We start from the raw sequence: 229,007 nt of genomic DNA, 5'->3' as shown, positions 1-229,007 counted from the left end.
CCCTCTCGGAGCCGGGCAGAGATGCCGTGGCTAAGGAGGAGCCTGGCCTCATCCTGCCTGCTGTCCCACAGGAGACTCCTCACTGGTCCCACTCCCAGCACTGGAAATAGGAGGATCGCCTGTGCTCCCCAGACGAGTGGTATGGGGACAGAGAACAGCACTAACGCAGAGCCGATCCTTCCATTGATCAGGGGTTTTTTGTCAATCCCTCCATCATACGGTGTTTTTCCCCCTCTTGCAGGGTGAAACAGCTCCAGCTAGTCTTTTTATTAGAGGATTTGAACTGGTGCTGGCAAGGGGCGAATGCTCTTTTACACCAAGCAATAAAGCTGAGAGATGGCAGGATCCTGCAGGAATGGTAAAGGCAGACATCGCCCAGGCACCTGAGCCCAGCATCGTTGGATGGGAGACTTTACGGAGCCTGACAGTGGTCAGCTAACGAGCACTGAAATCCTGCGAGCCTTAGTCGTGGGATAAGCATTGGACACAGAGAACTTTGCAAAGTATGTGGAAAAAGAGAAAAAGTGGAGGGTGTCTAGAAACCCTGTACTCAGCACTTAGGGACGTTTAGCCTGTCTCTCCCATCGCAAGCGGTTCTTCCCCGGGCAGCTTCGCCTCCCCGAAGTCTGATTTGCAGAATTTTAAGAACTCGAACAAATCTTTAGAACTAGATACTTCCCTTACCCAACCCACTCTTCCTTCAGCCCTTATCTGCCCTTACCTGTCTCCACTAGGTTGCTTTAAAAGTCCCAGACACTTCCTTCCTTTGTTTGTCTTGGCCAGAAAGGGAAATGTCTTGTGTGTCAAAGGTTTAGTGCAAATTCCTGTCCAAGCTCTTTACTACCTCTGGCCTCAGTAAATCAAACTTCTTCTCCTGACTAGAGATTTGCACAGTCAATCAGACGGTCTCTCCTCGTTCTCCCTCTCCTGCCCACACACAGGATCAAGGTGGAAGTGACGAACCAACAAGGGGTTAAATCCCTACTGGCTGGTGCAAACGGGAACTGGGAAAGAAGATCTGAGTCTCATATGGGTTTGCATAGAGTTTCTCGAGGTTTCGGCCACTGTCCCGGCTCTCCAAGGGCCTGGCTGAGATGGATGAAGAGCAGGTTCATGAGCCCTGAAGAAGTGGTGGTTTATTGGGAAATGGTCAGATTTCAGTGATCAAAATCAGGGAGCACAGGGTCCACCAGGACCTCTTGGAGATCCCTCCCGAGAGCCTTTTCTTTCTCCTGCCATCTCACTCCTCCTGTTGTGTCCACATTCCTGTTACCACTCGGGTTTTGTCCTATATTTTCTGCATCCCACGAGATGCCTGTTCCCGTGTGGCAGCTCTCGGGACTCAGAGGAAGCTGGAAAATGTCCGTTACTGAAGCAGGCAGAACAGGGAGAGGAGTTTTAATGCCCCCTGTGCGGTGAGTACATGGTATGGGACCTGAGGTTTCGAAAGAGAAACGTCCCATCACCAAGACATCCAGCGACCCTGCGGGCATGAAGCTTCCCCTGTGGGTGATGAAGACGCTCAGAAGAGTCCCCGTTCTCCTCATTTCACAAGAGGAAATTAGTCATTTTTGGAGCAGGAATTTATGATGGAACTGGCACAATGGTTTGATGACAGGAGAGGTTGTTGGTAGAAGAAAGCTTGGGAAGCATCGTTCTCTGGCACGTTGGACTGAGCGGCTCTGATGGGATACAGCACTTGTCTTAAAACTGGCACAATAAAGCCGGGGCAAAATTGAGTATGAAAGGGGTAACTTTCAGGAATTCCCGGCAGCTCTCATGCCTGAATTAGCTTCCCTGGGTTGTTTTCCAACGAACTGCTCCATGCTGTGTCTGAGCAGCACGTTAAGGGGATGGAGCGAACGGAACAATGAGCGTGAAACATCCCTGCCTGGGCTGGGTGACGTTCCTGAGCGTTCTGCTCATCCCTTCCTCTTTAGGACAATCATCTGGACTTAGAGACTCAAAGCGAGACACTGGGGTCCTGGCTAGAGACGTGGGCAGGAGGCACAGCCCTTATGAGCTCTACCTGGACCGCAGCACCCTTTTCCTGGGGCCTAAGGGAAGGAGGGGAATTGAGAAGACGGACGGTTCCTATCGACCTGGAAGAGTGACAAATGTAAACCTGAGACACGTTCTGAAGAGACCTACAGGTCTCCCATTTTTCATCCCAGGGTTTCGCTGAAGAGATGAAAAAGAGACCTCTCCATCGGGTGAGCAGTTCAGCAGCAGCAGGTGCAGAACAAGAGCATCAGGTTGAGTTTGAAGCTCTCTGAGCCTCGACAGGGAGGGGTGAGCTAGCTAGCCACAAGCCTACCACGCAGGCAGCACTTCGGTTGGAAGCTCCTTCCTTTGCAGATGATCACCTTGATCTCAGCTCCCCCCTCTTCTTCCTTCTCACCGAATCAGCCCTGTGCGGTCGCTCGAGAGCAGCGCACCTGACTGCGGGGTGCCTGGTGCCAGCAGCTGCTGAAACCACAGCTTGAATGAAGCCAGCCTTCCTCTGCCTCGCTGAAGAGAAGGCTGCGCCGCACGAAAACAAAACCCAACCAGGCTGTTCTCACCCTAAACTCTCCTGGCAAACAGGAAGCTACGAGCAAGGGTGGAAGAGCAAGTTTACGGGCTCTCGGGTAACACCAGGAACATACCCCAGACACCACCTGCAGCGAAGTGAAAGAAATGCTTTCCAGGTAAACACACGCATCTGGGTTTACCTGGTCAGCCGATGCACCGACATCTGTATCCAAAAGAGGGGACGAGTCGAGCACTTGCATTCCCCTCCCTGAGCTCTGTCTTCAGGCGAAACGTTAAACTGATGCACCATCTGCCAGAGCAGCAGTTCAGGTGCAAGCGGCTGTTGCCCGAGCTGCCGTTAGAGCCAGGGAGAACAACCGACGAAGAGCCAAGAGATTAGTGGTCAGCAATGAGTTTCCTCCATGCCAGTGCCGCACGAGCGCCAGGTCTTCAGATTAAGTTATCCTCCCTTGGAGAGGGATGGTCTTTCCTCCCCCACAATGCTCCTTCCATCTCTGAACTCCTGGAGTAAATTCGTCTAGGAGGGATGGCCCCAGCTAAGGCACGCGAGGCTCCCTCATTACTTTTTTTTTTTTTTGTTGTGGGAGATGGGGATTTTCTAACCTGTATGTTGATGGAAAGAGGAAAAGAGCAAGTGTGTGCCCCAGGGAAATGTGACCGAGTCAGATAAAAGCTGCTTTGCAGTGAGACACACTTGGCTGCAGAGCTATCTGCCCAGGGAGAGTCTAGAGGGGAAAACAATCCATTTAAATAAATTGATATTAAATAGTACAAATGCCTAAGGAAACACGCGCCCAGCAAAAGCCGTGTAGGTTATACTTCTGTAAAAACACCAGCACTGATTTAAGAGCAGGACCTGTCCTGGTTTCTGCTGCACGTGCACACCGAGAAGCAATTTTCCTCTGCCTGGCACTGACAGTTCAGAGCCCTGGACGGTATTATAAGCATTTCTTTTTAATCATTAGGTGTTTTTCAGGCTGATGCAAAGGGCAAAGGGAAGCTTTTGTGTCCAGGCTGCTGATGCAGGCGTGTATCTCTTTGGCAGCTCCAAAATAAATCACGAGGAGGAAGAGCAGCATCTTCTGCTTATCTCTGCCGAGAGGCCGCTGGCTCGCGAGAGTGCAGGAGGAGGACGGTGGTCCCAGCAAAGCACCTCCACGTTTCTCCACCTCTCCTTTTTCATCCTGGTCCTCTCCTTTGCTCACTTGGGTTGCATATTAGGTATGTGCAAGTTCAGAGTTTTTCACCGCTACTGTTCTCAGCTTTTCATTACCAGGTATGCACAGCGTCAATATTGGAGCTCCCTTGATCCAGCACCTGCCTGTTCTCGACATTTCATCTATCCATAGCGATTAGGATCTGTCACGAAGGCACAGCAAGAGATTTTTGAGGGCAATACGAGAGCAAACAGCCATTTTTGTAGGTCTTCCTGCTGAGTCCACCCTGGAGATGCTCCTGCCTCTGGCACTCACAGTCTGCCACCGCAGCCGAGGGCCACCATGGGACACAGGTGGGATGATGGATTAGAAAAGTGGCTGTGAAATTTCTCATACATTTCCTGCAAGTTTTGAAGTCAGGCCTCCCTGTATGACATCTCATCCCTCCTCTTCACAGCTGCTTTTCATTTCCAGCCATAGTCTTCCTGTTTTGCTGGAATTATTTCTTCCCCCCCCACCTTTTTTTTAAAAATTATTATTTTTTTTTTTTTTTTTTTTTGAAAGGTGGGGGAGCTGCACTTAACAGCTGCACACAATTCTCCCCTGGCCATGCCTGCTCCCATCACTATATATAGCCTCAGACAGGCCAAACAAATGGAGCAGGGCTGGGGTTAATAATCACAAAATGGAGTTCAGCTGTCTCTGAACTGTGATTTACTGGGACCGAGGCCAGGCGAGTTCCTCCTCACGCCCTTGCTGCAGAGTTGTTTGCAAGGGACCAGCCTTTTCAAAAAGGGGAAAACTTATTTGAAATGCCTTTTTGCTAGCTGAAACTTGAGAAGATGTGAGATGATTCAAGCAGGTCTGTGTGTTGGATGAGGTCTCCGGGGAAATGCTGGTGTGATGCAGAGGGGCACCGTGCGTGCCGATGTGCCGCCCTCTCCATCCTTAGGAGAATGGGTGAGTTTCACCCGGCCCTTGTTCTTCGCTGGGGCTTGTGGTGGCTGAGCGGTCGCTAATGGAAGTACCCCAGGAGGAATACGGTTGTTGGAGTTGCGGTGGCTGATGGAACAGTGGGAAGGTCTGCTCTGGGGTCAGAGGTGTGAGGGTCCGTCACTCTGTGTCCCCTACCTGTTTCATGCCAGGTGGCCAAGATGTTCTTGGTGTTGGCTATCTTGCCTGGGTGTCATGCAGATGGACTGGGGATGGTTGTCCCCTTTCCCAAGAGGTTCTAGCCTTGTTGGTGTCCCTTCTGATGGGTGCTGCTTGGAGCTGTGCAGGGGCACCGAGTTCCCCTGGGGTGACCTGCCTGGGGGGGCTCCTGTCTCTGTTCCCTGCACAATCACAATATTGATGTGGAGAACCTGCAGAGCGTGGCTGGGGCTCAATTACTCTGTGCACTAATTATTAACAAACAGGCTGAGCCAGGCTGCTGCGCTCACCTTGGAGCCTAAAACAAAGGCCAAAGTATGTGGGCAGGGTTCAGGCAGTGTCCAGTTTTGTGGGTCCTGGGCACCCCAACGTTGCCCCTTGGGTATGCTGAACATCACCTCAGGCTGTCCCCTCCGGAGGAGGCTGTAAGGTGGCCATGGAGCCGTAGATGTGGCATTGCCACCTTCCCCCCGGACACGGGGCACCCATCACCCGGTGGCGTGCTCTTCCAAGCGACCTTTCTCATATACCCCGGTCCTCGACAGCTCGGAGTATTTTTAGCTGGCGTGCCTTGCAGACATAACTCTTCTCCTCCTGAAGAAACAAACCTGCTCTTTTCCTGCCTTCTATGGAGAGATGCGGCTCCAGGCAGCTCTCCTCCCCCTGCCTCGCGCATCCACTGCCTGCACCCATGCTGCTGCTGCTCCTCCAGCCTTTGAGCCAGCTGATGGCCTGCTTAGTGTCTAAGGGCAATTCTGGCAGTCCGCTTCTCCGCTCACCTTTCAGGCAGGGAGGTGGACCTCCGGTGACGTGAGAGCAAAGACCAAGCTCTTGTAAGAGAGCGCCAGGGCAGGTGGGATGCATCTGACTTAGCTCAAGACCCTGGGACCCAGCAGCGTGACTGAGATCTTTGTGCTTTGATTGAAAGAGATGAGGTCCTGGAGGCACGTTCAACCCAAAGATACAGGCAGCTAGAAGGACTTTCAGCGAAGCTCGTGTTGTTTGTTACCTCAGAGGGCAATGCGGCATGGCCGAGCCACCGTGCCTTTCTGCTGTGCCCCCAAATCTCCCACTGATGGGGGGTTCTTAACCAGGCTGTTGTACCAGCATTGGGGTGGTTGTGGGGTGGCAGCGAGGGGAAATCCTGCATTGCAGGAGAACTGCACAGGTTAGTCCGTGCTGAGCCACCGCGTCTGGTGCGCTGGGCCGTGCTGGGCTCAGGATGGGCACTGTCAGTGGCAGGTATGCTCTGGGAGGAGACATCCCAGGTTTAACTGGGTCTGTCATCTGCAGAGAAGAGGGATAGCACAGAAAAAGGCTGAAGTTGTCCCTCCAGAGCTATTTCGTTCCCGGTCCTCTATCAATCTGCTGTGCAGATTGCAAGTTTGCAGAAGGCTTGGAGGCTGCCTGCGCGTACGCACAGCATCTTCTGGGAGCGTCCTGGAACATCGTTGCCACGTTGTCTGAGTGTTCTCCATATATGTCTTTATGTTCCTCTGCATTAACCTACGGTTGCCCTGAAATTTTGAAATTCCTTCTCTCCATGTACATCCTTAAATGCAGCAGGGTGTGCCCACGAGGCAACCGTATGAGTGGCAAATAAATGCTTGTGGACTACGTGAAGATTTCCCTTTGAGAGAGCTGTGTACGTAGCTAGGGATTTTAGGAGTCCACTGGAATGTGTAGAGGTTTGGGGTTTTTTTTCATGATAAAGCCTTGAAGAAGTGCTCTTGGAAAATGCCAGCACAGATTAGAGCACTGAGGCTTAGCATTTGCACAACTGTGGGAGTTCAAAGGAACCAGGCGTATGCTTTCCTTCAGAAGATGGGTCATGGCGTGGTTTCTGAAAGCCTTGCTCAATGCCAGCTGCGTCCCTGGGTCTCTGCGTTCCCACCTTGAAGACCGCTGGGTGCCACTTTCCAACTCCTACAGCATGAACCCACCACCCGCGTTTGCAGTGGCGGGGCGTCTACGTGTGCTCACAGCCTCCGTGCACGCACACGTACCATGGCTAGTCTACCCCAAAAGCTCTATATGGCCTGTTTCCTCCTGCTCTCCTTCACTGCACGTGATGTTGACCCTTCCAAGAGACTCCAACCGCTCTGTGCCAAAGCAGCCATGTGCACAGAATCCTCCTCTCTCTCATCCAGCTGACTGTCCTGCAGAGTAGCGTTCAGAGTTTGCCTTTGGCTTCAGGTGCCTCTGATAGAGACAGAACTTCTTTGGGACACGACTTATTTTGGGTGGCCATCACGAGCACCTTCAGGAACCTCCTCAGACCCAACATCATAAGCGCTTCCCGTGCTCAAGCTGCCACACAACATCTTTTGGGTTCTCCACTTGGTGGAACGTGAGCTTTCCTGGCTGGTCTCCTCTGCCTTTGAAACACAAAGATTTTAATCTTTCACCCTTTTTCTTCCTCCTAGGAGACTTTGGTCAATCTTCTTAATTAGACAGGATTGCCTCACTTCCTTAGATATGGAAATGTCTCTTTGTTAAACAAGGCACTATCTCTTATCTCTGCCTGGCCTTTAAACAACTCTGCTCTTGGCAATTCCTTCTGTGTCCTTACGCCTAACCTGCAAAAGATGCAAATATCCAACTAGGTAAAAGTTTGTAATTCAGTATAAACACTCGGCTCAGACCCGGAGCAGGAGTGACCCCGTTTGAGGACATTCAATTCTGCGTGACTGATTGCCAAAGTCTCTCCCAAGCACATCTTTACCACGGCAATTTCCTTCCCCCTGGGGATCTTTATTTTTATTTTTCCTTTTTTTTCTCTTTCAGGTTATCAGGTTCTTTTATCTGAGAACAGAGTCAGAAAAAGATCCCAAGAACAGGGTTTTTTTTTTTTTAACCTGTGGGACTTCTCTAGGGCAGGACTGGGACACCCCAGGATGTGACTTGTCATTTGGGGGAGAAAGCAGCCCTCAGTCGCGGCTTTCTGAAGTCTGATGGATCCCTCCCTGCCAGAACTTGCCCTGCTGTTACCATAAATGTGAATTTTGCTGCTGCCAATTGTGAGGACAAATAAGCAATTTTGTCCCTCATCCTTGTGACAGCAAAACTAAACTTTTGCTTTTGAGAAGACTTTGGGTTTTTCTCATCTCAGGAGTTCACATCTACGTGCCAGAGCAGGACTGGCATCGCTTGGTTTTCAGAGGTGTGAGAAGGACCACCGTGCTCCCTCTTTTCTCCTGACACTGTTCCAGTTGGCATTAAAGGATAATTTGTGCTTGGGTATGGAAATAGCCAGGACAGATTGGCTATGATTCTCCAATCCAGGAGCGGGGCAGGGAGCCCAAAATCTGCTCTCGGGAGAGTTTGTGTGCTCTCTGCACAAAGCAGGGCAACTTCAGCGGAAGAGGTGGAGTCCATCCCAAGGCTCCTGGGAGGATTCTCCTGGCTGCTGGAGATTTTCCTTCCCTCCGACGGAGGCAAAACCTGTAGCCAGGCCTCCTATGTTAGGACAACTGCTGTTATCGAAAGGGACACTTGGGGTGGCAATGGGTGAGGCAGGAAGAGCGTTGCTATCGTCCTCCTGGAGCTGAACCCTGGAGGCAAGGTCCTTCAGAAGGGTGAAGGTACAAGCCTTGGAAATGGTTTGGGGCTAGGAATCCCCGGTGGAAGGAGCCACCTCCTGGAAAGACTAAGGCTTGCAAGTTCTGAAGGACAGTCCCTCAGCTTCTCTCCTGCTTTCCTTCTCACACTCGTCATCCTCATGTGCCCTTCTTGGAGTAGGCGATGGCGAGAAGCTCGGAAGCTCAGAGCTGCAAAACTACTGTGCTACAGCCCAAATCCCCCTATGGATCTATTGGAAGATGCTACGTCTGTGTCTCTTGGCATGGAGACACGGCCTTTTACATGAAGACCAGTGGCTCCTCCTCAAAGAGGAGGAATGAGGAGTGAAGGGCAGGTAATGATGTGGCCAAGACCCTTGAGGATTGGGGGGACGGCTGCGGGAATGGAGCTATGAACGGAATCTCGCCCTGGAGAGCTTCTCTTGAGTGACCGGAGAAGCCCTCTCTTCAGCCCCCGTGACTTTTCCGTGCCGAAAACTTCAGTGAAAATTAGATACGGGCATCTAAATGAGTTCTGTGCTTTTGAAAGTGCCACCCAGCATTGTAAGAGTCTTTAGCACCTTGGAGTGCAGCTGGCTTAACTTTTCTGAACAAATTCAAAATAAAATCCTCACACTGGAGACTTTTTTTTTTTTCCCCTGATTGCAGCTGAATTCATGTTTGAAATCTGCATGTTTTTCCCTAGATGAATCCTTGAAAGGAAGGATGGCTTCAGGCAGGGCACGGGAGCGGGAACAGGAGAGAGCGTGACTTGCAGTAAGCTATTGAAGGAACTTAAATCTGTTCCGTACATCGAAACCCAACAGCCTCTCAACCCATTATTCCACTGTGTGTTAAGCGACACCGGAAAATACTGGATTTGACTAGATTTGAAAGTGATAAAATGCATAATAATAATCAATTTCCAGGAGTTAAAGCCAGGCGCAGTCAAACCAGAAAAAAAGACGCTGGTTTTGGTGGTGACTAGAATCGTTAAAAAAAGCGTTCCTTGTTAGGCTGTTAAATTATTGAGGAAAAAATTGAGAAGCTCGATGTGCGCAAAACCAGGGCAGATGCTTCGGGAAAACGCTGTAGACCTCAGGCCCAGTAACTGGTTGTTTTGGATGAAAGTTCTTGTCTTGGGGACCGTCGAATGAGGAAATAATGCTTTTTCTGACCCCCAAAATCTCAAAGCCCGTGCCTGAGAAGTCGTGCTTCAGCGGTTGAGGTCTGTCCCTAGTCGTGCCCGAGGATGTCCGCGCAATTTAATTTCTCTCTGGCGCTCCGTTCCCCACCTGCTCTATCCGATTGACCATTTCCCTTGGTCTCCCGCTGAATCGTGCAATTCCCCTTTCCATTTTGGAGCGGGAGCGCTGGGTTAATGCCACCCTCGTAGGGTGTCGGCGTTGCACAACTAGTTAACCCTCTCCGGATAAGATGTAGACTCTGTGTGTGTGTGTGTGTGTGTAAAAACAAAAAGAAGAACTGAATTCTCTGCCGGTGACACTTTCTCCCGGCCAACAAACAAAAGTTTTTATTAGCTAAATCCTCTCAGATGCTGCATTCCAGCTTGGTAACATTTCGGTAACACATTGCAAACGTTTGACTCATAGAAACTTGGACGGCTGGAGCCGGGGGAGGGGGAAGAGCGTCACATTCCCTTTCCCGGGCAGGGTTTGGTTGTTAGATTTTTTTTTTTTAAAGAAGGAAAAAAAAAAAAAAAAAAGAACTGAAACTTCTCTCTGTTTAATGAAAAAAAAAAAAGTGTTTGAGCCTGACGGCTTTCACCGGCTTGCATTGTGTTTGGGGTAGAGGGGCTGGGGCTGCCAAGGGAGGAACCCAGGGCAGCTGAACTCGCTTTTCTTCTGCAAGTTGGGTTTTTTTTTTTGGTGTGTTTTTTTTTTTTTTTTTTTTCTTCTCCCTCTCTGTTCCCAGGACAGGGTTGGCTTTCTAGGTTTGATAAAGCATTTCCTTCCATTGTCATTCTATACGGCCTCTGGGCCCTTCTCTCAGTCCCTCCCCTTTCGCCGTCCCCTCTCTTTTCTCTCTCTCTCTTCCTGAACTTTAGTGAATCTTGAGATATAAAGAAAGCAGCTGCCTCCCTTAAGCACATCTTGAACAATGAGACCTCATCTCCACGGGCTTTAATTCCTCTGGATGCAAGGACAAAGCCAGGGTGAGTAGCCTGCTACGGTCACCGCGGCCGTTCCTGCGTGGGATGGCAGGGCTCCGGTGGGTGCTGGCGCCCATCCCTGCAGCGTCGGGGTCCTCTCGCCGCTCTCAGGCTGCGGACGTATCGTATAAGCGCAAGGGCAGAGGCTGTAAGCGTTAAAACCCTGGAAACCCAACCAGCACCGCCCGAGAAAGCGCTCACGCTGTCCCCCGTCGGATGCGGTCCCCCGTCGGATGCGGTCCCCGACGGACACGTGCGCTGGAGGAGACTTTGCCACCCAGCTGCGCGCCCGGATTTGGGTCGCCCGCTGGTTCTCCTCCTCGTGAGACCGGGTAAAACCCGGCTCTCGGCAAGGTGGGAGGAATCCTGATCTCAAAGGCAAAGAAAAACAAATATGATGCAATCAAGCGCGGCTCTGAGCTGGGCTGCGGGAGGGAGATGGTCCCCGCAGCTTTGGGGCTGTGCAATCCAGGGGCGATGCTAAAAGAGGAGCTTGGAAAGGCACCGGGTGGGAGACACCTCCACGCTCCGAGGGGGTGCTCGGTGTCGGAGACGAGGGCCGCGTCGTGCCGATGCTTCAGACCTTCCCGCCGACGTCCGTGGCATTTCTGCTCTCTTGCCTTGAACGGCCTCGTAGGAATTTTCCAGTCCCTTTTAAACGGTGAAGCGAGAGATGGGCTGGAGCTCGGGGGGGAAACTTCTGCTTGTGACTCGCTACCGCTGCGTCCCAGGCAGAGAGCGGGTCTGTGCTGGGGACCACGGAAAGCAGCCGGAGGGGCAGCGCGTTGGTGGTGGTGTAAAGAGCGTTATCTGGGAATCTAGTTTTGCCCGAGTGATCCGTTTAGATTGTTTCGTGCACAAAAAGCGGGAGGCAGAATACAGGACATCTCAGCAGCGGCGTGATGTACGTTAATTAAGGGAATTTGGGACAAGTGATGAAGCTGCTGCTTAAGTTGCAACTTCCAATACGGGGTCCCAGTCCTGCCCTCCCGGGAAACTGTAACCGATTCACGTGGGAGAATGGGACGGACGCAAAGGCCCATCCCAGATAAATCCCTTAAGATCTTCTCAAGGGAGCGTGCGCTGCAAAAAAAAGCACATTGTAAACCTGCCAGCTCCTCCTCCAGAGCAGCTTCCCAGGACGCTCGCTCCGCTCGATGTGCACCAAACCAGCTCTGTGCTCCTGGCGCTTCCCCGCTGCTCTTTCTGGCAAGAGCAAACAGCTAAAATACGCTCGTCTCGTGAAATCTTCCTCCCAAGGTGTTTGCATTCTCTGAGCTCGGGCGTGCGCTGGTGTGCTCCCCGGCGTAGCAATCCCTTTCTTTACCTCCACCGTTAACGCAAACGTATTTTGCTGCGGTGCCCAGGTGACAACGGGAAGAAAGGAGCAGGGACCGTGACTGAAGGATGCCTGAGGTCAAAAAGACGCCGCTCTCACTCGTATCGGCTCCTCTATTTGCTCAATAACTTGCAATGTGTTCCCTACCTTCGTGTTACTTGGGGTAACTGGGGGGAAAACTGATGTGCGGGATAAGTATAGGTGATGCACCGTGGGCTGCGTAGCAGTGCGGGAACGCAATGTGGGCTGAGGACAGCGGTACCAGATGTCCTTCGGTAAATGGGAAATAAAGAGAAATGTTGTCGCGTTGTGGCGTGTCCCTTAAAAAAAAAAAAAAAAAAGGAAGAAAAGGCAGAGGGGGGAAAAACTGGTGAGATGCAGCAGTATCTGCTGTCGGGAGGGAAGGTGCTCCAGCAGTTCTACCACCTCAGCTGCCCTGTCCCTTCTGCCATTGAACTTGTGTGGTTGAACTGGGCCCTAAAGGTGTCTTTTTAACCTCCGGTGCTCGACGTTAACCGGGTGATCTGGTTAATAATACGCCGCCAGCGATAGCAGGGCTGCCGCTGAGAGGGGCCGTGAACTGGGACGTGCTGGTGGGGTCAAATGGCCTTGGTGGGAAGTCCTGAAGAGGCTTCACTGCCAAAGACACCGTGAAGTGGAATGAGCCGCAGGTTGAGGAGTCGATTGTGTGCAACTAAATACAGCCCAGATGCTGTTATCTAATGCCCGCCCCCCCCGTCTCAATGCCCCCCCTTTGGGTTTCTCCTCTTCGTCTCCATCTGTCTCCAGTGTCTGCTGTCTGCGCTGAAATGTGATTCATAGGAAATAGTATCTTAGCCTAGGAAATACCCCAGGGTGTCTGAGGTCCTTGGGACGGGGCACGGAAAGGATTGGTCCCTGAAAGTCCATAGCAAGCCTCCGCGCCATAATGACTGATCCTCAGGTAAGAAATTCTCCTAAAAGCTTTATTAGAGGTGCGTTTCCCAAATTTTGGTCTTCTGCTCTGGAAAAGGAAAGAAACTGTGGGATAACTACAATTAGGAAAGTTTCCCATGGCTTTCTTGGTCTCCTCCACCCCACGTGTAGGCTTGTAAGGTGGCATTGATCCGAGTTAAGGTGGACAAGCGCAGCTGAGCTGCTCAGCCTTGGCTCCCTTTGCAGGCAGAGGAGAGGAGGAGGGTCTTCTGGAGGCTCTTCATCTCAGCTAAAATTAGATATTTGATGCGCACGTCTAATCTGGATAAGCTGAGTCCTCCTGGTAGGGGCTTTAGGAGAAGCAGCTGATGGAAAAGACAGGGAAAACAGGGGAAAGACAGCTGATGGAGGGGAATCTATATTAACAGGGTAAACCCGGGCACGTGCAAACGACGTGATTTTTGGTTAGAAAACACTGGGAGGCTACAGTGGAGAACAAAGTAGGTCAGATGATGACTGCTGGATCTGTCCTGGGAAGCCAACTCATTTGGCCACCGCTCTGGGTAATCAGGAGGATATGTCCTACTTCTCCCCTAACACCCAATGTGATACCTAGGCAGATAAAATTCACAGCTCCGTCCTTACGATGTTTTAATCTCACTGGAGCGAATATTTTTGGAAAATAGGAATGTTGACGCTGCTCAATGTAGGCGTGGGGCATATTCGCAATGGGGAGCTGTATTGTAGGAAGCAATGCCTTGAAGAGGCTTTGAAAGAAGAATCCTCCTGGTATAATATGGCAATTGAAAAAAACAAGCGCTATCTTGGGCCTTATAAACAGGGAATGATCAAAAAAGATATAAAAGAACACTTTTATTACTCGTTAAAGCATTACCAAGACCGTCTGGGGTTCTGCGTTGGTTCAGGTGGTCATTGGAGCGTGGTGTATTCTCATGCTATAAACAACCTAACAGTTGTCCTGTATTCTGCAGCATATAAACTGTTCGAAACAGGACTGGAAGGTCTCCAGGAGACCTGCAGAACTTGTGGCTTATGTAAAAGCCATGGAAGAGCCTGTGTAGTCTGTCATGTGGAAAGTCAGAGTAGGCTAGATACGTTTTTGCGTTTTTCTCTCCATAAAAATCACAATTCTAGCCTAGATGGAGTGTTTTCCCTCCATCCCAGTGCAGCTGTGTTTGTGCTATTTGTTCTTAGCCGGAGACCTCTACTAAATCCAGCAACTTTGAGATACCAATCTCTGAAAACGGACTAGGAGTCATGGGTAGAGATGGCTCGGGAATGGACGCTAGGCTAGATGGACATGACCAGGATCCCTCTATTCCAGGGAGGACACGAGGGAAGCAGTCACGTTCACCTTAAACCCCATTGACTAAGTTGAAGGAGCTAGATAAAATTGGGCTGTAAAGTAGCAGAATGAGGGAGGTGAAACGAGCATCTCCAGACTTGATGTTGAACGGACCTCAGGTCCGCGGCAGGAGGAAACCTCCGAAGCTGTTGTGCTACTGCCTGGGACAGGCGTTTTTCCAGCAGGAGCTGAGATGCGTTCATATAGATGTAGATGAAACCTTCAGATTTAACGGAGCTTTTCAGAGGCGTAATCGTGTTCTCTTGATTTTTTTCAGGAGGAGATGAGAACTTTATTGCCGCTTCTGCCACTGAAAGTCTTCCCCACCTCTGTGCCCATAGTCCCCTCCATAGCAGCTTGCAGGAGCTCATCTGTGTTCTTGGCACTTACAGGATGAGGAAATTGGCCGGCATTTCCATATTAGCAATCAACTTTCCAGGGATGTTGCATGTATTTTTCCAGCAAGGGATGGAACAGCATCAGCAACCCTTTTATCTGCCAGGCCAGGGCTGCAGTTCTCTACAGTAGGAAGGACCAGACGTTGTTTAAAAAGACTCAGACGAGAGCGTTCGGCGTGCAAACGCCCGGAGAGGCCGTTCCTGCAGCACAGGAGCTCTGTATTCAGACCGTGTCCTGGCGCTTGGCCCTCACGTATTATCCCTGCTGGGATGTTTTTGGCGAGGCACGGTGATTGCTGCCGTCACCAGCGTTGCACCCAGGCGTTCCTTCTGACGGCCCCAGTGTCCCACCAGCAGGCAAATGGGTAGACTGGGGGAAGGAGGGAGGGGACCGGTGGGATGGCAGCGACTCTTGTCCCACCTGATGCAGCTTCTTGGCATCTTGACAGGCTATCGGAGATTTTGGCGTCCGTCATCCTGGCTTTATGGCCTCGTTCGCTTGGTGATGCTGAGTTTGGGGTCGCTCGGTGAGGGGCTGGGACTAGAAATGGGGAAGGGGAACCGGGACTAGAAACGACCACCTGGAACAGCCGGTAAATGGGGATGGGGGCGACGCGATGTGTTCGACCCCCCTCGTGGTGCACAGGGATGGGAGGTGGCAGGTACCCAGCTGTGACCTTATTTCCAGTGACACTTTCCCCTTGGTATCTCTCCTGGACAGACACAGCCATGCATTGTTTGTATCGTCAGGAAGATGCACTTTAAATACGTATTAATTGGGCTTGGTTAATTCGTCGGGAAGTTTACTTTAAAAGCAAATAAAACCAGCAAGCAGCTATAATGCCAGGAAACAGGTAAACTGTTTCCCTCCCCCTGAACAAACCAGGCGGGTGAGGCAAAAAAAAAATAAAAAAAAAATCTTGCCTGAGCTGCAAGCGTTCAGCTGCACCTGATGGTTATAATATCACCAGGCAAACTGCTAAATAATGTGGGTGGTTTTTTTGTTTTTTTTTTTGTGTGCGGTGGCCACACACATTCCCCCATCCTTGAAATTTGCTGTCCAAGACCATTGCGGGGCTATCGGTGATTCTGGAATAGTTATTCCAGCTTGTAGTCAGATCTAGTTTGCTGCTGCCTTGGCATCCTTCAAATGCAAAATGCACCGAAGACCAAAAAAAAAAAAAAAAAAAAGTCCTTGTGCTTTGTGTCGTGTCTGGCAGACACACACGGGTCTGTAAAACCCATCCCGAGCTCTGCAGCGCTGGTGCAAACCTGCGTTGGAGCGGAGGGTGGAATAGGAGGAGATGGACCCTCTCTCCAGGTCACCAGGTCCCTCTCGTGCTGCTGCAACCCCAGGCTACCAGTCTGCGGCTTCTGCTGGTCCCCAGCAGGCTGGGAGACAGGTAACGCCGCGGTTCAGCCCGCTTTAGCCTTTTCTTCACGCCAGCCTGCTCCTCCCTGGTAACTGCTCGCCACCCTTTGTTCTTGAACCATATTTCTCACCACGTCGTCAAGCGTGCTCAGTGAGACGGAGAAAAGCTCTCCCTTTCAAACACAAAGTCCCGGGACAACCCAGCCTTTTTGTTTCTTTTTTTTCTTTTTCTTTTTTTTTTTTTTTTTTTTCTGTGCTCGCTTTCATGCTGGGAGAGCAGTTTTTCCAGCCAGCCTGGCTTTGGAAAAGCCCGGAGCACCGGACATGTGCAGAATGAGCAATCCCGGAGATTTGGGGCTCAGCCTGGAAGACCATGGGCTGGGTGACCGGGTGGATGGACGGACGGGTGAGTGGATGGATGGATGGACACCAGGCTGGAGGACCCGTAAGCAGGCAGATAGTCTCACAGTGGGGAGGAAAGGGCTTGTTTGGGGTCAGAGGATGACTTTGAAGGGAATATAGACTTTCCAGAGACGGATTTTGAGTTGGAGACATCCTGAGGCTTCGGGTTTAAAGCAAAACTTTCCTCCATCTCGTCGTGCCTGTGCTTTAAATCTGGTAAACGGCACGTGTTCAGTGTCGGTCATTCCTTCGGTGAGACCCGGACCCCGTAACTCACTCGATATATACTGTGGCTGATCTGAGCACTGACAGTATGCACCGGGACGGGAAGGACCGGGCTGTTGAATCCCGCTGTCTTTTCAGATCAATCTCTTTGCTGTGATTTGTCCAGATGAAAAGGTTTTCAGCAGGTTGGAAAAACACGGTGAGATTCCCGGGCATTTCACAGCATCCTCTGGCCCCTTTATGGAGGTGAAATACTGAAACTATGAGAGGCTCAAGATCATATTGCTGTGCAACTCCTAGGAATGATTTATAGTCCGGGGACTATAAATCCTGCTCTGCTCAGATGTAATAAGAAAGGATCCCTCTTCCCATTTACTGAATTCATGATATTTAACATCAGTGAATCTGCATTAGAACAACAACAACAAAAAAACCCCAAACCCACCCAAATCTCTGTAGCAGATCAGAAAGGCAACATCCCTATGCATGAAACTAAATCTCTAAAACTGAGATGAGCAGAGTAGAGACCAGACACGTGGCCCCGGCTTAAAGCCACGTGAAGTCACGGGCATCCGATGAAGCGGGATGAAGGTGTTGCTGCCGGCTTCGTGATTTCAACAGCCCCCCCACGGCTGAGGGGGATGCGAAGTCGGTTCCCGTCTCCCGCAGAGGGTCAGACGGCACCCGAGCCGCTGCTGCCGTCCTCGCGCGAACGCTCCTCAAACTTTCCTTCAGAGCCGTAAGGCTGGAGCAGAAGTTTTACTAACGAAATAGGGATTCCTGCCTCACCCGCGGCGTCGGGCGCCGGGGATGCGCGGGGCTGAGCTCGGGCGTAGGTCTGGCCGTTGGCAGCGGTCCTTCGGCAAACCCAAAGGTCGGGGACGTCGCTGGAGGCCGCTTCTTCCACTTCCCTGGGGCAGCACCCACCCGGGGACGTGGCCGGGAGGTTGCCTAATCCCTTCTGCTTTCTGCACACGCAGCGTCACTGCAAGGGGAAGAGGATGAGGGCCTTTTTTTCAAGGTTACAAACCTCTTATTTTTGGATGCGTTTCCCTACCGCTGGAGCTGACCCAGGCTGCAAGCTGTTGAAGTTTTAGGTCCTTTGTTTGTTTAATTGAAGTGCTGTTTGTTTTTGATCACAGGCATTAGATAGGCGCTTCCTCTGCAGGCAGGAAGCAGTGATTTCCTGTTCGTTCGCTGGCCAACTCTCACTGCGCAGGAAACCTCGCTCTGCTGAGTGTTCACTTTTCGTGCAACATTTTTGGAAGGTCTTTTGTGTTGTTATTTTCTTTTCTCCTGGGGTTTTGTTGTTTTTTTTTTTCCCCCCTCCCCGGTACTGGTGGTGCTGGGTCTCCGTAGGATGGCTGTGCCCCAAGTCAACCCACGCCGGGCAGAGCACGCTGGATGATGCTTTTTGCTAAAAATGGTTTAATTGAGGCTGAAATCTTTTGGCGAGGTCTAAAACGCAGGGAAGACAGTCACCGTGCTGACCTGAGCCTCCTGCTCCTGAAAACGTTTGGTTTTGACAGTGATTTGACAATAGCTGTGCGTTACCGCGGGCAGCACAAGTTCATCTTCCTCGTGATTTTGCGGACCCCACTCAGTGCAGATCCGCGTCCACGAGCACCCGAGTCCTTTACAAGTCTCGCCGGTCTCTCTAACTGCTTTTTTTGTTAGATGTGTGCCTTGTAGTAAAATGTCTGAGGGGTTTTTTTTAGGGGATGCTACTTCATTTACTGTCGAGGAAGGTGTATTAGGGACAGGTCGTCGAAACGACTTGCCCAGCGTCACGTAAAGACCCAGCACGTGAGCAAGGAGTTAAAACCGAGACCTGGATCAAATCCGCCGGGTTTGCCTGCTTGTTTGCTTGCTGTGCTAGAAGGATCTTTAGGCAGATGAATCCCACTGAGGATGAAAATTTTATTCCCAATGAAATCTGTGATAGATCACCGTTCTCAGTCCCTGCCCGGGGTTCCCTAGGTCCTTTGTAAGCGCAGGCAGCTCATTTCTCATCTCTGCAACACCCCGCTGGCTGCCTTCCCTCCTTGGCTACAGCTTGGTCCCGCGAAGCGTCAGAGAGGAGCCGGGGATGGGGTTAGAGCCGATGCTCCACACCTGCATAGGTGCTTCTGGGGTGGAAAAAGAGACGCTTCGGCTTTTCCGCCACATCACAAACAGGCGGAACAGCGGTTCCTCGGCAGCTCCGCGCACACGGGGATGTTTTTACTCGGCCTGTTTATCCTGGGAGCGTCTAGGGGCTAACCCAGATAGGGCTCCGCTGCAGAGCAATGCCCGGAGGTGAAGCGCCGCAGTATCAGATGGCTCCAGCCACAGGAAGCCCGGACGGACAGACGGACGCCGCTGCACGAGAGCTTTCAAACTGCCCCACGGCGACAGATGCCGACCGTCAGTGCCACGCATACTTGTCTGCCCCAGTTTTTAATTATTTTGCTGTTGTAAAGGGGGTCCCCTGCAGGGAGGGAATTTGTGACGGGAAGAAGAGCGGCTGTAGGAACAAAGTGGGGGGGAGAGAAGGGGAAGGGGAAGCGGAGCAGCTCACGATCCCCGAGGCGAAGGGCGAGAGGGATTAATCCTGCAAACGCCCGTGCATGGGACAGGAGACGGTCGGAGGTTTTAGCCAGCGTCACACACGAGCAGCTGGCTGGGGCTGTTTGGACACAGGGGGATGAACCGCCGGAGGGGACGCACGGAGGGATGGGAGCTGGAGGAGGAGGATGGAGAGGGCAGGACGGGCTCCAGGGTCCGTGCGCTTTGGCTTGTGCTCGGGGCCATCCAAGGAAAACATTGTCCTGGCTGCTCTCATGCGGCCCCGGCCCCTTGCAAGCGTGTCCCCCACCATCTCAGCCTCCTCTCCCTCCTCGTTCCTGGAGCGCTCTCCATTCCCCAGGCCCCTTCCGATCATTGCACGTCGGTGACATCATTGCCGGTTGCCATGGAAAAGCCAGGTTGTCCAAAACACGACCCCTTGGCCTCATCCCATGTGTGTCAGGAAATGAAGGTTTTATAGGACATCTCCGCAATGGAGCAGAAAAAGCCGGAGCAGGAACCGCAACCCGGGGACAGGCGCACAACTCGCCTTCGTCGCGGTCTGCTCGGTGTGCGACTCCCCGGTGGCCTCTCCGCTGGGGAAACGGGGACCTGTTTCTTGGGGTCGCGGGGCTGATTTACGTCTCCCGAGTTATTTCTGGGTTGCCGAGCTTTCTGCTTTGGTCTGAAACACCCCGGAGGAGAGGCGACACAAAAGCATTTCAGCTGGTGCCCCGGGGAGGATGGCAGGAAGTCTGCACCGGGCTGAGCAAAGGCAGAAAATGGTCCACGGGGGCTCGTGGCCGGGTGGAGCTGTCGGAGGTGAACAAACGCGTCTCCCACCCCAGCTGCAGGCTGGTGCTGCCTTCGGAAGGGCTGCGATGCGCAAGGAGAAGTGCAAAGGCGTTTGGGAGTCTTGGCCACAGAAATTTTCTTAAAGCCGGGAAAAAATTGTCCCAGCGTCGATGATTACCAAAGACCTCGCAGACGGCGTGGGGGCTTTGGAAAGGAAAGGTCGGGTGTCATCCCATGGCGGGGATGGGACGCGGCTGTTAAAGGCAGCCTTTGTTTCAGGCAGGAATTACAACCAGACTCTCTCTTCTCTCCCGCAATGTTTGGGAGTGGAGGTGTTTCCCCAAGGGAGAGCTGGAAGCTTTATCCCTGGATTCTCCGAAACCAGGCCAGGGAAAGCACGACGTGTCCTGCCCTGACCGCAAAGCCGGGCTGGATCCGTTCCCTCCGTGCAGAAGGAGCAGAAAAAAACCTCCCGTGAACACCTGAAGCAGCCGGTGGCTTTGCCAACCCCGGCATCAGCTTCCCTTCCAAATTTGCGGCAGGGCCAGCCGTCAGATCGTCACCCGGGCTCGGACGTGCGTCACCTCGGATGCAACAGCTCTGCAGCGCAGCAGCTTGGGTTTTGACGTGCTTTGTCTTGCCCCTGCCCTTCCTGCTCTCAGTTTGGCTGGGAAACGAAAATGCCGCTTCTCTTGCTGTTTCCAGACAGAGCGGCCGGGCGTCTCTGGATGGACGAGCTGTAATGTCAGAGTCTGAAACCCACAGAGCCTCCAGGTCTCACCGTTTTGCGTTGCTGCATCCCGCAGCTCCGCCGGGCAGTGCAGTGCGTGTGTCTGCACGGCCGTGCACCGCGGTGCACGCTTGCGTTAATCCATGGCTGGTGTGTTTGGTGTGTGCCCGCGTACGCCGCAGCCCTGAGCACGAGGGAAGTAAATAATAATAAGAAAATGACCCTCAAAGAGCGGCGTGGCCTGAATCTGGCTTCCACTCAGTAGCGCAACCGCATCTCGAACCTGGAGGCTTCTTCCAGCTCGCTCGCCCCTCTGCTTGAACCAGTCTCTTAGAAAACAGCGGCGCTGAGCAGGTTAAACACCACGCTTATTCAGGGGATGTGCTGGAAAATAAAAAGTTGGAGCCTTTCGATTTTGCATACCCCATCCGGGGGTACGGTGCTGGCACCGAGCACGGAAAGTGCCTGCGTGACTTGTTTTGGTCTCACTTTGCTTGATGACTTGCCAATGCCACAGTCAAATTACCCCGGTAAACAACGGCACGAGCCGGCTCAGCCTCAGAAACGGGGCTGGCAGTGACACGGTCCCGACCCGCCGGTGCCGGCCGACCCGTCGCACCGCGCTGCGGGGTCCCCCCGCCTCCCGCCCACCCCCCCCCCCCCCGCACCCCTCCCCGGCTTGCAGTGGGTGTTTCGGGGTTAAAAATAGACTCCAGATTTCGGTTAGTAAATGCGGAGGCAGGGAGCAGAGAGCTGTTTATCAATGCCAGGGTTTCCCCTGAGACACTGAAATGAGTCAGATAAGAGACAGGCACAACCGTGCACATGCCCTACTTCACCGGTGCCGGCAACGCTGCTCCGTGCACGGGCCATTCTGGGGAACTTTATGTGCCCCGGTGCCTCGGGAGCCGCAGTCCCTACGGATGCTGAGCACGACTCATGTTCTCACCAGATTTCGACGCTCTACAGCGTCCTACCCTCTTGAAAACATCGCTCTCTGCCATCAATCCATCGTGCTTTGGCCGTGCGAGCGTTATTTTCTAACCTGGCTCGAGTCCTACTTGTATTTTGAGCTCACCAAAGAGGTAGAAGGGAGGGGTGAGCGTGGGGATGGCGGCAGAGCAGGGATGTCCCGAGCGGACCCGCGTGGCTGCAAGGTACCAGCCTCCCGGGATGCCGTTGCGCCTCACGGGGCCGGGCAAGGAGCACCCCAAATTTTCTACCACGTGCAAAAAAAAAAAAAAAAAGAAATTGCTTCTGATGTGGAGGTCGCATAATCCAAGCTCTGTAATCCTTGGATTTTAGAGAAGTATGAGCGAGGATTTTGCTGTCGTCGTTTCCCAGGCAGCCGGGCTCCCACGTGCGGGGGGGGTTGCAGGTAGCAAAGTCCGTGGTCTGGAAATGCCGGGGGGGTCCCCAGGTTCTTTCAGCTGAACGAGCACTGGTAAGGTGTGGTTGTATGAACAAAACCACCATTGCAAGGGTTTCTTGGGCTCCCAAACCGAAGAGGGTGGAAAAATGGGGATAAACCGCTAATGGGATAAACAGACCGCTTGCGACTCCTGTTGTGTTGCTAACAAACATTTGAGACCTTTATAGCAGCTGCGAAGGGAGGAGAGCTGCTCCACGCAGTGTCGTTACTGCTGTTTGCTGAAAGGGAAATCCAGTGGGACCCGGGCGTCCAACCCGGGTGCTCGGAGCCCACCGGCACCGCGGGGACGGCTGACCGGCGCTGTCGGGACCGAAGCGGCAGCTTTTCGGACCTCTGCTGATGTGCATCATCCGGTGATGCCTGAACATAAAGCCACGGGGCACTCTCTTTACGTCCCTTGCCTTTCCACCGCCTCTTGACAGTCATCGAGGCAGTGGCCCGTGTTTTCATGGGGTTACGGGCTTGGCCCGTGTTGCCCTCCACCCGGTACCAGTTTTCCTGGGGGGTGATGGAGACTTCGCTGCAGCCTCTGCCCCGGCGGTGGGACGCGTGGGCCACGCGTTCGACTCACCCCAGGCTGGTGGTTGTGCACCAGGGCACCAGCAGCGCGCTGATGCTTTCAGCAAAAGACCAGATCACTCCGTTGCGGGGTGTCTGAGGTCAGGCTGATGGAGTGGCCTGCGGGGAGGGGGACAGGATTGAAACCACCCCCCCGGCTCCAGCCTTTCTCCTCCTGTGCCCCCGCACCCATCCCAGGCACCCAGAGCATCCCGGTGCCATCCCAGACCCCGATGCCTTTGTGTCCCTCAAGTGACACATCCGCGCACGAGGAGGTTTCCGATGCTCCGGAGCCCTTTTCCCACGGTGACAACATTTTCAAAACCAGCAGCTGGGAGCTCAGAATTCCCCAAACCTCATTTTTCAGAGCGGATGGCACGGGCTACACCGAACCTCCAAATAAACCTCGACGGGGAGGAGGTGCAGAGCCAAACCCCAGCGCGGGCAGCATCCCATCGGCAGCATCCCCAACATCCCAACCTCGCACCGGCCGGGTAAATCGGCTCGGCTGGGGGTGGGCTGCGGACCCAGGTCCTGTGAGTTAATCGAGGGCACTTTTTCATGGCTAATACCTCGCTCGCCTGCGTGGCAGCGGCTTCCTGTTTGACTCACACCTGACAGCCCCGCTGCATAAGTCGGGGCCTCTTGTGCTTGCAAGCAACTGAATGGGGCTGTTTACAATTAGAGAACATGGGATTCCCAGAAAGAAGCTCAGACCGGACATCCTGAAGCGAAATACCCCAGGCGTCACCGGCTAAAAATAACCGTAGCAGAACAGTCACCAAACAAACAGTGCATTAACACCAGTCCCAGTGCCGAGCTCTCATGTATCCCATGGCACGGTGCGGGGGGGAGCAGCAGGCAGAGGGGCACAAAAAAAAAAAAAAATCTGCTTTCCCTACACCCCGTGGGTTTTTTCCGGCATATCATGGTGCTACAAGGGCTGGTGGCTGCCGCTTGCAGTGATTTCTCTTTGTTTCTCTTCTATTTAGTGGAGGGGCGGGGGGTGGTGTAAGGCAAGGGTTAAAATATAAATAAAAAAAAATTCAGCCAGAAACGGCTGGTGGAAATCAGTTTAGCTCGCTGATGGGCTGGGGGGAGCTGTGGAGGGTGGGAAGCAGGGACGGGCTCTGCCAACGTGGGGACTTTGCTGGGCAGCTCTGGACCTGGAGCTGGTTTCCAGCGGCTGGGCGGGCACGTTTTGTCGCGGCCGGCTCTGGGGGATGCCGAACAGCCTCGAGGAGCTGCTGCTTCTCATCCGATGTCTGTACTGGGAACACGTCTCCCACCGAGACCCCCCTGCTCGGGGTCACGGCGGGGGGGTTTATAGCAAACGCTCACAACAGCCGGGGGGAACCAGCCCCGCGGCACCACTCGGCTCTCCGTGGATGGTGGAGCGGTGGCGGCTGCAGGGTGGTCTCGGTGATGCCGCTCTGCGTTTCTGAGCAGGGTCCTGCTGCGGTTTCCCAGTTGCATCCCTGGGATAAGCAAGTGCCCAACCTGGGAGCCTTTTCCAGCCTTTCTCCGGGGCAGCACCAGCAAAGCGGCCGGCAGGAACAGACTGCAGGTGAAAAAGAGTCGACAAGCGCTCGCTAATCCCTTATGAAATTTTCCAGGACCTGAGTCAGAGCTCGGGAAGGGGAAGGTGCTAAAGTCCCTGGTCCTTAGAGCGGGGCTCAGAAAACGGGGATGCGATGGTGGTGGGACCAACCTCAGCTTGAGCTGAGCTGCGCCTTGCGGTAGCCCCAGCACGAAGCTGGGAGCTGTTGGCTTTGCACCTCCTCCCCGACTCTCGTCGGCTTGAGGGAGAGACGGTAAGATGGATCAGAGCAAAAGGGCACAGAAAGGATCATCAAGACTCAGCCCAACAGCCCTACGGTCCAGTCAACTTCTTTCTAACAGAGATTTCAGAAGATAGGAGCTCCCACTAAAAGGCACTTACGCAATAGGTTGCTACAGAGGAAGTTTCTCTTTAACCCCAGGCAGTTAGTGGTTGATTTATGTCCTACAGCTTTAGATTTTATAAGTTGCAGGGGTGTTGCATAAGAAGATAATTTGACCCTATATTTCATATAAACTCTTTCTGTTGGGGAACATCTACTCTTTTATTCGCTTCTCACATGCCCGATAGCTTGGCGATGTAAAGGGAAGGGAAATTACATGGCTCAGGTTATTTTACTCCTGAGAGTGAATCCCTGAGTTTTCTCAGAGGCAGCGTTGGATTTGGGTCTTCCTGAGCTTTACCCGCTTTTCCTTACTAGTTGTATCCCCCCCCCCCAAAATAACAGAGGCTCCGTTGCTGCGTGTGCCCTCAATTCCTCCTGCTCTCTTCACCTACCGAGTTATAGTTGGCGGCTTTTGCTCTTAAGCAATAAATACCGCAGTGGGGAATGCTCCAGGAGTGAGGATGTGGGGAGCGGACTGCTGTGGACAATTTTGCACCACGTTTCTTAGGTCATGTAGATGTCGGCCCCGGACTTAATGGCCCTGGGGACGACTTCCAGTCCTTAGGTAAGAGCTGTCGCTTAGTGGGAGTCAATTCATTTCGTGGCAGGGGAGAGAGACAAGTCTTCTGCCTCATGGAAACTTCACTTGGGCTCTCTCCTGATTTGCCATTTGCCTTCAACCTATAATAAAAGTTATTTAGACTAAAAGCACACATTAAGGATTTGTGAACAGAAGGACAATTACAGGGAGAAAATGAATTTCCACCAGCATGGTGAGGGAAAGACACTGAGCTGCGGTGTCCTTCCCAGCAGAAGAACCGGTCCAGGTTCTCTGCCTCCAGCTACTTCGAATGACGATAGTTTGTGAACTCGCCCTCTTGTTCTTGGCCGCCTTCTTGGAGTCCCGCCACGGGCTGTTTCTCTGCTACGGCTGCAGCAATACCTCCAGACCTTTCCGTCGACAGCCACCCGCGTCAGAAGCTTCGTTTGCTCAGCGGAGGACCGGGCTCCTCCGTCTGCTCTCGACCGGTGGAAAGGCAGGGTTGACTGTGGAAGCAGCCAGCTCACCGTAAAGATTGGGCTGGAGAGACGGGCTGCCAAGCACCGTCACGAGGATGTCGGTGCTCTGAGATGCCGAACCCAGAGTTGGGGCAGCTCCTCCTTTTGTTATAGATTCCCCCGGTGCCCTTGAGCAAGCCCGTTACGCTTGGGCATCGCCTCGCCCTTCTTGCAGAACAAGGGGGGACAGCGCGTCTCCTTTCTCTTTTCATCTGCCTTGTTAATTGGGACTGGCCCTTCGTTGGCGTGGGTGTCTGCTGCCATTTGGAAATCTGAGCTTTGGGTTGTAAATTCTCGAAGGGAGGGATTTTTCCCTTCCTGGGTGAGTGTGGGTGGCTCCGAAGCTGCTCCAATTTTAGTCTCCCCGCACCACCCAGATATAAAACCGGGCATCTTGCTGCATCTGCTCCCGGGATATTCATTGTCCAGGAATCCCCGGGTGACCAATTATGCCAGCGGGAGCATTCATGGAAACAGGCCATTTTCTGCGACAGCTCAAAGTGTTTGCAAAAGGTTGGTAGAGTCCCAAGAGCTTCTGGCAGCTTGATTTTATTTTGAAACCAGTTGGCCCCCAGCTGGGTGTGAGAGTAAAATGAAAGGATGCGAGATAAACCCACTTGTGCGAGAGAGTGAGCCGCTGCCCGAGGCAGCGCAGCATCAGAGGTCGTCATTCTGAAACCGAGCATGGAAACTGCACCGAGAAGAAAGCTAGAGAGCAGGGCTTGGGCTCCTTGCCACACACAGTGCAGACCACACTAAAGAGCTGCTCTGCTTGGGGACTGTCACATGCACTGGGGCAAAAGAGAGACGGAAACCTAAAGGACAGCAGGCAGCTCTGACCGGGCAGATGAGCACTGACAACAAAGGTACTCTCGTCCTCTCGGGGCTACTTTCATCCGACCCATTTTTTTGTGTTTAAACGTGTCTTTGGGCTTGCTTTATCCTCTGCTCTTTGCTGTGTCTGTGATTTGCCACCACGGGTGGTTTTAGGCATCCCTGAAGCTGCTCGGGAGGATGAGGAGATGTGGTGGTGGAGGGGAGTGAACGGTGAGAAGAGGAGGCTCCGATCGGTTGCTAAAGCTTGCGTTTGCATTCTGTCTACAGCCGAGCAAGCTGCCAGCCCGCTCGAGAGCCTGGGTAGCGTTTATCAGGAAATACAGTCGGTGTGTGCTGTGTTTGTAGCTCTGGCGCCTTGTGACCCAGACCATACCCTGCCCGAGAGCACGCAGGGAGTTGGGGATTTTTTAGTCCACTTCACCCATTTTTGTGTGGGGCGTACTGCGTTACTCCTGACCGCTCTTGCCTGGGTAACCCTAGGTCAGCATTTCCATCCCCTCAGCTGGTACAGCCTCTTGTATTTTAAGAAGCTGAGAGATGCCCTGATGGATGGGCTGTAGTAAAGGGCTTAAACCAGAGGATCTCCTGGTGGACATCAGCCAGGAAGGGAATGGCTGACAGGGCAGGTAGTTCTTGCTCGTGTTCACCATCCGTTGCTCACCGTACAGCACGTGACCATCTCCTAGCAGGTGGGGATAGCTCCCCTCTTTCAGATGAGGAGGGCATTGTGTTAGGTGAAGCATGGTAGGAAGCAGCGCCGGCTCTTGCGGGACACCAGAGCTCTCCAACTTCCACGCTTAGCCGCTCAGTTACAGGTTTTCACCTTCCAAGCATGAAGATCTCGTCGCTGCTCCTCAAGACCCTCCTGTGTGCGCTGCGCTGTGGACATTGTGTCGCCATATGACCCACAGCATGGATGGCTTTATTGGAGATGAGCTATCCTGATACTCTGTGTCTAAACCACGTCTAGTTAAACCACAACAATATACAATAGCTGCTGCATTCGCTTAGATTGCATGAACGACTTTTTCTCCATACACCAGTATTCACCTTGCAGAGCCCTGGCCTGGACCAAGTGAGCGGAGCCAGGACATGGGGAGGGAGCATCTCTCCACTTTCTTCATCCCAAGGTATTACAGCTCTCCTCTCTTCTCTTGCCACCCCTCGGCACTTCCTTGCTCTCTTTCTGCGAATAGGTTGGGAAATTGCATCAAGATAGAAACGGGCAGGTCATGACACCACGGTTAGGAGAAGGGAAGCTGTGATGGAAGAACTTGTTGAGTTTTGTCCTACCTCAAAAGTGCTGAAACTGGTGTAATGCTCCCACACCCCAGCCTGGGAATTTCCAACTACAACCAACTGGTTTTGGTTCTCCGGGCTGTAGAGAAAGCCGAGCACATGCTCAGGGTGCCCTAGGTGTTTCAGAAACCAGGACGCAAACTGGAAGAGCTGGCACTTCTAACATATCAAGACCCTTAAAGCTAAATCCCATGATCTGCAGGCATCCAACGTGACTTTTGGATGGTTGACCTTGGCAGCACAATTGTGTTTCAAGCACCTCGTCTCCTGGCTTTGGGGGGGGGATAGTGAGACAGAAAGGAGAGAGAGAGGACACAGCGCTAAGGAAAATTGAGTCCTACACATGATGGGATGCTGTTGAGAAGTGGGGAAGAAAGCGGAAGAACTTCCTAGACCTCACGTAGCAGGAAGGCTTTCAATCCCAGGGTTCCTACAACCACTTCCAGGCCAAGAAAGCACCTTCAGGGCTGTTCTCTACAGGTGGAAACAACACCGCCTGGTCATGGTCAACAGTTGGTGCAAATTAGAATCAATGACAGTCGGTTAGCAAGGAGCAGGAGAGAGATGCAGCAGACCCTCTCCTCTTTCACCCACTCTTTCCTCTGTTGCTTTCCTCTTGTATTAAGCATCAGTTATGAGCTCGGGTTTGGGGTTGTCTTTGTTCCCCGCCTACAGCAGTGAGGCCAAGTGCTTCTTTGGAAGAGAGAGAGAAGGAACTGAGTGAGAAAAGCAGCTACAGATGGTTGCAAGGCAAATGCCAAAGTGCACCAAGCCACTGAGGATGCTCCAGGGTAACTGAAGGCTTCAAGGAAAGCCGCAGGGGAAAAAAATGAGCGAAAGATAGCTGCTTAAAAATCCTTCTATATCAGAGGTCATAAGATTTTTTTTTGACAGGCTGCACTTGAGCTATCAGATGCTGGTGCAAACCCTTGGATAACAGTGCAGTCCTAGAAGGACTGCAACTTTTGAAGGACGCTGATTTCAGGTAAGAACTCAGAAACAGAGGCTCGTTTGTGGCATTTATAACAGTTTTGATAGTGCTGAGTCTGATGGGCGATTCTGGAGGGTTTGTGGACTCTGCATCTCATGGCCAGACTGTAATGAGGACCAGAGATGAGACCTTGTGGAGAAAACACCTTGGGGGGGTGTGTGTGACTTGATTCAAGCAGTAAAACTCTGAGTGGGGACAAGAGAGAATCAGCCGGGTCTCCGGTTTTGGTGGGGAATCAAAGCAATGCCACCGGGTGAGTAGCCCGTAAGTGACAGCCTGAGATGAGGAAAAAGTGAAAATTCCAGGGATGGGACTGTGAAAATGCAAACAGGGAGTGGATAAGGAGCAGCCGGGAAGGCTTCACGTGTCGGGAGCGAGCGCAGGCACCCACGGCAGAGCCGCTGCCTTCGGAGGGAGGAAAACTGCAAATGCCTTCAACTAACGACTGAAAATACCTAAAATAAGCAGAATTTACATATTCTGTGTGCTGAAAGGGGCTGATGAAGGCACAGCAAAGTGCAGTGGCTAGGCTCTTGTAGTTAACGTCATTAAAACCACTTTACTAATAGTAAAGTAACCGGTCCCTGCAGGGGCTCCAGGAAAGCTGGAGAGGGGCTGGTGACAAGGGCAGGGAGGGACAGGCCAAGGGGAATGGCCTGAAGCTGCAGCAGGGGAGATGGAGATGGGATGTGAGGCAGAAATCCTTCCCTGTGAGGGTGCTGAGGCCCTGGCACAGGGTGCCCAGAGAAGCTGTGGCTGCCCCTGGCTCCCTGGCAGTGTTCAAGGCCAGGTTGGATGGGGCTTTGGGCAACCTGGGCTAGTGGAGGGTGTCCCTGCCCATGGCAGGGGTGGCACTGGGTGGGCTGGGAGGTCCCTTCAACCCAAACCAGGCTGGGGTTCTATAGAAGTAAAGCGAGGAAGCGCGGTGGTTAAAGCTAACACCACGCGGACGGAGTAATTCTTACCACGGGTGTTTGCGAGCTCTGTATTGAAAACCTGAAAGGTGCCTCCTGGTAGGATAAAAAGCGTAAAAAGTCTCTTTTACTGTTTCTTGACAGGCTGATATGCCATGTGCCAGAGAAAGCCCTTCTAGGGCTGAGCATGGGCTTAGAGCCTTAAGCTGACGTTGGGCAAAGAAAACTTGAAAAGATGCAGACTTGACAAATAAAAGCTCCTTTGGTGGCAATTTCAGAACTTTATGCCCCGTCCACGTTCACCTGGTCTTTCCCTGTGTCCCCTGGGGAATAGGGATATGATGGGTTTGGATAAATTGTTCTTGGTGTTTAGAAAAAGCCTCACTGGTGAACCCAGACAGAGCCAAACCCTGTAGCGATGGCAGAGAATGAGCCACATCTCATTATTAGGAGTTTTGGGGGCCCCTTTTTTTTTTTTTTTTTAAACCAAAACAGGATGATTTCCAACCGATTACTTTGAATCTGAAGGATGAGTAATCACGCGGTCACGGGGATGGTGAGGTTACAATTGTTAAAAGGAAGCCTTAAAAATTGTCAAGTGTCACGTTCAAACCTCACGCGAGGGCAGCACCCATGTAACGGGGACCACGATGTGCTGAAACGTTGGTCGATGAAACCTCACGACTAGACGGCTTCATTGTTTAAGCATTTTTTTTTTTTTAAAAATAGCTCTATTGGAAACGTTCACATCCGTTGCGGGCAATTGCAGCAGAGAAGGTCAGGAGAGAAAATCCGGTGGGGTGTGTTGGAAATGGGAACGTCCATGGGTAGGATTTTCTGCTTCTTGTTTTTGGGATAGCTCTGTAGGAGAGGAAAAGAAACCTTCAGCTCTTGGCAAGAGGAGGTGGAGAGGAAACGGACCCTGAGTCAAAGCTGAAGAGGCTACGAAGGGCTCGAGGTGCGGGCAGCAGCGGTGGGAAGGGGGGGGTAGGCGGCGTGGGGCTGCGGCCCGGGACGGGTTCCCAAGACAAGTAACTCCGAGCTGGGCTGGGACCTCAGAGGCTCGTCCTGTAAGGGAAGGTGGCCCTTGAAGAGGCTAGTGAGAACAATGAGGAGCTCTTTGGTGGGATCCAGCTGATGTCTGTCGCAAGAATAATTAATGGGCATCTGACGCCTCTCCTTCCTCCAACTTTTATTTACCTCCCTCGTAAGATAAAAACCCATCAGAGTTATTAGCTGCATTTCAAAGATGCCATCAACGGCAACAAAGCCCGTGGCTTGGCCAGCAAAGTGTTAACGTCTGTCCCAGAAACCCTCCGGGAGGAAGGGAGCTGGCCAGAGGCAGCTTGGGTCCCGGCCAGCCGCTACAGAGCAGCCTCGGCATCTCCTGGCCACCATCCCTGCCAGCCCCCCCGGTCGTGGGTCATCCCCAAACTTGCTCGGGATTTCTGTGATCTGTCGCCTGAGCAATGCTGTGTTGCTCATCCAGACATCCCGGCTTGCTTCTCCTTGGCTCTGTTGGCATCTTCCTCCATCCTACCCCATCTCAGGGGGGTTTCACCGGCACCTTCAGAGCACTTAGTGCAGCTGCACCCAGAAATCCTCCCTGTTCCTACCACAGCTGGCCCACGTCCCAGCTCCGGGAGGAAACCCAGGCCATAAGGGATGTCCCCACACTCAGAGGTTTTGCCTTTGCACCCACTGCTGGGAGCTGCTTTGACCAATGTCACAGCGGAGAAGGTCTCCTTTGGGATGGCAGCGACACGGGCACGTCCTGGGAGAAGGGAGGGCTGAGGTTTTGGACATCTCCATCCTCACAACTCGTTACATTTGCCTCTTTGGTTGTCATCTTTAGTTCTGAACGTGCTGGTTTTGCAGTTGTCAGAAGTCGATTTGGGCTCGTCTGTGGCTTTCGGAGGTGCTGAGGCATTGACAAAAGTTTTGCTGTCAGACCTTGTGGGACTGGGAGGAGGAGAAGAAGAGGAGAGCTGGTACCCAAAGTGACTTCAGAAGGTGGACTGGGTGGGTGAAAGCAACCTCTGGGGTACCCAGGCTGTGAGGAGCTGGTGGGTTTATTTGCCTCGCTGGATTAATCTTGGATCGGGCACTTCTCTTCACGTTCTCTGCCACAGACCGTGAGCTCTGGATGTTTCCGAGCAAGCTCTGAGGGCATCTGTACATGTGTCTGTGTCCACTTGGTGGCACTGTGTCTGCCTTGGGTCCTGCAGGTGAGGTGCCTGACCCACTTTTGGAAGATGCTTTCAGATCCTCGGATTAGGTTATGTTGCAGGGAGTGACCTGGTGTCAGTCGTGGTGGTGATGCTCTGGGTACCTGCGCTGTGTAGCTGCAGCCAGGCTCTTCCCCGTGGTGCGTGGCAGGAGGACCCGTGAGCATGACTTGAAATAAGAGAGGTTCTGGTTGGATATGAAGGGGAACTTTGTCCCTGTGAGGATGGTCAAGCATTGCAATGGGTTGTGCAGGCTCCATCCTTGAGCTTTTCAAGACCAAAGCCCCAAGTGACTTACTCGGATCTCATAGCTGTCCACGTTTCAAGCAGGAGGTTAACCACAGACCTCCAGAAGTCCCTTCCAACTTGGATTATCTTATGATCCTACGACAACTCGTCTGCCCACAGTAGGAACTTTGCTGCTTACGCCCTCACGTCTCAACCCATAGAACCATAGAGTGGTTTGGGCTGGAAGGGACCTCAAAGCCCATCTAGTTCCAACCCCCCTGCCATGGGCAGGGACACCCTCCACTAGCCCAGGTTGCCTAAAGCCTCATCCAACCTGGCCTTGAACACTGCCAGGGATGGATCTGCTGACAGCAGTCGGCATGTCCTACTCCCATTCACCTCCTTGACCATCAGGATGTTCAGCTCCTGGCTTTCCCAGTGAGCTCTGAGCATGATACAATCCATTCATTCATCCCATATCCTTCCTCTGGATGCACACAGCGCTCTTCAGCCTCATGACATGGCAGGACGTATGGACACTGAATCTTTACTGACCTGCTGTGATGTCGGGGGTTGGAACTAGATGATCTTTGAGGTCCCTCCCAACCCAAACCATTCTATGTTTTACCACCCTTCTTCAAGGGCAGGTGTCAGAGCCGGGGTCCGTCCTTGTGCCTTCAGAGGTGCGTTAGGCACATAGATTTGACGGTGGGACTTTCCTGAAGGCCTGAATTCATCTCACCTACCTTTAGACATCTTCACCTGAGCATCACTTTAAAGTCGATGGAGAGGAACAGCTTTTCTAGGGCATGAGTCATCTGGGCTGTTTTGGAGATGAACCGTACCTGCTCTGCCCAGGGATTTCACGTGTGGTTTTTCACTTGTGTGACTGATACAGTGCCCATGGAAAGTTGCCCTCCTAGGTCAGTTCGGTTGTGTTTTCTATCAGCCATCTCTGGTAAGCTGCTAGCTTCAGATCGATATTTCCTTTTTCTAACTGGCTCGATGAGAAAATCACAACTGCCTGGGTCAGGGTAAGAAACTGCCGTTTCTCTTTTAGCTGTCGCCGCCAAGTTTAAGTAAACTCGGGTGGTTCCTGCGCCCTGGCTGGTTCTGAAGAGCTTTAAGGTGAGGTGCAACTGTCTCTTTTTTCCCTTTTTTTTTTTTTTTTTTTTTTTTTGGTGCCCTGATAGTGAAGGATCTGCTGTATATGCCTGAAAGGTCTGGAGAGGACAAGCCACCCGCAGAGCCCCGTGAGCCACCCCAAACTCCTCTCTGCTGGGGAACCCTCTGGTCCCAGCCTTGCAGGGGGCTCATGGGTGGCAGGGGCCAGGGCAGAACCCGCAGCGGTGGGACCCTGAGCCCTTCCCAGCTGGTTTTAACCCTCCGAGCAAGCCCACGCTTTAGCCTTTAGCGCGGAGGATGCTCGGGAGGTCCCCAAAGCCACCCGGCGGGTAGAAGAAGAGCCAGTTTTTTGCTGTAGGTGCAGGACAGGCTGGCAGTGGGCACCCAGGTTGGACGCTGGACCGGTGGCCAAGGAGGTCGTGCCGTAACGGAGGGGTGACAGCCTCCGATGCCAACGTGCCCAGCAGCTCGGAGCAGTGCCCAGTGCTTTTTGTTCATTCTCCTGGTGTTTAGGAAAACGCAGTTTTGCCGGCTATTATTTCTTTATCTAGATCCAACCCCTTTGGGTATTTTAAAGGGAAATAAACAATTTCCAGTCACTCAGGTGGTGACATTTGCAAGCCGCCGTACGTTTATACGGCCCCTTTCAGTGAAACCGTTTGGCCTAAGCTTCTCTACTGAAAAAGGCAAGGAAGAGCAGGTAGCGGTCAACATATATATGTGATGGGCTTTCAGGTGATTGCCAGGTCGGAGTTGCTTTTAAGGATATATTAAAAATGCAGAGGTCTATAGAAACTCCCGGATAAGTTGGGCTGTGCCTTGCTTCGCAGGGAACGCGCAGCGAGGAACCCACCGGCTTGTCTCTGTGCCCGCAAATCCCGACGGAGAGGCTTGAAATTGGAGGTGCGGATTTGGCACCCGGCTCTAAGGGAAACGACGGAGCCGCCGAGTTATTGCATTTGCTCCCGGAGTCGGGAGAGGGCGTGCGGCACGGGGCCGCGGACAGGGTTTGCTACAGAAATATTTAGTCAACTCGAAGGCTGTTTCGAAAGCTAAATTCAGAGCTGCTCCGGCTCCTTCCTTAGCCCATTGTTGTGGTTTTACAATCACATTTTCCTGTTTTTAAAACAAATGTTTTTCTCTCCCCTGGGGCTGTACGAAAGCCCCGCAAGAGCAGCAGGGGGGAAGGCGGCCGCAGGATTGCGCTGCGCCCCGGGGCGGGGGGGCCGTGGACCTGGAGCAAACCCACCCATCGGCATCGCCCCTTCCCTCTAATTGCCGTTCGCTTTGCGCAACGCAGCGTTAACAACAGCGGGAGGGTGAAACAAGCAGGCAGAAGTGTGATTATTTTTTATTTTTTAAATTTTTTTGGGTTTTGTGTTTTTTTTTTTTTTAAGTCGATGGTTCCTCTTTACTGTGCTGTGGTTTCGTGCTCAGCAGCAGGACGGTGAAGGTATTTTTGTAGGTCTTATTCAAGGAGTGTCTATTTAAAACAAACTTCTGGGCTGCCAAGCAAATGTCACTGTTCAGTTAAAAGCACAGGCGGAGGACGGGGCTCGTGGGGAAATGGGGGGGCTGGTGGCAGCCCCTTGAGGGCTTCTGCCACTTTGCCGGTCTGATGGGTGCTGTGAGGTCTCTGACCGTCCTCGGAGCCCGAGTCCCAGCTGAATCCGTACGCAGGGTGGACCCACCACGGCGTACGCAGGGACGGTGCAAGACAAGGGCCTGCGGAGGAGAAAAACTATTTATTATACAAGTTCCTGTATGCAGAGCGTCTGCACGCTCCCGGGGTTTTGCATTTAAATATGAATAGTTTTACATTTACTGAATGGAAGTCAAGAAGTTTTAAATGCCGAGCGGTAGTTCTGCAGAGCTGCTTCAGCTCTACCAGGCGTTTCCAGGCAGGATGCAACTGGGGCCAAAAACCATACTGGGAGTGGGCTAATGCTTGCCCAGTACGGCCACAGACCCCGCGATACGAAACACAAACCCTTCGGTGCTCAGCACGCATCCCGGAGAGCCGATCGCTCGCTCGCCGCCTCCTGCCCAGCCCAGCCATGCGTTGCCCAATGCAGGGTGTGAGTCGCTGCTCTCGTATCGTACATCAGCAAATAAAAAAAGGCATCGAGCGACTCTTGTGCCCAAATCAGCAACTCGCTCGCCCGCTTGCTGGGTCAGCCGGTCCCGCTGCTGCTGGCAAGCTCGACAGGTTGGCTTCAAACCCTCCGAGCATCCCAAATTCAATCCCCAGGAGAGAAGAAATTAGGTGGGCGGGGGGGAAAGGAAAAAGAGGTAGGGGTTGGGAGGAATGCTTTAATCCCTGCCTGTGCACCAAGCAGGCTCCGCGTTCGCAGCTGCGGGTGGCTTTGGTGGAGCCGTTTGCAGAGGGGTGGCAGGTAGTGGCTGCGCAGGGCTCGCCGGCGTCACCGGCACGAGGTGGGAGTTGAGGCCAGCACCGAGGAGGGTTTAGATGGGATCTGAAGGCACGGAGGGGGTTTCCATTTCAATCGCATCTCTAAACCTACCAGTGCCGAGACGCGCTGCCGTGGGTGCCGCGTTAGCTGTGGCCCTGCTCTGGCGTGATGGGGATTGCGCGGATGCGGGGAGCGGAGGCAGCTTTATCCCCCCGCTCCCGCCACGCAGCCGGTGGGGTAGGTAACGTCCCTGCCTCGGGTTGTAGGTGGAAGCTAAGGGCACGCTCGGGGCAGATGCTGCGTGCTGGAGCATGAGCCGATCAGCAGCTGCTGAGCGGGAGCAAACGAGGATTTTTTATTTTTTTTTCAGCGTTTTATAATGAAGCTAAAGCATCCTACTGCCTGAGTTCCTGCTGCACCCAGGGAGGCCAAAATATATCTGAAACAAGTACAACCCATTTCCCCCTGAAAAGCAGGAGAAAACTTCATTTTTTTTCATATTTTGTGAGTCCCACAGGTGAGCTGGGAGGTCCAGACCATGCACAGCCCTGGACCAGCTCTAAAGAGAGCCGAGCTTTGTGGCTGCGGGACAGGCGGGTGGAAGCAGCTATGTTTTCGGGGTGGGAAGGCGGTGGATGGAGGGAAGAGGACACAGATCAGCACAAAGCCAAGGGAGAGGATGCTGGGCTGTCCCCGAGGCCGCGCGTCCCACCTGCGGCTCTGCGCGTTCCCCTCTCACGCTCGCTCAGCCCTTGTTTTGGAGGATGCAGTCAGTCCCGGGGCGGGGGGAATGCCGGCTGCCGTGTCCCTGATTTTACCAGGTTCTTCCCTGTGATCAGCAGGATCCCCACGCTTGCACGCAGACCTCCCGATGCCGGCAACAGCCAGGCGTTCGCTCGGCCGCCGCTGCAAACCACGGTGGAGATACCGGGCGGCTTTCTGTTCCCAGGGCTCGGATTAGGACAGTCCCGTGCCAGGAGAAAGCTGGCTGCAGCCCAGGTTCCCAGCGCGGCTCCGTAAACCAGGGCGGGCTGAGGAGCGAAGCGCACGTCAGAGGACGCTCTCCTCCGGGAAGCATTGCGCTCATCTGATCGAAACCGCAGTCACTCCTCACCTGCCGCAGCCACCACCTACGTGGCCTCTTGCTGTTCCAGACGTTCCCGCTCGCGGCGGGCAGAGATGCTGCAGGCGTGGGATGGGGAGCAAGGCAGCCCCGAGCTCGGACAGGCGGGAGGTGACGGCCGCTGGTCTCCGAGATGTCCCCGGACGGGGGAAACGGAGGCTGGGGGAGCTGCTGAGAGTAGGGCTGCCCGTGCCCCCCCCCATCCCGCCACGCACGGGTCTTCCCAGGGAGTATGCCCGGCCTCGTGGCTCCTGCCATTTGGGGGGGCCAGGAGCGCACCCCCAGCCCTGGGGACGTTCCCAGGCTTATCCTGGCGTTTTCCAGCTCTCTGGCTTGCTGCGTGACTCGGGAGCGTGCTGCGATGGGTGGGAACGAGAAAAAGCATGCCAGGCTGCTCAGCAAAGGCTTTGGTCGGGAACCGCCGCTGGTGCCCACCCTCCTTCCCCCTCCCAGGCAGACCAAGACCTTCTTCTGGCTCTCCTCCGCCCCGAGCATCGGGGTGGGGGGGTGCCGAGCTCACAAGGGGGATGCTGCGGGAATCCTCCCCGCTTGCCGGGAGCTGCGGAACTCGGACGAGCCCGGGCAGCCTTGAGCGTCTTTGTCTCCTTCGCCGGCAGTCTGAGGGTTGCACAACGTGTGGGGGTGAAGGGCATTCATCTCTGCCGATCAAAATAGCACGTTTCTTTCACAACCGGCAGCGGGTTCTGCACATGCCCCCCGCCCTGCCCGGCCGCAGCAGAGCTCCAGCCTTGCTGGCAATGGTCTGTAAGGCAGAAGAGACTCAAGAAAGGGAAGCGGTGCCTTGCTTTCCAGGCTAAAAATACTGGCTGCGCTTCCAAAATAATCTTGGTTGAATAATCTCGACTGACCCCACGCTCCAAGGCTGCCGGCTGCTTCAATTCCCCAATAACTTCAGTCTGAGCTTCGGCCACCTGGATGGAGGAAGGTCTCGGTGGGATCTTTTCGCTGTCGGAGGTGGGTTTTGCTCTTCGCGTGCAGGTCATTTTGGAATGGGGTTGTAACGGGAGAAGCCGGGTTGCTGCTGCCGCCTCTTTTTCAAAATGTGAACGGGAACAAATTCACAAATTTCAAAGCTGAACACAAAGACCAGAAAAACTCTGGTCTTCCAGCTCGCCCCAAATCTGACCTTTTATTTGAGATGTTATTTTGTAAGAGAAAAACACCAGCTTCCTCCAGGATGCCCCGGGGTACATTCCCGTGGGTTATACCGCAACGGGGAGCAATCTGCGGGAACGAAGGCGCTGGCTGAGCTCCGGAGCACCAAGCCCCATCTTGCCCTTCCCGATGTGTTTGTGCCTTTTTGAAGGATGAATTTAAGAGAATTTAGGGCACTGAACAGAAGAAAGAGCTAGATGGGGAGGATGCTGCACAACGTAAACCATAGAGAACGGTCCCCACCGTTGGCTCCACTGAGTAATATGCAAATTTATGCAGAGTGGGGCCTGCCGGGACTTATGTGCTGAAGCTCTTGACTGTTCTCAGAATGAGCTGTTAGTCATAAAAACATTGCCACGGCAATTTTGGTGTTGTCAGGGCTCTGGGAGCACGTCAACGTCCCACCCCATGAGGCTGCCGGAGGTGAGGACAGGGTGGGCTCCAAACGCAGACCCCCCCCCCCGCCCCAGCTGGGCGGGCGATGCTCAGGCGAGCCCTTGGGACGTCTGCGGGTCTGCTTGGCGCTCGCCAGCGGGGTCAAGGCAGCTCACCCCCCTCCCCATATTCCTGGTTTCCCATTGCTCGTGCAGCCGGATGAGGCTTTATGCGCCTCATTGTGTCCCTCTCGTCACCGCTTTGCTTTGCGGCGTGGTCCTCCCGTGGTCCCAAAGCTCAGCCCAGGCTGGCGCGCACGTGGACCCCCTTCCCGGCGGGGCTCGGAGCCTCCGGCAGCCCCCCAGCCACGCGCTGGCTTCTTCACCAGCCTGGGAAACGGCCAAGGCTTCTGCAGCTCATGAAATCAAGCACATCAACGCTTCTTCCCCCGCCGTTGGCTTCCTCTGCTGACACCGTTGCTGAGGTTTCCCCATTATCTCCCCCGGCTTCAGTTTGGGATTCATTTGCAACCATCTTAAATGACTAGCGCTTCTGTTCCGGTGTTATTTTCTGTATCAGAGAGGCATGAAGTGTAACCTCCATAATTATGAGTTAGTAAAAAAGCCTTTGTCCCCTCCCTCTGTCCTTGCAACGGACTGAACTGCTATCGGGTGCTGTTTGAGGGTCGTGCATCTTCTCAGAGGAGATTTGCCAAGCGTTTCCAAGACGAAACTGTGGAACAAGGAGGTTTTGAGAGTTTAGAAATGAAAGGGAAGGAAAGGCCATTCCGGAAGAAAACTGGCATAAATGAAAGGGAAAGAGAAAGCCCCAAAGGTGAGATGCACCGCAAGCAGCTGCAGTTTGAGCCTCCCAGCTTCAGAGAGTGCCGAAAATAACCGCTTGGTAACCGAGGCTTACAACGGGGTGCCAGCCCGTGTGCATGCATGCATGCTTGATATGTAACTTCCCATATTCTGTTCTGGTATTGTAAGAGTGAGCAAAATAGCTCAGCAAAAACACAGCCGCTGCCCACCCGTGTTTCGGTGTTTATCTCGGTGCATCTGCACCGATTGACCTCCGGAGATGCAAGGCACTGCAGCTGAGCGGCGGCTCCTCCAGGTCTCCTGGCTCTGGGACGAGGCAGAGCTTTGCTCTGCATCTGATTTTTTTTTTTTTATTATTTTTTTTTATTTTTTCTTTGGAAAAGAGAAGTGTAATTCAGTGGTCAGAGAATCCCCCACGCTTTGGATTTCCTGGAAATGCAGCTGTCCTCTTGCAGAGGAGCTGCAGCCAAATAACCGCCGTTGCAGGCTGCTCGCCCTGCGGTCAGCAAAGGAATTTCGGGTGATATCGCCCTGCCTTTGAACGGGATTTGAAGCCCCTGAGCGCCATCTCCTTCGCTCTGAATTTGGCTCATTTTCTTTCTTTGAGGTGCGTTGCGTGGGGATGTTCCCGCTGTCCCGTCCTCAGCTCGTCCCCTCTTCATCCCGTTGGATCCGGCTGCAACGGGAACTGCTCCGTCCCGTACCCGATACCCCCGGGAGGGTCCGTGGGCGAGTTCCCGCAGTGGGATGACAGGAGAGCCCCAACAGCAGAGCGAGTCACTGGGAAACACGCAGGAGAAAGGTGTGTCCTCAGCCCGCGATTTTATGCAATTTAGGGCTTTTACCGGGGGCTACGCGGAAGCGTCTATCTCCAGTTAGGTTTGCAAAGCTCTCCTCAGGTCAGGGCATCCTGCCAGCGTGTTTGCTGCCCCTTTTCTCAGCAGTTTGGTGGCTTGGACGTTCACCCAGGATGGAAGGGACTCGGGGTCAAGTTTGGATTCTAGCGACAAGGATTCGAAGCGTATTCCCGCTTGCCCTGGGTCTTTCTAACCGCTCGGCTGAGGGATTCCTGGAACAAGCTGCTCGCGGTCCCTCCCGTTGAAGCAGGTCTGCTCTCTGTAAAATAATACCGTGTTGATTATCGAGTATGAGACAACGTGATTCCCTCCTCCTGGAGATGAGGGTGCTCCTGGGCGCTCCCGTGGGTGAGCAACCTGAGTTTCGGGTCTTGCTTTAATGGGTACTGCATTTGCAGTACAGCTGCTGAGATGGTCAGGGTCGAGAGCTTGGGGGCTACAAGGAGAGGCGAGAGGAGCTGCTCTGGTTTAGGGTGGGGAAGAGGAGATGAAGGAGAGGTCTAACCACAGCCTACCACAAGCTGAGGGCAAGTACAAGACAGCAGAGTCAGGTTGTTCCAACAACTGAGTTTTGTTGTTACAACAAAAAGCATCAGGGACAGTTTGCGGTTGGTTGGACAAGCGGAGATGTGGAAGCAGATGTGGAGATGTGGACAAGCAGAGAGGTGGAAGGTCTCCATCCTTGGATCCTGAGCAAGGCAAAGCCGCGACCGCCCTGGTTTGGTGGTGGTGAGAGCCGCGTTCCGAGGAGAAGCCTGGACCCCCAAGGTCCCTTCCCACCAGCACCCCAACCCCTAAGACATCTACGTGTCCCAGGGTGGCTGTAGGACCGGTGTTTTAAAAAGAAAACATCACCCAGTCCCACTGGGATGTAGAGACGGGAGGTACTGACGCCTGACCGGAGTATCAAAAACCCGGGCTGCTGCATGCTGCGTGTTTGAAAGACAACCTAAATATTCATGTGGGGTTTAGAGCACCTGAAAATACGGCTCTGAAGAGGAATGTTTGGCTCAACTTCAATTAAAGCACTGCTGTGCTCCTTAAATTTAAGGCAGGCTGTGATCTACATAATATTCTGGATTAATAGTATTTAATTTTCAAAGAGAATACACCTAAGATTAATATAAATAGAAGTAGAAACGGCTGGCAAGCTTCACGGCTCCTTCCTGCCTGCACATCCCGTATCTTTCTGGAGCCACCCTTATTTTTACCAGCCGGATGCATCAAATCCAAATTGATGTGGCCACTTGAAAGGACTTGTCGTTGGTGACCACGTCCCAAGGAAACGGGCAGGAAACGGCACCAATCTGCCAAAGACAGCCCTGTGTTTTCAGCTTTGCGTCCTCTGCGCTGCCATACGGTTCTCACTGCAGAGTTTGCTGGATTGCAGATTCCGTAAGTAAATCTGTGGTGGAAGAGTCTTTTCCAAAACTTAATTAAGTGAATAAGTCTGGGCTCACGGTTCAGCTGCAAGGGATTTTAAATGTGCAATTCCCAGTTTTTCCTCTTCAAATGTGTCTGTGCATCGTGCCGGACTCTCTCTAGCAAAGAGCAGCGTCCTGCCCGTGACGGCAGGTTTGGGAAACGAGATAAAAAGCTTCAGTAACGGCAGAGTTCCTTACCGAAGAGCTCTTGCTGCAAGAGGCGAGTTTCTTAAGTTCCTGCATGTAACCAACCTGACCTTACATTTTCTCTATCTGGGATTTATAAGCCGTAGCGAAGCATCTCTGTGGCTCAGCGGGATGGTTTGGTAGGACCGGACACGGTACGTTTGGCAAGGAGGAGCCGTTGAACCCGCGGAGGTTAAATTCAGCAAGGACCTTACTGTGTGACTTTTCGATGACGTTAAAAAAAAATAAGATGTTAAGCTAGAAGTGAAATAGTCTCCATTTGAAGCAAGCACGTAAACCAAGGACGGCATCGCGCGTCCAAGCAAAACACAGCTCAGAGCGACCCTCCAAAGGCAGCAGCCCCGGCAGTTAAAGCCGTCGCCTCTGAATGCTTTTCGGCATTTCGGCGGTGGGTTACGCGTCCTGCTGGGCTGTCACCGGGGTCTTCCACAGCCATTCCTCCTGGCACAGATGATGCTTTTCTGTTTGCCCTGCATCAGCTTGCCGCACCGAGCGACGCTGCCCGTCCCGGGGAACGCGCGTGCAGCGGGCCCGGGCCGCGGGCGTGCAAATGGCTGCGGGAACACGCGGGCACGGGGAGGGGTGCAACCCCACGGCGACGCGATGAGCGGGAGCGCCAGATCTGGTGCAAAGGCCCGAGGGGATCCCACCGGGGATCTGGGGGGCACGGGTGGGACTTTTCCAGCCCAGCCGTGCAACGGGAGCGATGAGGGGCTCTGAGGGGCTCCGCACACCCACGCAGGCTGCAGACACAGCTCGGGGAGCCTTGTCCTGGCTCAGGCAGGGGAATCCCGGCTCTGCTCAGAGGTGCAGGAGCCCCAGGCCGGTCCCGGGTGCACACCCACGCACACCCACACACACGCACACCCCCGTTGCCCCACGCGTGCACCCCGGTTCCCAGCTGCGTGGATCGGCCCGGCGGGCGCATCTGGGCGGTCCCGGGGAAAGCGATACCGGCGGCGGGCGCGGTTCGGCCCGGCCCAGCCCGGGGGTCGGCGGTGCCGCCATTGGCCGCGGCCGCGGGGCGGCGCCGCCCGCAGACAACGCGCCGTGGGCCGGGCCGGGCCGGGCCGCTCCTCCCCGCCCGGTTCCGGTGCGGCGGCGCAGGTGGAGCTGGTGGAGCCGAGCCAGGCCGAGCCGAGCCGAGCCGCCGGTGGAGCTCCGCGCCCGCTGCCCGCTGCCCAGCCCATGGCGCCCCGTGCCCCGCCGCCCAACGCGGCCCGGCCGGGGGCCGCCCCCCGCTCCGCCGCTGTCGCCTGAGCCCGCGGACGCGCCGGCCTCGCCTTTGTCCCCGCCTGGCCCCGCCGCCGGCCTCAGCCCGGCCCCCGCCCGAGGTAGGCACCGGGGCGGCGGGGACGTTTCCGTCGCGGCCTGGGGCGGGCGCGGGTCTGTCACCCCCGGGGGGTGGGTAAGAGGCCTCCCCGGGCCGGGCCCCCCCCATCCCCGGGGTGGGGGTAAGAGGCTTCCCCGGGCCGGGCCTGGCCCCATTTCCCCCCACACTCCCGGGGGGCCGATGGCTCCCCCCGGCGCAGCCCCGGCCGAGCCCCCCAAGGGCTCTGCTCGCCCCCCCCTTCCCAGCCCTTGCACCCCCTGCTCCCCACAGCCCCCTGGGGCTGGCAGGCTCCCGTGAAGGGGTGCCCTGGAGCCGGGCCCTGCATTGCACCGGGATCTCCGAGCCCCCACCGCAGCAGGGAGCCGGCTGGTCTGGATTGAGGGGGGGTGTCTGGCTCCCTGGGGGCATTGCCTGGGGGTCCGCAGCCTCCGGCCAGGGCTGGGCTGGGGGGGGTGGTGGTGGTGGTGCACCCCGTATCGCTGGAGAGATGCTGGCAGCGCCGTCACCCCCGGTATTGGTGTATGTAGCACAAGCGCGTGGCGTGCGGGGCTCCGGGCGATGGAGCATCCGACGGCCGCAGCGGAGAGCTCGGGCTGGTGCTGCTGCTGCCCTGGGGAAGCATCAGGTGATGGTGGCTCCGGGAGCAGCCGATCCACCCCGGGAGGAGACGATGTCCCGTACGAATGCCGCCAGAGCTGAGGGAGAGACTTCAGGCTCCTTCGTCCCCAACTCCTCAGGTCCAACGAGGTCCGCAGACCCGTGGCCGCCTTTGAGAGCGCGTGTTTAGATGTGGTAAACCCGAGCCTGTTATTTGCTGGAACGTTTTTGTTCTATTCCTGTCTCCTTTCCCTTCTGAAGGCCAGCTGGCGCTTGCAGGAAGTGAGGCATTAAGGGCAAAGGAGCGACGGCACTAACAGCTCTGCTGCCTTGCGTCTTCCTTGGGTGTATTTACTGAAACGGCGTCTCTCTTTCTCTCTAAATACATTGTTGAGAAAGGATGCGAGCAGCTGCGCTGGGAAAAGAGCTGTCGATACCCCGAGTAGCCCGGATCTGTCTGGAGTCTGAGCGTACGAGCCAATGCAGCCCACAGATCTGCGACTCGTCCAAGATTTGCCCTTTGCTGGCAATCCCCGGGTTCCCAAAAAGCAGATCATCTTCCCACACCTTTTCCCATGGTAAAGGTATTAGCCAGGGTTTGGGCATGTTCCGAGGCTCTGCTGAGTAATGGGACGTTGGGAGGCTCCCGCAGAGGCGGCGTTGAGATGCGCGCCCAGGCTGGGCTTGGTGGGTGCTCAGGAGAGACGAGGTGTCGCTTGTGGGAGCGGAAGGGAAGCGAATGGCCCGAGGATTTGGACCGTGCAGTAGTTTTCGCCCAACTGGATGGTCTGTAAGCGGTTTCTGCCCTGTGGTTGTTCTAGCAGACGGTCAAAGCAGCACGCTGTGGGAGGACGGGGAGGGTGGGCCCTGCTCTCTGAGGGTCCGGATGCGATACCTCTGACCAGATGTTTGCAGAGTCTTTGCAGCCTGGAAATCACAGCCTTTCTCAGGAGATCTCCAGCGCTTCCTGGTTTGCAGCGAGGATCGGAGGATTTTAGAACTTCCTACTCAGCTGCCTGATGCGAACAGGAAGTGGGAGCATGAAAATGGCAGCAAAAGTGCTTGCAGCGAGGCTGGAGGCTCGGCAGGCGTAAGTGTGGGATGGTTATGAGGTTAGACCTGTCCTGAACAGGGTCCTAAACCTTTTGGACGTATCATTTGGGGACAGACAAGCCACAATCTTAGGGCTGGTCCGTGCAAGCGTGTATCTCGTCCAGGCACAGCGTAGCAGGAGGACGGAGGTGAGCGTGGACGGGTGCGTGTGAGTGTGTCTTTTCCTGCGGTTTATTAAACGTCTCTGTTGCATCCTACTGGGGCTCGGACGGGAACCTCCCCAGGGCGGGGAGAGGCTCAAGCGTTGGGTAGGTGCTGGGTGCTGTCCAGTGCGGTTCTCATCTGGTAGAGCCGTTTCAATGCGCCGCAGCGTTAGATCTGGACTAGCAAAGTGATAAACTTTGTGTCCTCCTGAGATGGCGGGTCTGGATTTGTGTTGTGTTGTGGAATTGGGGCCTGCAACGGCTGGAGCACGCGTGTCACGACTCCGGCTTGGAGTGAAGACCTGGGTTGTCTCTGGTGTTAAGCTGGTTGCTTAAGGTCTCTTGAGGTCGGTGGCTCCAGGGATGCGAGCGGCAGCACCAATGGCTTTGGGATATGTGGCTTCAGCCAAGCGGTTCTCCCACCATGGGGCACTGGGATAGAAACAGCTCTTGGGAGGCTGAAAGCCGGTGCTGTGAAACCCTAACCGTTTAGGAACCGTTGAAAGAAAAATGAGGTTTGGAAGTGTCAGTAGTAAGGAGATGAGGTGTGTTTGGAGTCTTCGTGGCTCAGATTTTCAGGCTTTTTCCTGTACAAATAGTGGGATGCAATAGCATACGTGCTTTTTTTTAAGAGAGCCTGTGAGATCCTGCAATCATGTATTTAACAGCTGGGACCTTGGGGAGGGGAAAAAACAAACAAGTGAGTTGGCAATGCTCCGAAACACGCAGCTCCTTCTGCCCCGTTGCCTGACTCTCGCAGCGGAGGTGTGCGAATCTCCTTTTCGATCTCTGGTTCAAACATCAAGACCTTAGTTTTTCTGATCTGATTTATTACCTTTTGATCTCCATCCAGCCCCGTAGCTGCTCTCTGCTGCAGAGGGACGGGACGGCACAGGATGGGTAGGTGAGTCAGTCCTGCGAGCTGCTGAGTCCTTCCCGATGTCTGTGTCTCATTACCTTGCTATGCTGCCTGAAGGCAGGAATGCATCCTTCCCCGGTTCAAGCTTTGCCGGCTTCCTCTTAACAACTTCTTTGCTGACTTTTGTGTCGTTGGTAAAATGGGGGAGATGACAGACGGCCAGAGAAGCGTGTCCCGGCCTTGCTGAGTTTGAACTGTCTGGTTGCAGCCGGGTGGGTTTGTGTCAGAGTTGAGCAGCCCTCTGTGACCGAGGCTTTGAGAGCCCCGCGTGCTTCGGCTCCCGGCTGGTCTCTCGTCTGCCGCTTCGACTGCCCTAAAAATACCGCAGGAGAGCCCTGCCGCTCGCAGCCTCGCTGAAGGGCTGTAATGTTTCCCTGCCTTTGTCGGCGCCTTAACGTGCGGGGTTTGTTTCTGGCCACCCCGCTCCCACCTCTTTGGATGTATACGGGCTGCTCTGCTGAGTTGCCTTCCCCGAAGAGCGGGGCTGGACCTGGAATGTGTTAGGGACAATTTTGTTGCTCAAAGGAGGTCTGAGTTGGTACGTTTGCTGTATGATGTGATGGTGACGTGAAGCTTTCAGGGGGGTGTTTGGAGTTCGGGAGGTGTGCTGGGGCTGGTGGGGTGCAATGTGAGTTGCTAACGCTGTTAACGTTGACTTTTTAGCTGAAAAACTTGTGTCTGGTTAAGCCGAGCCGAGGAAGTTTAGGAGACCAGTGCTGTCCTGCAGAATGTAGGCAAAGGATTTGTTTTCTTTCTCTGCCTTGGAGAGCTCCGTCTTCCCTTGAAACTGTCTTCCAGATATAGCAGCAGTTGCTGACACTGAATGAATGCGTGCTGAGTTTAGGCAGCTCTGAGGCTGCTGTATGTTGTGCAGGATTCAGTCGTTTGAGTTTAGCCAGAGCAAGCGAAGCTGGTATGCTTGGGTGGCATTGTCCCAGTTGCCAAACTATAAATAGCAAACGGAGCCCAAGCGCTTCTTGAACTGACTTTGGAAATTTCCCAGACTCACCTTGGAGGAGGAAATTCGTGCCAAGGCACATCAGCCCTTGGCAGAGCGGGGCTGAAGGCGGCGAGTGCTCAGCGTGATGCAGAAGTACCCGTAAGCGAGTCGATGAGGTGGCAGAGTTGGTGCGAGTGCCGTACCTCCGTGTCACTGTGGTCCCTGTTGGGCAATATCTGAGGATGCTGAGGAAAGAGCCCTGAGTCAGCGCTACGCTGTCACCCAGAGAGGGTGGGAGAGAATGTCCTAAGTGAGGATCTCCCCAGAGGTCCTCACCCAAGGAGGGGCTGGAGCAAGAGAGCGGCTATCTGTCCTACTTCAACGCCTTAGCGCATCCATCACGTGTATCTGTTTGTCTTCCCTCACCCTAAAAGTTTAGCCCGTCCACGTTCAAGGCGAAGCGTGGTGGCGGGTGCTCTCTGTTGTCAACGCAAGAAGGTGTCTCGGTGGCCAACTGGTTTGCTTTTTGCACCTCAGCACAGTAACAAACCACGTCGCTTACTCGCAGGAGGATACGTTGGGCTTCGTCCCGTGAGGTGTTTGTATCCAGGAGTAGGAACGCGTGCCAGCAGGAGAATTAGCTCTTCCACGGGGTTGCGTTGCACAGTTGGATCAAAATACTGCTCACATCAGTGCAAAACAAACACCGCCGCTGGTCTGGCACGCGGTCACGCTCACCCCGCGGCCTCTCTGCGCCGTGGTAAATGACGGCATGTGCTTCTAGGGGATGGAGGCTCTGCGCCGGGACGGTGGGTGCTGCAGGTGGGGAACAGGAGGACGGAGATACAGTAGTTGGGGGAAGAGCTGGAAACGGGGAATATCTTGCGCTGGATTCCACAAGAGACTAATTTCTCTTGATGGAGAATTTTTGGACGTGTGCGGGGTGTTCCCGTCAGCGGTGCCTGCCTGGAGCATCCTCCTAGCATTGACCCGGTGAGCGGGACGGGAGTGGGAGTCGCCGCTGGCCGTACCTGGCTCCCAGTTCTGGCAAGCCGCTGGTTGCTCTTCTGGGCTATTTGTGCATCGCAGTGCATAACTTAGGATCGGAAACACCCTACTGGTTTACTGTAGCTGTCCTAAAGTAATACCTCAAAACCAAGACCCAAACCTTTGTTTATTTTAGAAATGACTCAACTGATGCTATAAGGCATGAAATAAGCAGGTAGGGCTTCCCAGTGCATTTGGGCTTCTTGACAAGATTGCTCTCGCCTGAACTCATTCACTGGGTCACGTTAGGTGATCCTGGCCTTTTCGTCCATCTGCTCTCCCACCTTCCTCTCCGACTTTGCCTCTTTTATTCCCTTTCTCCACCTCCCCTTTCACTCGAGTACACCCAGTTCTCCCGCAACTCCCCCTTTGCAAGGAATGTAGTAAGCATTTATAGAAATAAAAATAGGAAGGTGTCGTGATCCGGTTTGTGTTCCAGTTGTAGCTGGAAGGATATCAGCCTGTCACTTGGGTCATCTGCTTTTCCAAGGGAGAGCAGCGCGTGCAGGGAGGCTCCGGAGCATCCTGCGGTCCTGCACGTGCCTTGGAGTTCAGCTCCACGGAGGGTGGAAGCAGGGCACCGGGAACGGACTCCCTGATGCTGCAGGAAGGAATCGGGCCGTGGTGCTGGGACGTGGCGCTGGGAGCGGTTCACCAGGGGATGTTCTTGAGCCTTCGCGGAAGGAGAATCTCTTACGCAAGGCAGGGGAAAACAGTGTTGATGCTGAGGCTGCTTTTTCAAAAGTCGCCGTTGCGTAAGAGCACAAGCCTTGGGCAGCACGGAAAATGTGGAGAACGTCACTTCCTAGCGATCTCTCAAGGCAAAGCGAGGATTGCTGTCTGAATTTCTTCCTTTATGTGTATCCTAAACTTCAAGGCTTATGTAAATTCTCCAGGTTTGCTCAGGGCTTGATGCATTTCTGTTGCAGAGGATGTGTTTCCATACGTAGCCTGGGGGTGCGACTACCAAGTGAAAATAGTCTCTTCTGTTCCTGCCATGGACTTTTCTTCATCTGGCTGCCTTCGGCAACACTTCAGAGGCCAGTGAAAGCGCCTGCTTTCCAGTGTTATCTTCTAGTGGCCATAGGGTGGGAATATTCGCAGCAGAGAGGCTGTCGTGGAGGTGGGAATGTGTCCCTGCTCCCTCCCTCCCCTCGACAGCCCAGAGCGGAGGAGAAGCACCCTTCTCCCGCTTCCCTTGCCTTGCTCAGACGCGGGTTTTGCCGTGTCCTTTCTGCCACCCGTGTGGGCTCACCCTTGGTCCTCTGGCCCCTCTGTCCTTGTCCCAGGGCTGAGGCAGGGACTGGCACGTGGCTCCTTGCTGCCCCAGGGATGTCGAGGACGGAGGGTTGACTATTTCTGCAGATACTACAGAGCACCTGGACGCAGGAGCCTCTGCTGCTTTTGGGGCTCGTCTCCTGGCTTCTGCCGAGCTCAGGATCACGCCTGCTTCCTTCTTTCCCTTCCTCCAAGGCTGCACCGACACCTCGCCGCAGTGGTAGAGGGGTCCCCGAGTGAGGGTGTGGAGGTGCTGGTGGGCGGACTTGCGGCGCGGTCCGTTTGCCTTGAAAATCGCCTCCACGGAGACCAAGCCTGAGAGCAGATGCGGTTCTCCAGGGCTCAGGATGCCTCAAAACCCCATGAAACTACCGGGCGCTCCTCGCGTGCCCGTGCTCTTCCCCCTTCGTGGCCTTGCTGCTCCCTTCTGCGCTGGCGCTGGGACAGGCTGGATCCCCCTTGCCCTTGTTGGTAGCACTTCTATCCCCCCTCAGCACCGTTGCAGGACGGAGCCGCCGCCATCCGGAGGTGGCAGCATCCCAGGAGAAGGGTTCCCCACGCCGGGGGACGGTCCCTGCCGCACTGTCGGGGTGGCTGGGTTTTGTCTGGGTCCCCGCAGCCGCGCGGCTGTCACCTGCTGGCATGGGGCGGGCAGGGACGACGGCAGCGCTGGCTCATGCCACGGGCATAATTGAACTGCAGCGTTAAGCAAATCTGCGGCTTGTGATCTTTATTCAGAGCACTCAGCCTCTTTGAAACCGTGGTTTAACGCAGGCGGTTTGACAGAGGCCTTAATAAGCGGTTGCTGTCTGGATGACGACTGGAATTGGAGGTGCCGTGTTCCCTCGGATGCCCTGTGTAAGCTTTGGAGGATGTTTTTATAACAGACTAAGGTGGTGGGTTTGGGGAATTCAGTTGTGTAGCACTGTAGACTGTCAGTCCCTGCTTATGACTTACTCCTGTCCAAAAAATGGGAGAAGGTATATTTTTAGGTTTCCGAGTAAGCCGGCAGAGTATACTGGCATCACGAGTATTCAAAAGCACATGCTGATGGGGTGGATGCACTGTGAATTAGCAGAGAGCTGCAGCAGGGACCAGTTTCAGGTGGTGAGTTTGATTTCCAGAAACCGTAGCTTGTATATTTGTTTTCCCAGTATCCAAGGGTTGAAATCAAATACTCTCCGAGTATTGCCATTTAAATTTCCCTACATTAATCTTCACGTTGGTTGCTAACCGAGACCGGATCTTTCCTAAACACATCTGGCGACTGGGAACGATCGCAACCCTTTCTTCTAAGGCTGCGCTACGCTGAAGTGCTGCAAGGGTCTGCTTGAGGTTAGAAAGCAAAGACAAGGTTTGGGGTTTGTGGGTGCTCCGTCTGGTCGCTTTGGTCATGTCAGCTCCCTTTGAGGCTCGGCCGTGTGTGAGCACTTGGTCGCAGCAGGATCTCTGGCAGCCTTGTTCCACGAAGGTGCCTGGACGAGCTGAACCTGTGGCAACACGCTCTGCTCGACACGGGCTGTGCGACGGAGGCACGAAACGCTGGGGTTTTGTTGGATCCCAGGCACGGAGAAGCAATGGCCGTGCCGGGCTGCTGCCTGTTGGGGTCTGGCAGCGCGGTTCTCGGTGGGCTCAGCCGGTCCCGGTGATGCTCAGGGCACCGTGGGGCTGGTGCTGTGGCAGGGGACAACCCCCTTGGTATCACGCTGCTGCAAACACAGACGCCGTGGCTTGGGTTTTGAGGAATGAACTGGCGAAGCGATGTGGAGATGGCCTCGGGGATTCATCACGGCGTTTGCTTTGCCTCAAAAGCACGCGCGGTGGCTGTACCTTCTGTTACCCAAACCTCTCTTGGTGAGGTGAGAGTTGTTGTGCAGAGTTTCCTCTTTATATCCTCTTATGTCACGCTGCCCCGCCGGCTGAGTGCGCTCAAAATAGCTGCCAATCCCAGTAGGTTTCACTTCAAGGTCTCTATTCTTAGCTTGCTGGTTAGCTGAGCAAGCCGCGTTACTCAGTAGTCATGAGTTCAAGGATTGTAGGGTAAAGACTAGCAAACTTATGCCATGCAGGAGTTTTGTTTGCATTTTATGGCGGCTTTGAAGGGACGGCTTGGGCAGAGCCCTACCCAGCAGTCTCAGACTTGCGCGCTCAAAAAGACAGCCACATGCATGCGAGTATGAAATAAGAGTTGTCGGAGCCGGTACGCGCGCCGGAGGAGGCAGACGGTTCAGGAGACGGGATGACTCAGTGTGCGAGAGTCTGTTAAGTGGCACATTGCGTCTGACCCATCTACGAGAGAACGCGTCTTACTGCTGCGCTGATGACCAGATACGTGCGTGGCAGGAGTGAAGCAGAAGTGAACGTGGGATGCGGAGCGGTGGCTTCCCGGGAGAGGAACTAGCTGGATGTTCTCAGAGCGTTGCGTCGAGGTTGAAGATATCTGCCGCGCTGGTGATGTTCAGCCCGCCCTGTAAGTGCCTTTCCCATCTCTGGGGGATTTTTTTTTCCCTCCTTGCACGGCTGTAAATCCTGACTAGTCGGTCGGTCTGGCTGAAGGTGTGCACGGGAGCGTCCTTCTGTACGGCACGTGGAGAATGGTTCGTGCTTGGGCCTGAACCGAAGCTCTAATCTGGGTCTGGGGGACACAACCACCGGTGGGGCAGGCGAAGGGCTTTGAGGTTGTGATCGCCTGTACGCAGGGTCCCAGCTCCGTGTCTCTGCGGGAGCTTTCCGCAGCCTTGTAGCCACAGGAGGGGAGCAGACAGCATCAGTCCCAGTTGCACCAGCAAACACAGGACAGGCTCATCTGTTACCTGCTCTGCCTTTTCTGGCTGTTTCACTGGGAACTCACCGTTTACCCGCCAGCTCCTGCTCAGATCTGATGAAGGTGCTGCCTGGATGGATGCTGAGGAACCCCTCGCTAGTCCTTCAGCAGGACTTAGCTATTTTTGAGAGTGCATTTTGGGAGAGATCTTGTTATCCAGACATCATTTAAATTCCTTTAACTTTTTCAAACGGTTGCTGAAGCTGTCTGGTGCCAGCTCAGCTGGGCTTAGATGGATTTCTACCCAGAAGCGGATCGGGCACAGCGTGTCGGGGTTAGGGCACGGGCAGGAGCAGCATCCTGCACCTCAGGGATTTATGGCGCAGGAGAAACGAGCCCGTCCTGGGGGCAAAAGGTGCTGGACGCGGCGTTTGCTGTGTGCTGCGAGGTGGCTGAGGCTCTGTACGTGGGGTTGCTGGGGAGTGAGTGTTGTGTACCGAGTTCGCATCCTGCCTACGCTGCGGGTAACGGTCACGTGCAGACGAGGCCTTTGTCCTGTGCCTGACTGCTTTTTTTAAAATTTATTTTTAGGTGCTCTCTGGCTTCCTCTTCCTCCTGCGCTGCACTGCACTCCCTCTTTCTAACTCCCTCTTCTAGGATTGCTTTTTGAACAATCAGTTCCTCCTTAAACCCATTTTTGCAGGCCTTTGTCTGCGCTTGGGAGCTGGCCCAGTTTAGCATTAGCAGCTGCTGGCTCCTTCTGGGTAAGCAAGAACAAATAAAGGTTTACACTGAATGAATCATTTGAGCCTTATCTGTCTTTCAAAATCGGGACAGCTGTACAACTGCTGCGTGGAGTCTGCCTGGAGGGCACAGAGGCTCCTCGAGAAAAACTTCTCCTGCCAGTGGCCGGAGCTTAATGGGTTTGTGCTGCTGATCCCCGCGTTGCCTCCGTGAATTCTTCCCTGTCCCTCTCCGAGCTCTATCCCACGCTTGGTTACGAAGCACAACTCTGGAATAACTCCTTTTCCTTGAAGACTTGCTCCACACCGGCTCTGCTACAGGCTCCTGCGAACATTTGGCCTCGGGGATGCTTTGAGGGGTTGGATCGCCGCGTGAAAACGCGGACGCTGGCTGCAGAGCGTGGCGGTGGGACCCAGGTAGTGGATGAGCTTTGAAGGCAGACAGGCAGCGCGTGGTTTGTGGGGAGCGAGCTGTTGGCATCCCCCTGGGTTCTCCACTTAAGCAAAGGGACGGCGGCGTCAACGCCGCAGGAACCGTGGCGTGGCTTTGCTGGTTTAAGAGGCAGGATTTGTAGATAAGCAGCGTTAGTTGGTTTAATAACAGAAATGTGGGAGAAGGGAGTGGAGCAGCAGATAAGTCTTGGGCTCGTGCCTGAAAGGTTTTAATCTGACACTAAGGTGGGGAGTTGCACCAGAGCTAATATTTTGCTGAGATGAACGGGACAGTTTTTTCTCCTCTCCTCATCTTCTGGCGCTCTAGATTAGACTTGGTTTTATCCTCTTTGTACGCAGAGAGGCGCCCTGTCTAACCGTAACGAAGGTCTTGCCAACGGAGCTGGTGGTGTTTAGTGGTTCGGAGGAAGCGCCGTCGCACGGTGAGCCTTGCCCGTCCTCCTGCAGCCTAGTCCTTCTCCCAGCTCGCGTCCTCCGGTTGTCAGAGCTCGTCAGAAGAAGAAGCAGGCTTAGACACGTGACGCGATGGTGGCAAAGTCTTTGCACCTTCTTGCAATTTCCCTTTTTTATTTTATTTTTTTTTAAATTCTTCAGAGAATATGTGCCGCAGAGCCTGACCGTCTCTCTGCACCCTCCGCAGATGCTGCAGGGAGGTTTGGGCTCTGCGGCTGGATAAACCGTTTGCCTGTTGCGATGCCGGGAGCCACCGCGCTTTTGCAAACTAGAGGTGTCGGTGGAGTTTCCTTCATGCGTTCGTAACCTGCCTTCCCAGTTTCTCTCATCCCACGCCCAAGACTGAGAGAGGGATGTGGTGGCTTGGTGGCTTCAGTACTGTAAGGAATTGAGGGCAGGTTTGCCAGACAGAAGTCCGTCCTTTCCAGCAGACCAGGCCCTGGGAGGAGAAGATGGCCCTGCCCTTTGCAGGGTAGCAGGGGCAAGCCTTGCTGTTGACCCCGTAAGAAGAATTAGGAGATTAAAGCGGACCTTTGCTCCTGAGTGTAAGGGCTCTTGGCACTTTGACTCCTCTGTAGAAGATCTGCAGGCTGTCCTGGCTGCTCGGAGCTGGGCTTGCAGCTCCTGCAGAGTGTACAGAGGATCGTGGGTTGTCAGCAAGGTCTTCTCCTGCCTTGGTGATGAGTTCCCTAGGGCTCCCGGAGCGGGGCTTGCTCTGAAGCGGTGATGGCCAAGGCTCTTGGGATTCTCAGAAGGGGATTTTGGGACTAAGGTAAGGTCCTGGGTGAGGAATCAAACAGGTGCTCGTGATGGTGGTGGTGGAGTAAAGTTGCATCGTGGCAGAAGCTGTTTCCTTAGTTCCACGTGAGTTCTTTCCTGCAAACTGCATCCCTTTCTTCTCTGGAGCCCAGAGGCACCCAGCTGTGTTAGTGACCTGACCTGGCGTGGTGGGAGAGGGGTCTTGGAAAGGGGGTAGGGAGGCAAACCTCGCTACTGCGGACACAAAGAAGGGCTGCGGAGATACGGGGAGGTCTTGCTCGAGGCAAACCTCGCTACTGCGGACACAAAGAAGGGCTGCGGTGATACGGGGAGGTCTCGCTCTGACCCGAATTGCTGCGGCGGGGAGAAGCGGAGCGCAGAGGTGGCACCGGGCACGTGGTGCTGGAGAAGGTGGAAGCCAGGACGGGGGGGACACACAGCAGCACGGGCTCCTCAGCCAACACAGTTTCTTTCTAAACCTGAATTTTTCAGTCTTTCTGAAAGCTTCCAGTGCGTTAGGCCCAGGCTGGGGCACTTTGGGGCCAAACCCATGGATCCGCGGCACGGAGGATTTCTGAGGGATACCCCAGCTACCCGCCGCGAGCCCGTGCCGATTATCGCTTTACTTCTGGTCTCCCTGCCCGTGTCGGGCAGACTCCGAGTGCCCCAGCGCAGGGGTAAGCAAACAGGGCTTGTCCAACCCTTACAAAGCCGGGGCTGGAACCTGCTTTTCTAGTATGACAGACCAGGTCTCAGCCACTCTGCCTCTTTAAACCAAGTGTACTCAGAGAGGGTTTGGCTTTTCTGCCTATAACTAATTTTTTAGCCATTAGGTAGACGGGGCAAAAGTCCCCGCTGGATTTGTCCAAGCGGCTCACTGCGGAGCCGTTGGAGGTTGGTCGCGTTGCGACGCCTTGTCTCGTGTGGCGGGTCCGTCCCTGGTCGCGCGCCGGATGCGACGGGCGTGCAACGGATGCTGGACCCCCCCTTCCTCGTCGGCTGGATGCTCTGTAAAGGGAGCAGGACTAATTCACCTGGATTAAATCACAAGTCTCCTCTTTCCTTCCATCTCCAAGGCTCTGCCATCGTAAACAGCTGCTTACTGGAGTAGGTAAGTGGAGGCAGCACAGCCCTGCCAAGCCCTCGTGTCCACAAATGACTAAATCCTGCCTGAAAAGTCAAAGTATGAAAACATTATTTTTTGGTTTTGGCTGAGCCTCGTGGATTGCTGGGATCGAGCCATCTTGGCTGCCCGGCAGGATAGCAGAGCCGCCCCTCTGGATGCTGGCTGGGGGTTCTGCCCACCTTGCAGCTGGCAGAGGAGGATGGAGGAAGGCTGGTGCGGACGTGTCGGGGGGGCAGGCGGGGGCCTGGGGCGTACAGGGAGGTACCTGGGGGCTGCCGCTGCCCCGGCAGCTGGTTCGGGCCAGCCTTACGGCCCGGGATCTGCTAGCAGCACTCTTGCAAAAAATTGTTGTGCCCTTTGGCAAAGTGCGTTGGCAGGAGGGCTGGAGGGCGGTGCTGCGGCTGCAAGCCCTCGCAGTTCATAAATAACTGTGGGGGCTGGAGAGCCCGGCCGGTGTCTCGTAGAGGAGCTGTCGTGCCAGCCCTTGTGCAAATGCAGCACCTTGCTTGTGGTTTTTAGCTTTTAAGCTGGTTTTTCTCTCGTGTGCACTTCCATGGCGGGGGCCTGCGTGCAGCGGGGGTTTCGGCGTGCCGCCCTCGTTTGCTTGCTGCTCCGACATCCCGTGCTGGGACGGTGGCCGGTCGTTGCCTGCTTGCAGGCAGCTCTGCCTGCCTGGACCTGGGTTGGGAGCCTTGTTGAACCACGCGGTGGGTCCGTCGTCCTGCGGCAGCCTGGCTGATCGACCCTGCCGTCAGTTCGTAGGGAATAGGTGGATATGAGATTCGAGACACTAACGTTTGATAGAGCACTGCTCTGGGAGGGGAGAGCTCTGAGCAGCTCCGTGCTAAAGGCGCTTTGTGCATTTTGATGTCTGTTTAATATACGCTGGAGCAGGAGCCTAAGAGGGTGGAGAGCAGTCTAGTAGTAGCCCAGTCTGAGTAGGTGTCCTGGCGTGCTCCTTGGAGCGCGGATCTTGCTGCCCGAAACATCTGACGTGTCTCACCTCTGTGGTAGAGGCTGCTGCGAGAGCAGGCGCCTACAAACTCAGCGGTGCTGCGTGTTGCGTTGCTGAAAGACCCCTGGCTCTGGGCTCTGGCCCAGCAGCGACCACTTCCTTCTCCAAACGGCACAGCAGCTCGTAGCCCGCTTGGTCTGATGGCGTCTGTGCTGCGTTTTGAACGCAAGCAGCGGTGGACCAGGCAATGCATAAGCCGCTGCGCGCCCCTGCCCCCTGACTTGCTTCTGCTTCCTATGCTCGCCTCTCCAGCTCCCCAGGCTTTCCCAAACGTACCCCTCTCCTTCTCCACCCGGAATAGCCCTTGCAAAACTTGATTTCCCAGCTGGTCAGCAGAGATAACATAAAATGGATATCTGCTCTCCTCCTCCGTGAGCTCCAGACCTTAGAGATGGTGCGTGGGTACAGCTGCCTTGGCCAAGTGAGAGCTGGAACTCAGAGGAGCTCAGCACGAGCCCGGACTCCTGCTGCCTGGCTGGGGCTGGAGGGACAGAGCCGAGGAGCCTATGGTGGTGAGAAGTCGCGATGGGGAGAGGTGGCAGGGTGCTAGGGAGGTGGCAGTGGCCAGGGGATGTCCAACCCCGATCTCCTAGTGAAGAGGTAGGTGATGCGGTGTTTGCTCTAACACAACTGGCTTGCTCGTAGCATGATCTGATGTGACGCGTAACTGGGGGACACTGGTGCTTTTTCAAACCTCTTTAACTCGGCCAAATTTCTAATCAAACTTTGCTTCAGAAGAGGTTGGAAACCATGCTCTGGGTAGTCCATTTGCAGCTGGAGAGGACGAGCGCGCCCGTGCGTCGAAAGGACAAGCTCCAAGCTGGAGGCTGTGCCAGCTGGTCAGAGATGGTGGTGGGAAGGGACCGTCCCTTTGGGTCTCATCTTCCTTGCTTGCTCCACAGGCGTGGCTTGCAGGGGCTCAGGCAGCAGACCGGGCAGTCTGGGGTTGCTTCTGGTGGAGAGGGAGGTAGAACTTGGATTCAAGAGCTGTATCTGCTCAGTCTGGGTCCAGCAGAGCGGCAGCAGGCCTGCGATGCTACACTGGATGCTCATCTGCTCCCAATGGCTCTTGGTGGCCGTTCCCTGCCTCCAGAAAAGAAACCCCCCTCCAAAGAGCAACCTCTGCCACCGCCTGCGGGACCTGACGCTTCTGAAAGACTCTGCAGTGTCTGGATGGAGATAAGGGTAGGGTTTGAGGCCAAAAATTAGGAGAATTTCCTGCTTCTAGAGATGGAGCCTGGATAATGCTGATTTAGGGCTTTGACTCCCATCTGCAGCCTCCCCGGCTCCCGGGGAAAGCTGACCTGATTCCCAGCTTGTTGGGCTCTCCCAGCTCGCGCCCGTTGGCGGTGTCAGCGTCTCGCTGGACCTATAGGCAGTTTGGGCATATGGATCCCCAATTCTCGGTCTTCCGCATTCATGGCAGCACGATTCCCAGGTACGCGGAGCCGCCGACATGCCGCATCCTCCTGCGGTAGGACAGAGCCTGGCAGCCGAGACGCCCCTTCTGCGTGGCCAGGCTCAGTGGTGAGACGCTGGTATGCGAGATGTAAACTCAATACCAAAGTTTAGATTACAGCCCTGTGAAAAACATCAGCTCCCCTAAATGGAGCCCAGATGGTGGCGGAAGCTGTGCAACGCATCGAAGCCGAGGGCCAGGAATTGCAGGAACCGTGTGAGCAAAGGGACCGGGGCTGTGGGGGAGGGAGAGGAAGGGAGGGAGGGTTACAGCTCGTGTAGGCTGTACTGCCGTCTGCATCAAGGGTCGGTTCCTAAACCAGGCTGGTTAATCCACCTCGCCCCCTTAAAAACAACTTCGGAACAACGAATGGCTCCCAAGTTGCATCACTGTAAATGCAGCATTTCCAAAGCTGAGGTTTCCCACAGCCCGTGACAGCTGAACTTGCGGGCGTAAGAGGCCAAGGGCTCTTGGGCAAATTAGAGGAGACCGGGCAGATCTGAGGCAGTGAATACATGAGCTGTGTTCGCTCGGGACCTCTGCCAGAAGAGGAGTTTCCCGGTTTCCTCGTTTCGGCAGGTTCAGAGCCGCTGAGCCCAGGGAGAGGGTCGAGTGTGCGCAGTGGGAGCCTGGAGACGGAGCCGTGTTTTGGGTAAGACGAGCGCCAACGCGCGCCCCGGCAGCTGGGTGATTGCACGGGCGAGCGCAGGCTACGGGGTGGCTGACCGTGACTCAATATCCTGGTGTTGTGAAAAAAGCAAACGTCCCGGGGCACCGCCGAGAGCCCTGTCTGGGAGGCTCGGAGCCATCCTTCCCCCCCCACCCCGCCGTGCTGCAAGGAGCCTCTGCCGCAGCTTGTTGTGGGTGTTTTGGAAAGGCACGGAGCGATTGAGAAGGGGGGGGGGGGTTACCATGGGGCACATCTGGTAGGGTTGGGACATCGTGAAGCCAAGCAGTGCCAGTGCGCACACAGGAGACCGAGATGGAGGTCTCCAAACGATGCTGCAGTGATGTGAGAGCAAGTTTCCCTTCCCAGGGAGGTGATGGCCTTGGACTGCAGCAGAGCTCCTCTCCAGGCCAGGACGGGTCCCCTGGTGAGGATGTGCTGGGGGGTTTCTCTGGAGGGTTTGGCCACATTAGATGAACAGCAGGAACGGCTGAGTTAATTGTCCCCTCTGTGAACTAGAGAGCTGGGGTGAGATGGGAAGAGATGAGATGCTTACGTAGAAACTGGGGCTCTTCCTGAGGTCGTTCTGCCAAGAGAAGTTGTGGGGGGACCCAGACGCGTCCAGATGGGATCAGCGCTCCTCCGTTAGGACCCCACCATCCCTCCTTCCCCCCTTCCTGTCCTCCCCACGGCTCCCTCCCTTCCCCTCCTTGTAAGAGCTGCTGCATTTTCCAGTGCCACCTGCTTGGGTGGTGAGGAAAGGACTGGGGCTGAGCTAGGGACAGGGCAGGAGGGACGGAGAGGAGCGGGAGTGCTCCCGCGGGCCCCAGCACCGCTGCAGGCAGCCGTGGAGCCGAGGCCGGCACGGATACCGGTAAGCTCACCCACGCGACCTTCTCCTCGGAGCAGAGCCCACATCCCTCGAGATAAGTGTGTGCAGGAGCAGCACACCCCTCCTCTCGGAGATAAGTTTGCGTGCAGACAGCCCGGAGATAAACACCCAGGAAGGCAAACATCCAAATCGTACACCTGTACGGACACGGAGCACCTGCGAACACCCGCCGCACGGCTGTGCCCGTCCTCCCCGGGGTGGCACAGCTGAGCCTGGCAGGTCTTCGGTGCTCACCGGACCAGCGCCAGACCTGGTTTTGTGCTAGAAAATCACGTCTAGGGCTGTGCGGTGCCCCAAAATCTGGGATGCTCAGGGAGAGAGAACGGGCGGAGCGTGGTGTCACCTGTGGGTTGTGTTGGCGCTCAGAGCAACGTAGACCCCAAAGTGGCTGTTACCCCCCGCCCAGGTTTTGCACGCCTGGAGGATGCTGTCGTCTTTAGGCTGTGAATTCGGTTTTGCAGTAGCTCTCGTGTAGCCTCCGCGCGCGTTGCGGAGCCTTAAGCAGTTCCTTCAAATTGCGGGAAGGGGGTTTTTTTAAAACTCCTCGTGTCTCGGAGAAGTTGTGAAATTGGCACAAACGAATCCGTGGCTCACCGCAGTGGGAATGTTTCGGGGGGGGGATTTCAACAGGCGTTTCGGGGACCTTGCTTTCCGAGTCCTGCGAAGGGAGCTGAACCGATCGTCTGGGCTCCACTTAGGTTCGCGGGAGAGCAGATCCGTGCAGCCGACGGAGCTGCCGCTCGCTTCTTGGGAGCGGAATGCTTCGGGTTTAACTCCCTGAGTTTTAGGTGTCTGCAGTGATGGCATTTACATCTGAACCTGAGCCACGCGTTGCTGCGCTCTGGGCTGGCGGAAGAGCTGCTGGGGCAGACAAATCGCTCCGTTTTAGGATGTCCATGACGGGATTATTGCTGGTGCCTCTGCAGCCAGCTCAGACATCTGCACCGAAATGTCGACTCTGGCAGATGAATCACAGCTGTAGCTGGTGGATTTGGATCTTACCCTCAAGTCAGACTCCAGGGTTTTATTTTTCAGGACTGACTGGGAAATTGTTAGGGCACCATCACGTACATCGCAGATGAGATAAGGGGGGCTGCGGAGGTCTGGTGACCGTCAGCCCTGTGTGTGCTCTCTGCAGACACCTCCCAGCGTGTCCCGCGGAGGCCGTTTCTGCAATATTTCTGGGTCCGCGATGGAAGTTTAGTGGCAAAATGACTACTGGGACCATGAAAAACTATACTTTGGTGTGAGTCTTGCCGTTTTAGGAGCGGGGGAACCAACAGACCAACAGCTGTTACAGCGCGTGACTTGTGAAATGTGACGGCGCAAGTGTACAACTGCGGCTTACGGGACAACCTGAGGGATGAGCTCACGGGTGTCACTGCCCCTCTGCTCGTCTCCCATATGGTTAGGAGGGAAATTCATGAGCAGACTTAGAGATGCTCAACAGTTGCAGGTAAAGGCACTGCAGAAAGAGACCCCCGATGCCCCCAGGCCGCCATGCTAATTAATTGTAGGGGTTCTTGAGACAGGCTTTGGCGCTACGGTCGCACCATGCGGTTACTCTGATTAAAATAAATACCAAGAGTGGGTTGCAACCAAGCCAGGGGGTGGTGGTTCTGCGTCTCATCTGTCACCGAGAGGGTTTGCTGCAATGCACCCCCAGTTCTGGGGCAAGCAGCAACCTGAGGAACCCTGTACTGACAGGTAGGAGCCTTGCAGAGAGTTGGGGAGCTAGACATCAGCTCTGTGCTTGTTATCTTTGTTTGTAAATACCGCAGGTGAACGCTAACCTTCTTTCTTGGGATGATAAACTAGTCCTTGAAGACTAAGAACACCGTCTTGGTCTGTAGCTGCAAGGTGCTCCTGGTGTGGATGCAACCAAGCGGTAAAGGTGTGCCTTGTCTCTGCTGGGCATCCTTTGCCCTCTGTCTCCCTACGTGTGCAGGACTGTGTGTACTTCTCGCCGGTTTTGCTAGCAGAGGTTTATTTGTCATGGATCAACAGCATCCGTGAGCAGGAACCGAGCTGTCAGGAGAGAGGTGGTGCTGGTCCTGCTCAGGCAATGCCATGGTGGCTCTGCTCAAGTCCTCGAAAATAACTGAACAGGGTTGAAGGCTCCACTGAGTCTGTGTGTCTCGAGTGATGCCAAGAGGCATCATGCAGGAGTAAGGAGATGTCATCGCCTCTGTAGCTCGTGACTCTTTGAGTGATGTCAGTGCTGTGGCCGGCACATCTCCTTGGAAAGGGCAGTGACTCAATGAAAAAGAGTCGAAACTGCAAAAATGCAGGATCTGCCTTGCAGGGAGAGATGGTGAGGAAGCTCGGGCCGGTTATCTCGGCGAAGGAGACTCAAGGCATCAGCTCCTTTGGCTGATGGACCAAAACAATGATGTGTTGGAGGCAGAGGTTAGCTTGTGGTTTCTGTGTTGGCCCTGTCCATCTCAATGCGAACAATCTGAGCAATGCCACATCTGATCTCGTCTCGTGTCAAATCACAGCAGAAGGGAGTCCCCGGAGAAATGTCTGGAGTCTGCTCCTTCCCTGGCCAAAGATCTCATTTGTGGTTCCTGTCGGTTTTACTGGCTGCCTTTGTTGTTTGTGTTTTGAGGTGTGGATTTCTAACAGTGATGATGACAAACCCTTGAAAGATCTGTCAAGATCAAGGAACTGGGAGGATTTTATTTCATTTTTTTTTTTTTTTTTTCCCCCTTGGTGGGACCTTACTGTCAGGGTTGGATGTCTCGTTGGGTCTAGCTTACTCATGAGTAACTGTGCTGGTTGGGTGGAGGTTCGCTCTCTCTCCTGCAGGAGCCCAGACTGGATGATAGCCTGCGACGGTGATGGGAACAAACGATAGCGTTTGGCTCCTTCCCTGCTGGAGAAGATGGGATGCTGGCACGGAGAGGCCGTTTCGCACCACGTGGACGTGTCTGGGACAATGTGCCAAGCGAGCGAAGAAGGCGGAGGGTGTGTCTGAGGAGAAGCCTGGGAGGGGTGCAGGGTGTAGGATGGGGTGCTGGCACATCTGGAGGTGGGACAGAGAAACTTGCAGAAGGATTTGTGGGGTAGGCCTGGTTTGAGCTTGGGCGTGTGCTGGATCTGCACAAATCTGCATGTCCTCCCTCCCGCCGTCTTATCTGCTGGCCCGGTGGCGGAGGCCTGCCGGAGGAGAACCTTGCAAACCCCACGGCTCTCCCCTCTGTCCTCGTGGCTTCCCCGTTCATCTCCTCGCAGCAGCTCTTGCGCGTTCCTGACCCTGGGAATGAGAGATGGGACTTTGCCAGAGCTCACCCACCTACCCGGCGGTCTGACACCGACAGCCTGGAGGTTCTCGATTCCGCGCTGCCGGTTGTTTTTCTGATGTACTTCCCATTAGCATACGGATCTCCAGGTCGGAGAGACAGGGATGTACCCCAAATAAAGATCTCACAGCAGGCTCTGAGATGAGCAAAGCTCCCTAAGCGGCATCTCATTACAAAACCTGGTGGGTTTATTTTGTCGGAATATCTAAATTAACGGCAAAAAGGCTATGACGTACGTGACTTTGAGGCGAGGGTTTGGTCACGGGTGAAGAGTTTCCAGCAGATTTGTGCTTTAGGAAGCCACTTGACATCTTGTCTTCGAGGGTCTCAGTGCGCCGAAATTGCCGCGGCTGATGTGGGAAGGGGGAGACCTGGGTGAGAGCGGCGAGATGCACCGCGCCGCGTGTTCGGTCGAGGGCAGGGGATGGTGGTGCGTTGGTGAGAGGTGGTGTTTGCAGCTCCTCCGTGTCTAGAAATTCGTATTTCACTAAGTAAGAAAGGCGTCGGGAACTTTATGGCGGGAAATAGAAACCGTAACCCGAAGGTCTGGCTGGGAGTTGTGGCTTTTGTACAGGGGGGTGGAAAAAAGAGAGTTCTGCGAGGCAAAGACTAAGAAGGGAATTGGATTTGGGGCTGGGGTCGGTGGATTTAAGCCTGGAGTGGGGCAGGGGGGGTTGCGGGAAGGGTTTGTCCTGTCTGTGCCGCAGGATGCACCCGCTCCTGGGTCAGGCGTCAGCTCTGGCAGCGCTCTGCTGAAAGCGGGGGCCAAACAGCTGCGAGAGGAGGTGAAGCTGGCAGAAGCGAGGCCTGCAGGAGCCGATTTATCTGGGAAGATTAAAATACTTTTTATCTAGCTGAGATCGTGACCTCCACCTAGGCTGTGCGAGGCAGGGGCTGTGCTTGCTCGCCGTTCGCTCCGGATCCCTGCCGCTCGCTGTAGGAGAGTCTCCTGCTGCGGCTCTGCCAAATCAGGAATTTACCCCGGGCGTTGCTCCGTGTCCGTCTGCAGCGGAGACGGGGATCAGCAAAAGCAGCTGCAGCACCTCGGAGCCGGTCCCTCCTTCCCTTTTGGGTGCTCGCTGACCCACATGTGCAGGCTCGCCGGAGCCGAGCGAGCTGGCTGCTCCCTCAGCCTGTCCCTGGGCTCCCAAAATGTTTTGGGGTTTTTTTGGTTTTTTTTGGGTGGTTTTTTTTTTTGTTTTTTTTTTTTTTGTTGTTGTTGTTGCTTCTCCAGCAGCAGCCACATGCCCTTTCCACAGCCCACACGGTTTTTCTTGGGTTGCGGGAGCCCTGGCAGCAGGATATCAGAGCAGACATCCCTGCCAGGGCTCTGAGGGTGGACAGACCAGCTTTTCTCCTTCCCTTATCACCTTAGGCTTCGGGAGCGGGGAAGCCGCCGCACGGCTGCCGAGCCAGGGAAGAGCTTTTTGGTTTTGGCAGCAAAGGGAGAACATCAAGAGTTGGGATGGCTGCGGAGGGACCACCTAAGAGAGCACGGGAGGTTGGCAGCAAACGCGGCTGAGCAAAGAAATGGCAACTGATGTTAAAACTCCCGGAAAGGGGACGGTTGTTGCAGTAGGGGTTGAGGGGGGGGAAATAATATGGAAGCGTGGGAATGGCTTGCCACTAGATGGAGCGAATGGCCTTACGGGGATTTATCTTCGGCCTCTGGCAAGTCCAGGACCTTCGCTGTGGGAATAGGTCCCTTTGCTGGAGTTGACTTTGGGGAGCTCAGCTGGCCATCAGCATCTCCTCCAGCACTGCTGAGGTGTGTGGGGCGCGGGGGGTCTGGGCTGTCACCATCCGTTGGACTGGAGTCACCCCCAGATATTGTGGGCAAAGAAATCGAATCCGTGAGCTTTCGAAACCCATGTCCTTCAGCAGAAGCAAAGTTTGGGACTCTTCGGGGTGAGAGTTTCCACGTGTGAGTATGGAAGACGCAAGAGTTGGGCGGCGAGAGGACATCTTTTCCAGCCTTGATGGAGGGAGCGGTGGAGCTGGTTCTCCTGGGGCTTTGGGTAGGGGCAGCAGCCTTTTGGGAAACCGCCCGTGCAAGAGCTGGACACGTCGCCGTCGTGATGTGCGCGGAGCTGCAGCGGGACCTTGCGGAAGAGCTTAGCCGCTGATCTCTAGAGCTGCGATGCTGGCTCCACCGGCCCCACAGCTGTCCCTGAGGAGCAGGGGACCCCCGTGTCCCCTCCTGTTCTCCCGCCTCTCGCTTTTGGCAGAGGAGGCTGCAGACCCCGTCGGGAATGACGCAGTGCTGCAAAAGGAGATCGACGTAGGAAAAACCTTAGGCTGTCCCTCTCCGGTGCCGGCCGGGGAGCGTAAGGAATCCCTGCAGCAGCGGCGGCTCCCCGGTGATGCAAGCACCGGCGCAGCGGCCCCGTCGGGGTGAGATGCAGCGCTCTTCCCACCGCCCGCGCGCCAGGGGAGGGGTGAGCTACAGCAAGAAAAATGTGCCCTTCCACTTGGGTGACTGCTCCCAGTTAGAGATGAAAACATTTGTTCCTGAAATTGGAGTAATTCCTGGGATTGCAACACCCAGGCTGTGTTTCCAATTAATCTGCTGAAGTCGTCATGCATTTCCAAGCGCATTGGCTCAGCAGAGAGAAATCTGGCATCGCCTTCGCGCTGAAATGCCAGCTGAGATGCGCGCGGTATTAAATGAGGAGGGAACGGCCTCGGCAGGCTGGTCCGCCGGCATCTGGCACGGGATCGCCAAGGGGCACCGGGCAGCTCCGGTACGGTGTGGGGAATGTGGCAGAGAGCAGAGCAGCCCCCTCCTGGGAATGAAAACGCTTGAAATAGTTGTCGAATTACTGTCGGGTTTTTCCTGACTGGTTTCCTTCTGTTTCTGGGTGTGTGTTTTGTTTTGGGGAGAAGAGGAGGGGGGTGAAGTGAGTTATGCTCGGTCTATTCGCCGCATCTGCAGGAGCGTATTTACAGCCTCGCTGCCTTAGTGGTGATGGGTGGGAGATGTTTGCCGTGTGCTGGGGACGATGGCGTGACCTCTCGGCCTCCTCCCAGGCCTTCCCATGGGGTGCTTCTGCTCCCAGAGCCGGCTTTGTGTTGGATGGTGCGTCTCCACGGTCAGCACCTCTCCAGGGAGCCGCTGGAAGGACAGGCATCCCCTTGCCGATGGTTTTTGGGTTTCTTTCTTTTTTTTTTCTCTCCTAGGGCTGCTTTTGCAGAAGCCAGGGTTCCTGCCTGGAGCTGGAAGTGACCCAACACATTCCTCTCATCTCCCGTGTGATTTTCTGAGAAATGAAATTGGATCTAGAGCCCGGTCCCAGCTGGGTGGGAGCGGTCCAGTTGTGTTAACAGAAACGCTCATGGAAAGGCCGAGCTTACGTAGAAATCTTCCCTTTCCAAGAATGAGGTTCAGGCTGCGGCCCCCCTCCCTCCGGAGTCAGCAGGGATGATGGACGGGAGCGGGGAAGGGGGGATGGAGCAGCTCAGCAGGTCTCCTGCCGCCGGGGTCACCGGTGGCGTTTCCCGTTAGGGGGAAGCGTGCAAATTGCTTTTGCAAAAGGAGCGTGCAAGCTGCTTTTACTGGGTGGCAACTAGGGATGGCGTATCCGGCTGCCTGCAGCTCCCCGCTCTGCGGAGCCCCTCTCCCCGTGCCGTAGGGACGGCGTTACCCGCTGTCCTGCGGCAACGCTTCGGTTAGAGCTGGAAAGCGTTAAGGACGGTGACAAAGACCGCTCCCAAATTGGATCACGCTTGCTTTCCCATCTGCGAGTGCAGCACCAGGGCAGCGTGTTCTTCGGTGGGAGTGTCGTGCGAGCCGGTGCGCCCTTCTCGGAGGCCAGCGCAGGCAGGCGGCTTGCGGCAGATGCGTAAAAGCCTGAAAAAAACCCCAGGGAAGCGAGGAGAGGAGGGGGAAGGCAAGTTTACCACTGGTGTTTAATGCCGCAGTGCGTCGATATAACGAATACTCTTAAGGATGTTGCGCTAACTTTCCAAATTATTTGCTCCAGAAATAGCGCTTTCCTATGTGTCTGTGTTAGAATAAGTCTCTGTTGCATAGATTTTGTAGCAGCGAGGATGTAATCTTTCTATATTTGCTTGCAGAACAATAACACTGACGCTTTCTATTTTTAACGCATCAGCGGGGCAAAAATGCACTTGGGAATTTTCAGGGAGCAGAGCAGCTCTGCTCGTCGCGCTGCCTTCGTGTCCGGGCTTCGGGAGCGACGCCAGCAGCTCGGCAAGAAGCGCGGGCTGTAAATATGCCTGGCCCCCCTTTTCGGCAGGTAAAGGGAGACCAGGCTGCACAGAACTTGTCTCCCTGTTCCTGTGGCTCAGCGGAGTCCGGGCTCGCGGAGCTGGGTGGTGGTGGGGAGGAGCAGGGATGCGTGGCGTCGTCCATCCTTCCCTTCCTCCTGTTTCCCTCCCTGCCGTGGCCCTTCGAGGCTGCGGTGGGGAGCGCTGAAGGGTTTGGGGCTCCGACTGTGGGGCTGACTCTGTGATGCTCGTTTGGGTGGTGCCAGTCCTGAAATCACAGCTCAGGTCCTGAGAGCATCTCAAGCCTTTTTTTATATATATATATATATGTAAAAAAGGTGTGAAATAAAACCTGGCTTTCATATATATATATTTATTTTTTTTACTTTTTTAAAAAAGGCTTTCATATATATATATATTTATTTTTTTTACTTTTTTAAAAAAGGCTTTCATATATATATATTTACTTTTTTTTCTTTTTAAGATAAAACCAGTTTCTGTCACCACCTTGAGCGTGAAGAAGGGCTGCAAGCGATAACCTGCAAAGCCCTCCGAAACGGGAGGTGAATAACAAAACTGGCACCAGCTTGAATCGCAATCCCAGATTTGGGGACTGATTCATAACTTTGAATGGTTCTGCCCTGGGCAGATCCTTCGGCCACCCTCCTCTGCCCCAGCTGCCCTCGGCAGCCGTCCCCTGGCAGGACGGGCTTGCGTTGGTCCTCGCAGGGTTTTCTGGCTGCTGACGTGCGCGCTGGAGGAGCCTGAAGACGTGCACCTCCCATTTGGAGCAGAAAATAGGAATTTAGGGTGGAACTCACTCCCTGGGGGCTTTGTTTCGCCCGTCGGGCTGGGTCCAGAGAAAGTGTCTTCTGCTGTCTTTGTTTTTTGGGGTTTTTTGGGGTTTTTTTGGTTTGTGTTTTTTTTTTTCCCCCCTGCAGTGGAAAATCCCACCGGTCTCAGGAGTGGATTTTATCATGGTGTTCGCGCCTGTTGCAAAGACTCTGGTTTCCAGCCCCTCGGTGGGACCACGCACAGGGATCGCCACGTTTGCACGGCGGCTGGTGGCTGCCAGCGGATTTCGGATTAAATCCGAGACCTGGACGTTGTGCCGGGGGATCCCGGGTGAAGGTGGAGTCTGTGCCTGCGGCCGCCCCTCCTAGACGGGGCAGCAGGTTTGCATTTTGGGGCTGGTCCTTTGGGGCAAAGAGGCAATTTTGGTTTTGTCGTCCGGGGCGAGCAGCTACGCGGGGCTCGGCCCTCGGCTGGGACAATGGCAGGAAGCCGGGAGCCACGCGCAGCTCCTTGCCGCTGGCCAGGCACCGTATCCTCGCAGAGCCGAGGCTGCCTCCGCCGCTGCTCCTCCCTTGCTATTTCCATCGCATTGTCCGGAGGAGAGGAAGGATGTTTCCAGCCTTCTTCCTTTTTGCCTCAAAGGGATGTGGGGCGGGCGGGGAGGGGAGAGGATTTTTTTTGCTGGCACTTGTGCAATAAGCACAATTACAGCTCTTCGAAGCGCTTTCCCGTTCCGCCCAGGTCAAGGGGCCTGAGACGTCCCCGAGGTCTCCCCTGCTCCGCGGCGGAGATGCGTCTCGCCCCGTGTCCCCGTCGGCAGCCAGTGGGCTCAGGCACGGGCTCCTGTGCAAGGTGGGGGCTCGGAGCTCGGTCGGGGCAGATGCTTCCGCAACGTGGCCTTTAGCAGTCCAGGCATGGCCGGACTCGAGGTGCTCAGCAGTGCCGGGGACGATGCTGCCGTCTCCGCATCCCTTATTCCCGGGTGAGGCTGTCGTGAGGTTGCTGGTGCCCAAAGTAAGGTATTTTGAGAAGGCAAGGTGGGATCCTAATATTATAAACGCCCTAAGCGCCACGTCGGGGTGGGGATGTATGCGTGGAGGTGCGGTGGTGGGGCTGCGGGGGGTGGGAGGATAACCCACGCGCAGTCCCCAACCCCTTGGGGGTGGTTTCAGGTGCCTCCAAAAGCGTTAGAAGAGGTGTGCGGTGAGGAAAGGGAATGGGCAAGGTCACCTCTTGCTTTATGATGGAGAAATATGGCTGTGAAAGGGGGTTCTGGCTTGTTTTGGGGACGCTTTTAGTTCTTCGTCTTGTGGACAGGGTTCTGATGATGACAAAGAAACGCTGCAAAATCCTTCCTGTGTTTTTGCACAGCTCCGTGGCCAGGCAAAGTCAAGGCTCCTCGCTGCGCCGGAGGAGGCCGGGCTCCCACGTGCCAGGAAGTGAAAGCAGAATTAATTAAAATGGGAAATGATCTTAATTTGCTCTGGCTAAATCCCTTTAGCTATGAACCCCAAACGTTTGAAGCAAAGATCTTGGTCAGAGTGCGACCACACCTCGCCCATCGTTCAGAGGAGAAATCATCCATGACACATCTCTGAGGGGTTGACTGTATGGGAGGGTTTTACCAGTTTTACTGGGGTGATTGTCGCTTCCTGGTAGCAGCCAAACTGGGAAAAGCCCATCTCGTACTGAACTGGATCCCAGCTCAGCTGGGATCACCTCAGGACGGCCAGAAGAGTCCAAATTCAAACCTCACGTGTGCTGGTGTTGAGTCTGCCCTGGGACAGCCCCAGGACTTAGCGGCACTGCTGATTTTTTCCATAGGGGAGCAGAAAGCTTTAAGGATCCCTTTTGGCTTTTTTTTTTTTTTTTTTTCCCCTTGTCCCAAAGTGGATCGGGACGCAGCGTGGCTGTTCTGGCCTCCTCCAACAGCATCCGCCGTGCATGGTACCCGTCACGTGCCGTTCTCGGGGCCGCCCTCCTTACCCCGTTTTGGAGCCGTCGAACATTTCTGACAAAGCCCAGGGTCGAGGCCAGCCTGCAATAACCTGCCAGGAATACCGGGAGCTCCCGGATTTCGCTGCTGACAGGAGGTGTCCGGCAGTGCCAGGGTGATGCAGCAATTACTTGGCGGCCGTCGGAGCCAGCTCTTTGCGTTAACGAAAAATGCGAATGATCTGCAGGCTTGTGAAAGTATTGTTCATCCCCCCTGCCCGGGGGGGAGGTCGGGGTAACGACCTCGCCTGCGTGTCCTTGGCGGTTTTAAGCCTTCCTGATGCTTCGGCCACGAGCGTCCCGTTGGGTGCGTTGGCGTTGGCCGCGCTGCGGTGGGGTGCGGCGAGCGAGGAGGGGGTGCGTGGAAGCAGGAGGAGATGCGCAGTTCAGTTGTCTCCTTCCTCCTCCGCGGTTTTGTAGTTCTAGGGAGGCTCAGAGCGTGGAGAACGCAGCAGAATAACAATTCTAATTTCTAAGAGCTTAGAAACGATGCTGGAGGAGCTGATGCAATAAAATATCACTGTAGGCTGGGCCAGAAGATTTTCCCTATTTTTTTTTTTTTTTTTTTTAAACTATGAGCAAGCTGGGGTATAAGCTTCATTATGGTCTAGCTTATTACACGTTCCCGTTTGCAAAGCAGAGAGGGTCTTGCGTTCGTCTCCGGCAGCAGCCAGAGAGTTGGAGCGGACACGCGTGGGAGCAGGAGGAGGGCTGGCATCGCGGACCGGCCACTGCTCCCCCCGCGGCTTTTGCTTCCCCGACAAAAACCTCGCCGTTTCCACCTGCTGCTGCGTGGAGCCTGGGTGCCAGCCACCTGCCCGAGCCCACGCAAAGCCTCCCTGTTTATTTTGTCTAAAAGCAATATCCCCCAAAGCAGGGGGGTATGTGTGTGTGTGTGTGTGGGGCGGGGGGGGGGGAATACCCACTCTGGCTTAATTGCATGTAATGAGTCTGATGGGGCTGGCTGCCAGCAAGCCGAGGGCTTTGCCAAGGTTCGTACTTGCCCGTGAGAACTGCAAGGGTGTGGTGTGCGGCCGCGCCTGGCTTTGCAACCGCTGGGAGAAAAGATCTGAGAGCTCCCGCCGCCCTTCGCCGCAGTCGTCGTGCCGCTCGCCCGATGCCGTCAGCCCAACCCGCGTCGCGGGACTCGGCTCTACGGGCGCGTTGACCCCCGAGGTCTCGGAGGAACGCGATGACATCTCTAGGTGAGCGTGCCGAGCGGGTGGGAAATATTCCTTGTGGATGTTGCAGGGGGCCTTATAAAGGTGCGTTTGTATTAGATGCACCTTGAGCATCCTTTTGTCCGGAGCTGGGTCCGGTTCAGCTCCACAACGTGCACCCAACCAGGCGGCCGTGGCTTGTTTGATCGTAAAGTGAGTTTTGGGGTCCTGGGCGGGGACGTGGTTTTGCTGAGTTGACGCCAGGTCTGATCCTGAGAGGTGCTGAGGGCTCAGATCCCCACACGTGCACCGATTCCTCAGTGTCTGGGGTTAACGCCGCTGCGCCAGGCTCGCTGGGGGTTGGTTTATTTGTTTATTTTCCTTCCCCCCCCCCATGCCCGAGCAGCTCAGCGGCAGGATTAACCCTGCTTTCTGGGTTAAACACCCCGGGCAGTGTTGCTACATGAGTGCGGAGCTCACACACCCCACCGCACCCTCCGTCCCCGCCAGGCGCTCCGGGTGCCTCGGGGCACCCGCGTTCTGCAGCCGTCAGCTGGGAGCCGGCCTGCGTCCTCCTCCGAGGTTTCTCCCTGCCGTCTGCCGTTTGCTCTTGCTTTTCCCCTGGCAGGCTCCGGCTACGCGTAGGACACCGGGTCCCCCTTGCATTTCTTCACCCCCAGCTCTCCCGGAGACCCAGAAATCCCGTCTGATGACTTGGCTGTGCCGTTTCTCGTAGCTTTTCCAGCCCTGGTGGCGTTCCCTGGCTTCAGTGTTGTGGATCTCTTCCCAGCATCTCCCCCAGCTGCTTGCACGCCCCAGATTTACCCCCAGGGTGGCCGTCACCGTTGTCCCCGTGGTGTGGCAGAAGGGCTTGTTGGATCCGGGCACGTTTCAGCCCCTTCTGCATTAAGGATTTGACGCCTGCGCCTTGCCCAGCTACGCGGACGCCAACTTTGAGCCAAAGTCCGTGCTTTCCCAACTTCTTCGTGAGCACCCAGGTATGGGAGGCAGTGCCAGACAGCCCCACAGCGAAGGATACCAGAAGCGTATTTGTGCAGGAAACTGAAAACGCTGCGGCTTCCTTCCTCTGACATAAATAGCTCTTGCCCTAAAACCCGAGTCTCTGCTCTACGTGCTGGTGATCTCCAGCTCTGGCCGGAGGGGATGCTGAGATGGGGCGAGCGGTGGTCGGGGACCACCATGTGCGGAGCTCTCCCAAGTGTCTCCTTGCTAAAACACCTCACGGTCGGCACCGGAGCAAGGCTCGGGGCGAGCTCCGGTTGTGCCCTTGCTGAAGGAGGCCGGGCAGTCTGTAGAGCTGCGCAGGGAGTTTCTTTCGTTTGTGCCCCTTTCCCCGGGTTGCATCTTCTTCCCGGAGAGCTGGGGCTGCTGGTGTTTCTCCCAACTCCTTCTTCTCTGCCTTGTATTGGGCCCAAGTTTTTTGGTTTTTTGTTTTTTTTTTTTTTAATTTATTTTATTTTCATGACCGAATCTGCCTTCCAGCCCAGCCTTGGACCTCGGCCAGCCTCGGCCAAAGGGATTTCCTTCTCTGCAGTACACAGAGAGGCTCCAATTAATGGGCAAGTCCCCTTGAGTAGTCACTTGCTGAGAGTGGGTATTGTGGGAGTCCAGACTTTTTGTCTCAGCACTTCCAGATCAAGGAAGACACGGCTTTGGAGCCCTGAGCTCTTCCCTGGGGGCTTATGAGTCAAGCCGGGCTCTTGCCGTGTTGCACGCAGCAATTAAAAAAAAAAAAATAAATAAACGTAGGCTGAGCTGTAGCGCTGGTGAACAGCAGCCCCTGCACAGCGGTGACCCTTGGCAGGCGATGCGAGGCGAAGCAGGTTGGAGGTTTGAGCCGAGCGGACGGAGGTTTTGCTCCGTGCCGTGCCCACCGGGTGCTCAGCGCAGCGACAGGATGCTCCCGACAGCGGTTTCACGCGTGCAGGGGTTGACAGCAGCGAGGACCCCCCCCCCCCCCCCGGCCCCGCGAGGGCCCCCGGATGAGCTGCAGCAGCGCAGGGCAGAGGTGCTGATGAGCCCGTCAGCGTGCTGTCCAAACCGGTTGGGAACGCTCTCCTCCGCTTATGCAAACGGCTGGTAATTGAGGAGAGGTTCGTATAATCGTTTGATCTCTCCTCTGCTTCCCTTGGCACGGAGGCCGCATCCTCTCGTGCTGATGTAATCAAAACCGGCGCGGGAAGAGGAGGCATCCTGCACCGAGAGGGTGCTCGCTCGCTTCCCGGGAACGCTTGGCTGCGTCCGCAGGGCTGCCGCGCGGCTCGGCTCTGTTGGCATCTACCTGCTTGGAGAAGAGAGACCCGGAGGAGCTTATCTTGCCAGATAAAGAAGATCTGTGTTGGCTGTAGGGAGGGAGATGGTGCTGAGGCTCTAGGCTGGACTGTTCCCTCTTGTCAGAAGCCTGGTCGAGGGAGAAGATGGAGCCGTTGGACGACACCGGGCTGCTCCAGGGTACTTGTTCGCCTGGAGCTGCTGCCTGTCACCCACATTTGTCTTTGCCTGCGGGCCTCGGCAGTATTTAAGCTTTCAGGAGCAGGCTGCAAACCCTCGCTGCTTCTCTGGCTGCTCTTGCCGTGTCCGCAAGGAGAGGACATGGGCGGTGAGGATGCGTAGCAGCCCTCGGTGGGCTGTTTGCAGGGCTGGCAGGGCGGGAGGAGCGGTGGAGCTCGGCGTCGGCCCGCTGCGGGCAATGGCTTCGGCAGAGGACCGGGATTAACGGTGCTGCCTCTCCGTCGCGTGACTCGGGAGAGCACGGTGTGCGGGACCACGTCGGCCCGCCGCTGGCGGCTCTCGAGCAGACCCCGTCGGGGCCATGCGACCAGGTGAGGGGGGTCGGAGGGGAAGGGATCCAACGGGGTGGGCTGCACCGTGGGGGATGTTTTCTGTCTGGGAGGGGAGGACTTTTCCTGAATCTTGGGAGTTTCCGTAAGCAGAAGCTGCCTACGCTGTTCTGGGGAGCACGAGGTGCTGCCAGGCAACCTTGGCTTTCCTTCAAGAGAGCCCTTTGGTGATGAACCTCCCTCCGTTTCGGAGGAAGTGGCAGTTGTTGCGAGGTTTCCTGGGGATACCTTGCACTCCTCCGCGCAGCATCCTCCCCCGAGGGCCTCGTGCTGCTATTTGGGATGGGGTTTACAGCCGGTGGGGGTGGGAGGATGCAACTGCTGGCAGGAAATGACTGCCAGAGGTTTCCAGCTGTGCCAGAGCCACGGTGGGGATGGAGCCCAGTTGCTGTCCCTCCGGTCCCGTGTCCCGGCTGCGGTTGCAGGAGATGAGCTCTTCGGTCCCACCTTGTGCTGCCCATGCGCAAGCTGCGTGGCGTAGGGACCCGATCCTTCTGCAAAGCAACCGGTAAAAACACTATTTATTTACTTGCTCGCTTTAGACGCGTGCAAGCGCACCTGTACCCGCCTGCGTAGGCACGGCTGATGGTGCCGTATAGCGGGGTGGGACCGAGGAAGAGCCGGCAGAGGCAGGGATGCCTTACGTTGGGATCGTCAGCAGCTATTTGTGAAACCGCAGCCGCTGCGTCGCCTGCCTGTGGCCTGATTCGATCCTGCCCGTGCCCAGCTCAGGGTCCGCCTGTCCCTGCGACTGAATGATCTCAAATTTAGACTCGAAATCTGTCGCCGGGTTTTGCCGTGTGGGTTTTGCCTCTGCACGTTCGTGGTTGGATGCTTTGAAGGCTTGAAAAACCTCGTCCCTGGGAGAGGGGCGGCAGCCCCTGGCACGTTTGCAAGTTGCTCCAGCTCCTCTGGGTGCTGTGTGAGTGCGAGGGAAGTTGTTTGCTGGTTTAAGGACCATCTGCAGTGAAGTTTTGGGTCCGGTGTTAAGGTTCAGGACTTGGGGGTAATTTAGTGTGACGCTGGGTTACCTTGGGATCCTCTTGACCAGCTTTACCCTGCGGGAAAAACGCTTTCAAGGCCCATCACGAACACGTGGATTTGAGAGCGCGTGGAAAAGCTGCTTGGAAACAGGCACCTAAACTCACCGACGTGGATCTGTTCGCCCCACCGACCGCATCCGTGGGGCAGCCCAGGGCCCACACGTGGACCAGGACCAGCGAGGAGGGGACTCGCTGCTCGGGGAGAGCCCAGGCACCCGTATTGCCACTGCGGATGCAGCCGGACCGCTTCCATCAATGTTTTATTTAGTCCTGAAGAGTTCACTGTACCTCTTCCTTTGGCAGGGGATTCCTGCCTTCTGCTCTATACGGATGCTGCAGGAACGTATAGCGTAGTCCCGTATCGCTGGTGAACCCGAACGGGAGCACCGATATTGGGGTGCGGGTTGAAACACAGAGCATTAAAAATAGGGGCGGATGCAGGTAGAAAGCTTTTTTGTTTTTGTTTTGTTTTTCGTTTGTTCTGTGTTCCTGTAGTGCAGGCTGGCCCCCGGTGCACCGTGAGATTTTTGGGTCCCGGAGTCATGAGTTTCAAAATGTAACTGCGCACATTTGTGGGGAGAAAATTCCAGGGAGGGCCATTAAATGTCTGACTCAAAGGTCACGAGCCGCAAATAACCAGCGAGAGTAATCAGGGGAAGTATCTCGCCCTGATCCGCTTCCCGAGGCCTGATGTGGATCTCGTTTACAGGCTGGAACAGAGGTTTTTCCTGATTTATGTGCTTGAAATACCTAAATAACGTGCTTTGCTCACAGGTGCGCGCGCGTAGTCAGGGTGGTTTCAGGTGTGATGCTTTTAATCCTGGTTCACGACTTTGGTTGTGGAAAGGGGTTTGTGATGTACGTGCGACTTTGCCAAACTTTAATCGTAATCTGTCTTGCTTTTTTTTTTTTTTTTGCAAGAATCAGAGTAGAAAAATACGATTTTACCCTTTTGGAAAAAGTCTTGGGGGCTTTTCATAGAGAAGCATCAGCTTCTTCTTGTTTTGGAGCAGGAATTTGCTGTCTGGTAGGGAGGAGAGGGTTCCACCCACATCTGGCCAATTCATAAAGCCCTTGAAACTCCCAGTTAACATGCTCCATAAAGAGTTATCAGAATTTGGCAACCGACCGCTCCAAACATTACATCTTCCCTGAGCATCATCTGTTCTCTTATGGCTCATGCGGGACGCCGCCGCGTACAGCCTCTCCGCTCGGGGACGGCGGCGGCGACGCAGGGCTTTCCCCGGAGCTGCCTTCCCCGGAGCTGCGCGGCAGCTCCCCTGCGTTCCCCCGGCAGCCGCCCGGCGAGGCGAGGAAGAAGGAAAATGCCCCAAACGTTCAGATTTCGCGGGATCCTGCGAGGAAGGCCCTCGGGAACGTGCGAGCGGATGGAGGTAGGGGGAGCAGAGGGGCGCGTGGAGCTCTGGTTTGGGGTCCCCGCTATCCCCCCCCGAGAGCTGCAAGACCCGACGGCAGTGCCTGTGTCCTTGCCTCTGCCGTAGCTGGGCGGAGATCCCCGGGTGATGCTGGCTTTGTAGTTTTTTTTGCTCGCCTTCGAGGGGAGCACAGTGTTTGGTCCTGAAATTAAACCCAGCATCTTGGTGCGTACACCCCGGGGGCCAGGGTGAGGTTATGCGAGGTACCCCGACTCTGGGATTTCCTATTTCTCCAGTCTTGGCTCTGTGATCTTAATGTTATTTCAACATAGTCCTTTTCGTGTGGTTTCTTATTTAAGTGTTTTTAATTTGAACAAATTCCCTCCAGCTAATTTTTGTTACTTGTGCATAGCTCTGGAGAAGACCTTTTCCTTTTATTAGAGAGGAATGTTTTTAATCACACGCATTCTTCAACCCGGCTGAACTCTGAACCTTTCACAGCTAATCAGCATAAGATGGGAAACGGTTTTCAAAAAAAAAACCAAAAAAAAAAATCCCCACCCCAAACCTGCCTTTAACTGCCGCTCAGCCTCAGACAAAGCTCTTCGCCGTGTGCGATCGCCTCGTGGGCAGCGCTGGCACACGGCACGGCCGCACCGCGCCGCAAAACCCGGCAGCCTGCCTTCACGGCAGGCACGGCTGAAGGCAGGGATGCACGGAAAGGCGTAGCTCTGATGCGACTGGTTTGCTCCTTAACAATCTGCCTGCCCTGGTTTGTTTTGCTTCTTGCTTTATTTTCCCTCTTATATAAGTGCAGCTCTTTGCTGACGGCTGATTTTGCCTCTTAAAAAAAAAACAAACCCAAAAAAACAAACCAGGAAATGCCAAAGCAAAGATTTCTGCGCTGCTTTTTTGGGGAGGGTGTCTGTCTGTCTGGGAGCAGCAGCGTGACCAGTGATTTTTTTTTTTCCCCTTTGGTGGGGGGGAGGCAGCGACACAAGCACCGGATTACCGCCGCCAGCCTGGGAAACTCGCTGCCGCCAGATTTTACCCTGGCCAAAAGCTTTGCAGGAGCCCGAGCGGTGCCTGACTGTTTGTTTGCAAAACGGGGAGCCCGTCTCGGTCCGCACCGCTCGCTCCGTGTCTCTCCCCACCTCGCCGGCGAACGCTTCGGCCGTTTTCCCTGCGCTGTGCCGCGCTGGCGGCCTGGAAAATGCTGGTAACCCGTGGCGGGTTGGTGAGCACAGAGCTTGCATTCATGCCGGTACCGCCGAAGGCTTTCCCAGGGCACACCGGGGAGAAACTCCGCGCTGAAGCTCCTCTTGCTGTGTTGCAATCTCCCCTTCCCGCGGAGGAAGGGTGGAGCTGCAGCGGCTGCTACCTGCCCAGGTGCGGAACGGTTTGTGCAATGGGCCGGGCAGCCGCGGGCAGTCGCCTCTGCGTGCCGGGACCGCGGCGCGGTTTGCCTCGGCTTCCTCCCGGCGCGCTGGTGTAGCGGCGTGTTTTCCTCCCGGTGACCTGGCTGCGCGAGGTGACCCAGAAAAACAACGGCTTGGTGCCACCGCCACGTGATGACGTCCCTGGTGCTTCTGCTTTACTGCGGGGCCACGTGCTGCGAGCGGGGACAAGGCAGCGAGCGATTCCACCCCCCCCCCCAGCTCCGTCACCCCCCGGGAGAGGGGCTTGACGCTGCCTTGCTTTGCACCCCAAATATCTCCTGGGTTGTTCGAGCCGAGCGGATGAGCTTTGCAATTAATGGTTATTCAGCGGCAGCGGGGAGGAGAGGGAGGAGGCGTCGCGTCTTTGCAAGGAGGCCGAGTTTTGCCGTGGTTTAATGGCAGGGTCATTGGCAAAGCCGTTTGCCCTGCGAGCGCTGTCCCGGTCCCACCGCGCTGCTGCTGGGGATGTGGTGGGTGCTGAGCCCCTGCCAGCCCCGGCACTCGTGTGAAGACAAGCTTGCCACCAGCGCCGGCCTTCCCATGCGAATGTTCTTGCGAACTAAAAATAATTCGCAAAAATGTTGGCAGCTGGATGTCCAGCCTGGGAGAGGAGCCTGTTCCAGAAACCTTCTGCTTCTTCTGTGGGTGGGTGCTCCCACTTCGCTTCTCCCTGCTCCGGCACTCAGCCCCGCTCCTGGCCGTGCGGGCGAGGAGGGAAGGATGATGGATTTGGCCCCTGAGGAATGCTGCACCAGGTCAGCAGAGCATCCCCATCCCAGCTCGTGCATCCCGATCCCAGCCCCTCCGTGGCCGCATCCTGGTGCTGGTGGCTTACGAGGGTTCATTAGGAACCAGCAGGACCCGGGCTGGGATGGGGAAAGGGACAGACACCCCCCCACCCCCACCCCAGGAGCCATCGTGGGGCTGTGCTTTTGGCCTTCTTCGGGCGAGGGGAAGAGGAGGAGCTGCTCGCCTGGCTTCCTGCCCCCTGAATCATGTGTGAGCATCAGAGGCTGCCGGGGAGGGGAGTTGTTTACTGTAACTCTTGGCGGAGGTCCCGGCATGAAACCCCAAATGAATTCAAGCTGCAGCAGGAGGTCACGGCTGAAACAAATGGCTCCCAGGGCAGAGGAAGGGCTTTGCAAAAGGGTCCTGAGCTGCTGGAGCCCAGGCTGGAGCAGGAGGGATACGGAGCATCCCCGGGGAGCTGCCACGTGCAGGTGCCGTGGGGCCGGAGGGGTCCCAGCGTCGGGGCAGCAGCTGAGGCTCCTGCCCAGGGACTGGACTGCGCTCCCAGCACTGCTGCTCCCGGCCGGTCCTCGTCCCTCGCCGCCCTGGCAGTCGGTGCGTAAAGCGTCGTGTTTCTAAGCTCTGGAAAACCGCCCCGAGTTTTGCGGCTTCAACCCGCGCTGGCCGGGTGCAAAGCTGTAACGTCGGCTTTGCGCAGGCTGGGACGCCCGTGTCGCCCTGGGGCGCTTCGGGCCAGTCCGTGCTCCCACGGTGCCTTGTTTCCATCCCATCCTCCCTCCCTTCCACCTCCTGAATGGCCCCCGTTTTGCCAAAGCATCCCGGCGTAGCGGGGTGCTCCCTGCGCCCTCCGTGTGCGGAGCCGGGGTGGGGGTGGGGGCTGTGGCGGGAGGAGGGTCTGCGCAGCCTCTGCCGGCGGCCGTTCTCCCTGGCTCCGGTGCCTCTTGGCCGTGGGGATGCTCGACAGCCTTTTTCCTGGCTCTGGGCAAGCGATGAGGAGTTGTTTTTCTGGCTGCTGGCCGCTGGCCTGCCCGTCCTCCCTCTCCCCCAGCACACGCGTTCCCTCCCACTTCTCCTCTTCCGCTGCTTCGGAGTTTGTTTTTAAAAAGACTAAAACAAATGAGGTAGAGAGATTCCCAGAGACCCCGCCAGCGCCTTCCCTCTCGGCTCCGTGCCGCCGTCCGTGACTCCCCCTCCATCCCCGGAGGTCCCCTCCTGCGCCTGTGGTTGCCCCCGAGACCTTCTCGCCCCTTTTTGCCCCGGGGAGGTGCTGGAGAGGCAGCATCGGGCCTGAGGATGCTGCCGATGGGGAGGTGAGAACAAGACCGCTGCTGCTGAGCTTTGGCTGGTGAGAGCTTCCCCGTGAGCTTTTTTAGCATCACAAGGAGAGGAAGGCTGTGACCACTCTTCTCTGGATGTCATCGGCTCCGAGGATGGAGGCTGTGGCTTGGTGGGCTCGTCCCTTCCTCTTCAAACCCATACTTTCCCCTCTGAACGATGCTTCTGCGTGTAAGCAGCCCTTCTCGGTGTCTCAAAGCTGAGCCCGGCGGCTGTGGTTCCCCCGGCAGCTCCTGCCCCTTCGTGCTGTGCGGCAGGACGGTGACATTTGGCCGGAGGGGATGGCTGAGCTTCAGCGAGTCCCTGCGGATCGACAGCATCACGCGGCGGGGATTTGGCCGGGCTGGGAGCTGTCTGAAGTCCCCGTTTCCCATCCTGAGATTTGCTCGTTACAGTCTGTCCTTGTCTGGCTGCCAGCAGCCCGGCACACGGGGGGTAGCACTACGCACGCCGTGCCGCTGCCTCCCTCCAGCCTTCCTCTTGCCGAGCATCCCCGAGGGGCTTGGCCAGCTCCCATCCCTCTGGCATCCTCCTCCTCCTCCTCCTCCTCGCTGGGAGGTGGGAACGCACGTGAGATGAGAAGCAGGAGGCGACAGCCCGGCTTATCGCTTGCGTCCTTCAAAATCACTGATGTTTAGCAAGAGCCGAGGCCCTTTGGGGATTGCTGAAGCTGGGAGGTTTCTGGAGCAGCGGGCAGGTACGGCCTCCCAGGGGGCTGGTGCTGGCACCGTGCTGCAAGGAGACGGGACCAAGCGCTGTAGCCTCTTGGGTAGCGCTGGGATGAATTGTCAGCCCCATGGAGGACGTCAGCCTTTTTTTGGGAGCCCTGGCTCCCTGCAGGTGTTGAAGGACACGGAGAGAAAAGACTTGGGGTCTCCTTGCTTAGGGTAACTTCACTTGGACCCTTGTTCGCTCCTAAAAATGCAGCTGAAGCGTGCTCGTGTGCTTTAGCCGTGCCTGGCCCTCAAAGGGGGATGTGGGGCTCATCCTGCCCATCTTGTGGCATCGCACCGTGTCCGGCACCGAGGCCGCAGCGATAACGGGGCAGAGGAGCTCAGTGGCTGTCAGGCTGCGGCTGTTAATCTTCCTCAATCTCCGTATCACGCTGGTTACGGTGGGGCAGGCAGGGTGTAGCAATTAAAGCCAATTAGCCAGAGACAAATTAAATCCCAGGCAGTTATCAGCAAGATGGAGAGAGAACGGGGTAAACCTGCCACGGTGTTTCCTGGGAACATCGCATCCTTCTCCGACATGGGCTGAGGGCAGGGACGTTTCTGTCCTGGAGAGATGAGCTGGTGCAGAGAAGCGTTTGCCCTCGACCAGAAGGAATTTTCCTGCCTGGGCCACGCAGGAAAGTCAGAGCTGGCCCCGTTTCAGCAGGACCGTGCACCCCAGCGCCTGCACGGATGTGCACCTGCAGTTATTAACAGTCCCTGTGCCCTCCTTGGGTGAGCACATTCGTGCTCCTTCCCCTTGCGGGGAGGTGCGGGCCAGGGCAGGAGTTTGCTGGGTTTCCCCCTGGAAGAGCTGAGTAAATGCTGCACCACGGGGCAGGAGCCTGCAGAGATTTCTCCCGCAATATTGCAGTCATCAGCACAGCTCCCTGCTGCCGTTGAGGCTGAGGTTTGAACAGCGCAGGGTGTGGTTCTCTGCTTATAAAACAACATTTGCGTTTGGGTTTGGTTTGGTTTTTTTGTTTTTTTTTATTTGTAACTGCTTTTGGAAAACTATTAGCTCTCAGGCTGCAGCGGCCTCGGCCCTGCGTCCTGCAAGAGCATCCCCCTTGCAGTGTCTTTTTGTGCTGAATTTCCTGCCCGTGCCTGTTTTCGGCTTCCCCCGTGCTGCAACGCCCGTGGCAAAGCACGAAGCTGCAGCGTGCCGCGGCTGCTTGTGCCCGGCTGCGTTCGGTTTGTGGGACGCCACGGGCCCATCGAAGCTGTCCCGAGCGTCCTTCGGTCGCTGTCGCGCTCGCTCATCCCCTTTCTGCCTGCGCCTGCCGGCTCCCTGCCTGCTCGCTGCGTTGTTTGGAGCATCCCTCTGCGGAGCTGCGGGAGGAGCACCCGCAGCTGCGGGCATCCCATGCCCGGGTGACTTTTCTGCAGCTTTGTCTTCTGTTTCTTGCAGCTGGAGGCGACCAGTTCTGCTCTGCACTGGCCCGTGGCACGTGCAGGATAAATTAAGCAAAGCTTTAGGAGCTGGGCGGTGAAAATCCCCTGCTGCAGTGGGTGCTCCGCCGCTCTGTGTAATTGGGACTATTTTAGGTTTTCCCATGAGGACGGGGGATTCACTGCGTGGGGAGGCTGCGCGTCCAGGCAGGGCAGGAGCTGCTTAAGTTTGCAAAGCAATTCTCAGCCGTGGTGTTAGGGGGAGATGCCTGCAGCACGTGGAGACTCTCCAAAGGTGTATAATTTACAGGATTTTTTGCCCAGGGGGCTTTTGCAGGTGCACGACAAGCCCTTCTCTATGGCAGGGCACGTTCCTCGCAGTGCCCTCCTGTGCATCGGGATATACCCGGGCTCCATCCTGATGCTTTCCCTACCTACCTACCTACCAGGATGGTCTGAGCCAGACGGGACTAAGCTGTGCCCTGCTTTGTGTCTCGACAGCTGCTGTGAACCCGTGCACCTCCCCACGGGTGCCCCAGACCGTCCCCATGGACCTGCGGATCGGGCAGCGTGTCGTCAAGCCCGGCTCTGACACCACCTTGCTGGCCCTGAAGCACACGCAGCAGCTGCAGCACCAGCTCTTCCTCGCCAGCCTCCACCAGCAGCAAGTGGAGCAGCTCGCCCACCAGCACGTGAGGGTACGGGCACCCTGGGGTGCAGGGGCCAGGGGGGACGACCCGCACCCGTTTTCGGTAGCGGCTGGGTGAGGTCTGGGCACTTGGAAGAATTAGTTTTGCCCCCAAAGCACGTAGCTCATGGTGCCGTGAGTGTCTGCCAGCGGTGCCCTGCGTCGGGGCTGCCTTTGCCCGAGCTCCCGTCTCTGGCAGGGATTAAGAGGAAGAGGCTGGAAATCCCAATGCCAAAATAACCTTCCCGGGTGAATTCCTTCTTTCCCCTGAGCTGGAGAGTCTATAGTGCTTTTGAGCCAGCCCGGAGACCTCTCTGATGCAAGGAGGCCGGTTAGGGAGTCAGGTGGGGGGGTTTCGTGTCTTACTTTCGGGCCAAATCTCCATCCTGCCAAGGCCAGCGGGAGGGCTGGGGCCTCCTGGGATGTGCGAAGCGGGGAAATGTTTTCAGCCGCATACCATGTGTGCTGAGCGAGGAGCCAGAGCGACTGGACAGGATGCCTGGTGTCTGTGATCTGCCACTCCGCTTGGCCACCGCTGTTTGTGTGCCCTGGAGGCACGGCTTACTTACTTTACAAGCTAATTTGCTTTTCTGGGAAGCCTTCACTGAAATTCTCTAGTGTCACCCGGAATAGCACCCCTGCCCTGCGCGGCCTCTGCTGCCAGACTTGCGCTGTCACAGAACTACAGCGAGATTTAGCTCGGATGGTTCCTCTAGAGACCACCGCTGAGAGCAGGGCCAGCTTCAGAGGTAGGGCAGGTTGTGGAGGAGGAGGAGGACCACGTCCAGGCGAGTTGGGGCCGTCTCTGAGCGCAGACATCACCCCCCGCCCGTCCCAGTCGCAGGGGCAGCACCGTGCTCACGGCGGGAATCCACTCGCTACGTCCGATTGGGATTTCCCTCCTGGCACGTCCGTCCCGTTGCTGCTCATCCGTTTGCTGTGCTCCTCGGAGGAGCCTGGCTCCAGCTGCTCCCTTTGGGTGGTGGAAGATGCGGTTGTACCCCCTCGCCTCCGGACTAAACAAGCCCAGCCTCATCCGCTCCTCTCACGTCCCACGTGCTCTGCCCCACTCTCAGGGGCTGGCACGGGCTCACTGGTCCCAGTAACCTTGTCTGGAAGCTCTGGAGGAATCACACTGAGGTTTTTTTTTGAGCCCGAGTATCAGCTTGGTCCACACAAGGAGAGTTTGAGATGCTGCTGCTGCTGCCACGACTGTTGGGTCCGTAGAGGCATTTGTGCTTTCCGACCTCCCTGTGAGATGGGATCATCTCCGAAAACCTCAGTTCTGGAAAACACCAAGATCCAAACTTTTGAGACTTGTATAATAGGTTTTTAATTTTTTCCTTTTCTTAGTCAACTATGATTTTTATTTTTTGTTGTATTACAACATGCCTTAGCTACAGATATGTCAAAACACCACGGAAGGCAGCAAGTTGAAACAGACTGGTTTGAATTTTACAATGTCCCTGGGGAGAGCGTCTCTGGAGACAAAGATGCGTCCGGTTTGCTGTGATGAAACAACTTACCATGTTCTTGTCAGCCAGGGCTGCCCGTCACGTTTCCAAAAATGACAGAACAGACGGTTTCAGACATGCTCCATCACCGTGTCGTCGTGCCTTGGGCTTGGGGAGGGGGCAAGGGGGGCTTTGGTCTGCGTTAGGCGAGGTGCTGATGCGACTCTCCTCTCGTAGGTGACCATGGAGTCCCCGCACCGTGAAGCCGAGCCTGGGCAACAGGAACAGGAGCTGCGGCAGATCCTCAACAAGGACAAGAGCAAACGAAGTAAGAGCTTCTGTGCGTCTGCCAGCACGTGGCACCGGGCGCCGCATCGCTGCCCGAGGAGCCGCGTCCCCGAAACCAGGACACCCGCCTCACAGAGGGAGTGGGATGAGAGTGGCTTTTAGAAGGGGGCTCAGCAGGCGGGTCTGCCCTTCTCCAGACCGAGCTCTGCCTTCTCTCTGTCTAAAGGCGTGTGATGGCATCCACGCCACTGAGCATCTGTCCTGTGCCTCAAACTGAGCCCTGCTCCGTGCCTGCCCGGGGCCAAGGGAACAGCTTCGTGTCCGCGGGGAAGTCGGGTCCTTCTGAGCAGCGATGCCAGCATGCTGCGCTCAGCAGCTGGCAAGAGATTTATTTGGCCCTGGCCTGGCTGGCGTTTGTCCTTCGTGTCCTTCCTAGCGATGCCAACCAGGCGGTCGCAGTAGATCTCCCCGCTAACGTTGCGTCGTGCCCTACGGCCGCTGCAGCGGTGCTCCCCGAGCTGACCGTGCTTGTGACTGTCCAGGGCAGGGCACGAAAATTTGCCTTTTGAACTTGCACCCGTGGCAGTGGGGAGAGGTTAGTGGGTGCCCCCGCTCTGGGCAGAAAGGTTTGCAAACCCTGTCCGGCTGCGATCTCCCTGCGCCATCTAGTGCCAGTCGCTGCTGGGAGCTTGCTCTGAGATGTGCAGAGCTCTCTTCGTCACGACGCAAAGATGCAGCTGCAGCGTGCATGGGATGCGCTGCGCCCGGAACGGTGTCCGTGAGCCTACCATCCACCTGCCCCTCCAGTCTGAGCTCTCTCGGGGTGCCGATATATTTATTCCCTTGACTGCCACGCGGCTGTGGAGCACAGGCTGCTCTGCTGCGGTTCACAGGGTCGATGGGTCTGATTGCGATGCTGTAAACGCAGCGCGTGCCCTTTCCGTGCCGTTCCTGAGCAAACAGCTCCTACGAACGCAGTCGGCTCGGCGTGGCTGAGCGTGAGAGCTTATGCTCAGCCCCTTTGTGCAATCTGGGGAGGTAATCATACAAATTAATTAACGAACTTGTGCTCGGAGGTGCCGAACACTGGTGCGGAAGTGTGGAGCATCCCCATTGTAACCACAGAACGTCCCTGCTGGAACGGGCGGATGGGGATATGGCCTGGCAGGGGTGGGAGCATGGGAACGGGCCCTTGTCCAAGGTGGGGATCTGCTCACGGCAGCCGGGGGCTGGCGATTGCAGCACCCTGCCGCAGTCAGACCTCTGCCTGGGGGTGTTTCACCACCGCGGTGGAGCCAGGTGTTGAACGTGGGTCGGTGCTGTTTGTTCGCCAGCGGGTTGTGGTAAGTCTCGTGCTCTTCTGGAAGAGTGCAGCTCCACCAAGAGCTTCAGGAGCCTCAAAGTTATCCCCTGAACTGTTTGGAGGTGCTTTCTTTTTCTTGCTCGCTCTCATGCAAGCTGTCCCTGTTTGGGGGCAGAGTGTGGCTGCTGGGGGAGCTGAGGTGCGGGCCGAGCAGAGCTGTACGCCATCAGCTGGAAATTATCGTCAGCCTCTAACACCGACTCAAAGAGCCTCGGGGCACAGTGTCTCTGGAGAGGGATCCCATGCACCCATGGGAGTTTTGTCCCTGCTGTACGAGCCACGTTGTGCTTTCGTGCTTTATTCTGTGGGTGTCAGCTTATACCTGCTCTCTCTGGCTCGGATGAAGCAGGCAGATCTGCAGCTGAGACTCACCTCTGGCCGTGCTCTCCCTCTCGCCTAACGCTCAGCGAGGCGCATGCAGAAAAGATCAGGCTCCTGAGATGACGTGGGAGAGCTGAGGTGGGACAAGGATGCTTCCCTGACCGGCCGGGAAACTCCGGTTGCCCCAGCTGGCCTTTCTCTCCCTGAGCCAACCTTGACCTGAGAACTGCACCAAGCATCTCCGCGGGGTTTTCTCAGTGTCCGTGTGCTTGTAGGGGGTCTTCAGCCATCCTGGCGTTACTCGTGGAGCCGTGGGGCTGCACTTGTGTCTACAGGGATCATTTAAGGTGCTTTGTGTTGGCTCTCAACCCTGTGTGGTCACTGCTGGTCTTCCTGCAGGTGCTGTGGCCAGCACGGTGGTGAAGCAGAAGCTGGCCGAGGTCATCCTGAAGAAGCAACAAGCAGCTTTGGAGAGGACCAGTAACCCCAACCCTTCAGCCATGCCATACAGGTAAAACAAGGGCACCCTCTGGCCTGCCCCAAGCAGGACATCTGCTCAGGACCCAGAAAAGCTGGCTGTTTATCTTGGGCAAGATCTTGCTGTTATCTTCTGCTTCCTGGTCTTTAGAGATACTGTTTAGTGAACGTCTGTTGGGGTGAGGTGGCTTGGTTTGTGTTAAGTGCTTGCAGGAGGTGAATGAAGCTCCCAGGCTGGTTTCCCTGACCTTGTTGGGCTTTGGTGGCTTGTCCCACTCCTGACCCACAAAAGTACTGTCAGGCTTCTTGTCTTTTGTCCCAAAACAAGGCAAAACCAGGAGCTGGATCCCTTCTGTGGGTGCTTGTGGTAGTGGACAGGTTGTCCACTGGCCCCTGGCAGAAGAGCTAGGACGCGCCCAGGAAAGGCAATGCCCCGTGGGCCACCCTTGCGCTGGAGGGCGTTGCGTGGGTGGCACATGGGTGCCAGCTGGCAAAGGTCTCTAACAAGGTGGCTTCTCTTCGTAGGTCTCTGGAGCCTCTGGATCCTGAGGGCCCTTCCCCTCCTGTGCTCAGCACCTTCCTGCCCCCCGTCCCCAGCACTTCTCTTGACCCCCCAGAGCATTTTCCGCTGCGGAAGACAGGTAAGGCCTCGAAGATAATGCCACCTCCCTCCCGCCACGATACCCTCGCAGCCCACTTGCAGGGGACAGCTGGAGCCGAGAAGTGGGGTGTCCTGGCCCCACAAAGCCAGTCCAGCTTCGCCCCCATCAGCAGCGGGGCCGGGACTAACTGCCTTGTCTGCCCGCAGCATCTGAGCCCAACCTGAAGGTGCGTTGCAAGCCCAGGAAGTGCCTTGACCGACGCAAGAACCCCCTGACGCGGAAGGAGAGCGCTCCCCCCTCGCTGAAGAGGCGGCCGCCCGAGGCCATCGGTGAGGCTTTGCCTGGATGGCGATACCTCGGGCGTTTGGAGAGACCTTGGGGCCAGGCTGGAGCAGCCACAGTCTGCCCGGGATCCTGCGCGACGTCTACCTGGAGATCGTGTCTCCGGGGCTCGGCACGTTATCGGTGGCCTCCTCGGGGCGCAGCCCACGGAGGGAGCTCTCCGCCGTGACGGTGCAGGGGTGGATGAGCCAGGAAAGGATGTTGCTGCAGCTGTACCCTGGGCCCAGGGATGGACCTGCAAGGCTGGAAGGGCCCAAGGCCCTGAGCAAACGCGGCTGGCCGGGATTCCTCACCGTGGTGCGGTGCCTCCCACGCTGGCAGGGCAGCTCCGTCTCCACTCCAGGGAGATTTGGCCCTAGGAGGGCGGTGGGCAGCTGTTGGAGGGAGGGAGGGCTACGAAGGGCTGGGGCAGGGGCTGCGCAGCCCTTCTCTGGGTGCCTGTGCCCATCACCCCCCACTTCTCTTCCTTATGCAGACTCCTCCCCGAGCAGTAGCAGCACCCCCGTGTCCGGCTGCAGCTCTCCCAACGACAGCCTCCCCGCCGAGCATGGAGCCCTCCCCGCCGCCTCCGGCATGGCCCACGAGGTGAGATCCGACGGCCTGGCAGCCAGAGGCCTCGTGGGGTCGGGGCTGGGTGCCCCGATCTCCCGCTCCCATCCTAGGCTCAGGTGAAGGTAGCATCCCCCCGCCCTGCCCAGGGACCCCCACCCTGGACCCCGCTGCCCAGGAACTGCTCTTAGCCCTGCTCTCCCTGCACGGTGGGATCTTCTGCCCGGCCCAGCGCTGCTCCTGACGCACTGCTTTCCTTTGCAGCGTGCGCTTCTTGTCTCCTAGTCTATGTGCTGTGCCCACGGATCCCTGATGCCCCTCGCCCTGGCCCCAGGCGTTCCCCCGGGCAGCTGGGGCTCAGCCACCCTCTCTGCTGCCTGGCCCCCCACCCGACCTGCTTGTCCCACCACGCTGAGCTCCGCCGCTGCCAGAGCAGGAGACTAATGAATTGTGTTTGGTGCAGACGCCCCTGGCCCAGCGCCTGATGATGCAGGAGAGCTCACTGGCCCAGTTTGCCCTGCAGAGCGCAGCCTCCCTTCCGGCCATCACACTGGGATTGCCGGCTACCAGTAGCGCCAGGGTAGGTAGCCAGGTTGTAGGTAGCCCCAGAACTGGGCAGAGGGTCCCCGTGGGGCAGGGGAAGCCTTTTCCTTTGGGCCTGGTGTTCCTGGGGTAATGCCAGGCGTGCGCTGGCTCCACGTACTCCCGGGCATTGCCCGTGGGCACGGTGAGGATGTGCCGTCGCCTCCCCGTTGCTAACCCCGTCCTCCTCCTTCTCTGCAGGGAGAGGCAGATCGCCGCCCCCTCTCCGGCCTGGCACACCGGGTGCCCGTGCTGAACGGACCTGTCCTCGCGGGCACACACTCGCCCATGTTCATACCAGCTGGCTTGGAGCAGCACGAGGCTGGGAGCCCCTTATCCCCTCGGCTCCAGCCCGTCATCATCCTCGAGCCCTCGGTCACCCACACTCCGCTGGTGGCAGGTAAGTGTTGAGCTCGGCGACAGGCACTGAGGCCGTGTCGGTGCTGGTAGGGCTCAGCGTGGAGCTCCGCTCGGGCAGGCGAGCTTTTTGGGTGCTGGGAAAGCCCAGTGGCCTTGATTTTTCCCTTACTCTTCTGTGAGCTGGGGCCGAGGGAACGGAAGGTGTTGACCCTGGTTCTGGCTAGCCAGCAAGCACGTCCTTGCCATGGATGAAACCAGAATTCTTCACACACTACAGCCTTGACAATGCAGAGAGAGCCATAGCTTTGACTCTTACAGAATCATAGAATCTTAAGGTTGGAAAAGACCTCTAAGATCATCAAGTCCAACCGTCAACCCAACACCACCGTGTCTACTAAACCATGTCCCGAAAGTGCCACATCTGCCCGTTTTTTGAACACCTCCAAGGATGGTGACTCCACCACCTCTCTGGGCAGCCTGTTCCAATGCCTGACCACTCTTTCGGTGAAGACATTTTTCCTAATATCTCCAGGGGAGATTTAGATTAATCTTTTCCCTCCAGCTGCCCCTTGCCCTGGCCAAGCTGGGCTGGTGTGGAGCCGTTCACCTTTCCTGCAGCCCAAAAGGCCCCCTCCAAGGGGTCTCTCTTGCTTCTTCCTAGGCTCTCGTGCCAGCAGATTTCACTACAGACCCTGCGTTGAGCAGGGCAGCTCAGACCTCTTGGCTGTACCTCTAGCTGCCTTATTGCCCCTAGCCCCTCCAGGCAGTCCGCTCCGACTGCAGCAGCCGGACAACTGGCTCCTTTGTGCTGGTTCCTGGCTCCATCTCTCCCTGCCCTATCGTACCTGCAGTGAAGGAAGCTTCTTCCGTTGAAGCTGAGGGGGGCCCGAGGTGATTGAGGTCAGCCAGATCCTGTCCCCAGACCCCTGTGGGCTGTGCCATGCCAAGGTGATGGGGACAGGAGGAGGGGAGCTGTGAAGATACAACCCATCCGTCCTCACCTACCAGATACTGGGCTCCAGGGCTGGGTCACTGTCATTTTTAGGGCTGTCTGGTGACAGGCTGCATGGGTACAGACAGCACTGCTGCTTGCCATGCCCAGCTCTGCAGGGTGTCACGCCTGCCCAGCGGACAATGCCACCCCTCACCTCTCCTTTGTCTCCCTTGCAGTGCCAGGTCTGGGAACGGTCCCCTTCTCCTTCACCCCCTCGCTCATCTCTGCAGAGCGCCTGTCGCTCCCCGGCCACCATAAACCGCTGGGCAGGACCCGCTCGGAGCCCCTGCCCCAGAACCCCAAGGCCATCCAGCAGCAACTGGTGTACCAGCAGCATCACACCCAGTTCCTGGAGAGGCTCAAGCAGCAGACGCATCTGGGCAAGGTAAGTCGTGGAGGTCCAGCCTGGGCGTGCAGGAGGCAGTGGGAGACAGATGCTAGAAGGGTGCAAGATGGCATCCCTTCCTGCTGGGCAGCGAGCACCAGATGTCCAGGGCCAAACCCGAGGCAGGCATGCGAGATGCTGCCTTGCCCCGACTCGTAGCAGCAAGCTGAGGGTACCTGCTCAGCTTCCTTGGCTCCCACATCCATCGTGCTCCTGCCCTGAGATGCCCTGCCACCCACCGTGACCTCCTTGGCCCGGGCTGTCCCCTGCCTGAGCTCTCGGTGCTCATTTGTGACTCCTCTGGCCGCAGCGCATGGCTAAATCCAGCGAGAAGCCCCGTCTGCGCCAGATCCCCTCCTCGGAGGACATGGAGGCCGAGGGGACGCTCCCGGAGGCCGGGGCTGAGAGCAGCGACCCGGCAAGGGCACGCTTGGAGCCCACACGGCCGGGGAGCAGCGTGAAGGAGCCCGAGAGGACGCAGAAGATGCTGCAGTCTCAGGAGGAGCTTGTCCTACAGCAGGTACGCGAGGGCTGGCAGGGACGGGAGAGCTCCGGGGAGGGGTCTGGGCTGCCGACCTGAATCAGCACTTTCCCCGCTGGGCACGAGGAGCCCGTGGGGAAAAGGGACGATGGCTTCACTGGCTGTCTCAAGCTGCACGGAGCCCTTGGGGTGGTTTGAAGCCTTCATAACAAGCTCAGGAGTGGGCTGGAAGAGGTGGAGTTCCTAGCCTCGTCCCTCTCTCCAGTTGTGGCTTAATTGCTTTGAGCATTAGTCCTGTGCAGGCAGCGTGCAGAGATCCCTGCCCCGCGCTTTGGAGCAAACGCTTCCTCCCTTGGCGTCTCCCATTTGAGGCTTTGCACAAACCCAGCAAAGCTGGTGGCATCCTGAGCCCGGGAAGATTCAGATCAGACCTTGAAAGCCACCTCTGAAAAAGGGTGCTGTGTGGGTAAGGACACTCCTAGGACAGGGACGAGAGCTGTAGCCACCCCTGGTGTCAGCATCGTCCGCAGATGGATCGCTGGGCATCGTCCCCAGAGTGCGGGGCATCGTCCCCGGATCGCTGCACCTTGCCGCAGGGTTGCCCAGCACTGCGGGGCTGAGCCAGCAGAGAGCAGCAGATGCTGCGTGATGTGTCCCAGCTCCTGCAAACCGGCTCCGGGCCCCCCAGCGTGGAGGGGGCTGTTGCATCCAGACACTGGGAGGGTGCCCAGTGCAGAGCTTCCTTCCCTGGCCCGGGTGATGTTCCCCTTGCTGCCCTGGTGCCTTGCTCCGGCTGCCCTGCTCACCGCCGTCTCTCTCCATCAGGCCTATCTCTGGGATTCCTACCAGCGCGGGCAGCAGCAGCTCCTCAAGCGGCAGCCCTTGGCCGACTCCCCCATGGTCCCCACCATCCATGCAGGCCACAGGCCCCTCTCCAGGGCCCAGTCGTCTCCTGCCACCGCGACCGTCTCCCTCCCTGCCCAGGACACAGCCTCCAAGACTCTCTCCCTGCCTGTGCAGGAGCAGCCCGCCAAGCCGCACTTCACAACAGGTACGGGGCTGTCACAGCGGGAGCAGAGCTGGGGCTGGGGACGAGAGCTGGAAGGGAGGTGGGGATGCCCAGGAGCAGCTTAGCATCCGTCCCGGTCACTCCCAGACTCATAAATGCTTGGGGGTGCTCTGGCTGGATGCTAAAAGGGTGGAGTAAGCCATGAGTGGCCCCTTCTCCTTATCTAAGGTGGCTTTTCCAAGCAGGACTTGTTTATCTGGCCCCTTGACTGCCATCCTGGTCCAGCGATGCTGGCAAGGTTCAGCTCTCTTGCAGATCCAAGGCAGGATTTGCTTCAAGCACGTTGGGACAGAGGCTCCCATGGTTTGAGGGAAGCATTTCTGTCAAACCAAATAGTTACGGGCGTTGAGGGTCTCGGCCAGCCCCTGAAAAGGAGCTGAAGTGGCGTCAGCACCATCGAGGCCTGGGCATCCAGTCCAGTCTCGGGACAGCAGCTCTCCCTGTGCGTTGCAGGACTGGTTTACGACTCGGTGATGCTCAAACACCAATGTTCCTGCGGCGACAACAGCAACCACCCAGAGCACGCGGGCAGGATCCAGAGCATCTGGTCCCGTCTGCAGGAGAGAGGGCTGCGCAGCCAGTGCGAGGTGAGCGCGAGCGGCGGCGGGGAGCCCGACGCCTGTCCGGGAGAGGGATGCTGGTACAAGCCGATCTCATGCTAATGGTGTTGATAGGGCATCCTGCTCCCACCTCCATCCCTTTTGCTCCCGGATCTTCTCAGCCTGTTCCCACCGTTAGCCAGGCAACAAAGACCTCGGGAGAGGGCTTGGACTTGTCTGTGGCTGGCAGTGCCGGGTCAGAGCACGCTGGTCTGACCATCCCCGGCTTCGGAAGGTGGAAAATGGGCGCAGGGAGAGGTGTGCTCCCTACTGAAACAGGGTGTTTTGCCAACTCTGGGAACATCAGCAGCGTCAGCTCCTGTCTGTTAGAAGCCTTGCCTTGGTCTGGCTGGGCTGACCGGTCCACACAGGGCTCTGCAGTTGTCGGAAGGTGGTGCTGGCATTTCTTGCCTGATCCCTGCCTGATCCCTGCCTGCAGATGAGCGGGGTTGCTCTCTTTCAAATCCAAGGCGAGAAGCGCCGTGCTCAGCCTTGCAGCCGCCGTCCCGACTGCGGTGATGCGAGGTGCGGCCGTACTCGGACAGCCGGACGTGCCACCTCCACCCTCGGAGGCTGGGGTGGGTGGGTGGGAGAGCCTGCATCTCTCGTTCGGAGCGGCTTGGTCACAACCCCCGTCTGCCGCAGTGTCTGCGGGGACGCAAGGCCACCCTGGAAGAGCTGCAGTGTGTCCATACCGAGCGCCACGTCTTCCTCTACGGCACCAATCCCCTCAACCGCCTGAAACTGGACAACGGGAAGCTGGCAGGTGAGTCCACGTCCACACTGCTCCCTCGGGCAGCCGTGCCCTCACCTTCTGCCCATCCCTGTCCACTCCGGGTCTTGGAACACCCTTGGGGACCACACCAAGCAGCTCCTCTGGGGGCTGGTCCTAATTCTGGCCAAGCAGCCGGGCCAAACCTCCCTCCTTGGTATCCCCGTGCTGTGCACCCTGTCCCTCACCGTTCCCTGGTTTTTCAGCTCTGAAGTCCTCGCTGTCCCCTCTTTCTGCAGGGATCCTGTCGCAGCGGATGTTCGTCATGCTGCCCTGCGGAGGGGTGGGGGTAAGTGCTCAATCTGTGCTCTGGCCGGTTTTGGACGGGGTTGTTCCTTTCATCAGTCCCCACCGAGGGCCTCCTCACGGGCTTGAGCAGAGAGGGAGCTCCCGAAGTCTTTGGGCTGCCAAGATTGGGTAGCCTGAGGTGGGAGCACTCCATCTGTGGGCAAGATGTCGTATCGGAGCTTGCCCTTGTCCTTGGGATGGTCCTAAGCATCCCACCCTGGAAAGGGGACCCTTTCCACCCCCTTACTCCGGGGTCCCCAGCAGCCGAAAGCCCCTCACAGCCATTTCTAAGAGCCCGGGGCGTTAGAAGGGAGCGAGCTGGCGGGACGGCCGGAGGAAGCTGAAGCCGCGGTCTGCCTTGAGGGAGGGGAGCGGTGTCATGGGGACAGCAGCTCGCCACTTCTCTCCAGACACTTCTGTGGCCTCTCCTTTCACAGCTTGCCGCCCTGGTTTCTCTCCATTCATTGCGTTCTCCTCTCTTCCTCTCTCCCCCTGTCTCTGTCCTTCTCTCTCTCTTTCAGGAAGGGTCTCACTCCATGCCTTCCTGCTGCCTCTTCTGGTTCTTCTCCTCTCCTTGCCCCCGCTGCTGGGCACCAGCTCTTCTCAGCCCCGTTTGCATCCACTTTCCCTGCTCTCCCCCTCCCTGCCCTCCTCTCGCCCGTGCCCCGGAGGCGGGGGGGCTGGAGCTGCCCCTCTCCGTGGGCAGAGGGGACCCTTTGAGTTGCACACATGGAGTTGATCAGAAGAGACTTGAGTTTTCCGGCTCTGGCTCGCCCCTTGACGTGATCCTGATCAAACCAAGATGTTTGGTTAAACAATAAAATAAGATAAAGAAGGTAACGAGCGTTTTCTCAGTCACTCCTTCCAGCCCCCCGGGTGCAGGGTGAGATGCTCTGTGCGGAGCTCGGCTGGGGGCTGGGGCTGACAGCAGGCAGAGGAGCTGCCATCGTGGCCAGCAGCACCAGGGAACCGCCCCGGAGCTGGGGAGCTTGCCCCGTTGCGTGCGAGGTGGTCCAGCTCCTCCACGGTGCCCTTCCGGCCTGCGTGGGACCGAGCAGGGCGGCTGGCAGAGAGCGTGGGTCCCGCGACCGAGATCGCCACCGCCGGTGCCCTGTCCCCGTCTGACCGATCCCCTTGCTTCCAGGTGGACAGCGATACCATCTGGAACGAGCTGCATTCCTCCAACGCTGCCCGCTGGGCCGCGGGCAGCGTCACCGAGCTGGCCTTCAAGGTGGCCACCAGGGAGCTGAAGGTAGGTGGCCTCACCTGGAGGTCCCAGAGCAAGAGCGGGGCTGGGGCGGGGGTCTCACCAGCCGGCACCGGGTGCTCCCAGCCCTGTGCTGCTGCAATCTCCGTCCCTGTGTGTCCCAACGTGGTGGGAACTGCCAGGCAGGGGGTGGAGGGAGGGGTGCGTGACGCTGGGGACAGCAGCTCTGATCACTCGCTTTTTGTTTTGTCCCCAGAACGGCTTTGCTGTGGTGCGGCCACCTGGACATCACGCGGATCCTTCCACTGCCATGTAAGGGCCCCTTCCCAAGCGGCAGGGCTTTGGGCTGGCACACGGGAAGCCCCAAACCCAGCTCCTTGGCTCAAAATCACTCCAGACTAACCTCCCCCGGCACCCATCCGTATCCCGGCCGGGGGAGAAGGGAGGGCGAGCCCACCCTTCAGGGAGCACGTGGGCCAGGAGGGAACGGTGCTCAGGAAGGGCTCCAGAGCGTTAACTGGCTCCGACTCCCTCTTTGCAGGGGATTCTGCTTCTTTAACTCGGTGGCCATTGCTGCCAGGCAGCTGCAGCAGAAAGGGAAACTCAGCAAGATCCTCATTGTGGACTGGGTAAGTCCCCTCTGTCCCCCGGCGTGTCCCTGCTCCTCCCCAGGACGTCCCCAGGAGCGGGTGTCTGCACCTCCTCCCAGCTCCGGTTTGGAGCTAGACCGGAGAGAAGCGAAACCTCCTCCTTTCGGGGACCGGCTGCCAGGAGCGTGGCTGGGAACCCCCCGGCACGTTGGGACGGGGGAGCAGATCCCGGGGATGGGGCACCAAGCCCTGGAGCAGGGTAGAGATCCGGTTGCTTTTAGCTGCGTTAGGCTGTTTGACCACCCTCAAGGCTGAAAAAAAGAGCAGTCTCCCAATCTCTCCCTCCCTCTAGGACGTTCACCACGGCAATGGGACTCAGCAGATCTTCTACAGGGACCCTGAAGTTCTCTACATCTCTTTGCATCGTCACGATGATGGCAACTTCTTCCCCGGCAGCGGAGCCGCCGACGAGGTAAAAAAGCACCGACGGGCTTGCGAGGTCTGTGCAGCTCTGCCCAGGGACGGCGGTGCTGGTGGCGGAGGTGACGGCCAGGAGAACGGGACGCGGCTCTGCCGGGTTTGAGCAGAGGGTTGTTTTGTGTCCCTGCCTTGCCCGTTGATGCCTCAGCCTTCCCGCTTCACCCAGCTGGTTGCAGAGCCCGGGCTCCATCCCAGCGGCACGGGAACGGTGACTGGTGGCCGCAAGGCTCTGGGCAACCTCAGGAGAGCTTTGCAAACCCAGCCGGCTCCTGTGGCACAGGGCAGGGGGTCCGGGACACCCCGCTCTGCCTCCCCGCAGCTCGGCAGTGATGGGAGCCCGCTCGGGGCGCTGCCCCAGCGTCCCTGCAGGCCACAGCCAGGCCGTCACTGCTGTCCTTGCTCTCTCACAGGTTGGTGCTGGCCCCGGTGAGGGATTTAATGTCAACGTAGCCTGGACTGGAGGGCTCGACCCCCCCATGGGTGACCCTGAGTATCTGGCTGCTTTCAGGTACTGTTCCTTGTGTTTCTGCTCATCTCCTCTTTCCCTCGGTGTCAGGCCGAGCCAGCGCTTAACGCCTCTCATTTGTTTTTTACCCACGCAGGACGGTGGTGATGCCAATTGCACACGAATTCTCCCCCGACGTGGTGCTCGTTTCGGCCGGCTTCGACGCGGCTGACGGCCACCCGCCACCCCTGGGCGGCTACAAAGTCTCTGCTAAATGTAAGGAGGTGGAAGCAGCTCCGCTGGCTCGGGGGGGGGTTGTTCCTGCTGCCCACCCAGGCTGGGACCGTGGCGCAGGGGCGGCAGCTCTCCAGGGGGCCGGGAAGATCTTTGGGGTCGTACCGGCCCGGCGTCAAGGGCGACGGCCCCGGCGTTTTGGGCAGGGAGGCTGACAAGCACCCTTGGGCTTTACCCCTCCAGGCTTTGGCTACATGACGAAGCAGCTGATGAGCCTGGCTGGCGGAGCCATCGTCCTCGCACTAGAAGGTGGCCACGACCTTACGGCCATCTGCGATGCGTCCGAGGCCTGCGTGTCAGCCTTGCTGGGCAACGAGGTGAGAGCTGGGGGTCCGGGGCTTGCGTGGGTCTTGGCGTGGGGCTGTACTGATGCTGCGAGCCCAGCCCTGGGCACAGCTCCCTCCCGTTGACCCCCTGTGTCTTCCTTCGGCAGCTGGACCCTCTCCCAGAGGAAAGCATGAGGCAGAAACCAAACCCCAACGCTGTGCGCTCCTTGGAAACAGTGATCCAGGTCCAGAGTGAGTGTCCCAGGGCCAGGGCTCGGTTAGTTAACATGGACGGGCCACATGTCAGCGTTTCCTCCCCTCTCCAGTAAATTCCATGACCTCTGAGGGAAAACTTGGCGTAAAAGACCCCGGTGAAGCCCTTCATCATCACCCTTCCCATGGGAGGGTGATGCCCCGTGGGTGCGCCCGCTGCAAGGGAAGCCTGGAGACCTGGGGTACCCCTACGCTGGCACCTCCTGATTTTTGCTTCTCCTGCAGGTAAATACTGGGTGGCCGTGCAGCGTTTTGCCTCCAAGCTGGGCTGCTCCTTCCTGGAGGCACAGCACCACGAGGCAGAAGAGGTGGAGACGGTCACAGCCTTGGCCTCTCTCTCGGTGGCCGTGATGGTGGAGAAAAGGTGATGCTCTCGACTGATCCTGGGAGATGTGGGTGCCCCTCACTCCCTTGTGTGCCTGGCTCCACGCCTTGGTGTCACGGGGGTGGCAGCAGAGAAAGGCCATGTCCCACGGCCAGATGAGCTTCTGGGAGGTCAGGACAGTGCTGGTTTTAAGCAGGTCTTGAGATGTGAGAGAGAGAAATTAAAACCTTCCTCCCCACTGGGAGATCTGATCCTGCGACCCTCACATCCCGGCAGATTTGGCCCCAGCGTTCAGCACCGGTGGGTGGTGGGGTGAGGTCCTTGCATCCACGTGGTGAGGACCTGGTTTGGCTTCTGGGGGATTCAGTGCTGGACTTTTCCCAAACAAGATGAAAACGAGACCAAATCCTCTTCCCTTCCTTGGAGGCTGGACGTGCTGGGGGGTTCATCGCCTCCTTTCAGCAGGGTCCCCACCTGCCCACCACCTTTTCTCGTCCTCACCAGGACTCAGCCAGAGTCTGCGTAGGTCTTGGTGGAGCGAGAAGCACTGGGCAGCTTGTTGTGTAGTTACAGAGGCTGGACTTGTCGGCAGGCCCCTTGGTGCCGAGAGGGACGTGTTGTGTCACGCAGGTCTCCTCCTCATCTCATGTGTCGTACTTCTCCATTTCAGGCCGCAAGATGAGCCGATGGAGGAAGAGGAGCCCATGAACCAGTGATGAGTGGTGACCTTCTCTGCTCCCCTGCTTCCAGGATGTGGCTGGACTCTCCTGAGCCCAGCGCTCACTCTTCACTCCTGGCTTCCCATTCGCCACGTCATCCTCGCTCCTCGAGTCACGGTCCTAAAACGGCCTGGACCTTTGGCTGCCACCTCTGCAGGTCGCCCAGAAAGGATGCTCCTGCAGCCACCTGGAAGGCGTCCTCCTGCTCGGGACCGATGGAAAACCACAAACTCCCTCTGCACGGCGTGGCCTTGCCAACCTAGACCGTGCCTGCGATCAGTCCCCAGCCTTCGGGACCTGAAACCCCCTCTGGGGACGTGCGTGAGAGGCCTCCACCCCTCTGGCTGCGGTGGCGGCCGGACGCAGACCTGCCCTTCTCCTGGGATCTTCCTCACCCTTGGGGAAGGGGGTGGGTGTTGGGATGGATGTTGTGGCCGTGCTGCGGGTGGTTAGAGCCGCCTTCGGGACTGCACCCAGAGCTCCTCTCCGACCAGGCAGCGATGCCTTTGAGAAGCAGCCCTGTGTTTTGCTCGGGAGGGACGGGCTCTCCGCGTCTTCTCGCGAAGGCTTCCTGGCTCCCCTTCCCTCTGGTGGGGCGCGAGGCGGGAGCGAGCGCGACGGTGCCCGTGGCGTATGACCTCGTTCTGCGCAAGAAGGGTTTGGACGGCTGTGGATGATGCGCCGATGCCCCGCAGTCGGGGAAGAGCGAGGGCTGGAGCGTCTGCAGCGCCCAGGATTGCACCCGTGGGACATCCTAACCACTAACCAGAGCGCGAACCCTCTGGTGCCGGGGCTCTGATTTGCACTATATACAATTGACGTGTGCTAATGTGAACCTTACGTACTCTTCTTTCCATGGGAATTTCGGGAACAAACACCTCTTCGTGCGGACGTTACCGAGGTGCCTTGAGCCCTTTCCAGCAGCTCGCTGACCTGGGGATCTGTGTCGCTGTAGCCCCCTGTAATCCCTAAAGCGGGGGCAGCCCAGCCGTCTTCCACCCTCCCCCCTCCAAGCCCACCGCCCCACCCCCCGCCGCCGCTGCACCCCCAGCACCCCCGTGGGCTCCTCTTCTCCAGCTGAGATCAAATCAAATCCTGTCACCCTCTGCTTGGTGCTGAGCTCCCCCAGGGATAGCCCCAGCAACGCAGTGCCTGTCCCTGTCCCCCATCTCGGGGGGGACACGCAGAGGCAGGGTCAGGCCCCCCCCCCAAAATGAGGTGTCCGTCTAGATTTGCCTTCTTCCCGTCTTATTCTGCAACGGGGCGTCGTGTGGCTCCTCGCCCCGAGAGCCTTCCCCCTTTCTTCCGTGTGTCCTATGGGTCACCCTGCGAGGACAGGTCCCCGCTCGGGGTGCTGGGCTGCAGCGGGATTTGGGGACGGGGGATGGACGGAGCGGAGGCGGCCAGGCTCCGTCTGCAGGCACAGGGAGGAGATTTTGTAAAAAAAAAAAAAAAAAAAAAAAAAAAACCCAAAACAAAACTAACAAGGAAGAGGAAAAAAAAAAAAAAAAAGGACCTTGGAAGAATAAAACATTTCTGTGTCTCAGACTGCCCAGAGCTGGGGTCCAGCAGCGCCGGCCGGTGGCACGGAGACTGGGGAGGCTGCGCCATCCTTTACAGCCGAGCGACGGGCAGAAAGTCGTCAGGGCCGTGCCGCAGCCGTGCCCCTCTCCTTGCTGCCGGGCCTCGGGTACCCGCGCTCAGCCTGCGCCGCAGGGACGGGAGGGAGGGCGTCGCGTTGCCGCGGAGGGGTTAAGGAACACCCCAGAACCTCTCTCTTGTCTTCTCCAGAGCTTGGTGTTTGTGGGTGCTGGCCCGTTCTGTGGGACCGTCCCTCCATCCTGTGGGTCTCCCCAGCTCCAGGGGGGCTGTGGGGTGGTGCCGTGGGGTGCTTGGGTGTCCCCGAGCCGAGGCTGGGGCTGCCACCCCTTCCCCACCCGCTGCGGCCCCTTCCCCCTGCTCCAGCCCCTCGGCTGAGCTGGGCACCCCACAGCCCCCCAGCGCCGGGGTGCCACCGTCTCACCCTCCGCCAGCCTCAGTTTCCCTTCCCCGCTCGGTCCCACCCTCCCTCCCATTTCTCCCAGTGGGTCCCAGCAGGAGCGGCCCCGCTACGACATGGCCCACGGCCGCTCCTCGCCTCCGAGGAAGCCCAAAACTCGACGTCGAAGGAGAATTTGCTCCCCAGGTTCCTCCAGGACAAAGCTGTGGGTGCGACGGGGTGAGCTCAGCTGTGGAGGCTGTTACAGAGGGACGTGCCCCAAGCGAACGACCTCTTTCCTCGCTTCTTAACTTCAATATTTAACATTTTCCGGTTTCCTCTGGGTCTATCAGGGCAAGATACCAAAGGAAAAAAAAAAAAACCCCAACCTGTGATCAATTAAGCTCATGAATTGAAGGGCTGGCTCTTCCCAGCCTGGGTAGGTCGGGCTCAGAGCACCCAGCAAGACTTTCGTGAGCGTCACCCAGCCAAGGAGTCATTCATCCCTTGCACCCCACGTGGCAGGTCACCCCAAAATGGAGGCCCCCCCCCCCCACCTTCCCCGCATTCGCTCCGCTGTTGCGTCACCCCGGCCGATGTGCCGAACGGCTCACGGGAAGCGCCGGCCCCGTTTGCCAACCGGTCTCTTGCGGTTTCAACCCCAAAGACGGGGCCGAACAACGCGGCGGCGAAGCGTGGGCGTTGGTGCGAGCGTGTTTTTTACTAGCAGAGTTGTGTGCTTGCTTGGAAAGGGTGTCCCGTCCCGTCCCCCTCCCCGTGGGGTGTCACCCCCTCGTCCCCAGGTCCCCCCTAAACACCCATCTCAGTGGCGCCTGCCAAGCGCGGAGGCTGGAGGAGGTGGTGGGCTCCCATGGGTGGAGGTCCTGCCGTGGTGATGCTGAAGCCCAGGTCTGGGTGGGTGCGTCACTGCCTGGGTGCTCCCACCCAGGCTGGGTTGGGATGGAGGGAGGAACCTCCCCGAGCTCCCTCCTGCCTGATTTTAACAACAACGTCAGGCAGAGTCGTCCCACCACGAAGCCGATGGTGAACATCTCCAGCTCCTCTGCAGCCGTGCAACCCGGATGAGCACGCTCCACCCCAGAGTAAACGGAGACCGGGACCTCCAAAACGGGCAGCGCGTCCCCCCCCTCAAAAGTCACCGGTGCTTCCCAGCCGCCGGGAAGGTTTGTCGGTGCGCCAAGAAAAGCCACGCGGCGGCGCGGTCACCCGCGCCAGGGATGCCGTGGGACGCGGGGTGGCCATCCCACGGGGACGGGGTGTATTGGGGGGGGGGTCCCCCGAGACGTGTGAAGCTGAAAAGGGTCAGAACATCTCCAGGTCCATCCCTCCGCGCCCCAAAAACCTTTCCCCCCCCAACTTTCAGTGCCTTTGCTGGCAGTAACCATAATCACGACTGTGAGCATTGAAAAAAAAACCCCAAACCTCGGTTCAAATTATTGTTCCGTCCTTAGGGCTGATGTTTTGCTCGTTTTAAAATAAAAGTCAACATAAAGATTTAAAAAAAAAAAAAAAAGACTACACAAAATGTTACTTCTAAATCATTTTTTAAAAGATACTTCACCCTTTTTTTTAAAAAAAAAATTAGGGTTGGAATCCTGAGTCTCCACAAAGAGGTATTTCCCCTTTATTTTTAAAGCACATTTTAGTTCTTTTTTTGAAAGAAAATTTATATTTCTAAAGGTGGTTTCATTTTTCATGTGTAAAATACTTCCTCAGAAGCAGTTAACGAAGCCATCCACAACCCTATTTTTCATCTAATTTTTATTTTTTTAAGCACATTCCGATTTTTTTTTATTTTATTTTTTTTTTAAAGGCTGCTGTCAGCTCCCCGGAGCAGGGAATCCGCTCGCGGTGTAAATAAAAATTGAGGATTATATAGAAAAAGGTAGTCTGAGCCTTGCTGTCGCTTCTCCTTGGATTCTCTGGTGTGTAATAAAGCGTGATCACTAATTGAAACTCCGCTGTTGAATCATTCGTAACACTTCTCTCCCACGTGGATTATTTTGGGTTGCACGCCTGTTGCAGCCTCGCTCACGGGGACTTTTTTTTCTTTCTTTCTTTTTCTTCCCCCCCCCCCATTTTTCTGCTATAACGAGCAAAAATACCTGATTCTCTTTCGCCCGATTTAAATAAAACCGGCCGAGCACCAGCGGTGACGGAGGGTGCAGGGGTGGGTGCGCGCGGCCGCGTGCGACAGCACCATTTCCTTGGGAAACAAAAGGATTGAACCCTGGAAAATTCCCCCTGGACTTTATTGGGATCGTCCGAAAATCCCGACGGCCCTTTCGCCATCCCCCCCCACCCCCCGCCATCTCGGTATCCCCCCAAAAAGAGCCTGAACACCCCCCCCCCCCACCCGCCCCGGAGCAGCACCGCTCCGGATGTGCCCAAACTCTCACGGGAAGAGGGAAGGACCGTGCGCAATGTCTCCGGCCTTATTTTCCAATGATTTCAAAGAAATTGGTCATTCCAACAGCGCGGGTGATTTTTTTTTTTTTTTTTTTTTTTTTTTTGAGAAACGTCCACGGAGTAGGAGCGTGAGCCTCGGCGTTGGTTGAGGGGTTCGGCAGCCCCCCCCCGAAATCCGCTCTGCACGCCAGCAGCAGTTCGAACCGTGGCATCGCTGCGGTGCAGCCCTCCCCCCCCCCAGAGAAGGAATAAAAGCGGAGCCGTGCTGGGCTCCATCCTTGGCCAAACCCTCGGACGCTGACTTTTCCCATCCACGCAGGAAGCAGCGAGGACGGGCTCGAGCCCTTCCCAGCATCCCGAGAGGAGTTGTCCTGCCTGGTCCTGGCAGAAGGCAGCTGCCTGCACGTCCTGGGGGGATGCGGGGAGGACCGAGCCCGCTGAGCCGGGGACATCGGCTTTCCTGCAGGCTCGGGAAGCCGATGGCTGGTACCGGAGTAGATACCTCAACTGTTTCTTACCTGCGAGTCAAAAAAAAAAAAAAATAATAATAAATTACACCCTAAAGAGTTTCGTACACAGCGTCGTTCCAAGAAAAACCACCTCGGTCCTGGTTGAGGTCCCTCTGCCCCAGCCGCAGGGTTTGCACGGGGTGGTGGGGGGGGGGTCAGAGCAGCCCCGGGTGAGGGGGCTGGCGGGGTGGGACGGGGTTCGTGCCCTCCTGCTGTCGATATTCGGGTGCTGGAGGAAAGTGGGGTGGTTGGGGCTGGGTGCCCGGGCGCTGGCGAGCTGCTGCTCGTTTCCATCGAGGCGGAGGCGTAAGACCTAAGGGGAGACAGGCAGGGTCAGCCCGGCTGCCAAGTCACCGAGGTTTTTGGCTTCCCAAAATCATGCAAAATCCGGTGCTCGGCTGGGAAGCTGGCGAGGGGAAGAGCCGCGCTCGGTTGCTGGCTCCTGAGCCTTCGTGCTTTGCATTCGCAGACTTTCCCCGTAGCCGCAAGATTTTGCGTGGGACACGCTGGGAAGTGTCCCCACACCTGAGCCCGGGACTGAGAGCGCTCCAAAAATTCATAGCTTTTACCCCAAATATGCTTTTCTGGGAGGATGGAGAAGGAAAGCGACCGAATCGCTCATCCCTCCTCCCCTCCGTGGGGAGGACAGACGTTATCCCGTGATGAACTGTTCCCTCTCCGGCCCGGGGGACGACAGGCTGTCCTCAGGGTGGGTGACGCCGAAGGGGACCCCGGACGCCTCCAGCCGCCGGCGGACGCCAGCCTGGAGCCAGGGACCGTGGTGCGGGTGAACCCAGCACAGGAGCAGGGCAAACCAAGCCAGGGGCCTGATCCGGACCTCGGGCAGGGGAAAACATCTCCCTGCAAGCGCTGGATGAGACGAGAAACGGCTCCGGCAGATCTCGAGGGACCCGGCACGGGGGGTGGAGAGGGCAGTCCAGCCCTGTGGGGCAACGGCTCCGTCTTGTTGGTCCTGGCGCTCTCTGGGCTTCCTCCCCATCACCCCCAGGTCTCTGGTTTTATTTCACATCCCCCCCCGCCCTCGCTTTGCCTCCTGCTTTTCTAGTGCCTCCTTGCGCAAGAGCTGAGACCTTTAACTCTCTGGAGAGGAGGCTGCAGAGGAATAAATCAAACCCTCCAGTAATTCAGCCCTGGGTACCGCTGAGATAATGCAGACGGGGGCCGGCAGGCTGCTGGGGGGGGACAGCCCTTGCCCACCCTCTCCGCAGGCAGGGCTGCCCACGGGATTTGCAGACAGGACAGAGCCTGGTGGCAGAGAGAGAGAAAATAAAATAAAATAACATAAAAATCCCCAAAACCTGATTTGTCCCGTTGCTGTCCCTTTGGGACCACGGTCCGAAAGGTCTGTGATGGGCCACGGTGCTCAGGGGCAACGGTGTCTGGCGCAACGGGCAAGCAGAAAGGCTGGTGGCCAAGTGGCCAGCACAGGGATGTCCTGGGGTGTGGGAAGCCCAGCCACGAGCATCGCGACCCAGCCCATGTCAAAGCTCATCATCACCCTTTTGCCTCCCGGCACGGCCGTGTCTCAAGCCAGCAAGGTCTAACGGTAAATAAACGCACTCACGGCGCGATCGGGAAGGGCACGCAAGGGCTGCGGGAGCCTCCGGAGGAGACCAACCCCGCTCTGAGCCTGCGGGGCTCCGGGACGGACCTTCCGGAGCCGGGGAGACGCATCGCTCTGCGAGCCCGTCCTCAACGCCCCGGCTGACGCCTGCCCTTCCCTCCCTCCGCTGCATTATCACCCTCGTCTCTGTTCAGGTACAGCCCTATAAAAGGAAATTAAATGCAAAGCCCGTCTCGTTAACGCATCTCCTTCGTTCCCCCTCAGGTCCCAGGTGCATTCCCGTGACATTCGGCGATGAAATACGGGCTCGTTTCAAAGGCATTCCTCTGGGCTAAGCGAACGCAGCTGAGATCTAGCGAGCCCGTCTCCTCGCGGGGATCGTAAACCGGCAGACATTTTAATGCTCGCGAGGGCTGGCTCTGTAATTTTATCTCTGTTTTAATTTTAACTAATCCTGAGCAGTGCTGAGAACCTGCCTTCCTGTGATGGAGAGGAGCCTGGTTTCCCTGGGCAGGTTTGTCATTGAGTTGTCCCACCTTTAATAGAAAAGTAGAAGTTTTTTTGCTAGAAAAAAGGCTTTTCTGACAGTGAAATTCATGGTGGCCCCAGTCTCTGACACGTCCCCGTGCCAGACGCTGTCACGGAGAGGGATGGCTGGACAGCCTGTGGCTCTCCCTGCTCCAGGCTGAGCTCCGGGAACTGCAGCGGATCAGCTCTGGGATGTGGAGGTGATGCCACCCCTTGCTCCGACACAGCAGTCGGGGTGTCCCCCGACAGCCCCGACACGGTGTGGGCTGGTGGTGGTGGGGGGGACTGAGCGTCCCCCCAGCCCCGTCTGGTCCTGCAGCCTTACCTGGAGCCGGTGCATGAGATCAGCCCTGGGATTTTGGGGGATGCTCCGCTCCTCCTGCCCCGGGCCACCAAAGCTGGAGCCTTCAAGGCACCGAACATCTCTTCTTCTACCTGTCCATCCTGCAGATGCTACACCGGCTCCACGCTTGTGCGGGAGGACAGCAGCCTTTGGAGGAAACTTTTGGCCTCTAAACCTGCTCCATGCCGGAGCAAGGAGTAAATCCTGCCCGAGCGCACGGACAGGAGCACGGAGGACGGCTGGTATTTAACGTAGCCCTTGACCCGAATGGCGAAAAGAAAAATCACCCAGGCACAGATTTCCCAGGATTTGGGCAACTCCTGGTCTCTACTGGGAGCAAAAAAACCTAAAGTGAAAGCGAGCAGAGCCAGTGCAACTCCTCGCCCGCTGGACCTGGGGAAGGAGGAGCCCAGCGCCTGGGCTTGCTCTGACCCGGGGTCCTGGGCCACCTTGGCCAGTTCAAGCGGCAGTGAGCCAACGGACCCACTTCTCGCTGCGTTTAAAGGACGGAGCCAACTCGACCGGATGGGACCACGCTTTCTTGCCAGTCTGCAGAGGGATCTCGGAAAGCCTTTTGAAATAGCCGCTGCTTTAAATGCATCTTCTGAGCAGAGCTGAATAGGGAAGGGAGCTCTCCCCGAGCTCCTTTAACACCCTGGTGCTTTAATACTGTGCAATGAGACGTATTTATAAATAAAAGAAAATGAAACATCCGCCCGACAAAGCAGACTCCAAGCAAGAGCAACAGTCCCCAAAGGGAAGATTTATCCAAGGTCTTTCAGGATAGACAATTAAGTGAGGGCAACACGAGAAAGACAATAAATCCAGGGAGACAAATGAAGGGCAAGGAATATCACCCCTTACAACTCCGCCAGTCTTTCCCCCCCAGCAGTTTCAGCTTCCAGCCTCATTTTCTCCTCCAGCAGGAAAAGAAACCATTTTAATGTGCTCAAGACTGTGCTGAAAAACCATGAGCTTGGGGGAACTTCAAACATTATTTTTCTTGCCTGAGGGCTCAATCCCTCTTTCCCCAGATGATGTCTCCTGGTTAACAAGGGCATATCCACATCCAGCTATTCCAGCACCCTTTGATATTTAATAGGCTGAGTTCCAGTGGAGACCAGTACGCCAGCGCTCGCAGCAGCCGTTAGCTGCTTTACATTATAAAATTACGGTCCCGTTGCAAGCGCCGGGTTAATTCACTTACGGGAGAGAGAGACTCAGCCTTTCCAACTCCAGCATCGCTTCCCCTGCGGCTGTTCCCTCTTTTAGGTCTTTGCTTAGCAAATCCTCCTCCCATCACTTCCCTGCCCAACTGGGAGCTGCTAATTGGTACCCGAATACCGCTGCAGGTTGGCACAAAGCAGATTATTATCTATTCAGCTGAAGGCAAGCACCGGAGCCGCTTGGGATGAATATTAACCGGCGATGATAAGCACACCGAGCGTACCACGCTCACAGGACGTGAGGGATTTTACACGGAGGCTTTTTCATTTAGCAGAGAGGTCTTTAAGATCACTAAGGGTCTTTAATTCCTCTCTTTATCATGGGAACACAATTCCTGCCAAGCACTCAGCTTAAATAAACAGGTCTACAGGTCAATGACCGGACGCAGAGCTGCACGTCAGCCCACACACGCAAGCGGGAGCAGACACGCGTGCACCGTGAGCGACGGCCCCGAGTCTGGGGGTGATGGGGAGGAGACTCAAAACCCCCCCCACCTCCCCAAGGCGAAAATGCCTTTCGCTGGGCTTTAACGAAGCGCACAGCTCATCAGCGTGGACTTCGACAGCACAGCACAACGCCAAAGCTCTTAAAAACCATCCCCCTCCCCCAAAGAAACCCACGCTCTGCTGAGCTGATTCCACTTCTCTTGCGAACCCAGGAGCGGGGCAGAGCCATGTCGAGCAGCCCCCAACTTTTGGAAGCGTGCACGGAGCGCCCGCATCCCCCCAACCAGGATAACCCAGCTGCAAACTGCAAAACTCCCGGGGCTGCAAAAATGTGATGCCCAGAGGAGGGTGAGGGAGGCTCTGGGGGTGGGGGGGGAGGGATACGGGCTTGCTTTGCTCGGGGTGGGGGGGGGGTCAGCATCCTGAATGTCCCTGGCAGCTTTTTGGCTTCTCAAAGCGAGAACAAGTAACCACACGCATCACTCCTGGCTGTCCCGAAGGGAACGATGTCCGTGGCAGCGCCCAGCCAAGGGGCAGCGATCCTGCTTCCAGCAAGGACAGTCTTTCGTTTCTGAAATGACCAGGTCTGCCCCAAATAATTGAGATCTATACATGGGTTTAGAAAACTGGCAGTGTCCCCGTTGGTTAGAAGAGATCTTAACGAGGCTTGCAGGAAAATAACGGCACATCCTTAAATGAAATCCCCCTGGGAACTGGTCGTCACCTTTAGCCAGCGCTTGCACCTACATCTGCAGATCTGGACTAAAATTCAGAGCTGTTAAGTGGAAAAACACAATGGCAAGGAGGATCAGCGCTGCTCGGGGCCGGGGGGGACACACACCGGCCACGGCAGAGGGTCCCCCACCGCCGGGGCATCACTTGGGCCACTTTGCAGGAATTTGCTATAATTTATTTTGCCTCAGAAAAGCCCCTTTCCTCCCTTTCCTGCTCCCTCTGCCCTTCAAACCACGAGACCGGGGTTGAGAGCGGAATTATTTTTTTGCACTACGGTTTTCCCCAGATGTACCCTAAAGGCAAAGGCTCCGGGATCCTGTCATCCTCGCCAGGATGCGCCCGTGACGAGGAGGGCATCGGTGCTTTCACGTCAGGCTGCAGCATCGCACCAGCTCCCTGCCCTAGCTGGGGGGATTGGGGGGGGGTGTCAGCTTGGCTTTAATTAGGGTCTTGCACCCGCTCAGCACTTCTTATCGCAGGGTCTGGACGGTCTCGTGTTATAAATACGCTGCTTCTGGCTGCGGGGAGACCGTGATGGGGCAGGTGGGTCCCTGCGCTGAACTGGGACGTCAGTAAGACCAGCCAGGAGGAGAAATGGCACGTAAGGAGGGTGCACAAGGCTGACTACAACAGCTGGCAGAAAAATAAGGAGAAAAGGGGTTTCCACGTTGCAGCCCTTAGTGGCGGGTGCGAGAAAAAAAGAAGAGTCTTTTTGGGGTTGGCTTCCCCAGAGGACCCAGCGGTGTCCAACCCCCAGCGCCAGGGCTGACACAAGGCAGGGCTCGGTGCCTGGGGAAAGCCAGAAGGCTGGATCCTGCTTCAGGGACAACGGGGACTCTTGGGAGCTTGACTGGGCTCCCATGAAGTTTCCCCAAAGTCCACAGCTTGGGAATGTCCTCCAGAGCTTTCTGGACGGGCTGCAGGAAACGTTAGCACGCCGCTGACCCTTCTCCCCCTGTTCCCCCTTTTTTCCCAGCCCAACTAGACCTAAAGCACTGAAAATAGGATTATTCCCCTCTGAGGGGGACTGAAAGGATGCTCAGGCGGTGGCTGGATGGTGCTGGGGACCTCAAACCAGGGGTGCAGTGCAAGGAGCGGGCAAACCTCACTCAATATTTTATTCGCTGCAGTGTAGGATGCCTACAGATCCAAAGGGATTACGGATCCCATCTTACCCGCATGGCTTTAGGAGAGGGATAGGAGAAAGCCAGGAGGCTCCAGGGCCACCCAACGGCTTCGGGGAACGGCTGCTGAATTTTGCCCGGGCGGCGAGGACAAGGCTGGGCTCTTCGCACGGTGGGAACAGTTGGCCGATGGCTGCGGGGCTGCCGCCGGTCTCGCGCGTGCGGTTTTGACACCTCGGTAACTCAAGCGCATTCAGGAGGGTGTCTGCTGATTTACGTGCCCTCCCAGGTTACCGTGGGAGGATAAATCAGATTTTTAAGCCCTTGTTTTAAACCTTTCACTAGCCTGTCCCAGACCAGACCCCGCTAAATGAGCTCAGTCGCTTTAGGGCTCCACAGCTTGGCCCCCTGCGACGTCTTCCCGGCCCCGGCGAGGTTGGGAATCGCCACCTCCTCCGACCGCCGGCCTCGGCAGCGTCTGGGGTTCGTTAAAGCAAATCGCTTGCACGTGTAGCGTGAGGAGGGGGCGGCTGCCGTGCTTTCCCCCCCCCACCCCCGCAGGACCGAGCTGGGGAGATGCGTGGAGGATGCAGGAGCGAGGGGCGTGCGGAGGTGTCGGCGGGGAGGTGGCGATACGTACCCCCGGCTCAGTGGGATGCGGACATGGACCAAGCCCCTTCCATCCTCCAGACGGAGAAGGCGTAGCTGAGCCTCTCGTGGGCCAGGTAGTTGCAGCTGGTGATCTTGTGGTCCAGCTCATCGCTCTGCAGGACCTGGTACAAGAAGTCTATGTAGCGGGCGGCCAGCTTGAGGGTTTGGATCTTGCTCAGCTTGTCGGAAGGAAGGGTCGGGATGATCTTCCGCAGCTCCGCGAAGGCGTCGTTGAGCGACTGGGTCCGCTGGCGTTCCCGCACGTTGGCGATCACGCGCTGCGTGTGCACGTCCTCGAAGGACTGCGGGACGGGGCTGCGCTTGCTCCGCTTGCCCTGCGGCGATGGGGCACCGCAGTCCTCCGCCGGTTTGCCTCCCTGGCCACGCTTGCGCAGGCATTTCTTGTGCAGCCGCTCGCCTTCCTCCTCGCTGGTGACCAGGCTGCCTTCAGGGGAGTCCGGGCACATGCTTTCCTCTTTCATCTTCTCAGCAACTCTTGGGCGAAGGGCTCTCGGGGTCTCACGAGACGCGACGGCCGCAGCACATCGGCAAGGTGGCCTGGAGAGGAGCCAGCGCCCGCTCCAGAGGTGTAGCCTGGAACATCCACCCGTCAGCCTCCCCAGATTTCCCAAACCTTGTGGAGCCCTCCAAGGAGCTCGGTTGGTTTTTCCTTTGGGCTACGGAGAGGAGGGCATTCGAATAACTTTGGGGAATGGCTCTTGCTGATAGGGCGAGGAAGACCGTGGGCGGACCAGGCACAGACCAATGCAGCCGTGCAAGGTAATGCAAACATCAGTGGAGCTTATGGGTTCCAGATTTCCTCCCTCCCTCCTCCACCGACACCCCCAAGCCCTCCGGCACAGATGCTCCTGCCTGCTGCCCGGATGTCAGGGGACATTGCCTATGCTAATGTGAGCACCAGCCATGGAGTTCAGGGAAGGCTTTTTTGGGTTTTAGTCTTCCCCCCCCCGCCCCTTTTTTTAAGTCCAGTTGATCCAGCAAAAGCCAGCCAGAAATAGTCACTTGTCCAATTTGGAACAGAAGACTTCTATCTATGAGAAAATCAAGTGGAAACGTGGAACAACGAATGTTTCAATGAGCAATACAGGTATTCTCTGACTCCAAAGGAAGAAGCAACAGTCATAGGCATCCATACTGCTCTTAAGAAACGGCATATTTCAAAATGAACTTGAGTTTGCATCCATCATCCATCCATCCATCCATCCATCCATTCTCTCTCCCCCCGTCTACATTTCTGGCAGTCTACAGTAGCCCTTATTGTACAGATGGAAGCCAATACTCATCTGCTTTCATATTCCTTTCAAATAAATCTGGCAGCTATTGCCGATAGGGAGGGTGGAAGAGGTCCAGACCCTATATCACTATATCACTTCCTTACACCTCTCCTGAACTTCCCTGTAAATAAACCCTGCAGAAATGCTGGGAGGGCTGGGAGAGCTGCACCCTCTTTTAGCCGAGGTTGGAGGTCCACATTCAGACTACCAAGCCATAAAACATTCTGCACAGGTCCCTCCTTACACTGGAGAGTCTTCAGCCCTCTGTTATCACACCAGCAGACTCAACACATGCAACTGGAGTCTGTTGGTGGCCCACCATCCTCCCACACCCAGCCATCCGCTCCCACAGAGCTCCTACACCTTTGGGAACCCCTACAACCTTCCCATCTCCTGCCTGTGTCCTCTCTGCCTCTCCAAGGTCTTTCTTCTCCAGTGTCTGTTGACCCCGTCCAAGCTGTCCCTGCTCATCACGCTCTCCTGGCATTGCTCCCTGCTCCTGGTCATCGGGAGCTCTCACCCTGAGTCTCTTTGGAGGAGCGCTGAGGTCCTGGCACGATGTGATATTGGGGTCCATCCCCAGCAGAGCTCCATAACTCTCGCTAAAATCTTGCTTTGTTGTTCTGTCTTATAATGAGAGCACAAAGGGGTATTACGGGAACAATATAGCTTAAAATAGTGTCAGCAATTCATCAAAATAATTAAAATAATATCAATAAAGCATAAATTGTTGAGTTGACATATGCCTGTTTCTGTGTAGATATTTTTTAAATTAGCTCCTTTTTATAACATGTCACAAGTTTCCATATATAATATATTTGACTAACAGAAATCTATAACGTACTAGAGAGTTCTACATCACCAAGTCTGCACCGTGCTGCAGCGGGATCCCCACCAACCCCCAGACCAGCAGTGATGGGGATGCGGCAACTCAGGCTGAGCAGGACCGGGAGGCTGCAGGAGAAAGTCCTTTAAAAGGCAACGACCTGTTCTTCTTGTCTTGCTGCATATAACAAATTAATATTCTCATCGTGTCAGTATTATCTTCATCCTGAATAACCTATACCATTGTACTGCAATCTTCTCTTGAACGTCTGTTCAAGAAGCTCTGACCTGCTCCCCGCAGCCTGAGGAGGAGGATGAAGAGGAGGAGGATGATGGCTTCTCCGCTCTTTGAGGTGGGGCTGAATAAAAGCCAGCAACTTGGCCAACTTTGCTCAAGCAAGCTACACCCGTTTCCAGTAGAAAAAACTCAATTCAAGCTCAGCTACAAGGTATTTCTTAAAACTGTGCTCCATAGACCTACCAAGCATCTGTAGCCTCGCTGACCAGACACGCATCCCGCTGTCCATCGGCGCTCACAGCTGAACCCTTTCCATCCCCTTTGCCTTCCTAATTACACCCACCCGGATGCTGCTTTTTCACTCTGGATACAGGTTCCTTACAGGTGTTTTTCTCTATTTTAAGGAAATATATGTCTTTTCATAGTCTTCCACGGGTTTCTCTTGAAGATCTTTCATGCTGGGTGGGGGGGTCCAAGTGAGATGGCAACCTCAAAGAGCCACCTCAGCCCCCACCCCAGGGAGACCGGAGCGATGCAGGACGATAATTTTGGATATGAGAGGGCTTTGGCTCAGCCCCATCCTCCCTGTGTCAACTTTTGGGGATGGCAAGAGCCGCGGATGGGAGCTAGCAGAGAGCCAACGTTTGAAAAAACGCCCAATATGTTGCTTAAAGCAGTCAAAGATGCTCAGAAACACGTTGATACTCAGACCTGCTGGGATGGAGCCCGGTGACTTTGCTCCTCCCTCCCTACCGAAGCCCGCGCTGCCGGCAGGGCATCGGCTCGACGCATTACTCACACGCGAGCGTTGTCAAGACAGCGACTAATATCAGATGTTCGTAAGGCGGAAAGACAATAGATCACAGGGGCCTGGGAAAGCGAGAGAAAACAAAGGGCGAGGGAAAAAATACCCAAGGGAGGGCAGGATTTAGGCAGGATCCGGGGTTTTCTGATGCCGCACTTGGAGGAGCCGGCTCAGCTCTGCCGAGGGCTGGGGAGCTGCCAGTTTACACCAGCTGGGGCATGGGCTTGTGCCTGGGTTTTATTTTTTTATTAGTGGAGTTTTTTTATTGTTTTCCTTTTTTTTTTTTTTTTTTGTTAAAAAAAAAAAGAAGAGTTTAATTTAATTTCACTGGCGAATGGTTTTGAATGAAGGAAGTGAAGTTTGGTATTGTTGCTGATATCCTTGAGCAAAAGGAGAAACACAATGAGCTTTGATCTGCAGGAAGGATCAGCTAAGCACCCCGAACCGCTCGAGCAGGCTTTTTTACCCAGATTTGGATGTTTTGTGGCAGGAGTATTTTTTCCCTTAAACATTTCAATTTGTTCTTTCAGTGAGTGCTTTTTTGGAAGAATATTAATATAAACTTTTCATGGAAAGGTCACCAAACTGGTTTCAATAACTTTGTTTTTCCAGCTAGCTGGGGGTTTTATAGCACTCATTTTGACAGATCAGTGAAAATTTCAGACCTTAAATATGCGGAGAAAAAAAAAAAAAAAGCCTAGTGAGAAGCCACCAGATGGAAGATTTGAATTCCCACCATGTCCCAGCCCCTCGGCACACCTCCCCTCCCAGTCCTCCTCCGCCTTCACGCTACTCACATCCATCTTTCCTGAACAGCTTTTTTTTTTTTTTTTTTTTTTTTTGTTTAGGTAGGAAATGTCCTTGGCGCTGGGGTGTCCTCAGCAGATCTGAGCCTGGAAGATGGTTTGCAGGGCTCCTGCGGGGCCATTTTGGAAGGTAAGAAAAGGTGGGGAAAAAAAACCAAACAAAAAAAAAGAAAGCAAAGACACACACATGGACAGAGAGCGAGGGAGCAGGGAGTCCATCTCCTGGGAAAACAGGGCTGAGGCACGCCGATGACTTCAGAGAGGCTGTGGGAGCTCAGATGGGAGCTCTTTCACGGCATCGAGGTGGGAGCCAAGGTCTCTTTAGCAAAGGGTCCCCTCAAAACCGCATCCTTTGGTGGGCTGAAAGCACATCTTGGTCGGCCTGTTTCCGTCTCTGAGTCTCACACCAAGATGCTCTTCACCAGCCTTCAGTCCTGACCCCCCCCTCTGCCATGTCTTGGTTCCAGAACAAGCCAAGCCCTTCCAGTCTCCTCCCCATAGGGAGGTCTCCAAAACCCGTGGTGATCCCAGCTCCGCTCTGTGCTGTCCCCATGGGGGACCAGGTTTTCCTCTCGGTCCCAGGAGAGCTGAGCTTTGGCACAAACTCTCCTCTTTCAGTACAACACACCGGCTCACAGAAACGTCAGACTGTTGTCCTGGGACGTCCTGGCCTCTCTCCGTCCCTCACAGGTCTGCAGGGATGGTCCATCACAGCAAGAGGTGGTTGCTCTCTGCATGGTCTGAAGGACCATGTGGCACTGCCATGCCTCCAGGTCCAGCTCTGCCCCACTCAGGACACCCCATGGGAGCACAGAGGAACCACTTAATACCTCAAGCAGAAAAAAGTTTATTTTAGCAATATCTGCTTCTTATTCACTGATGATGCCACATCTTTTGACTTTTCTGAGTTGGATCTAGAGCACGAGGATCTGCCTTGACCTTGTCAGACACACTGAGCTGGGTGGCTGTGATGGGAGGAGGTCTCGGGTGGTAAATGGGTTCATGCACGCTGGAGAAGAGCTCGGTACGGAGCTGATGCTCCACCGCCACGGCTGTAAGGATGGTGGACAGGAGGTTTCTGCACCCTTGGGCTTTAGCGGGCGGGTTGAACCCATGATTTTTCTTGTGTTGTGTGGCATAAAGCGGGGCTGCATCTGCTGTAACAGCGTAAAGAGAAGCGGCTGCGAGAGCCGGGCTCAACCCGAACAACCTCCACAGATGGAACGACTTGCCCTTGGTGGGCAGAGTGGGGTCGGGACGGGACAGACGTCACCGTCTGTGTGCAAATGCCATTTTTTTGGGCCAGGGAAGCTGAGAAAGTGCCACCCCCCAGCTCCACCCTCGGTTTGCTTGCCGGTAAAACAGGGCTGCAAACCTGCTCGCTGCTGCAAAGAGCTGGGGCTGCTCAGGGATAACACGGTCCATGTGTGAGCCCGGTGCTGGAGATAGCATCGCTTTGATGGCCGAGGACCTGATTACGCCTGCAAATAATTCTGGGCACAAAATCAGAGGCCAAGCCTCGACGCAGAGGGTTGGGTTGTTTTTTCGGGGTTTTTTTTTTTTTTTTTTGCAAGCTCCTTTTCTTTTTTAGAGAGGACAAAAATAATCTCTATTTTATTCTGCGTGAAAAAAAGGAGGATAACGCTAATAAATTGAGAACATTAAAGGGAGCCAGGAATAGCCGCTGCCCCTGGAGGCTGGGGAAGCAGCTTTGGTTTTGCAGGTTTTTCTAGTTATTGCAGTGTTAGAGTGGAAACATGTGTGGTGCGAATAAAAATGTGAAGCATCCGCTGTAGCGTGCTGTTGCTGCAGCAACCGCAGGGAATATGGGCGAGGGGGATCGTGCAGGGCTCTGGCTGTAAAAGGGAACTCGAGCGCTGCGGGGTCCTTTGATCTGCGCGCCTGCAGCTTTGATTGATGGCCTCGCAATTCATTTCCTTGTCAAAGTGACATAATGTTCCTGGAACTTGCTGAACTTTTTAAGAACTAAAAGATGTTCCCCACCAAAACGCATCCCCTCCACCCCCCCCCGCCGCCCCTCCCTGAGCGTGGGGCAGAAGGGACCAGGGGGGTGGTGGATGGGGTCTGGCCAGTGGTGTTACTGGTGAGACTGGGTGTGAGCCGCGGTGCTTTCCTGCCTCCCTTTGCCCCTTCCCCGGGAGCGGAGCTGCGGGATGGGGCGGTGGGATGAGCCGCAGCACCAGGGCCGAGCGATGGAGGGATGCCCCACATGCCGCCCGCAGATGCCAACTGCCACCCCGCGCTGATGACCATCCTGTTCCAGTTAGTTTTTACATGTGAAAGTTTGGTTGGGGTTTTTGGTTTGGTTTTTTTTTTTTTTTTTTTTCTCTCCCCCCCCCCCTTCTTCCCCATCTGTTTCCATCTGGCCATCAAAGGAGCAAAACGCCATGTTCTGGGTCCCGCTGCCAAGACCCTCCCCGCTCTCCCCACGAGCCAAATAATTCCCACTGAAGCATCCTCCAGCCCGGCCCTGGCGCCGCGCGAGCCGAGGCTTGGGGGGGTGGAAGCCGAGCACGATGGGCTCGTGCCGGGGCACAGCAGCCGAGCCGAGCCGAACCGAGCCCTTCTCCGGCCACCGCCGCTTAACGGAGACGGTCGCGCAGCCTTGGCTGGGAGACGAAGCGCTGCCCGTGATTGCGACCTTGCTCTGCCCTTGAATTTGCATCAGTCCCAGGCAGCGCTGAAGTGGACCAAACCCCCCCCCCCCGATCCGCTTTCCTGCTAGTAATAAAAGATCATCACGAGCAGTTGTTCTTCCTATTTACTCCAGCTTTCTCCTCCAAAGGACCCAGCTGCTTTGCAAACCCCGTGCGATGCCTCGCAGACACGAAGCCACCCGGGGAGGGCACCGCAGCTGATCGGACGGGTGGGGGGGTGGGTGCTTGCTGGGGTCAGTAGATAACACGCATTGCCCCGGGAGATGGGATGAAGAGGACGAATGCAGTCTTTGCAGGCAAAGAAAGTCTTTGGGAGGAGAGAGCAAGAGCCCCGCAGCCCAGGTACTCCTGCCAGCAGCGAACCCATCCCTGCCTCGTGAGCAGCCTGAGTCGACTTTATCCCTTCAGCAAATATTTCTTGGACCAGCTCCGCTGCTCAGGCGTGAGGCGGTGTTCACTCCTGGCTATGTCACCCCGCACTACTGAGAACAGTTTGGCTCCATCGTCTTTGTAGCTTGCAAGTAGTTGTGCTTATACCTGTTGTAGTCCTGCACCTCAGGAGCAAATAAAACCCTCTGTCATTCTTGCCTTTACTTTCTCACCCTGGATTTAAACATCAGGCAGAGAGGTACCTTGTGGGTTGTCCATCCCTGCTTCCCAGAGCTCCCCGGCTCTGCAGACCCAGCTGCAGGACCCAGCACCGGCTCCAGATGTGCAGCTCCTGCCCCCCAGTGCAAAGCAACACCCACCCACCCCCCCCCGCCTTACTACCACCACGCGCTTCACCCTGCGCTGCTGCTGCTGCTCACATCTGGCCGAGGACAACCTTCACCCAGCTTTGTGCCCGGTGAGCAGGTTTGGGTGATGAACGGGACGCCGTGATGCCACAGATCAGCTCGGTGCATTCGAGGGGAAGGAAACAAGACCTTCTGTTGCAGGGCTTGACCAGGAATTCTGCATTTCATCCCAGTGCTTCCCAGTAGCCAGCTGGACCTGGGCTAGCACCAGTAACCCAAGGATGAGAGGTCAGTGACTCACGGTCAGATGGAGCAAGGATCCTGACGGCTGTGGCTGGGTTAGCAAGAAGCGTCTTCCCATCGCGCTGTACATCAGCTCAGCTACTCCTGCGGTGAGTCACTTCCAGCCAGAAGATCCCACAGCCTCCAGTCCGGTCTGTGGGAAGAGAAACCAAAGGGTCATCTTCTGCTCCTAGGGAATTTCATGGCTTAATCCTCTCTGAATGTGTAAATGCTGCCTAACCCCCCCCCTCCCCGGCTCCAGGCCTGCTTCCCCCCTGCAAAGGCATCAAAGCCTCCCCTTGCAGCTAGGAACCCCAAAAAAGCAGAGTTTCTGAAGCATGGGAGCTCGTGACAGGAAATACAGTCATTCCTGGTTTTGCAAGCTGCACTCGGGGCTCCATACCAGCCTGTTTCTGCCTTTTCCTGACCCTTAGGATGGCTCGTCTGTGGGTCACCCTGTGCCCATCCCTCTGCTTCAGGCTCAGATCTTCCAGCACGCAACTTATGGACACCTCTTCCAGCTGTAACTCCATCTCCATACATACGTAGCTGCCTACTCATCCATCCTTCACACACCTCTTCCCTCTAGCTACCATGTGCATGCCATCCCGCTACCGAGCTGTCCCTCTCCCCTACACACGATCCTGAAATCCCAACAAAGCCAACAAAAAGTTGGTTCTCTTTTCTCCCCATGTGCACTAAACCTGGTCTCTTGCTTTGAAAGGAATTTGATTGAGGCAAATATGTAATTTTTTGTGTGTGTGCAGTTACTTCTCTCTGCACAGAACTGGAGAGGATCCAGTAAGTCAAAGCCATCCTGACCTCCATCTGCCCCATGCAGAGAGCCACGCGATCCTCCAACATCAGCTCAAGTATTTGTGGGAAAGCGAAGCTCAAAACTGCTGTTAGCAACAAGACAAACATTTATGGTAGGTTTTGTTTAATCTGTGAGCAAAACAGCCTCTGGAAAAATCTGTGCAAGGAGGTGTTAGAAGGGTAGAGGTTGAAGTTGCCCCAGGGGGGTCCCTGTCCAAGAGCATCTTCCCCAAATGGGAGGAGACATTTCATTTGGTGTTACTTTTAAGCAGCAATCAAACTCTCTTGGTCCCTTGTGCTCCTGCTCACAGCAAATCGACCAGAGATTCAGGTTCAGGAACTGGGAGGGAGTGAAAACAGGGGTGAAAAATGTATTTTTCTCCTGGGGACAACCAGAGAAGTGAAAAAGGAAGACACCGGCAAGCACGCACATTTTATAGCAGTTTTCCTTGGGCTGTTATCTAAATACCACAAAGTCTACCAGCAGGATAAGGCCACAAAAGCACAGAGCAGACAGACAAACGGATGATACCGATGATGCACATCCCAAAGAACGCCGAGTTATTTTTATGTGAGCAACTTTGTAAGCGCTCAAAGCTGACTCAGTTTTCTGCATCTCCTCCCTTCGAGCCATGGGCCAAGCTGGAGCCACGCCAACCCAAGGGATGGAGGAAAAAGGAGGGAGGGCGGGGGGGGTGGTCTCGGAAACGCCAATGTGCCAGATCTTCTTCACACGGGTCTGTGCGAGAGCCCACGCTCACGCAAGCCATCTTGGAGCAAATTAGTGGCTCGCGTTCACAGCCTGGTGGCTTCCCACAACTGGTCCACGCTTGGCAGAGCAGAGTTATGAGTAACGTCTTAGCACGCACTTGGGTGGGATGGGATAGGACAGGATGGGCCCTCTCCCACCCCCGGCCTCACCTTCCATCACCATCATCACCCTGTACCCTGGTCTGTTATCAGCGCTGAAATCACAGAGGGCCAGAAGGAGGAGGGGAGTGCTGGAGTAGAGGAGGTTGGACCCTTCCCCACATCACTGATTCTTTTCTGCCAGGGAAAATCGAACTCCATCTCTGCAGTTGGTATAAACCACTTTTTCTCTCCCCACAGCATGGTCCAGGGCAGAAAGCAGACCCTCCAACCCAAAGACCCTCCAAAAGCCTGGTAAAGCAGGGGGTAGCATCTCTGCCTCCGTCCTGAAGAGCTCCAAAACCTCTTTTAAGCTGTCTGGGGAAGAGACTTTACAGAAGTTCAAAACCACCAGGAGATGCCAGGGATGGTCCCTCAGTGCTCTGGTCCATGGATGTCCCCAGCCCCTGGATGCTCCCTGCTCTTCGTGACCACCCGGGGTGAAGGTGGTTTGCAGGAGACCCCTCCAGTTGCCCCATTTGTGCATCTCCCGAAGGGAAGAACACTTTTTCTCCCATGCTGCTTTCCACCCTCTGGTCCCTCCCGGTCCCAGAGCTGACACCACTCCCAGCCCCAGCAGCACATGTGGGAGGACCCTGCAAGCTTTCAAAGCCCTGTCTGGGGAGAGACGAAAGGCCGGTTAAACTCCTGGCTGGAGATGAAAGGAAACTCTCCCTCCGCGGCTGGAACGAGTTGCTGGTGCTTTGGAGTTGGGTTTGAGGCCCATTTCCTGACCGCCATGGCAGAAGCTTTCATTTGCAGAGGGACTTTGCTAACTAGCCACGGGGCTGCTGCGAGAGCAGATGTCCGAATCGTCCACGGCACGTCGGCGCGTCACCGTCCCCGAGCACACCGGGAGGACGCCAGGCTCTGCAGGAGGGGCAGCATGGATGCTCCGGCAGCTGAGGATGGTGCTCGCATCCTCTGCATCCCGGCACAGCTCAGCGGGACCCCATCACCCCTCGGGGGTGACAAAGCCGTGAGCGAGGACGGGCTGCCTGGCCGGGGGTGAGCAGAAAGGGGAGATTTCAGCTCCTGCACCAAGCACAGATGCACAGATACACAGCCCAGGGCTGAGGAGCGGCTGGCTGGGCGGATGCGAGCGACAGATTTTACTCATTTTGTCAAAGGAAATTCTATTCCGATTAAAACCCGTTTGATCTTGATGGAGAAGGGGGGGGGTAGGGTGGGGGTAGGATTGGGTTTCTCTCCAATTGTTGGGATTTATTGGGCTAATGTATCAGCTAAAAGCTTCCAAGTAAGATTTAAAGGAGGGAAAGGCAAGGGCACGAGCTGCAAAATCTGGAGATGACTTCAAGGGGTTTATTAAAAAAAAAGGATGCGCTGCACAGCATGGAGCAGGAAGGGATCAAGCCGCTCGTCCGGGGCCACGTGTACAGGCGGGCTGCAGAGCCAGGTGCCCCGGTACCCACAAACACCCCAGGACTCTCCCCTCTCCTCCCACCGCGTGCCTGTACCCCGCCGCTGTGTTGGGACGGGGTTACCCAGCGTCAAACCTGAGCCGGGCAGAGCCCGGGATGTATAGACAGTCAATATGAAATGGGTTTATGAATGTGCATTATGCTGTGTGGCTGCCTGAGGGACAGAGCTTAAGGCATGGAAGATGTTGGAGTAACGTTTGGAGAAATAATGTCAGAGTTGGGGAAACACAGACAAACCTGAATGCACGGTCCTGGGCAGAGGAGCCCGAGGCAGGGGAAAAATCAGGGATGCTACGGAGCCGATTCGAGGCAGACCCATAGGGAAAGGTGCTGGCTGGGGAGCAGGGCTGGCCACGGAGCTCCTTCAACCCCAAGCGGTTCCTGCACTGATGCATCCTGCTTCATCCACTCCCAAACCACTCGTGAGTTCAAATTCAGCAATTTTGGCTGGGATAAAAGGTCAAGTCATGGAAAATTGCAGCTGAGAGGACTTGGGGAGGTCGACCCGTGCATCCCTCTGTCCCCAGGATGGATGGGTCGTGCCTCTGCCATGTCTGCAAACGCCCATCTGGTTTGTCCTGCCAGCACGGGGGACCAGGGGTCCACACCAGCACCCCGCTGCCCTCACTAATCCTTCCCAAGCCCTAACCTACATCTGTGCTGTAGTTTAAGCCTATTACTTCTTTTCCCATCCGGACGGGACAAGAAGAGCAGATCATTCCTCTCCTCTGTAAATCAGCCCTCAAAGACCACAACCAGGTCTTGTCTCAATGGTTCCTTCTCCAGACCAAGCAACAAAGACACTTTCAGGCTCTCTGGAGGTTGTGCCTTGCTAGAAAAGCCATACCTGCTGCTCAACCATGCCAGTTGTTCCTTGCAGGTCTCCTTGCGCTGCTTCCAGCTGCCACTAAGCAGGTTACCTGGTGGGTGCAGACACGTAGAGTTGGACAGGGATGGATGAAAGCTGGACAAGGCAAGGAGAAGATCATCTTGGTGGAAAAACTCCGGAAGGAGGAGATGCCACATCACTGCCTGGGTTGCACGTAGGGCTGGGCTGTCTGCCTCTCATGAATGCCCAGGCTGATTTTCCAAAAAGTTGATTCCTCCTCATCAAGGAACAAAAGCCCTCCAGCGCCTTACCTTCTCCTCCATCACCTGAAATAAAATGTTTTGTCCAGGCTGTAATGTAAAAGGGAATGTGTCCTGTGATGCAAAGCACTGCAGAGTTGGGTGTCTTCAGGGGAACTAGGAAGGTCTCATTGACGTTTTGGCTGGAGAGAACATTGTGGCTTGGAGGACATGGGCAACGGACCATCTTCCAAGGTAGGCTGGGATAAAATGTAATCTGAAATGAGCGATCACGAGCTGGCGTGGGTTAAATTGGATGGATAACTGAAGTATATGGGGTTTTTTTGAGATGGAGAGAGGGAAAACCCCACTGAAAAGTTCCCTTTACAAGTAGAAGAAAAAGAATTAAAGAAAACAGCTCTTTCTTGAAGATCAGGTCAGGTTGGACAGGCCTTTGGGCAACCTGGGCTAGTGGAGGGTGTCCCTGCCCATGGCAGGGGTTGGAACTAGATGGGCTTTGAGGTCCCTTCCAACCCAAACCATTCTATGATTCCGTGATGATCTCCACAGTCAGAATTGTCCTAAGCCAGGTTGAATTAGACCTGGCTAAAAAAGTTCAGCTCAAATGCCCTTTAGCTGTATGTATAAAAAGAGGGTAAAAAAACCCCATGACATCTGTGCAGTGCAGATAGGATTGAGCTTAGAGATAATTTCGACACCTCCCCAGATTACTCCACGACTGAGGACGAGGATGCAGGAAGGATGCATCTCGAGGAGGAGCACCTTGGAGGCGAAGGCAAACGTCTGTGGGTATGGTGCGCTGTAGCACCGAAATCCTGATCTGTAATAAATATCATCACTTAGTGGAAAATAAAAGCAAGTAAAGACAGCAAATATGGAGCTTTTACTGTCGGAAGGACAAGAGGAGCAAGTGAGCGTGACCCCGGTGGTGTGCAAGGCTTGGAGGAAGTCTGGAAGGAAAAAAGCTATCAAAGATAGGGAGATAATTGGATAAAAATGGCACAGAACAAGCTCACCTTGCGGTAACTCGATAATTGTCTTTGATCAAAAATTATTTTCTGAACAAAGGCCATGCAGTAGATCTTCTCTGTCTGGACTTTATTAACACACTTGATAAATTGCTCCATAGGTACTTGTAGGTAAACTGGAGTAAACCGAAACTGGGTTTCAGGAAGGAGCAGGCTAAAGGGGAAACGTGGGGCTGTGGTGGGAGAGGGACTGCCACCGGCCGGGGTCCCTCAGGGTCCGGCTGGGGACAGGCTTTCGTAGTGTCTTCAGTTGCCTAAAAGCCAGGAGGAAGGTAAAAGCAGTTTGCAAGCGATGTAAAGTCATTGCAACGCAAAGGCGTTGGCAGCAGGGAGGAGGATCTGAGGATCCGAGTGTAAGACCTGGATGTATTAAAAATTAGAATAACAAAAACTGGAACCAAAAATGTAATTTCAGCATTTGGAAATAGAAAACCTTTCTTGATGACGTCATCTTGCCACCACTGGCACTTGCAGTGTGGACATCCCATTTTTCCCCGATGCCCTTCCTGGGTGAAGCTACCTCCCAACCAGAAGCTGGCTGATCCCATCCCACCAAGCAAATCTTCCCCAGGGTGGGAAAACAAAACAAAACAAAAAAACAACTCAAAAATCCAATTTGGAAAGGAGGAGGAGCAGCATGCATTGGCCTGGTGGGGTTTGGGGTGCCCATCCCATACTCTGTGCATCCCAAACCAACTCCACCTCCCAGGCATTGAGCTAATAGGGGAGAAATTTTTATTTTTGGAGGGCTGATGTTTCACTTCAGAGCCCTCAGCTTCAAGACCGAGCTACCAACCCGCAAGATTTTTAATATAATTATTCCCAGAATAAATTCTCCCCCACAAGGCCTTTAAACCACTGAACTGTGTCAAGGAGCTGTGGGCCAAGAGACATGTCCTGGCACGGCACTGGCTCAGCGAGATGTTTCCAGCCACATCAGGCGTGGAGTAAACAGGATCTGGTGGAGGATCTCACAGCCGAAGGAGGAGGGGAAGGGCACCCGTTTCATCGCTTGCCTCTTTGTTTGCAGTCGTGTTTTACTCTGCAATGACCGTCCCAGTTCATTCTTGGTTTTTTAGCCCTTTCTTCGTTTCTTTACTCTTTCATTCCTGGTTTAGGAGGAAGATAAGCAACGACACTTCCATGAAAAGTTGCTGTCAGCCCAGCTCAGCTCCAAGTCCCAGGAGAGAACCAGAGTCCTTCAAGCCAGCTCCCAAACTGCAGAGTAACGTCCGCGGAGGTGCCAGGACCATCCAATAACCTGTTTGCAAAGCTGTGGTTTAGCTCCTTTTGCCTGCACATCACCACTCTCCATAAATGTTGTCTCAAAGGCTCTTCCTAGATACTCCACTTCAACCCGGCAATTTTCAGCCTCCTTGTTAAATATTGGAACCATATTGAACCATTTTACGCACTTGGTTGTTCTCCAAACTGAAAGATGTCCTAAAAATAACTATTCCCAGTTCTGTGTGTGATGCTCAGCCCCCTCCCCAGACCATGGCTGCCTCCCAGCTCCGTCTCTGCTTCGGTTAGCTTATCCCAACACTAAATCAGCTCAGTTGGGGACTTTTAATCCCGCTGCTAAGTTTTACTAAATCCCACCTCTGCGTGCTGACTTGTGAGAAGCACCAGGCAGGACCATGAATTCCCTTGGGAAGAGCATCAGCCTGACAGGACTTAGCACTGAAGATGATGACCAGGAGGACCTGGTCTGGGCTCAGGTCCGTGAGTCCCAGCATCCATTCAGCTTGAGGTACGGCGTTTGGAAGCAAGGAGACACCTCTGGGGTTACTTCTTCCAGCAAAGAGCCCTTAGGTAGGGACTCTTCCTTGCCATGCTCCCCTTGGGCAGGTTGTCCTGTCCTCTTCACCCTGTCCAAACCCAGACTCACGCTCAGGACTGGGGCTGGATGCAGCGAGACCTTCCAGTTGTCCCTGCCATGAGTAGGGTGCCAGACCAAAAAAACTACCAAAAGGTCCCTTTTAGCCTTATTTTATTCTTTTAACCCACACTGGCCATGCCAAACGCTGTCCCTGTCTGCCATGTCCAAGGACATCCCACCCTACCACATCTGCTGCAACCCTCCACCCATCACGTCCAGCACTGTCCTGTGCCCAGGGCTACCCCGTACCTGCCGGCTCAGCTCGTTGCTGCCATTGGCCTCATCCAGCACCACCCCTGCAGCAGCAGCTACCCCAACCTCTCGTTTTTGTCCGAACCCACCCCATGTCTCACTCCAGCCAGCTCACGATGGCACACAGCTCCCTCCTGCTCCCATCAGCATGTTGCGTGCAAGGGCTGCAGTTATTAAAATGGCATTTGGGGGATTTTCTTTTTTTTTTTTTTTTTTTTTTTTTACAAGCAAGAGCCAGTAAACACAGAGCAAATATGTGCTGAGTCGGCTCCCTCCTCGCAGGACGGGCCAGCTCCGCTGCAAGGCTGGGGACTGCGATGGCAGCAAACCGTGCATCCAGGCTGAGGTCCCCCCTTCCTGGCAGGAAAGATTTGTAGAGGAGCCCCCTCTCCCTTGTTCTGCTCTGTGTTGCAGACAGATTCTCCTCCTCAGCACCCACGCTGCCAGGCAAGGGGTCCTGCATGCACAGCTTTGGCCAAGCGGCAGGATGAGACCCAACGTGGCACCATCAAGCTGGACTGGTGAACATCCTTGCGGGAACGTGGACCCAGCGTCTGGGCGGTCTCCTTGGGGAGACTCTGACACTCCTGCCTACGCGGCTGGTCCCCCCCCAGCACCACACTCCTGGCCCAGCCATGCTTGGGACCACCCATGGCCACCTCAAGGATGGCTGAAGACCTCATTGCTTCAGCTGCGTGGAGCCCCAGGCTCTGCCCCACAGCTTAGAGCTGTTGGACGCTCCTAAGCACGGCCCCAGAGCCCGCTTAGAGGACACACAGCCAAGATCTGTGGACACAACACAGCGAGGACAGCGTCACCCTGGCCAGCAGGCACCGAGCATCCTTCTCCACCCAAACCCACCTTTGAAGGCCCACGTTCAGCAGCTCCAGCGAGGCTCGTCTGTGGAGGCCTCCACGTCTGGCGAGGCTGCAGCGCTCGAAGCCTTTGAAACGCCGCTTCCGTCCTCCCCACATCTTGAAAGCAGATTGCTAAAATGCAAAAAATCTGTTGTTTTTGTTAACGTTGCTTTGAATATCTTCAAGCACTGCTCAGGCAGGAAGGTGGGACCAGGGCCACCGATGCGGGCAAACAACGGACCTTCTGGGAGGGTGCCGAGACCTTGACAGTGGGTCTCAGCAAGTTGTTGGAGACCTGCACTTGTGGTGAGACAGGGGGCTGCCGGTAGAACTGTGCTTCACGGTGGGGCTCCTTCCAACACCAAGGGTCCTCTGCAAGCCCCAACACACGTGCCAAATCCAGCAGATGCTGCCCGGTTTCCGAAGGCTTCCTTACGCAGCCAAATGCCAGGTGAAACGAACGCTGCTGCTCCTCCAACTAAGCGAAAACCGGGCAATTGCATGAAAAAGGTCTTGTTGGATGGTAAAGCCTGGTCTACCCTGAGAGCAGGGCTGGGATCACCATGACTTTGGGGAGCCTGCAGGTAGAGGAGGGCTCTCATGGCAAGATGATGGACTGGAGTCTGCCCAGGGGGCTGCTCTGGCCCTTTAGAGCCACACGGTATCTCTGCTCCCCTCGTACCCCAGCGCCAGAGGGAAGAACAGGTAATTTGGGCTCGGGTGCTGCCCCGCCTGGTTTAGAGAAGGGGCCGGAAACCTTTCCCCAGGAGAGGAGAAGGCTGTTCCCTTCCTGACCGGAGCAGTCAACAGCTGCTCTGCCCTTCCTTTAGACGGTCTCTGGATCCACCGAGCCACAAAACCCATCCCACAGCATGGGGTTGGGGGGAGACTGTCACTTAGGGGGCTCGGATTCCCCACTGCAAACCAAGCACAGAAGGGAGATCCCCTCCCTTCGTACCTGCTCCGACCTTTGCAGCCACCCGGAGGGGCAGTTTCGTGGCTGTGAACCCACCAAGAGAGGCCGTGGGACCGGAGAGCATCGCATGACACCCAGCGCTCCTGCGTTGGTGATGCCCAGCGGGTACCTACGCCCCCGAGCATCCCGTGACGGGATCCACGCTGGGCTCCGCACGGTCCCCGCTTCAGGAGACGCCCAAGTTCATGGTGACACGGTGCTGGACCCGCTGCGGCTCTGAGCTCAGCCCCTGGACCTGACACAGGGGAGAGGGTCGGTGGGAGAAATCCCCCCCCAATGCTCACGTGGCATCCCCCGGGTGCGTGTGCCACAGGGCTGTCGGTCCTCGTCACCTCCCCGTCAATGGCAGAGACTTGGCGGCTCCTCAGCAGAACAAAACCAGCTGAGATTTTGGCATGAATGAGCCGGGAATGGTGCCAGGAGCGACCTCCTGCTGCAGGAGCAGCTCCTAGAGCTATCTATCTGTCAGACCCCGGTGAGGGATGGAGACCTCCAAACTGGCCCATGGTAGCTGCCGGCCACAGCTCCACCACCCCACCAGACCCTCCTGTCACCCTGGGACGGGGCATAGGTGTGAAACGAGGACTTCTGCAGTCCTCAACCTGCAGGAAATGGGGGTCTTGGCTGGGGCGGTGGGGTCACTGCAGCTGGAGGTCCCCAAAGGGGTCCAGCCTTGTCCCCCCACTGCAACACCCAGGAGACCCTCAACCAGACACCCATCCCCACGATGTGGGTGTCGTGGGGATGCAGAATATTGCTCCGGGGGGGGGGGGGGGGGGGGGGCAGCTCCCCCCAGCCATGGCCTGGCCACTGCTGCCCTCCACCGGCCACTGCCCACCCTGCACCCATGGGTGCTCCCAGCCAGGCTGGGGGCTTAGCCCCATCTCCCACATCCCTCCCATGCTGCTGCCAAAAGCTGCAGGCTCCGGGGTGGGGGGACCCCTCTGCCCCTTTCCCTTCCCTGGAGGAGACCTCTCACCACTCACCCCAGAAGCCCCCAGAGAAGCTGCTCTGGGTCCCTTCAGAGAAGGCGGCCGGTCACACGACCAAGGATGCAGCTGAGCCCAGCAAACTCGTTTCATTTGTAATCAGAGCTGGAGCAGAGCTCGCCCTGCAGCAGCACCGGCTGACGCTCCCAACCACAGCGCTGCGGAGCCTTGGACTCTTCCCTCCTGCAGGAAAAGCATCAAAGGGGACACTCTGTCCCAGCGCTTCCCAAATTTATTCCAAATGTTCTAATTACCACAGTCTCCCACCAGCTGCTGCACTCGCTGGCAAGGCTACAGAAAGCAGAGGATCAGGAATCAAGATGCAGGGGGCTCACCCCAGCACCCCAAACCGTGCCGACCCAGGGGACTCGGTCACAGGTGGGGGCACGGGGGCCTGGTCCCAGCATCAGAGACAGGACTCGTGTCACCAGGCAGAACGGGGAGAGGAGCTGCTCGAGGTCTCGCTCGGTGCAAGGTTTGGCCGGGAGGGATCTCCACCAGCATCAGCCCACGACGAGGACACGCAGCCACCTCCGTGCCAGGTGCTGGGTTGGAAGAGCAGAGCAGTGGATCCCACCAAACTTCCAGCCAACCTTCAGCACTGAATTTAAGATGTTGCTTTACATTTCCCATCCCTGCTCCGCTTCCTAAAACTGCCTTCTCCTTCCCAAAAGCCCAAGAGGAAGAAGAGCTGCGGGATTCCCGTTTCCCCCTCCTCTGTCCCCGGTGAACGCCGTAAGCGCAGGCGCTGGAGATCCAGCTGGGAGCACGCTTACCAGCTGAGACCACACAGGGGAGACAGGCAGCTTGCTCCGAGACCGCAGCTGGCGTTCGGGTGAGAGCTATTTTTAGACAATCCCGGCAATTTTTAGACAATCCTAATACCGGAACCACAAGCACTGAGGGGAAGCTTCTGCACACCCAGAGTGGATTTGGGAATCTCACCTGCGGGTGCAGGGATTTGCACCTCCCGTGTGATGCCAGGCGAGGTTGCTCAGCTGTTGGGAGCAGGGGCTGCAAGGACGGGTGCCTCCACGCAGGAACGGGTGCTGCAAGCACCCTTTTTTCCTCCATCCTTTAGGAAAGCCATGGCTTAATCCAAACTCCTCCGCATTCAGCTGGACGCAGCCTGGATGAAACGTTGTCTGATCCACCTACGAGGTTAAATAAGCGAGTGCCTGCGCCGTCTCTCTTCAAGCCGTTGGAGAAGGCAAGAGAAATCAGAGGACAACGGGGAGGGGAAATAAAACATAGAGCTGCCTCTGATAGCCGAGATCGTCACCAGGCTAATTAGCCCACGCTGACGGCAAGCACTGGCCAAGCTGCTGAGAGGGACTGGGAGAAGGTTGAGAGACCAGGATTGTCTCATTCTAACAGCAAAAATAAAATCTGGAGGTCGCAGAGAGGAAAAAAAAGTAGCTAGGACTCTGTCCCTGGGCAGGCAGCACACTGGTTTTCACAGATGAAATATTCCCTCCCCTCAGACTATTTCGAAGTTGCAGTTTGCTAAAAAGGCGGCTGAGTTGCAGCTCCTGCAGACAGCAGTGGTGACATGCCCGAGGTGGGGACGACCGCGGCTCAGAAATGGGGATTCTCTCTCCCATCGCAGCAGATTATTCAGCCGCCCCCCCACACCTATAAGCGTCTCTTCCCCTCGGCCGTTTGCTGCGGACTACACACAGAGCGTAGTTCAAACAGAAAGGGGCTGGAAACATCACCTGCTCAAAAATCCCTTTGTGCTCAAGTCCCAAAATCCAAAGGGATTCGAGGTGGAAAAACCCCACACAAACACTTTAGGCATCACTACCTGTGGGTCTGGATGTTGAGAGCGCTGATCAAGGTGCAAGGGACAGAGCACGACAGAGTTAAATGCTGGGGCTCTGCATCACCTCGAAAAGCAAAATGTTTTGTACAATTCACCCCTGTCCTTCCCACAAAGAGTGATGCTCCTGCAGGTTGTCACCAAGGGAGGGAGAGAGAGAGACAGAATTTAACAACTTGACAGGGAAAAAATCACTCCAGACACTGGTTTGGTGAGAAAGACGACTGTATTTCTGCTCTTACTGTGGTGTCACATACAAGTTATAGTGTGGTTTAGTACAAGGAGACGCTGGGATACACACAAATGAACCCCACTGTGAATTACATCGTCCCACCGCAGGACCAAATCTTACACCAAGCGTGCAAACGAAGCATAAACAATGTAAAAATATATTATATATTTACATACACAATCTTTTAAAAAGCTGAGATGCAAGTATAAATTCCAGAGCTAAAACATGTCAGGGAGACGAGAGGGGTTAGATTCAGCGAGCTGTTTGTAGGCAAATTTACAGTCACAAAAATAAACTTTAAAAACCCCCGGGGGAAGCCGACAGGACTTTTGGACACGTGCCCAAGAAAGGAGCCCCTGATGTCCCGTCACGCAGACGGGAGGGCTCAGCAATTTAGTGACAGACGGGGACGATGCTTGGCGGAAAGCAGCGGCGCAGCTCCAGCACTCTCACCAGAGTTGGGATTTCTGCGTCCCAAGAACGCCACAACCCGGTTATCGGAGCCGGGGCTCGCACCGCGTGGGCAGCGTTGTGTGACGAGAGATGGCTTTTACTGAAACGACCGATGCTAAAACCACTTGCAAACCCCACAGCGGGTGCCACGGCTTTGGGCAGAGAAGCGAGATGAGCTGTTCTGTCCTCCGCTAGGCATGCCGGCAGCCTGACCTCAGCAGTAAGGGAGATTTTAGCATTTAAAAGCCCGAGTATTAGTCTCCTAAGTAAGCGCATGTCACATCCGCAGCCTTTGGCTGGATTTAGCGACTCCAGCAGGTGCCCTGGCAAGAGCTGGCTGCAACCTCGGTTTACGCATTGACCTAAAGATGTTCCTCGATCTAATTAAGTCACTTGAGGATCTTCCAACCCAAGAAGCCAGGGAACGCTATCAACAGGTGCTGTGAAACACTTCCAAAATCCCCTCAACAGCTCAAATGAGTTACCGCGTGCTTGAACCACTCATCTTCCCGAGCCAAACCCAGAGCAGCGAAGGTGTGGATGGAGCCTTCGAGTGTGCAGAAGGATTCACACGCGGCTAAGTCAGAGCACACCGCTAGGATAAGGTAACAAAGGACAGTCCAAGACACTCCCCGGCAGACAGCTGCGCAAAACCAGACCAGGAGTTTTGTGTGCGGCACGAGAGAAAGCTGGGCTGACATCAGAGCACCTAGGACCTTCCGCTCGCACCTCACTTGGTCACAAACCCCTGAGCAGGTCCCTGCCACACAGATTGCCAAAAAGGCACTTCAGGGAAGGCTCCAGCAGCACCCTGAGAAGCAGCAGGACAACCCTGTCTGGGAGACTCCTTCAAACGCCTGCCTTGTTCACCTTTCCAGGGGCTTCCTTCTGCCTCTCTTCTCACCCACCTACAGAATTATTCATGGAAGTTGCCATTTCCAGTTTGTAGCAGCCAGCACCATCGCCCCAACAAGGCAAAACACTGGCCTGGATTCTGCCAGAGCAGCAGCCCAAAACCTTTACCTGGTCTGAAGGATGTACAGTTAACAAGGATGATGTTGAAGGTTTCAAGCTTCTCAGGGTAGCTGCTGGCAGGGAGCACAACACCGGGACCGAAGAGGCCACTAAATCCACTCAGGTTTTGGGTTTGTCAGAGCAGTGCTGTGCACGGATGAAATGCAGAGGGAAGGCTTCACTGCCACCAGGCAAAAGATGTGCCGGTCAAGCCCAGCCGTTTCCCGCATACCACGAGTGTAGACCTGTCACCTCAACTCGCTGCACGAGAGCCCAGCAATTTGTCTGTGGGTGCATTATGCCGCTGACACTTGCTGGGAGCTGACCCTGGGTACCTTTCGTATTTTTGAGTCCCATGTCTCCTCCCCTCTCTCATCCTGCTGTTACAGAGAAGCTGAGCAAAGAAAAGGAAACATAGTACTGCCCACAAAAACTATTTTGGTTTTTTTTAGAAGAATCGTACTCATGTTTCTCCAGAGGTTCAGGTAGGTAAGCCTTTGCCCAGCACATCTTCCACGCAAACACCCGACTCGACATGCTACAAATTTGAGTGTGAAATTTGGTATTAAGTTCCTTTCTAAAATGATCCTGGATAGCAGCCAGAATCAGCATTCTCCACCTCTGACAGAGCCTTGAGATGACTAGTGCTTCTCTGCTGCTGGCCTGTCCCTTGGGGCTCATCCAGACCACAGGAGAGAGCTGACTTTGTGTACACTGCGTAAAAAGAAAATACAAGAAGATGTGGGGTACGGGCCGAAAGGTACGTAGGGATCTCTGCCACAAAGGAAGGCTCATCTCTCCCTCTCTCTCTGAGAAGCAGTGCAAAAGGAGCTGACTTTCACACAGCAGGGTTCTTTGCTCCACACATCTGGGGCACTCACGAGGACAAGACGTCGGGGTGCCGCAGCCGTGAGGTACGAACCTCCAGCTCCTGGAAGGCCCAGGACTTCCTCCCCAGAGCTGCCCTGCACTGGGAGCAACCCAAAGAGTGGATCTAGGCCTGCTGTGTGTAAGCACGTGGAGTCTTTCGCCTCACCACCAGACAGAGGGACTCCCAGGGAAGTTACAGAAAGACTAGATTGACATCATTAGCCAAACTTTAAATGGTTGAGTAAAAGCAATTAGGAAAAACCCCTACTGCAGACAGACAAACCAAGCAGCACTGGGTGGGTTCCTTCTCCGCCTCTTGTACATCTCTTGCGTGTACCATGCCTTTGGGGGGCAATTCAAACATCCAGCACCTTCAGAGAGGATTGAAGTCCAAGCGTTAGAAGTCACTGAGGATACTGATGTCTGCAAACTCGTTCCTGTACCGGTAAGCGTACAAACTGAGCAGGAAGGCCCATTTCAAGGAGATGAAACTCCAGACGCACGACAGGTAGTAGCTTCTGGGATCAGTTAGGGCTAGGAGAGAAAAGGATACAGATACATTTAAAAATCCCATTTATCCCTCGTGCAGTCCCACCAGGAAGAACTCAACTCAGCCCCCCAGTTCCTGGGAGCTTTTCAGCCTGCAGCTAAAGATCCTGTTCTGCAAGCGAGGCTTAGGCAGTGCCTTAATCCCAGCTCTCTTGGCCCAGACCCCTGCCACAGGAGAGTATTCCGGTCACAGTCTGAAGAAGGTCGTTACTATCTCCCAAGAAGCAGACCCAAAGAGCTCTAAGGTCACCCACACAGCCACCCCGGACTCTCCTTGCTTAGGAGAAGGATAAAGTCCATGTGAATTCCTGGATGGCAGAAACATGCAGCTCAAGAAAACAACCTCAACCTGCAGTTCTTAATTTCTCTCACCCTGCCTTACTACTACTCCCTTCTCCCGCACCACGGCAGGGAGAGAGGAAATCTGCACATCTAGGGGGAAAACAGAGGAAATAAAACAGATTCTCCTTCTAAAAATGCTTTTACCAGTTGTGACTGATATTTAACACATAATACTGGTGCACTTCAACCTGTACTGCAGGTCTTCAATACAGCGCTGTGATAATCACATGTTAGTGGATGACATGAACAGCCTCTTTTTAGAGAATCTTTGCAAATGAACACATTTCTTCTTTATCTATTATAAAGCTGCCTCTACTCAGGGATTACTCTGAAGTCAAGTGGGTATGGTTCTGCTTTCTGAGTGCATGTCAGCAGTCTTCATGTTTATTTTGAATGTTTAGCGGTTTTTTGTTCTAGTTGTCAACAATTTGGAAATACACTTACGTAACCTAATGCGTAAAATAATTCCACCTCTAAGTACAAGGTGCTTGGTCATTATTAAAAAAATAAAGGTAGATAATTTTTTTGAAGATTACACAAAGCAATACTTACTCAGTAAATCCCACTCATTAAATGTATCAGTCCTAAACTTTCCATACTTAAATAACCATTGCAGATGTTCTACTCTCCCCCAGAATCAGGGCTTTCCCTAAAATACCCCCATTTCCCTAAAAAAAAAATCTCCAAATATTTCCCCCAAAAAAAGCTTTTCCTCATGTCTCCAAGAAAGGAGGTGAAGAAAAATATTTGGTTTTCTTTTTATGTTTGTCTTTCTAACGATGGTGTACAAGTATATTTTCATAGCCTTCCACTAGGCTGAAGCACTCGAATCTCCACGGGGAGTGTATTTAGGTTTTTGGTGGGTTACGACCCCAACGCAGCTTGCCTACCACCACGAGTACAACAACAAGAGGATTCTTAGTGGCTATCAGCCCAAATGCAGCAAGCAACAAACACAGACAACTTCTAAAAAAAACAAACCCCAAACTTTCTCTCTTTGGTCTATTGCCAAACAAATAGTGGGAGTAATTATGTAAACCCTCCTTTGACAATGTTAAATATTTTATAGCAGCACAGCTTTATATGCTGACTAAGTTTAGAAGGCATTTTCACCCTGCTGACTCGTGTTTGGATTTCAATATCCTCACCCACCTGCTTTATGAGTGCTGAAGAGACAATGTTTAAGAGCACTCGCTTTATTTGTCCTGGAAATAAGTAAATTCCAGTTCCTGTGGGAAATAATGCTGGAAAACGGCTTGCCAGCAGTCCTATAGACCAGGCCTATCGAGGCAGCTATCAAATATTAGAAGATGCAGCTATCAAATATTAGAAGATGCCCCAAGGGAATGGCACTCATCGGGCAGCAGAATTACTCAACACAGCAGAAAAATGAAATGCAACGGCATTCTTGCAGCCCAAAAGTCTCTCAACACCTCTCAGATGGCAGATGGCAGGAGCATCCCCGGATTCAAACCCAGTTCTGCTTTGTAGGCTTTTCTGTTCCTTCAAATCCAATCCCAGTAATCCCAGCATTGCTAGTCATTTCTCCCAGTTGCCTACTGTAACAAAGTACTTACACTGGTGCTTGGTGATGGCCAGAACGAGGAATGTGCAGAATCCCACCACTGAGAGAGCTGAGAAGAGGATCCCGATGAAGAGGAAGAACCTCAGCCCTTTTAACCAGGTCCTCCAGTAATCCTGCACATACATCACATGCGTGATTAGGGCCCAGAGCGCCAGAACACCTGCTCAATTAGACAGCAAGGGGAATCAGTACCGTGCATCACACTGCAACACAGAAAGGCGTCTAATAAATACACATCTCGTTAAACCCCAAGGAACGCTAATGCCTCGTGGCCGCGTGCCCCGCAAAGAGAGGGGAAATACCCGAATAAACGGCTGCCTGCGCAAGCATCGCTCTCCACCACCACCCCAGCCTCCCCGTTTTTGCTTTAAGATACAGATCTTGATTACAGGCTGGCCCAGAAAGGACTTGGTTCATTGAACGGTTCCCCCCAAAATAATGTTTGTTTTCCTGTTTGGAACAGACCCATTTAATGCATACTCAGGGCAGTTTTACTTAATTCTCCATACAGCTTTCAGGACATCACACAAGCCAAGCGCTTGGCAAGAATTAGCACATCTCTTCGCAAAGGCCAGGCAGCCCCTTCTATACATGCAGACGATGATGAAGAGCACCACTACGTAACCACTGATTTTAGACACCTAAAACAAGATGTACTGGACCTGTTCAGCACTCAGGGTTTCACATCATGTCTTTTAGCTCCCGCCAATCTCTAGTTAACGTCACAGAGTGTCCATTTATACAAATCCCCTCCAAACACTTCAAGTGTTTCAAGTAAAGGGGTGTGGAAGTTCAGCTCCCAGATGATTCATACATACAATTCCCACTTATGGCAAAGCACGCTCACTAAGTGTTTAAGGTGGCCTAAATCTAACTCTGTACTTTTGGGTCTGGCCCAAAATGCCTGGATTATGTAACTGGACAAATATCTGAGCACATACAGCTTATTTATTTTTTATTATTTTTTTTAAAGACCAGCCAAATTCACTCTGGCTTTCATAGCAACAGCAAAAGGCATTTTCTTAAGCTTAGGTGACAAGTCCATAACCAAGTTTCAACTCCTTTGTCAAAAGGGAGGAAACGGGAGGTAAAAAAAAAAAAAAAAAGGATGAAAGCATCCAAATAACAGCTGTAAACAGTTTCTGCTATAGGGAAAAAGATGTCTTGTTCTAAAAATTGCTACCTTTTCACCACACTTCTGAAAAAAATTAGAAGAGACACTCAATACAACTGTCCGTTCACACGCTTAAAGCCTGTCAAAGTTTTTCTAACCGGCCAGAACAAGGCTGCCTGTCATTCCCCATAATACAATCCCAACTACAAGCAACATCAACTCCAATTATAGCAAGCTGTTCCTCCGTTTAAAGTCGCAGCGCTGAAGAGTATGACTAAATCTCCTTAAGCTGCTAACTCAGCCTATAGTTAGTGCCACTTTACAGACTTAAAACATTTGACTCATTTTGGCAAAGACCTTGGCGGCCCTTCTGAAATATGAACCTCCAGTGGTGCAACTAACTGGCTTGTATTTCTCTTTTGCTGCCACCTCCTTTCCAGATTTTATTTGAAGGGCAGCAAGGGGAAAAAAAAAAAAAAAAATAACACCAGGCTGCTTTATATGGTATCCTGCAATAACACAGACCTCCCTCTGCAGCTACTTCTCAACATCAAAGGAAGCGAAAAGCAGCCTTGCCCACTACAAGATAAACATTTTAATACTAAGGATAGCCACACATCTTGCCAGAGCTCATTTGTTACTGGATACGGTCATTATACCCAAGGCTTAAAAGAACGTGCTACAGCACAGACGAAACCAACTGTGTCAAAACAGATAGCTGAGCACAGCCCAGAGTCGCCCCACAAACCCGCTGGACTTGCTTTTCAGCTCCCAAGCAGCTTTCAGCTCATTTCTAGCAGGTTTTCTGTCCTCGCTGGCCACACGGACACGGGATGTGCTGCAGGTGCACGGCAAATGAAGCTGAATACACACAAAGTCAGTTCCAGACTAGACAGGAGAACCCTGGCAATGCTTTTTGCCTCTTCAGTGTCTTGGGATGGGGCAAAGAAAGTCAAAATACTCTCCATGGTGGCCCACAAAAGAGCTGGGTGGAAAAAGGACAACCTTCAAAAGAAAAACCCAATAAAAGCAAAAGCACTCAGGGTGAACTAAAAACCCACGGGTAAAGTGCTGATATCCAGGACAGATGGAGCTCTCAGACTTTTTATCACAGCAAACACGCAAGGCAGAATCAGTCCATTACTTCATCTGGTCAGACCTGCTGTACCTAAGCGGTGTCTAAGCATGTTTTCTGGCTCCAGCAGCGAGGATTTTAATTCTGAGAGTCTCATCAAGTCAGCTACAGATACTGCTTTTCCATGACTGTTCAATACAGGCTAGCACTACGCACACGTGCTAGAGATCACAAAGCTGGCAGACGATATGCTGGAGTTCTGCAGATGCAGAAGACGATAATTGTGTTGGCAATGCTTTTCAAAAAGCCTGCCACAGGATTTGGTGGAAAAGTCTATCACTCAGCTTTCTAAACCACCACTTCCCCAACTTGGTATTACCTTTAAGCTTGTTCTCGAGCAAGTTCAACTCACTTTTAAAAAAAAAAAAAAACAAAACAAAACGGGGAACTTGCATTTTTCAGTCAGCAAAACAACCTGTTTCCCCCCCAGGCGCTTTCAGATGACTTGGCACAATTTATTTGAACTTGCTGAGTCAAGTTGCTGGTGTTTCCACACCAAAACTGCCGCTGATGCTCTGAAAGCTCTCTGTGGCAAGAGCAGAAGCAGCACATGATCTTCCCCCTGACCCTAAAGCCTGATGCAGCACTTGAAGCTGTTTGGCAAACCGTTGTGTTCGGTTAATTCTTAACATCTGGAGTAACTGGCCCACACGTGAGTAAGCAAAAAAAGGCTCATGACAACTTCACCACGCGCTGAAGGACAGAGTTTGGTCACACAGTCATTAAAGATGGGGTATCCTTTTACAGGCAGCTCAGCCAACATCACGTTCATTACCACGTGAAATAGAGGGGAAGGAGTCTCCTCTAGCTCCAGCCGTACGCTTCCCTCCTCTCCCTTACACCCCTACGGCAGTCCAATCCTTTGGTGGGTCGACACAGCTTGCAGAGCGGTTGATTTTTTTTTTTTCCTTTAAAATGGCAGAAAAGCATTCCAAAAAGTTAAATCAGCTCATAGCACTGTCTGAAAAACATCAACACCGACACAAAAACCACTGGCAGTAATGCATTCAGGAACAGGTAGGAGAAATGAGAACAGGATTTGCTTTTTCAATTAATTTGCTCACCCTGAGCTTGTGAGATGATACTCAGACAGGCACTCAAACCCCACCAGCGCTGCTCAGCACTAGGGAATAGGCACCAAAAAAAAAAAGCGCAAACCCACCATCCAGACGTTGACAGATGCACAATTGAAGGAGCATCCCAAGTGGGATGAACCTACATAATAGCAGGGCATGACAGACCAAACTCTGAGTCTGAATACACGGGGAAAACAAACAATTATTGCAGGGAATCTAATTTAAGCATATTGTTGAATACAGTTATCACTAACCAAACACAAATACATGAAAACATGTACTTTTGCTAAAAAGCCTTCTTTGAGCTAACTGCTTATCTACGTGCAGCATTCAGCAGGGAAAAAAAAACCACCCTATTTCTAACTTCCTCCAGAGGAGAAGTGTCCGTGAATGCTGGAATGGAGCATTTGATTCATGTTTAATTCAACTGAAATTGGGTTCAGGAAAAGAAAAATCACCTCCTATTCACCAATATACATAAGGTAAGGGGTGAGAACAAATTAGTTGTTCTGTTAGATTTACAGAAAAGACTTTCATTATCACACAGAGAAACTAAAACCATATTAGTATTTTTAGTTAATGCGAAATCACTCACTTTGTAGACCTTGAGAGCAAAAGGTTTGCAGGTTTAACACAAACCCATTGGCTCTATGTAGGCAATAGAAGAGCAGCTAGCTCCTTCAGCTGTACAACTGAAACAGGTTTTACTGGAATAGAAAATAAGAGTTATGTCTCCTTTAAAGTCTGGAATTATTAACTACAGGACCTCCCGTTTTTCTTTTTCACCTCGAATTCCCCCCAAATCCCCTCCTCCTCCTCCACAACCACAGTCGTATTCTCCAGGGGAATTGCACTTTGCACAGAATCAAAACCTGAACTTGCAGACGTAGCCCTGGAGTAGCAACGGTGACAGTCAGCTCCAGTTACACCATCTGCTTAAAATAACGTCAGAAAATCTTGCACCCAGAGAAACATTTGTCTTGGTGGATTTACCCCGCACATCATGGTTGGAACGACCCTAAAATAAGAGCTGCTCACAATAAGACACAATCAAGGGATTTCCGACACAGAGCAATGGGAAAGTTACCTCTAAATCAAAAACTAATTATCCCAAGTACACAAAGCTCCAGGAAAAGGAAACTGGATCAAACAACCATGAGTGCATCTGAAACAACAGTGACAGAGGCAGGTTTTTTTAAACAAGAGTTAGCAGGTATTTTGACAAGACAAATTCATATTTAAGATACAAAAACTTACAGCATACTTGGAACAAGTTTAAATAAATTCTAAAAGGCAAGTTCAAAAGCAGGCTCGCCCTCAGTCAGTAACCTAATACAAAAAAACACTAATATCTAAATATTTTGATAAGCCCTTTCCAAAGTTTGGCATACTTTAGCTCAAGTGAAACAAAACTTTCCCTTTCTCCAAACATAAAAACAAACCCAGTGACAAACAAAAAGTTTTCTCAGACCCCTGCTCATCACTGCCCGATTCTTCGGTCCCAGTAAAACAAGCTGCATTGTTGACCAGGAATAACAGCCCAGCTGCCTCCCCTGAGGTCAGAGCAGCCAGAGGCCAAACGTGTCAGGCCACGTTTGCACGCCGTGGAAGGACACTGTGTACGACACTAATGGGCGTTACAGATTCTAGGAAAAAACAACAAATGTGCAAGGGAAGCCAAAAACCCAAGCAAACACATAAGATGCAGAAGCTATTCCGCAATGAGCATTCTTATTCCAGCATTCTGAAGCTCAGAATGCGTGTTGATGATGGCAAACAAAATGACAATAAGAATGAAAAACAATATTAAAAGCTACTTGTGTAGTCCTGGAAAATATGAAGCCTATGGTGACCAATTAGAAGAATTTTTTCAGAGTGCTTACAAAGCCTTCAGTCATTTTCCATCTAAACAATTTTTTTTTTATACACTCTATTACTCTAGCTGAGGCATTAGAAATACCTACTCTAAAGGGAGCCTGAGCTTCGCCATCCTACGGTCGTTTCGCCATTTCTAAGTTTTGAAAACTTTGTCTTGTCTGGTTGATTCCCTGAAAGGGTAAAACATTTTCTTCCGGGAGCTAAAGCCAAGCTAGCTCAGCCTCAGCTGGTTTTGGAAGAGGTTAAAAATGGGTTTTCTTGAACAGCTCTTCTGCCAAAATAGCTGGGGATCAACACTGAAATATTTCCAGCTCTTGAAGGAGAGGAGTATTCTAGTACAAAAGTGGTTTTCGCTTGGCAAAATTTCCCTCTGGACACGTGCGATCGAGCGCTTTACTATTCCAGGCCGTTTCGGTTTGGAGGAAAGCAAGATTGGGCCGCATACATGGGAGAAGAAAATCTGGCGTTGCAGCTTGTCGTTCAGCACTGAGTCTGTCTGCTCAGCCATTTTCAGAAGCAGGAAACAAGATTTACAGATTTCAGATGCTCTGGGCCTCTATCACTCACATCTCAGATGAAACCAACATCACATTTTCCAGCACATCAGCAGCACTTACAGGGGACTCATTCTCTCCTTGCAACTTCACTAAATTACAATTAAGAGTAAGCCATGTGCAATCTTTTCTGCATTTCCTTTTAGCGTGCTTTCCCTCCCTTTACTCCATTCCTTAAGACGATGGACTAAAGCAGTCGTGAGCCAAGCCTTAATTGACCAGTATGTAGTATTTTATATGCAAATCCAAACATTTAAGAATGTTTTTACTTCATAACTGCAGGGCTTTTTGGCCGTGCTATTCTAGCCCTGGCTAGGGAAAAAGCCAATTTGCATAAATTTATCTAGTGTATGTGAGTTAGATTAGTTATCAGAGACTTCAGAGAATCACTACTTTTGTACGTGACAGATGCTGCGTTCAGCATAAACTAGCTTCTACTACTTTCGCTTATCAGATATTTTTAAAGTTTCAAATGTCTGAAAAGTACCTTTTGTGTTTCATCTTCTTTGCAGCTGCTTTAATATCTGTTCCACATTATATTCGCAAAGCACAAGCTCTATATTTTGCCAGAAATATCTGAGCAGCTTGGAAACAGCCAATAAAGTCTCTTTGGAGTAGAAAAAAAATAATCCCTCTCTTTCGATTAAATTTAAAGAGAGAAGATACATACACAAGAACATTAAAAGCCACTCAGGAAAAGGGCTGGATACATCCTGAAAACATTTAATTGCTTTCTTCTCTTTTAAATTGCCTCTGGCAGAACAGAAAACATGAGAGTTGCTTAGAGATTCATGGCCTACTTAAAAAAAATATTAATTTAAGGCAGTGAGGGGAGAAGGTCAAACATACAAACAAGCAGTAAATTATAAAAGCCACTGTGACTAGCTCAAAATTAAATGGCAAACCACCGAGACAGCCAGTATTAACTCAGGAATGACTTTCTGGGGCCTGCGATTAGTCAATTAAGTTGCTGTCCCTCAGGTTATCAGAAGCACTCGATGGGGTGTTTCTGCTTCAAACAAGGATATGATACACAGGTCTGTATCTAATTTAAGGTGATCCCCAAATTCCCAAGTATGCATGCCCAGAGGCATATTTAAGATTTTGAGGATTAGTGAGTTGATGTAACTAGGCATTGCATGGGGGGTTTATTATTCTGAAAGCCAACCGGAAAGACTGGAAAGGTAGTTTGCTCAGCACCTGAAATTACACGCTTCTGGTTTCATAACTAGAGGTAACTCAGGGCGCTCGTTACAGACTCATCAGTATGTGGCAATTTTCCCTCCACAGAACTTTAATACTAGAACTTGGAGTAAATAGATATCTAAGTCTTTATAGGAAACGTAGCAGAGCAAGTAAAAGTACAAGCAGCAGCGGAGGGCAGATTTCAATGCAAAATGTAGCAGGAAAGGTTCTCTAGAAGATAAGCAAAAGATAAATAAACTGATTACAAAGATATACATTCCTGATTGCAGACAGGAATCAGAAGGACTCCTTACAGAGAGGAAGTATATGGATAAACACCCTAAGCCACACGTCCCCTGACGAAGCAAAGGCAGATCAACAAAAGCTGCAGCAGGCTGCAATCCATCTCTCCAACGCAGGCAAGAGAAAAGCAACGACAAACACACAGGAGGTGATGGGAAAGCCAGAAGGACAGTTAAAACTAGATAAACATCTACAAACACACACTCGCAGAGAAGGCTGGCTGGCAAAGTCTCAGCTTAATCAGAGGCCTATTAACGAGGAACTGCTGCAAAGCTGCCAAATACACTAGCCTAAACAATTTTCTGCCCCCCACACACGGTGTCAGAGCTCCCAGCTACAACAACCTGACCTGCAACTCGCTCCCAGGGGACTCAGATCCCTTTTTGAAGCCTCTGAATGAAAAAGACACATATAAGCCCCAAAAAACCCCAAAACACCCCATTTGTGCTAAAGACAGCATACCTCCAGCACAGGGGTTTCACGTCACAACAACAACGCTGCAGCAGCGCACACGCTGCACCCCAGGACTTGAGCTGCGTCGCACGTTTTGGGGGAGAAACCATCTTTCTGCATTGCGTTATCCAGTACAACATGCAGAAAGTTGCAACAGGTTTATTAGCAGACTGAAGGGCACAAAACAATACCTGACAATTAACTTGGCAATGTCTACACAGTGGAAAATTTCAGCAGCTCACCCACCACTTCCTTTCCTGCCATTCTCTGCCAGTAGAAGTAACAACTAGTTAGCATGTTACAATAAAAAACCGGATGATTTAATGAAGTATGCCAGAAACAAACCAAGTGAACGCCCTGCTTACCTGAAACTGAAGTATCCACAGTGTCTAAGCATAACGCGAACCTCCTACACATCGCGATTTTTTTCTTATGACAGTCTTACTTCAGCAAGTAGCCTTTGCTTCATTGCACGGAAAAAACATGGCTTTTTTTTTTTTTGGCTACTCCTCCACAACTAAACAAGCAACCACTTAGCTCTCTACCCGTGCAGGATGTGAAATGTTGATTTGTAAAGGCTAGCAATGAACCGAAGGCACAACTTGACTTTAACATTTGTCAATGTTCTGTCATTAACAGAATGAATTTAAAAGGTCCTCCCATATATGGGCTATATTCCCACTCCTTCCTGGCCCCTCTGTTGTGGGGCTAACGATGTTTGTGAGACAGTGTACTACATATACTCAGTTCAGGGGTGGGAGCCTGAAAAAAAAAAAAAGTCTCATCTCAAACCTTTGGAGCATATTTCACCTATTGAGACATCAAGGGGGTAGAAAAGTCAAGAAGAAGGGCAGGAAAAAGCAGCCGTGCCTATGATAGCAGGAACCCCTTAAATCAGCTTCGTCTAACACCAAAACATACATTTCTTAATCTGTTTCTCAGGCTTTGTGATCCTACTGTGACTCTAGCTATAGACATTTCAACGGATGTTTGAGCACACAAATTCATAGAGCCCAACCTAACAAGTGACCGTTGTTTTTTTTTTAAATTTTGTTTCTTGCTTACCTCGCTCCTTGTTATCTGAACTAGCTTGAATTACCTAAACCTCCTCCTCCCTGCAGACAACTGTCTAAATAACTTCAGCACAGACAGTGCAGGGTGGTTCCTCCCTCTGCTTTCTCACCAACCTCCTTCTAGAACACGGACTCCCAAAATTCCTCTGTGAACACCGAGACAGCACGTGCATGCAGCATGAAGTATTACTTCTTATTTTCTTGTGCATTTCTGGGGTACAACACCGCAGCTTTCCTCGTGCCACCTAGTAAAGCAAGATAAACATGTTGGAATTGCTTAATTCCAGCTGGAATGAAATCTTTTTGGAAGGAGAGGAAGCAGAGAGACAACCACAACCCTGTGCCTCACAACTGCTCTGACTGTGCAGCAAATACCGAGAGGTAGCCAGGAGCGCTGGCATTGCTCACACACCAGAAATAAGCCAGAATCTTTACAAAAGTTTAACTTCTACTCCTCCTCCAGGTGTTTACTCATTAACTAAGATCCACAACCAACATAGGCACCTGAACCTCACTGATTTCAGTGAACGTTAAGATGCGTTTTACAGCCTCTGGCCTGTACGACCAGCAGCCCAAACACCTATTTCAGAGTGTCTGGCACAGATACTTTCAGCAGGTATAAACATCAGGAGGCTGGTGCTTTTCTTTCCTGAAAATACAGAGCACAGGTAAATATAGGTTGCCAGACCAAAAATTTACTAGGAAATTCAGCAAAGCTTTTAACTGTAACTTTGAAATGAAATCTTCTCTTCAGTCACAACGCTGGCTAGTGTATGGGGCTTACTCTGACGGCCACGCACAATTTTATCCGCAAACTTCTACAAGTTTTTGCTCCATAACATTGCGAGTTTTACAACACCATTAACTAAAGCTCTTCCACCACAAACAGCAAGTTTGCTAGATTTCGTTGCAAACCCCTTCTTGGGACCAAGACGACGACTAGAATAATTCCATCTTCACTAGTGAGGTTATAAAATACACAAATTAATTTCCTTTTTCCTAAGGGACAAGCAACAACAGACGCAGTTAACGTGTCCCATAAAGCACGGTTTTGCAGTTCAAGTTGCAAATACACCCAGACACTGTGAGCTAAAGTCTCCCAAACAGGTTTTTATTGAAAGTCACTCCTTCACGGGCACAGCAAGTCCCTCCAGGAGGTCAGGAGTTTCTGGGGAGGTCACAAAAGCATCACCTGGAGACTTCCCAAAACGGAGCACAGCCCAAAACTCCATCCTGCTGTCACCTGCCCTCCCCGCCGTAGGGAGCTTTATTCCCCGCCACGCACCACGCGCCCAGTTCTGGCAACTCGGCCACGGCGATTCGAAGACAAGGGACGCGTGGAGGTGGGGGCATCGCCACACGCCGACGGCCAGGCGTCGAGGCCATCCCGCCGCCCTGCCACAAACCGTCGCTTCCCTCCGTCTTCAGGCCGCTGGGTGATTTTTGGGGAGGTAAGAGCACACACCCAGGCGGGGACCCCGGGGCGGGGGAAGCTCTGGGCTCACCCACCCTCCTGGGTGCTTTGAGGGGTCCGCTCGCCCCCGCCCTGTCCCCCCCTCACCCCAGGGACCACCCGCTGCAGCACTGAGGCGAAGCCACCCCTTCCACAGCCCGTCACCCCCAAGGGAAGGCGCTCCTCGCCCTCACCCCCTCCCTCAGCACCCACCTGCGGGCCCCGCAGCGCGAGTTACCTCAGGCGACGGCACCCCGGCCGCCCCCCACCCACCCCCTGCAGCTCTCCCCCCCCCCCCCGCCACCTCGTACCCGAAAGCCCCCCCGCCGCCGCCGTGGCGGGCTGTCGGAAGGCCGGAGCCAGGCTCCAGGTGAAGAAGGCCGAGAAGCCCATGAGGGCGCCGGCCGCGGCGTAGGCCAAGCGGAGGGCGAGCTGCCGGCTCACCGCCATCGGAGCGCTGCTGCGCCGCCGCGCCGCACCGCCCGCCGATCACCCGGCCCCGCCCACCGCCCCGCCCCCGCCCCGCCCCGCGCCAGCGCGCCCCCTGGCGGCCGGGGGGACCGAAGGGAGGCCCGGGAACGAGGCGGGAGGCGTGGGGACACGGAGGGGGACGATACGGGGGGGGGGTCACCGGGGTGGGGACACGGGGGTGGGGACACGGGGGGTGTGGGGGACACGGGGGGTGTGGGGGACACGAGGGTGGGGAACACGGGGGGTGTGGGGGACACGGGGGTGGGGACACAGGGATGGGGACACGGGGGATGTGGGGGACACGGGGGTGGGGACACAGGGGGGTGTGGGGGACACGGGGGTGGGGGACACGGGGGGTGTGGGGGTCACGGGGGGTGTGGGGGTCACAGGGCATGTGGGGGACACGGGGGTGGGGACACAGGGGGGTGTGGGGGACACGGGAGATGTGGGGGTCACGGGGGATGTGGGGGACACAGGGGTGGGGACATGGGGGTGTGGGGGACACGGGTGGGAACACAGAGGATGTGGGGGACACGGGGGGCGTGGGGACATGGGGAATGTGGGGGTCACTGGAGTGGGGACACGGGGTGGGGATACGGAGGATGTGGGGGACATGGGGGATGTGGGGGACACAGGGGTGGGGACAAGGAAGATGTGGGGGACACGGGGGGCGTGGGGACACGAGGGGGTGTGGGGGACATGGAGGGGGGACATGGGGAGACATGGGGGACACGGGGGGACGTGGGGATCTGGGGGTGGGAACACAGGGAGATGTGGGGGACACGGGGGGGTGTGGGGACACGGGGGATGGGGGACACACGGGGGGGTGTGGAGACGGGGGCGTGAGGGATGCAGGTGGACATGAGGGAGCAGGGACACGGGGGGACACAGGGGACATGGGGGGTGTGGGGACACGGGGAGCATGGCAACACAGGGGAGCGGGGACACGAGGGTGGGCGGACACGGAGGCACGGGGGGTTGTGGAGGCACAGGGGGGCACGGGGGGACAGGGGGGCATGGGGTCAGGTGGGGGGACACAGGAGGCGTGGGGACACGGGGACACGGGAGGTGGGGGAGCACGTGGGGTTGGGGACGTTCTCTGCGCGGCTTTCGCTTCCTCTCTCGGGAAGTTTTGCTTCTTCAACCAGCACCATCCTGCCAGGCTGTGGGACTGCGGTTTGGGGACACCTAATAAAAGTTCTTAAGTAGTTTTGGGGCTTTTCCGTTCTCTTTTTTCCTTTTTTTTTTTTTTTAACCTTTTTTTTTTTCCCCCCATGTTCTGATCTGCCGGCTCAGTTTGGCCGCGCTTAAACCCAAGGGGCAGAAACTTGCAGCGATGATGGAGACGAGAACGGGCTGTTTCCACCTATTTCGAATCAATTATTAATTGCACTTATGTAAGCGGCACATCGTCTGCCGCCCAAGGACAGCAAGGACGGATGCTCTGCCCAGAGCCTGGGAATCCATTACTTGCTCTGTTCCAGCTCGTAATGTTTTTTCCTTAATTTTCCGTGTTTAGTCTCTACCAAGATGATCTTTCCAGGCCTGGGAAAGTGCAGCTTGGCTGCCGTGGCCGCACGCAGAGGAGTCCCTGCTCTAGATGGCAGCAGCCTCCTTCCCTTTCAGCCTGAGACATCGCTGAAACAACATTTCCCCTTCTCTTCCCTCACTCTCTACCCAGCGAGGTCTCAAAAACCACCAAGGATGGACTTTCTCCGTATATCCCACGTGAATCTCTCTGATTTCAGCCTCCTGCCACGACCCACCATGGAGAACCTGGCTCCATCTTCTCAATAACCTCCTCGTAGGTGCTCAAGGCTGCTGTTACGCATCCCCACGATTTTTCTTTGGGTTGAACAAGCCCCATTCCCTCATGGAGAAGCTCCAGCTTCCAACTGGCCTCCAGCCTCCAACCGTCTCGGTGGCCTTCTGTTGAGTTCTCTCCGGTTCATTGATGTCTAGATCATACTGGTGGCCCCAAACCGGACACAGCATCCAGATGTGGTGCAACACGTGCTGAGTGGAGGGGAACAAGTGACAAACCATCGGAGACCACGGGGAGGATGTGGAAGAACCTCGTTTTTTGGAGGACGCGAGGATGCGGGCAGACGCGGCGTGTCTGCAAAGGTTGACGTTCACGGGGGCTGAGAGATGCGGCTGAGGATTCAGCTCCGCCGGTTCAAGAGCAGGTCATGGGATCTGAGAGCGGAGAAAATGTTTATGCAGCGTGACCAACCCGTGAAGCCTTATCACATTCTTGGCTGGAGAATCGGAAAATTCACGGGGGAGCTCACCGCAGGGCTCGGAGGAGAGACGGCATTTCTCGGAACGCGCCGTGGGACGTTATTCCGCGCGCACACCTCACGCCTGAGATGCTGAACGTGCGTCGGTCACGGTCACTGGTGAAAACGCGGATAATCTTGCAGCTCGTTTGGGTTCAGCAATGCAGAGTGACAGCCTGGCACATCCCGGGGCTGAGCACGAAAGACTCAGTGACATTAATAAAATATCAGGGATGGATGGATGAATAAAATATTGGGATGGATGACTGCAAAGAGCTGCTTGTCCTGGCTGCCTTTGGCTGGAGGAGGGACATGCTAGTAGTGGGTTTTTAGCGTAAAAGCCTTGAGATCTGCAAAAAACCTTCTTTCCTGACGCCTCCTGCAGCGATCGCAGGGATTCGGATGCTGCGTGCACATACCCGAAAGCGCAATAAGTGGCGTCAGCAAACGCCAGTCAGCTATTCTGTGTCAAAACAGGTAAAATCGGCTCCGTCTCCGTTCTCTCTGCCCAGGCTCTTCTCACACCTATTTTTTGCCAATTACCCAGCAGAAATTTGGAGACGGCTTCTGTAGTGTCATTCCCGCTCTGCTGAGTCTGCCCGAACGGCTGGTGCCAAAGACAAAAAGATTTTGCGGAATAATTTTTTTACGGGTAGAAAACCTCTCTGACCTGATCAGAAACAATAAAGTCTGGGTTTTTTGGGGGTTTTTTTGTAGATGATCAAGGTTCAGATGGATCATTTAGGGAAGATCAGGCCACAGCAGAAAGTCATCCGGAAGGATTTTGGGAGATATAATAAAGGGAGTAGGTTTTGGGGAGCAGGTCTATCACTTAGACCAAGCTCAGAGATGGTCGATGTGTCTTTTAAAAGGCTGCAGGAGCGACCTGGAGATCACAAGTGGGTAGATGTGTCTCCGGGCCGGGTGGTGGGTTTGTTCCCATAGAAAACAGCAGGGCAAGGGCATGGGTAAATACCGGGAAAGAGTAAATGCTGTTTGGGAAAGTGGAATAAAGTGGCCTCGTGGACATAATGTACATCGATTTCTAAAGAAATCCATTCTGGTGTGCTCCTTCACCTTTGCTGATGGGAAGGAAATGACTCTCCTCCGTTAATAACCAGAGAGACGAGACTCAAGAGCTGGTGGGAGATCAGGTCGTCCCCCCACGCCAGGCACCCGAGTCTGTGTCGGCGCGTCCCAGCGCCGGGCACGGGTGGACGCGAGGAGATCCCGGAGAGCTGCTGAGATACGGGGCGGGTTTGGAGGATGGGTCGGCTCAAGAGCGCAGGTACCAGCTCGTATGCGGGATAGGACACGGGAGCAGAATCAACGCGCAGAAATAAGTTGGGCTGCAGCCGACACCAACCGAAAACCGATGAAGAAGCGAGCAGCGCGCGCGCGTCCCTTCGTCAGAAACAGGGTGAGAGCGGCGATGCTCTTTGCGATAGGCACCCAGGAGGGGCTGACATCACCCTCGGTACGCTGCTGCCGTGCGTGTCCGGGCCAGCCGGCGGTGAGAGAAACGGGCACTTCGGGGCGTGAGTCACCTCGTCCCGAGGTAAAGATCTCCGCCAGCTCAGGAGAATCGCACCCAAGAAGCGATTGCGCCTTAGATCCCTGCCAGCACCGTGAAGGCAGGTCTGGCAGCTGCCACGAGCGTGCGCCTCGATGCCTAAAGAGTCCGGTTTGGGGCAGCGAGCAGCTTTTTGATCGGTTTGGTGTTACAGTGCAAGAACATGTTGGTCCCCAGGTGGAAAGGCAGTGCCGCCTGGGTTAGCATCCCCTTGAACCCCCTCAGCAAACGGGATTCTCTCCATCCACGGGGCATCAAACCCCAAATCTGCAGGAGGTAACGAGAAGCTGAGCGTGCACAGAGGTGCCCAGGGGGTGATCAGTCCATAGATCCTCCTTCCGTGGCCAGGAGAAAAATGCAATCACCGGACAAGAGTCCCGCACCGTGTCCAGCTAACCACCAGCTTTTTGGGGGATGCTAAGCTAGAGGAGATGTGGTTTCCACAATTCCCTGAGCTTCTGCGTCACCCTTGTACAGAAACGCGTCCGTTCTTGGACGAGATGAGTTTGGAGCATCCTCAGCCAAGCGGAGGGGCAGGCAGTCACCAACACATCGGAAGCAATAGCAACCTCAAGCTGGGATTAAGATCATTAGAAGCTGCTGGAATTTGCATGGCCTAATTAAAGATTCACTGAGCAGACACAATGAGCGGAGCCGGAGCAGCTAGCCCGTCGCTCGCTCCGTGTTTCCCCATGGACAGCTCTGGGTCACGTTTCAGGCCAAGATTCGGAATCACATCGTTAGGGAATCCCTGCTCTCACGGGACTGGGTGGGAGCTGCGTCCCCCCAGCCACATGGGGACATGACAGCCCCGGAGATGGCGGCAGCCGGGTATTTTAATGCCCAGTTTACTGCAGAGCTGTTAATTTTGCTTCGCGAGCAGTCTGAGGCTGAGTTAATCCCAGCTTCGCGTCCTGGCTGACCGCAGGCAGGGGAGGGATGGCTGCCAGCCGCTCCGCAGCTTGCAGGGACCTTTTCCAAGCAATTTATGGCTGCTCCGCGTTAGCAGGAACCCACGGCAGCGGCTGCTGCCCACCCTGGGATATCCCCACCCCAGGACATCCCCACCCCGAGTGGCTCGGCTCCGAGGGGTGGAAACCTCCGAAGGCGGATGAGATGGAAATGAACAAGCGGGGAAAGGAGGAGAAACGGCTTCAGATGCAAATACAGACGTTCCTGTTCAACAGCTCGGATTTGGCCTGCTTGCATTTCTTAACCTAATGGTATTTTTTCACCTCTCGACCCAAAACAGGCTTCCCGGCCTCCTCGGCATTGCCCATAACAGCAGGCAACTCCAGATGGGATCTTAATTTTGCAGAGATTTGGACCTTGGCCCTTTTCCCCGCCGCCAGCACCTGGTGGCCAGGTTGCCCGGAGCAGAATCTTTCTCCTGGTTATTGCTCCTGCCTTGCAAAGTCACAGCAACAGCTGGGAAACAGCCGGATTTACCGGATGAGGGATCGCCTTCCTCCTCCTCCCTCCGCCCCGTGCGCCGTAGGTGGGAAAGCTGGATGGTGGCTGGATCTGGGAACAAAAGGAGGAAAAACATTCGAGATGGGGGTAGCCCTGGTTGTTTTCAGAGAGATGGAAACAGGCTGGTATTTTATCCCACTCATCTCTTGCGAATTTGTCCTTGAGGCTTTTTTTTTTTTTTTTTTCCCCTCCTTTAAAGAAGCATTTCATATATGGGAATAACTGGGAAAAAACCCCAATGATTTAGACCCTGTGAATATTAAAGACTCAAAGACAAAAGGAAGAAGGAAAAGTTAAGGAAATGGGGAGGTCCCAGCCCTTCCTGGTTCGAGGGAGGCTTACAAATTCTGCCTTAAAATGGCCTTTTGGGAAAAAAATAGTGGTTTTCCTTCTCCTCTCATTATTCCTCCTTTAAACCCCCCCACAGCTGCCCGCCAGTTCCTCATGGTCTCCACGGGCTCCCACCCAACTCTGTTCACTGTGAAACCCACGGTGCTCCGTAATTCAATTTGCTGGTGCTGGGTCGCGGGGGACGTGGTCCTTCAGATGCCACCAAGCCGCTGTGTCTCAGCGTCTTCCTATCTCGGCATCTCGGCGTCCTGGTGATTCCGTCTCTGTCCTGGTGATTCCGTGTCTCGGTGACTCAGTGTCTCTGTATTGGTGTCTCCTAAGTGTGTCTAAAGGACTTTGTAAAGCAAAGCCTCTTAATTTGAACATTTCCAAGGGGCTGCAGCCGTTGTGTGAAGGAGCAGTGTGTTTGCAGCAGGGACAACTGGCCCTGAGGCTGGTTTTCCTCCTTGGGTTGGTTCACATCCATAAATTAACATCGAATCATAGAATCATAGAAGGGTTTGGGTTGGAAGGGACCTTAAAGATCATCTAGTTCCAACTCCCCTGCCATGGGCAGGGACACCCTCCACTAGACCACGTTGCCCAAAGCCTCATCCAACCTGGTCTTAAACACTTCCAGGGATGGGACATCTTTGTCGGCGACACGGACGGTGGGATTAAATAGCAAGTTTAGCGATGACACCAAGCTGGGTTGCGTGGTTGACACGCTGGAGGGAAGGGATGCCATCCAGAGGGACCTGGACAGGCTGGAGAGGTGGGACTGTGCGAACCGCATGAAGTTCAACAAGGCCAAGTGCAAGGTCCTGCACGTGGGTTGGGCCATCCCAAGCAGAACTGCAGGTTGGGTGGAGAATGGATGGAGAACAGCCCTGAGAAGGACTTGGGGGTGTTGGGGGATGAGAAGCTCAACATGACCCATCAATGTGCGCTGGCAGCCCAGAAAGCCACCCGTGTCCCGGGCCGCGTGTCCGGCAGCGTGAGCAGCAGGTCGAGGGAGGGGATTCTGCCCCTCTGCTCCGCTCTGCTGAGACCCCCCTGCAGTGCTGCGTCCAGCTCAGGGGTCCCCAGCACAAGAAGGACATGGAGCTGTTGGAGCGAGTCCAGAGGAGGCCACGGAGATGATCCGAGGGCTGGAGCACCTCTGAGAGTTGGGGTTGTTCAGCCTGGAGAAGAGAAGGCTGCGGGGAGACCTTAGAGCCCCTTCCAGTCCCTGAAGGGGCTCCAGGAAAGCTGGAGAGGGGCTGGTGCCAAGGGCAGGGAGGGACAGGCCAAGGGGAATGGCCTGAAGCTGCAGGAGGGGAGATGGAGATGGGATGGGAGGCAGAAATCCTTCCCTGTGAGGGTGCTGAGGCCCTGGCAGAGGGTGCCCAGAGAAGCTGTGGCTGCCCCTGGCTCCCTGGCAGTGTTCAAGGCCAGGTTGGATGGGGCTTTGGGCAACCTGGGCTAGTGGAGGGGGTCCCTGCCCATGGCAGGGGTGGCACTGGGTGGGCTGGGAGGTCCCTTCAACCCAAACCGTTCGATGGTTCTGGGATTCTATGAAATTAGACCTGCCTGGGACCATCCTCTGCACCGAGACCCGCTGGTGCAGGGGGGTGCTGACATCCACGTGTGATGGACTGGGTTAGGATTAGGCTCGGGTTTAGACTTAGGTTTAGGTTTAGGCTTAATCTTAGGCTTAGATTTAGGGCTAGGGGTAGGGTTAGGGTTGGGTTTAGGGCTGGATTTGGATTAGCAAACGGCCCTTTGCCCCCCGTGCCAGGCAGACGCACACCTCGCAGCTCTGCAGACCCGACGGCCACGGCTGCCCGCACCCCCCTGCCTGCAAAACCCAACGCAGCCAAGGACGTGGTTTAATCTTGCTTTTCCCAAGTGAAATCCGCCACTTCTAGACCAACCATATCACTAATTGTTTGTGATTTCGAGATATTTTGCCTGCAGAGGGAGGTGAAAGCCATTGTTTTCTGGAGGGCTGATGATAAGCCCTCGCTGGATTCAGATCTGAAGTGCTTACAGCTCTGCAGAGACGCAAATCTGGGAATCATGTTTCAGGAAGAATTGGGAGAAGCAAACTGGGTATGGAAATACCGGGAGAACAAGATGCATCACGCTCAGCAAATGATAATTAAAGGAATATCAAATGCAACAGCCTGGGCGACTGAAATCTTCCTGCCTAAAAGAGCAGCATCGCTTCCCTGGCAGCATATTCCTGCTCAAATTAAAATCCAGTTGATGATCCTAAAATGTCTAATATGGCTGTAGCTACAGCTAAACAACTATGGCTAAAATAATAACGATATCCGTTTTCTTTTTTTAAAAAAAACCAACAAACCCATACGATAGCTTGTGTTAATTCAAGAATAGCTGCTAATTCTGTACCAATTAGGAGATAAAACGCAGAAGCGGAACCACTTATTAAATTACAAATCATGCAGACTAAATCCGAAGATTATTTAACGCCAAGTGTTTCAGTAAGACACTTGCAAAACTGTGTTGGAATAATAATGTCAGTGTGGAAGTAGTATTAATCAAAGTAATGAAAATATAAATTAGGAAAGGCTTAGCCAATAAAAAGGAAATATATATAGTTTGAGGAAAAAAAATACATAAAGTAGCTACATTAAAGAATAAACCAACATGCTTAGAGTGCAGTAATTTAGAGCCTTTTTCCCCAGAATCGTGTTTTCAACACTGATTTGTTATCTTGTCCTGGTAAGCCAAAGAGATGATAAATATAAAAGATTTCTTCTATAACCACCTGCCAGCAAATACACCCATCGCTAATACAAAGAGTTCAGCCATTTCTTCTTGACTTTCTTCTGTGCAAATCCACCCAGGCCCTACCACTAATTTTCATGAAACCTTGCCAAAATAGGTGGTGTCATGGAAATATCAGCATTTAACTCCTTCTACCTTTGGGTAACGGTCGCGGGCTGGGAGCGGGGCGGGGAAGGAGGTTTCAGCATTTTGCTGCCCCGTACGGCTGCGGTTCCTCTTTAGGACGGCCCCGTGGGTTATCAACATCCCCCGCGCTTCTTGCCATCTCCGATACCGCGATTCGGCGTTTCCGAGCTCCGTCGCGTGCTCCAACGACCCGACGCTGGCGGCTCCTTATCTCAGCCGCCGAAGCCCCTTCGGGTTTTAATGCCAGGCTCCGGTTTGCTGCAGCGATAACCTCGGCACGCCGGGCACAGAGGCGACCGAAATGCCTTGAAGTTTGCAAAGAGATTGAAATAACAGCTCTGGAAACGTGCGCCCATCATTTCGGGATGAGGGAGAGGTGAGAGGGTTGTTGGTGAGATGTGACCCTGGTTTGCGAGCACATCACTGAAACGCTTGCAATTAAATAATCTGGGAGCAGCATCAGCATTTGTAATTTAAAAAAGCAATTCTGGGTCTGCGGCTTAGCCCCTAATTGCGGCAGAATTAACTTCCGTTCGTCAGCCGGCACGGAGCTGTGTCTGAAAGGTGAGGACGCAGGGTCCTGCCGTCCTGTACGTGCTCGGGGACAGCGGGAGGGAGCTCGGTGGCTCCTCGTCCCACGGCTGCCGGGGACGGTGCAGGATGCAGAGACACAGCAGGAAACCAAACCTAAATCCATCCCTTTTTTTTTTTTTCCATCCAGGGCAAATAACCCCCCCATCCTTGCACGGCCAACAAAGCGTACAAAGTCAACCCAAACCCACAGCACCCCCGCGGAGGTCGCAACACCCTCGTGCTGTCACGCTCTTGCACACGCGAACCCGTCGCCCCGCTCCTGCGAACACCTGAACCCCGACAGCCGCCCACCGCTGGCACGGCTCAGCCGGGGTCCTCGGTGGGAAAGGCCAGCCCTGGAGCTATAAAGAGAATTATCCTGACATCTCCCGAGCTTTATTCAGCGCCAACGCTGGGCGTTTGCTGCTTTTCCCACAGAAAGCCGGGGCCGGCCCGCTGCGTTCCTGGAATGCTATTTTATCCTCGATTTGATTTACGAAAGAGCCCGAGAGCAGCCTGGAGATGGAGGCCGGGGGGGGGCGGGGGGGGGGGTTAAATTGGCCTTGTAGATCTTGCAGCAAGAGGGAAAAGGCTGGGAAAACATTCCGGAAAATTCCTGGTGAGGTTTTTGGGGTGGGTTGGAGGGGTCCGAGCTGCCAGCGGTCCCCACCGAAGCAGCATCCCCCGGTGCGGGCACAGCTGGGGGCTCAGCGGGGACCCCCTCCCTCTGCAGAGCTGCACCCCAGCCCCGCAGCAGCACCCCCTGATTTTTCCTCCCGCCCATTGCTTTCGCCCCATCCTCCCAGTCCCCAGCATCGCCCCAGGACAGACTATTTCTGCTGCCACCTTTATTTATGCTCAGCTATTTAAAGCTTCAGGCTGTAGGACGCGTCTGGGAACGCCGAGACCCTCAACCAAGGAAACGACCACAAAAATACGGCTGCTGCCCCCAACCCCGCTGCCGACCCCACCGCCGACGGGGATGGCTTCGCTGTGTGCCCAGACCTGGGTAGCCGGAGCTGCAGCGAGCCCCGGGGGGGAGCAAACGTCAGCCCTACCTGTCGCCCTACAAGCCCTGCTCTGATTTACAGCCCCTGGGAAGGGGCCGGGGAGGGTTTCCCAATCCTGCCCATGGGGTTTATTGTAGAGGTGCTGAGCGGGAGCGCTGGCCGCGGCTCCCAGACCTCGGGGAGTTTCTCATCTCCCGGGGAACGGGCACGTCTTGCTGGAGATTCGGCTCCGGGTAGCTGCCACCGCGGTCCCTTGGTGATGGGGGCCGGCGGGTTCATGTCAGAGCAGCCCTGAAATTAGTGATTTGTGCTAACGAACAATGAGGGTCGACCGGTAGCAGTGAGCCCTTGGCTCCAGCATTGCTGCGGGGGTTAAGGTACCCACGCCGGGGGCACCACCGCCGGGCAGTAAATTGCAGGGAGACGGGAGGTGGCAAAGCAACAATCGATCATTTGTGCCCTGAACTACCCATAAAAATAGGATTTTTTTTTTTTTTTTTTTTTTTTTTTTTGCCAAAATATGGGTGATAACAGCTGTTCTTATGAATTACCCGAGTCCTGAAACACATAGATCAAAGCCTGGAGGATTTTCTTAAGGGATGTGCATCACCCCCCAGCCCACGACACTGAAGTTCTGAGCGCTGATGAGATTTGAGGGGGTCGAGCAGCCGTTTGTACCGACACCAGCACCACCAGTTTCACTGGGCAAGATCTGGGAGCAGCAGCCGAAAACTCTTCCTCTGCCAAGTCACCCGGCTCCGGCAGGTCCCATAAGCCCAACACGCTCCGCACGAAAGGCACATTTCCACGGGGCCAAGCCTGCCTGCTCCGGGAGATTAATTATTATTCAAGTGTAGATAAAACGAGCAAGTTAAATACAGCGATAAAGAGTTAGATAAAGAGCGGAGCTGCTCTGTTTGCGTTTTATGGCAAGGCAGGAGCTCTCTGCTCAGAGCTAACCAGACTCGGGCAGCTGGTGCAGCCTGTTGGAAACGCGTCCCTGCGGCCGGAGCCGGTGACCCGGCACGTTGGCTGCGCACGCGTGCGGCTGCGGCACGGCAGCAATCCTCCGGCGTTCCTGCGCCTGGTTTGCACCTGGAAAAGCTGCAGGGGAAGGATACGGGTGCAGCAGCCGGGTTTCTCAACGACTGGGATCCCACGCTGGCTGTTGCCGGTCCGGAGAGCTCTACCGTCGGATGAGCGGCAGCTCAGCCATACCCGTCCCCGTGCCGTACGTCGCTGGCTCCAGTGGGCTCTGTCGTACGGCGCTGCTGCGTGACGCTCTCACGCCCCATCCCTAAAGCATCTGACTGGTCCAGTAAAGACAGGACGCTGGGTTGGATGGAGTCCCTTCAGGGTTTCCAGGGCTGCGATCCCTGGAGATGCCGGACCACACAGCAGCCTGTGGTGGGATGCTAATGCCCGATTTCCCAGGGGATTCAGACCTCCAGCAACACCCCCAGCGCACAGCGGCTGCGGGATCGCCACCCTGGCTCCCCCCACGCACCGTCCCGCTCCCCGAGCGAGCGGGGCCGCTCCGCGCCGTTCCCCGCCAGCACAGCTGCGCCAGCCCCGATCTTGGAAAATTTTCTAAACTCCGCCGGGGCTGGGAGCCGTTCCCAGGAATGCGGGGTTGGAGGAAGATGGCGGCAAAGGGGCAGGGAGGGTGGCGGGGCACCCTTCATCGCCGAATCTAAACTGGGATGGGGTGGTGGAAGCATCAGCCACGACGCGGGGAGAGGGAGAGGAGCTGCCCGCGGTCCTTGGTGCGGCCAAGGCAGGTGTCGTGTCCTCGGCGTGTTGTGCGGCATCCGCACGCAGCCGCTCGGGTGGGGCTTCCCCAGGGAAATGCCGCTCCGAGAGCCTCCTGCCTTCCTCAGAGCTCTTCCTCCTTCTCTTAATTGGCTCTAATTTGCATTGGGGGGGGGGGGGGAGCATGTCTGTGCAAGGCAGGGATCCCTCGCCCATGTCAGCAGAGACCCCGGGGGGCCTGTTAAAGGTGAGCGGATCCTTGATGTGCAAAGCGTGAGGCAGCCCACAGCACTTTCCATCGGGCCGGGGAACTTTCCAAAGGTTCCTCCCTGCAGCGGTCGAGCCAGCATCCTCCCTCGGCGCGGCGGCGAGGCCGTATCCTGGCCCGCTGCCCCGCGAGCGTTTCCATCGCAGCACCAGCTCCTTGGGAGCAGGAGCGGCTCTCGAGAATCGCTCCCGGATGGGTTTTGTCAGCCGGCGACAGGCGGCCGAGCAGGAGGGCGGTCGCTCGAACCCCAAGCCGCCTTCGCCGGCACCAAATTCTCCTTCCACGACCCCTCTTTGGGCTGCGGCAGGAGCGGGCTGCGGCCAGGGAGGTTTCCTTTATAATGGGTTGCAGGGTCTGGGAGGGGCTGCAAATCGCCGCGTTGTGAGCCCAGTCTCATTTAGTGCGAAGTTTGTGCGTGTTGCACACCCGATGTCACCCGGAGCAGAGGGATGGCTGGGAAATGACAGCTTCGGAGCACTCCCGGGGCCCTGGCGAGGCACAGGAGAGATGCAAACGTGGGTGGAGGAGACGCAGATGCACACGCAGGCAGGGCTGAGGCACACGCAGGCAGGGCTGATGCACACTCAGGCAGGGCAAAGGCACACGCAGGCAGGGCTGATGCACACTCAGGCAGGGCAGAGGCAGACTCAGGCAGGGCTGATGCACACTCAGGCAGGGCTGATGCACACACAGGCAGGGCTGATGCACACTCAGGCAGGGCAAAGGCACACGCAGGCAGGGATGATGCACACGCAGGCAGGGCAGAGGCACACGCAGGCAGGGCAAAGGCACACGCAGGCAGGGCAGAGGCACACTCAGGCAGGGCAGAGGCAGACTCAGGCAGGGCTGATGCACACTCAGGCAGGGCTGATGCACATGCAGGCAGGGCTGATGCACACGCAGGCAGGGCTGATGCACACGCAGGCAGGGCTGATGCACACGCAGGCAGGGCAGAGGCACACTCAGGCAGCAGAGGTGCACACAGAACTCGAAGGGACAAGCTGGGACTCGAAGCGAGAAGCCCCGGCTCGCTGGGACAAGGCGCTGGCACAGCAGTCACAGCCGTGTTTTGGGGCTGTGCCGCCATCCCCGCATCACCTCCCCTCCACGGTCTGTGCCCCCCAGCGTGGGGCTTGGTGGGGGGCTGAGAGGGGAAAAGCTTTCGGCACTGGTGGTTTCCTGGGAAAGAGGAATGTGTTTGACATTGTAAACACAGAAAACACCCCGTGAGAAGGGCCAGGAGGAGCCTGCACCTCCCAGGCACGGTTTGCACGTGCACCCCACCGTGCCAGGCTTCTAGACAGAGGTGCAGAAGATGCATCTTTTGCAGCAGAATAACCAAATGGGAACTTTTGTGCCTGTTTCAACAGTGTCCCGAGTCCCCAGGTCCTGCCGTCTCCATCCAACCCACCCACGTCTGCTTTGTCCACGGGGCTGGGAAACTGGACCAGCAGCGTGACAGGATGGGGAACTGCTCCACCACCCATTTTAAATGCCACTCGTTGAAGTGTTTTCCAGGCAGCACCCGGCCTCATCCAGCCCCTGCATTGCTCCATCTCTCCCTGCCCAGCTGGGACCCACTGGGACCAGTAGCTATACTGGGTTGCCAGTGAAACGGGCTGGGAGTCCTTTAGCGAGATTCCCGGGAGGGATTCGCACAGAGGACGGTTACGCAGCAATCCCCCTGCTTTGGCGTGGAGATCCTCGACCAAATCACCGCACACGAGAGCGGACTCCGGGCACGGCGTAAGTGGTGACAGATCTCGGCACGAGACTCTTCAGCGCCGCAATTGCGCGCGGGTGGTTGTTGTGATCTCCGCTTGCAGCGGAGCGCGGCGGCTGCAGCAGCGCCTGAAATCTCAAGGTCTCCAGGAAAATGCCTTTTCTGCCTCCCAGCACGCACAGGCGAAGCAGACGGTGGGAGGAAGGATTGCTGTCCCCGTCCCGCACGGCTGCTCAAGGATTTGCCCAAGGTCGTGCAGGGAGATCCTATCTCCCCGGGCCCACGTGGGGTGGCCCTGAGGAGTGACAGTCCCGGGGAGCCTGGGGTGACCCCCAAAGTCCCTGGGGCGCCTGATCAAAAGACAAAGCAGGAATGCGTCAAGGACAGATAGCTAAACTGCTTGTATCCAGCTGATGTTTCTCATCGCTTTGCTGGTTGGGGTTTATTTAAATATATTTTTTTTTTTTTAATTTTTTTTTTAATAAAAAACCCCAGGGTTTATTTCAAAAGTAAAAGTTCCTTTTGGCAGAAACCCCTTTCTTTTTAGCCAAAAGCCCCAGCACAAGCACTCCCAGGACCGCTGGGCCGCGGTCCAGGTTTGGAGGTTGGGGTCCAGCTGGAGGCTCGGGGCCACCTCCCCAGAACAAACCACCTCCCGCTTTCCAGCACCTCTGGGCCCCGTTCTCCCCCCACCACGCTGGGCCCTGCAGGACTGGGCAGGGCAGGGGGGGTCCCTGTGGTTCCCTGGGGTCTCGGTGGGGTGTGCGGGGGAAGGGAAGGGGCTCCTGGAGACACCCCGATCCCTGGGGTCTCGGTGGGGTGCTCAGGGGAAGGGCAGGGGCTCCCCAAGACACCCTGACCCCCAGGGTCGTGTTGGGGTGTGCAGGGGAAGAGCAGGGGCTCCCCGAGACACCCCAATCCTGGGGTCTTGGTGGGGTGCTCAGGGGAAGGGCAGGGGCTCCCCAAGACACCCTGACCCCCAGGGTCGTGTTGGGGTGTGCAGGGGAAAGGCGGGGGCTCCCCGAGACACCCCAATCCCTGGGGTCTTGGTGGGGTGCCAGGGGAAGAGCAGGGGCTCCCCAAGACACCCTGACCCCCAGGGTCGAGTTGGGGTGTGCAGGGGAAAGGCAGGGGCTCCCCGAGACACCCCGATCCCAAGGACTGGGGTTCCGGGGGACGCGCAGGGCTGAGGCTGGATGGGGTGTCCCACGGGTGGAGGTCGGGGCTGGGACTCCCCCCAGGGGTGCTCAGGACGGGGGTGGGTGGGTGGGTGTCCCCCATAAGGACAGCGGCTCCCGGTCCGGAGGGCGGGGGGGGGGGGGGGGGACGGGGGGGTCGGGCCGTGGGACCCCGGGGAGGGGCTGCGGGCGGGGTGCGCTGTGCCCCGGCCCCGCTCCCGGTCCCAGCCCCGCTCCCGGTCCCAGCCCCGGTCCCAGCCCCAGCCCGCCCGGGGGCGGGGCGCGCCCAGCCCGGCCCGGCGGCGGCGGCGGCGGCGGCGGCGCCGATCCCGTCCCGTCCCGTCCCGTCCCGTCCCGCCCCGAGCAGCCCCGGGCTGCGGCCACCATGGTTTCGCCCCGCCGCGCCGCCGCCGTATGAAGGTGCGGGGAGCCGGGGCGGCGGGAGCCACCGGGGAGGCGGCGCGGCGGGGCCCGGGAGCGCCGGTAGCTCGGAGCCGGCAGGGTACCCGGCGAACCGGGCCGGAACCGGGGGTCGGTGCTGCTGCACCCTCCCCGCCGCCGCTGCCGCCCCCCGGAGGGCTCGGGGCTGACGGTAACCGGCTCTCGGTGCTCCTGAGGAAGATGCACTTGTTCCGGAGCTCCAGCTACGAGATCCGGCTGGAGGGCGAGGGGGGCACCCTGCCCCGCATCCAGGGCATCCGCTGGGTGAGTGCCGGTGGGCGGGAGGGGGCCACGGTCCGGCCGGGGGACCCCGCCACCACCGAGAGCCCCCGGGGAGGACGGACCCCGAGCCGAGGAACCCCCTTGGCGGCCGGCTTTCCCTTCTCAGCATCCCTCCTTACGCCGGGGGTCTGCGCTTGGACAGCCGCAGGGTTTCGGGGGGACGGGGGTTTGGTGAAGCCACTGCGAGAACCAAGTGGGGACCCCCGGGCTTATTGTCACCTCCAGCCCCGCGTCCTGAGCACGGCTCCGCAGGGCAGCTCTGGCCCTTCCCTGCCTTCCCGGCTGGCCTGGCAGCGGGCTGTGATCTGTGACCCGTGCCCTGCTCCCCCCTTCGTGTTTGCTGGCTTTGAGGCGAGGCGTGCAAGGAGCGAGGCGTGCAAGGAGCGAGGCGTGCAGGGAGCGAGGCGTGCAAGGAGCGAGGCGTGCAAGGAGCGAGGCGTGCAGGGAGCGAGGCGTGCAGGGAGCGAGGCGAGGCGTGCAGGGAGCGTATTTCTGCAGCCTCCTGCCCTAACCCCTTCTCCAGGCGGAGCTGGCAGCCAGGCATGAAATGAGCCCGGTGCTATTGTGCTCCGGCGCACGGCTGCCGGGCAGCGCACCCCAACCCGGAGCGTGTGAACAGGAAAGACCTTCCCTGCGGCACGTGGGGTTCAAAACGTTCCCTCCCCGCCAGGTCAGGCTGTTTCTACAGGAGAAACCTGTCGCTTGGCAGCAGGACGATGCTCAACATCACGGCCTTCCTCCCCGCGTCTGTGCTTTCGCCCTGGCCAGGATCTCCTGGGGATCCCCGGGGTGCAAAAGGCACCTGGTCCCCACTCTTGGCCTCTTGCTGTCCCCGCCTTTGGGTTGGGAGGTGACCATGGAGCCTGTTGACCTGCCCTGGCTGAGCTTTGTGACCTTCCCCTTCTGCTTGACCTGAGACAAACATTTTTAAGGAAAAAAAGTGGAATTACTTTAAGGGAACAACCGCCCTTTCAGTATTTCTATGCTGTACGCAAGCTCTTTCACAAATAAGAAAACTTTCCTCTCTTATTTCCTCTTCTTCCTGATTTTTTTCTCCCCAGAACTTTTAGGAACTAAATTTTGGAGAGGTTTTTTGAGTGGCAAAAAGCCAGGGAGGTCGGGAAAGCAGCGGGCCGGAGCGTTACTGTGCTAAACCGCCGGACTAGGATAAATCGGACAAAGGCAGCGCAGCGGCACGTGCAGCGTGGCAGGAGCATCCCCTCCCCGAGTGGCTCTGCCCCGTGTGGGGACAACCGCCGGTCGCTTGAGGGGAGCGGATCTGATCTTTGCGGGGAGAATGGGTGTTTTCCCCACTTTTTGCAGGTCGGAGGGTTCTCCCAGCGCGCGTGTTCCTCGGGGCAGGTACGGGAGAGGCAGACGGCAGGGAACCGTCTGGCTGTGCCTTGGAGCAGCGATATTGTCCCTGGTCCCCATCACTGCATGCCTACGGCTCCTGGGAACTCCTCCTCGCGTGGTGGCTCCGTCTCATCCCTCCTGGGGATGTGTTTGCCCGATCCCAGTGCCGGCAAATCCCTTCCAGCTCTGCTCCTCGCTGCGAGGCTCCAGCCCAGGCTCCTGTTCCCTGGCATCAGCGGGACATCGCAGCCCAGGATCCCCAAGCATCTCCATCCTTCACCCTTCCCAGACTACAAGTGCCATCATGCCGACTCTCGCCGCATCCCCCGAGAGGACGGAGGGGACAGAGCGGGTCCCCTGAGCCCCCACCCCCCACCCCGACGAGTCTCCTGGGGGGACAGCAAGCCCCTGGCTGGTTGCCGTGCCTTTTGAAGCGGCGGATGGGCGAGGACTTTCTCCGGAGCCGTAAAGCCTGAAATAACTCCTGTTGTTTTCCTTGGGATCCCAAACAAAAGCAGCGCGCGAGCACGGAACGGTCGCTGCCGGCCTTGGCCGGCCGCCCGCCGCTGCCGGATTTCTGGAGACAGGCAGGATCTCAGCGCCCGCGTGTCCCGTAAGCAGGAAGATGGAAACAGGCAACTCCTTAGGAAGCTGTTTGGAGACAGCGGCCGCGATGCTGTGACAATTAGGCAGGGGGTGAGGGTGGGGAGGGCATCCTGTGGGTCCGGACCTGGGAGCTGGGGAGCGAGGATGCTTCAGGAGGGGTTTTTTTGGGGTCAGCCGTGAGATTTTGCATGTGTTTCAGAGCTGATCTGGCAAGGAGAAAACCCAAAGAGGGAGAAAGCACTCTGAGCACTCATCCTTGGGCAGGGTTTTTGCAAGTCTCCGTCGGCGTCCTTGCGAGCGTGGCTTGGAGCAGGACCGCGGCACGTCCTGGCTCCCTGCCTCAAGGACAGACCTCACTTATGGGGTGACGGCAAAGGCTGTTTGGGGACCAGAGCAGCTGGCGCTTGCACACGAGAGGGTGACATCGACCTCCGGCTCCCACGGGAGGTAGCTCCACGCTCCGGCCGCAGCCCAGCTCCTATTTGCAAACATTTGCTCTGCAATTTCCAGCGCGTTTCCTGTTCCACGGGGCAGTCACGAGGCTCAGGGAAGTTTGCAGAGTGAGTAAGTCACAGCGTCCCAGCCTCAGCAGCAGCGTGGCCAGGTCGGGAGCATCCCCGGGGACCTGCTGCGTTCCTGGAGCTGCTTGTTTTCCATCCGCTCCCTGAATCTCTCCTAAGCCAGTTGCAAACTGCTGGGGACAGGTTGGTGGCTCGAGCCATCCGGGCTGTCGGGAGGAGGATGGAGAAGCCCTGGGGATGTGGAAAGGGCTGGAGGAGATGTGGGAGCAGCGGGAGCTGGGCAGGGTGTGAGCAGGCAGGGTTTGGGACAGGCAAGCGGGCAGCGCGGGGCAGAGCACCCATCTGAGCACCCGTTGGTGGGTGCCCACCTCCATCGCCCTCCTGCCTGGGCCGGGAGGTGCCAGGACTGTTTGATTTCCCTTCAGCTCCTGGTAGGTGGTTTTGTCCTTGAATTAATTTGCAAAGAAAGCTTCTGCAGCTAATTACTCCTGCCCTTGGCGTCCTTAATTGAGACTTTCAGCTGACCATCCCTCTTGCTGGGGTTGCTCAAACCTTCCCAACCAGCCCGGAGCCAGCAGATCCGAGGAGGATCTGACCCAGAAGACGCCGTGTTTCGAGTGCCCACCACCTCCATCGCCAGCATGGGGTGCTGCAGACCCCTGACAGCCAGAGATAAATGGGGGGGGAGACACCAGAAAACCTTCCCCTCGAGGTGAAGAGACCCCAAGGAGGGATAGCCCTCACCCTGTCTCGGGATTAATGCTCAAAGTGCATTAACTGCCTCGGCCAGGGCACGTGGAGAACAGGTCTGACGGGTGCTGGGTGCTCTCAGCCCGTGGTTTATGCAGCCGAGATGAAAAGTTGTTTATCCAGGGCCGTGGCCATGCAGGAGCCTTCATCCCTCAGGGCAGCGCCTGGATGGGAGCTCGGCCGCCTTTGCACCGGGATTAGGGCTGCAGCCGGGGTGGGCAGTGGCTCATCCCTTCCTTGCTCCGCTTTTCCCTCCCCGAGGGGAAAAACCTTGGAGAAAAATGAGCATAAGGATTAAAAAACACTTGCTGATGGGGGATATCCAGAGGGATGAACGGTCGTGCAGAAGCTGAGGACTCAAGCGTGGCCTGGCAGGGATCAGCGTTGCTCCCGGCAGAGTTGAACCCCATCCCGGGTTGTGCCGCGGCGATCGGCAGCCGGTTCATCCCCGACAGCGGGGACACGGTGTGAGGCCACGGCTCAGTCCGCAGCGTGTGCTGCCGATGGAGACGGTCCCAGCTATTCCCGGCGGTGTGATGACGGATCGCTCCGGGAGGGACTCCCCGAGCCAGGAAGAGGGATGCTATTTTAGGATTGGTAAACAGTGAAGACGTTAAAGAGGAGCCGGGTTAGAAAATGGCTTTGGATCAACTCATCACGTGCGGATTTAAGTTAAATAGAGCAAAAACCTCGGTGGGTGACGGGGGTTTTCCTTCCCCAAAGGCTGTGTTTTTCTCCTCTAGGCTAAGGGAGCGCTGAATTGCCGGTGAACTGGGTGTGCTGTGGATCAGTGAGGTCTATTTTGCTCTCTTCCTACTGACACCCATCCCACTATTTGCATTTTTTTACAAGCCTGAGTTCACATTTTCAGTCACTGCCACCGGCTCCTGCTTGAGCTCGGAGCCTCTGACGACAAGCGAGGGAAATTTGGGCTTGTTTTCTTCTAATATGCCTTATTTTAAGCATGTCTCTCTTGATTTTTACCCACTGCTGTTTTCCCGTACCCAGCATGCTCTCAGTGACTTTCTGCATCGCTGCTCCATCGTTTCCAGGATCTCCCCTAAAATCCTTTGGAAAAACAGCTTCATATTCGCCAGGTCTTCAGTACCGAGGGAAGCGCGAGGTTACACATCACCCACAGCAACTCAGCTGTTTCTCTGCCATGTTCCTCTGGGGACCTCCCGTCCCAGTGATTTGTTACAGCTGATTTTTCAGGATTTATTGCATAAAGTTTTTCTGGCCGTGCTGTGATTTGAGGCCCTGCAGGGAAGGGTTGGGGTACGTGCTCCTCATGGCTCTCTGCTACCCTCGTCCTCTGTGAGAGCTCTTGCTCCCCATCATCTCCCATGGGACAGGCTTGCTGCAGGTCTGGTCCTTGGTGTCCTCTGCAAGCTGATCCTCCAGCTCTCCAAAGCTTCTTGGGCCGTTCCTGAAACCCGCTGGAGTTTTGAGATCTTTTCCATCCTCTTTGTTTTGAGCCGGCTTCAAAGCTGGAGGAAAACCCCCAGGTTTTGGACACTTCTCCCTCCCCTGGGGCTGTGTCAGCTTCCCCAGGTCTTTCTGAAGTCCTTCTCCTCCAGCGGCAAGCTCCAGGTCTCAAGCACGATGTCTTTGATCCCTGTTTGCAAAGATTTTGCTCCTAACTTCCTTCTTTTATCTCCCAGCTCCCTCGTTTGAATGCACTTCCCTTTCTGAAGTTAAACATAACCACGGGGGGGGGTGTGGGGGGGCTGGTCCCGAGGGTTAGGACCCCGGTACGCAGCAAGGACGGGGCGGAGGGGAGGCTTCGCCTTGGTTTTGGGAGGTCGGTGCTGGTGAACGCACGGGGATGCTGACTCCTTGCCCGGTGCAGAGCGGATGAGGCTGAGCTGTGCCCTGGGGGAGGCAGGAGCCCCCACCTTGGAGTGTGTAGGGTGAAGGGGGGCACGGCAAACCCCCCTGCCACGGCCACCAACCCCCATCTTTTTGGTTTTCCAGACCCCGCTTTTGGACACAGAATCCAGCCTGGACTATGGACACAGCCTCACCCAGGTGGGTGGGCAGGGAAGACCCCCAGGGATACACCTTGAAGGCTGCGGGGGGTCGGAGCACCTCCATGCCGTGGGGTCCCGGGCTCGGCTCTGGGCTACTCGCTCCCTTGGGCTCAGCCGTTCCCGGGGGTGGGTGATGGAGATCCTGGGGTGCTGGGGTGGGCGTGCAGGCATATCGCACCTCGACGGGGTGTTGGGGGCACGGTTGACTGTGGAGGGTCCGTGCCTCGCCGCATGTGCCCTCCCCGCTTCCCCTGCAAAAGCTGTAAAAATCCCCTTCCACCCTCAGGCATCCTCGGAGAAGATCTGGCGGGCTGGGAAGCTCCTCTTCACCCACCTCACCAGCACCCGCCCTGGCCTCATCCGGGACCACAAGCATCACCTGCGGCACCACAGGTGGGACGGCCGGCACCTCTGCCATGCCGGGGGGACACTGTGGGCCGCCGAGGACCCCGGCAGCCCTCCAAGGATGGCCAGGACTTCTCCTACCCATCCCAGGCAGGGGTTCACCTGGGGTTCACCCCGTTTCGGGGTCGGTTCTCATGCCCTCTCCCTTTGCAGGCAGTGCTGCTCTGGGAAGGAGCTGGTGGACTGGCTGCTGAGTGCCGGGCTCCCCGTCCAGACGCGCAGCCAGGCCGTCGGTGTCTGCCAAGTGCTGGTGGACGGAGGTGTCCTGACGCACGGTGAGGGCGGGAGACGGCAGCCCCCTGCGCGGTGGTGGGGTCTCACAAGGCGAGATGGGTCGCTGGGGTCTCCCGTGGGTGCGCATGGTGCCCTATGGGTCTCCCATGGGTGCACGGCCGAGCTCACGCCTACTTTTCTCCCCACAGTGAAGCAGGAGTGGCATTTCCAGGACAAGGACACCCAGTTTTACCGTTTTGCCGAGCTGGAGCTGAGTCCCGAGCCCAGCACCGGGCTCCGGGATGCAGAGGAGCTGCTGGAGGCACTGGCCTTCCTGGCCCAGCTGGGTCCCGACGCTCTGCTCACCATGGCCCTGCGCAAGCCGTGAGTGCTCCCCAGGAGCCGGGGGGGACGACGTGGGGCTCATTTTGACCCCTCTCCATGAGGGTCTGGAGTACCAAAGGGGCTGCTGTGGATGGGGCGACCCGAGCATCTCTTGCAGAGCTGTCGGACGGGGGGGGAGAAAGCGGCTGCCCGGAGAGGGGGGTCTGTGCCCGGAGAGGGGGGTCTGTGTCCCAGGACGTGGTGGGGAGAGGGGGCATGGCCGGGTGCTCACCCCTCGCTCCCCTCCCAGGCCTGCCCAGCGCACGGAGGACGAGCTGGAGCTCATATTTGAGGAGCTCCTGCACATCAAAGCCGTGGCTCACCTCTCCAACTCGGTGAGTGCGGCTGTGCCTGGCTCCTCCCGCCACCCCCCAAAACTGCTCCTGGTCCCCAAATCCTCCTGCATCCTATCGCTTCCCATCTGGGCATCCTCTCCTGGCTCTCCCTGAGCATCCCTGGGTCCCTTTCCCACCCTGTCCCCCGTGCCCACGCGTGTCCCCTCCCGGGCTGACCCTCATGGCAGGTTCCTCTCGCCGCAGGTGAAGCGGGAGCTGGCGTCCGTGCTGATGTTCGAGTCACACCCGAGAGCGGGCACCGTGCGTGAGTGTTGCGTGCCCCAGGAGCCGTGCAGGGCTGGGTGGTCCCCTGGGAAAGGGTCCCCAGGCTGGGGTGGACGGCTGGAGCCGTTGTCATCGATGTGAATGCTCTTGCTGTCTCTTGGTGGACCAGAGATGGAGGGGACCAGAGCACTCGCTGTGTTTGCCGGGGCTGGGGGCTCGGGATGGGATGGGGGGGGCTGAAGAGGGATGCTTGGGCGGCTCCCCATTTTTGACTGCTGGATGCCGCCATTTCCCCTGCAGTGTTCAGCCAAGGAGATAAAGGCACGTCGTGGTACATCATCTGGAAGGGCTCGGTGAACGTGGTCACCCACGGCAAGGTAGGTGCGTCCCAGCAGCACCACCTCCTTTCTCCAGACACCCCCTGTCACTGTCCCCGGGTGGGGATAAGGGCTCCCACCCCATCCCTCACCCTCCGTGCCCCACCCCAGGGTTTGGTGGCCACCCTGCACGAGGGGGATGACTTCGGGCAGCTGGCGCTGGTGAACGACGCGCCCCGCGCGGCCACCATCATTCTGCGGGAAGACAACTGCCACTTCCTCCGCGTGGACAAGCAGGACTTCAACCACATCCTCAAGGTGGGCAGGGGGCTCGCGGGGTGCTGGGTCTGAGCTGGGACGCACCGTGCACCCTCCGTGGTGTTTGCAGGGGTGGACGATTCGGGGTTTTGGGGTGCAACCAGCCAGGCAGGCACTGCCCGATGGATCCGAGCTGAGCTTGACAGCTGGTTGCTCTCCCTAGGACGTGGAGGCCAACACCATGCGTCTGAAGGAACACGGGAAGGTGGTGCTCGTCCTGCAGAAGAACCTGCAGGGTGGCAGCAACCAGCCAGCCGCGGCGCGGAGCAGCAGGTGACAGCAGATTGTCCTCGTCCCTCCTTGCAGCCGTGCCGGCAGCGCTGCCAGCCGACGCTGCCTCTCCCTCTGCCTCCTCTGTCGCTCTCTGGCTTCCCTTGGAGGAGTCTCCAGGAAGGACCGTGTCCCCAGAGGACGAGCAGGGATGCCAGGCCATGCTGGCCAGCTGTGTTGAGTGGCCCGGTGGCCCGGCGTGGTGGTCCTGCCCACAAGCTGGGGTATTTGTCCTTCTCTGATGTGCCCGGTGCTCTGCCCACCAGGTACTTCGTGATGGCTGGGACGCCGGAGAAGATCCTCGAGCATCTGCTGGAGTTCATGAGGCTCGATGCCACGCTCTACGACCCCGTGGGTAGGTGGGGGGGTCTCCCCCATGCTCTGGGGACCGCGTCCCAGAGCCACCCTGAGATGGGCAGGGGGCTGGCAGGGGGACCAGCACCAAGCGGGGCTGCCTTATTCCTGGTGTTCAACCCAAAAAACTGCTCCTCTCACCCCAAAATCTCCTACTGGAGCCAGGAGAGGGAGGCAGCTCCAGGGCTGGGAGCGTCTCCTCTCCCACATCTCCCTCTGCCTTCCGAGAGGAGCAAAACCAGGCGAGATGGGAACCAGGAGATGTCCCCAGCGGGTAAAAAATCAGAGCTGCTGAGCTGGCGTCATCAGCGGCTGCCTTGGAGTTAACTCACTGCCAGTGCTGCACTTTTATTTTCTTACATCCCCCAAAGTCTGTAACTTTGCCAGCCCTTCCCGTGGCGTTTAGGAGCAAAAAGTGACCCTCAATGAGCACGGTCACTGTTGGGGGGAGACCATGGGCCAGCCCCACGCAGGGCACGGGTGACCCTTTCCCAACCGGCCGCGCTGCCTGGCTGTGACCGCCGTGTCCCCAAACCGCTGGACACCGTGAAGGGTGAAGGATGGTGGTCTGGGTCTCTTCCAGACACCCTGCTGGGGGATTTCCTGCTGACTTACACCGTGTTCATGCCGACCTCGCAGCTCTGCAGAGCTCTGCTGCACCAGTATCCTTCTGCGGATGGTGTTGAGGGCAGGGGGGACCGGGCTCCATCCTACGCCACGCACCCCCGTACCGGGGACCAGCACGCTCAGCTTGGTCCTGGTCACCCCAGGGGGACCTCAGGGGTTGGCCAGGGGAGCCCCGAATTCCCCAGGCTCTCGGGTGCAGGGCACATTCCCGTCTCCCATCCTGTCCTGGGTGCATGCGTACGGGGGGGGGTCCCTGCCTGCTCCCCAGCCCCGCATCGCCCCTGCTGGTGCCCTTGACTGGTCCCAGTTTCCGCGCGGAGCCGTTGGAGGGCTCGGAGCAGGAGAAGGCCACCTACTCCCTGCACAAGCGCCGGAAGATCCTGCGGCTGGTGAGCCAGTGGGTGCTGCTCTACGGGCGGCTGCTGCAGGGCGACCGCAGCACCACGGCTCTGCTGCAGGTACTGGCGAGCAGGATTGGGGGCGAGGGGGGGGATGTCCCCAGAGGGGTCTGGCCATGGCCACCCCGTGCTGACCGCCGGGTACCTTCCTCCCGCAGAACCTCGCGGACCTGGCGAGCCGGGACCCCCGCCTGGGTGGGCTGGTCCAGGAGCAAGCGCAGGACCGGCGGCGGCCCCGAGCGTGAGTCTCTCCTGGGTGTCCCCCATCCAAAACGGACCCTGGCTCTGTCCCCCAGTGCCACCGCTGATGCCTGTGTCCCTGGGTCCTGCACCCCTTGTGCCCAGGGGGGCATTGCACTTTTCACAGGGCTGAGCTTTCGGCCAGCAAAGCGATGGTTGCCAAGACTGGGGGGATGTCAGCAGCTCTTGGGCCACCTTGTCCCCAGCGTGGGGGTTTCCCGACCACAGGGAGGGTCTCAAACACCGCCGGGACTCCCTGGTGCCCGGTGGGACAGGGATGCTCGGGGAAGCTTGGTGGATCCTGGGGGCTGCGGGACCCGATTGTGTCTCCAGTGTGGATGTGAGCTGTGGGGGTCTAACACCGCCTTTATCTTCTCTCTGCAGGCTGGAGAACGGAGACGGCAGCGTCTCTCCGCAGCCCAAGGTAGGGGTGGCCCTGGGGGGATGCCAGGGAGGGGAGGGGGTGCATAGTTGGATCACCCCTACTCTCTAAGGATACCTGGCAGGAGGGGTGGCCAGTGTGGCAGCATCCTCCCAGCTCTCTCCCACCTTGACCACAGGCTCGGAGCTCAGCAAACTGGCTCGCAAGTCAGGAGGAGGCGATTGTGAACAGCAGCTGTGCCTTGAGAGCCCAGGACAAAGGTACAGCCATGCACGGCGGGGACCGTCCCCTCCCCGGCGGCTGGGATGCTAAAGCCCCGTCCCCCCCGCCCCGTAGTGCCCTATGAGATCTACAGAGCGGACCACTCGTGCCTGATCACCGTGCTGCCCGTCAACGCCTCGGTGCGGGATGTCCTGCGGTCCCTCGCCCCGCGGCTCGGCCAGGATGGAGAGCACATCCTGGTGAAGGTGAATTCGGCCGGAGGTGAGCGGGCTCTCCTGGGGATGCTGCGTCCTTGGGGTCTCTCCCGTTGGCTGCCAGCCTGCCGCGGTGGCAGTTGTCCCGTGCCCAGACAGGATCTGGCTCCTTCTCCGTCCCGGCATGGACCATCCTCTCTCCCACAGATAAAGTGGGGCTGCAGCTGGATGCCGTGGGGGTGTTCACGGCGTTGGGGCTCAACGAGAGGCTCTTCGCTGTGAGCGTGGAGGAGCTGGGCAGCCTGGTGAGCGTGGGGTGGGGGGGGTCTCGGGGATGGGCAGCACCGGGCTGGCCCCCGGAGCGGGGTTTGGGGCTGCGGTGCCTCCTCAGCAGCTCAGGGTTGGGGTGTCCGTCCCTCCCTGCTCCTCTTCACCCCGGGCAAGGGGCTGGTGTTGCCTTCCCTGCTGCGGTGGCTAACGGCCGGAGGGGTCAGGCATCCTCTCCTGTGCACAGACCCCCCATCCCGAGCAGCTGGGTCCCCACATCGGCTCCTCAGAGACCCTGGACCTCATCAGCTCCAAGGACCTGGCCAGCCACCTCACCGACTACGACTGGAACCTCTTCAAGAGCATCCACCAGGTAGGACCAGCGCCCGGACTGTGGCAGGAGACACCTCTGGGGTAGCTTTCGGGACACCCCTCAGCCGCCACGTTGGGCTTTGCAGGTGGAAATGATCCACTACATCATCGGGCCGCAGAAGTTTCACGACGTGACCACGGCCAACCTGGAGCGGGTCATGCGGCGCTTCAACGAGCTGCAGTACTGGGTGGCCACGGAGCTGTGCCTCTGCCCCGAGGTGGGCCGGCGAGCCCAGCTTCTCCGCAAGTTCATCAAGCTGGCCGCACAGTGAGTCCCTCGCCGCCCATCTCCCGGTCCTGCGAGGACAGAGCCGGTGGTGGCCTCCTTGCTTGACTCTGTCCTCGCCTGCAGCCTCAAGGAGCAGAAGAACCTGAATTCCTTCTTCGCGGTGATGTTTGGTGTGAGCAACACGGCCGTCAGCCGCTTGGCCAAGACCTGGGAGGTAACCGACCGCCTTCGGGCTGCTGCCAGCCCTGCGAGGTCCCCTGAGGTCTGCAGTGATGGAGCCGGGTCCCCTGGCTTGGGCAAGGGTGGCTTGGGTGCTGGGGTCCAGGCTGACCCCACGATGGGGCAGGTGGAGGTCAGGAGATGCTGGGGGTGTCTCTGGGGTGGGAAAGCCGGGGTGCCGGTGCCGGTGACCGTCTCTCTGCGCAGAGGCTGCCCCACAAGATCCGGAAGCTGCACTCGGCGCTGGAGCGGATGCTGGTGAGCGCAGCCCCTTCCCGCCCCGTGTCCCCCTTCCCCGCAGGGTTTGTCCCAGCTTCCCAAAAGGTCACAGGGGTGCTGTGTCCCCTGCCTGCCCCGCGCTGAGGTCCCCCTCCGTCCCCAGGACCCGTCGTGGAACCACAGGGTCTATCGCCTGGCCGTTGCCAAGCTGAGCCCCCCCATCATCCCCTTCGTGCCCCTCCTCCTCAAAGGTGGGTACCTCGGCTTGGGAGCTGCGGGGCTTTGGGGGGGGGGGGTGCAGGTGGGAATGAGTCAGGCTGGGGGGACAGAGACCCCTTTGGATGCATCCAGCCCTCCCCAAGGACCAGGAAGCCACACCTGATCCCCAAATCCCCCCCCCCCCCCGCAGACATGACGTTCATCCACGAGGGCAATCGCACGTTGGCCGAGAACCTCATCAACTTTGAGAAGATGGTGAGTGGGGCGGGTTGGCTCCCCATGGACCCCCACCTTGGGGGACCTGCAGTCCCCCCATCCCCTGGGATGCAGATCCAGATCATCCCCGCGGCATTAGCGCAGTTCCCCCCGCCCCCCGCCCCCCCAACAGCCGGGACCCGTGGCCGTCCCCTCGGGGGGGGCACGAGGCAGCCGCAGCTGAAGCCGGAGGGGACTGTGTTTTACCAGCCTGGGAGCAAAGTGGGGCCAGGTGACAGCAAGTGACCTTTGTGCATTGCCCACAGCACATGATGGCAAAGACCGTGCGTGTCCTGCAGCGCTGCCGGGGCCACGCGCATGGTGAGTGCTCCCGGGTGGGGGCAAGGACGCGGCTGGGGACCGGCGCTCCTTTGGGGATGGGGCTGAGCTCCTGTTCTCTCTCTGCACCCAGCTCCGCTCTCCCCGCTGCGAAATCGCTCTCCGCACCGGCCGGAGGACCCCAAAGCCATCAGGATCTCCACGTGTACGTCCAGGGCTCACCCATCTGCTTCCCCACCCCTGCGCTGAGGGACCCTCACCCCACGGGGCCAGCGCGGGGGAGTGTGCACCCACCATCCTTGGGGGGGGGGGGGGAGCGGTCAGTGGTCCCACAGGGGCGTCCCGAGGACATCAGCCTGGCTACAGCGGGGGGGAAGCTGGTCCAGATGCTGTTGATGCCTCGGAGTACGCAGGGATGGAGGCTGAGCTCCCTCTCCTGAGTGGTGCGAGCCCGGGGGTCCGCACGCTGCTGGCTGGAGGCACCGGTCAGCAACTCCTCACGCTGAAGAGAGTCTCGGAGCACTTCCAGCATGTCTGAAGCACTCTAGCTGTTAGGCAGCAAGCTGGGGCATCGCTTTGCCCCATGGAGTGAGTCTGTCCCCACTTGCTCCTGGTTCTTCAGCTCCAGCGGGCTCCTGGAGGTGATGGAGGGATCCATGAGCCCAGCCAGAGGTGACAGAGATTTGATGAGCTGAGCTAGAGGTGATGGAGGGGATTGAGGGGATCTCAAAGGAGGTTGTAGAGAGGTGGGTGTTGGTCTCTTCTCCCTACTAGCAAAAGAACAAGAGGAAATGGTCTCAAGTTGCATCAGGGAAGGTTTAGATTAGATATTCAGAAAAATTTCTTCACTGAAAGAGTGGTCAGGCATTGGAACAGGCTGCCCAGAGAGGTGGTGGAGTCACCATCCCTGGAGGTGTTCAAAAAACATGTAGACGTGGCACTTCGGGACATGGTTTAGTAGACATGGTGGTGTTGGGTCAATGGTTGGACTTGATGATCTCAGAGGTCTTTTCCAACCTTGAGATTCTATGATGAGCCCAGCCAGCAGCACTGGAAGCGGATCAATGAGTCAGTGAAGGCGGGTCCATGAGGCCCAGCGGTGATGGAGAGGGTCGGCAAGCCGAGCCAGAGGTGATGGCAGGGGGGGAAATTGGTGAGCCCAGCTGGAGGCAGGAGCCCACCCTGATCTCAGCTCTGCCCCACAGGCTCGGAGCAGTCCCTGAGCGTGCGGAGCCCCGTCTCCACCTGGGCGTACCTGCAGCACCTCAAAGCCATCGACAGCCAGAAGGAGCTGCTGCGGCTCTCCCACGACCTGGAGTCCTGACGGGGACGAGGGGCCGGAGGGGGCCCGGAGCAGGGATGCCGCAGCCTGTCTGCCGGCGGTGGGGGCAGCCCCACGGCTCTGCTCCCGCTAGCACCGGGCACAGGGCCGCGCTGGAGCCGGCTGAGAGCGGCGTCCGCTCGGCCGTGCTGCTGGCGCCGGGTCTGGCACAACGAGGCAGCCGGGAGCCCGTGTGGGCTGTGGGCAGGCGAGGGCCACGGACAGCGGAGTGAGCAATAGAGGTATTTTTGTATGCAAGGCTGCGCTCCCCTTTCTTCTCCATGCAGCAGCCTGGATTTGCTCCCTGCGCCGACCAGGGGGGAGGAAGGAGCCCTGGCTGCCCCCCGATGCTGCCGGCCCTGGAGGTGCTGGGCTGGAAGATGCCCCTTGCTCCTGGAAGGACTCAAGCCAGAGCATCCCCGTGAGCAGAGAACCCCACCTCTGTCTCCGTCAGGGTGCAGACACCCACGCTGAGCTCAGGGTCTGGCTCGTGCTGCGGCGCTGCCCTACAGATCCTGGGGCAGCCCCAGAGGGGACCTACCCTTCCCTCTGTCCTGTGTGTCCCATGGGAGGTGCTGGTTGCATCCCCTGTCCCAGTCTCTGGGAGCTGCATGACCCCAGCAGCCATGGGCAAAGTATCTTGATCCCCTCCAAGGACCATCAGGGCTTAAACCAGCCCGTGCTGCCGAATCTTGGGCTAATCACAGCCTTCTCCGTGCCTCAGTTTCCCCACATGGGTGGGAGTAGGAATAGCCATGTACAGCTGTGGCGCAGAGGCAGGACAGCATCCATTGTGGAATGAAGCTGTGGTGGCCTCGTGATGGAGACGGTGATCTACTCTGGCCGTTCCCAACCCATGACCAGTTGCTGCTGGGCCACGAGCAGGGGTTTGGGGAGATGTCTTCAAAGGCAGCAGAGCTGAAGGACACCAGGGGCGGGGACCAGAGCATCTCTGTATGCGCACAGAGCGGTTTTACCAATGACCTTCCCAACACTGAGCAGACCTGGATGGAGCCTCGGGGTTCAGGGGAGATCGTAGCCCCTCGAAGCTCCCATGTTTGCAGGGTACCACTACGGGGAAGGCTCGCAGCCCCTGGCAAGCCTGTGCCCCAGCCTCTGGGACACCATGGAGCTACAGCATGGAGCCACAAGCCAAAGACCCCCCAGCCCTGCCCGAAGCATGGCTGGGGTACAAGGGACCAGAGCACTGCTGCAATAATTGCTCTTTTCATTCTCATGATGCAAACGAATGGGTTGCTTAAAATAAAAGTCCCCATCACACCTAAATAATGTTTCAAGTGATGCAGCCAGCTACGAGACGGGATGCAGGTTCCTTGCAGCTCCCAGCACCACATCCATCCCAGGACCCCTGGGTCCCCCCCCAGTGCAAAGCTTGGCTTTGCGGTTCTCTGCAAGGCATGGGTGGCCATGCTCAATGGGGACCAGGTTTTGAGACCTGGCAATATCCCAGGGTTCCATCTCCATCTCCATGCATGGTCCCAGCAGCGTTGGTGTCCATGCAAGCCAGGGCAAAGCAAAGAGGCGATGGTGATTCCTTGGCATCTGGACCCAAATCAGGCAGCCTGGACCTCCCGCAGTCACCTTTCTCAGGATGTTTGCCCTCAAGGACCAAAGGAACCTTGAAGTGAAAGAGTTCATGTGTGGGGAAGGAAGGGTTAAATCAGAGTTGTACATTTTCCAGATGTTTCTAGGCCTGCAGATCACCTTCGGGCTGCAGGTTGGCTGGCTGGATCCGTGGATGAGTCCCTGGGCTTTCCCTTGGCTGCAGGCGGGATGCTGGCCCAGTCGGCTGGCTTGGCTGGAGAAATCTCTGCTCAAGTGGAAAAGTTGACCCTTGTCTGGTTTTCCTGGTACAGGCTGTGAAGAGCATCCCGTTGGCGAGCTCATCACGGTCCGTGCACCTCCGCAAGCCTGTGTCCTCCACAAGCTGTGTTTTCCCTGGCAGCACGAGCGTGAAGGTCCAGCCCCACCAGCAATTCCCATGGAGCTGCAGAAGCCCCATGGTGTCCCGAGGGTGAGGGAAAAGGGCAATGAGTCCAGGGGGATGTGGAGAGGAGGATGGTGGATGGGGAGGAAGCTCGGTGTCGGGCAGCCCTGCTTGTAGAAAACCCTGGATGGTGCAAAAATAAGAGGCTGGATGTGTGCCTCCTCCAGTAAGATCATGGGTAAAGCTGGGGTCTGGATGAGGGTCTAACGCAAGGAGCGAGAGCTAACGATGTTCTTGGGGACAGGAGCAAGTGTGGCTGCCCAGACTCCCGCCTTCTCCAGCATCCCCGATGCCGCGGCTGGCTGCCTCCGGCTGCGCGCGTGGGCGATTCCCGTCTCCTCTCCTCGGCTCTAATGCAAGAGCAACATGGAGCCAGCCCCGGGGCGCTTGACTCACCACCCTCCTGCAACACCCCTCGTGGGCGAGCGCCCTGAATGGGGTCACGGTGTTCAGTGACAGCCAGTGACGCTGTCCTTCTGTCACCGGTGGCTGACTCTGGACCATGGCCTGGCACACGCCGACCTGCTCTTGTCCCTGGACCTGCAAACCACAAGACAAGGTTGTCCCCAGGAGCTTGGAGGGCTTTGGTGCCTGCAGGTCCAGCACTGCTGGAAGGTGGGAACGAGATGTGCTGGACCATGGGGGTGTGCAAGGACAGCAGGTGGGGAGCGCTCACACCTGGCCACCAGTTTCTAGAAGGTGCGGCTGAGATACAGGGACAAACATGCCGTTCCCACGTCTTTGCTGATGAAGCTGACTCTCCCAGTTAAGCCCAAGGCAAAAGGCATCATCCTCCACAGTGAGGCTGGGAAAGCAACTTTCTGCAAGAAGAGATGGGCTCCACCTCCATCCTCCTCCATGGTGGGTATCCAGCTTCTTCACCGAGCACTGCAGGACTCGCTCCATCTCCAGGCGCTGCGGCTCCTGCTTTTCCTGGGCACCTTGGAGGAGGAAGATGGATGCACGATGGCTGCAGCCATCCATCCGACCCCACTGATGTGAGCTCCTCATCCCCAGCAGGGCTCGAGGCACAGCCTGGAGCTGGGGAAAGGTTGGGCTTGCGCATGAGCCAGTTGATGGACTCGAAGAGCAACCTCAGCACAGGGTGACACAAAGATGTCAGAAAAAACAAGGCTGGTCTCGGGAAGGACAGGTCAGCAGGGTCACCAGCCCAGGGCAAAGGGTAGGAGATGACTGAGAGATGAGAAAGAAGCCAAACCTGGTCCTTATTACACCAAACGCCACTCTCCTGTGCCAGCTAATGCACCCCAGGGAATTAGGGCTGTTGCAACGCTGCTGTGTAGGCAGGATGAATTGCAGGCAGCTGCTGCCTGCTCACCTGATGGAGGTTAGAAATTGCCTCCCCTGGCTCAGGTGGTGTTTGGAGGTCAGTCATCACCCACCAAGGTGAAGATGCACAGGAGTGAGTCCCTCCTTGGTGGGGAGACCCTGTCCCGGACCTGCTGCTTCTGGTGATGGAAGCATTGGGAGCGTTGCTGTCTGGCAGCCACTGTGGCAGGTAGCCCAGGAGAGCCTGGGGCTGTTTACAGAAGCTCCAGGAGCCTCCAGCTGGGGAGTGTTCCCAGCATCGCATCAGGCAAATGCCTGGCCAAACCAGAGGGATGTGGACCACAAGGGACCAGCCGGTATTGGGCCATCCCTGAGTCTGTCACTGCAAACTGGTGAGGAGGCGGAGAAGTGGCTGGTGTAAATCATTTGGGTTTTGGGCATGGCTTGGGATGAGGCTTCCTGAGAAACCACGTCACCACGTGAGGAGAAGCCAGAAACCAGCCGGTGCCTGTGCTGGGCCCTCGGGTGCAGCACCAACGTGCGCTGGTGGTCTCTTCGTTCTTTTCCTGGAAAGGCGAGGGCGATGCTTGAGGACAATACAGCCATGGGTGAGTTGCTAGCCCTTGAGGTACCGTGGCTGGGAGGTGACAGGGAGGTGTGTGGAAGAGCTGGACTTCCCCAACATCCTCCAGCAGCAAAATGGGTTGAGGAGATTCCTTCCTGCTTGCCTCGGTGGGCTGCCCTCCAAACCAGAATGGGAAAATAGCAGGTTTTAAACCAGCCTCCAGAAGGATGATGAGTTAGGTCTGGGTGATTTTCCTGGTGCGGTTCCGAGCGCAGCCCTGTGAGCGGCTGAGCTGGGCGGCGGAGGGATGTGGACAGAGATCGGCTCAGGGACGACTGCGATGCCCCTTTGAAAACAGGGAGGCTGTGCCACGGTTCAGAGGCAGCGTGAAGATGCCCTTGGAGGCAGGATTGGTGCTGACCTATTCCAGTCTGGTCACTCCCATACCTTTGGGTGTACTGGTCAGCACGTACGACACACTCCAGGACCGGGAAGCAGTGGGTGCTGGGTTCCCCCCAGGCTGCGGTAGCATGGAAAGCTGTCTCTCCTGCCAGGTACACCAAAACACCCACCATCTGGGAACATCTTCCAGTGGGATGCACTGAATTGAGCTGGGGCTGGCCCTGCTGTGGGCAGGGAAGAGGATGGTGACCACACCAGCCTCGGCGTTACTCGGCGCCGTGGAGGCTCCCTGGAGGAGGACAGCCCCACGCAGGGTGGGGATGGACCAGCTCTGGGCTTGCCCCAGGAGTGAGACCACACTGGGATAGCCCACAAAACCTACTCCCTGAGCAGCCTTGACGCTAGAGCCTGGCTTGTGGTTATGTCTCAGGGTTTTCTTGTGCTGCTGGAGGACCTGGAGGCTTCAACTGCAGCTGGTCTGTGCCGTAAGGGGAGCACAGCCTCCGGAGACAGGAGCTGAGGAAGGACAGATCATTACCCCTAATTAACCGGGGAACAGAAAGTTTGCACCGGTTGTATGGGAGCACGTGGCACGCTGAGGGACCAAGCTGTCTCATGGACCTGCTGGGCTCTGGGTGGGCAAAGACCCCACTGAGAAGTTTCCCCTGTGCTCCTCAATCACCCCCGGGGGTCGTGCACGCAAAGAGTGGAGCAATACTGGGATACTGGATTTACCAGCCCTCCTCCCACTCTGGGTAGCCTATAATTAAGCCGTGCACATAATGAGTTTTGGCAAAGTTTGGGTGCAGCCTGCCCGTGAAGTCCTCAGTGGCATCACGCTCCTCCCTCCCCTCCGCGCTCCCAGGGGACCCACATATAGCAGGGAGCGCCCAGGAGCACCGTCATTCCCAACCCGCTCTCCGGGACGCTCCGAAACACCCAGCTTGCTGTCTACGGGATGATGAAGACCTGGATCCTCCTTGTTGGGGCAGGAATTGCCCTGGGCTGCGTATCTGGCAGTGAGTAATGGAGCCTTGCTTTGGCAGAGGGGCTAAACCAGCCCACGCGTCCGATGGGAAGGGGCCAACGATGGGTTGAAGGCAGACGGGGCTGAGGGCGCTGCCGTAAACCGGGAGCTCGGGTGCATGGGGGCAGCTGGTTCCTGGTGAGGTTGGATCCCCCAGAGCTTCACAGGGGAAAGGGTGAGGGATGTTTTTGTGCTGGAGGGCTTCCACGAGCTCTGGGGGTTTCAGCTGGTGGTGAGGGTGGTTTATCCATCTCTTTGATGGGTTGAGGCTTCCCCTGGTCTTTAGCCTTGTCCACCAGTTGCTTCCTGGTGCATCTTGCTGTCCTTTCGTCATGTAAGCCCCCCTTCCTCTGGCTCCTCCATCCTCCCACGCTGCGAGAGGACGAAGAGAAATATTTTTCTAATATCCACAGTCCCCCTGCGGATGCTGGAGGTGAGCGGAGGAGCCAGTCAGATGCAATGGAAAATGTAACGTGAACTCAGGTGGTTTGCCCTTGCGACTCTGCGGTTGTTAGGAGAGGAGACAGGCTTGGAGAGATGATAAAGAATAGCTCTGGCTTTAAGGCAGATGCTGCAACAAGGAGTGTGGCTTGTGAGCATCGGGTTTTGGCTCCCGATTGACCAGGATCCTGCATGTGACTAGGCGCCTTCATTGCCATCTTCTTGCACAAAACGTGAGCGGTAATCTATTTGCAAAAAGGGAGTTTCATCACTTGTGATGCTGCCATCAGGCTGTGTCTGATGTTTCAGAAGCAGATGACTCCCCTCAGGATTAAGGGTTAAATTCCTTAATTTTGCAAGGCCGGTGAAGAAGAGCAGCTTCTGCTGCAAACCAGCCGTCGGGTGACCCTGAGAGCAGGAGGATTTGCCATGGTCTCGTCTTGTTTAACACGAGTGCTAAGTTATTCTTGCTCGAAGGAATAGCTGGGCTTATTGTGGCCGGGCAGCTTCGCTGGCTTCTGGCATGGTCTGTCCTTGGCGCACGCCTCGGACCAGAGGAATCGGAGCATCACCCTGATGGACCTGTCTGAGCTGTAACACCTCCACCGTGTAATAACTTGGCTTACCCTCGGCTGGGCAGGACAGAGGTGGGAGATTTTGCCTGATTATCTCACAGACAGCTTGCACCCGGGGTTATATGTGGTTTTGGGGGCCAGGAGCACATAACTAAACATTTGGGGAGCTCAGACTCAATAGCTCTTTTGTTGCAAGTTAATCTGTCCTTCAAGCGGGCCCTTTCAGAGGCAGGGTTGATCTTCGGTCTGTGTTTGCACAGCCCAGCGAGGTCTTGAGTCAGGCCAGGGACTCGCGGATGCTGCTCTGACCCAAGCCGTAACTCAGGTTCGTGTCCTAAACCGAGCTGAGAGCCGCTGGGAGGGCTCCGTCATGTCTCAGACATTTCCCCACACCTTGGTGAGTGGAGCTGCTCAGGAAATAGCCCGTGATTTCTAGGTCAACATTTTTTTTTTTTTTTTTTTTTGGTGGAAATGAAAATGACTTTGTTCTTGTCCAAAAAGCTGTGCTTGGGGAGAGATGGATCTGGCTGAAGTGCTGAAAATGAGAAAGAAATATTTGTCTGGCGTCGTGCAGCCAGAAAATATCGACTGGTTGGACCAGCCAAATATCGACCGTGTAGTTGAGTGGGGATGTGCCGTGCTGAGCGCTGCTGGCCGTGTCCTTCTGCTCTGGGCACCGTCCCTCGGCTGCAGCATTGCCAGCTGTCCCAGCACCCCTTCTCTCCAGCAGCCCCTCTAAACTTGACCATCACAAGCGGCCGACTGCTCTGCAGTATTTAGGCTCATGCCTACGTGAGGAGGAGCGAACGTCCTCCCGCAGCCGCCCCCGCCCTGCTCACGCTCCCCGTGCGGGGAGAAGCCTGGGCACCCCGCAGCCGAGTCCCGTGGGAAATGGGGTGATGCTGAGCTCGCTCCTCCGAGGATTCTGCAAGGCTCCCGGCCTCGGCTGAGTCACCGCACATCCCGGTATCGGTGCTTTGCTGTGACACGCTCTGGCTGCACGTGCCCCAGGACCGGGAACATTTCAGCGGTGACTTATGTGTGGGCAGTTCCTGCCTTGCACAATCTCTCTGGGACTGCTGCTGGAAAATGAGCCTGGATGTGTGATTCAGACTGACTTATTCCAACGGCTGCTTTGGGCGTAAGAGGGATGCCGTCCTGGGAAAAGGGATCTCAGCTGTCAGCCCCGTCAGAGCTCCAGACCTGGCTGCTCTGCTGAGTGGACTGGTGAAACGGGGGTGTCTGGACACCCTGAGCATCACTCACCACCCAAACCAGGGGTGCCCCTTCCCTCTGCAGCCCTTTCCAGTTCTCCCTGCATCAGTATGAACAAAGGTGGGAATAAAATAGCACCAAGGGCACGTCAGTTCCAGGAGCATCTCAAGCAAACCCCTTCCTGTTAACTCCCCTCTTGCTGTAAAGTGGATTTGCAGAAAAGGACGTGGCGGTGAGAGGCCAAAGGGGAGTCAGCAGTGTGTCCTTGCAGCGTGGGCTGGTGCGACAAAGAGGTTCTTCCTCTCTCATCAGCACATAGGACCTTGATGACATGAGGCTGAAAAGCGCAAAAACTTTGAGTAAAATGCAAGACAACAGAGCGAGCAAGGCGGGTGCAGAGAGAAACCAGCAAGTGTGACGCTTGGAGGTCACTCTGATCGCTGCTGTGTCAGGATTTGCCCCGAGGGCACGTTTCACCTGCTGGAGTTCGAGTCAGGCAACCCAGAGGTGTTTCAGATGTTGCGTGATTGCAAGGGAAAGCAACACCCTTTCCTCCAGGGATTGCTTTGCAGGCTGGCGGCTTGGCTGGGACATGGCTCCTCAGCACGTCCTTGGAGATGGTCACCTTCCTGGCTGGAGCAAAGCCATGCCGGGAAAGCCGTGCCTGGGCTGCCTGCTGTCCCATTCCTCCCATCAGAAGCAGCACAGAGGATGAAGCACCTTCCCTAAGCTTTTCATACAAACCCAACGTCTTGGTCCCCTCCAGCCCCTCTTTGCTTAACGGGAAGTGTCCATCGTCCTCCTGGGACGTGGCATTTGCACTACTCAAAGCACCGCTTGAGCTGCTGCATTATTTTTTAGTTTTGCCACCATGTGTAATAAAGCACATGCTTGACGACGCATTGATCATATAAATACCTTGGGAAGAAGTTCCCAGTTTTCCCAGCACTGCAGAAAGAGTGACGGTCGGGTTGCAAATAAGGGTGTCTGGAATGTGGCGCTCCTCCTCCAGCTCAGAGACAGCTGAACCTGGGGCACTCCTGCTACGCCTGGCATTAAAGGGGTGAATCAGAAGGAGCAATTAATGGTGGGGAGCCAAGAACGTGTTTCCTGATATGAAGTGGCCCTGACGTGGTGGACATCCACAGAGATGTGCATCCTGAGGATTCAGCCGGTCAAAATGCCACCCCTAAACGCTTGATGAAGGATCCCAAGTAGCTCCAGGGTAGGAGCTTGGTCCTTTAGGCTCTCCCAGGATGGGAACGTGGGCGGAAGGAAGGATGCTCCCCAGGTCGCGGGCTGGCTGGGGCAGGGTGGTCGGTCTGTCCTGAGGACCACGCTGTTGTTTCTCTCTCTCTTTCTCTCCCAAAGACCTGTACACGGCCCCCGACTCCTGCGAGGGACGCTGCGAGGAGCCCTACAGCGAGGAGGACGTGTGCCACTGCAATGCCGACTGCGAGAGGTACCACAACTGCTGCGAGGATTACTACGCGCGCTGCCGACCCGGTGAGCATCCCCCGGGTGACGGAGGTGGGTTTGGAGGGGGCTGCTCTCATCCTGAGGCTGCCAGAGCCCAGCTGTGGGGTGCAAAGGGGTTGGTCGTAAGCGTGTGCCCACTTGTGTTGATGTTCATTTGTGTGTGTGGCCCTGGGCAACCCCCAGCCTGTATCTCCATCATCCTGAGCTCCTTCTCCTTTCATCTCCGTGCAGGTGGAGAATGGGCCGAGATGGCAGCTCACACCCGCGGTGAGTAGCTCCTTCTGAGCAAGGGCGATAAACCACCACTGCCTCCATTTCACACACACACACGCACACACACACCCCGACTGGGGGCAGGTCGCTCCTCTGCCGCTCGCGGCTCTTGGGGATCGATGGCGTCGGGGTGTCGCGCTGGTTTCTGGCCGTGGCCGTACCACCCCGTCACCGGCTGTTCCACGCCGCTGCGCGTCGTTGCTGAGCAGACGGTACGGCGAGAGCCCCGGCATCTCCTGCCTCTTCCCCAGCAGCGTTATCTCCCTTCACCAGAGACGGGTGAAGCGTGCAGGCACGGAGCGGCCAGAGGCAGGGGTGAGCTGGTGTTTGCATCCGCTGGTCACCGCACACCTAAAATCTGGGAGATGAGGAGGGGGCTGATCCCAGCAGACGTGTTGCAAAGAGCAACATCGCACCTGGGAGACGGGGACTGATGCTTCCCAGCCCACCCAGTGCTTAATGAAAGGCTCCCGTGCCTGCAGCCCTGTGGCCAGGGGCTGGTGCGAGTTGGGACCTCCCTGCACCCCTTAACGCTCCATGCTGAGCACCCAGCTCTCACGGTGTCCCAGGGTTGTGAAACCTGTGCATCGATGCAGCGTGGGGTACCGCATCACCCTCGCTTCTCCACGGGCAGCTAACCTGCGGCCCTGGGAGCTGCTGCCTGCTCTTGCCACCCCCCTGCCTCTCCTTGCAGAGGGTTTCTCCAGCAGCCGGGACGCCATCACCAACGAGGACCTCCTGCACGTCTCGGAGCAGCTTTACAAGGCGGATCACAACAAAGCCCGGCCGACCGATATCACCCTTAACCCCCAGTACCAGGCCTCCCCCGACGAGACGGGTGACCAGGAGGACCGCTCCCCGCAGCCGTGAGCGTGCACCAGCATCCTCGGGGGGGGGGGTGACCAGTAGCCAGGGGCCACCACAGCAGAGACCAGCCAGCCAGGCAGGGTGCAGGGCTGGTTTTGGAGGGGACCTCTGCTTCCCCGCTGAGTGCAGGATCCGTTCTCTCCTAGGCTCTACAAATACGTCAATGAGGAGCTCTTCTCCAAACCCACCTACGCAAGCTTCATTAAACTGCTGGACAACTACCAGAGGGCGACTGGCAGGGAGGAGGACGTGACGGCGGAGGAGCTGAGGGAGCAGGACAATTTCCTCAAGGAGGTGATGAAAACCGAGCTCATGAAGAAACTCTTCGCTTTCCTCCACAAAAAAAGTGAGTGTGGAGCAGGGCAGAGCTGGCCAGGGAAAATGGGGTCCCTGCACGTTGGGCACCCAAAAGGAAAGCCCCGGCTGGGTGGGAGATGATGACCTGGGAGGATGCAGACTGGAGGAGCACGGGAACGGTCTCACCAGAGCTGCCAGGTCGTGAGAGCATTGAGCCAGGCAAAGCCGAATTGCTCCCAAGGGAGAGGACCAGCTCAGGGCTGGGGGGGGGAGCCCCGGCTCTGCATCTCCCGGTGCTCCCACCCTGGGATGCTGCACCCACCCGTCCACGCCGCCTTGTCTGCAGATCGCTACGGCTCTGAGCAGGAGTTTGTCGCCGATTTGAAGGAGATGTGGTTCGGCCTCTACTCCAGAGGTGACGGCGAGCAGGACTCGAGCGGCTTCGAGCATGTCTTCTCAGGTAGAGCCCACGCTGGTGGGATGGGGGGGGCAGGCAGTGCCAGGCTGGGGGGGCTTACCCTAGGGTCTCGCTTGTGTTTAGGGGAGGTGAAAAAAGGGAAAGTGTCTGGATTTCACAACTGGATTCGCTTCTACCTCCTTGAAAAGCAGGGCATCGTCAACTACTTCAGCCACAACTTCAACGGGCCGGTAAGTGATCCCGTGGGGTCTGCGGCCAGCGGCGCTGCATCAGCCGGCCGCATCCCAAATCGGGCAAATCAGAAGCATCAGCGATGTTCCCTCTGCCTCCATCTGTGGACCCTGGGATGGAGGCAGGGTGGGAAGGTCCAGAAAAGAGGATGTAATGGGCAGAAGGGGCTCCCAAACCACAAGCGAGAGATTTGAGTTTGGGGGGCTTTGTCTGGCGGCCCCTCGGACCAGCTGGAAGCTGCTCTGGATCTGTCCCTGGAGAGGGCGTGAGGATGCTCAGCTTCATGTGCAGATGGGCTTTGCTCGAATTCCCTGCCCTGCTGCACCCGGAGCCAAGCAGAGCCAGGGGTCTGATCCCTGACCCCCCCTTTCCCTAGTGGGACACCTACCCCGACGTGCTGGGGCTGCAGTTCAGCTGGGATGGATTTTACAAGGAGGTGGGCTCTGCCTTCATCGGCTGCAGCCCCGAGTTCGAGTTTGGTCTGTACACGTTGTGCTTCATCGCGCGTCCTGGGCGGGCGTAAGTACCGTACCTGTCTGCATCCGTCCGTCTGTCCTCTGGCCGTGGGGCCAGAAGCCGGGTTGGCCCCCGAGCCTGGCGTCCCCCCCATCACGGCTGGGGATGGAGCAGTGCTGGCGTGGGGACACCGAGAGCACCCCGGGGATGGAGCAAGGCTGAAACAGACTGTGTCCCCACAGATGTCACCTGAGCCTGGGCGGCTACAGCCTCAGCATCCAGACCTACGCCTGGACCAAGTCCACCTACGGCAACGGCCAGAAGTACATCGCCACCGCCTACGTGATGTCGCCCTGAGGCTGGCAGGAATGGGGGGGTGACTGCAGCCCCGCTCTGGGGCCCTGGGCTGCCCCATGCCGGGGGCCCGTGGTACTGGGCAGGACTGGTCCTGTGGTGGGAGGCGGGCAGCTGCGCTGTGGGACCGGTGCAGGGTACCCAAGGGAGCTGGGCAGGACCGTGGAGGCAGCGAGGGGATGGAGGCGGCAGCTTTGGCACCCCCAGTCCCATCGAGCGTCGTGTTCCCCGGTCGCAGCAGAAGAGCAGGGGGAAGGGAGGGACTTGCAGTGGAAAGTAGCACCCCTGAGCAAAATAAATACTGACCCTGGATGGAGAAGTTTAATTCCTGGCTTGCAGCCTGCCCTCAGCAGCTCGTCCTCCCCATTGCTTCGGTGCCAGGGACAGGGTAGGCACTGGCCTAGGGTGGGTGTTGGGACCCCTGGGTGCTGCCAGGGCCGCATCCAGCCCATGGGGTGTAAGCAGGGGGGGCTGCTTACCCTTCCCCTCTTGCTGCAGCCTCCAGCCCTGGAGCTCCCTGACAAGGCTGATGCAGTGAGGGATGTGGAGCAAAGTTTGTACCTGCAGTGATGACACACCCCCCCCCAACCCCTCCAAGAGCCCTGCCTGGGGTGGGGGGGCTGCAGGGCTGCAACCCCCCCATTCCCTGCAGGCGCTGCAACCTGCCCCATGGGAGGACCACCCCACCAGGGAGCTGTCTTTTTTGGGGATCCCAGGGGACAGGGGATGGCTGAGAGCCCCCAGGACTGGAGCACGTTAGCAGGACCCTCGTCCTCATTTATCTCCACTGCTTCCAGGGAGCAGCCCCTCATTTCTGGGGGGGCTGCTGGTGGGGGATGCTGGAGGGGTGAGGATACAGGGCAAAGCGAGCTTCTGCCGGCCAGGCTCAGTGCCACCATCTGTGCCACTTACTCCTCCAGCGTGGCACCCAAAACTTGTCCCCTACCTTTCTTTATCCACCCCTGAACCCAGCTCCTCCAGATGCAGCGGGCTCAGCCTCGCTGCCCACCATCTCTGAGCCCTGGGCAGCGGTTCCTGGGTCCTGCCCCAAGGAATTGCCCTGCTCAGGGACCAAGGAGGCAGCTGAGCTGCTGGGCCCCTGGGTCTCTGTCCCAGAAGAAACCTCCTCCTGGGGACCACCACATGGAAATTAGGGGCTGTGGTAGGTGCATCCTCCATCCCTGCCCAGCTGTGCTCTCTCTGGGGGCCATGGGTCCCCAGAGACCCCCAGCCCTGCACCCAGAGCCGGGGCTGCTCAGGGCTCCAGGTGCTTTTCTCAGCACCACGTTCTGGGGGATGAATCCGGAGCCCCTTGGGCAGCAGGACAGACAGCGTGGCAGTGGGACCCCCAGGATGACATCCCCCAGGCTGGTCCAGGGAAATGATGCCCCACGCTTGAGAGAGGACCCCTGCCAGCCCCATCACTGCCAGCCCGACCCAAGGGCTCCCCGAGGTGCTGGGATCCCGTAAACCCCCCTCTCTCCTTCTTCCCCCCTTAGATTTGGGTGGGCAATGGGCAGGACAGCCACCACCTCTGCTCGCTTGCCCCCCCCCCGCCCCATCCTCCTGCCTGCACCCCCTGTGTCGGCAGGGCAGGCAGCAGTCCGGGTCCCAGGGTGGAGATGCTGCGCGGCAGCTCCCAGGCAGGACCGGGGAGATTTGAGCTGCCTGACAGATGGCCGGCTGCAACAGTTCCTGGGGAAGGGGTGGGAGTCCCCGCACCATCTGCCAGGGGTCACAGGTGACCCCCCAAACCCTGCTGCGGGGGGTGGGAGGGTGGGGGGCATGCCAGAGCTTGATTTATAGAAATGCACTGGGAAACTGGGGAAGGGGCAATTCGGGGGGACCTGGGATGGGTGCGGGTCGGCTCCTTTCCTGGCAGCGTTGGCATCGCTGCTCTCCTGTGCCCGGGAGCTGGGATGCAGCAGGGGCTGATTGCAGAAGCTGGGGGGGGGGGGCGGTTTAAGCTGTGGGGCAGCCCAGGCCCTTGGCCAAGGCGGCTCGTGCCAGCTGGTAGATGCTCTCACCTTGGGGCGGTTTGCAAGGGGCAGATTGCACAGGGCAGGGCACAGGCTGCAGGACGAGGATGCTCCAGGCACCTTCATCCTTGCTAGAGCTCTGTCCTGAAGGTTTTCACCAGAGCTATCGAGAGGCAGCTGGTGGTTGCTGCTCGCTGCAGGGCTGCACTGGCACAGGACCCAGTTCCTCCTCCTGCTTCTGCATCTCTCAGCCCGCTCCCATTCCTGCCCACCTCTCCACCAGCCTCCTTGATGCCAAACCTCTCCATCTAGAAGGACCCCGGTGCCCCCAGGCATCGCAGACAGCGCCGGTGCCCTGCCCATGGGTCCCCTGCGCCTGGCAGTCACTGCTGGCCCCACAGCCGGGGCTGGGGAGTTGCTTTTCCAGCAGCTGGGGTGAACAGAGACAAAAACCTGGCGAGAGAAAGGTTACCCGGGTTGGTACCGTGGTGGTGGGTGTAGTGCCGGGGGGCCGGCCAGTGTTTGGAGATGCTCAGGTGATGCTGGAGAGCTGCTCCATACTTTGTCCATGTCCAGAAGGAACCTCTCTGGCTGCTGCAAGCCCTGGGGGAGCAAGGGGCGGGGGGGGGGGGCAAGGTGGGCACTTTTCTGGGTATCTGCTGGTCTGATGGATGCCCTGCCTGCATCAGCTCAGGGTGTGAGGCAGCAGCCTGCCAGGGCCAGGAGGTTCCAGGTCGTACCCAGCCAGTCAGGCAGGCAGAGCAGAGGAAAGCCAGCCATCAGCAGGGCCCTCTGTACCCCAAATTCCCTGCCCGCTGCTGGCGGAGACACCACAGCATCCTCTGCAGCATCACCCCCATCCCAAGGACCTCCTGCCCCCCCCACCCCCGGGGGCCAGCACATCCCTCAGCATCTTCCTGCCCTCGGGTCCGGCTCCCGGGACGGGCTCCCTTTGACCCTCCGGCTTCCCCCAAAGTGTTGGGAAATCAAACAAAACGAGCGGAGAAGAAAGGGAAGGGCAGGAGAGGGGTGGAGAGGAGGGGCAGGTGTCAGCAAGCTGCCTCCAGCCATCTGTTGCCAGCTCAGGGACTCCGGGGCCCCCCCAGCTCCGTGCCTGACAGGGACAACGCTTGCTCTCGGGGGGCATTGGGGGGGGGTGTGTGTGACACTGCGCGGTCGCATCCCCCACCTGAGCGCAGCCGCGTTGGGGAGGTTCGGAGGGGGCTGCCCGCCCTCCCTCCATGGGGGCTGCCTGGGTGCCGTCGCCGCAGCTGAGCTCACAGGGAGATTTGGGCGACTGTTGTGCGCACACACACCCCCCCCCCAAACCTGCTCCCTGCATGAAGGGAATATTGAGGTATCCCCTCAGATTCCCCCAAAACCCTCTGGCCAGGTGTGCCCCCTCCTTGCACACGGGGGGGGGTGGGTACAGCAACCACCTGCAAACCCGGGCCAGGGTTTGGGCTCCTTCGCCTGACCCGGGGGTCTGGGACCAAAAACCTCCCGGCAGCGTCGCTTTGGCCCTGCAGTGGAGATGCTCCTGACTTACACCAATATTAGGTGTCACTCAGACCCCGGGCACTGCTCTGTGGGTGAGATTTTTTTTGAGGTGCTAGCACAAGCAGGATGTTTTTCCCATGTTTTCCCTGTTTTTCCCCATGCTGTGCTGGGAGGAGGAGAAATGAGAGGCTGGATGCTGCAGTGTCCATCCCCTGCCCTGCCAGCCCAGGGACCGTCGTGCTCCAGCCATCCCTGGAGCCTGGTTTGGGCTCCCCACATCGGGATTTATGCAAGCCCAAGGTGAACCGTGCCTGGATGAGCTGGCGTGCAGATATCAGGAGAAGGAGAGCTTCCCCGTGAGATACCCGGGGTGCTGGGAGGCATCCGCAGGGCTCGCAGACCTGAGCTCCTCTGGAGAGGCTGCTGGAGGCCAGGCGGGACCCCCCGAGCATCACCCATGCGTGCGCCCGAATCATTCCCCTACCCCTGGGCAAGGTGAACCGCCCTGGGGGGCAGGCAGGAGAGCCTCCCCCCCGTCCCAATTTTGAAGGAGGGACGCTGAAGATTCGGGGTCCCTGGCAGGGATGTTCTTGCCCCAGCTCATCCCTTGGGTCTCACCTTGTTGTTACCCGTGGAAATAGCTGAGCTTTCTGAAGAGATCCCTCCGGGATTTATCCTGGCACAGACCATGGCAGCCCAGGCGTTACGACCGAGGGCTCTGGCCAGCCGCAGCCCTGGGTACCACCACCGTTAGGGCTTTTGCAAAGTGAGGATGAAGAGGGTTACAGCTCCATCTGAGCCCCCGTAAGGCAAAGCCTGCTGCATTATATCCTAATCCGAGAGGCCTTGGGGACCGTGACTCTAAGTGGAGGATCTCTAATCCCCTCCCGTAAACGATATGGCACTAACTACCCCGATGGGACTCTGGCCACATCTGGTAGGAGAGCCTGCCGGGAGTGCCCGGCTATACCTTTTGCTAAGAGGATGAGGATGGAGAGGGGAATATGCTAAACCATTTATGCCGTGGGCACTTTTTTATCTGCCGTGATCAGATGTCTGAGCTGGCAGGACGGGATCTCCATCTGGATGTATGGCCCCGGCCCTCGGCTTGTTCCCGCACCTCGAGCAGCATCTCTCCTCGCTGCCGGCCGCTGGAGAAGCACCGCTGTGTTGCTCCTGCAAAAAAACCCGCTGTGGATGTGGTCACCTCCTTTTTTTGGGGCTCAGAGCTTTAAGGGGGAGGGGGGGGCAGAGATGGTTCCCACCAACGAGCCCCGCGCTCTGCCCCATCCCCGGCACGGCTCAGCACGCAGCTGCGATGCTCGGCTGGGGAGGGAGATGCTGTCCTGCGTACAGGAAACTCCAAGGTGGCTCAGAAACCTTAAGCACGAGTTTTCACGGAGAAAATAACCCAAAATAACCCAGCCCTCGCATGTGTGGTGGGTTTCGTGAGCAACCAGCTGGAAGGCACCCCCGGGGCAGCATCCTTCTCCTCCCCGAGCCCACCCGGGGATGCAGGGGAGACGGGTCGAGTCCTGCCGCGGTCGGGGTAGGAGGCCAGCCAGGGTTTAGGTGTGGGAAATCCTCCTTGTACAGTGATTCGTCCTGAGGACGAAAGGGCTGGGGGAGAGCAGAGCCCCCCTCAAGCCCCCTGAGCAGCCGGGGAGGGGGCGCGGAGCATCGCTGGCAGCTGGGCTGGGGGTCCACACCCGGAGCAGAGGTTAATGAGCGAGCGGGGCCGGGAGCCACCGCGGCAACGGCCGTTAGCCCATATGGACACGGAAGCGCAGGCGGCAGCGGCGGAGGGGGGGGGCAAACGGCGCGTGCCGGCGTCCTGCCCCACGTTTGGGGTGGCAGAGCCCCCCGCTCCGCCTGCGCTGCCACAGGTCACCCGGGATGTGGCGTTAGGTCATCGATGCCCTGACCCGGAGCTGGTTTCCCACCCCCCCACCATCCCTCCCGCATCGCTCCCATCGCACGGATGCTCTTCTTATGATCAAATAAATACCGCCAGGGAAAACCAGGACCACAGCGTGTCACCCAGGGTGGGGGGGTCCAACACCCCACGGAGGGTGGGAGCACGGCGAGGACCACGCAGCCACCATGGGCGCTGCCTCCACCCTGCCCGCGGCACGGCGAGCGGGCAGGGATGCCTGCGCTGCCGGACCACAGCTGGGTCCGGCGGTTGGAGAGGGAAGCTGAGGTCGCATCCGTTGCCCCTGAGCTTCAGCTAACGGCCAGGAGCTCGCTGGGCCCCTCTCCGCACCTTTCTCCTCCTCCCCGCGGGGACGCCGAGCAGCCAACTGTTCCCTGCAGAGGCCGGCGGGCTGCAGCCCAGGCTAATCCAATCCATCAGGGGGGTAATGAGCTATGAAAGTGCGGATTCAATTAAGGGGGATTGCGACGGAAGGCAGAGCCCGGCGGCAGACGGAGAAAGGAGCCCGCTCCCCTCTGAAAGGGTCCATCTGTGCCGCCGTGTCCCGTCTTTGTGCTCCCTGAAAGAGCCGGCGCGGCACAAAAGCGGCCGAGTCCCCGCCGGGTGCTGGCAAAGCACAAGGGTCCGGGGATCCCGGCAGCCCTTGGCGGGGGGGGGAGGGAAACTGAGGCACGGCGTGGTTAAGGGAGCAGCTTATGACACCCAGGGTAGGGTTTGGAGGGCAAAAGTATGCACCTTGCTCTCGCGATGCTGGTTGCAACCTTGTTTGCCGGTGATTTAATTTTTATTTGTGAGCTGGGTGGGTTTTGTGCAGGGTGGCTTGCACCGGAGACCTCCTTCCTCCTCCTTCCCAGGGCTGTTTGCTCAGGGCCCCATCCAGAGCACGGTGGGGGGGAGCTGTGGGCTGCTGGCTGAGCCCCCAAGCTTTGGGTTAGTGCTCAGGGTTGGGCTGGTCCTGGTGCCACCCACCTTTCAGTGCCTGTCCCCCATCTCCGTGTCCCCCATCCTCCAGGTATCTCCGGAGCCGACGCTGCCTTGGGCATCTCGTGGGCACGTGGCCCAATTCAGCAAGCTTAATCCTTTGCAGAAACTGGTGTGTGTGGGGGGGGGGGGGGTGAGCAAAAATCGGAGCCTCAGGGCTTGCTAGGGTCCGTGCCTCAGTTTCCCCCTCCAGGAACGGCTGGAGGAGGTGGCGGTGCCCTGGGTGGGTCTTCGGCACCTGCCTGCCCTTGGCTCACGTCTCCGGGACTCTCCCTGCATCACTTGGGCTGGAAATACCCCCCCGAGGCCTCTTCATCTGAGAGGCTCCCGCCTGATTACAACTTGGGAGGGATTGAGCCAGGGACGAGTTTAAAGACGGGATTATTCCTGTACAAATTCTGATTAAACCGTCCTCAAACCCTCCCGCTACAAGATTAAGCCGAGCTCTAATCTCGCCCGAGCAGCAAGACTTCGTCAATAACTCCAAATCTCTCCGCTGTTAGTTTATCTGGTGGGGATTAAGCTGGGAGGTTCCTGAACTTGTATTATAATATAAAAAACAAAACAAAACCAAAAAAACCAACCCTGTGTGCGTGTGTGTGCGCCGGGCAGTGCACGACAGCTGCCATCTCCCACATCTCAGCCAGGGATGGGGCTGAAAGAAACGCCCGCTGCCACCCAGATTTAAATTTTCACAATTTACCAGCCCGAAGCAGCCCGGCTGGTGGTCGCAGCCCTCAGCAGAGCGAGCGGTGGGATGGCTGCGGGCTGGCACAGCTTGGGGACGAGCAGCCGCGTCCCCACAAGCTCTTCTGTGTTTTTCCATCCATTCTGCTGGAGCTCCAGGGCTCAGCTCCGAGTGACACCCCGGGAACGTCCCTCAAACGCGATCTCTGAGGTTTCCAGACCAGGGCAGATGGTGGGAGAAGGGGAGAAGGTTGAAGTGCTGCGTGTGGCATCCTCCGAATGGAGCCCATGGTCCTTCCTTACCCTGCAAGCACAGCCGGGGTACGACTCGGTTCGGGGTGGCATCTGCGACCCCTTCTCTCTGCGTGGTCACCACGCTCTGGCTCTGCCCTGGACACCAAAGAGGGGCTCAGGAAGGAGGGGACCCTGTGAGAGGGACCCTTCTGCTTGCTGGAAACTGGCATGGGGTTAGTATTGTCCAGGAACCGATGGGTTCATCGGTCAGGGATGTCCTGACACTCCCCAGAGTCCAGGGAAGGCGGGGGTGACACCTCTCTCAGCTGCATGACAGTCCCTCTTGGTCACCTTGAGCTCACTTCGGGGTCAGCCCAGCCCACCAGGACCCACACCAGCACCGGGGTAACACCACGAGGTCCTCCACTATGAGCAGGATCCTTTGCCAGCACCAAAATCCCTTTGGGTGCTAGGAGGACGCACAGCACCTTTGGAGCCAGCACGCTCCTTGGATCCCACGGGTGGGATGGGAAAGGCTGGGAGAACCGGGATGGCCCCCCAAGGCAAGGGATGCTCTGGCACTGGCTGCGGCTGGACCGAGCAGATGCCCGGGAAGCGTTTCCCCTAATCCCCTGGACCGGTCCCCGCTGCGTAAACACTCTGTACAGCTTTGCAAACAGATTGAACCACGGCTGATCTGGAGCGCCGCAAAGAGCTTAGGGGCTCGGCGGAGCCAGCGCCGGGATTTGTACGAATTAACCGCCCCACGCTGGTGGGAGGCTCCGAAGGAGCCCGGTCCCATCTCCACCAGGCTGGGAGGGATGTGGGAAGGGGACCTTGCCCTCCCCTGGGTCCCCTGGCCCGGGCAGGGTGCAGGGGGTGTAGGAGGGTGGTGGAGCAGCCGCAGATTCCTAGTTGGATGGGTGAGGTGCAGCCTTTGAAAGCTCATGGGACATCTCAGCCCGGCTGGGGCACTGCAGCGAAGGCTGGCCAGACTCTTCTCCCCGGTGTCCATCCCACAGCACATCCGAGAGGACCAACCTCCCGTGCTGTGGCGTTGCCTGGTCCCATACTCCAAGGACCTGGGTGGCCGGAGCTGCACGCACACCGCTCCAGGGCTTGGCGGGATGGATGGACCGGAGGATGCCGGATGGCGCAGGAGCGGAGACATCCCACGCGCAGGGGTTACCCGCCTGCACGGCCACGTCCAGGAGCAACGGCTTGGGCTCAGGGAAAGAAGAGATTGGTCCTGAAGGTCGTAGACGTGCAAACGATGGGTCAGTTTCCAACACACGGTGTGAGCCTGAGGATCACGGCTTTGCACAAGCCCAATTTAACCCTCGGTGCCTGGGTGGTGCAGACAAGCTGCGTCCTGGCATGTCCCCGTTTCCCCGGGTTGAAGCGTGGTGCCACCATGTTGATCCTCTTGGGATCGTGCGTGGGTCCTCTCCCACCGGCCCGCACTGATCAGCAAGAAAGTTAGTTGCCAAAATCTGATGTTCCCAAGGGGGAAAAGATGATTAACTCAAGAATCAACAGTCTGATATTTCGGCTTAGTGGGAAAATCCTCGTGGTTTCCCAAGCTGGGCACATTAGGAGCTCAGTGGCTCACAGTGTTATCAGATTACAAACAATATCAGAATTACAGCTTTTAAATCTGGGGTTTAAAAAGACTTAGCAATTATACAGCTCTGGGCACTCCCACCCCTGTAGAAACCAGGACAACTTGGAGCCAGGACCCTCGAAGAGTTGCTCCCAACTCTGGTTTTCCCAGGGCAGGGACACCACCACCGTTGACCGAGTCGTGTGTCCAACCGGTGCTGGATGCCCCAACCGCTGCCATGGGAATGCTTCGCGTGGGATGGGGGCTGAAGCATCCCTCCCTTGGGGTCTTCTCCACCTGCCCAGGGAAGGACGGTGTAGGAGGCCGTTCCCAGCTGGCCTTTACAGCTCTGATGGTCATCCTTCACCTTGTACGTTCCCCAGCTGGCTTTTTCCTTCCAATATCCTTAAAAAAAAAAAAAAAAGAGAGAATCCTGGTTTTCAGCCAGCTCCCCCAAGGATGGGGGTGGCTGCTGGGGTACCAGAGAGGCTCTGGCTCTGCCATCCAAGCTGACCTCCACGTGGACCCAGATGGAGACCCTGGTGGGGTTAAAGCCAAGCTCTACAAGTCCAAGAGGTGTCTGGAGCTGCCTCTGCATCCAAAACTGATGCTCGCCCGGTAATTGGAGATGCTGGAGCATGAGGAGACGATTGACCATCGGAAGTTCCCAGTAGCTGCTCCAGCCTCCTTGGTCCTTCTTCCAGGAGAAAGAGCATCCTCCAAGCTCAGCCGTGTGATCGCGTGGGAACGGGGGAGTTTTTAACCAGGGCTCCTTTGTCCTAGATGCTAATTAGTCATTAAGACTACGTAAGTGCAGCTGAGGGACTTGGCTCACGGGGGTCTCGGCTCCCGGGCACCCACTTGTCCCCAGCGCTTCTGCGGGTCCTCGCCGGGGCGGGTGAGAAGCAGCGTTGCCATCCCAGGTGCCCTTCCCAACACCCAGACCCCGCCTGCCCCGTCCCCCCGCCCCGTCCCCAGGGCTGTGGGACCTCTCCCAGCCTCCCGCCACCCCAGGAGGAGGTGGGTGGTGGGGGGCTGCGGGGACCCACCACGGCGTGGGGTGGAGAGGGACCCCCCCCCTCACCCGAGCCACCCAGGGGGCAAGTGGGACCTGCTCTATCGGCTCCCAGGCTGTGCCGGTGCTGGGGAGCATGCGGTGCAACGAGCGTGCCAGTTCTCAGCTCCTCACCATCCCGGTGCCAAAGACACAGAAGGGTTAAATATCGACAAGCCGGAGTGCCAGCCAGCAGACCCACAACCCCGGAGCTCCTCACGGACCCGCTCACCCTGTGTGCACACACGCAGGGGTATTCCCTCGCCCCCCGCACATGTACCGGGGGCCAGCTGTGCTCTCGCACGCCCGCGCACACACGCAGCCCCGCGGGGGCCGGCGCAGGAGCAGGGCAGCGTTTGCCCCAGCCCGTCATGGCTCCCTGCCCTCTTGGCACAGGCTGGGGCTGCTGGAAGGGGCGATTCCCCTGCTGTCGGGCACACACGCGCCCCGGGGACCTGGCACCGAGCAGGGCTTGGTCACCGGCCAGCGAGGGAAGGGCCGAGGGGGCTGCGGGGGGAGCCGGGGGCACAGCTGGACCCCGGGCACCAGCGGGCAGCTGGCCACTGGCCTCATCCCAGTGCTCCCAGAGCATCGTTGTGGGGGGTCACGCTGCCATCGGGAGGGTGTTTGTGGGTGCGTGTCCGTAGGTGTCCAGGGTGCGGGTGTAAGGGAGGCGTGTGGGTTTGTGTGCGCAGTTGTGCACGGCCGTAGGTACGCGGTACATAGCTGTGTGTGCGTGCACAGATGTCGTACCTCCCCGTTTGTGCACGTATCTCTCCCCGTGTGCGTACGTGTGTAAGCGTCGGTGTGTTTTGAATGCGTGTGCGCACATATATGCTGTGCACACGCGCTGGGAAGGCTCCCCCCGCTTATCACCACACTAACCCCCAGCCCATGGCACGGACCGGGGTCTGTACACCCCCAGGTAGGTGCACCCCCAGCCCAGCCCGCTCCCACCTGCGCGGGGGGCACACGAGGTTCTCCCCGCCAATCCCCTGCCCACGCGTCTCACCCCCGTCCCCACTCAGGTCCGCAGCGTCTCCCCCAGCCCTTTGCAGCGTGGGTGCAGCTGCGGGTCCCCCCAGAGAGCCCCCCACCCTCGCCCCACGCCGGGCAGCGGCAGCCACGTGCCCGGGCACAGCTTGCGGGGACGAAGCGCTCGGCAGATCCCACCGGGCTCCCGGCAGCAGCCGGCGCGCGGGGCTGTGGGACGGAGAGGCACTGAGCTGTGCGAGGACACGTGGAACGTGGGGTCCCCGTGCGAGGGGCCGCGGGGAGGAGAGGTCCCGCTGGCAGCCGGAAGCTGTTTCGGGGTTTGGGTTTTTTTTTTAGCGCAGCTGGGAAGTGAGGACTCGTGGGTGCTGCGGGGGGCCGGGGTCACGCTCACCTCCGCTCTCCGTAGGGACGATGGCTTAGACGGGGTGAAGCCAGGACCCCCGCGTCCCCCGCGCCTTCCCTGCACAAAGCAGGCGGGACACTTCCCTAGTGCCTCTGCACGGCCACAGGTGCAGAGCTGACCCACGCGCGTGCGTGCTTGCACGTGCACGTCTCACTCCGCACATTTATGTGCTGCTCACAAGAGTGTGCGCACACGCAGACCTGCGCGGGACAACGCATCAGCGCATACGTGCGCAGCGTGTCAGCGTGCACAGGGTTGCCTGAACATGCCTGTGCGCGTGCGCGTGCTATTTGTGTGTGCACATCCACGTAGGCGCACACACGTGTGCGTGTCTGCGCGTGTTCATGTGCGCGTCTACCTGTGTGCCCGTGTGCGTGTTCGTGATGTGCACGCCATAAACGCCGGGGCATGTTATAAAAGCACCCACCATCGCCCGCAGCTGAGCCCACCACCACCCACCCCGCCGGAGATGACCTCCCCGGGGAGTCCCATGGCCAGCACCGGTCCCACAGCCAGCACTGGCCACCAGCAGCAACCCACGGAGCCCAGCCCCACGGTCACGGATCCCAGCTGGACCCCAGCACGGGGGGTGGGGGGGGGTTCGGCTCCTCTGGTTCCCCCCAGGCAGCCCCTCACCACCACCACCGTGTTGAAGACCACAGAAATGGAGACGACAGCCCTGGGGCGATGCTGCTTGAAACAAGACCACAACTTTATTTGAGCTAAAAACCCAATTCTGCTTTCTTTACAAAAAGGATAAACTTTTGCTCTCAGTACAAAAGGGAAGAAGCCCCAGGACCCCAGGGCCGGGCAGGGACCTCCGGAGCTCAAGTCATCTCCAAATTCCCAACTTCTATACAAAACATCTCTGCAAAACTGGGAGGTTTGGCCAGCCGGGCTCACAAGGCCAGTGGGACATCAAAAATAGTTGCCTGGATTTTCTTGAAAACAAAAATAGTTGCATAGCCTTTAAAAGTTATTGCTCATATAGAAATACAAGGGACGAGTTGGGAGCTGCCGGGCATGATCAGCCCTCCAAAAATCCAAGAAATGGCCATGTTAAATACGTAGTTCAACATTAAATATGTAACCCCTCGGTTAAATACTTGGTTTCATCACCAGAAAATAGACCGTGAGGGCAGGAAGAAAATAAATTAAATAAATAATGGCTAATAAATAATCCTGGAGCAACAGCACTGCAAAAACCACACGTCTCCACAAAGCTAACTCCAACTAAGCACTTGGAAGTCAACTGGAAAATGAGGAGGTTGTTTAGCACATTCCACATTTCATGTAAAATGGAAGGAAATAAATTAGACACCCCCCCACACACACACAGAGTAAATAATAAATAAACAAACCAGGAAATTAAGACACACTTTTTTTGGCAGGATATCTTCAGGACACAGATCATGATAAATAACACTACGAACCGTAAGAAGACGTGGCCCTAGTCAGGAGGAAGGGTTCAGCTGAGAGCTCCTCTTCCAGCCAGGATATTTGTGCTCTGAAAGACCAACAGTCCCTTAACGAGGTTTCAAGATCCGTGTGCTGATAATCTCATGCTGGTTGTAGGTCACAGGTGAGGGCTGAGGCTCAGAAGAGGATGGGCAGCAGGGCTCAGCGCAGGACAAGAGCGGTGGAGGGACCATCACGGAGAAGCTCTGAGCCTGGCTGGACCGTGCCGTCCCTGGATGATACGTTGGCAGCAAAGATAAGGTTCTCCGTTGGGTGGGAAGGTTCTCCGTTGGGTGGGAAGGTTCGAGGAGGAGCAACTGTGTTGGTCTTCTGCAAATGGTGGAGATCAGTCCCACCTCTGAAAACCCACCTGGCCATGGCTGAACTGGGAAAACTCTGACCCCATCAGAGCATGTGGAAGGGGAACTGGTCATCCCAAGGGGGAGGAGGGACTTGTCTCCACCTGATGCAAGACAGAGGTGTCCCCACGCCCCACTACCCCGAGGAGGGAGGAAAAGGAGCCGTAACATCTTGGCAATGAATGATCCCAAGTGCTGGAGTGCGTTCAGGCAGAAAGTCCTGCAGGGTGAAGCCATCTCCACGAGCATCTCTGGGGGAGAGGAAGCGGGAGGTGACGGCTCAGCTTTCGGTGGTGGCTCCTCAGAGTTCAGCTGCCAGGAAGGGTTCACGTGGCTCATGGGGACAGCTCAGAAATCAGCAAGGTGACACCAGTGCAGACCCATTGGGAGAGGACAGGAGGGCCAGCTGAACCTTCCACAGCTATGTCCTGCAGATATGCTCAGAAGTTTCTCACCCTGTAGCAGCGATATCCTCGCTCCAGTTGTGTCCATTCTAGATACAGCTCCACGACGCGGCTGAACTTCTGTCCGCGTCAAAAATTTGGGTCTAACTCTGCTTTGCTATTCATTGAAGATGGCGTTGAGCTGAGGCCCGGCCACGTGGTGTGGGTAGGACTCATAGCTCATGTCTATGGGGATCTCGTAGCGGGGCACTGTGTTTTGGAAGTGAGAGGCATGTCCATGTGCTCCAGCCAGGCTGACTGAGGGGTAGTGTGCCATGAAGGTGTAGGATTTATCCAGGTCTGGAGACCCATCTTGCTTCAAGGAGAAGTTCCCGCTGATGCTCAGGGGCGGCGTCAGGGGACCCTCGTAGGGGGGAGTGGTGCAGTCAGAGGGGTGGTTTCCAAAGGAAGCATCCACCAAGCTCTTGAAGGTCGGAGGCTTTAAATGCAGCAGATGTGTTTCCATGGTCCCATAGGGTGGGCTTGGGAGCCCTGGGGACTGGTAGCTGAAGGAGTGGCTGGATATGGCCGATTCACACACCGGGGACTTTTCTTCATGCTTCTCCAGGAACAAGGTCTGTGGTCCCAGCTGCAGACAGCCAGCCACCAGGTTGCTGGTGGGCTGGGACAAGCCCTTGCAGAGCATCTCCACAAAGCTCTTCCCTTCTGGAGTCTGCCCCGTCTCGAGCACCTCAGACAGAGCCCAGATGTAGTTCCTTGCAAGCCTCAATGTCTCAATCTTGGACAATTTCTGAGTCTTGGAGTAGCAGGGCATCACCCTCCTCAGGTTGTCGAGAGCATCATTCAGACCGTGCATCCGTGTGCGCTCCCGGGCGTTGGCCTTCACCCGCCGGGCCCTGAACCGCTCCAACCTCGCCTTGGTCATTTTCTTCTTCTTTGGTCCTCTTCTCTTCGGCTTTTCCCCATCATCCTCTTCCTCCTCTTCTTCCTCAATGCTGTCGTGCTCTTCATTCAAGCCAGACATCAATCCAAAAGGACCTTGCCTGCCGTCCTCTTCCTTCAGCTCATCTTTGGAGCTCAAGGTTTCACCCATCCAGGCTTGGGTGTTCACAAGCTCCGCCATCTCTTTGGGCTTGGCGTATGTCTTGGTCATCTCTGGTCTCTGCAACAAAGGGACAAGGAGATGTTAATGAATTCCAGAGGGAGAGTCGCTCAACATGCTGAGGGCATTAGGAACCGAGGTCAAAATCATCTTCCAGAAGCACCAACTGCTTTCTGCCCACCAATAATACCTACAGAATCTATCCACCATCTACCTATTTATCTATCTACAATAATTTCTAGTGGATTTTTCTGGGAGCCACTGAAGCCTCTCCATGGGGCTCAGCAGCTCTTTGCCAGGGCTCAGGGCTTCCAACAATTCAATTTTGGGATTATTCCCACTCATGAGTCCCTCCCCTCGTGGTTTCATCCCCAATTGTCACGTTGTGTGTTGCACAAGGGAGCCTGAAAGTAAAGGTCCTCTGCCGAGCTGCCTCTGGAGATTTTCCTGCCTGAGCTCTTCTAACCTGAGCACGATTGCTTGAACCTTCGTTTCCCTCTGCCGTAACGAACAGAGTCATACCGCACAAACCAGCCCGGGTTTCATGTTAATCAGCCCCCCAAATCCCGTCATCGTGCCTGACTCATTTAATAAAGCTTAGCATCTAAGCAGCTTTGCTGTAAGTGTGCTGCCCAAGCCCTGGCTCCACTGGCCCTGTCCACTCCATGCGGAAAATCCCACTTTTAATATGCGTGATGGGACTGGCGGGCTGGATTAGGGTGTTAATTGCTGCGCACAGCCATCGTATTCCCAGAGGACCGTGTGGCCCCAATTAACTCTTCGGCAGAGCGATAGGAGTCTGTCAGATGCTTGGAAATCTGGTGGGCGAAGGTGGTGAAGGACCATCCTTGGGATGAATGGATGGGTCTGGCTGAGCCAGGATGGAGCGGGTTCAAAAACCCTCTGCCAGCATCCTGGTGGGACCCCAGGGCTGCACCCTCTTTGTGTGGTGAGAGCGGCCCAAAAACGGCTGGAGATCGGCTCCAGGCTGCTCTCTGAGCCTTACTTTCATTCCACCCTTGGGGATCTGTCCCAAACACAGCATCTCTGCCTGCAGCTCCCGTCCCTTGCTGGTCCTGTGCCCCAGAATCCATCCCAGAAGAAAACCATCAGGTTTGGGGATCTGTGCAAGAAGCGAGTCCAGCGCCTCCCCCCTTCCCTGCACTTCGCAGCACAGTATTTCCACGGAGTTTCAGAAGGTTGTCTCTTTGGAAATCCAGTTTGGATTTTTAGGGATTTTGCTCTCTTTCTCCAGAATACTGATTTTTTTTAAAAAAAAGAGAGGGAAAGTAGACAAAGAGGGAATTGTCTGATGAAGTCACTCTGATAATTTCCCAAGTAAGGAGACAGTGGGAACCCACTGAAATGGGAAGCTTGTCCAGCCCCATTATTTTGGACATCTTTCCTCTTCAGACATCTCCATCCCACATTATCTGAAAGAACCACGAGAAACCCACTGCAGAAAAAAGCCTGCTGTAGCCGAAAAATTAATTTTCAAGTAGAGATGGCTCAGCTCATAGCAGAGGGAGATGCCCTCCCTTTGTGTCACCAGGCACCGAGCTCCCGTCCTGAAACAAGCGGGTTCAATTCCTTCTCCTTTCCTGTAGGACCAGGAACTTGGTTCCAACACTCCACTGGTTTCCTTCCAATGGACTCGATGGTCCAGAGGAGGACAGTTGGTTCAGGACAAAGACTGACTGACTCCAGCCCCTGATACGAAGACCCTGACCCTGGACAGAGCCCCCCAAAGCAGAAGAAACACAGAGGGCTGGGGAGGAGGATGAAGGAAAGATGCTGCCACAAAAGCCAGGAACAAAATGGGCAGCTGGGGCCGGGAATTCGTCATGGAGAGGGGCAGGAGGGACGAGACATCCACAAGCAGACTATGAAAATTAGGATTTGCTTGAGATCTCTGCACCCACCTTCTGCCTGGGAACGCAGCAGGATGTGGCCCAGCTGTACGTGGACGTGGTGGGCTCTGGCTGCAGGGCAGATTAAAAACCCTACAGCTGCTCCATCAGCTCCAGCACAGCCGTCGAGGTGGCTACGGGAACACCGGTGTCAGCTGAGTCCTGAACCCAGTGCTGCCCAGAGCTCCCAGTTCCACTCACGGTCCCAGTCCCACCCTCAGCCAAGTGGGGCAGGGGAGAGGGGATGCACTGACATTTTTTTTTGGGGGTGTGTGGGGGGAAATCTGCTCAAGGGCAGCCCTGCAGCATCCACACAGACCTGGAAAAGCGGGAGGAAGGTGGGGGATACTGGTTTCCTCCCTGCTGGGGTCCTGGCCCCGGGCAGGACTCGCTGGGGAAGGGGCCACGCTTGCAGAGCATCGGGCACCCCGACGGGGGTCCCCTCCCCGGGCTGCCCCCTCCGGGAGCTGAGAAACAAAAGCCGGGGGCTGTGGCAGGTCCTTCCTCACCTCCTTCACCTTCGTCACTTCTATCCTCAGAGAAAACCCAGCCCCGACGTGGCCGGGGGTGACAGGCCCCGCTGCCAGCCAGCGCCCGACCCCAACGCAGGGCAGAGACCCCAGCACGGGGGTCCCCACCGGGCTCCGGGGCTGCGACTCCATCCCCGACGGCTGCGGGGAGCTGGGGTGGAGGGGAAACACCGGGCGGGGGTGAGGGGGGGGGGCTCGGTGCCGCCTGCTCCATCCCACCCTTCGCCCTGCACTCCCCTCGAAGGGTGCAGAGCCCCCACACACACCCCCCCCCCCCGGGACGGGGTCCCCTTGCTCCACCGTCGGGGCAGAGCCCATCGCACCGTCCCGGAGGGTCACCCGGGGAACCGGGGGCACCCAGAGCCCGCGGAGTCCCGTCAGAGGGATCAACACATCCCTTCGGATCCCCCGTACCCCCGGGGGTCCCGATCCGCCCTTACCTGGGCACCGGAGCGAGTCCCCGTTGTCACTCGCCCGGGCGCATGGTGCCTCCAGCCCCGGGGGCTCGGGCAGGTCCCGCGGCGGCGGCACCGGGGGCGGCACCGGGAGCGGGCAGCTCCGCTGTCGGGCGGTTTTGAGAGCTCCGCGCTGCCGGCGGCTCCTGCCCGGCCACGGATCCCGCGTGGCTCCTCCCACGGGGGGGAGGTGGCCCAGCCCGGCTCCTCCCGCCACCCCACCGGGGCCCCGACGGCACCCCCCGGGCATCCCTGGATGGGTGCCCCCGGTTGGGCACCCCCGGGCCCTGGGTATCCCTGGATGGGTGCCCTTAGACGAGCATCCTCGTGTGGGTACACTGGCCAGGGTCCCTTGGATGGGCACCCTTGGGTGAGCATCCCTGGATCAGCATCCCTGGACCAGCACCCAGGGACGAACACCTTAGGATGGGCATCCCTAGATGGGCACCCCTGAATGAGCACCCCTAGATGGGCACCCCTTAATGGGCACCCCTTAATGAGCACCCCTAGATGGGCACCCCTTAATGGGCACCCCTTAATGAGCACCCCTAGATGGGCACCCCTTAATGAGCACCCCTTAATGAGCACCCCTAGATGGGCACCCCATAATGGGCACCCCTTAATGAGCACCCCTAGATGGGCACCCCTGGACCAGCACCCTTGGAAGAGCACCCTGGGATGAACCCAAAGGATGGGCATCCCTACATGAGCACTCCTGGATGGGCACCCCTGGGTGGGCACCCCTAGATGGGCACCCCAGCTTGCCCAGCACCAGGACAGATCCTGCCAGGCAGCTCCCTCCATGGCGGGGAGTCCCCCAGGGGGTCCCATCCAACTGGGCATGACCAAGCATGATGTGACAACGACACGGGGCTGCCAGTGTCTCCGACTGGGGTGTCATCACCCACCGCCCGCCTCGGCCAGGCGCTGCCGTGGTGATGCCGGTGCTGGGGAGAGCCAGGGGACCAGGCCCTGGGCGACGCTGGCTCCGACCCAGGTGCTGGGGGTGGGCGCGGGGGCTGCGGCTCCCTCCCAGCTGTAATGAGAGAGCAAAGGGGGAGTAATTAGTGGCTGGTACGGCCAGAAGGGGCCCGGCTGAGCTCTCTGCCGCTCAGACAAGAGAAGGGGCCCCGGGCTCCACAGCCCCCGGCCGGCCAGAGGGTGTGATGGAAAAAGACCCCCCCCATTAATTAAGGGATGGGCGTTACAGGTCACCTTACTCTGCCTCTCGGACCTGGAGCTCTGCTCCTCCAACCGCAGGAGCTGCAGCTGCCCAGCCTGGGGAAGGGGCTGGGCTGGGACCCTCTGCAGCAGCACGGCTGGAAGCGGGGGATGGCGATGGTACCCCAAAAGTCATCTCCGCCCCCCCCCCCCCCCTCCATCCCTGCCCGGACTCCGGTCCCAGAGCTCAGCATCGCCACGTGGGAGCCTCCCCGCACGCGCCAGCCCGCAGGACCCTTCACATTAATTTAGAGTGCTTGCAATCATGTCTTTGGCAGCCTGGGATTACAGGGAATACTAATTAATTCATTAGTGGATTCATGGCTTACTTCCCACCGCCAGGCTGGGACGGGCAGGGCAGGCAGGAACAGATTGCGGCCAATAAATCTGCCTGTTGCCACACTGCCCGGCTTCGTCCCCTCCCTGACAGATGGCTCCAACAGGTCCGGGCACCCGCACAAAGGGGCCGGCGGGCACCCAAGGAGGCGGAGGAAGGGGGGGGGGGAACGACACACACAACGAAACCTCCCCCAGGGGCCGACGGTGGCCCCCGAATGCCGGGAGCGGCGGTGACCCCAGAGAGCGAGTGGGGCGATGGCGGGCGCATTGTCTGCTGGCCCCGCTGCCTTTCAACGCCCGGCCACGTGCCGCTCGCTAATCCCATTGTGCGGGGGGCTTTGCATCTGTTGGGGTTACGGGCGGCTCTGGCCCCCCGGGACCGCTCTCGCAAGATGTTCAACCTTCCCGCTCCTGCCTCCATCGCCAGCCCTGGGGACGGGCACCGCAGCTCCGGGATGGGCAGAGTTGGGGGGGTGGCTGTAGCTGGGGTGGAGGCACAGCACACACCCCCCCCCCCGCCCCGTCCCATCCTGGGTGGGTGCTCGGGGTCTCTGGGATGGACGGGGTGGGGGAAGCGCAGCCAGGCAGCACCGTTGACCAGCTGGACTCAGCCCCACATCCAGCCCCCGGCAAACCAGGGCTGTGCTGGTGACCCCCAAACCCCAAGTTGTGCCCACCCCAGGAGCCTCCAACCCTCCCCGAGAGCCCCCCCGCCATGTCCTTTCCTTGTGTCCCCCCCTCCTCGATGCCCCCTGTGTAGCTCTCTCATCTCCCTCATGTCTTTCCATCCCTCCCAGGCGTCCTCCCCCTGTTTAACCCTCCCATCTCTCAGGGTTCATCCCCTCAGGTCCCCCACATCTCATCCCGTCCCCCCCCATCGCCTTCCCACCACCCCACTTCCCTCCCCAGCTCTCCATTCCCCGGGCACTGGTGGCTCCAGACACCGGCTCGTTACCCCACACCCGTGGGACATGGCTTGGGTCCCCATCACCCCGAATATTCCCACCCCTGCCTGCTCATCCCGAGCCTCAGTTTTCCCTCTCTGCTGCGGGGCTCTGAGCAGTGCAGCCCGTGAGGAACAGACTGCACCATCCCCGTGACATCTGGAGAAGAGGCGGCAGGTCCTGAGCTTGTCCACGTTACCACCATCTGTTGGTCACACTCAAGACGTCCCTCGCCCCGTGGCCGTTCCCTGCTGCTCCGCAAGGAAATCTCCCCTCAAAACATCATCCTTCTCAGAAGCTCCACGTCCCAGGTCTGCAACCATGGGGGGGGGGCAAGCCACAGTCCTGGCAGGGTTGGGGCAATGTGGGGGACTCCGGAGGTGGGGACGGGACCTGGAGCAGGTCATCCCAATGGCTGCAGGACTTGCCAAAAGGAGCTGGATTTGGGGTGCTCCACCCTGAGGATGGTCCACCCTGGGATGCTCCACTCTGGGATGCTCCACCCTGGGATGCTCCACCCTGGGATGTTCCACCTCGACGATGCTCCAGGCAGGACACAAATCTGCAAATACAAGGGAGCAAAATTCGGGGATGACGAGAAGAGGGAGAAGCTCATCCCACCTCTGTCCCTGTGTCCCACTGGCATCCTGGGCCACCGCTTCCCCCCCCGCCCCAGCGTTTCTCTCCATCCACTAATCCCCCTGCCAGCCCCCGGCTTCAGAGGGGCCGCGGCCTGGAAGGGAGGGTAATTGCCAGAGTAAATATTGTGAAAGCCGATTGCTGCCCCGGTGCCGGCCGCCCACCGTCCCCGTGCCCGGGCTGGCATTCCTGGGCCTGTACGGAAACGCAATTACCGCGTATTAACGGGGTCTAATTTAATCCGGGCAGCTGCGCCCTGGACGGCTGATTTGCATAACACTGGGGAATGCAATTAAAGAGAAATCAGGGGCTGGGGGGCCCGGCGGGGTGGCAGGGGGCCGGGGGGACCGCAGCCAGCGTTCGCTGACCCGTGTTTGTCAATTTGAGCGATGGTGGCACCGGGGAGAGGTGGCGGGGGGGCTGTGACAGAGGGGCCCTGTCCCCGGGGTTCCCCGGCAGCTCGGTTTTGGGGGTCTCCCAAGTCCCATGGGCATCATCCTGGTGGTCCAGCCTTGGGGTCCGGAGGGTGTTTCAGCACCCTGATGGCTGTTGGTGCGGGAGAAGGGACGTGTCCTGAGCGGGGGACACTCTGCGGGGACCAGCCACATCCCCAGCCCTCGCTGCAGCACTCCTCCTGCCTGCTGGCCACCTCCTGCCCCCCAAAATCCCCAGGCGTGGGGCATAGCGGATGGGGCACCCAGCGCATCCCGATGCTACGGGGCTCTGTGCAGATATCTGGGGCTGAGCCTCACACGTGGCTCCCTGCCTCAGTTTCCCCTGCCCAGCTCAGGGCTGCTCCCCCGGTGAGGATGCAGGCGGGGGGCGGGGGGGGTGCATCCAGATGGACCCGGAGGCACAGATGGGCTCAAGCATCCCCGGCAAGCGGGGTGGGAAGGGCCATAACCCCTCCGTCCCCCGGGAGCAAGCCCCCCCGTTCAGCATGTCCTCGCGTTCCCAGCAGGGCTGGTGGCCCCCAGGCTCTTGGTAGCCCACAGGACACGGCGGCTGCGGCACAGCTGGGAGAGCCGAGATTCGCTCCCGGTTGCCCCCAGCCCCGTGGAGCTGGCAGGGGGGGGATGCCCAGGCACCCTCATCCCGAGAGCAGGGCTGGGGACACCCTGGAGCTGGGGGGGGTCGTGGGGGACAATCCCTGGTTAGGGGAGTTTTCGGAACGGAGAGGGGTGCAGTGCCCAGCACCTTGTCCAGAAAAGGGTTTATCAGGGTGGGGAAAGACCCTTTTCCCCCAGCACTGCTGGGACAGAACCACCCCCCACCCCCCCACCCCCCCCCCCGAGCCTCAGCCACGGCTGCAGAATCGTGGGGGGGTGTCCTGGGTGGGCTGGGGATCCACGAACCTGGGTGCTGAGGAGCAGGATCCAACCTGCCACATCCCCTTCCCGCTGCCCCACGCAGGCAGGGTCCTGGGGGTCCCAACGCCGAGAGCAGCCAGCGTGGCACGGGGTGACGGGGGTCCTGTACAGAGCTGCCCCGGAGGACACCGGCAAACTGGGGGTGCAGCCCCAACCTTCTGATGGGGTGTGGGTGTCTGGGACGAGCAGTTGGTGTGGGACGTCCCCGACCCCCGCTTTGCATCTCAGTGAAATCTCCCAGGTTGGTGTATTGGGGGGGAGTGGGGTGATGCGGGGCTGGGGGGCTGCTCGTGGGCTGGGGGTGCTGGTCCAGCCCCGCTCCATCACTCCTCGACAGCTCTGCGGGGGCTCTCCAGCCCCGGGCAGCCCTTCGCCCTCCCAGGCCGCCTGCGAGCAGGACCCTCATCTTCCCCTTGCTCCTCTGCTTGCTCCAAACCCCCCCAGGGATGCTCAGCCCCTCCCCTGAGTGCTATAATTTTGCTAACGAGATATTTTCTCATATGCTCGTTGCAGAGCAGCCCCAAACGAGCCCAGGTAACGAGCGGGAGCCGCACAGCTCCCGCAGGAAGAGCCCACGGGCTGTCCCAGGTCGCTGCAGAGCTGACGGCGCACGCAACCCTGGGGCCACCGTGTCACCCCGCTGTCCCCGGGGACCGTCACACACCCCCACACCCCCACTCCGGGGAAGGCTGCAGCCCTGTCACACACGTGTGCAATGGTGCAGAGCCGAAAGCGGAACCATGCGAGCTCCGGCTGCGCATCCCCAGGCGGGAGCTGACATCTGCTGGTAAGAACCTCAGCAGCCAGCGGCCCTGCGAGGTGCCCCACGTCCCGCTCGGGGTGCTCACCGGGCCCGCGTCCAGGCGCCACAGAAAATTTGGGGAGCAAGACCTTGTCCCTGCAGAGATCCTCGAGCAGGAGGGCTCGTGCAAACGTCTGCGTCCTTCACCATGTAGGGTTGGAGACAGCAGAGCCTGGGGGATGCTGGGCAGATCTGGGGGACTGGGAGATGGGGTACGGCACAGCCCTGGGGTCACAGGGCAGATCTGGGGTGCCAGGAGATGGGGTACGGCACAGCCTTGGGGTCACAGGGCAGATCTGGGGGACTGGGAGATGGGGTACGGCACAGCCCTGGGGTCACAGGGCAGATCTGGGGTGCCAGGAGATGGGGTACGGCACAGCCTTGGGGTCACAGGGCAGATCTGGGGTGCCAGGAGATGGGGTACGGCACAGCCCTGGGGTCACAGGGCAGATCTGGGGTGCCAGGAGATGGGGTACGGCACAGCCTTGGGGTCACAGGGCAGATCTGGGGTGCCAGGAGATGGAGTACGGCACAGCCCTGGGGTCACAGGGCAGATTTGGGGTGCCAGGAGATGGGGTACGGCACAGCCCTGGGGTCACAGGGCAGATCTGGGGTGCCAGGAGATGGGGTACGGCACAGCCCTGGGGTCACAGGGCAGATTTGGGGTGCCAGGAGATGGGGTACGGTACAGCCCTTGGGTCACAGGGCAGATTTGGGGTGCCAGGACATGGGGTACAGCACAGGACCCAGCACTCTGGGATGGGCACTGCCCTGTGCACCGCGCAGCCCCACATCCCGGGGTGCCCCCCCCTGCCCCCCATCGATGCTGCCTGTGGCCATTTCTACCCCTTAGACCCCCGGGGTGGGGACAAGGACCCCGCGTGGCATCGCCAAGGTGGTCCTGGCCCCTTGGGACCGGATTCATCCGAGCAAAGAGCCTGTCGGGGTCTGCCTGGAGCGTGCCCCAAAATTCCCAGAGGCTGGAAGAGGTTTGTCTGGGGTCCCCCTGCCCCGGCCAGGCTCTGCAGGAGGAGGAGGAGGAGGAGGAAGATGCCTTGGCACAGGCGGTGACGCTGCTGCCTGGACGGCGACCACGAGCCCCAGATGTTGAGCTGCGGGCACAGTTTTGCCGCGAGCCGCCGTCTCTGCCCGTTTGGCAACCTCCTCGCCCAGCTGCCGCCCCCCTCTCCTCCGGCTCCGCAGCCGGGGCTGCCGTATCGTGTCGTGTGTCATGTCCACCCCCCCCCCCCTCCGCCGTCACCCCCCCCGGAGCATCCCTGGACCGTCCCCCCGGGACCGATGGCAGCGAGGAGCTGCCGCGGCACCTGGTCCAGCTTGGCCCCGACCCAGGCCTGGAGATTTGCCGACATCCCCGAGAGGGCTGCAGGGATTTGAGCTGGCTTGAGCATCCCTTGGGAAAACGGAGCCCGGGCATCTCTGCGGGCACCAGGATCCAGCCGAGGGGTGACTTTGCTGGAGGAGGAGGGGGGGGACACATTTAGCAGGGTCAGAGCAGAACGTCCCCAAGGATGCTTGGCCCTCTCGGGAAGAAAGGGTTGCTCTTTGCAGCGCTTTTCTGAGAATTTACAAGTAAATCCATTAATTAGTTTATGAGCTAAAATTAATTAGAAATGGGTCCTCTAAGGGCTACTGCTCCATGTTGGGTCGTTAGGTCCGGCTGACAGTAATAGCAGTAAATTGAGTTAACTGAAATAATCGCGGTGACGTCTCCCAGCCAGCTGGGTCGGCTCCAGGCGCAGCACGGCTCCGAGCTCCAAATTCAAACTGGACATGGAGACCGCGGCCACGGGTGCTCCCGAGGGGATCGGAGCGCGGGACGACGTCCTGGGACGCTGCGGTGTCTCCTGATGCCATCTGCCTGCTCCTCGGAAGGACGGAGAGCCAGCTCCTCCGTGCGCAGGGACCACATCCGTGTCCGTCTCCTGCCTACGGATGCTTCGAGTCTGGAAAAAAAGACGCCCTGAAGCCTCTGAGCTGTTGGATGGAGACTGGTCCCCAGCCCCAGTACCCCCCAGTACCCCCCCCACTCCAGTTACTGGGAACCCCACAGTCTTTTGGGCTGACCACCTCCCGGGCGGTGACATCCAGGTGGGACCCTGCTGTGCCGAGCATCCTCGCCTAGAGCTTTTCTGCTTCAAACAGGTCCCTTTTTAGGGTCAATCCTCAAGCTTTTAGGAACGACGGCACGCCTCGCTTTGTGTGACAGGCAGGGGCGAGCCTTTCACGCCGGATTACACCACCCGGCACAAACCCAGGAGGGCTCTGTCAGCCGGAGTCTAATTTAAGCTCCGCTCCATCCCCAGCAAATCCATCGCTAATAACGCTCTAACCCACCTCGGGGAACAATTACGGGGCAAGGAGCTGTCAGGAATAACTTGTGCCGTCTCCCCGGGGACATCCCACTCTGCGGAGAGCGGCAGCACCGCCGCGTCCCGGCTCTCGGCGTCCCCACCAGGATCCTTTTCCTGGGGAGAAAAAATTTAAAAAAAAAAATAAATTTTTTTTTTAAAAAAAAGCTGTTTTTTAAGATGAGTTTTATCTCACCTGCGGTGGGAAGCTGGAGGTGGCTGCTGCAGTTGTCGCTGCATATATTTATCCACCCCCAACGCTTCCCTTGGCCAGCTCGGAGGTGGACTTCCACAACACACCTTTCCCCTGCGAAAACGTGCCAAAAAACCAAACAACAACAACAAAAAAAATACTTTATTTGCTCAAAAAAATGCTGCCCAGAAATGGCAGGAGGGAGGCGGTGGTGAGATGTGCGCAGCAGCACGCACCCCTGCACCCAGCTGGAGGAAGAGCAGCCAAGAAGAGGAGGAGGAGGAGGAGGAGGCAGCTCTTTGCACAGGGATGAGGCATTTGCCTGCTCCGGGCGGTGCTGGGTTTATTCCCAGAAGGAGTTTATTGGGGGGAAAAATCAGTCGTTTAGGGCATCCCACCACCGGAGAAGAGATGATGAGATGAACAGGTCATGGGCGACCGGGTTTTGTCCATCCTCCAAGCAGAAGCAAAGCCCTGAGATTCTTCTGACTGGTCTCCCAAGCTGGAAACCAGTAAGCACTGGTTGAGCGGCGTGCCCTTGCTGCACCTGGGCTTGGGGGTCCAGCTACAAGCTGCACCCCCCCACAGAGCCCTTCTCAAGGCCGCTCCAAGTTTGTCCCAGACAGAGCCGTGTCTCTCCGGAGCATCCCACGGCTCCGAAAAGACACGGAGCTTCTTCCTCCCCCGGTCCCCTGGAAGATCACCCGCTTCCCACGGAGCTTCCAGCATCATCCTCATTGCCATGGCAACCAGGCTGTATGTGTGTGTCCCCCCCCCCAACTCCCAGCCCCACCACAGGCAGGTTTTTGGCAGAGCGGGGGGTGTCAGAGCTGCAAATCCGACACCTCGGCCCCCGCAGGATCTCCGGGGGGTGGGTTACAGCCTGGAGCCACGGCCAGGGTGGTCCACAGCCTGGGACAAGGAGACCCTGGGTGGGAGGACACCCCCACACCCCAGGGTGGGGGTCACCCCCTCAGCGATGAGCAAAGGGGTGAAAGACGTTGGCCCCGAGGAGGACGGAAGGTGTTGGATGTGGCAGGGGTGGCCAGCCCGTCCCCGTGCCCCCCACTCCAGCCACCCAGAGTCACGTTGCGTCCCCTCCCAGAGCACCGGGACACCCTGAGAACATCATCGTCCCTGCGCCGGAGGTGGGAACACCGAGGTGGGGACCACCGTGGGGACCCCAAGACATGCCCGTGCTGTCCCCACTCCTTGTGGCCTGGGTGGAAGGGGGTGGGAAGACCCCCGGGAGATAACGAACTCCGCTAATGAGGGACAGAGCGCCTGGCACCCAAGCCCTGCAAGGGGACTGAGAGCTTGGGGACAGAGAAGTCTTGTGGGTTGGGGTCTTGGGGTCTGTCTTTGCAGGACAGGCTCAAAGGCACAGCTGGGCACAGCTGGATCCAGCTGAGCCCCCGCAGCCGGAGGGGTCCCAGCAGGGCTGGGAAGCAGTGGGGTGGTCTCCGTGCCGGATAAGGACCACAAACCCTGAGCGTAGGGCTGATGGGTGTCCTGGGAGCACCACGCGTGGGATGGGTCCCTGGGGCTCAGCTGGTACCAGTCCCCCCCCGCCCCGCGCTGGGCATCCAGATCGAGTCGGGGGAGACTCGGTTCATCGGAAGCGGCTGCTTCCGTCTGCAGCAGGATCATACCCTGGGCTGGAGCACAGCGGGGCTGGGTTGCAATCCCTCACGGGTTACGGGCAGACACCAGGCAGGAAAATACAGGCAGCAATTAGGGGGTTGCTTTATTGGTAGCGTCGGTGTGTCGCGATGCACACACACGGCGTGAGAAGAGCCACGGGATGAGCTGGGAGTCCACCAGACCCGGCGTCAGGGAGCTGCGCAATGCTTGTGTGGAGCCAGGGGTGCTCGGAGGGATGAGGGGGACGCATCCTGCTCCCCGGGGAGCACGCTGGCACCTGGGGCCAGCCCTGGGAGGAAGCCCAAATGGCACTATGGAGGGGGAGCCGGTCCTGGGTCCTACCACTGCCCCAAAACCCGCTCTGAGCCGGGTCGCCCAGCCCAGCACTGGCTCCAGGCGAGCGACTGGGACACGCAGGGATGTGGAGGTCCCTGGTGTGGGATCAGGAGAGGGTTGGTGGGATAGCGAGGAGGACTGGTGGGGTGGTGGGGTGGTCTGATGGGGTGGTGGGGAGGATGGTGGGGTGGTGGGGAGGTTTGGTGGGGTGGTGGGGAGGATGGTGGGGTGGTGGGGAGGTTTGGTGGGATGGTGGGGTGGTCTGGTGGGGTGGTGGGGAGGTTTGGGTGCTCAGTGCTCAGGGCAGGAGCAGGGAAGGAGCCGGGCATGGTCCTGGACAGCCATGGGAGGTGACGGGGGCTCCCAGTGCCCCCAGGAGAGCATCCCCCCACCCAACCCCCAGCCCTGGCGCTGCATCTCTGCCAGCACAGGACACCCCACGCACGGGGTGAAGGAAGGGACTTACTGTGCCGGCTGCTCGCTGCTCACCTGGGAGAGAGAAAACCCCAAAGAGGTGAGACCTGGCCCCGTCCCACCACCCCACCCTCACGGGGAGCACCCAGCCGGCCCCCCAGCACCCACCCCACTACATCCCCGCTGTCCCCGCTGACTGCGGCAGAGCCCTCCCGTCGCCCATCGCTTCCCCTTCCCCGCTGACCCGATGACGTTGGAGCTCAAAGCCTTCAACAGCCTGTCCAGCAGGTCAACGAGAAGGGACAGCACTCCTCCGTTAGCCCTCTCGGCTGCCTCAACATCTGCGGGAAGAAAACGGGGTTCCCCGAGCACCCCGATCCGCCGCTAACAGGGTACTCCTCATCCCCTCCACGGTACCCCCCACCCACCCACCGAAACCGGTGACCCTGACTCCCGGCACGTCTTGACCCTGGCGTTGACACCCTGGCCAAGGGCACCGTCCCCTTCCCGTCCCCGAGGGAGCTGCCTGTTGCTGGGGGGTTTGCAGGGAGCTGGGGCTGCTCAGACCCCATCTGTGCCATGAGGGTCCGACCCCCCCCCACAGCCCCCCAAGCTTCCCCGCCTGCCTCGGAGGGGAGGGAAGGATGTAGGAGCATCCTCACCCGCAGGGAACAACCCCACCGTCAGAACAAGAGAAAAAAACTCAAAGATTTGCCGTTCCCTGGAGAGCTCGGGGTCTTTGGGGGCGTCCCAAACCTCTGCCTTGCAGCCCGGCCACCAGACCCCCTGGGTGAGCAGGATTCGGCCGCGGGACCCCTAACTCACCGGAGCTTGCGGAAGGCGTCTCATCAAGAGGAACTGCAGGAGGAAGAGAGACGGCATCACCCACCTCGGCGGGGTGTCAGGACCCCCCCGCCGCACACGGGACACCCCCCGCTCTGCACCCAGCCCCTTGACACACGCATTTGGACGGCCTCACCCCTCTCGTACACCCCACCAGGGACCACCCCGCGTCCCCCCCGGGCACCTGCCCAACTCACGGCCAGCGGCCAGGCTGCAGGCGAGCCCGGCCAGCAGCAGGACAACCCAGAGCTTCATCATCCCGCAGGATTTCGGTCCACAGCCACGGCCAGGAGCCACCAGCGATGAGCCGGGGCCGGGCTCTGTCCCTTATGAAGGCAGCAGACGCCAATAGTCGGGGCTGGGAGGGCTTTGGGGTGCGCAGGATTTTCCAGGTGTTGGAAGATGCCTGTGCCCGGGCGCCCGGCCAGGGGCAGGATTAGTCCGGATTAGCCCTGCAGCCCCTCCGGGCAGCGCTGCCAGCCCCGCTGCCAGCCCCGGGAGCACCCGAACCAGCCCCAGCCCCGTTCCCAGGGCTCCTGCCTCTGCGTGCCAAGCGATTCCCGCGCCCTTAGAGCCCCAACAGCTCGTGTAGCTCCGTGACTCCCACTCCACACCACCCCAGTATGCTCCATAGTCCCCCAGTACCCTCCTGTCCACCCCAGTACGCTCCATAGTCCCCCAGTACCCTCCATACCACCCCAGTATGCTCCATACCACCCCAGTACCCTCCCGTCCACCCCACGAGCCTCCCATACCCTCCCACGCACCCCATACTCTCCAAGCCCTGCCACCCCCCCAGCTCACTCCGTACCCCCCCTGCTCACTCCCCAGCCCCTATATGCTCCTCGACTGCCAGCCCCCCCCTTGCCCCCCGCCCGGCCGCAGACCTTTCCTGCTCATCATGGAGCACGTTTTCAGCTCCAGGACTTTATTTCTCACCGCTTGACAGATAACAGACAGCGAGGGGCCGCGCGGGAGCGGCAGAGGCTTGGTGAGACGGAGGGGTGCGTGAAGCCAGCCCGGCCCCGGCCCTGACAGGGAGGGGGGGATGCACAGGGGAGGTGATGGTGGGGGTCATCATGCTGATACACGCAGCCTCTGAACCACGGAGTTAACAATTCCGCTCGGGAATCGGGTAGCAGCAGGACAGGGATGCAGCAGGAGCATCCTCGTGGTCCAGCCCAGCCCCAGCTCCTTCTCATTTTGGGGATGAGTGGGGCAGAGCATCTCTCTCCCCTTTTGGGGATGCAGGTTGAGCTCAGAACATCTTCGCTGATGAAAGCGATTAGCCGAGCCGAAGGCGGTTGGGGCACAAGGGCATGGGCCAGAGCGCGGAGGGGGGGACCACGAGCTGCACCAGACGAGGACAAAGCCGTGGAACCGCGAAAAAAACTGGGCGAATCATCTCCCCGGCACTACTTGGCAAACAAACCCCGTCCGGAGCGGACGTGAGCCGGGGAGGGAAGGAGCCGTGTCATGTCTCTCCAGACGTGCAAGGCAAGACAGGAGGGGAAGCGCGGTGCCGGTTCGACAGCTCTGCGTCGGCATCGCACCGCGGCCGGGGTGGATGGAGCAGCCGAGCGTGACCCGTCGCGATGCCGGCACCGACAACGCTGACGGCGCAGCCGGGAGGGATTCGCCTGGGTGGTTTCAGATCTCCGGGCTGAAAACGCAAGGAAGGAAGGTTTAGGGGAAACTTTAGGGGGAGATTTACGGAGGCGTCGACAGCAGCTCCCTGGGCCAGCGGAGCGGGGGGATACGCAGGGATGTGCCCCGGGAGATGCTGCGGCAGGCTGGGTCCTGGGTGGGGGTGTGTGTGTGTGTGTGGGGGGGGGTGCCATAGCAAACCCGCACCCAGGTGTAGGACACGGTCCACGCTCGCAGCTCCCGGCCTCTCCCCCGCCACCTCAAACAGCTCGGGTTCCCCGTGGGAAGGTGCTCCCACGGCTCGGCCGCATCATTCCCCCAGCCCTTGGGCGAGCAAACGCACCGAGCTCTTTCTGCGCCAGGCTGTGGGTTGTTCATCCCTGAATTTAAATGCTCTGCGAGTCTCAAGTCTTTTCTTTTCAGCCTAAAACCTGCAAAATCGCATTGTCTCCGCTCTGGCCTCAGAAATTGCACGATCTCTGAGCCCAGAGCTCGGAGACGAGGACGCTTCTCCGTTTGCACCCACAAATCACCATCCCTGGCCCCAGGCAGAGCCTTCGCCGCCTCTTGGCTTCAGAGACAGGGAATAAACCCTCAGTATTTTTCACGCATTTCTCCTTCCCAGTGCCCGAGGGAGGATTTATGCCACGTCCCCTGCTCGTTTCTTGGATCTCAGAGCACCCCGTTCATTCCCGGTGGAAATGAGGAGGCGGAGGAGAACCTCAGAGCACCCAGCTCTGCCCCGGGGTGGGATTTCAGGCACCTGGATGCAGGATGCGGAGCTCCGAGGTGGGGTGGGGGGTACGGGGGGAGCTGTACAAGCGTGGGTCAGAGCTGGGAACCCAGTGCTCACAAGCGTCACTTCGTTTTGATGCTGCACGCTTTTTACCTCCATCCCACCAGGTTAATCCATCCCTGCCCTAAACCCCCCGAAGCACCGAGGGCTTCGACATTTACATGAAATTCGATGAAGCCAAGGCTCTCGTTTCCCGGGGTTGGCAGCAAAACTGGGTGAAGATGTCACACCGCGTCCCCAGCCCCGTCCCCGTCGCCGGCTACTTCTTCCCAGCAGTTCCTCCGTTCAGCGCGCTGGTTTTCAGCCGGGTCCCGGGTTGGTTCCTGGGGATGGGGCTGGCCTCGGGCATCCCCAGGGATGGGGAACCCGGTCCCCAGCTCCAGCCGTGCTCCACCAAGGATTTCTCAGGAGGCTTCGGACAGCCCCATCCAGGACCTGCCAGGCAAATCCCGGGACAGAGGAGGGTTTATTTCTGGGATGAGCCGGGGTCCAGGCAGCACCAGAGACCGGAAGGCACCTGGGGTGGGGGGGGGGTGTCACTGCTAGAGCTTGCAGGAGCCTCCAGGTTTGGGGTCCCCCCTATGGACCCCTCTGCAGAGACCGAGGAGGAGGATAAAGCGCAGCCCTGGGCAGCCCGAACCAGCGCGGAGCAGCCCTGGCAGGTTGGGACCGTCCCCCCCATGGGACCCGGACGGGCAGTGGGTGCCAGCCATGGTGCCGGAGGGGCCGTGGGGCTAATCCGGGATAATCCCGTCTTTGGCTGCTCTCCACGGGGAAGCCTTGGGGTTTGTTTATCCACCAGGACTTTTCTTTTCCAGTAACTCCAGCGCCGATGCCCTGGGGCTGGTGCCATCCTTGCACGTGAGAGCGGGGGGGGGGATCGCGGACCACCGCTGTGGTGTGCAGCGGGATGGGGACTGTGGGGGTCCGGGGAGGAGGGGGACCATGTTGGCTCCTTCCTGAGGTCATGGGGCTCTGTCCTGGGGTGACTTGTGATCTGTCCCCATCCCCTGGGTAGATCTGGAGGGGCAGGAGCGGAGCTGGACCCGAATTTATGGCTCGGAGACACTTTGGGGTGAGCCCCACGGGAGGCTACTGGGGTGCCCATCCAGCACCCACCACCCTCCGCTGTCACCACGCTCGGTGCCCACATCGTTTGGGACAAAACCCACCCACAAACCTGCCCGTGCCCTGCCCGGGTGCGCGGTGACAGCGGCGGCAGCAGCAGCAGCGGCGGAGGGGTTAAGGAGCAGCCGGCGCAGACCCAGCATCATCTCCGTGCGGTTTCCTTCAGCTGCCCAGATCGTGCGGAGGGGAAGAACAGCGAGCCAGAGAGATAAGGCGGCAGGAAGATGAAGAACAGGCCCGGAGCCATGAAGTGCCTCGATAAGGACACGGAGGGGAGGCTCAGCACGGGAGAAAAAAGATGGAGAGGCCAAAAAAAATCCTGAGCAGCAACTTGCTGCACCGGTCCTACCCCTGGGCTTGCACCACAGCCGGGGGTGTTGGGGGGACGGGGGGGACACTGCGCATCCCCAGCGCCGCCCTGAGCCCCCGCACGGGGCTGGGTCTGTAGGGCAGGACTCCCCCCCCCCCCCCAGCCTTTTCGGCAGCTCCCCTCTCTCCCCGGGGAAGACCCAGAGCTGAGCGGAACCCCCCCAGCTCCGGTCCCTTTGGGGCGCTGGGAGGATTCATGTCGGGGGTCTCCACTCCAGACGGATCCCACCCTCCCCCCCAGCAGCTCCAGGCAGGGACACGGCCGCCATCGTCCCTTTGGGAATTTTATTTCCAGCTCGCTGCTGGCTCTGCCCAGCCGACCCCCGTCCTAGTGTTACAGGCGCTGCAGCGCGGGGGACCGGCTGTGGCCAAAGTGCAAGTGATGTCCCCAAGAGCCGCGGCCGGGGGAGACGTCCCCGGTGCCGCCCTGGCGCAGCCGCGGCCATAGAGCCGGCAGGCTGGGTGAAGGAGGGGGACACGCGTGCCCCTCGGGGCAAAAGTCCTGAGTCGAAAGGTTTTCTGTGCCAAACACACACACGTGCACCCACACGTGCACCCACACCCACACGTGCACCCACACCCACACACACGTGTACACACAGTGCTCAGCCTTTGGCTGAGGATGGGCTCCGTGGCCAAAACGCAGTGGTACGGTACGGCACGGTATGGCACGGTACGGTACGGTACGGTACGGTCCATCCGGTGCCCAGCCGTGGCTCCTGCCCGGCGCCGGGGCAAGCCCGGGTCCCTCTGCGGTGGCCTCAGGCCGTCTGGTCGGTGCCGTGGAGCCGGGCAGTGGGTGGCTGGCCGGGTACCGGCTCCTCCACGAAGCCGCTGCTGTCGGACTGCCCGCTGCTGGCGTGCAGCATGAAGCCTGGAGCAGGGGGGGGACGGGGGGGACACGTGGGGACACGCGCTGGCACCAGGGACCCTCTGGGCTGGCAGCCCCACCGCCCGCGGTGCGCCTCGGAAGGGTGGGAAACCCCCACGACTTACTTCTCCGGACCCCGACGGAGGGATGGAGGGACCGGCCGGCTTCCTCACGGGCATCACCATCGTCATCATCCTCGCTGGCGCTCAGCACCTGCGGGTGGGATGTAGCAGGATGGGTGAGGAGCTGCACCGGGTGAGTGTGCCAGTGCACACGTGTGCGAAGGCACATCAGCGCATCTGTGCACACCCATGCATCCCTCCGTGCGTGCAAGGATGCTTGTGGGGATGTGGGGGCCCGCGCAGGCGTGCGTGCGTGTGCAGGAGCCACCGTGCCCGTGACCCCGGCTCCCCCCGGCAAGAGGCTCCATTTGAAGCTCTAAATCATTCAAACCTTAAAAGCCTGAGAACGCTCGGGGGACATTTCCCGCTCCAGCTCCTTCCCGCCCCGCGCCGGCTCGCCCGGCGTCATCTGCCAACCGAAGGGACCCCCTGCGCTGACGCCCCCCGCTCCCCTCCTGCCCCCCCACCCCTTTGTGCCCACCGCCCTGGCATCGCCCCTCACCTCCTCCATCTCGAAGGAATCCACCGGCTCCTGCCAGCCGGGACGGTGGGGCGAGGGGCCCTTCCTGGGGGGCTGCAGCCCCGGCGCATTGCCCCGCTGGCACCCGGCATCCCTCGGGGGGTCCCTCCTGCTCTGCTCAGCCCGGTGGCCTCCAGCTCTTGGTGTGTCTGAGCCGGGGGAACGTGTCCCCCCGGGGTGCACGGGGTCACCCGGGCGGCACCCATGGGACCCTGCCTTCTTCCTGGGGGAGGTACCGCAGGAGCCGGAGCCAAAGCCAGAGTCGCCCTCAGACCCCAGCGCCTCTGGGTGCTCAGGGGTGACCCAAACTCGGCCGGCATGGAGACCCGGGGGACCCGGCATCGGGGACAGGGTGACGTTCTCCCACGGGGCAGCAGCGTCCGACGTGTGGTCCTCTGCGCCAACCTGTCCTGGCCCCGCTGGGCACGGAGCATCCCTGGCCCCCTGAGCCGCCCCTGCAGGGCTGTCACCGTCCCCCCGGCCGTGGGGATGGGACCGCTCCAGCCGTCCCCGCGCAGCGCCCGCCAGTGTGCCCAGTGGGGCTGGCCTCGGGGACGGCTCCCGCTCCCCTCCGCAGCACGCCGGGGCATCCACACCGCCGTGATGGGGACACGCCGGGACGCCCCGCATCAGTCGCGGCGACGGTGGTTCTGGGAGACCTCCCTCAGCTCCCTGCCTGTCCTGCGCCATCCCCGTGTCCCCGTCCCTTCCCCAGCCCTTGAGAACATCGTCCGGGTCGAACCGAAACCGATCCTCCCGCACTCGCTCCAGCACCTCCTGCACCACCTTCCCCAGGGCGCTTGGGTGGCTGGTGGGCACGGTGGGCGCCCGGCCGGTCCCCCGCGGGCTGTCATCGTCCCGCGGGGACGTGTAGAGGCACATGGTGGACACGGCTTTCTTCAGACGCTCCACGGGCGAGAGGGTGCAGGGCTGGGCGGGGGCGATGCGGATGTCGGGGATGTCGGGACAGGCCCAGGCGAGGCGGGAGGGGGAGATGCGCTGCACGGGGGTCCGCGAGACGTAGGAGTAGAGGCAGAAGAAAGCGTCGGCCGTAGCAGCCAGAGCCTGGACCTGCTGGAAGCGACCTGGGGGACAGGGAGAAGATGTAGGGGGGCAGGTCAGGGGGGCTCGGTAGGGCTGGGAGGTGGGGCAGGGGGCTGCAGCCAGGAGCAGGGTGGGCTGAGTGTGTTCCCCCAGCTCATGAACGGGGAAACTGAGGCACGAGAGCATCTTCCCCAGCACCCCAAAGGAGAAATGCCCAGCCAGCGCGGTGGATCCCACCCTGTGCGTCGGTGCGTCCCGGGGCGGGGGGGCTCGGGGACCCGCGTGTCACTCACTGGCCAGCATCAGGCAGGGGTCCTCCATCTCCATGCGCCGCACTTGGGCCTTGAGGAAGAGCTGGAAGTCGATGCCCTTGGCGCGGGAAGGAGCCGAGAAGAAGCGCGCGGGGATGCGGGCAACGGCGCCCGGCTCGCTCTGCACGAAGCCCAGGTTGTAGAGAATCTCCTCGGCGTCCGCCTGCCACCACTCCAGGACCTCAGAGATGCTGGGGGATACGGGCAACCCCAAATCAGCCCCACGGGGACCGGTCTTACAAGGGGGTGACCTCAAAACCCACTCCCTAGAGACACACCCCCCCACCCCTCTCCCCAGCTCCTACCTGGAGCTGGTCTTGGCGGTGAGGCTGGAGAGGGCGCTGGACGCCATGCTGTGCCCCAGGTTGAGGTGCTTGTCCCGTAGAGTTCTGCGGTGGGAAGGGGGACGGGGCTGAGCGAAGGGGACGCTGCCGGTGGGATGCACGGGGGACGGTGCCCCCACCCCGCCGCCAACCTCCCCCGAGATCCGAAACCTCACCTGCCCGTGACCTTGTCGCTCCCCGGGAGCAGAAGAGCTGGAAAAAGGGAGCGGAGAGGCGGCAAGGGGTGAGAGGGGGGTTTTGGGGTCCCACGCTCACCACCCTGGGAGATGTCCTTCCCAGCGGACACAGCCTGGGGGGACACGGAGCCTGGGGACAGCCCAGCCCCACCAAAACTCACCTGGAGGGGAACCTACCGACGGTGGCTGCCCCCCCCCGACACCTCCTGCGTGTCCCAGCCCCCCCCTGCCCCGTGCCCATGGGGTGACGGTGACACAGCGGGAGGGGACACCCCGGCTGGTACCTTCAGCTCCCAGGGTCAGGTCATCCTCGAAGCTGGTCCCGTTGCTCCCACACCCTGCGAGAGAGCAAAGCCTTGCGAGGCGCGGGGACCCCCAAAGCTGGGGACAGGTCTCGAGGTCCTTGAAGACCACCCTGCCCATTGCCCTGCGCCTGGGGTGCAGCTCATGGGTTGGGTGGGCTTTGGGGTCATGCAGGGACCACCGGCCTCAGCACCCCGGGAGAACCGCTGGGGCAAAGCCGACGTACCAAAGGGACCTGGCAAGCTCAGCTCCTCCGGCGGGACCTCCACCAACGACCTGCGCCAGAGAAAAACCCCGGTTACAGCTCCCCCCCCCCCCCCGTCCTCGTACCCATCGCAGGGGGCTGGAGGTGGGACGGGAGACCTGGGCGCGGCGGGGGGGGGGCGGTGGGGACAGGGACACAGGCGATGGGGCGCGGGGGGGGAGCAGGGAGATGACGCCGGGCTTGCGGGTGGGTGCACCACGGTGGGATGCTCGGGGCGGGGGTCCCCTTGCAGACCCCCAATCCCAGGGACCCCGGGAGATTCTGGAGACCCCCCCCCTGGCAGGGTGCGGGGGGAGGCTGCCACCACGCCCCCCACCCCCCGCTCTCCCAGCCTGGCCGGGGGATTTCCTGGGGACACCCGCGTGATGCTGGGCATGGACCAGCACCCCGCGCCGGTGGCCCCGGTGTCGTGGCAGAGCCATGGCCAGATGCCACTTGCACTTCCTGCGCGGGGGCGAGCGGGGAAAGGGGGGGGGACACACACACACAACACATGCCACCATCCCGCCGGCACCCACGCGCCCGCTCGGGTGCGACTTCCAGGAAGGGCCAAGCGTGTTCCGCGGCTGATGCCGGGGTTGTCCCGCTGCCCACGCCGCCCCTGCCGTAACGCCGAAATCCCCGTGGGAATGGCATCGCGGCAGAGGGACCCCCGGAGCTGCCCCCGCCTGCCCCTCGGCTCACCCGCATTCCTGCAGCCACGTCTCAATCTTGCTGGAGGGGCTTCCTGAGGGGGACGGGACGGGACGGGACAGAAACACTCGTGAAACGACCCAGCACGTGGGGACCCCCGTCCCATGTGCACCACGGGGTCCCCCTGACCTTCGAGGAAGACGTCGTCCAGGTGGGGCGGCTGCAGCTCGGGGACATCCTGCATGGCGGCGGCCGCCTCCTCCTCCACCACGGTGGTCCGCCAGCATCGGCTCTGCCGGGCCCAGGCACGTCGCTTCTCCCACGAGGAGGGGCTGAGCACCGACGCACCCTCCATGGCTGCAGCGCCGGGCGAGCCGGGGGTCTCCCTGTGGGGACAGGAGAGCCGTGAAGACGAGGGGAGGGGGGGGTCTTCTGCACCTCCTGCCCACGGGGTGGGACCAGCGGGTGCTCCACGGGCAGGTGCGGGGTGGGCTCTGGGTATCCCAGGGATGCTCTGCACCCCCTGCACCCAGGGGCTGGAGGGGGACCAGGGACGGAGCCGCCGGAGCAAACGGAAGAGCTGTCGGGGCTGAGATAAGGCGCACGGAGCTGCACCACGGCTGGGCACGCTCCAGGGCAGGTGATGCCGATCTCCAGAGCCTGGAGCTTTCCTGCTGGGGAACGGGCACCTCTCCCCGGCTCCCATAGCGGGGTGATTTCCAGTCCCATCCCCTCCCCGTCCTATGGCCCCTGCGCAAAGCAGGGGACCGTGTCCCCAGGGAGCCCCTCTTCCCCAAGGACCTGCAGGACCGCAGGCTCCCAGCACCCAGCTCCTGCACGGCTCCGTGGGACCCGCTGAGGACACCTGCCCTCCCCAGCACAGGTCTGACTGGGGACAAGGACCCCCCAGCCCAGGCAGACCACCCCCCCCCCAGCACCCCTGCAGACATGGGGGACGGGTTTCTCGAGCCACCCGCCTGCTCTGGCCATGCGTCCCCACGGCTGAGCGCTGCGGCAGCAGGAGCATCCCAGTCCAACCATCACCCACCGCACCAGCATCCCAGTCCAACCATCACTCACAACACCAGCATCCCAGTCCAACCATCACCCACCCCACCAGCATCCCAGTCCAACCATCACCCACCGCACCAGCGTCCCAGTCCAACCATCACCCACCACACCAGCATCCCAGTCCAACCATCACCCACCACACCAGCATCCCAGTCCAACCATCACCCACCACACCAGCATCCCAGTCCAACCATCACCCACCGCACCAGCATCCCAGTCCAACCATCACCCACCGCACCGGTGGGAGGGGAAACATTTTGCGGAGCCACCGTGGTGCCCACCCCACCCCGCGGCACCGTGCCTCAGCCATGTCAAAAGTCCCCAGCGGAGGGAGGACGCGGATGCTGCACGTCCTTGTCACCATTTCCCCATTTCATCTCTCGCCGGGCAGGGGGCAGGATGGGGTGAAGCCCTGGGCAGGACCCGGCAGCACCCACCTGGGCCACCCTGGACCCCCGTGATGCTCAGGGCTGGGACGGTCACCTCCGGGCACCGGACTGGGGGGGCTGGAGTTGGGGGGGGGGGGGTCAGGGAGCAGCAGCCTTGTAGCCAAGCTTTTCGCCGAGGCCGCATCCAGCCCGCCTGGGGCACGTGGCCGGGGGCTCTCCCCAGCCCAGCCCCTCGGGGAGCCGCGGGCGGAGGCTGCGACCCCCCTGTGTGAGCAGGAACGGCCCACGGCCCCCCCGGACTGACCCGGCCCCGGGGGCAAAGGGGCTTTGCAGTGCCGGGCGAGGGGCCCCGGCGCACAGGACCGTGCACGGGAGAACCGAGCCAGGGCTCGTTTGTCCTGCCACGTCCCAGAGCACCCCAGCCCGGTCCCCTGCCACCCCCAGCCCTGTCCCCCTCAGCCCCTCTGGTCCCCACGCCGCTCCCCGTCCCTTCGCTGCCGCAGAAGAGTTTTCCCTTCGCTCCGGGTACGGGAACCGTCTCTCCCAGACGCCTGGAATCCCCGTCACCCCCACGGCACGGTTCCTTCCCCACCGAATCCGGATCCATCTACCTCCCACTCTTCCGCCCTTCATCCCCGCAGCCCCCAGCCTCCTCCTCTCCCCCGCAACCCCTCATGGGGCAAAATCACCCCCAAATCCATCCACGTGGCATCCGGCACTCACCGGCGTTGGGGGGGGAGGAGGGGGGCAACCGGGCAGCCCCACCGAACGCTGCCTATCTCCGGCGAGGGGCCATCAGCCGTGGCGTCCCGCCGCCCCACCGCCGTGCCCGGCCCCCCGGCGGCATCTGTCGTCAGCAAGGAGGGAGGAAATTCATCTGTTTTGAAGAGGAAATTAAAAAAATCAACAGCAAAACCTCAAACGTTGACCCACATCCGCTACCACAATGGGAAAAACTTGATGAGCTGCCGACGTGGGCGAGGGTGGCTAATAATAGCCCGGGCATCAATCAAGCCACCCTGGTGGCCCTTGCCATGGGTGAGAGGGCACCCACCTTCTGGAGGGGTCCCCTGCACCCAGCCTGCTCCGAGGTCGGCTGTGACACCCCAACGGGGCGTCCCAGGGTCTCCTCGGTGGCCGGCGCCGGGTCCCTGAACAGCACGAGGTGTCGGGTGGGTTTTGCGCAGGGGAAGCGAGGAGGAGGAGGAGGAGGAGGAGGAGGAGGAGGAAGAGGAGGGTGCTTTGCTTCGCGCCCCGCAGCACCTGCCTCCCTCCCGGCCGAGCATCCCGGGGTGCAGCACACCGTGCCAAGCTGCCGATGCCGCTGCGCTGATAAGGGAGCGTTGGACGGGTGTCTGTGGCAAACGTGGCTTATCACCCGCTAGCCAGGCGAGCCCAGCGCCGCCCTGATAAGGGGACCCGAAGCGGCTCAGCCTGGGGATGACGAGCCGAGCTGGGAACGGCTCTTGGGGTGATGGGAGAAGCCACCCCAGGTTTGAAGGATGACCAGGGGGGTGATGGAGGCGGTTTTCCCCACGGGTTATTTCCCGTGAACGGCATCTCCCATCCCACCCTCCAGCATCTCCTCCGGCGCCGGGACGAAAGCACCCGGTGACAAGGACGACCTCGCCGAGGACATCCCCGGGGACAGCACTCACCTCCAGCTGGGACATCACGGCCACCGAGGTGACATCCTTGGTCCCTCACCCGCACCTCCGTGTCCCCCCGGGGACCTGGCTTTCGGCGCTAATCGCAGCCGGGAGCCCCCCGGGCGCTGCCCCCGGCGCCAGCCACGATCCCGTCAAAAAAGGCAAGGAAGCTCCCGGCACGGCGCTGCCCGGGAATGGTGCTGCCTGCGGGAGGGATATTTTTAGCCCGTGAGTGTTTGCGGATAAAGCCCTGAATTAACCGTTCCTTCAGCCTGCCCGGGGTTTCGGGGGGGGGTAGTGGGGTGGAGTGGGGGGCGCTCAGATGACCCAGGAATCGTTTCGCCCGGCGCATCCCCTGCGAAGGACGGGGCACGACCCCGCTCGGCGTCGCCCCTCGTCTGGCTCCGCTCGGAAAACAACCTCGTGCTGCTCCCCCGGTCACATCCAGTACCCACGACCCGGCAGGATGCCCTGGGGTGGGGGGGTACGCACGGACCCCAAGGGCCAGGGGCCGTCGCATTTAACGGCCGAGGGACTCGGGATGCTCCAGGATCCGAATTTTGGTATTTCTGGCCCTGACAGCAGTCGGGGCGGGGGGGGCGGGGGGGGTGATTCCCAGTTTAACCACCACCCTGGGCCAAAACATTGCCCCCCCCCCCCATATTTCGCACGCGTTGCCGTCTTCAAGCCCGCGCCCAGCGCGTTTTGCTCTCGGCCGCGCACACCCAGCATCGCCACGCCGGCATCCGGACCCCGAGCAGGAGCCGGCCCGTGGTTCCATCCTCCATCTCTCCTTGTTATTCCCCACCCGCAAACACCCTCGCTGGGTGCCTGCACGGCTCGGAAGATGCTTTTACACCCCCCCCGGCCCCTGCCAGCCCCCCAGACTTTCCTCCCCCCCCCCCCCCGCCCCGGCAGAAGCAGCCCCCGCCCCGGGGAGCCAGGATGGGGCCATGGCTGGATGGAAGCCGGGAAGGGTTTTCCCGTAAAAGCCCGACGAGGAGCGAAATGGCCGCGGGCAGAGCGAGGGCAGGCAGAGGGATGGGCAGGAATGGGGACCCCCCCCACACCCCCCCTTCGCTCACCAGCCGTGGGGGTCCCCAGAGAGGAGGGGGACCCCCATCCAGGGGAGCGGGGACCCCAAAGGCAAAACAACCGAAGTGGCTCTGCATCTCGGGGTGGAGGAGGGGGTCAGCAGCCGCACGGAGCATCCCTGCGAGGAGAGACCCGGGACCGGGCAGGATTAGACCCCCGGGAGCAGGGATAGCCCGTTGGGGGGGGGGGGGTCACCAGGAATGGGGGGCCGGGGGGGCTGTCGGTGCAGGGAGCCGGGGGGGGGGAGGGCCACGGCAGCACGAAGCGGCTCTTCAGCGAGTGCTTTTTGCATCAATAATTAACGGCGGCTGCATCACAGCGGAGCAGGACACCAGGACACGGCCCCGGGGAGCCACCAGAATGGGGGGGGGGTGGGGTGTTGAGTGGGGGTTTGGGGGGTCCCGCTGCCTTTTCACGCCCTGGGCCAGGCCGGGGAGCACCCCGTTCCACCGGCAGCCACAGCACCCTCACCCCAGACCCCCCAGCACCCATCGCCCCGCGGCCGCGCGCCGCCAGCAGCATCCCCTTCCCTCGCCGCCCTGGCCCCCCATGGGGACCCCCCCCCCCAGCTCCCGCTCCCTGCCCGACGGGGGGCACGGCCAGGGCACCCAGGGGATCAGGCAGCCCCCACCGCTGCCCCCCCCCTCCTGCCTGACCTAGTTAGCGAATTCCTCCTGCCAGCGCCCGGCAGCAGCCGCTCGGGCCTCCTGCCTGCGTGAATAAGTGATGGGACGCGCGTTTATGGCTGCTGCGGAGGGACCCCCCCCCCCCGGCCCCCCACTTCCCCCCCAGGGCTCTCCCCTCCCTGCCCCAAGTCCTGGGGGCTTTGCTTTTGGGGGGGCGTGGGGTGCATTGCGTCTGGGGCGGGGTGCAGCCCCGGGGGGCAGGGTGGGTGGTGGCAGCCCCCCGCATGGGTGGGGGCACCCTGCAGACCCCCACCCTGTGCGTGTCCATCCCCCCCCCCCCACCCCCCCCGGGGATGCTGCTCTGCCCTTAAATCTTTCATCTTCTTTTTCGGGGTGTCCCCACCAGCCCCCTGCCTGCAGCACCCATGTCCCCTGGATGCCCGGGCCCCCGCGGGACCCCCCCAATCCCTCTGTCCGTCCGTCCGTCCGTCCTGGTCACCAGCACGGGGCCAACCCACGTCCCCTCCCCGGGCCATCGGGGCCAGACCACCGTCACCCTGCCGGGACCCCTCCCCGACACCTCCCCGAGCCCCGACTTGTCCTGCAATTAACGGCCTCGTTAGGACAGACGGACGGATGGACGGACAGACGGGGTGGGGGGGTGCAGGGCTGGCCACCGCTGGGGGGGGGGGG

At 57.5% G+C, this 229,007-nt stretch overlaps 7 protein-coding genes and 3 long non-coding RNA genes across 23 annotated transcripts; 3 read left to right on the top strand and 7 right to left on the bottom strand.

Moving 5' to 3' along the window:
- The first annotated feature begins 10,287 nt into the window (after positions 1-10,287).
- Positions 10,288-99,198, top strand: HDAC7 (histone deacetylase 7). Of its 10 annotated transcripts, none has more exons than XM_075737884.1 (25): positions 10,288-10,580; positions 82,280-82,476; positions 84,158-84,248; positions 86,292-86,403; positions 86,895-87,010; positions 87,178-87,300; positions 87,789-87,898; positions 88,326-88,442; positions 88,646-88,844; positions 89,975-90,183; positions 90,494-90,703; positions 91,490-91,715; positions 92,187-92,320; positions 92,978-93,098; positions 93,344-93,393; positions 94,537-94,644; positions 94,856-94,911; positions 95,141-95,228; positions 95,542-95,661; positions 96,080-96,177; positions 96,272-96,390; positions 96,592-96,725; positions 96,842-96,926; positions 97,173-97,311; positions 97,943-99,198. In XM_075737884.1, the coding sequence occupies exons 1-25, from the start codon at positions 10,562-10,564 to the stop codon at positions 97,986-97,988; spliced, it is 3,027 nt and encodes a 1,008-aa protein (XP_075593999.1). In that variant the 5' UTR covers positions 10,288-10,561; the 3' UTR covers positions 97,989-99,198. The 10 variants fall into 10 exon arrangements, with proteins under 10 accessions (XP_075593999.1, XP_075594005.1, XP_075594001.1 ...); XM_075737886.1 differs by lacking the exon at positions 10,288-10,580 and adding an exon at positions 42,727-43,017; XM_075737881.1 differs by lacking the exon at positions 10,288-10,580 and adding an exon at positions 51,063-51,523.
- Positions 99,199-102,338: 3,140 nt separating this feature from the next.
- LOC104629430 (twist-related protein 2) lies at positions 102,339-110,236 on the bottom strand. Of its 2 annotated transcripts, none has more exons than XM_075737676.1 (2): positions 109,537-110,235; positions 102,339-102,917 (listed from the first exon to the last, which is right to left on the bottom strand). In XM_075737676.1, exon 1 carries the CDS (start codon positions 110,027-110,029, stop codon positions 109,544-109,546), a length of 486 nt encoding a protein of 161 aa, XP_075593791.1. In that variant the 5' UTR covers positions 110,030-110,235; the 3' UTR covers positions 102,339-102,917; positions 109,537-109,543. The 2 variants fall into 2 exon arrangements, with proteins under 2 accessions (XP_075593791.1, XP_075593792.1); XM_075737677.1 differs by lacking the exon at positions 102,339-102,917 and adding an exon at positions 102,931-103,221 and having other exon boundaries at positions 109,537-110,236.
- Positions 110,237-112,549: 2,313 nt separating this feature from the next.
- LOC142598691 (uncharacterized) lies at positions 112,550-115,824 on the bottom strand. Its single transcript, XR_012832710.1, has 3 exons — positions 114,145-115,824; positions 113,698-113,876; positions 112,550-113,626 (listed from the first exon to the last, which is right to left on the bottom strand). It is a non-coding gene; the product is annotated as an uncharacterized LOC142598691 (long non-coding RNA).
- Positions 115,825-116,141: 317 nt separating this feature from the next.
- On the bottom strand, positions 116,142-123,017 carry LOC142598690 (uncharacterized). Its single transcript, XR_012832709.1, has 3 exons — positions 122,486-123,017; positions 121,228-121,535; positions 116,142-117,367 (listed from the first exon to the last, which is right to left on the bottom strand). It is a non-coding gene; the product is annotated as an uncharacterized LOC142598690 (long non-coding RNA).
- A 1,004-nt stretch (positions 123,018-124,021) lies between these two features.
- On the bottom strand, positions 124,022-126,458 carry LOC142598692 (uncharacterized). Its single transcript, XR_012832711.1, has 3 exons — positions 125,730-126,458; positions 125,493-125,620; positions 124,022-124,368 (listed from the first exon to the last, which is right to left on the bottom strand). It is a non-coding gene; the product is annotated as an uncharacterized LOC142598692 (long non-coding RNA).
- Positions 126,459-129,482: 3,024 nt separating this feature from the next.
- Positions 129,483-145,040, bottom strand: SLC48A1 (solute carrier family 48 member 1). Of its 2 annotated transcripts, none has more exons than XM_075737924.1 (3): positions 144,856-145,040; positions 134,313-134,480; positions 129,483-132,378 (listed from the first exon to the last, which is right to left on the bottom strand). In XM_075737924.1, exons 1-3 carry the CDS (start codon positions 144,992-144,994, stop codon positions 132,242-132,244), a joined length of 444 nt encoding a protein of 147 aa, XP_075594039.1. In that variant the 5' UTR covers positions 144,995-145,040; the 3' UTR covers positions 129,483-132,241. The 2 variants fall into 2 exon arrangements, with proteins under 2 accessions (XP_075594039.1, XP_075594040.1); XM_075737925.1 differs by lacking the exon at positions 144,856-145,040 and adding an exon at positions 142,384-143,144.
- Positions 145,041-160,388: 15,348 nt separating this feature from the next.
- Positions 160,389-175,639, top strand: RAPGEF3 (Rap guanine nucleotide exchange factor 3). Of its 2 annotated transcripts, none has more exons than XR_012832699.1 (27): positions 160,389-160,804; positions 166,033-166,086; positions 166,375-166,481; positions 166,647-166,768; positions 166,916-167,090; positions 167,341-167,425; positions 167,630-167,690; positions 167,951-168,027; positions 168,139-168,285; positions 168,449-168,558; positions 168,822-168,910; positions 169,493-169,571; positions 169,844-169,994; positions 170,093-170,175; positions 170,559-170,598; positions 170,735-170,816; positions 170,893-171,039; positions 171,180-171,277; positions 171,487-171,612; positions 171,698-171,879; positions 171,964-172,054; positions 172,267-172,317; positions 172,442-172,529; positions 172,688-172,752; positions 172,963-173,073; positions 173,165-173,236; positions 174,237-175,639. XR_012832699.1 is itself a non-coding variant. In XM_075737703.1 (27 exons), exons 1-27 carry the CDS (start codon positions 160,514-160,516, stop codon positions 174,353-174,355), a joined length of 2,847 nt encoding a protein of 948 aa, XP_075593818.1. In that variant the 5' UTR covers positions 160,389-160,513; the 3' UTR covers positions 174,356-174,498. The 2 variants fall into 2 exon arrangements, 1 of the variants encoding a protein (XP_075593818.1); XM_075737703.1 differs by having other exon boundaries at positions 173,019-173,073; positions 174,237-174,498.
- A 3,695-nt stretch (positions 175,640-179,334) lies between these two features.
- Positions 179,335-186,414, top strand: LOC104632614 (uridylate-specific endoribonuclease). The gene is made up of 9 exons (XM_075737654.1): positions 179,335-179,636; positions 183,247-183,381; positions 183,586-183,621; positions 184,322-184,493; positions 184,641-184,840; positions 185,138-185,251; positions 185,333-185,439; positions 185,817-185,959; positions 186,139-186,414. The coding sequence occupies exons 1-9, from the start codon at positions 179,576-179,578 to the stop codon at positions 186,251-186,253; spliced, it is 1,083 nt and encodes a 360-aa protein (XP_075593769.1). The 5' UTR covers positions 179,335-179,575; the 3' UTR covers positions 186,254-186,414.
- An 11,921-nt stretch (positions 186,415-198,335) lies between these two features.
- Positions 198,336-204,003, bottom strand: NEUROD4 (neuronal differentiation 4). The gene is made up of 2 exons (XM_075737626.1): positions 203,827-204,003; positions 198,336-201,006 (listed from the first exon to the last, which is right to left on the bottom strand). The coding sequence occupies exon 2, from the start codon at positions 200,995-200,997 to the stop codon at positions 200,002-200,004; it is 996 nt and encodes a 331-aa protein (XP_075593741.1). The 5' UTR covers positions 200,998-201,006; positions 203,827-204,003; the 3' UTR covers positions 198,336-200,001.
- A 15,166-nt stretch (positions 204,004-219,169) lies between these two features.
- On the bottom strand, positions 219,170-226,383 carry TESPA1 (thymocyte expressed, positive selection associated 1). 2 transcript variants are annotated; one of them, XM_075737749.1, is made up of 12 exons: positions 225,999-226,383; positions 225,668-225,821; positions 223,674-223,870; positions 223,536-223,578; positions 222,813-222,862; positions 222,568-222,621; positions 222,263-222,299; positions 222,069-222,152; positions 221,746-221,954; positions 220,391-221,493; positions 219,892-219,979; positions 219,170-219,769 (listed from the first exon to the last, which is right to left on the bottom strand). In XM_075737749.1, exons 1-12 carry the CDS (start codon positions 226,228-226,230, stop codon positions 219,657-219,659), a joined length of 2,364 nt encoding a protein of 787 aa, XP_075593864.1. In that variant the 5' UTR covers positions 226,231-226,383; the 3' UTR covers positions 219,170-219,656. The 2 variants fall into 2 exon arrangements, with proteins under 2 accessions (XP_075593864.1, XP_075593865.1); XM_075737750.1 differs by lacking the exons at positions 225,668-225,821; positions 225,999-226,383 and adding an exon at positions 224,993-225,082.
- Positions 226,384-229,007: the final 2,624 nt, after the last annotated feature.

This window comes from Balearica regulorum, chromosome 29, assembly GCF_011004875.1.
Source record: "Balearica regulorum gibbericeps isolate bBalReg1 chromosome 29, bBalReg1.pri, whole genome shotgun sequence".
In the NCBI taxonomy this organism is placed as follows: domain Eukaryota; kingdom Metazoa; phylum Chordata; class Aves; order Gruiformes; family Gruidae; genus Balearica; species Balearica regulorum.
This window is presented reverse-complemented; position numbering and strand designations above follow the sequence as displayed.

What these genes read in the sequence shown, in the direction of transcription:
- RAPGEF3 (XM_075737703.1), top strand. Translation starts at nt 160,514, where the DNA reads ATGAAGGTGCGGGGAGCCGGGGCGGCGGGAGCCACCGGGGAGGCGGCG. An exon ending in CGGAGGTGTCCTGACGCACG is followed by an intron (nt 166,769 to 166,915) that starts GTGAGGGCGGGA and finishes TTCTCCCCACAG; the next exon opens with TGAAGCAGGAGTGGCATTTC. An exon ending in GACCGGCGGCGGCCCCGAGC is followed by an intron (nt 170,176 to 170,558) that starts GTGAGTCTCTCC and finishes TTCTCTCTGCAG; the next exon opens with GCTGGAGAACGGAGACGGCA.
- HDAC7 (XM_075737881.1), top strand. Translation starts at nt 51,421, where the DNA reads ATGCGGAGCGGTGGCTTCCCGGGAGAGGAACTAGCTGGATGTTCTCAG. An exon ending in TCGCCCACCAGCACGTGAGG is followed by an intron (nt 82,477 to 84,157) that starts GTACGGGCACCC and finishes CTCCTCTCGTAG; the next exon opens with GTGACCATGGAGTCCCCGCA. An exon ending in GGCTGCGCAGCCAGTGCGAG is followed by an intron (nt 92,321 to 92,977) that starts GTGAGCGCGAGC and finishes CGTCTGCCGCAG; the next exon opens with TGTCTGCGGGGACGCAAGGC.
- NEUROD4 (XM_075737626.1), bottom strand. Translation starts at nt 200,997, where the DNA reads ATGACCAAGACATACGCCAAGCCCAAAGAGATGGCGGAGCTTGTGAAC.
- LOC104632614 (XM_075737654.1), top strand. Translation starts at nt 179,576, where the DNA reads ATGATGAAGACCTGGATCCTCCTTGTTGGGGCAGGAATTGCCCTGGGC. An exon ending in CTACGCGCGCTGCCGACCCG is followed by an intron (nt 183,382 to 183,585) that starts GTGAGCATCCCC and finishes ATCTCCGTGCAG; the next exon opens with GTGGAGAATGGGCCGAGATG. An exon ending in GAGGACCGCTCCCCGCAGCC is followed by an intron (nt 184,494 to 184,640) that starts GTGAGCGTGCAC and finishes GTTCTCTCCTAG; the next exon opens with GCTCTACAAATACGTCAATG.
- SLC48A1 (XM_075737924.1), bottom strand. Translation starts at nt 144,994, where the DNA reads ATGGCGGTGAGCCGGCAGCTCGCCCTCCGCTTGGCCTACGCCGCGGCC. An exon ending in GGCGGCGGGGGGGCTTTCGG is followed by an intron (nt 134,481 to 144,855) that starts GTACGAGGTGGC and finishes CTAATTGAGCAG; the next exon opens with GTGTTCTGGCGCTCTGGGCC. An exon ending in GGCCATCACCAAGCACCAGT is followed by an intron (nt 132,379 to 134,312) that starts GTAAGTACTTTG and finishes TTTCTCTCCTAG; the next exon opens with CCCTAACTGATCCCAGAAGC.
- TESPA1 (XM_075737749.1), bottom strand. Translation starts at nt 226,230, where the DNA reads ATGCTCGGCCGGGAGGGAGGCAGGTGCTGCGGGGCGCGAAGCAAAGCA. An exon ending in GCAGGGGACCCCTCCAGAAG is followed by an intron (nt 225,822 to 225,998) that starts GTGGGTGCCCTC and finishes TCTTCAAAACAG; the next exon opens with ATGAATTTCCTCCCTCCTTG. An exon ending in CCTGACCCTGGGAGCTGAAG is followed by an intron (nt 222,300 to 222,567) that starts GTACCAGCCGGG and finishes CCCTTTTTCCAG; the next exon opens with CTCTTCTGCTCCCGGGGAGC.
- LOC104629430 (XM_075737677.1), bottom strand. Translation starts at nt 110,029, where the DNA reads ATGAAAGAGGAAAGCATGTGCCCGGACTCCCCTGAAGGCAGCCTGGTC.